The following is a 246,599-nucleotide window of genomic DNA, read 5'->3' on the forward strand; positions in this document are numbered from 1 at the left end:
TGGAAATAAAGGCTTGTCAAGATACGCCCAGGAGTCTAGGAAGTAAATTGTGGACACGTGCATTCCAACAGCCGTTTCCTTGCAGACTGGCGTAGAACTCAATGTCGCGACTACCTTACGTTATATTATAAAAACAAATGTCGATTTACCGACATTACAAGAGCAACAAACTTTTCAAACGTCCTGTTAGAAGAGCCAATGATCTCAAATATTTTTTTGTTATCTCTTTGATTAGCACTTAATAATACTGTTAGGCAATTAATTCCATGGTTTTATTATCACTCAAAAATCCTTAACACTGTAGTAGAATAATTGACTTTTTTTATCATGAATTTATTGCAACATTTTTGTGTCTTGTAAAAGCCTACATAATTGCCTACAGTATCTGGTATTATACCTGTACACTAGCAGGCGGTTATTTCAATGTTACCGTTTGATTTATTGTACTTATACGGTCTGAATAATAAATACAATGTATCCGTATATTTTAGATAGTTTAGAATTAATAAAGGTTGATTAATTATATTTGAAAGCTTTAAGAGAGTGAATGTAATACTACAATGATAATGTAGTGAAAGAAGGCATCTTTTAAGTTCGCATTACTATATGGGGATCTTCCTAGGGCCGGTAGGTTTTGAAGGTAACAAGAACACGAAGGCTGAAGCAGAATTGTGTATATGGCTTTATTCGTGTGTATATTCATTCAAGCTTACTCCATATTTATACCGATTTAAAACTATGAAAACAAAGTTCAACCAATTAGAATCGTCAGCCAATCACAACGCGAGAATTATTGTATGGCGGTCTCTTTCGCACGATGTATGTAAAGAATTATATTTTCGTGGTATTCCCCTTTTCGATGCGCCGCTGACGGTGACGTCATGTAGATCTTACAATTACAGTAAAAAAGGACCAATATTTAACCACTTCCGCAGAAAGAAAACACTCTGTGTTTAGCAGTAATCGGTGTAACATAACTCCTGAAGATGTGAAACACGTGTTGAGTGATTTGACGGTGGCAGTTGTGTAATTCGCATTGTTTGCCGCATACGCATTTATCAGCGGGCTGGCGGGCGGTGCACTTTGTTGCACGACTATCACTGCATGTGCGGAAGTGGCTAAATATTGGTCTTTTTCATACTTAGGATGGACTTCCTCAAGGTAACGCCTGATTCCATTAAATACTTACAATTACATACTAAAATTACTTATTGTTTACTACCTGTCTCTGCTGACATTGTGCTAAAGTGATCACTTTATACAGGTTGATTGCAAATAGGTGTAAAAGATTAGAAGCTTTGCTTAAAACTGAGTTGTACATATGCTCTTTAAAGTTTTTACTGCTATAAACAATCAACCTGTGTAGTGCTTTTATTTGAACCTAATGATGCGTAATATTGCGGTGATCTCGAGTTATGTGTTTCCGTTGCGAAGACTCAGGGTCTAGTAATAGATGTATAATTGCCTATCGTACTTCGCGTACTCTGACGACCTATCTTTCACAAATAGGTGTAAAAACTTTAAATCTTATTACTGACCGACAAATGAGATATCCATTCACTTGTTTAAAGCCTTTACATCTATAATCAATCATCCTGTGGTGTTCCTACAATGATATTGATTTGCAAAGGAAATGATTAATTTGTTCGTCATCATTAATTAGGCGATCAATCGACGAATTTCCAATCGAACGGCCGCCCGTCGCCGCGACGGCGCCGCCCGGAAGCCGCGCCGCCGACAACTCGTTTGACATTGATGCGACGCTGTCCTAATGTCAAATGAATCGATGGACGCAATTATTTGCAAACCCTTCCCTCGCACGCACCGCGCACCCGAACAGACAAAGTCTATTACCTAAAGAAACGAGGACAACCTACATCACTGGCGAAGCTCAAAAAATTGCACGTCTGAAGTAGCGGTGGGAACGAAAGGTTCTCTAGTGGCGACAAGTCGCTCGACAGTGGCAACGCAAGACGAGTTGTTATGACGATCTACGGAGGAGACATTTCAACCGATGCACGTCCACTCTTGCTGTAGATGGACTTGATGATGGTCACTTAAAGAAGTAGTCGATATGACATCGCCGAATCACTTAGACCAGGGGCCGGAAAAGGGGTCTCCAGAGCCTCATGTGTCTCTTTAACACCTTAAATGCGGCTCTGGCGCAATGTCCACGGAGAACTCATTCAGATTTTCATTAAAAAATTGGTAAGCAACAAATTAAAAACTTAACTGAAAAAGATCGCAATGCTGTCCTTTCCCTTTTCGATTCTAAATACATACGTGATCTTTTTCACGCATGAACATTATCAATAGTAAGCTGAGAAGTTGTCTTATTGACGAGAACTTGGGATCGCGTCTAAAATTTAAACCTGATATACTCAAACTTTCCACAGAGACACAAGAACATTGTTCTCCTTAATAAATATTTATTAAGTATAAAATTTATTTTCATTTATTGTAATAAAAGTTTAGTAAACAACCTGATATGGCTGCATTTTTTTTTAAATTAAACGAATAATAACCAATAACTTTACGACAACTACTCTAGACCAATCATAAATTTATTCATCAACTGTGAAGCATTTATAATGATCACTTGTGCAAGGTTAAGATAAGAAAACTCCCCTGAAATGGTACCTCTCAACATAAAGTACAGTGTTCCCATACCGCTCTTGGTCTAACAAGAGTTCAACAAATTTAGCCGTTTCTTTGTGACCTCTTTTACAAATACGCTTAATCCGGTACAAAAATTAGTTCCATTTCATCCTCTATATTGTAATATATTTTTACGAGTTTTTGTTTTATAGTCTTTTTAAAATTGTTCGACAGTTTAGTTACAGTTAATAGCCATTATTATAAAGTCGTGTTCACTTGTAAAATTGATACCGATCGAATTCGCAAAATTAAATTTACTTCTAAATGTTTAGGAAATTTTGATGTTTCTAATAAAATTAAGTAATTATTAAATATTATTAAAGTCGTTATTGCAGAAATTCTATTTTGGTAACGCGTTCCTTGAACATTTTGTACGATTTTCGAATTCCTGCCTCCCCCTTAAATACCTAAGTTGCTACCTTTATTATTTGTCAAATAGAACAATAAACGATATCGAAATGGAAAGCGTTCACTAAAGAACAATGTGAAGCGAAAATCCTAATTAAAATCGATGACACTAAAATTCTTGAAAGCGGCGTGAATTTAACCAGCTAAGTATTATTCTACTGCGATGAATTTTATTGCAGGGAAAACAAAGTATTCGATTCAGATGATTATTATAGTATTATGTAGGTAAGTTAGCGGTAACTACGACATTTAAATTGCTGCTATTAAAGCTGTCCAATTTATTATTTATTTTATTTTTAAATTAATTTTCAACTTAGTGTAACGTCCCTTTGTTATTTTGCAAGCCATTGTCGTCTACGATCATGGACAATTTTTAGTTTAAAAATAACATAAATGATTATATTAATTGCTAATATTGATGTAAATCATGCAAGCGATGCTAAAATAAATAAATATAAGGAGACCTTTCGAACAGAGACTTCACGTAATGTTCAGGAGATCGAAAAAAAAACTTTGTTCGGGATGCGTGTCAGTCCTGGAGGAAGTGAGGAGTACGAGAGGAGTTCGATATGAAACAATGGAACAACCCAAGGCGCGGGGGAAATATACGAAAGGAGACTTAGAGGAAATGGAATAAGATTAAAAAAGTATCAGGCAGTTCTAGATCAGTAAGGTCGGAAGAGTTTTTCGGAGTTATGGCAGAAGCTCATGCATAAAAGTGTTTCCCACGCGAGAGCCTGGCGGGTTGCGTCATGTACGAGAATGCGTTACTTTCCAATTGACCCGCGGCCGCTGACGTCAGCGCTCAGCGCACGCACCGCCAATTGACATTTAGATCAGCTCCGCCCGCCCCCCGCCCGCCCCTCGCCGCCCGCCCCCGCCGCCCCCCGCTGCACCAAAACAATCAGTGCAACGCCACCGGCAAACAGTATCTGCTCTGCTACGTATATACAAAAAGGAGAACTGTTGCCGCACTGACAGCAGCTTTAAGAACCTCTTTTTTCAAAATTTTTATATTAACAGTGTGTCGTTTTGCAGTTTAAGGTTAGTTTGTTCTGTCAGTGTAATGCTACGTATTATTTCTTAGTACTGTAAAATTATAATTAAAATTACCGCCGTCATTTTTATTTATTTTCCTTTATATACACATTTATCCTTTATACACAGTTCACACGCTCACCAAGAAAAACAAAAAAAGAGAACATTGAAATGTTGTTATTCTAAAAATCTTGTAATTCATAGAATTTAAATATTTAATAGCTAAGATCGAAAGTTTCTTCGGGACTCCTGCGAAGGTTCTTTGGGACACACAAAGTACCTTCGCAGATTTTTTAAGAAAATTTTCCTTGGAAGCGTCCTAATCACCGCCTGATGCATTAGGTGCGCAGTTCGACGGGGAGTACGCGGTTAAAATACCAAAAGATATGTCAGAACAGAGGCCTTGACACCTGTCTACTTCTCCTGTCTGCTGCTGCTAGTATTCCAAGCCGGTGGTATCTTACTCTCGAACATTGACTTTTTTATAATATTAAGAATAATTGACGGTTCGAAAGTGCATCTAAATTCCTACTTGAATAATGATATTTTAATTTTGACGCCTCTAATTTACATTTGAAAGAGAAGAAAAATACAATGTAGTCGTTGAACGGCCAGCCCGCCGGGGCGACGGCGATGCGGTGCAAGCCAGCGCGCGCGGTAATTGAGTTGCGAGCGGCGCGCTGCGGCCGACCTGACCTACCCGCACCGCCGTCGCCTTGCGCCGCCGCCTTGCGCCGCCGCTTTGCACCGCCGCCTTGCACCGCCGCCGGGAACCCGACGCAATTGTCCACGCAATATTTATACTAAAACTTCATTTTAAACTCACTATTAAAAAAAGCTCAAAATTTTATAATCTCCATTTGTTAATGCAAAACCATTATTGTAAAATTTCATAACACTGTAGCATCTACAACCACCGCATTCTTATGTAACATTGTTTTGTACATTCAGTCCCACGTGTGCGCAACAAAGTTTTGAATGGCGCCGCCAACTTTTTGGGAAGTTTTCTTCGTTGAGTCTTTGGGTGAACATTATTATACGCGTATACATCGACCGCTCTCACTGCGCGCTCCGCAAGCGACGCGAGGAAAGCAATCGATGTACCGCGTGACACAGTGCGGCACGGCGCGTGCTTGCAGCGGAAGTATAATGCGATTATCGATTTGCTTACGACAGACAATGCGTTGAATGGACGGGCAGAGGGGCGCGCGGCGGCGGGGCGCGGGGGGCAGCGCGGGGGCAGGTCCACGCAACGCCAACTCTCCAAGTCGTGTATCTATGATATTATATTAATTACCTTATCCTCATCCATCATCCATCAATTTATAATCATCAGTTGCGAATATTTTTTTATAAAACTCTTCAAAAATCTGTTTCTAACAACTTGAAATAAATTTGTCAAAGAATATATTAAAAACGTATTTACAAAATAATGTAATCCGTCGAACTGCAAATGAGAAATGTACGCAGACGTTCTTGTAAGAAATGAAAGCACATCAAGTGCACCTTATGCATTTAGTTTAACAATTATGGATATTTGTGTGTTACTGTAAGTTGGTAGTGAGCGGCAGCAATATTTTGGTAGTTCGGAGTGTAAACACGCACGTCCGCGGGCTGCGCGAGTGCCGCGGCGTGGGGCTTGGGGCGGGCAGGGGCGCGGGGCGCGGGGACCGGAGCGGCAGGCGAGCCTACGCGCGCCGTCAGTGCGCCGGAGGGAGCGGGCTGCGCCGCTCGTTGTCTCGCGGCCCGCAAGTGGACGTCCCGCGTGCAGTGCAAATGATTCTGTTTTTATGGCGCTCCTATTGCTCCGAGTGTTGGTGCTGGGTGTGACCGCGGCGGCAGTTGACGGTGGGTTTCCCGGCTCGTTTCCCCGGGCCCCACGTGGCCCATCCCGGCGGCGGGCCGTGTTTACGGCGGCCGACGCATGCGCCGCTGTCGCCGGCCGCGGGTCAAACACCGCTCCGGACTACGGAGGTTCTATACGTGTTTGTGGTCCGACAAGTAAGTCTAGTTGTAGGTCGCGGCGCGCGGGGGCGGCTCGCCGTTTGTTTATCCCGATCCTGCATCCTTGACGGCCGGAGCGTGCTTCGCGCCGCCGATACGGAACCGAGCGAGCATGCATTAGCGTAGTAAATGTTTTGCTCGGCCGGGTCGGACGGCGGAGGCCCGGTCGCGGGCGGGGCGGCCAAACACACGCTAGGCGTAGTGCAGCCGCCACCCGCCAGCCGACAGTCGACGCGAGAACTTGTTTCGGATGGTTATGCCATTCCGCGTGTGAGCAGGTAACGGCTGGCGCACTCACAACAAAACATCCAACTATTTACATGCGCGACGTCGATTTATCCGCGAGCTAATTGCCTGCTGACCAGCAGGATAGTGCGTAGTGCTCGCTGTGTATTTTATTGAGTAACAACCACACGAAGTTATCACGCGCGCTGGCGGTCACGACGTCGCGTGTTGCGACTCACACATATTTGTTTAAACGACTTGTTACGCGACGTCGCCACGGGACACATACTCTAATCATCTATTTAAAATTTGCTTACGTTATAAAATACAAATTGCATATAATATTTTTGACACATGGACACCTAAGAACCTAAACTATTGGAATAATAATTCGATGTTTCGTTTTTGCATGTTCCATTGAAATGCGATACATATTTCCTTATTAGAAAATATATAAACTTTATTTAAGAACACATATTTGTTTATTAAACTCATAATGAGTATACAGTAGATGTTAAGGTTAACATTGTTAAAATATTTTAATGAGAAAGTGTTTTCCTGTCATGTCACAATAATAATAGTGAGACAGGCAGTATATAGTGGTATTTTTTTGATAACTACGTACATCGTACTCTTAACGCACAAGTGGTACGTTTTCAAAATACATTATCACGTTAATGTGTGTCCGCAAACACTTTCAGTTTGACGGTGTTTACTAGAACATGTTTGCCCGCAAACGTCCAAGTGTTATGTTTTCTATAGAGAATAGTTCACTTCCTCGGTCAGTTTGTTTGTTAATATATTGTAAATGTCTGTTAAAGTATATATATCTGCAGCTTCGTTCGAGTTGATGATTGACTTTCGACGATGTTAAATCTACATGCCAAAAAATAATCTAGAATTATAGTGCACGAAAATGGTTTATATCTCCTGAAGTATGTAAGCGGCAGGACCGGACAAGGCGTCTGTGTTCAAAAATTTTATGTGCGTCTTGTCCACACATACTGTAAGCATACTTCCACCTCGACATCCATGTTTACCTGTTATCACCATTCCAGGGAGCATTGTTGTAAATTATAGTATAAGTAATAGATTGTACAAAAGTAACTCGTAAGTAAATATTGTTTTTAATTGGCACAGATAAATACAACTTGTTTATTATAACCAAGGAGGGTACAACATGACGATGTTTGATCACAAAATGATGTAGCTCCCGCAGTCTTCCGAACCATTTCCTGGCGTACGTGCTGGGCTTATTTCAAAATGATCTGATGACTAGAATTGCTAGTTCCATTAAACATATTAAAAATGAGATAAAGTCATCTAAGTAGGAAAGAGAAATGGATATTGACTTATGGGCTAGCCCAGCGGTGGGTAGAGTTCGTTTTTTCTACTTAAGATCGAGAAGACAGTCTTGTCATTAGAGTCAAATAGATACCAGGAGAGCATACATTGTTAGGGCGTTGATTAAGAGACACTTTTTTTTACTTAAACACGGTAACATGCAAATAGGTGAACAAAAACAATCAGAATTATTCAACGTAGATGTAAAATCTAACTATCTAATGTAACGTCTATCGAGTTACAGCCGAAGACGGTTTCTTTTTCAAGCTCTTGTGATCAGGCATTCGAGCGTCTGCTTAGGCACTGCAGGGCGTGGTGATATCCCACTTCAGTGAAATAGCTACCAGTCCGAACTGAGTACATCGCCGGAGTGATCGACTTTGTTTCTATGATGTGGTGTAGGTTAAGCGCCTTCTCCGCTCTGCGACCTGATAGTGAAGGTATTTTTCAGTTGTTATTTGTATGTCATATACCTCTCCTCCCAACATTGGATCCTTCGTTATCGAGTATCGTGACTCTTACTGAAAAACTCGCCTTGCACTATATCACGCCATTTGTGCCGGTCGCGTTGTGGATTGATACAGCTACTGTGGTGTCGGGAGTGGGTCGAACATGCGCATAAGCCTGCAGCTTCGTGCTTATCCACTTTTACGTTGATAAAAAGTTTTTACAAGTTACTATTATAGGTAGCAAAACTTAAAATTACGTGGGGGGCCCACGAAGATTTTAAAAGAGCATTTTTGTGACGGATGATCACTATTGCACTATTTTAAAGAGGAGAACGAAAGTGGTGCTTAGCCTGAACTTGGTTTTTTGGTAGCAAACCTCACGGTCACGCATTGAGGAATTCGGTAATGAATAATATGCAACGGCCCGAGCTGTGCCTCCAAAGAAAGCCTTTAACAAAATCAATTTTTGTAATTATTTTCATAATGTTTAATAAAGTAGTTGAACATCACCACTTCAGCTATAGAACATCCACTACTGGACATCCGATTCCCTTATACATTTCCGATAGGACTGGTTGGAAGCAGCCTGCATCCAGCTTTTCACGACCTAAACTTGGTGGGACTGACCACTTCAAAATAGAGCAATTTATTCCGAAACCATATTGTCACATAAATAATCCGCTCGGCTTCAGTGCGATATTTTACTTGTTCTTGTTTGATGAAGATTTATAATTTATCGAATGATAATTTCGGGTCATCGCACGGGATACGTATAACTATGATATCATGAATTGAATGAATAAATATAAACCGTATTAGTACGACGGAGGGTGAAAGGGATGGGACAGTCGCGGCGGAGACTGGGGGGGTGATTACGCAGCGCCACCCCACCAGCCTCGCCGGCGAGCCCCGGGGCCGTGTGAACAAATTACAACATTAGCGGAAACGTCTCCTGGAGGCTGCGGTTGATTCTATTTACAGATTCGTCGTGACCTTCCGGGTGACCATCACTATTAACCTTTTTGAATCATTTGCGTATATATACGCGCAATTTTCCTGCTCACTATCTTCGGAGCGTATATATACGCGGCTGGATTCAGCATTGAAAACAAATATTAGAATAGCAATAAAATAACCCACACCTTAAAAGTATACACAGATCACACAGATGAGCACCCAGGTTGATAACTGCTACATTGCTTGGAGGCAACGATGATTTGTTACTGGTTTGAATTCTAGGCATTTTCTAGCTTAGGGTTCGTGTGTTTACATCAAACTGTCTGAAGGCAAGTTCTTTATATGTAGCGGTTTTATATGAACCAAAATATACGTAATATTGCGGTAATCTCTGCACCTTCCCCAACACTTAACTTGAGTTAAGTGTTGGGGAAGGTGCAGGTTTCTGGTTCATCATTTCAGTCAAGTCGTCCACCACTGGCTACAGACCTCCTCCAGGTACCTAAAGGACCGGGTCTATGCGGTCCGCATTCAGCGCCTTCTGACGAGCTAACATAGTCGTCCGTACGCATTGTAGATGGACGACCTACGCTAAAACCTTAAGGCTCTACTCACTACTCAGCTCGCTATGTAGCGTATTCACTGCCAGTACAACTTGCCAATTCGCTAAGCCAAGTATTTTGTTCGTCTACGAATCTCCACATTCTTAATTCTTTCCTCGCAGAGTAATGCCGAGCACGGCCCTCTCCAGATGTACAATTCGGCGCCTCGCACAGCGTAGCTTTAATAAAACCTAGCTTTAATAAAGTTTTTCACTTCCGTCTGCTCAACGCTAAACACGTTATCGCTAAAGATTAAGATAATTTATTTATATATAACGTTTTTGACATTTCCTGTTTACAAACAATTATATCGAATGTGTTATCACCGGTTCCCACGCTGAGCTAAGTAATCGTGGGAACCGGCCTGTTTATCTAGCCAGAAGCCTTCCGATCCAGAACTTACCGATCAAATATTTGAACGTGTACTAATCCATTCAGAAAAAAATTTTCTCTTATTAGAATCCGTCGTTTCTTTATTTCTGAAGGTCTTGTCCATCTTGAATAGAGTTTTTAAGCAGGTCTAATTTTTGGGTTCAGAGAAGAATTCTTCTGGATTTTTAAGATACTTTATTCCTAAAATACTAAATCCCTCTCAGCAATCGTGTTCAGTACCTTTGGAGGAACTTAGAAACTCCATGCGGACCTAACCAAAGTCCTTCCTGTTCTGCTGTTTTGCGTAGCCCGTCCCAGGGTATTCGATGTTCACGCTACTCCTGAACTCATCCTTGTGCTATCACAGTGGTTCAAGGCCAAGCTGGACTTTCGTCCGCTTCAGAACCGCTTAAGTTAATGGAAGTTTAGGACCCCAACCCTTGTCCGAAATCCCCGTATGTGGCGGAGGAACTCCGAGCGCTGGAGAACTGTCACGAGATCGAGTGGTCGGTTCACGAGGTGCGGATGGCAAAGAGGTTTTACGATAAGCGTCTACAATAGTCCGCAACCAAAACTGGTAGAGCTATAAATGAAAAACGTAAGAAATTAACACTGAACTATCTACTTGTCAATCCATGTCATATTTATATGCTCGTACACAAATCTGAACAAAAAAACACATGTCGTATTTTTATGACACATAGAATATGTCATTAATTGTCAAAAAGGGACTTCGGAAGTCGCTGGACGCGAGCAGCGCAGCGCCGGTCATCGTGACGATCTTTGTGGGAGCCTTACGCCTTGCAGTGCGCTATTGACTGAAAATAAAAAGTTTACCTTTGTATTAAGTAAAAAATAAAGGAAGTGTAAATAAATAATCTAAAACACTAGCTATGTTTATATACGCCGAGCGTTAGTATTGTAATGGGATGGAGTGGGCAGTGATATCGTTAGTGCGATTCCCAGTTTCGATTGGTGGTAAGCGCCATTCACCGACCTGTGATGTCTCTTGTGGGCCTTTTGCGCGCCATGCCTTCTATCCAACAACGAGAATCCTTCAAAATATTAGAAATTCTGCGGCGTAATGTCGTCTAAAAAGATTTTTTTTATTACTGGCTCGGCATAAAATAAAAACAAATACAGTAAGAACTATAGATGTTGTGAAAAGTACAACGAATACTACATACCTTACATCTACGTTCTGCAATAATAATTAAAAGCATCAAAAGCTTTCCGCGCCGTGCAGCATTGGAACTTAGAATATATAAACTTATTGTATACATATCAAAAGTAAACAAAATTTATCATTACGTTATCAGCCGAAAGCCGCCCGGTGCAAGGCACACGTCTTCCCAAAATTCAGTCGTGCGCTGATTGCCTTCAGCGATTTTCTGTTTACTTATTCCTTCGGTCCTTGTAATGGGAGGCCTACCCGCGCCTCGTCTACCGGCTTTTTGCCCGGACTAGCAATTCTTTCAGCTGCTTCAATAACCTTCAAGGTTATCAAGATCTTCTGCGGTGAATAGAGATAATCTTGCAGTGTAGCTCCGAGCTTACTCTCTGCATTGTTCTTCAAATTACTTCGAGTCTTCTTATAAGGCCCATCTTTAGTATCACACGATGGTCAAAAGACATTTGTCTATAGGCATTGCGATATTTCGGAACTTGTTATATATTTAAACTTAATAATAATGCTATAATTAGAAAAAAATATTTGTAATACGTTTTAATTTATTACATTGTTTTTGTAAAACTTACATGAACGGTATAGTGATCAGGTAGCTGGTGCCGTAAGATCGTTCCAGAAGCTTTTCTCTCGTCCTGGGAACCTTCAAGGCTAACTGTATGCATCCGTCGTGGTCACGTGCTCCGCAGTTTCACATTCCTTCCGACGTCGAATCAAAAGATGCCTCAGGATTTCTGAACTCGGAACCCCAACTGCTTGCGCTTGTCTTTGAATGTCATTAGTTGTAATTATCGCTTAAATACTACCATATTATTACCATAGTTTTATTTTATTTTATATCGATCATAAACACAACGTACACGACCGTAATCACATACAATAAACTTAATAATTTTTACAGCTGAGTCATAACTATTTTTTATTACTCTATACAAAAATTTCATATCTTTATCAATGAAATAATTGTACTAACAAAATTAAATAATAATATATTAATCAAAATTAAATTATCAAATCCGGTAATATTAACACATGTCTTATCAATTGCAATTATTATTGCCACTGTCAAATACTTTGTGATCCCATAAAAACCCGGCCCGTTTGTTTTTGTTTTTTTTTTACCCGACTAATTCAGCTTCCCTAATGGCATTTGATATTTCGCGGGTACGTGGAGGAAGGACGCTGATGTTGTTTGCCCTAAAAACTGTCTTAAAGTATCGAAGTTGCTTGAAAGCCTCCCTGGGAAGCAGCTTACGACGCGATGGACCCAGCACTAACAAATAATCAGTCTTTGTTATTACCTTATGAATTTCCGGACGGAAGCCTGCTCCTCACTGGCCGTAAATATTTTAGACAAAAAAAACAAGAATGTAGATACAAGTGCCCGTCAATTAGGAATGCGGTCCGCGCTGAATAATTGATGCAATGCGATTAAGTAAATTATTCCGACGTACGCGCGCCATCCGCTGGGGCGGATGCCGGAGCGTTCACTGAATGTAATCGGATTCTGTTCTAATGTAAGGCGGACTTCGAATTATACCGCCCGGCATTTGATTTGGCACGTCAGCCAAAACGGAGACCTGCAAACATCGCCTAGTTCGTTTTTGTTTGGCATTGTCTTTATTGCACAGAACTCTGATTATTATATCTATCGCTCGATTGCAGAAGAGGACCAGAGATAAACGTAAATAAATATCACAGATGTGACAAAGGATCATATTAGAATATTTTCCTTCATCATTTTGCGCATGCTCTTGGAACACAATGGCTTAAACCTAGTAACAAGAACAAGAACGAAAACCCTGATCACGATAAAGTATATGTCTTATATTGGGCTGCAAACGAACCCTACTTATTATAGACAAGAGTGCTGCAAGAGTTTCTAGCATCACTCCATCTTTGTTCACCCCTTCCTGAATTAGTAGTAACATTAGCCAAGAAATTGTAACGCCGTCGAGATTCAGTTTTCTCGGGCGTACTTGACTTGGAGTGATAAACGCGTTTTGGGTGACATCTCTAGTCCAGGTCCCCGAGAGCCCTTACACCAGGTCAATCCATGGAATGTCCGCTCTAGCGCTAAAGTAGTAGGCAGTAGCGGTCCGAGCCGAGGTTCCTGATGAAGTCTATGAAAGTTGAGGTTTAGGCCAAGCCATTTGGGTCCTGGAGACTAAAACCTGCGGAAGCTGTAATATACATTTGTGCATGGATTTGTAACCACGATTTAGAGTGTGTTTGAAAAAGTACAAGGCATTAAGACATGATGGGTGTATATGTAACTGGTTTATTTGTATGTAATAAAGACAGTAAGCGATAGCTTAGCTCGGCGGTTCGCTAGATGTCGCAACGCTGGTCACCATTTCCTACCATCTGCCGCCTCGCTGCCATGTCCCAGCGCTGCGCAGGTACCGGCGGCCCGGCAACTGCTCGCGCGACTCATTAGCTGTATTTAATCGACGGCCTTGACCATCTCGTGCGCTGACGTCACCCAACATGGCCGCCATTGTGACACGTAATAATTTTTTGCGCGTCTATTTTGTTACGGCTGCGAGGAGCGCTCGCGTGAGCCAATGACTTACCTGATTTTAGCCAATCGAATAACGATCTAGCCTTTTATAGACAAACGCGTTAACCTAGTTGTAGTCTATTCATTTCTTCGAGTACTCACTAAACACTAGGACAGAAAGGGCGGGAAAACAGTTCAAATCTTTCACAGCGCGTAATATACCATTAAACAAAACGTGTTGTGCATATGCAAGGGAAGATAACAGAGTGAATCCAATTGATGATGTTTAAGAATGTGATTCAAAAAATCATTTGAAACTCTTTTAGTGTTATTTGTCAAAGGTCATTTTGATTCTAGTTTCCTTCGAGTTATACTTTTTGGATATTCTTTTGACCTACACAAGTGACCACTATAATTAATTCAAAGTAGATATTAATACAAATATATAGTTTCCTTTTTGTGAGGGAAGGTCACTGTCGCCTTATTTGCATGTACAGACCCCGCCGGTACGAGGGAGCAGGTTGCAGGGAACGCTTCACCTAAACCAATTTTCTCATTAGGATATAGATCCTGAGGAATATAGATTCCTCAGACAGCGTATATCGGCCGTGAGTTAGGTTTTACAATTACGCTTAATATTATCAATATTTTTTTACTCACGTTTTGGCATGTTACAGTGTTTACTAAGACTCTTAAAGTACCGATTTTTGTAGCTTAAATCGGAAACTATTTAAAACTAAGTTGGAGTCAACTAATAATTATGATTATTTTATTTATATCATTAGTCTATTGTTTTTAATCGCACTGTAACAAGGTCCAGTTTTCAGGTTCCCCCAGGCATCGTCTACCGGCTCGATACCTTTACCGCTCGAAAACCTTTCGGCCTCAAAGGCCACCGATATTTTTCAGCCCATAAAGGCGCGATCGTTTATGTAAGCTACATTTAATGCTTCTAAATTTCATAGATAGTGAAATTAGCGACGAAACATGCGAAATCATGGTTATTCGACCGACGAGTAAAGAGTACGTACAGCACCCGAACCATGATCGAGACTTACGGCAACTTAAGTTAGGAACTAAGTTAGCAGTGCGCTCAGGCAGCTAGCGATGCGGGGCATCTCGCCGTGAGAGCCCGCGAATGGGGGCGCTCGCAGCGTCGGAATGCCGCGCGCTCGTTTCGTGTAATTAGAATTTTAAATGCAATTACAATATGTAAATTTTAGTCAAATTCGGAATGCGTGATAGTGCTCAGTGAAATAGTCAATTTTACGACTTCGCTATACTCCGTCGCGTTTCATTCTTTGCGGCTTAGCTCTTTTATTGCTGGTCATTGGTGCTCATCAATTAGCTGCATAGCCACGACTTGTGTTTGAGTTTTGCTTGAAAATATGTTCTGGTCAACAGAGTTAAGTTTTTGTAGTAATCAATTTATGTTCGAAATCCTCCGCTGGCATCATTTGCTAAGGGACAAGACGGTACGATCTATTAGTCCATAATATCATTCTAGTTTTGTACCCGTCAATGAGCGGCAAAGTTTATTATTAGTATCCTTATATATATATGTAGCCCATATTTTATTTTTACACTTGACTACACCAAACACGGCGAAAGAGCCGGTTTTTTTTATGAAATTAGAATCTAATTGTTCTTTCCTATAACGTCATTTATTCAAAAGTCCCCAACAAGCACATTTGCTGTTCTATCTGGTGGCACAAAAAATTAATTAAAGCCCTCAGCGATTTGAATGTGTGGGGGACGCACCACCACGATGGAACCCCAGCGATTCATGTCGCCCCGCGGGCCGGGCCGCTCCGTATTCCGGCGGCGTGCCTTCATGCGCCATAAATCGTCTACGCCTAGATCGCAGGCTAGATAGGCCACGCCTGCGTTCGTGGAAAAAAACCAGCGCCACGCGGAAGCCGTGCTCGCTACCGTTCCCACGATCCCTTCCACGTCTACCCCTGGATGCGAGCGGATATCAAATATATAAAATAAGCTATAATTTTGTCTCAATTATTATCCCAAGCCCCCAGTTAGTTTTCCTGTGCTTGGATTACCAAACTGAAACATTTGACAGATGGCCAGTCTCCCTCTCAAAGCTGATTTTTGTTGCTTTTTATTATTTGAAAAGCTTACATTCGGGAGCACCACAAATAAACACCAGAAACGACAAGTCTTTACCAAGCTTTGGAGCCTCCAGTCTTATTCACAATATAAATTATTGCGAAAAGAGCTGCATGCTTCAAGTTCAAGTAAGTTATCGTAATAAGCTATACATGCCGTTACATTATATGGTAGATGTCTTACACGCAGACAGATGATATGTTACTAACAAAAGCACCGTTTCAAATGTACACTCCAAATCATATAGGATTAATATAATCCGGACTCTGTCCAGTAAACAACCACTCTCTCTCTGTAATTGATGTAGGTTTGCTACGACTACGGTCACCTATATCGAGATCAATATAGTTTGTCATACGTAGCTCAAGACCATCGGACGAGATTACACTGCGTTCTATACAAACCCGCTTAAACAGCCCGCACAACACCAAAGGCAAGCTAAGTAATTCTCATTGGACTATAACGCGTAGGGAGCCCCTGCTCTGCACTGAGTCCAGGCACTGGGCCTGCCAATAGATCTTCACAAAAGGCGTCAAAGAGGTTTATGAGATTTAACCCATTAAGAGTTCTGCATAAACCTTATAATGCGACCACATCGTAGTACAGAAGGTAACCTTCATAGATTTCATTTATTTTTAAAGAAAGGAAATAAGCATGAAAATAAATATAATATAAACCAATTAAGTTATACATAACTGTGTCACTAAAATTCCCAATATTAAGTATTTTTCTAAATAGGTTTCCAAATAAAATAACACCATAATTTCACTATGTTTTCCATTACCTGTTTTCATGTTGGTTAAAAGATGTATCTTACGAATTTCCTACGTGAAATAAAAAGAATTGCATCAGATTTACATGCTTGTTTACATGCGCAAAAGCCCATCACCCTGTATGAAGTGATCACTTTGAAATATGTTACATTAACTTGTTTGTCAATAGCTACTAACTCCTGGCAGAACAAAGTGTGCAGTGAACAATAAATAATTTTAGTATGTAAAAATTGGAATTGTTAAAACGCTTTATCTTACTACATTATCATTATGTTACTTATTATTTCTAAAGCTGGATGTGGTGTACCATGCACCGAGTGACAGCAAATGAGCTTACATTTAAAGCCTTTACATCTATTACAAATCACCTGTATTGCTCGAGTTGCATCGCGACATAACCAACAAGCTGAGGTCAATGCGACTAAATCCCACTCGAATGTTCTATTCCGAGTCTAATGCAATAAATTATTTTATTTCGTTAGCAGAAGAGTGCTTAGTGACCAGCGATAAATATTGTACGCGTGTGTCACGAGGTCGAACTCTTGCACAGGGATGTCGTCCCGATAGCTCACGAGATCGAAGGCCGTTCGGGATTATTGAAAACGCGCAATTAATAATGTGAGACGTTAGTGGAGCGCCGCGGCCGGCGAGGCGTCGCCGGATTGTATGCAAATAAGGGGCTGATGTTCCGAATCATCCGCTCGCACCCACGGCTCGTGCTGCTCCGCCGGCGGCGCCGCGTGCTCCCTATCCATTTATTCATATAACTCCGAGGCTCATTAATAACTCCTCGCGAACGTCAATTGAAGAATGCCAGAAAAGCCCAATTTGGCAGACCCAATATTTTTTTTGTCTCATTGAATAACTTTTCTCTATGTAGTTTTATCCTTCTGTACGTCCACACTCCTTAAACCTTGCTAAAGGCGGAAATATGTGATGTCCTTTCCTGTTCACATCGTCAATTAAATTGTGACTGGCTTAATGTTTACTTCATTTCAAATAACGCTCACAGACACAAGTCCAAGTTTTTTTGGTGATCACTTTCACCAACGCCCTTAATAACGTTGTTAGAAGCATTCACTCCGGAGCTGGTGTACTCTCTCAACTGTAGTACTGTGTTATTTTTACTAATATTTTAAACTTACATCTTTATTCTGAGCCCTTACAATATATTATTGTAAAAGTGTGTACACAATTTCTTACAAAATAGTTTAGTGAGTGGATGTTATAAAAAACAAATTTGCTCCAAATTCGAAATTTAAACATGGACGCAGGGAACGCGACGGAGCGGCAGGGCGTTAGGATGTGCTGCCTAATAGCGCAGAACGCACTCGGAAGGGCCAAAGTCCTTTCGGCGGTAGTTCGTCGTTTGAAAATCGAAACAGCGGCGCGGGGGGGAGCGGAGGCGAGCGGGGCGCTAACGCGTGCGCCGCAAGGTCAGGGGCCCCGAGGCGCGCGCATTTCGCCGCGCTCCTTCGAACGGCGCTGTCGTACGCTGAGCCCCGTGTGAAACTTCGTGACCACCTCACGGGGCGGTTCCTCCGTGAATGAATTCTTCTTCTCTATGAACAGAGTCATTTTTTGTGCAAAATCTGTTCTGTTATGTTCACGGCGCGTGCGCTTCGCAGCGCTGTCTTCGAAATTCAAACATGTCCGTTATTCGCACATGAATTAATGGCGCCGTCGAAAATATTGGACAGACGGGAACTGCTTTCGTTTCTAAAAACAATATTTGGACGGTTCCGTTGCGTCTGGTGGAGCCGTAGCGCGTGGGAGATCCGTTACAATAATACTAATCAGATGAGCCAACTGTCTAGACGCGACACATGACTGCCCGTGCTCGTCTAATTTCTAACAGTACAGATTTCTACTATAACGAAACTAGAGGTTCCCTGATATTTTACATCATAGACCACTTAAAAAATTTTGCTGCATCCGGTGTACCGCTTATAGGTATTGAATATGTAATATGCTTCTTTCAATTAACATTTCATTGGATTCATAAAATATTACATGCCTATATTGATAGGTGAAGTCAAGCCAATATTTTAATTCTACTCTATCGAAAGAACATAAAGTTTCGTAGACTCCCGTAAACGAATTGTGAACCTCCATTTTTTTGTCAAGCCAGCCGAGAAGCATGAGTTTTCCGTGGACCTCAGAGGGTTTACTTGGACCACTGACAGCTAAGGGCCTAAACTATAAGATGAAAGCCTCAATGAGCTTATTTATGTGTAGGTCAATTTACGCTTGTCAGTAGCACAGCATCCCTCGGTGCAGTTTAACTATAGTTATACTATAGTAAATAAGTCAGCTGGCGTTTGTCTATTCTGTATAGGGGCATTGCAGTCAGACTCCCCATGCTTGCATCTCTATTGCTTGTTAGTCAAAAGTAGAGTTCGAACTATTTTAAGAAATTGTTATTGGAATTAAATAAATATATGTTTTCCAATTATATACTATGTAATTACCACATACAGATTTGAAATTTGGTAACGTTCGTCGAGTTGAAAGCAAAATTTGACTCACAGTTAAACTTTAAAAGTAAAGATTAATAATAATAAGTAGCTCGAAGAATTGCTCGTTGGAAGTGGTGCGACTACGAGCCGGCACACACGACATGGGCGCGCCACCACAGCAGCAGGTCTGCACCAGGTGGACCGGTGACATAGTTAAGGTGGCGGGAAATCGGCTGGCGTGGGCAGCGCAAGACTGCTCACGATGGTGATCATAAGGGGGGGCTTTGATTATATGACGATAATGATCCAGTCGACTAATCGACATCGACAGTCGTCTATTTTTTTTAAAAACCTCTTCCATACTTTTCTATACTCGGGTATGTTATCGATTCTATTTCTGTTGCTGTAATATCATTCTATTTTACTGTCATAGGAGTTTCCTTGTTCCATTTCTGGGTAGCCAGAAATAAAGCTTAATTCCACATTTTCAATACTCGCTTCATGTACTGAGTAAACATTGGCCAGTTCCAAATGAACTAGACAAAGTGGCAGCGCCGCACCTGCCGCCAGTTAACACCCGGTGAAAGCCCACTTAGACGCTTCCTTATATGAGAACGTGTTTTTAGAGTTGATATTGAATGCATTAGCACCGCGGCCGTCAAGGCGTTGCCCTATTCGGTACTTGTTTGTCTTATTTGTTTCAATTCGGTAGGTACCACTGATGGATTTAGTTATATAAGATGATCCGGTATAGGTTTCAAAGTTTTAAACGTTGAACCTTGTGCTCATTTGTCAAAAGGTTTTACACCAATTTTAACCACCATGTATAAAGCGACCGATCTAAAATATGTTATACATATATATATATATATATATATATATATATATATATATATATATATATATACATCACCGTTTCATCCATATGAAGTTCACCACTAGCCATTATAATTCACCCACTTTATCTCTGCACCGCCTAAGAGGCACACTGGTAAAAATTTCCTTTAACATTAAATTCGTATATAATGTTTCAGATAAACATACGCGGAGATATTTAACGACGCAATGTGTATATTTATTTATATGTTTTAAACGTCTGTCTCAGCTATGTGCGAGCATGTAGAATTAAGCCCCTTGGCAAGGGTCTATAATAGCGTTGAGGCCTTGCGGCTGCCACAGCAACCTTACATGTCCGATTTACACTCAAAGTCTGACCGCCTATATCAAAGTAAGAAAAATTCAAATTCAAAATATCTTTATTCAAGTAATTTTGAATCTTTATTATTTTAGTGTTATAAGTAATAAACTACCGCTGGTTCGGAACGCTGATCTGCTCAGAAGAGTCGGCCAGAATCTCAAAAGTTGCTCTTTTAAATGAAATGGAATCATTTTTTTCATACGTACATGATAATGTCAAGCATGTAAATGAGCCAACAAACCAAGTTCACACCTCGACCACCAAAAAACTCTTGAATGCTATAATAAAATCGATTTAATGATACTTTTTTTTCTATTTTTAGTTTTGGATTAAAAACTAAGAAAGAGCAGGTCTTAGATATCTCGTTGAACTTTTTTATATATGCCCATACTGATAGTCATAAAGGATTTGTTTACTACGAAATTTAGAACATTTTGTATTTTGCTAAAGACCTCATTGTTAATATTAAAAACAGAGCGGAGAGATATTTACAAATAAACCGTAATGAGAGTCACTAACATCTTTTTATTTACTTGTTGGTCAACATACAGAGACCACGATATATACAAGATGCATATTATATATTACGTACATTACACAACAAAAAGGATGAAACAACACAATATTTCAAATTATATGTCGAAAAACAGCGCTGTCGCTGTTTTGTATACCGCTCGGCAGCATGTGCTGAGTCAGCGTGTTATACAATATGCTAATTTATAAGTCCGATATTTACTAGTTTAATTTATCACTCCGTTTATGTATCTATCACTGTTGTGAGATTCATAATTTTAGCATAAGGACATTCACCGCTAGATATAGGCCTCCCTTATAGACTGCTAATAGAACCGGATAGATGCCTTCATGTAGCGTCTTCCGCCAACCTTGACAAAAGTCTGTACTGTTGGTGTTGTGGGTGCAAGTCCTATGCTAAGGATGTGGTCTCTACTTTGAAACCGAAACAGGTTGGAAAACCATACCATCAAAATATACAATCTTTAAGTTATATATATGATATATATTCTATATATTTTAAAGTTTTTTTAAAAGTATCTCTAAAAAATTAGGCGTAGTTATAAAATTCTATATACAAGACAGTTGAAAATCGAATTGGAGTAACGTTATTAATTTAGAATAGAGTTGTACAGGCGATTGTAGTGATTCAGGTCCGAGCGCTCGCCCTACGCGAAGCCCTAAATTCTCGCGAACGCCTGACCTTCCCCAAGCGCTTGCACCCTTAACACGCATTATAGTGAGTCGCCGGACCCGAGGGGCGCGCAAGGCTCGAGCCGCCCTGCACGAACACTGCTAACAATTCATTGCCAAATTTTAACTGGCTACCCGGGGTGCGTTTTATACTATCAAAAGTTATATACCTGCCGCAGGTCAATTGAAAATAATTAACAATAAAAACCGTATGTCAGAGTGATCGCTTTATTCAGTCGTAAGGCTGCTTCTATGCTGGAGAAAGCTCTCTCCTACAGATTTACAATAGAGCTTTGGTCGCGGCTGGCATTCCGCGTCTTCCTACAAATTTAAAAAAGTCGTCACCTTGTAGGTGGACGTCCTCCGTTGCGCTAGTCTGTGCTTTACATTCCAGAATGTTAAGCCCTCGTCACGTGGCCGCTCGCCGCCAGTTCGACTTCAATCGGCTTGGCTTTATCGGTCGTCTTTGTTTGTCTACGAATCTTCTCGTTCCTGATTCGCTGCCGTAGAGAATTCCCGAGCTCAGCCCATTCCGTGGTTCGCTTATCGACTCGCACATTGAAAATGATACTCCAAGTCTTAAAACCATGAGTTAGCATCATGATATTGCACGACTTTTATGTTTTGATTAACGTCAAATGTTAATCTTAGTTTAATTGTGTCTATCTTTGGGAAAGCCCTACGCCTCGCACCGTCAGATGTTTTTGTTTACTTTGCGGTTTGCACCGGAAAAGAAAAGCGTTGTTTTGAATATTTTCCTCTTCATTAAATCTTGCCCTGAGAAATACAAGAGAAAACGTCAAGTCAATTATTACGTTTTTGAACAATACATTTGATGGACAATTTAATTTATATAAAAAAGGTATTATCATTTATGTATTATATGTATGTTCAAGCTTAAATATTATAATGTTTTTATTACTGTACAAAGAAGCCATAACGTGTTTCTCTCGACCGAAGGGTAGATCGGAAAAAAATGCTTTCTGGCATTATGTCCGTCCTTTGTGTTTACTATTATTCTTTTGCTCAATACAACTTTATTGAATAAATTATTATAAAGAAACATAACTTAATTGTATAGAATTGTTTAGAAATTACAAAGAAACAATTAGCAGTGGGCAATTAGATATCATCATCATCGTGTCAGCCGACAGACGCCCGCCTAGGTCTTCTCCGAAGATCATCAACAGTAGGTTTTACATTGCCTGCATCTAGCCACTTTCCACGACTTTCACTGTGTTGATTTATCATGTCCAGCGCCACTTCTTGGAAATTACATGAAGTCACAAAAATGTAGATACTGTTGTTGTACACGTTTGAAATAGTCACCAAAATTATTGAGGTATTCATTTTTATGATTGACAAAAGGCTTGCTCGCGCCGAGCGATCTGAACACTTTCTAATCAACTGCGATCCAATTGTTCAACCAGCGTCACTAAGCCGAGCGGCGACGAATTTACTGGCCTCTTTTTTAATTGCTATTGGATCTCCAGCGGTGCTTAAAAACTAATTCCGTAAATATAAAGATTTGTCATGCTATTCTCTTAAAAGGAACCAGAACTGAAGCCAGGTGTTACATCACACTTTATCATCACCAAGTAAGCTGATAACCGTCAGCTACGAGGGAAGAACCTCCTCCACAGTTCATTATGATAACCGGTACTGCGCTGCATGCTGCTTCCCAAGACCGTTACTATGTTGCCCAATTGAATATTGGACAAATCAAGTGAGAAATACCTCGGTGAGAAAATTGCGTACCAAGCGAAATGACCGCGACTGCTGTGACAAGAACACAGTACGGCATATCATCTTGAATGAAATGTCATTTCTAAGCAACAATTATCTAGAATTCGCTTCTGGGCAGCGGCTCGGACTACCCCAGACGTGGGCATGGTTTCGTTGCGTCGCTCGCAGTTGACAGGCAAATAAGTTTTTGTGTGCATAGGCAGTTGTTCAAGGACGCCGCGCCGCACGCTTTCATTCAAAATCGCTTCTAACTAAACAATCCGGCGGTGTAGTGCTGCGCCCGACTCTGTCGATGTTTTCTTCACTCACTTATGCGAGTAACCAAATAACGTCCTTGAAAATGATTAGTTTTATTAACAAATGTTGTCGGGGTTTACAATTTGTTATTATATAGATATTTAACTAGAGAATCACCAATAGCGACGGTCGCGATCAGTATTCAAATAATTCCATAAATTACCTACGGGTCTTTGGAATTTTATGAGAATCAATTAGATGATAGAATTCTAAGTACAAAGACTTATTAGAATCTTACATTGGATCATTTATAATGAGATATGAATAGCAAAAGTACGATTTAATAGAATTTAACTTAAAATACACGGCTCCGAGATTCACAAATGCGCCGTCACCTGACAAAAATCCGAATCAAAACCAGCCAGTACTTAATTAGCAATATAAATATGTTTTATAGTATCTGGTAAAGAGAAATCCGGAACCTACTAAAGAGATCATTTTCATGCTATATTGTTACACTAAAATTGGTTTAATCACTGCTTATGCTGTCAGATAGTAAGCCATAGTTGAATGTTCTGAAGGCAGCAGAGGGAATACTCAGAGGATCGGAGAAGAGCTCCGCGGTGTGCAGGCGAACGAAACCAAAGTTTTCCTCGTCGCGTTCCGCTCTGTTAAGGCGTGTACCGGCAGACGGCTTTACGAGCGTTTTCAAGTCAATCTAGTTTTTTTTTTGCTAATTGAGCGCGGCCAGACGTATGCCGATGTGAATTTAAATATTCTCGTCCACATCCGACCGCGGCGCGCACCCGCTGCGTCTTGTTTGTTGTTCCGTCACGAGAGCGCATGTGGCCACGCTTTTTGTCTCTTCGTTGTCGCTATTATATTACATTTTGGCTAATTTTTTTCTGAAATATTAGTAAATCAAAATTTTTTAGTGGAACATGTAGTTTATACTTAGAAACCACATCCATGCAGATTAACAGTGCTTTTAATAAGGAGAATTTCCCTTCTTAATTGTATATTTTTTAATAGACCAGTTCCGGCGGTCGTTGCATTTCTCATCCTTTCACTCATCTCTCTCTTTCCGAGGCGCTAGGTATCCTTCTTACGCAAATATAGGACATAAACATTAAAAATCTTATTAGGTGAGTCTTTGTTATTCCCGCAGTGTTACGATATCTCCATGAAAATCTCAACAAAGATCTATAATCTGTATACTTAACCTTGTAGTATGTTTTGTATTTCATTTCATTTCTCAGACATGTTTATGTGGACTAACAAATCAATTGCGGGTGTAAAGTCTACATGTCCTGTTGTAGTGACAAACTAGAATGTTTGATATATATATTTTTTAATTTTCATCGATATCTAACGCCAAAGTTCGGCAGCTCGGCAGCTCTAGGCGGGCGCTGCGCAGGAGCGGCCGGGATTACTTGCGGGATCAGGTTTGCCGGGGCGCGTGTGTGCGTCCGGCGCGCCGGTGGGAACGCCGCGGCCGAGGGGTCGTAGAGTTCGCCGGAAAACCGGATCGTTTATGCGAAAATCTTTAATTGCATTGTGCCTTCTAAGACCGCTCTTAACCTTGTCGAGCCTGTGCTCGTTGCGACAGTGAATGGGTCGAGCTGCACGGGGCCGGCGCAGCCGCGTCATCGCAGACGTTAGTATTTAAGTACCGGTTCTTTTTATTAATACGATCAATGGTTGATAAATGTTGATTCTGTTGCCCCACGATTAGATCGCCATTCCAGTTTTTTCCCCCAAAATGGACAATCTGCAGTCCGTCAATTCTACTACCTGTTTTGTGATGAGAGTTTACGTTAAGGACGAATATAGAATTGTTCAAATTTCGTTTATACTAACATTCGTTTTAAACTTCTGTTTTAGTACTTAGCTCCGCCGAGTTCTCGGGTCGCTTGGGAGGATAGACTAATTTTTATTATGAACACAGTAATGCTAGAATATCAGGAATGTTCTCGTGATGTTGCTAATCGTTTCCGCAAGACACCTGCGGTCACGTACGTAAGTTCAAACGAGTCTTAAGTGGTCAAGTGCTCAATACCTAAAGATCTAAATTTACACATGCACATGTAAAGTACTCGTGTGCGGGCTGCAGAGGGTGCGACGGCGTGGTTGGGTCCTCCCGGGGCTCTATTTCAATTCGTCGTAATTATTTCTCTATCGCTAACAGCCTTATGTGTTATGGGTATGAGATGCGTATACGCATGTTATGTCATAGATATCTTCAGTTTATTAAGTCCCTGTTAAAAATACATTAATATAACATTTAATAATATGTAAATAAATCTACAGCCGTGTATTGTCCAACCTTCTTCCCTCAATCGATACTAACATAACTTCGTGATACTTGAAAATCTGTATCTTTTATTATTTTGGCTTCATTATTTATCTTGGCTTCAGCTTTTAAAAACGAAGCCTGTATCTGAGTAAATAAATGGTTCCATGTAACTATTAGCAGCCAGTCACGGCCTGAAACGTGCCCTGTCACAATAATGACAAGCTTCGCCGCGTTTGTAGGAGATCCTGGCACCCCTCCAAAGGTACTGAGGATGACCAAAGAGGGAATTTTATTAAGTATCCCAAATAACCTTGTCCTACTCGTCTACCGTAACTCACGTATGTAGTAAAACTTGCTCGTCGCAGCCTGCGTACAGCTTAAACCTTGTGCAGTTAGATGGCTGGAGAAAGTAGCAACTAGAACTGATCTTCTGTTGGTATGGTACAGCGAGGGCGAAAAGGTACAACCTCCCTCCGAGACGTGTCTTTGCAGAGTGTTGACGGGTATCAGTGCATTTCTAGATCCTGGTTCTCTCCAAAATACTAAGGACGACCCACGAGAAGTTTTTCATCATCATCATAATTGCAGCCAGAGGACGCCCACTGCTGTAAATAGGTCTTCCTCATAGATTACCAATAGGACCGGTTCAAAGCGGCCTGCGTCTATTGTTTTTCGAGGGGTTTAGTATATAAAAATCTCACATACCTCTCCTTTTCCCAGGTGAAGCAACGATAGTTTGCTTCCCCAGAAGGCAGAGTATGTGCAGAATCAAAAGGTTGCTACGACGATTTTTCGTCGTAGCAACCTTTTGTATTTATATATATATATATATATATATATATATATATATTTGTATTGTATATATATGTACCTTTTGTATTTCCTATTGTATAAATACATTATGGATCGTTGTATAGATGGAGCTAGTGAGTATTGAACGTTTAGAGATAACAAATGAAAGCATAAGCGATGTACTCTTAAAGCGCACTTGGACGAGTGCGCGCGGAGCGCCGGTCCGCTGGGGCTCATTAGCGGCCTTTCCTACTTTCTCGATTGTCCACTCAAAGCGAGAGACCCTATCTCCCGGACCCCTGCGATGCCGCTTTTCGCTTCGCTTATAAACAGCGTACTCCTAATATTTATTTTTATTTTCTTTGCTTATCGAAATCATAATAAGTTTTAAAAGTTAGCGATCCGGCAATCCTTCACGCGTTAAAGAAAGTTTGTCAGCTGTTCGTCTTCATTTTCCCCCGTCCGCCCGCTGGCGTCGTGGCCTCACGAGCCCGTATCTCGCAATACATCGTTTCTCAACCTTCGCGTTAAATGATATCAATTCAGTGCGCCTTGTGGGTAACGGGTACATACTTACTATTGAATTTCAGGCCGTCTCAGATCAGCATTATGCGTCAATAACTAAATACATAAAATGTTAAAATAATCAGCGATTCAAAACTCCATGTAAATTCCTACTTGAATAAAGATATTTTGAATTTGAATTTCGAATCTGTGCTCCCGATGTTCCATTGTTTGCAAATTTTTGGTTCAATATTATCGACCGACACCCAACCTCTCGGAGGATGGGTCCCGTCCTGCTCTGTAATAAACATATATAAATTAATCAAAACAAAAAACTATTTGATTCAAACGCTTATTTTTATATTTCTGTAACTAAAATTTAGGCTAGAAATGTACAAAAAAATGCCGTAATATTAGGAATTCTAATTAAAGTATATGAAAAACAATAGTCCTGTGTTTTTTTTGAAGATAGTTTCTTAATGACACATTATGACTTAATTCTTGTAGAGATCACGCCTTGACCATTTCTACTCATTGAATATACTATATAATATTGAGTATTTATATATAACTTAAAAATTTATTGTATATCATTCATTTAATTACAAAGGAGTTATTGATATTATAGAACTTAGTGAAAGGTATGTTGTATTTATCTTGCCTTTCTTTTTGCACGCAGACAAAGTTTACACATATATTACTTATACCCTATCTGCTACACGAACATAATGAACTCAGTATTTTCGACTCCGTTGTGAGTAAAATTTTTATAAAATCTATTCTTAGCCGATTTCTACTCGGCAAAAGGATTATTCCTATCAAATTTTGTTGATGTTTTTAACCATATGGTTTCAGAGATACTGTGATGAGTGACATAGGTGGAAATGTTTTTTTGTATATAAGCAAACTTTTCTTGAGGAATTCTTAGGTTATATTATAGATTGCCGAAATAATTTATTTTAGTCGCCTACAACGTAAATAGAAGCTAGATGCGGTTGAGTAAAGAGGATTGCCCCGGGTGCGAGGGTATAGGGTTGGACTGGGAAAACCCGAGGCGAGTGTCCGCGCCGCAGAGCCGCGTGAAAACGCGCAGCGCCCGCCCGGCCCCGGGCGACGACCTCGCCGGCATAGATTAGACATCGAGCCGCGATCGTGCGAAACCTGCACACTCTCGCACTGCCGCGCTGCTCTCGTGTTTCTATTTACTCATTAATTAATATTACTATCCACATACGACCATTTCCAACGACGTATGTTCGTAACTCGAATCAGATCAAAAATATATTCCAAACGTGCCCACAACAAGCTCGGTCGGATTTGTTTTGTGACAACTTTTACAATATTCTCACTACTTGCTCTATTAGCAGTTCATTCTCAGCTATTCATTGATAATATGGGATACACACAGCCACTTTACAATTTTCACATCGACAAATAGTTTCTCTCGCTTTCTTTTAGGTGACGAATAAATTCAGTTACGAATAGGGGTTCAAATTAACAAATCACCTTTAGTATCCGAGCAGCGTGGGAACTTGTGCTGTGAGGGCGTATGCTGTTGTTATGGAAATATTTGGTGTGACATCAAACGCGACCGCTGATGAACACGCTCCGGTGGTGGTGACCAGGAAACCTGATACACGCTTATGTTGCAAGTCATTTAAAAACCAAAACCGGGCTCAATGTCACCTCACCCGTATTCCTCCCTCTTACGTTTCTTTAATAAATAGTTTTGTTGTCTCAGTATCAGAAGGCAAGTCTGCTTTCAGACGGTACTACTAAAAATGCCTGATGCCGCCTTATTTACACTCGTGTTGATTTTTTGCGACATCATCGAGGTACAAACGCGATCTGTAGTAAAGGAATTTAATACCCCCCTAATTCTATTTAGCGGTGCGTTCGTCATTTGGTTTAGTTGTTTCGTTTCAATTATTAAGGCATACATTTGTGCCGCGAACGTGCCCCCGCTGCTGAACTCGATTAGCGCGCAGTAAAAAAATTAAGACCGTCAAAGGCCAAAAATTAAGCCTGGCTCAACCGGCTGAAGATTATATAAACGCAGCTCTGAAAGCGTCTTAGAAATCTTCAAATTGTTCTTCAAAAAAGTTGTCCGTCTTAATATTAAATTTTAAGCTTTTTAACTTTTTAATAAATAAATAATCAAGGCTAAAAGACACTGTCAGTCATGTTTGGGGGGGGGGGGGGTGTCATGACGCAGATGGCTCTTAGCGTAAATATCTTTTATGGGTAAAGTTCGGGGACTCCCCCGGGAGCCTTGGCTAGCGTCGCACCGTACTGCTGCATTCTTTTTCTATTCCTTTACAACCAATAAACACCCACTACAAGGCATAGGCCTCAAAGTCAAACGCCAAAAAGTCGCGCCGCGATGACACCGATGATTGATTGTTAGATTGACATTTATTGTATTCATTTTTAATTGTTTTTAATTACGAATCCTACACCATTTTTTATTCGTTCCAAATGAAAGAAGTACGATAAACACAAATGAATAATAAATGTCAAAGTTTCTGACCGCGTTGCTGGAATTATATAACTGAGAAGGCTTAGCAGAGGTCTACGCCAAAAAAGCAACTAACACGTGTGAGTTATTTTTTTACTCATAAATACTTTAAATATTTAAACCACTGCTACTCACGCTACTATAAAAAAATTAAGTAATCTAAATGTAAATTCCTTAATAGTATCATGAGTAACATAAATTATAAGATATAAAGATAAAGTTGTAGTAGAAATAAAAAAACTGTTAAATTTTATTTATTTTAATCATCTTGGAGTTTAGTTCTTATAATTTTCTAGGCTCCATAAATTAAGTAACTCCTTTGCAGTGAACTTACAACAGTTTAAACGATTCTGAATGTGGGACGTGCGTGAAAGTGATCACAAAACCTGACGCCGGATTTCGGCTCTTGCTAAGATCAGAATGCGGTAGAAACACAAGCAGCTCTGTTTTGAATGGAAATCTATTTGATTCCATAATAGCTTGTTAAATTAGGCTCAGCTGGCGTTCTTTTGAAGACAAGCGATCACTAAACATGCAAGTGTAAGTTGTGAATAAATGAGTTGAGTAGGTGAAGTATATAAATATCCATAAATGTTAATAAGTATGAAATAAATAATTTTATTAGCGCACAAAAAACGAACGCGTCTGTTTGCGTCACGTTACGAGAAATTCCGCGAAGCAGCGGATATTAAACAAGAAACTAAACTAATTAACGGTCCGTATTCTGTAACTGTCCTTTCATAAATTACGCTTACAATTGAAAATTTTAGGTACGCCGGTCTGTCGGGCCACCGGCTTTTTCTCCCGGAGGCTTCATTTACAATATGTTTATTCGCACGGAGTTATAACAAAAAATTAGATTAACGCGTTCCACACGTCTGCTATGGAAATTAGTTTTTTTTTATCACATTCCGTTCAAAATTCGTAATAAGGTTCATCTGATTTTACTTTTAAAAAATAAAAAATAAATAAATTTAAAAGTGAAACAATCAGAAGCAAAACGAACATTACGGATGCTTTAAATCGCACTACAATTGAAATGGCAATGGATATAACATGTTCAAATGTAGACCACAGGGAAGGCTGGATGGGAAAAGGAAAGCTGAAGGAACTTAAAGACGGAGAGCTGACGATGCCATGAAATTAGCAGGAAAAGGATCAGTGACACTATTTTTATCATTTTCTTTATTCTTTATCGGACAAGTGCAATTCAAGTTATACGTTTATATTCAATGTTATATTTTTAATTATTATAATCTATTTATTATGAGCATATGCTATAAATATGTACATAAATGTAAGTATATGTTTGTATATACACATTAACGCTACTTGTCCCTCTACTTCTTTACTATAGTTGTCTGGTAGAAATCACCTGTGATAAGACCGCCACAATTTAAATCCTTTTTTTTTTCTTAGCTATATCGCAACTATGTATTTATCTTGTAACATATGCAATAGAGAGTATTAAATTATACGATAATTTTCGGAGATTAAGGCGTGCATATGTTTAGTGAATAATTATTTCTGGCCATGCCAAAACCTAGGTTCTGAAATATTTACCACATAATAATATAGTCAAAATTGTGACATATGTAAGTAATAAAGGCTCGATATAATTTAGTCGTATGTGCGCTGCGCGCGCGCCGGCCGCCGCGCGCCGACTGGCGCTGGTCACGGCGGTGATCGTTAATGAAGTTTTTTGCGCCGCCTCACGCACGGCCGCGCTGGGCGCCTGACCTTGTGCGCTAGACCAATTTAGACGTTACGAATAGCCGCGCGCTGGGGCGCCCCGGGGAGCCTGCCGCCTCCTTACGCACTCGCATCTATTGTTAATAACTATTATCTATTTATTTATAAATAGTTTCTTACTAATTACATCACATACTTTTAGTCGATCGAAATGTGTGCAACTAGGTTTGTTGACTCACTGTAATGTACACATCAAACTTTGTTAGATTTCTTCTAAAAAGAACAACTGTTGAGTTTCAATTCGACCCTTCTCAATAGATCGAATCGACGATTCAAAAGTGGACGTGAATGCTTACTCGAATGAAGACATTTATAATTCCAATTTATTCCATTAGTTTCCGTTCCTCAGCTTCGATATAAGGAAGCTCTTATACAAAAGGTTCTATTTTCATTTGCACCTAGCTTGTTTGTCACTTGTCTACTCATTTATAAATAATATCATACATTCATTAATTATATATTTGTACCATAATAATTGTCTTTTAAATTAAACGTTTTTACCTTTTTTATATTAATTTAATTTACATACCAAGTTTGACATTTTAATCTTGTTTTAATTGAGTTCAGTACATAGACCTAAGATGTAAATTCAAATAGGTAGGTTTTATTGTCGCTGACTGCATTAGTTAGAACAAATAATTGTTCGCACCAGTCTTATTCGATATATATGTGGAAGACCTATGTCCAGCCGTGGACGTTTTATAGATGAAATAATGTTAATGCTCATACGTTCTCATCTGAAGATGGTCAAATCGCTTAACAATAAGTAAGAAATTGCTAGGACATGGGTGTGTGTGTTTATATATAAAAAGATAAAATATAAATAACCCTTGATAGACCACAGTGCAAATACCATAACTTATAACCTGGTATCTACAAACCAGGTCAAAACTGTATGGCAGGAATTAAAAAATATAAACAGCAAAATTACCACGTGCAGGCATTTCTAGATGGACTGGAACTGGCAGCAATTGACTTGTCAATAAAATAAATTTTCTTTTCCTGATATTTTTTCTTTATTTAAATAAAGGTTTAAAGTGAACGCAATCTCATTATCGGTCTCGTTTTGACAGAAAGAAAATCAAGTGAGAAATATCCTGAAATAAAACTAACTTGAATTTAGACTCGAAAACGTAACTTTTTAATGTCAGATACAAGTAGTGATGCGGAGAAGATTTGATTACAAGTTTATAAATATTATTTGCGAAGGTATCCTCACTGGCCCGTGGCTGGGCGAGCAGACCCGAATAAGGCCCTTAAAACTTAAGCTCAGGGAGCGCGACGCCCGGGCGCTCACAGGCGGCCGCGGCCCGAAGGTATCGCAACTGTCGAATTCTGGCCGCCGCCGTCCGCGCCCATAAATTATGTATTTATTCACGATCCAAATAATTCCCGCTGTTTGCCTGTAAACTTGCTCTCACGGGAGGGTGACCATGCGACGCGCGGACGGGTAACATTTGTCCTGTCCTTAATTTCATGCTATGCTGTAATTGCACGCTTCGTTACGAGTGTATTTAAATGCAAATATCTTACTCTAAAACTCCTTGCTCTGGCATACTTCACAATCATTAGCTTTTATGCTTATTCTAAATATAATCGATATCATAAAAAATTACTGCGTAATATATTTATAGTTTTTTTTTCCACAACATTACAGAAAAGCAATCATCATTCTTTCACCATGCTCCAATGTGAAAGTAAAAATAAAGTGTTCTTAACACGTCGAATAAAATTGTGTCACGCAATGTGGTCACCCTAGCGTTAGGATCGGTCTACAATTTGGGCAGCACATTTGCATGAGAGTCCGGGCATCTGTCACCTCTAGCCGAACTCACGGCCGCGGCAAGTCGTAAGGCCCGCGCGGCAGCTGACAAACTTTGTGATTTGTTTACTGTCGTGGAAACGTAATTTGCGACCGTAACAGGTATCACTTGACATATTTACCAAACTGACGGCACACGGGTCAGCCGCGTGACGCGCTGTGAATTTCGCTAAACAAATCAATTTGTAATTTATATTGAAATTTGTTCCTATATCTTCAAATGTATGGCATCTGCGGGCAGCTTCTGGTATCCTCTAGAGTCGATTGCCTTCACCGATATGGTGTAACGCTTTCTTCGCAAACGGTCCGATACAGAATTATCTTATTTACTGCAGCAAATTTAAATTTAAGAGAAGAAAGCTCTCATTCTTCATCTTCGTGTCAGCCGATTGAAGGCCACTTCAGGTCATAGGCCTGCCCCAGAGGTCGCCGCGGTCAAAGGTTCTGTGGTGTCCGGATGCAGCGACTTCCCGCGAATTCAACTAAGTCATCGCCCCACCTACCTAAAAGGCTTACCCACGCCATTATCTTCCTTTGAATAACACTTGAAATCATCAATGACGATCATAAATTATATTAAATTGAGTTCGAATAATTACCTAAATAGTGAACCAAAACTTTGATATTCTTTTTAAATTTATTGCATTCTTAGATATTATCTTAACCTAAATAAACATAATAAATGTTAGCATCGCTGAGAATAAGATTTTTATAGAAACAAAAAGTGTGGTGAATGACACGTATCATTCAATGGAAGTCAAATATCAGGACACAAAAAAAAAAGAAAAAAAAATGACAGCAACGCGTTGGAAGAGCTAATAAAACTAAAAGTGAAAATTGTCATTTTTGTTAATATACCTACCGATACAGTAATTCAATGTTAATTATAAGACCTTATTATCAACAATTACTTTGTTGTTGTCAACACCACGCACATACGGTTTCTCTGAAAACAACATTACCTTTGTAGAAGAGAATTTGGTTGTGGCTTTATAGAAAAAGACACCCATCATTTGGATTATTGATGTTCGAACAGCTGTCTCGCGTTGTTTCTCATCATTTATGAACATATCAACTTAATTATTTCACGCGAAATAAAATCAATCCGTGAGCCTCGGTCTGTAGAACCCTCCTCTGACCCTCCCTTCGGCTAATATTGCTTTGAAACAAACAAATCTAATACAAGTAAACGTTGTAGTTTGAAATTACATACTTTCTGTATTCAATTTTTTGTGCGAAACACTATAATCTTAGTATGGCAATGGTAGATGAACAGTGGTAGCCCACCGGTGAAGATCTGAGACCTGCGATCGCGGGTCGATTCCCGGGCAACTGTCACACAAACATTTTGACATTTTTTTAAAAATCCAGCAACAGAAGCCTTTTGAACACTATCTGGGAAATTGTAAAAACGGATGCGTCTTTATACTATACGTCACTGCCTGTAGAAAGATTTGCTGACGATAAAGTCGTCTTGCGTAAGTTTTGCTTCTGGTATGTACATTAAATGCAACTGCAGCCGTCGAACAAATAAATTTTATTTTGTCAAATTCAATAATAAATTGAAAATATTATCTTTTAACAATTTCCTTCCTAACAATAAAGAACAGATTGTGTCAGTGTTGGTGCATAAGAGATGCGGGGATGGACAAAACATGCGTTCATGCCTTCATGTACTTATGTCTTAGCGAAAAATTTATAATGAACACAATAGGGTTGGCACGTCTAAACATGGATGAAATTTATTTTATAAAATTAAAAATCCAAAATGTATGAGTTGTAAAACCGTTAAAGTGATGAATTTAGAGCTTTTATTATATAATAATTCATTTTTATTTAATGTATGGTAGACCCTATGCTTGAATTATTGTTTACAGAGAATATATATATCGTAATGATAATATAGCGGCATAAGAGTTTTGTTGATTTATTGTTTGTCCCTGGGCACTTATGCCAGAAGTGGTAAAACCAAGAATAAAAATAAATTAATGTACCATACTTCAAAGTGATCAATTAAACAGGGTGATTGGAAATAGGCATAAATAGCTATACATACATTCACCCTTTATCCCGCACCTATAACGAATAAACTTGTGTACAATTTCACTGCGTATGGTTTCGTAATGGTTTGCCTTAAAATGTTTTGATAGTAAATTTGTTGTAATGGAGTGTTATTGACAAATTGGAATGGCGCGCGCGTGCGTCACTCGTACCTCGGAGCTCGGGGCTCTGGGGCTCCGCTGGGGTCCGGCGCGCCGGGTGCCGGCCGTCCGACCGCGTTATTTTGGTGGCGCGCTCAGCGAAGGATGCCATTCTCGTCAATCGCGTTATCGCAGGCACGCCGCCTCATCGAACGTTCTAGTCGTTTCTACTTTAGTTTGTGTGTAACAGCTTGTGTGAATTATTTAACACCAACTTAATGCTACTCTATCTACAGAAGATGCAACTTATGATTATATTCTCTCTTGGATCTCGCCGGTAGCCGACTTAGATGAGCTTGGCGGAGATTTACTTACTTTCAAACTGAAGGACCCCAAATTGAACAGCTTCGCTTCGTTATCGATGTTATGATAACGATAGTAATTGAATTTATGTTACTTACGTCAATTATCCTTGATTGTTACTGCCGAAAAAATAATAATTTTCATTTTAGAAACTAGAATCAGATTGAGATCACCTCTCATCTCGTCGTCTTTAAGCGTCACCGGGAACACGCGCTGATCATTTTTTTCTGTGGTCTCTCATGTAACGTTCTTAATAAAGTTGTAGAGCAATTAATTTCCGAGCTTTTTTATCGCTTGGAAATGCTTCACACGATCAAAAGGATTCATTTGTTTATTTAAACACTTACATAAGGTATTACGACAATTCTTACCAGAACTTGTAAGGGTATGTTTTATGAACTTATTAAATTTTTTAGATGTTTAAACAAGCACTTTTATGAAGATCCTATTATTGTTAGTTATTTGAAGCTTTTTATGATGTTTTCAGTTTGTAAATACCGCGCGAGTGTGCGCGTCCGTGTGTGTGTGTGTGTGTTTATGTTTGTAATAATAATATGCGCGTAGTTATCTGGCCGCCACCGCGAGGCCTCAATCAACGCGTGACTGACGACCCCAGGCACGTCGCCGAGACCTCAGCACGAGGGTGAGCGGAGGCTGTGTTGCATCCTCCGACGCGAAGGTTACCTGCCCTTGACAGCGCGGTGCTACTTAAACTTTTGTATCAACAGTATTTTGTGATAACAATCCGAAGACGTTCGCTGCTTTGATTCAATTCAACTTACTTTTCTAGTGACGTTATAAGTTTTTAAAACCAGCTAATTTAAAGCAATATTAATGTTTTTGCATATATTATATCACAGTGATTTATTTTAACAAATTGTACCAAACAAAAAATACGTTTAAGTATCATTTTGAATGAATCATGTTAAAATTTGCGTCGTACGCTATTGGCTAATTAACAAAGCAGATACAAATGGCCGGTTCGGATTTCGCTAAATGGAGTTGTAAAATTGACAGTCATTCCCACTCTTTTCGTTCCTAAAATAATTAAAGTGATTATTAAGTACAGTGGTGATAAATAAGTAATATATTAAATATATTCATGTAAAAATATTTATGTTTAATTAATATTTATATGCAAAGGAATAATAGTTTTAGGTGAAAAAGATTACAAGGGGTGAATATAGCTTAGTTTGCCGCCCATTAATAAATGTTTCATAAATGATAAACAAGCTTAGAATAACTGCGTATATTATTCACTATATGTCTCTGTAGAATTTTTACTGCCGGAATTTTTTGACCTGACCTGTTAATATAAAAAAATAAATCTATGTAACATATTGCAGAGTAATCAATTTATAGGTGTAATAACTTTTTTTATCTTTTACACCTATAATCGATCAGCCTGTACGTTGGTCGTGCGTTGAGGCGCGTTGCTCCGCCGCGGGCGCCGCCGGCGGTCTGTCTGCGAGCGGGCTCCTCGCGCCGCGCCGGCCGCGGTGACGCGACGCGCGTACAACTATTTCCGACGTTACGTAGTCGTAGTACGTACGTCGTGTGTACAGCCCGGAATTGCGCCGGCAGCTGTTCACACTGAACTGCGCGCGGGCACTCCAGCTGGAGGGCGGCACCGTATGAGGTCTTTTAATGCATCTCGCAGTGTAATATTAGTTTCTTACAAAGTTGTTTTGCTTGACCTAATCTACTTAGCAAACAGACTTACTTAGTATCGCGTGTCATCCACAAATTCGAACGACTTTCAAACTGCCCTTATTTCGTACCGCTCACGGACAACACTTGCCAGCTCATCGTATGTCCTCTTCATATAAAGAAATTAAAAACGAACTCGATACCTTCGGTGTTTTCAAAAAAAAAATGTTTGTTACCTCTATATTATGTAATTTAATTTTTACGATTCAATATTATTGTATGTATAAGTGACGTAACTAGTTTTTGCGATAAAAAAAGGCGCGCAAAGAGTTTTGGAGTCTCTTTTGTTTGGTTTGTAGTGGAATCGTATTGAGTTTGGAAGACAAGATTAAGATATCCTTGCTGACCAGAACGCTCTCGGTGGCAATCAATAATATCCAAGATCTCAAGAGGTTATTTCCTTCACTTGACCACCACCCCACCACAATCTGGAATCATTCTAATCTACACTCGGGCATAGGTCCCTCTCATAAATTTGTCTAACCGGCCTTGTCAAGTTCCAAATCTGCTTGTGTCTCTCAAGGGACGCCAATCGAACGTTAAACCACTAGGAGTAAGAGATGTCTTCTCTTTAAATGTGTCGGGCCACGAAACAAGCGGTTAACAACGGTATTTCCCGATTCAAACGTTCACATTACAACCCGAAAGGCACCCACTTTAAAATTATTTACCAAACCCGTATTATTTACAAGGTATTACCATTCGCAGAATAATTTTGTAAATGGCAGAAGGTCGGGGTGGCAGCACACGCCGCCGTCTCGGCCGACCTTTCATAACATCTCCTATTATCGCAAAAAGAAAAATCGCCTGCCTGTAATTCGAATACTAAACATGATGCCGCGTAAAAATCCTCGCGAATTCTGCGTAAATGTATTATAATCTAAATCTAATTTTGTCGAGAAAGATAACCCTCTCATTGAGAGGACGTGAGTACAAATCTACCGCGTCTGCTCAGTGCTGACCAATAGATACTTCTACATTGACAATTTTTATTTTCTGGAACATTCCGTCGTTTTCTAGATTTGTTCCATCACTTTTTGTGAATAGCGGTGACGTGTGTCACATAATGTAACGAACCTGCGATCTGAGACCAGCTGCGGGTCATTCGTTTATATATAGTATTATGGAATAAATTGAAGCTTAGCTGGAAGGCATTCCTCAATTTAAAATATAGGTACAGAGTTTCGCGCATTAATCCAAGAAGAATCCAAGACAAAGTTTGTCAATATTTTTTGTTATTTCACAAGTGTCTTTGATTCACAACAGTCAGAGCAATTTCAAGGATCTTTTTCTAGATTTTGTTTCACGACTTTATAAATGTATTACGTTATAATTCTGAGGCATTATGTGTGAGATTATTGATAAAGCGTAGAAAGTTTACAAAACAATTAATAATTTTAACAATCGTAGAGAAAGGTATAATGACTCTATCTTTGCTTTTAGTCTTACTTTGTTATTTTTCTAATTGTTGACGATAAGGTTTTCATGTATTGTCATAATTTTTACGCTACTAAAGTTTTTACTAGTCATATAGGTTTAATATTTTTAGACTTAGCAAAAGTATATGAAAGTTAAGCGGCTGCAAAATAACTGCATGATATGAAGCGAACAGAGAACCGGCTCAGTAGGTCTCCCGGCCTTCGGCTCCGAAGGGAGAGGGCGCTGTGCGAACAGAAAGGTGGCGACTTAGTATCGGAGAGCGCGGGTGCGGTCGACGAACATGCAGTAGCTCTTAAGGTACACTTTTACTGCGGGTGAAACTAAAATATATTGTTAGAATATAACGACCTTTCACGCTGACGGACTTTATCTAGTATCATTTAATTTAGTGCTCGTTTGGTTTACGGAATCATACGGTCTTACCGATGGAGCTAAAGCTTAAACTTAAAAGGTTCTGAAGCGGAGACTGCCGACCGCCGATCACCGCGTAAGACTCGAGAGACAAGCTGAACAGGACCGTCTTGTTAAGATCATCAGACGTTAGATGCAGGTCTCTTCTAAATGGTACGGTAGAAATGATGATGTCAGAGCCACAGTGAAGGAAGTTTTATATAACGAAGCGACAGGATGAATTGGATCTTAACCTAATCAAATCCACTGGCCAGTAAATTTTACCCAAAAGGTCAAATAAACGACACAGTAATTGATTTTAGGGCCTATTTGTTGAATTACACAAATAAAACAACGATAGATGACAATTTCGTAATGCGTGACAACAGAAATCGGGCAGCTAAGCAGCGAGTTGCGAGACTTCCCCGCGGCACGATCGATCAAGCAGATCTTATGAGAATGTTAATAAAATTAAGAATAAAATATCATTTTACACAGTTGACCTCAAAGAGCATTTTTTCTGTTGTAATTTTTATCTTTATTAAACACTTCGTGATCTGCGTATCGTTGACACATTTTACCTACATCTGGGGAGCTGTTTAATTTTTTCTTAGTGACTTCCTGGTGACTGAGGGTAGTGGCAAAACTTTTCAGCCCCCACTAACACTTTTCTATATCTATAGTCTCGTGTGAAGTTTGTGCTGCCAGCCTTGCAGCTTTTACAGCTTCATCGGTAATGAGTTCACGGAACGGAGGGGTCCGTGTACTATGTAAAATTTACAAGATTCGAGTTTCCGAACCTGCATCAATACTCGGCGGGGAGACGAGGAAGTCACAAAGGTAGTGGCCGCGAGATAGAGGCAGCGGGGCCAACCCAGCCAGCCCTCGAGGACACAAACCCAGCGCGACCCAGCTGGCCGGCAGAACTTACGACTAGCGCGCATGTGTGGTCAGTGTTGCGACACTTTTCTATTTTATTAAAGTTGTATGGAGCCACGTACGATGGTGTTGTACGCTTTTGTACCCACGTGTCAGCGGGTGGTTGCCGTCCCTTTCACCTTCCACATTGCCGACAACTTTAAACCTTTTAAGATTTTGTGACCTCCCCCATGCTGTGTAGCTGTTTCATTAGCCGCTGCCGGCCCTCGGTACTTAGCCCCGCTTTGCCCCTCACCGTGTTGCCTTATCACTCTGATAACACTCGCCTGTCCGGGTATATCAATACACTATACTGTAGCCTACCTCATTACCTTAATGTGTAATTAGTGAGAGATATGTTAATTGTTAGTAGACAGAGTAACAAGTTGAAATATGGACTTTAGTTTTCCCTAAGGTTATATTAAACGAATCTCAGGCAGACGTCGACTTGTCTCCGTCCTTTTTCATAGCACAGCTAGGTTACTCGGGTAGAACTCACAATATACGACTGCTAATATACCGCATTAATGCATATACGCATTTAAACAGTAATGCCGGACTTAAGTCCGGCATTACTGTTTAAAACAGTGAATCCGAACCGTAATTTTGAAAACTGGACATAGTAATGACGTCGTTAAAAATAAAAATTACACCAATGGTGTAAAAAAATCTAACTTTATATTCAGAGACATACCCGTTTCAATGCATAACTCTGTTTTCTATGTGTAAAAAATGATGTAATATAAATTTTGATGAATATGTAAACTATGTATACGGTAAGTCTTATAGACTCGAGAGCTGGTTAGAGTATTTCTCCTTCCGAGAATAGTTCAGCAAAAAAATGGATTTTATAAGATACCAATAATTACATTCATAATAATATTTTTTTATGTGTTAAAAACGACCAAGAATGTATTTTTGAAATGTAAATGATGCGTAGCGAGCGTGGGAAGCGCGGCCATTTTATGATATCCATCGATAATTGTTTTGCAATTCTTCACTTGAGATAAACTTTTATTACAAATCGCCTCCTTTTTTTATGTTGCGGGGGAATCCCGCGCGTAGAACAACGCGGTGGCGAAGAGACTCCTCTAACTGCCCCCGCGCGCGGTTTGAACACGCCGCGAGCACATTACAGTCTTCATAATTAAAATGTACGACCGACTAAACGACTGAAGGTTCCGCGCGCACCGCAGCGGAGCGCTAAAGAGCGACCAAATTGCTGCGGCGCGCAATAAAAAAAGCGGGAAACGGAAAGCACTTTCGGTTTTCCCGCGCGGCGGCCATGTTGGAATGTCATGGCTTGTGAAATGTTACAACGGCAACTTTGTAATATTTTTAAAACCTAGAATATTCGGAAATTAAAATTCAAATGATTCTATTATACTGGAGGAAATAATTGATTTATGATTAAGCTTTATGTTTAATCTTCTATGAATGATATATTAAATTAAAATTTTTTTTAATGTGTTTTAAGGTGTTGATCTTTGATATTTTTGATTAAATGAATCGAAACTAAGATCTTGTATAAAATTTTTATATATAATAGAATAGAATAAATCTGAAAACAAAAGGTGTATTAAAACAAATAATGAATTTAATAAAGAGTAAATTATATTAAAAACTTAACCAGTCGAAATGAATATAGTGCAGTTTTATTTTCCAAGCGTTACTCGAACTTCGTACTGAAATGAAATAAAAGTAGAAGTATAGTATAAGCTGGGCTGTAGTAGGTCGTTTACCATCGATTGTTAACAACATTGATACTGCATCTTATAACAAAGGCTCATTCTATAGTAGCTATAGACTGAAGTCTCGCTTTGTTTTTGATAAATGTTACTCACTATGTTCTAATAAGTTGATTGGTGACCATAAGATGGTTGTGCACCTAATAAATAAATTAATTTATTATACATACAAACAGCTCTTTCAAATTCCAGAGCGTTTTGTCCTTTCCATAAACACGACCTGCAGCGGATGAACCTCCGGAGAAGTTCAAGTTTATTACGGTCGAAAAACAGGCAGAACGGCGATTGGAATAGAATAGGTAGATAACATTAAGCTGAATGTAATTGAAATGTCAGAGGGCATCGTACACTTAGGTCTACGGCTCGTGTATGTATTGTTTACAGAAATCGGGACAACGTCTACAGATTGGCTCCGCGTTCTCGGAACACATCAAATCTGAGTTGATCCGATTCTTCGAAGCGGTTATTTTTCAATCTGTAATTACAGGCTCATGTACAACGTACAGTGTCGACCCGACATCCACGCGCGATGAGCGTCCACGCGCCGCCGCGCCCGAACCCTCATCACATTAAGTCATCTGACCACCCGGAAATATGAACAAGGCTTACCTCTTCGAAACAAGAAACATTAAAGGCCAGTTTTCTCGATTCATAAAGCGCTCGGGGGAAATGATATAAACCGATGCCTGGCGGAGAGGGATCGCCCACATTAAAATAATATATTTGCCTCATTTGATAACAATTTGTAAAACAACCGTAACTCTAAATGGGTTAACACGATTCTGTTTATTTGGGTCTCTCGCTCCGAATGGGGCGCTCGTTGGGGCGGAGCATATTTATATTAACGGCCTCCCGGAGCTATGTGGTGCCGTTATCGGCTACAAACAGCCTGCTATTACTAACGTTAATTATAACGGCTACATCTACGTCATTGGGTAAATCTTTATGCTCGTCTACTCGAACGCTTTATTGTCCATGATGTCTCTGTCGTGTTACAAACTTGACGTATTCCATCTGGCGCGGCACCGAAATGTTAAAACTGTATATTACCAGGTGAGGGGCATCCTTAGGCAGTAAAATTATTAAAATAAACAACAATTGTAATGTTGATGGAATCCTGAATGCTGACACTAAGTAATTTTCCATACACTTGTTGTCACATCTCATGTAGTAGATATTGTTCCGCGGAAAAAGAAATGCAAAGGAAATGTTATCGCCTCGCGGATCAGTCCCTGCGTTACAACAGGCCTCATTCTTAAAGAATCGGCGCAGGCGACGCAGCTGCCAATAGTTGTGGGCAAGCGCGAGCCGGTTTCGCTCTGTTGCGTCGTGGATTAACTAATCGGCTATTTTTAGAAGTTAATTATCATTATATAACTTGCTGTTTCCTCCGCAAAGTTTTGTTTGTTGTTCTTTAGTTGTTGAATTTTCTTTAAACGCTTAACTGAGTTTATTTTTTATTTCATTCACAAACGCACCTGTTCACTCGTTAATGAACATCAGGCCCCGAGGTCAGTACCAGTGCACTGTAATCCCATAAGTCCATAAACCTTCTCTATGGTTACGTTGGGACTCGACGTTGGGTTACGACAACCCCTGATGTTACTCCATCATTTCTGTATGGTATGGCTTTGGAGGTGACCTAGGGCAACCCCTGAAGAGGCCAATAGAGCGAGTATTTGGAAGTACAGGCCCATCTCAACCCCCTTTTGGTATGGTGTTTGGCTCCGCTGCTACCCATCATTTGTCCGTAGCTTACTCACTCTAACCGTGTCACCATTGAGTTGTCCCATCTTAACCGGGAGTGGACCAATTCGGAGCGAGTCCAATGTTACTAATTGACGTATGTATGTAATTTGTATCTTTGAGAGCGGTTCCATAAACTGATAGCATGTTATTAATAGCTCTAAACTCTTGGGAAAAGGTTATGTTAATTCTACAGATATGGTTGATTAGCATTGTACTTAACTCCATTGAAGATTTTAAGTCCCCTTAACGCAACCAGATCGTCACAAATTTAATGTTTTATAACTTTAGGCATTTCTGACCTTGACAAGGTCGTCTGTCCCTTTTGCGGACTCCCTTCAGAATGTTAAGGCCACAATGGCCACCTATTCAGTGCACTGTCACGTGAACACCTGAACAATAATTCGGACAGCACTGGTCTTACGACTTATACGTAAGTTTGTGAATCACGTCGCAACATCTCGCATATCAACGAATAGATCCTTAGGTCCATAGGCCCGTGCGGCCCCAACTATCGTAGGAATTAACATTTGACTGCACACTAAAACTAGTAACGGCCCAATAAACCCCTTCTACGATGGGCTATAACTATAAAATATGACCAGAAACAAGCGATTTTAGCCCCTGAGTTGTTGCAGTACGGGCTGCTATTGCGTGCGGCTCCGGCGGGATATCGCGGACGTTGACTGCATGACGTCACCGGCGGCTTTCACTCCTTTATCTTGACTACTAGGTTCTAGATCCGCAGATTGCGGGAGTGATTGTAGTTTGTTGCGAACACGCGATCGGATGCACTGGCGTACATCACAACGATTTTACATTACTTAGCTTAGCTTAGCCCAACTGCCTAGTTGCTTATTCACTCTAGAATCAAATGGAGCTCCTTTAAAATTGCATCCATCAACATTAAATGAAGCTAAGAGTTCCAAACGGGTCCAGATCTGAGAACGCAAACATGGTCCACGACTAACATATTCTGTGATCACTTTCATATATATAAAATCGTATAAGAAAACTTTACTTTTTTTGTTAATTACGCACGATTTATTCTCTTGTTACTTTATGTGCGGCCCGCAAACAACTTTAAAAATTTAGTCCCTTTATTGGTTGGTCACCTCTGGTGTATTGTTTAAACTACATATACACAAGTTTTTATGTATACGAGTATATTGTCTATGACCAAGGATACTGGCATCACAGTTTGGTTTCAAATTTCACCGTCTCATCTTCACAGATCCACGCAGAGACGTGCTTTTGGAACGTCCTTTAATTAAGTCAAATTTGTAAACTGAGTCGACACATATGTTCGCTGGGTGTAGCGTTCATCACTCTTCACTGTGATGATTTAGGACATATACCAACGTCTTTATATGGCATGGTGTTCTAATAGTCATACGTATACGAGAGCGATGGTGCGTTTGCTGCTTCCACTGAGCCGGAGATAGCTTGCAGGGGCTTTTTTCTCATTGAAAATTAGTATTTTGCTCACCGGGTGTCTTTATTTTTTTTTCAAGTCTGTGTGTTGTGGTGTAAAATAAACGTTTATCTAATCAATAGTAAGTCAGGGAGCTTCAAGCCCGCTGTAAATACGGATTACACATTAAGTCCGCGTACTTCCAAACGATTGCCTCTACTAATCGCACGTGATCCTCCGACAGAGGTCGACGCTCCGTGACCTGCCGCGTGTGCGTTGCTCCTCCCTCCTCTTACCCTTCCTTCGTTTTCTATACTACTACATTAGTACAAGTATTAAATACAGTTAACGTATAAAATCGTGTTTATTTTTACATTTTTACGTGATAGCCGAATCCGGAATTAGACGATATGTAGACGAAAAAAACTAACTGACATAGCCCAGCAAATTGCCAAGCTGAAGAGCATATACGTAAAACAGACGTCACGTCACGGTCTTATGATTTTGCGGTCTATGATGAGCTCATGGGCCATCCACAAGTTGGGCCAACGAACTTGCTAAAGTTGTCGAAAGCTGGTTGCCCACGCCCGACGGCTTCCAATCGGCTCTGTTACTTATTTATGAGGGTAAACCTATGCCCAGCAGTAGACGCCTTACCGCTGATTATGAGGATGCAGTTATCAATCATGATGGCAAGAGGCTTTCCTCTTTCTAAAGGCTGTCACAGTATGAGTACTTCGACGGTCAAAATGTATAAAAGTAGACAAATTGACTTGTTTAACACATGAATTAGATCGACAACAATCAACTACCATTGTGTTTTTGTGTTTGAACATATCTGAATGTATATCCGTTCGTTTGTGCTGTAACGGTGGTTTGGTTGGCGTTAATACAACTTAATTATAAACAAGGTTTGATATACTGTTTAATAAAAGTCGTAGTTAGGCGACCGTTCTGTGTTGCATCAGTTTTTAACGGCGTAGGCTGCGAGTAAACAATGCCTGAAGATTTAACTGCCGACTGTGATTGTGTGTAAACAACAGGAAATTTCTAGAAGATTCTAATGTACTCACTTCGTCGCCTGGATATCTGGCAGCACCGAATAGTGCTTCAGACTGAGATCTTTCTGAAATCAGATCAGAAAAATAATTCATCACAATTTTCTTAATTTTATTCGTAATGAGGAACCGATCGGTCGTTGAAGCCCGTCCGGGGAATTATCCGCGGACCGTTACGCGGTGCGCGCGTGCACATAGCGCTCAGGTCGTGACTGCTCGCTACGATGTTCAGGCTTCGTCTTTTCCCAGGACCGGTCTCCTTTAACATGAACAGTTCCGTCTATGTTAATTATGGAAGGGTCAGAAACAAATTTGTCATAATTTCTGACATCGATTTGTTAACCGTTAAATAACACGAGCATCGCAACACGAGAAAAGTTTATATTGTTCCCATCGCTGTCGCCTTTATGACATTTTCCAATCTTGAATAAAGGAGGTGACCTTGAAAAAAACCTTATTACCTCCTGGTATGGCGTAATTAAAAAAGTAGTAGCTGTTTATGTATTTATAAATGGTTTTTTTTATCGTTGTGATTATTTTTCTTCTTAATTAATTCTTATTTAAAAATATTTTACGATATTATATTGTTTTACCTACCTTCATTAATTTATCTCTACACCACCTAAACGGTTAACTGGTGAGAGAACGATTAAGGCATTAAGTTCGCCGTTAAACAAAAATTGTATAAGAAGTGTTAAATATAAAAATAATTAAAACAAAGTTTTTGGAAAACATTTTTCAATTTGACTTTAAAACCTGTGTTATATTTTATATCGACAATTTTAATCTCGCTCGTGTTTACCTTTTAGTAGTACTTTTAATTTTAAATTTTGTGCCTTTTGGATATATATATTTTTTTAAAGTTTAGTAATAATATTACTGGTAGGCTATAATCGCTACAGCCACATAAGGTCACTGAAATGGAATACTTGCTACAGTTTTGCATTTATGCACACAGAAGAAAAACACTTTTGCCTAACGATTTTTTGGTCTTTGAAGTGTGTATTTTTTGGAATCTCATGAGATAATCTACAGGGTGATTATAGTTGTAAAGGTTTAAAGGGGAAACGTATAGCTAATTTGCAAGCAAGAAGCTTTAAAACTTTTACACCTATTTTCAATCACCATTTATAGTGATCACTCTAATACTCGTTTGTAAATATGCAATAACTTCTGGCAGTACTAAATCTGCAGGGACAGGTACTAAATAATAATTAATTTTAATACGCTGTAACCCGAATTTTGTGAACGGATTTCATTGATGTTGAATAGGATGCACCATTTACCCCTCAAAAGCTTTGATACGCGTATCGTTCCTGCTCCATATTTGTGTCCCAATACGATCACAATATTTTTGTTTTAAATCATACTTGAGCGTTCGAATCCAAATTTGTAAGTCGATATCAATTCGGACTTCATCTGTGATGTGGTACCTACCATTGCGTTAGGGTCGAACTTGTTAATTGTAAATAATTTCTGTACTCACACCGCCTCGGTCGCGCCTCCATCGAAGTCCTTGCCTTTAAGGACCACATGCGTGCTTCCGTAGTAAATCACGTACACGCTGTCTAACTTATGCACACGGGCAGTGTTTAGCGGCCAGCGGAACGGAACCTGAATGTTACACACCTATAACCAATTATCTTCTGTTCGTTTATAAGTGTAGATGTAGGTAGGTCATAAAATTAATTGCAACAAGTAGGTAGTGGTAGAAGCAAGCGACGCTCGGGTATGTGAGGAATTCTCGCAGTCGCTTGGCGTGCGTTCACCCTACGCGTTTGCATGCATGCGCCCGCGCAGACATTTCCGGAGCTTACGGAGGGCGCGGGGCCCGGGGCGCGGGGGTCGTGGGAAGGAATGCCGGCCGCTACTCGCTCGGCATTCGCGGTAACGGGAGATCTCTGGCCCTGGCCGCGCATTCCGGCGGTTGCTCCGTTTCTAAACGGAACCGTTACCAGCCTCTGATAAACACCTCCATAACATAGATCCGGACACGCGTCACGGACCCCACGAAATACAGACCCTACATTATATAGAATCAACCTAGTCTTGACTTCTCCTATTCTATATTTATCGTCAGTTTTTGTTTTCAATATGGAGGAAATAAAATTTAGAAATCTTAATTTATATCAGACTTGTGTCTTTCTTTTTGAAAATCGTTTGGAGTAAATATTGGGAGGACGGTAGATAATTTAGATCAGCTTGATCCCGAGGCTCGTGGTGGTTTTGCAAAGACCCCACGCGTACCTCCCCGCGTATACTGTAAGCACTACAAGAACAACTGCGTACTATTTTGAGATAAATATAATAAAAAGGCTGCTATTGACCTTCATGTTGTACGGTCAACTAGGGTGTTTATTTTATCACAGAATAATACTGTGCTACGCACACCAATGCGGTGTTTACAACGAATTCATATCTAAAGGGGCGGTGCTCTAGACACGCTCAGTCTAAACCTTTCTTTAGAAAATAACAACAAAGCTTGAGACGTTAATTTAATAGTTTTTTGGAATGGATGCCAAGCTTGGCATGCCAGCGGATGGAGTGCTCCATAGAGTGACCAGGCGCAAGAGTACTCGCGGCGGCCAAACCTCGCTCACCTCGCTCAGCTTGTGGTCACAAGGGTAATTGCCGCAATGAAGTTATTCCTTTTTTTGTACAAAAATAAATAGTTTATTTGGTTTTAGTACAAAAAATTAATTCGAGGAAGTATATTTTTGGATTGCATAACAAGTTCTTTTATGTGTTAAGCAGTTCAAGGACACTCATTTAAAATTTAAATGTAATTTACGGAAATAATAAATTATTCGAAATGATTCTGTTTAGGTATAATTTGAATTAAGGTAATTAAAAGTAAGTTGTTACAGAGCAATTAAAAAAAAAGCTTCGTAGAGTATAGTGGTTTAGTTTGACATCTGATCTGAGGTGGTATGGCGGTAGGATCTTGATTTAGGTGTTGGTTGCACCATCACGAGTTCGGCGTCGGCGACGGACGAAGCTATCAATCTTCAACAACTACTTACCATTTAAGAAGCTGATACAAATTGGTAAATAAATATAGAATCGATTAACTGCGGCAGTAAAAAAGATATTTATTATAGGAAAGTAATAATCAAGACATAAATAAAATCATATTTTTTGGCCATCTATTCGCTTGAGTGACCTTTAATTTTATTGTCTTCCTAATCCGGAGACGTAATACATATTTTTTTAAGTATTACGTTAGTAGTGGCCATGTTCTACCAGCGCCAATGCCTTTCTAAGTGGAACTAATGTAAGCCGGGTAAGCGCTACCTACAAAGTCGAGGCGCGGCCCTCTCGGGCGCTCTTAAACAGAATGCTAAACGGGTATTGCTGACGATTGACAGCGTAAGCCGAAATCCTCTCGCGGGTACTCTAGCGCTAATCATTCCACGGAGAGTCCACCGAAGCGCTCTGTCCGGCAAAATGTTAGTGCGAGATGTTAGGCTAAGCGTTCTTAGCACCCTTCACCCTCGCACCCGCGGAATCCACAAATGCCATTTAATCAGCAGAGTATGTCAGATCTTCGGGAGCTTGGGAGGGTTTATTTAATGGAAATTATAGTAAGAGGCCTCTTTTCCATTCTATAATTTTTTTTCATGCTGGATTAATACTATTAGAAAGGTACTGTATTTCTGCACCAGGACCCAGTTGTCTAGGGACTTTTGGGGACTTCGGTCGAGCCTTTACTTTACTTATTATACAGCCGATTGCGATTTTTAACACGCCTAAGGGATTTTGCCGATGTCATCATTATCATTAGATCGGAGGAAGAGGAGGTCCGCAGAAGAACCGAGTACACGTACGTAGCTCGAAGAATTGCTTGTTTGTAGCGGTGGTGCGTGGGGCAACAACGGTCTATGGGTCCAACAACCTCTCCAGTTGCGGCCGCGGGTCAGCGGACGCGCCGTGGTCAGGTCCCTCATTACGAAACCCTATAGTCAAGCTCACAGAGAGAGACTGTATGTGAGTGAAATTGGTCATTGTGGCGATCTTTAGCTTTGACCTGTGCGTTGCAGTAGTGTCGTCTATCTGCTGACAAGATGTTTATTTATGATAATTGTGAAAAGCTGTGCAGGCGACTTTGATAGTTATAAAAATACTATTAGGTTCGCCGGAGCTTGTTAAGAAAATGCATAAGGAGCACCTCCCTCCCCCTGGGCTAGGCGTGCGAGCGCACATCTATAATAGCTTTCTCGTCACAACTAGCGGCTTAAATTTCTCTAAATCCATTTGGAAGCGCCGCCGGATCACGGCCCGCGGGCGCTGCTTGGTAATGGAGCAACATTTTTATATTAATCCGTCTACGATTCGATCGGGTTGTTGAACCGCACCATGTTCAGTCTTGACACCGCGGCGCAGAGCACAGACTGCGTCGGCCGCCGCTCTGCTGCGCGGCGTGTGCTCGTGTCACTAATTGAATGAAAAAGTAAAATCTCACGGCCTCGCACCGACGCGCCGACGTCGCCTCACCTTAGATTAGATCCCGGGCGCACTCCAGGCGCCGCCATCTTCTACTAGCAACCCGATAACTTCATTATTTAATACATTTTTGTACGCGTATGTATTAAAGCCTTCTGCTGCCTTCTAAATATATCTCAAAGGTATGTGCACGCTCGTGCTGTACGTCGAATATTACATTCAAACATCCATAGCTTAATAGTAAGAAACGTAATCAAATTGGCCTCCACTTTATTAGAATCCTTCCGTTTAACATAAGCTACGAGGTTTCAAAACGCATGCTGATCTGAGAAGAGCTTACAATTTTATTACTCAGTTTAAAAAATGTCTTTAATGCGGGAGAGTTAATTCATGGTACACAATTGCGTACAAACGAGTTTCTAGTTGACTATATAACTACTGAAGGCAAATCGACAAAAGTGTAAGTTTTTCTAAAAAGAAAAATAAACCGAAAAGTGAAAGTGATAGAGTAGATAATGTATTATATCTTTACCAGTAACATTTAACATGTTTACTCTATATCCATCGCATATGTTACTTATATAAACCACAGTTTTTTGAACTGATTCGTGATCCCAACTTATCTGACGGTCGCACCGCTTACTTTAAAATGATCACAATTATCCACACCATTCGTTTCTTTTTTAGTCCCCTGCGAACAAAGTTATATGCACTCAAATATGAATGAGTAAGAAGACAAATGGAAGAAGTCTTAAATAACAAAATGTTAAAATTCAGAGGGATTACATGATGCTCTTATGGAATTGTGGTCGCGAAGTGCCTCAGAGAAGGAATGTCAGCAAAGGACTATACGACATATAGCAAAGGTCCAGCTAAGCCGAGTTTCGCGGTATTTTTGAAAGTTTACAAAGATTAGGTCGGCCACGACCGGCGCAGCGAGGCTCACGAAAATACCTCGCAGGTATTCAAGCGTGAGGTTGTAACGATTTGGCGGCAAAAAGCCTCGCTGGGGTTGCTGACTTCTTTATTCGAACTTCCCCATTAAGCTCCCGCCGCGACGGTCGAAGGCTTCTTCCTTTAAAATGTCAGTGCGGTTCAACAAAACTTTCATCTATATTTAAATAGAAGATTCCTTTGTTTCATATTTAACAGTCATGTAACTGTTAATGCATAACACTCTCGCTGCAAACTATGAAGCCTAAGTTTTTCTCGTATTCAATACACTAATCCGATACATTTGTTCTTAATGTCGGTGCGAATGCCATAAACTGCCATAGTGTTTATATGTGCTACACAGATGATTAGTTATCGATATAAAAGATATTAATGTGTAACTCATTCACAGGCAAAACATTTTGAAGCTTTAACTCTTATCTCCAATGATCTCGTATAAAGCAATCATTATTAAATATGTTACAATAAATTATTTTTTTGATTTGGATGTGGTGGGCCAAAAACTTCTGGCCGGCAAGCACAGATAGCACGCTCCAAATATTTTTCATATTGTAGAGGTACTTAATAATTGTGAAACCATTGGTTTTTGGATAGTGTGTATTGCATTCATTGATAGAAATGAGCTATGCATTCTCCGGTTTAAAGCTTTTACACTTGTACGCATCACCCCGTTTGTAGGTGTTTGTTGTGTTATAATAAATATGTAAGGCAGCATATGCGTCGGCATTTAAATGGGGCATTTGAAATATTCCAAAGTGGCTCCGATACGGGGAAGGTCGGGATCATTAACGGCTCGCCCGGCGACGTTGTAAAACTCGTTAAAAAGTAGTTGCAACGCTTCGCGTGTCGCTGCGCTATTGTGGGGTGAGTGGGATAATGGCGCGGGTTCGACGCCCGGTCGCGCCCGGTGCCCCCCCCCCTCCGACCCCTCGCCTCCCCCCGTCGTGCAACAGTGTAACTGTGCGGCAGCAGCCTGCGCCTCGATCCACTTGCGCGTATAATTAAAACTAGGCATTAAATAATGTCGTTTGCGGGGCGGCCCTGAATGCCTCCGCCTCCGACTCTACCCTATTCACAGCCGAGCCAATGCCTTTATGAATTTATTTCTTTTCAATTTTCCCGTAAGTTTCATTTTTCAATCGAAACAACAACACTGTCACGTTGTCTATACCTGTATACATATATGAGGCTATAGGTATATAAATATATATATACATATATAATATATATATATATATATATTCGAAGAGTAGTAATTTATTTTATTTTAACTTCGTTCAAAAAGGTTATTGATGCTCGCAGTAAGGTAAGGTTTCAACGCAAGTGCTTTGCGATAGACGACGATTGGTGACTGGAATTAAATTAATTTTTAATAAGCGGCTTACATACGAGACGATTCGCTGCTGGTGTAAATAATACACAGGCTGTTTGTCAGCAACAATGCTTTAAGCAATCACTCTGAAACATTTATATTTGGGTGTGACAGGACAATAAATTCTGGCAGTACAAAGTCCGAAGGTAATTATTGTAAACAATAATTAACTTTAATATGTCTTAATTTGAATTTAGAAAACGTCTTTTCTAACTATATTATCGTTAGGTTTTTTTTTGCTTCAACGGTTAATTTTTGGGTACGCCGCTTCATACATCAATTGATAGCCAATAAGCTATACTTTCACCCCTAATTGTGTCTTATTTTCGATATCATATTAATTATTACAAATAAAAAAAAAATATTACATTTGTGATTCCAGTTTTTGATCCAGAACAATTTTTTTAATGCTATATACCAAGTGCGAGCGACCACTGAAATTATCGGCTTCATTAAAAATGCATGTTTCACCCTCTTAGCGTTTCGAAGCACTTTTACAATATTCAGGGTGGAAACTTGGCAGGGGCGCTAGAGATGGGCACTCCCGATTGCGCAGCGGAGTGCTATCTGCGCCGGCAGGTGACGTCCTCTTGACCGCGGGAGGACTTGCGTCCTCCCACATCAAACGCGCTGCTCACTGCGCTCCCGAGAGGTGTACTCTTATCCTCTCCAATTAAACTCGCGTTTCTATTAAACGTTCCAATAGGGGAACCCGAGAACTTATGATTCCGAAGACTAAGTTGAAGTTAAGTTATTTACGTTCTCACTTTGTTATATTACTTGTACACGGTGCGCGAGTAACATCATGCGAAGAAAAAAATAAAAAACATTATATATTTATTAAAAATATTAAGCGATCGACGAAAGATAGAGGGAAACTCTACTCTAGATATGTAAACATGCACGCCATGTCCTACGGCGTCCGGACCAACGAACGTGTTCAAATTGATTCATTTACATGATGATTGATTGCATTGTCGAATCATGTGATTATTTCATATGCAACTTACAATAATATAAATAATTTTTAAAACACCAGCGAACAACATTATTTTAATAAGAGAAGGAAAAATAAGGTTGTAAATACCAATATTAATGATTCATCCTTTTTGGAACGCAATATTTCCTTCTATTATAAAATCGCTGTAGTAATTTCCAATTTATCCGCGAAAAAGTTCAGAGCTTATACTAAAGCGAGATTGATGAATAACGCGTGTTGTATTGAAGAATCGGCCCCGGACTAGCATCGTGATAATTTTCACGTACACGAGATTTACGTACATTTTCACGACAAACAGAAAACAAGAAGAAAAGGATCACTATCGAGTTACTTGCTAGGTTCTTCTCGACAGAATGAACGTTCCAAACTTGGCGGTAGTTTATGTATATATACATATTTAAATGTATGTTAATGACTTTTCAATGCAAAGCATATTCGAAAGTATAATAATGTGTTTCATTGTTGTTGTTGTTGTTGTTGTTGTTCTTCTGGTCCCGCTAAACGTTCGTGCGTTCTGGACGCCTGCTGCCGGGCACATTGAGCGCTGGGATACATTCAAGTTAAATTGACGTCTTCGAGCGCTACGACGCGAGCTTCCGTTTGATAACATCCCCAGATCACGAATTTCACTTTAGCTGTGCTATAGTAATTACACCACTTTGCAACGGTGCCGCACTTGACTTTATTCATTCATCTACTTTATCTCCCTCTTTGGATAAAAATCAAATCGAATTCTTGATAAAGCACATATATAATTATAAGCATTACTGGTAAACATTTTAAATAAAATACACAGTAAACGCAATGTTTACTTTGTCACCGACTACACATTGTTTCCCCGGATCATCGAACTTGCCACCGACGATGGCAAGTCTTAGCCCTCAACAGCTGGGCTACCGCTGCTCGTGGTGATAAATAGATGTAATGGCTCCGTATACGAATTTATGAGCGTGATCCTCTAACTGCGGCGACACAAAAGTCGAGACTCCCACCCTCTGAGGCTTCCTTGAGTCGAAATGCTACACAGCTATTATCGATAAGTGACGGCCCTGGCTGAGGTTCCCTCACGGGGGCCCTTGGGCCTGCTGCTTTCGCTATCTCAATAGGTTTATTTCTTCTAAATTTATATTTGTTTTCGACAGTTTTTCCTCTACCATATACGACAGAGAATTACGGATAAATAAGTTTTATGGTAGGGTTGTCGGTTACAATTTTTCCTTATCACTTACAATAATTTTTACTGCTGTTTTTTTTTCGTTATTATCTGTTTATCTGGGATTAAATATAAGCATGCCTATGTTTAATACTCGGTATATTATTATATTTGAAATTTTAGTCTATGTTACTTTTTTTAAATTTACTTGTTATCTGTTTACTTTAAATCTGTCATCATTTTTAAAATGTAATATGTGAATTTTTGAGAGGTGTTAGGTTTTAGGCTCTCTCACTGTCCCGCCTTTTCGAACCTAAAGAATCTGCAAATGGTATTTGGGCGCTAGTGTTTGTCAGGTGAAAAAAATGCGAGACGGGAGAGGAGCGCAGTGCGAGCGCGGCCACTTGTTACACGCGGCACGCACCGGCGCCGGAAACGGAAGCTCGGTTCCTATGTCTACGGATGCCTAGATGGCGACGCGTTTAGGAATTCTAGACGAGCGCCGCTGCGGGCCGATCTAGTTCTCGGAACTACAATGCACTTCCTCTTGTTCGTTTCTTACGACTCATGAATAAAGTATTTCATAAAACGTTTCCTTCAAGGCATTCTAGAGAGTTTAACTCCGATATATTAATCCTTCACTAACTAATTTTAATACTTCGGCCACGGTGTGCAAAAGAAAGACTACACTTTGGAAGCTTATCATCCAGGGCAGAGTGAAAGGCTCGTCCGATGAGTTTGATCAGGCGGCGCCCTCACGAAACCGTCCATGTGTTCGTGTTAATAATTCGTGCTTATAAATGGAGAGACGGCAGAGGATAGCGAGGATAGGAGAGTCGTTCAACGATACTCGATATCACAAATACTCTCAAGTGCTTTATTAAAAAACTTACTTGTTCTACTTCTACTTCTGTACTACGGTCGACTTTAATAAATTGCCTTGAGTGTACCGACCATTGCACTTTCAATAACGAGTACTAAATTAGAAAAAAGGCGACAAGATGCTTACTAATAATCGTAACGTCATGGCTTTACTGATCGTCTGAGATATTATTCCTTTTTCATGATTAGACAATGTTATAGTAAAGTCATTGAACTGGATATCCGTGCGACATATCGCGCGGTTCATTTTTGTTCCGTTCGGGGAGTAATTGTTCCATTTTGTTTGATGGACTGAGATCTCAGCTAGGATTGCGTAGTGCCCGCCCTGCGCGGAACACTCTGCGAACATATTTACTCGCACTCAATTCGCGGCGTAAAAAAAAACAGTCCAACGTTTATGCGTTTCAGTAAATAAAGCAACCTGTAGTTATAACGCGACTTATGATTGTACACCTCTGTGTAACTGGCACCTGCGGATTGTTATTCGTTTAATACGAAAAAAATGGCTTATTTATTACTGTACATGTGGTACACAATAAATGCGTGAGAGGGAATAGAGGAGGACAACATCGCTCATTCATAAACTATGAGAAGCATCGCCAGATCTTTCTGGATTTCTGTAAAGAGGTTAGAAGAACAATAAAAAAGGAGTACAAAAAACGTGATAAAAATTTCAATCTGTTCAAATTTTAAAATCGTAACTAATTTAACTTAAGATATAAGAAATAGTTAAAAATTAAGATATATGAAAAATCCAAAGAAGTAAAATTAATGAATGTAAAACTAGAATCGAGGAAATTAGGCGATGAAAGTGAGTTGTGATGTATATATGAACAGGAATGAGAAGGAATGGAATATAATGTGAAGTGAAAAAAGGAGTTCTCCTTCTTGGTAGACATTAAAAAGGATTTAATATGGGATTAGTTCCCATTTTAAATCCTTTTAATAATAAATAAAAATTTTCGTACAAAAAAACATTGTACAAAAAATATTTGCTCACACATGCGAGGGGCCACAAAAATATATCAGTGTGATTTGTGAATAAATTATGTACTCCTAGTATGAGTTCATTTCGCGCTGGGTAGTAAATACAGTAATGTATATTTTTCTTCTTTGACTTTTTACACTTGCTACTAATGACTTTCTTTGTACCATTAAGTTCACTCATAGAGAATTGAGAAGGAATTGAGTCCGCCATTACACAGTGTGCGTGTACAATGAAAAAAATAAATAAATATTTTATGAATGGGCCGCGGCGTCTGCGCGTGCGCAATGCGTTCTCTCCGTCGTCTGTCGTAAACACGTCACCCGCGAGGAGCCCCGCGTCCGAATCCGTCAGAGATTGTTAGTTCGCTTTACAAAAAAATGTACACAGGCGACCGTTGAAGAAAAATATATTAGAGGCTTCACGAACAGATGTTCATCAAAACGTAATGAAGATATTCGCCGAATGACATGCGTTCATAATAATTTCAGTATAATTCCCATAAAAAGCATTTACTGCTTAAAACAAAACATCCCCAGTGTGCTGTATCGTACTGTTACGTCGCATTAGCGCCTTTCATATAATACGTCACCTGAAATTTACCTTTTTTTAACCTCGTTACTCTGTCAGGGATGGCCCTGAACACAAGCTCTATACATAATGAATAATTAAACTAAAATTTTGTTGATATTTTTTCAATTGTAACGACTTTAATAAATTCATAAATACCGGAAATGAAAAGAAAAATATATGATATCTTTATTGTTGAGAGGTCTGTTTTATTAAAGCAATTAGTTTTGAGGTTAATTGGAAACTGCATTTTATTGTCATAACACTTTATAAGGTTTATAAAAGCAAGTCGGCTACGTAAACAAATTCACTTTCACATAATCTGGGTATTCCGCGTGCCCCAAGGACACGTGTACGACATCTGGGGAGTAATTTTATAGATAAATACAAGAAAGTTTTGTCTGATGTAATGGATGTCCATATCCATAATCCGAGGTTTCTTCAATATTATCAGTTATTGTCGTCGGTCCGGACAATAAGCTTGTCTTATATATTTACATGAGTAGTGCCCCGGGCGCGTACTGGACGAATAGACGTTAAGAAAAATGAATTCCGGTTGGTTGAATTCGAAGCGATCCATTTGAAAACAATTATTCACAACGCACGCCAATACATATTGTAAACGATACTCGAAAACTTGGTAGACGAGCGGCGCGCGGCGCGGGGGGGGCACCGTGCGGCAGGATCGGCAAGGGGGGAGGATAGATCCTGTCGTTGAGTCACATCGGCAACCTTGACGGAGGTCGATCACGCCGCGGTATCGCTGCACCGGCGAGGATGTGCCCTCCCCCTCTCTTGCGTCACCTAACTCCGTGTATAAACACTTTATGTAAGAGAATATGCGAGCATGCGGAAGGGAGAGAGAGAGTTTATCTAAATACTTAACAATACAGTTATTAGCGAAATAGATTGCGGCATCTTAAGGGTTAGAAGAATGTATCGCCGAGGTCAATCTAGTAAAATGTCCAAAAATATTTATATAGTGTAAAATTAAAAATTGTATCTGAGTGTTACTAATTGACATAGGACGTCAGCCTAAAATGTAGACAATCGATCTGGACAAGGTCACCTGCACACGCTGGACGCTGGCCGCGTTGAACTGGTTCTATTGGAAGTAGGCCTGGGTCCGGCAGAGGATGTGTTCTTGCTGAAATGGTGTAATAACTAATTTATTTATTTATTCATATTATTTTCCACGTAGGATTCATTACATTCATTAATTATTACTTGTTTTACTTACTTTAAGAGAAAAATGTCACAGGTCCCCAAATTGCTATGTCATTATACATTCTTCATCTTAAAGCTTCGTTCGACGTTTCGCTTTCTGATATCCTTAATACAGGAGTTGGAGCGATTTATTCCGAGCTTGTATTCTCGCCATGGCCATCTTTGGTTAAGACCCATACCTTGCAGCAGGCGTCTATTGGCTGACATAATGCTGTATAAAGATTTTTTTACAAGCTGTTATTTTGATGAACTATTGAAATGTATTGCTTGATAATTTTTAAATTAATTATAAATACATTTCTATTGTAAAAGCCTGCAAATGTGTTACTAATTTTAGTCATCTTGAGAAAGGTATAATTAGCTTGTCTTCACCTCCGCTGTTAGCGCTGCGTGCGTTGATGTTTACTACATTTGTCCCGTATTCCTGATCAAAGTCTATGTTTGATTCAATGTATTGAACTGTCGCACTTAGCGTCCCTACGACAAGTGCGCGCGCCGGTGCAGCGGGTGAACGTTCCCGCGCTGCAGACCGTGTTTTATGAACGCGACTCCCACGCGGCCCAGGACCGCAGGGCGGCGTGCCTTCGCGCTCATCGGCACGCGGTGACGTCACCGCGGCCCGGGGGAGGCTGTGACGTCACGCACGTAGCTCTCCGCATCCTCTGCGCCTTCCTGCGCACCGCATTATCATTTAACGCGCCTCCTGGACGCCTCCTGAATTCAGAGTCGGTACCAGGGTCAGCATATTTTTTAGTTTCGGCGGACATTTTCGCAATTTATTCTAAAGCCAATTATTAAATATTAAATATCAGATACGGTACAGAATAAACAAGTAGGCACGGGTGTATATGATATTAAAAAATTGTACGAACCGTATTAAACACTACATTTTATACATAGATTAGAAATACTTTATTTATTATCAAATTAGTAACAAAGTTACTACAATAGAAGGACATAATATTTAAATAAATCCAACAAGTATATTTACATTTACTATGTAATACACACTTACAGAGAAGTTGCGTTGATTCTTTTGTGTACACCAACGCAATGAATATGCTTTATTAGCACATGAAACATGACAGCGGGTAATTTAAATTTACTTAGACACCAAATAATTTTGATTTATTACGTGTATATATATTAGTTTCTGCTATTGAAACAAACTAGGCAGTATTTGAATTAGGTTTAAATGGTAGCTTCCACTGCCCTTTCTTTCGATACGCAGCTAAAAATTATAAGTATAAAAATCGCTAGGTCAACAAAGCTGTCACTTTACTTCAAGGTGTAAAAATGGTGCTTCGAATCACTTCATTTAGGTCTTAGTAAGTACATCATGAAATAGCTGGATGCAGGCAGTGCAAGACCGGTCAACGTGGCTTTCTTTGTGAGAAGCCTATGCCTTGCAGTGAACGTCTATGGGCGGAAATGATGATGAAGAAGAAGTAAATAGCATGTCATGGCATCATAAACTAAAAGTTGTCGTGGCATCCAGAAATAAGTTAAACTGTATGTGTCCGCAAAATAAGGAAGCGAGCGTGGTGAGCGCAGCGCGGCGGTTACAATGCGTCAGTGCAGCTTCCTGTTTACTCCTGCACTCAATTATGCAAATTGTTGTATTTTTAGAATTTGAATGCACCGCGTCGCCCGCGCCCCCCCACCGCGCCCCCCCGCGCCGCCCGCGCGGCGATTCCGGTGCCTCGGAATCACTAATTATACCTAATTAGGACAACTGCGCGAGAACTTACCAGAATAATTACCGCCCAACCTTACATTGTTTCTGCTCAGGCGTGCTGTCTGCGGAATATTATTGCAGTCACATACAGGATGATTGATTATAGGGGTGAATGTATAGCTTACATTGTAGAAAAAAACTTTAAAGCTTTTACAATTTGTAGAGCATGGTTGCACAGACTTATTAAGACTAGGGGCCACTCGGGCAAATCATGAACTGATGGCGGGCCGGCCGCCAGAAGTATAGGTAATAACATTTTTTTGGTTTTATTCTGGAATAGAATTCAATATTTTTCGAATGTACAAGAGTATTATTTTTGCTGTCGGCGAGCCACCAGTATTCGACCGGCGGGCCGCGGTCTGTGCATCCATATTGTAGAGTAAAGGTGACCACTTTAAAACATTTTTTTTTTAAATTTAAACTGCAACAGGCCAACAAATTGTATTATTATACTCTGCAGCGATAGATAATAAACAATAACTAATTTTGATTTGCAGTCATTCAAATTTTGAAAACTCTTTCCTGTTATATTTTTATTATGCTATTTAATATTTCTGAAACCATTGATTTTCGGATAGGGTGTACCACAAATTTGCTGTAAAAGTGATCATCCTGTATAGGGTCACTGACACGGCGACGGAACATTCTGTATCCTCACCACTTACTTTACTATATCCGGTTTTTTGAAAACTTCTCGCTTTTCCGGCTTTGAATTTATGGCGTCAGGTATAACACCTATTTCCGCATCTAACTTTTAAAGACGGAATCGAAATTTCGACGTAAGAATTACAAATTATCGAATTGAAAGTAATTATGCAAAAACCAGCCCAAAACATACTGACAGAATTGAAGGAAAGGAAGGTTTTTATGACCACTAAATTATTTTAAAAATTTACCGTTTTTTTAAATGTTCATTGATTATACAAAATGTGGACTCAATGTAAAGGATTTGATTTATTAGTTTAGTTAAGATTATTCCAACAAAGTTTTAATAGATACGGCTCATCATTATTTCAGTCGTAAGAGGTCCACAGTTGGACATGGGCAACTCCCATACATTTCCAATAGAACTGGCAGAAAGCTGCCTGCGTCCAACGTTTTCCAACAACAACAACTTAAAAACAAAGTAATTACCTATTCTTCCATCGAAAAACAAGAAACACGACATCGCATACACGACATCCGTACACGGTTGAAATTCCTTCCACCCACAATAAGCGTTTTGCTAATAGTTTGAGAGTGGAACATTCTACCGGCGTCGTTGTTTTCAGATCATTTAATAACTTAGCAGTCTCCAAGACAAGAGTAGGTTTCTTTCAGAAAACCTTGTAGCATCGTAGACCTCGTTATCGTTTAAGATCAGATAAGACTGAAGTCAAATGCTTTGAGATTACCCTAGGTTTTATGTCATATTTGATTTTTCATTTACTTACTTTCATAGCTTTGTATCTATAACTTCGAAAGGTTACCCGGCAGAGAATGCTGTTGGCATAAAATTATCTAATGTACGCAATATATGTTAATAAGTAAATAAATTATAATGGCAGATGTCATCAGCAATAGTAATAGAAAAAAACAAGAAGTATCGTTCAATTAAATCTATTTACGTTCATTGAAAGGAAACAAAATAGGTCGACTGATGGGCAGTACGTCGCGGCCTCCCATTTGCCTGCAGCTGCGCACACATGCGCACGCGCACGCACACGCGCCCGCAGACACGCTCGCGCGCCATCTTTCGAGCACAACGTACACACGATTACTATTCGCAATACTATTTGAAACATTATTTGGTCGTCCGGCTTCTGGAAGACTCAGCAGCATTTAAACAGCGTTAAAACGTTTCGTCACCATGCAGTATAAACTTGGTAATTTGATAAGCGAAAATGAAATCCATGTGTTACCTCGTGGAGGCAGACACTAGTCTTTTTCGTCTCTGTGCGTAATAAATAAGACTTACGTTAAAACTAAACTTAACTTTACTCGACATAAACTAATATTAGGAGTAGTCTGTTATTATCCAGAACAGTGTTTTTTGTGTATTTTTATATACCATGCCCTGCCTTACACTTTCTATAATTCTTACGCGCGCTAAGTAAAATGTATACTTTATATAATAAAACGAAAGAGTTAAACTCGTGTCTAGTCCAGTTTCGAATTACCCTTCTGTAAGGCATGGGCCCCACGTTGGGAAACACTATTTGCTATGAACGTATATTGTCTATTATCCGTAGGACTTGGACAACATGGGACTCGCATGCAATTTAAAAGTACCCGCGTCATGCGGATAGGTTTCAACTGGCATCATTGATTCGGAATAAACTGCACCAAAACTACAACTGTAACTTCCAGAAATATAGCTGCGTTGTTTGACATTGCACTGCTAGAAGTTGTTGTCCTGTCATACTTCAGTATGAAAACCTAATTATTGTAAAATATTTTACAGAGATTAATTGTGCAAGTAGTAAACTGCCTAATAGATAAACATTGACCGATGCCGCAGTTGCAAAAACTTCTAAATCAGATTGCTTGAAATGTTAAACGTGCGAAGCTCGGAGTGAACTGTCAAATTATAATATACAAAAAAAATTCATGTGTAAACGTAGGTTGATGTTTCACTATTGTACTAATGTGGCCTCTTCGTCCTCTACTCCCGGATCCGGCTCCCAACTGCACCCACTAGCCATCATAACCGTGTCCATCGTGTCGATGTACTTGGCTTACATTAGATATACTGCAGAGTGATCGTTTGAAATTGTATTATGTAAGGACTGTCTGAAAAATAAATGAACGCGTACAACGCCGCAGGCGCGTGCGTAGCATGATAGCAGAATGCACAGAATGCACAGCATGCACATGCCGTTCGAGAGCGATGATGTCAACAGGTCAACGACCTCCGCTAATTGCCGTGGAGCTGCGGTCCCAGCGCGTCGCGGCTCGTGTCTCAGCTCGAAGCTAAATCTAGCGGTTGCGCTATTATGTACTTCGAACCGAATCTTTTATATGAAAAAGGTTGTATAGGATTAGTGTAAGTTTGTCCTTCTGTATATAATAAGTCACACCTCCTAACGACAACTGACAATAATCCATATCGATTAGTTACGAAGTATCTTCCTTCAACGGAGAGTAATTAAAAATTTAAAATGTTACGTCTAGATTTCTCGGCGGTTGTATCGTAATGACGTCATGGAGAACACAGCCTCCCACTTACCCTATATAACACGGCACTATCTTGTTATCATTATCAATTCAATTCTCTTAAACTTTGTCCACGTGTACCGCCGGCACGTTTTGTAGTGCGTCATAAACTTTTCTTATTTCACATTTAACAGCCTTCGTTTATTACTTTACTGTACATGTTAAAACGTAATAATAATACAGCAGGGTTATCGCATTCCGCAATTTCTCACAGACAATCATTGGATTGATTGAAAACGATTTGTATTTTAATACAGGAGCGTCGACTGACACAACTGACTGTTTTGTTTAATATTTAAATAATAAAGATTTAGTTTCTGATGTAAAATTGACTGATAATACATAGTGTAATTAATAACAAAAGATGTAATACATAAAATAACATTAAAAAAATTAAATATAATACATTGTTTATTTACTAACTTTGCGGTGCTGAAATTACGTCGAATGTTGCGTCAGGTGATATATCGCCTGACATTAACTGGGAGTTCATATTCAGGAGACCTGCAAAACGTTTCGTTTGTGAACATTTTCGAAACCTTTTAACTTTGTGATGATAAAAATGAAGAGGCCGTTATCACCAGGGACCACAGCGCTACACTTTGCTTAATTGAATTTGAAGCATCGTCCCAAAGGCTGCCTCGCCGACGCTTCCCCGCGGAGTGCTGCAAATGTTTTATAATTTATCTAGGACACAGGAGGTGACATTGGCAATCCGCTGGGTTATTTCAAGGACTTGGATGATGGAAGCTTCATCTATTGCTTCATAAATGTCGTTTGGTATTTACATCAGTTTTTAATTTCTAAGTACTTAAATAACTTTAGCATGGGTCCATAACACACAATTCAAAATAAGAACTCTTGTGTTGCTAAAAATATTTTTGCCTCTCGATGGCTTCTTTCTGGTAAAACCGTTAGTGAGTTTCTAATTGGTAAACCCATCTGTGCGTCTTGTCTTTGATAATATTTTTGAGCAATTTTAACAATTGCTGTATCTCAATGATATATATAACTTATGTTTTGTATACATCTCTTTACATCGTCATACCATTTGTTCTTCTTACATAACTTAATGTAAATAACTAATTAATCTAATAATAATTCGTCCAACGTCATGCCAACCCATCCACGATATAAATAGTTGTACTTGCTGTACGGCCCGTTGGTACTTCTATGTATATGCTTGTTTTAACTTACATATAAAGAAAAATAGGCAATACAAATTATTACAAATAAACTGCTCTCTCAGATCTAATACCGTCAATAGTTGTATTGGTGTCCAATATCATATATAATAAATAGATAAAACATTTCACAGTGATCAGATAATTTTTTTAATTATTGTATTAATAATAAGTAACAGTTATGTACAACAATTAGTTTTCTCATTTGTGCACTTACTTTACGCACCTGCAGACTTAATCAAGAGATTTTTCTAATCTTGATTGACGTGACGATATTGATCAATTAGGGGAACTAAAGAGGAGGAATTTACTCTGCGGTATGTAAAGGAAAAGAGAATAGTCGTGTTTAGTTTATTTTTCTACAAAATTTTCTATTTTAACTTTTAATAAACCCTCTTCGAGCCTTAATGAAAGTATAAGAAAAAAATAGCTGAATTAGTAGAGCGCCCTTGATTTCTTCCATAATTTTTTTTTGATACTTTGAATCGCGATAAAAGAGAATTTATTAAAAATAAAATTATTAATACTTTGAAGGTAAAAAAGGTAAGTTATCCGTGAATTTTCTATCGACTAGCTCTTCATTAACCCGCAGCGACCTCCGTGCTTCCCTCGTGAGGCTTTCATTTGGGGGCACTCGGGGGCGCGGGGGGCGGGAGGTTTCTCTTTTCAATTACTTACGCGTTGAAAAAAGCTCGAGCTTTATGGCGGGTACGTGACGGCCGTACTGATCGCAGCGGCGTACCGAATTTGTTATTAAACGCACTCCAATTCGGTACCGGGATTCACGAGAGCCGAGTAGAAGTTAGTGTTCTAAATTGATTCCTCTTAAACTCAACACCTAAAAACAAATATTGCCATCTAACAGTCAAAAAAATTAAACGTTGCTAGTCACGATCACACAAGGAACGTTTTCTTTTAAAATGGCATTAATCTTGCAAATGCGGTGCTGGAGAAGAATGTCGAAGCCATGGGTTCAGTGCCGCAATGAGGTATTTATTTTCTAGGTCCATCGATCAAAGATTCTTGGCCAAGTTTTACGGAAAAATCGATTTGGAGAGCCACGGTTGACAGCGGCGGCTGTAAGGTTCTAGAATGGAGACCTGAGACCGGCAAGCTCACCGAAAGACCGCACACCGCACACGGTGTTGGTATACTTCCATGGTGTTAAAGTCGTCGGAATGTGCTAGACGCAAGCCGCTTCCAATCGGGTCTATTGAAAATCTTTCTGCTGCTGAAATTGTGATGATGATGAGTACGAGAGAATCATCCGAGATAAAGTGAATGGGTACATAGAATGCCTTTGGTTATGTTAAGTGAATCGGTAAAGCAAAGATATCGCAAAGATTGCGAAGGCCCGTATAATTCGCACGATCGCGACGCTGTTGGCGCAGCCGTCGCGATCACGCGACTACTCACAAGAGAGGCTCGGTCAGCAGGCGCCACGCGCGTCGCACTGCGGCCGGCGCTGCACGGCGCTGCACGGCGCATGCGCACGCCTCGCGGAATGTCCGCCCGTTGATGTAGGTCAGTGCACCGGCCTGCCCCTGCGTTTATCGAACCTCGCGGCTGCGGCAGCCGAATATTTCGCTGCATTTATGAACGCATAGTTACATTACAACTTATCAATTTTATGTTTTAATTTAAAAAAATGTAGCAACTACTGTTTGTCTTATTTGCCATTCAAATTTTTATGTAAAATGCCTCGTTTCCAGTAACTACTCGTGATTTTATTCGACTCCCCAAGGCTAATACAGAATATTAAATAAAACATGCAGTGAATTTACACTAAATATAATTATACTGTTTAATAATAATATCAAAATTACGTGCACACAGTTCCGAACTAAATCGTCGTTTCTTTTTATTTCGTTTCATTCTAAAATATCACAAGATTCAAAATTAGATTTATGTATGTTCTATGATAAATTAAACACGGCACGTTATAATTTTGTACGACGTGACTCGAATACGTGGTACAACTTATTTTTAATTTACGTGCCGGTTATTTATAAAAAGTCTGTTTAAGTTTGTTTGACACTAACGTCTTTTAGGCTCAAGGGGGGTATCGTGGTCTAAAAATTAAAAAATAGTTATAATCAGAGGTGAAAAGTAGAGAATTTTTTTATTTTAAAATCATGGGACCTCAGCTAGAGCATATGAAAGTGTTGCATGATATCGTGTTTGTCACTCTGCATCACATGTTTCGTCACTCTGCTTAAAAGAAATAAAAGAAATTTGCCAACGGGGCGAAGTCGGGCCGCTGGGCCGAGAAATCCGAATTTCAAGAGGGTTCTTTGCACGTCGCCTGCGAGCCCTCGGAGGCGATTTTTACGAATTCGTGAGGGGTGAGCACGGCGGAAAACTTGTACCGATATTCGATTGTAGCGCTGGGTTGATAATAAATAATGTGATATATATTCTTTCATCAAAAATACTTCTTTATTTAGGACCAAACTTTCACCGTGGTCCAAGTGATATTTGCAGATTCCGCGGGTTCAATATGTCAGGCGCAGAGGACGTCTAGCCTAACACTTAATGGGCTTCCGGGCAGTGTCAGCCCCGGTCGCAGTTACTCCTGTTTCACTGAATTGTGAGCCCGCTGAGCTCTTAGGTCTCCCAAGCTGTCGCAGCGCAGAGGGACCGGGTTCAAGGACCTCTGCGAGGGCAACCTTACCCTGGGTATCGTTCGTGGATTCTACTCGCGTAGTGCTCCAACACGCGGGGGCACCGAACTTTGACTTGGCCGGTTGCTATTGCCGGGGCAGTAACACTATTTCTTCAGATAACGAAAAAAAATTTAGATTATTTTTTCATGGAATTAACTGCTTAAGTAGACAAGCAAGTGCACGCATTAGAAATATTAAGTCGGTAAATAATAGCAACTAGCAGGCCGTGCGAGTGGCGCGCGTGCCCGCGTCATAGTCTAAATATTTTAAAATGACGTCACCCATTACATTATGTCTCATTCGGCATATTCTGTAACTAGTGTAATGCGTGCAACCGCGGCGCCGGACAGATCATTGTGTTCCTTCGGTGAATGCCGATAATTAACGAATATGTTGTTTGGTGAGCAATATACATTGTTAACGGAAATTTCAATAAGGAGCAACATTTGAAAAGTCAGATGAACAAAATTACATTTACATGTAAAATTATACTTAATTTGGTTTTTCCGGACTATACGTTGAATTATACTTGAATCATAATCTTTTCAACTTACCTCGACTACATATTCGGTAAAAGCCTTCTTCATCTGAGTCCACTTTTTAGTTTCAGTATGACTGTTCGGTTACCAAAAAAAAAAAATTGAGCAAATTGTTTCTCTTACGGTCTCTAAAATAAAAATAAAAACTTTATTAAATTCTCTTATTTTATCGATGTCTTCAAATTTCTTTTTAAAATAAGGGAAGTTACAATTTTTTAAACAATTTACTTATAAAGTAAGTATTTAAATTAATTTTCTAGTCTGCCTACAAATTACGAGAGCCGCAGTACAACAGCGACACTAATAATTCAAATTCTATGGTAGAGTATTAAAGTTGAGGATACGTATGAAATGGCATAAACATTACATAATTATAGTAGCATATAGGAAGTACTTGGTATAGTATTTTTTAACAGCGGGGATGCGCAGGGCAGCCGGCACTCTAGCCGACGTAGGCACTCCGTAAAGTACCTCCCGGAGGGACCGCGCGGCCAGCTGCGGGGTTGATCATATATTATTTATTTCCCTGCCCATCGACCGAGCGACGTTTGCAACATTTTCCATTCAGAGACCATTCGAATCTCTAACAAAATTTGATATGTAGATAATAGTACATGAATTTTAAGTTGAAGGACATCTATACCGATTTGTTTCTAACTTCAGTTCAACAGTTTCTTATTTAACATTGGATGGATCACATCTCGCGATGAGAGACCTTAGACGAACAGGCGAAAGGAATAATTTCATGTATTTTTATATAATGTAAAATTGCAAATATTGAAAACTTTGGAGGCAAACACATTATTTCCAACTTGTGCTATCTTCTACGTAATCTTTTTATGTGTAGTAACCATTAACTTACTAATGATCTTTGATATTTTTTAAAACCTATCATGTAATAAATTTAAAAAGTTTATTAAAAAAATCTCGAAAAAATCTAATACAATGCATGAGGTTTTTAATTGTCTATGTTTTTTATCCTTAAGAAACGAACCATTTGACCTCTGTCTCGCCTGATCTTAGCGACGGCTTGGTCTGCGATGCTACATGATGCTTTGCATCCGTACGCCTTGTTGTCCGATGGGAGAAATGAGATGGGGCAATTATTTGGTGTAATTATGGATAAATGAGATCCTGGAAGCAAGAGACCACTGAGTTTGTGGATTCTTCTTAGATCAGCGCGCGCCAAGAACCGTTTATATATTTAAGCACAATTTTTTTCTAGTTTCTTATAAATTGGGTTCTTCTGGCACTTTCTTTTTAAGGTACACGAGTGATCACTGTAAACGATTAAAAGATATAAATACAGTAAACAAAAAAAAATTCCGATTTTTACTAATTAATAGTATACGTGAAAAACGATATAAATAGCCGACGCTTGAGGTCCCGAAACTACGGGGTCCTCGCTGCGTAAACACTTTGAAAATAAATCGCGATTAAGAATTCAAGTCGACTCGTAATTCGTGCCGCCGCCACGCAACCGTCCGACGAAGATTTGGGCTCGGCCGCGAGGTTACATAACGCTTGTGCTCCCAACTGCCGGCCCGCGAGGTCGACTTACACTCGCGACGGAGATAATAATATAATTTTGACAAACTAAACATTATTGCAGGTAGATTTTGTTACACAATTAATTAACAAAACAATGTCTGACGAATAGACAAGTATTATCTTACACTAGTGAACAAACCGAACTATAATTATGAAATAAACGGTTTAAATGTCACAAAGACAAACAGAGTTTCCGTTTACAACCGATTCTAATTAAGAAGTTCTTCTCCGTCAAAATACGTCCGATATTGCCTCTAACAGTAAAATTGTTGTCAGTAGACTAACAATGATGAGTAATTACAAACCTGGGATTTTGATATTGCAGAAGAGAAATTTAGCTAACGTTGAACACTCGTAATATTTTTTTTATTAAATGGAAATATATAAGATTAAAATGATATGTGTAACAGAGGTATATTTCAGTGTTTTAGAAAGGGTTACCGTTAAGTTAGGTTAGTTTTCATTGGTCGCCACGGCTCGCTTGCGAATTGTGTTTTTCTTTATGATCCCGGGCAACGTTATTATGTTACACCTACATAGTTACAGATGAAAATTAGCCTTTAACAATAATTTGGTATGCTATAGATATCGTTCGTCGTCTCTGTTAGCGGGCCGCGGGGCTGCAAGCGCTGAGCAGGCCTGCGCGATGGCCGTGTCGAGCGGCGCTAAATATAGCCGCGACGCGTCGCCCGCGGAAATACACTCACGACCTAGGACTACGAGCTGCGCGCGCGCACCGACGCAGCCGGCGGCCGCGGGGCGCTGCCGGAGCCGGTTTCAGCTCCGTTTCGTCTGTGGGCCGGCGGTCACGTTTATACAATATACGTTAAAACAACGAATCTTTTCTGTATTTTTACATACATTATGTTTTATTTGTCATAGATACATGTTAACCGAAACTTCTTTGCTATCTGCTCAGGCTTTTGTTGCATTAGGAAGCCTCCAAAACTCCTAGCTTACTTAGGTAGCCTTGGAGTGCTTGTTATTGGCAATATTTAAGCGAACAAGTGGTAATAATAACACTTCCGAAAGCGACGAGGGAAGAAGTAGCGGAAGAAACTAAAGGAAAAGTTCTGTCTTTAATCGGCCCGTATACAGGGATGATTGGTTATAGATGTATTTAGAGTGATCACTGTGATATGTTACAAAAATGATTGTATCTGTTGGAAAGCGGCCGGCCAATAACTTCTGGCAGTAGACAGTCTGCAGGGACAGGTTGTAACAATAATAGATTTTGAACCGAATTATGGAAACGCTTTTCCTCACTATATTATGATCATGTTGTTCATTATTTCTGAAACCATTGAATTTTGTACAGGTTGTACCATACATTGACAGCAAATGAGCGATACATTCACCACTTAAACCTTTTTCCAGCTTTGGCTTAATAACAAATAGACTATAGTAGCAGTAACAAGTTTAATATTGTTTGATATGATTTTTTCATTTCATATTTTTGATCTTTAAAAAAAATTTGATTAATCAATTTCTCTCCGGGGGTCTAAGTTCCGCCTCGTCGGTCGTTTTCGCCGCGCGTCTTCGAGGGTTCACCCCTTAATTTGAGTCCTCGAGCCGCCCGCGCGGGGGCGGAGCGAAGACGCGTAAAAATCGTTCAATCATTTAACAAAAACAATTTAGTGACGGTCCGCAGCCGTCGGCGCGGTGTCACTGTAGGCAGATCAATCGACGAATTACTGATTAGTTTTGCAATTAGATTTACTAGCACCAATAGACCAGTGATTTGCGCAGCGGCTCGTTTAAACATTGACTAAACTTCGTTTTGCTAATCGATTGAAAACAAATTACTATCCAGTGTTATCACACCCACGTGTGTAGTTTGTGTTCGCTACGTCTAGACAATGAAGACTGCATGAGATTGTTTTCTATATTTTTTCGCCACCATAGCGTTAAAATCTGATTAATAATTGACAGACACACATCTGTAACAAAGACAATCACAGCGCACAGCACTGCACACTAACGTATTACACACCGCACGTCCAAGGGGAACAACGATCACCTTGTGCGTAATCCTTTTCCAGCCTCCCCCACACAGCCTTTGTTTCGATTTTTGCCTTCGAAAATGCAATAAAAGGCTTTGTGTCTTTGAATTAGTGCCCTTACAATTTTCTTATACTCGCATAACCTCTATTTATGATTTATAACGCATTCAACAGTTTTTTATCGTTATTTTCTTAATAAGGAAACGTAATTAATTATTTGCGGTGAAAGCAATTGGTAGAGCTAATTAGTTATCTCTGTTGTGTCTAATTATTTTTTATTTCTAGTAGAAAGCCGAGACACGTGTGTTTGAAACTTTGTAAGTGTATAAGAGCTTACATATCAGGTGGAAGTTGTTAACGCGGTATTGTCTCACTTCCTCTTTCGTGGAGCAGGTAAAACACCTCGACGACTTGATCTCGGAGAACTCCAAAAGCTATTTATTGCAGAAACGTTGACTTTTAGATTTATTTACGCAGTTACTAGTAATCGTGTTTTTTTAAAGCTTTCCTTTTGGGAGACTTCTTGATCTACCCCACCATGTAGTGCTACATTACAACTCGGGTAAACTATTTTTTTCATTTTATTCTTTTACTCGATTTTCTCATTTCATCCTTCACAATGTCTTATTTACTTCTGCTCTTCACAATCTCTTCCTTTCTTCACATTCAAATCGTCTGTTGTGCATCATCTTCCTTCCCGCATCTTCGTTTTTAAACCACAGTTTGCTACATTATCACAGTTTTAAGTCAATTTTACGATTTTAATTATATTTTACTATTTATTGTAGTTTTTATTTCTAGTCTAGCTAAAAAATTATGATTAAAACTTATATTATAGCAAAGCCTTGTTTATTGATTTACTGACTTAATTCTATTTTGTACAGAATGAAAGTAATGTAGCCCAGTGTGTGGGCAAGTTAGTGACAGTGGGCAGGCTACCTGTACGCGCTACAACAGATGGCTGCTTTAGCTTTAATACTCTGGAGTGAATGCCGTCCATTTTCAATAGGTTCTATAAATCTCTGGTCTCCTCCAGAGGCCCCCGCCTATGTCCAGCGGTGGACGTGCTACGACTGCAGTGATTATTACGATGATAATGACGACGTGCAGAACTTTTAAAGAATAATGCGTTTGTATTTTCACTGTAATGTTTACAGTACACTGCATTTGTTGTTTTTATTGCATTATAATTTTAGATATTTATTTGTGATTGACTCTCAATGTTTGACGTTTAAGGACAATTTTTTAATTTATTCAGTGAAACGAGAAAATAAGGGTCGTTTTTATTGCAGTCCTCGTGTTTTAGAAAGCTAAAATAAAATAACTATGGTTTTAGCCATTTGGCAAATCATTTTAATTTATTTATATAGATACAAATATTATGTAAGTCGAGATCAGTGCGTGCCTCCTTTTATAGATGAACCTTAAATGTATAATCGTAAAAAATGTTTGAAGCGTGACGTTGGATAATTTTGCGAAATAAAATTTGTTTCCGCTTTACTGCGCAAAAGGGTGCGCGTTGCAACACGGTCCGTTAAGTCGGTTAATCCGTTTGTTTGCACCAATTCGCGGAGTGCGCGAGCACTGGCCGCTCGTCACATCAATTGACATCAAAGCTTCACGTGATGCTTTGCAGTTGTCTTTTTCTGCCTGGCCTGCTCTAAGCAGGAAACTATCATTCTCTCTTTCGCGCTGACCGCCGGCTAGCCCAGTGACACAGTGTGCACGCGGGACAGGGACGGATAGCCTTCCCCGGATACAAGAGAAAGAGAGATCCGCAACGATTAACCTGCGCAGTGGTTCCGTGACGCTGCGGAAGTCATATGAGCGCGCGAAATTTTTCAAAATGGCCGCCGTGTTTGATATTTAATTAGATATTTCACGAAATCAGTTAATTTAAATAGTTGTAACGCTAAAACAAGTATATATACTTGCAAAAATAGGTTGAAGTGAGGATATAGTCCACGTTCACTGTGAAACAAGAGTAGTTTTATAGCGTTACTATTGCGTAATTACTGGTAACAAGGGATTATTATGTAATCGACGTGTTCTTATTTCGCTTGTCGTGCGCAACACTTTACGATGAGAATACAAATTGCAGTCGTTTGCAAAGCTCGTTACCGGACATAAACCGATTACGAAAAGGGACAAGGGCCAGCAAATTGGACTAAATCTAAACAAAGGCCGCAAATCGGAGGGTCGCCCCGGTAATAGGGGGCGACAGTTGAACCAATTTTTATCCGATCTATAAATTATAGAGGGACAATGTGTTTTAACATTTTTGTCCTTTATATCGGAATCTGAGGGCAACTCTAATTTGAACGCTATTGTGTGTATTGCGAGACGCTGGAGTCGAAGAGTGGGATCAACATCTGATAATTTGGAAACCTTAACATAGATTTATTAATTATAGCGATAACTATGAAATATGTGACATTAATTTTATTTTTCTATTGAAATGTGATGGGCTAATAACTTCTAACAATACAAAGTTTGCAACGATATGTAGTAAACAATAATAAATTTTATTTATGAAAACGCTTTTTTATTGTGTTATCACTACGTTCTTTAATATTTCTGAAACCAATGAATTTCAGATAGGTCATACATTATGTGGCAGCACCTGACCTATTATCCTTTTAAAGCCTTTACACACGTAGCTAATAACTACGTACAAATAAAAAGTAAATAAATCAAATTTTGTTTTATAATCGCTATGTTAATTTGGAAAGTATAATTGTTCGCCACGCCGTATGTGTCCTGTGACCTCTCGTCCCGCTATTATTTTTTGGACACGGACTTTTATTTCACAAAGTTTTTCAGTATCATTTTATTTATTATTCCAATTTCTCCGTCGGGCATTCTATCTTTTTTCTTCTATTGCATTTTATTTCATTATCGCTTTTTCTGCAGCTTGTGTGTTGGATGTCATAGTCGGCGCAATAGACGTAACCTCGTTGCATGCTGCATTCCAAGGATGAACGGTGTGGGTGCCGGAACTGTCGCGTTGTAGGGAAAGCGGCCAGGTGCGGTGCAGTCTGACGACACGCGTTTCACAATCCTCTTTTCAACACATTTCATTCATCCTTTTCTTCCATGATATTAAAATTATGTTTATTAACTTGCTTGCGGCTTTTTATGTGAATACAGTTTTACATATACACGATTGAAATATCTTCAACCCGCGCTAAGCGTTTTCATACTATTTTTATAGTGGGGACCGCCAAGGTATGGAACAACTTACTGGCGCCGTTGTTTCTAGCTAACTATAACTTGGTAGTCTTTAAGTTAAGAGTGAAAAGGTTTCCTGTAGGCAAGCCTGTAGCATCGTAGACCTTGTCATCACTTAACAACAGGCGAGACGGAGGTCATATGTCCCTCAGTCGATAAAACCTGTGTTAATGTTCTGACGGAGTTAATTAGAATCAACTATCTAATCTCCGTTAGTAACACGCTCAAAAAGTCTGCCAGTACAAGGCTTTCTTCGCAATTTCGACTATACAGATTCAAGCAGTACTTTGCTGCGCAGGTAAACTTTCACTGTTACGTAATACTGAAAATATTTAATTCCGCAACGCTCTTTCAATCTTCGAAATGATTATTTGCTCACCCCTCGTTCGCGGACCTCTTTGAAACGTCCGAAACACGTCGGTGTACAATTACAGCTACCCACATAACAAATGCAGCTCAAACAAATACGGACCTTCGACTCATGGTGTAAGCTCGTATATCGATTGTCGATGTCGCCCTAATTTATCGCCGCAAACTGCGCAGTTTCTGAACCATACGTTTTATATGCAATTTCTGTATCTAAATAAAATTTTGTAATGAAATGGGTTTTTGAGTCGTTTCAATTGCATTTTAATGGCTCTATTAAATTATTAGCAGGAAATGAATGTTTTATTGACCAAACCCGGGCGAGGTCATCGACTGGACAAATTATAACGTTGGGACAATGTTTACAAAATCGAGAAGAGGAAGTTTATCTGGCAATGCAACGCCATATTGCTTAAATACTATGAATAATGGTCTAATTAAAAGGCTTAAAAGCAAAACTAAGCTCGCTTGTTCAAAAGCCGAGTCGAACATCTGTTAGTAAGTTTCAAGCATTGATTACTCGGCTATTAAACATTCAATACTTAACAGTGTCGTCTTAACTTCGCACTAAGACGAGACGGATAAACTTTCTGAATGGTTCCTGGCCCTAAATAAGTAAATGCGAACACCGGCTTATTTCTACTAATGAGTACAGTGCGACTAAAAGGATAATTCACGCGAATGTAGCGCCGGTTAATAGCGGAGAATGAAAAATATATATTAGCTGTTCGTTAAATGCTGGCAGGTGTCATTTTTAAAAATTTCAAACGTTTATTTGATGTCCCGGCCAAATTAGTGACAAACGCCATCAACATGTGAACACGATTCCACAGAAGCATGTTCCTCAATTAGGTAAACAGTAGTGCACAGCGGCCTTAGCCAAGGTTCCCCCGAACTTAGCTATTTTAAAAAGGTCTTAGGATAGGCACCTTTTCCAACCCGAGGAATCTGGAAATGCCACTTGGCCAGTAAAAGACTGGCCTAAAAAAGCATATTCCAGGTGGCTTCTTATTAAACTATTATATTCGATCATTTCAATTGGAGGTGATTTAAAATAAGTGGAATTTCGCTTCCCTTCTTTACGCCGGGTCGAAATATTGATTTCTTTAATTTAGTGAAACCTCCAACAGTTTTTATTGAGCCGTTAAGATCTGCTCGACGGAAGAGAGTGAACGCGAAAATCAAACATCATTGAAATTAATGAAAACGTCGGAAACAAATTTAAGTGATAGGAAAGCCTTTGTGTAGCCTGTGCCGCCCTTGTTGTTCCGGACGAGCCGTAGTATTGTAGGAACCGTGATTGCCTGCAAATTGTTTATGTTTTCAAAAGCGTCAACTTTGTTCGCGGTGCGTCTACTGAAGTTGTCTTTAATGTTATCAAGTCGTTATTTTACCGACCTGGTCCAGTGGTAACACCTGATTTAGTTTGTTCTTAGAGTTTTAAAATATTATTCTTATGGGCCTGTTGCAACGGACTCTGTCCCGCGCGGTCAAGACTTATCGTCCTGTTGCAGTCCAATGTGAAAATGAATAAATAACACATCACACTAGAGTGGTTACTTTATTTAATAATTTAATATCTTATTAATAATCACAAGTTTTACATATATTTATTATTTAATTAGGATGTCTAATGCGCTTATATGGTATGTAGATATTTGAATTTACTCTGTGGTGTGTTTGATAAAATAAAAGTATTTTCACTAGTTTATTTGTTAAGTTTCCATTTTTTACCACACGAGAACCTTCCTTGTAGTCCAAAAAAATGTGTGCAAAATTGGTTGACCCGTTCTAGAGATTTAATTATTGATTTGTTTCATTTACTTATAATTTATATGTTTGCTTACACTCAACCGTACATCAATAAACATAAAAAGAAATCTTATACAAAAAGTTTGATAAAAAATGTAGTGCGATGGGCGGTCTTATAGCCTAACGTGATATATTCCAGACAAGCATTGGATAGATTTGGTCAAAAAGGAAAAATAGAGTGAGCGATCAAAAAGTGATAGGTGTTTTTAATGTATATTTATAAATAATACATAAATTACTTGAATTATCATCACCTTCACGTCAGCTGATGGAAGCCCATTGCATAGGCCTCACTCAGAGAACACTACAATGATCGGCCCTACCAGCATTTAGCGACTTTTTGCTTTATTGTCTATGTCCCAGTGTACCTAGCGGCGGGCCCTCCAACGCCGCGTCTACTGGCTCTGTTGGTTTAACTGCTGTATAAAGAACGTGTGCCGTTCTCAGCCCTGTATCTGAATTCGAATTCAGTCCGGCTTGGCCTCGTATGCCGCGACCAATACCAAAGTGTAACTGCATCACAGCGTCGTTTGTATTTTGTTGGAACGGTTTGCAATGTACACTCAATACCTTGGTTTGTCATTTGAGTAGCTTTGTTTTCGCCAAAAGCCAACTTTGCTTTAGCCAGTGTTCCCTAAATTACAAATTTTTAAAGTGTTTTTGTGAACTATTACTGCAGTTCGCATCACTATTCTATCCACGAGTAGATTTTGAATATATTATGTAAATTATAAGTGGAATGTGATCTTACAAAAAGTAATGAAATACTTTGTACCCGCGCCTCACGGTATAAAGTATTGAATTAAATGCGTTATGATTTAGCAGGAAAAAGCGCTGCCGTCCCCGAGGACTGACTGATCCTTCACGTCAACACTCACTCCGTGTTTTCGCTTCGCAATAAATTGTTTATCGTTCACAAAGCGTTTTCTCTATAAACAGACCTTTTCACGTTTTGAATGGTAATTGAGAAAGTTTTGTTGTTACGCGCGCGGAGGGGTTTTTCCTCGTGTTTTATCGTCTTTTATTACTTCACACCTCTTTACGCGGCATGTTGTTAGTATCCGTGACTTTGACGATAGCCCCGCTTGTTTGATGGCTCAACAAATGATTCGCTCACTTTATGTATATATGTGAATGTGTTTGTGTATGTTTATCTGTGTGTAGTATATTTTATTTTTTTTACATGTACACCTTAAACTGCCCCCTCCCTCTCTTATGTTTCTCATCTCCATCCAAAGGTTGTGTGGTAGAGAGCGCGTCTAACCATAACACTGCCTCTTGTACCTGTATATAAATTGTCTCTATTTTTTTATCATTATCTATATTATTTGGTTACATTTCCTTTTTTATTTTTTATATAGTTTTAGTGTACAATAAAGTGTAATAATGTCGGTTCGTCGTTATGTACGCCCATCTTTACAGGACATTCAAATATCCTTTATTCTTTTATATAACATTTTCAATAATAAGACGATTTTTACATTGCGGTCACGTCTATATTTATATATTAATGGTTAGAAACGAACAGAAATCCAATGTATTGGATTGTATTTACGAAATGCCTGTTTATTGTGTTTTGGTTCTTTCAACTATATATATATATATATATATATATATATATATATATATATATATAGAACGTATGTATGTATAGAACAACATTAGAATCGGTAGGTATCGGCGTATAATTGGAGCGTGTCGGTTCCAAAATATCTTAACCGTGTCGCGTTGTAATCTCTCGTCGCGTGCTCTTTGAAGTCGTATTTCCAAGTCAAAGCCGTCGCGTCGGCTCGCGTCTTCGCGCTTATTCTTACTTGACAACACCGCTCCGCGATTGTCGCGCTTAGTGCTGCGCCTACCAATATTTTCGTCGATATCAAAATGTTACCATAAATACTATCGATAAGTCCAAGTGGTTAAACATAAACCGCTAGCTAGCTAAACTGCCAAGTCAAAGCACTCAATAATTGCTTGTAACTCTCAGATACCATCACCGTGAAGCAAATAAACAACTGGACGGTGTTCCGTTCTGTGATCAAATGGTAGATGTCATCGTCATCAAAACTTCAGCTGTAAGACGTCTGCTGCTGCACACAGTCCGCCCCCAAATATTTACAATAAGGTCGGCTGGGAGCGGCCTGCATTCGTTAATGCATGCAATATTAAATCTTCTGAAAAAAATTGAAACAATTGTAAAATGTGTTGAATAGCGCTTAACTTTAAAACAGATTGACTTGATCGATCGAGCCAATATCAGCATTTTAAATAAAGCAGGAGAAAGAGTTCTTTTGGAAAGAGAATTTTTCTATAGTCTTATCAAATTTTCTTGTCTAGTTTTGTTTCAATGAGTTTTACCCAAGTAACGATAACGGTAAAAACATTACTTATCTTGTCTAGTAAAACGAACATCATGTTTAGGATTGAAGTTTTTTAACAAGGCGTGTTTAGGATATAATCCAAGAAAAAATTGAACATGTTAAAGTATTCCATGAAAATCTAACAATATTGACAAAGTTACGTATTGTAATAGAAAATTTAATTCTGTCCGTGTTCACTTTGAAATATATTGATTATGCATTTTTTTATTCTTCTATCAAATGACAAATTTTTTCTACATAAAGTTAGTCGCGGCGGCTAGTTAATCAAAAAAGTTATGAACATTTTTTCATTATTTACTCTCGTATTTAATAAATGTTAGGAACCATACCGTCCGCTATAGAATAGGTAAGTTAAGTCAAAGAGTTGGCCCGCCATCACATATAGGTGATGGTCACACCTGAACGACAGCGTCAATCAAGGTAAGCAGAGATTTTGTATGTAATTTTAGCCGAGCATGCGGCGTGGAGATCGCCGTCGAGAGTATCTACAGAACCAAGGTACGTGAATGTGCAAAAAACGTAATTACTGTTTCCTCAATATTTGTACACTGATATTTACAACAAGCAATTGTTGATGATGTTATTAACAGTATGCTCTAGTACAGGTAACCTTTATATTAGAACTAGAGAAAATCTTTTTAGAGTTAAGACAGTTATGTAAGACCTACTGAAATTCTCTGTCGTCTTTAGTTCTTTTGGAAGGGTCTTATGATCTAACGAAATGCACCGGCGACGATTCCCCCGGCGTTTTGCTGTCCCATAACAAGACGAGTCTTCTTTATGTAAAGCTTTGCCGGAATTCGTATTAAATATAAATTTGTACTAGGCAAGTGATTTTGTATTTCAAAAGTTTGTATCAACGACTTATTTACCAATTTAAAAGTCTTACTTCGTTCTTTGAAGTATTCTGTAAATTTTCCAAAGTTATATTCACCCGGACGGCTATGATAAGTATTTGTAAAATGATATCGTATAACAGTACTCGATTCTTCCTTTCCACAAATGCAGCAGTGGGACCCTCCGGTGTAGGAAAGTAAATTAATTACCTGGAACACTTTGTCTTTGATAGTGACCTTTGTAATACGAGCAACGTTTATTTTTATGAGCCGCCATGAAAAACTATAAGTATTTTAAAGGTCGATCGTCCGTTAGCTGAGACGGCGCCGTGAAATGCGGCTGGTATTTACAGTGCAAGTGCTGGTGCCGCAGGTGTCGCTGTGGCGCCACTAATTACCTCCGAGACCAGGCGGCACTCGGGCAGGTGCTTAGCTTAGCTCCTGACATTTGAGATTAGTTTCACCGCTCATTTCTTCATGGGTTCTTGAAATAATGTTAACCCTTTTTATAGTTCCGTTACCATAGTTTTCGGTCTAAACGCTGCCTACAGTATTTATAGTTGAGAAAAATGTCATCTAAATTTAGATCCATTCTCTTGAAGCTGAAAATATATATCCATAGAAATATGATGCTATGATTGTTCAAGTTAAAATGAAAGGTTTAATATCAAGGGAAAGCTTTGCGATGCGTGGGAAAAGTGGAAGCTTTAGAGGAATCATTGCTGTGTTGGTCAGTCTCCCGGTGAACACGGCGGAGGACTGAGAGAAGCGCCGTGCAGCAGTCCCTGTGGATATGGTTGCTGAGATACCACCTTGAAGAAGATTTAGTTAGATAGTTCTTGGTTAGATAAAAAGAAAATGAAAGCGCTGACAAATAAGGAAAAAATAATTTCTTCGTAAATTAGCTTACATAAGATGAAGCGCATGGACTCGCGGGCGCTACAGTCTCCGCCGAGAACATAAAACACGTGCACTGTTTATCCATAAATTGATTTCTCGGCAGGCAGTGAAGGCTTCGCCTTTTTTGTTTCCATTATGTTTCTCGAGCAAATTACGCGTTAAGACGTAACGGCCGCGTGGGCGCGGCGCGGGTGATTGTCTCTCTCATCCCAAATTTATAAGTTCGCGGAAAATCTCCTTTCATTCAATTTCCCCGTCTTTGTTGTCAAAGTGATTCCATACATTCGCTCCGTATTCCCGGATGATATATTTTCGTTGTACGATCTTTTCATATTGAGTTCGCAGATCTTTTTTGCGCAAAGTGCCGCGCGGTGCCGCCGGCGGTGACATCACATTAATCTTTTCATTAGCCCACTGACTGGGATATATTTTTGGTAATTTGCAATGTGAGGCTGCGTCGGTGACTTCGCCCTCATCTCTTATCCGGGCGCTGCGGTCGAATCTGTCCGTTGTCCCTTAAGTTACTTCACTTAATTATTTTTAATTATTGCACACCGAACCTTTTTTAACCCAAATATTCGCTATCGTTATTCCTGTTTTCGCTGAAAAATCTTGCTCTAAACTAATGTGAATAATATACTATGCTAAGCACGTAGTTCTTTCTGTCTCAAATTTCCTGTTACTTGTTTATTGAGCTAAATTGATTGTTTTCAAATTAATTGAATTGGTATTTAAATTTGTTTGTTTGTCGGCTGAAATGATAATGATGAAAGTATCTGTCGGAGCGGTGGTTCATGAATAGTGAACGAGACGGCGTGTGTAACGTGCGCTTGTGTGCAGCAGATGCAGCCGTGAGGTGGGCGGCGCCGGCGCGCGCCTGGCTGCCGTGCGCGCCGGACGCGCGCGCTCCCGCCGCCCGCACGAAGCCCTACTTTTGGAGGCGCGACGGCGAGCCCTTCGCCTCCAAGAAGTCAGTACCAACCTCTTAAACGTCACCCCTTTTGGGGGGCCCCTTTATTCATTTGTAGCCAATGACAATAATGCAATTGAAGTGGCCACGGGCAGGCCAGAAGGCCGCTCGAGCCTTAAGATTCTGGATTGACCACGGACCGGCAACGAACGTCCGTCCCCAGACAGCCTTGTAAAGGTCGTTGGGAGACGCTGAAATCAATGAAGTCTTGAAATATGTAGGAGAGACCTATATTCCATCACTGGACGTCCTTTCAATTGTAATGACGATGATGATGATTAGAAAAATACCATATGCCCAATTTCATAGAAACTAAAATTAATTTGAGCATCTCTACAAGAGATTACGAGTGTTCCAGAAACACATCCGAGAAGAGCCCACAATAAACGCAGTCGCTTATTGTGATCGCTTTAACAAATGTAATTAATAAATAAGTTTAACCATTTCATTCCCAAGATCTGTACTTTGAACACCTTTACACTGCAGGAAGAATTTCTTCTTAGAATTACTACCTACTACATACTAATTTCATTAGTATGTAGTAGGTAGTAATTCTGAGAGTGGGTAGTTTAATTAGGCTCCTCTGGCATTCTTCTCATAACGCACATAACCTTAGACGCTTCTAACTGGACAATGTTTTGTATAAATCAAAATTAAAATTAAAAATCGATCAATGTTAGAATTATCGATTATTTTAACATTATAAGCAGTAAGCTGCCACCGGCTACGACCGCTAATCTGCTGAGAAGTGTCGGCCGGAAACTATACTAGCTGTTTTTAATGAAATTTGAAAGTTTTTCGTGTGTGCGTTATGATATCAACTACATTAATGAGTCAAAAAACCTAGTTCCACGTATTGCCATCAAATAAAAACTTTTGAACGCTATAATAAGATTTTAGTTCAGAAGTTTTAAGATATTTTGTGGAATTTCATTATATAAGCGTGCATACGTGTGAGAATCAATAGATCAAATAAAATTGTAAAAAATCGAGGAGCCCCTGCACTTGTCTGCGGAATTGACATCCCCCGATAGGCCCGCGCGGCCCGCGCGGCCCGGGGCGAATCAATTTGTGCGATGAAACTCGCTCGCAGACCCCGGACAACCTGATGGGGGTCGCACGAGCCTTTTGTCGGCACAGATTTAGGAACCCTTATTCATTTCCCCGACGTTCAGATCAAATCGATGGTTTTATCAAAATCTTTTTCTTGAATTAGTTAAACTAGAAATTAGGATAAGACGTACATATCAGCCAAGTGAAATATCTTAATATTTCACTTGAATACATTCACTAACATATGTGTATATTTATCTCAATTGTTTTACTCACAGACAGTAAGTTTCATGATTTAGTCTGTACGTTTGTTCCAGGTTATTACTGAATGGGACCTTAGAGGTATCCCGCAAGCGTGATGGAGGTGGGGATGGCGTGTACCAGTGCGGAGTGCGGCACCACGTGGGCGTAGTGCTGGGGATACCCATCCATCTCAAGTTCGCACGTGAGTACCTTTGGTTACACCTACCCATCTGTACAGCCCGTTGGTTATAATCAATAAATCTATAAAAGGGTTAATGTTTAGATTATTTATCAGCAATTTTTTTAAATCTATATAACCAATAACGTTAACAGGGTGCTTAGAGGGAAATAAAAACCCAACTTGGTTTTGTCGGGATGAAAAAGTATAATTTCCGCATTGCAATTAGAGCAAGTAAGCCCGCGTCCACAATGGCTGGTTCCAGCGCGGCGTGCGCTTTCATGCGGCTGAAAAGGCTTTTCATTAAGCTCGCGTGCCTTCAGCGGGCTGTCCCCGCGCGTCCACGCCTAATTGCTGCACCATTGTCTCGCGAATGTCAGCTTTTAATTAGGGCTCCGTGGCCGCGCCTCATGCCCGATTGCGCGAAGTCCATGGTTTGCTCGGAATCAGCTAAAGTTTTTGCAGTGTCCAGTTAAACTTTAAAATATTGAATTGTACATTTTTATTTTTCATTCATCGACGTTTACGCTGAAATGACACGTTATTTTTTTTGTAATTGTTAAAATGGTTGCACTAATGGTTGCCGTATATTTGTAAATATGAACACAAAAAGATTTGATGTAATGTACTCTAAAAAATTGTTAAAGATTTAAAACAATTACATTAAATTAAAATTTTAATCTTTTTTTATTTAAATTGGTCAATTCTAAAACCTTTCAATGTCGCCAACGTACCTCCCTCGGCGTTTTATCTGCGACGTGACCTCCGTGCTACGGCTCCAATGGAAATTGAAATAGCTATTTCGTTTTACTGTTGAATAGCGATTGACAAATCTCATATAACGTGTTTATGTATAACTAACATTTGTTTTTTTTTTAATTTTTTAAACAGTACAATCACCGCCATGCTTTAAATAAATAAAGACAAATCGAATTATTGCACAGTGTAACCAAAATAACATTTACTTGTATATGTTAATTTGACACAACTGCAAATAAACCAGGTGAATAAATATAGTGAGCGCTTGCCAACTAGCTTGCCTGACTACATGGTCAAAGTCGCGGGGGTAGCTGGGCGCCGGCGGCCGGGGACCCATCGCCGCGGCGATCCTTGCGGGGAGCCCATGTCTTGCAGCGGACCTCTGTTGTCTGATATGTTGATGATAATGAAAAAGAGGGTGCAGAAACTAACGACACACAATTAAAAAGAAAAAATAGTACAATTTATGAAAATGTATCAACATTACAGTTTTTCCGACGTGTACTTGGAATACTTTTTGTAGTTTATAAGACCCGCGCGCGCGTACCTCGCAGCGTAGTCGCACACGGCAGCGCTCGTTCCGTCAGTCAGTGCGACTTAATAAACATTAAAATGTATTCCCTTTGAGCACGTTCGACTTTAACTTTTCTAAACGAGTTTTCCTCTCGAGTGCTTTCGACGAACTTTATTTTTACTCACCCATACACTTCGAAAGATTACGTCGCGATTATTAAATAAATATATATCTCATAATTACAGTTTAGAATTAGCTATGATTATATTTTTTGGATATTTCGCTCGGGATAATTCCTTGAAGTGGTCCTTACAGGCTGTGAAAACATCATTCTGTTCAAGTTTCAATATAGCTAAGTGAAATTAAATGGCCAGCACAATATTTCTGCCTAACGGTTTGTATATCAATCGTCGACGTCACCAACAATTTTTATAAACATACAAATAGTGGTATTGTTAAATCATGTTACCCACGACCAAAGTACAGGACGCTTACAATGCCATTCAGATTGCCTGTAAATAATACCACACAGTGTACAGATATAACTCTAAGATGCGTAACAAGTTGTTCAACCTCCTTCCCGTTTGCTGAAGGTCAGCAGTCTCAACGATGTCTTTCGCACAATTTAGGAGGGTTCCGTAATCAGTGGAGGGGGGGGGGGGTTATGCAGTTAACTCACTATCACAATTTTAGGGTACCGTTCTTTTATACCGGATCCTAGTACATAAAATTTGTATTTCGAGACTGGATGGTCTGTTTTCCAATTTTACATTAAATTATCTCGATTCAATTTAGATACATTTTATCAACTTTTCATGTTAGGCAAAAGGTTTAAGTCAGGAGATGCGCTGGATAATGTTGTAGAGGAAATGCGACTGTGTCATTTTCTTTCGAACGTTGTTTCAGTTTATCAGGTATAGAGAGAATTAAGACAAATTTATCGTCCATCTTATAGATTGAAGATCCAATTAAAAGTGAATAAGAAGTGACAATTCTACTTCTTTTCCCACTTTAGCGTGGCCTGAGCCGGACCGCACAACGAATGCGCCGCATGTCGGCTGGGCTGTTATTATTCAGCGCGCGTTTCCCATTACTGGCCCGCCTCCATTTAAACCTGCTCTCGTACCGATAAGGGCGCCGTTGGATGCCGTATTAGTATTTGCATCGAGCGATATTTCCTCTGATCTCTTACATACATGTTAATATTCTGGGATGATGTAAACCCTTTCTGAATAGCGATGAGGAAATTATTTGTATGGCAAGAAGTACGGATGCCGATCAGTGGGCACAATCATCGCAATTGCAATAACGTTGCAAACTGTACGCAGTACAAAAATCTCTCTTTGTATAATAATATGTATTCCTCACTTGATCAGTCCATTGTAAAGTTTGCGAACTCTGGATCATGATCTATGCAGACTACCCTAGACTGTTCTCCCTGTAGCGCCAACATTCCTCCATATGCCTTGATATCATTTTTGGAATTTCGAACAGTTGCCAAGAGATTTTGGTTGATTTTGAGTTCTTGGAGAATGGTGACATTAGTCCGGTACTTAGTCTGATATATCCGCTACATTCTCCTCTAGCACCACATTTCCTAGGTATCGATCTCTCTTTTTTACCGTCCACGTGTCCGAATTTGCAAGGCGAATTTGTTCCTTTCATAATGATACAATCTCGCTATGTTCTATATATTTTTTTATAAATACGCAGGACGTCTGCAGGACATAGGCCTCTTCGATAAATTTCCAATAGGATCGCTACGGATCGGCCTGTAACCAGCCTTTAATCTTAAGGTCCCAGCGTGCGTCTGTTCTGCGCGCTGTGAGAGGCCTTCCCGCTGTCAATTCGACTTGTCAACCCGCTGGGCTATGTTGCTTAAGTGTGGTTACTGGCTCAACCGAGTGCTTGCAGTCGGTCTGTTCTTGATAATCCATTTTATTATATTTTGTGCATGAGATACTATTAGCTGGTTGCAAAAAACACGCCAAGAATTCGACGTTATCACTCGGATGCAGGCGAGTGATTGTCAAGCACCAGTTGCCAGTAATTGCGCGGCGCGGCGGGCGTCGACAATTAGCCGCCACGTGCTGCACAGTTTTTGCTACAACTCGCCGACGAGGCGGCGCATGCGATTCCTTACACATTAGGCTTTCAATACACTAGAGCTTTTACGTAATACGTGTTTCTATATACCTATACAGTGTTAGACTTAGTACATAAAATGAGTAGTATCTCTATTCATTTTGTCAATAATTTTAAAACATTGATTACCAGGTTATGGGCACTCGTGGAAAAGAAAAGCTCGACAGAGTTTTTTGTAAGCTTTTCTGAGACCTAATTGTCTCCTCGAGGAGTCCATTTAGATTCTAGTTTGTATCAAACAGGGCTCTTGTTTTTCTGTTACGGTAAATAAGTGTTCGCTACTATCCTGTTTTGATCCTTTTGTGAAAGTTTACCAAATTCGTCGAGTATTCGTCGTATTTTCGCTCAGCAACTCTTTAGAGATGAATCTTTATTTATGTATGGGTTAGGGAATTGCTAAACTGTAAACATAAATAATAGCTATCGTATAAATCTTTGGGAAAATGCCTCTTCCAATATATTAATGTGCCTCGAGTTATTTCAGTCAATGGAAAATAACTGAAGGCCGGTAGTGCGGCTCGAAATCCGACCCGAGCCGACTTCAGTGTAAATAGTTCTATCGTGCAATACGATCACCGGCCGAGCGTCCCGACCTTCGGACCACCCGCGGCGACCTGCAAGCGTCATTCACACCTTTACCATCGTAGCGATGATTTGCTTATGCATAATAATACAATACTCGTTATGTTTCCATTGTACGGCGTCCACTATACGGCGCAATATAAAACGGTACGGGAGAGACACTGAAATCGCAACTATGTCTTGGAAACGTGGTACTGGAGAGGAATCTTGCGGAAAACATGGACTTTGCGTCACATTGATGCCGGAATTGCTGTATTCTCCAGAAGGACAAGATCAAATAGCAGCTCTCTAACATTCAATATCGAAAATATTTAGGCAATGTTATGCGAAGAAAGACGACGCTATAGAGATACTTATCCAGGAGTAGAGTAAATGACTTTATATTCAAAGGTCGTCCAGTTTTGCAATGGACAAACGATGTGATCACGCAATCGCCTCTAAATGTACGCGTGCGAAGTGTTTCGGGAAGACAGAAGGTGGGGAGGATTACACGTTTGTTACTGAACATATATAATGGACGCATTACAGATATTCTATAGGATCGATAGGAAGCGACTTGCATTCAGCGTCTTCCGTCGACCTTAACAAAGTCGTCTGATCATCCTGTGAGCGGGCGCCCTTGTTGCGTTCGCCGGTCTATGGTCTCCACTCCAGAGCCTTAAAGACTCCTATGGCAAAATGTTCTACGAGCCACGCAGCTTGTTCACTGCCGCTTCAACTTGTCAGTCCGCTGGACTATGTCAGTGTTTACCATTCGTGTACCGATCTCATTTCTGATCCAACCCCGATGTACGGGTATCGTGAAACTAATTATGAGCACACGGTATATTGCGAGTTTTCTCTCAAAAGCTAGTTATACTTATAACACGGCTCAGAAAATTCTTCGATGTAATATTTCACCGTTTGCATTATCTCACGTCTCGCATGTGGAAGGCAAAAGAGGTTGCGTGCTCGCGCCCCCTGCCCCCCCTCGCACAATATCGGCGACACGCCGCGCTCATATTTCTTCCCTATTATCAGAGTTTTTCTTGCTCCGTGAAAGTCGTACAGTCGCGCACACAAGTGCTGCCGCGACAACTTTATTTATTACATTTCGGGATTTATTTTCCGCGAAAGTTTACGTTGTTGAGAGACTTGTTGTCCAGGGCAGAGCGAATGGCTTATAGTCATAAAGTAGTTCAGGTCTGCAATGGAAGCGATTTGAACTGCCTTTGAATCTTTGTGTGCAAAGTGTCTCGGTGAGGAAGAGAATGAAAGGTCCTGTAAAAAGGATCGTGCAGGGAGCGATCACAAAAAATCCGAACGTTTGTTGTGGTCTCTTTGATTACAGTGTGTTTGGAACTTTCGTAGCTTTAAGTTCAAGGGTCGCGTATAGGAAGCACAATTAAATTGTATTTTGTTTTAAATTGGCTTCTGGCATTTTTCTCATAACGATAATTATATGTCTTACTCTAAAATGTAAGTTACATTTTAGTTAATGTCATGCGCTATATGTACTGAGGCAGAGGGCGTCAACAGAGTTTCCAGCTGGATTAATTCGGAAAAATAACGGCTTATAAAAATGATTCAAAATGTACAAAACTGTGTCAGTGGGAGGTGCCCCGGCGACCACGTGTTGTAATGTCGTGTGTAATAAATATCGGCCACGAAAACTTTTGCTTACGGAAGCGTGCCGTACAGGCGAAGACAAAATTTCGCTGAGGAAGTTTCTCGCCCGACAATATTACCGCATTTATTTTGCTTCAGCGGCTTTCGATTGGAGCGAAAATGACGCCCCCACAAGATAATAAAGAACAAGACACGAATAATAAAGGAAAAAAATTGTAAAAAATATTAAAATGACTGGCGCGATCGTAGCGATAAATTTACTTGTTACAGACTCGTCAGGATAAACCAGGTTCTCTGCAACACGTAATGTGCGATGAGAAAAATCTTCATCTGCATTTAATAACGCAGGGCAGTTGAAAGGATTGAACCAGGTGGGAACCAAGTGGACCCTCATGGCTGAATATCCAAAAGTCAAGGCGGTTCAAAATGAGTAGCAGATAGTTATACAAAGCTGTAGCGTCAAGTATCAAGTGGCCACCTATATTAGCTAATTTTCAGCCAGAGAAAGCTTCATAAGAAGTACACTAAATGTTTCATGTTGCCGTTAGCCCAACCTACATGTATCTCTTGGTCGGAAAAACTGGTAACAATCTGCTCAGGGCTTTTGCTGTTCGCAACTCATTTAATGTGATATAGCTCTGGGCCTAGTCTTGGCTATTTTCTGCTACGGAAGTTAAGGGTTCCTTTACTTTCGCTGCTACATTCTTTGAGTATTGTCATAATGTATCGTGAGTATTGAAATTTTTATTAATTATTAATTGAAATAATTTTGAGATCGATTAATTATTAATTATACAAGCGGAGTACAAGAGCGAAGCTCTGCAGCCAGAGATATATACTGTTTTAACAGTAAACTGAATACAAAGGAGGTAACGAAAAGCTTTCATAATAAATCCAAAGTAAACGATAAAAGGCAAAAAGCTCCGAGGAAGAGTTTAATAAAATAATAAAAGCCGCTGCCCCATCCCCGCGAGGCCTCGAAGACAAACATTTATGTTAATAAGTCGAGTCCGGCCGCGCCGCCGTCTGAACATTGTTCGTACCGGGGAAAATTAATTGAGGGTGGACGCCGGCTCTACTTGCTCGACTCTACTGCGGACGGGAGAGTTGGAGTATTTCACGGTTCGATACATTAGTTGATTACACGAATCAGTTCGCGCGCAGTTGCTGCCGCTGCTGTGTGACTTGTTTCTCATGATCTTCTCGCGTTACGGAGAATTGTTTGAAACCACCGTTGTCATGTAAATGAATTCGAAAGATGTCGATTTAGAGCGCCACAATTTGATTCGAGCTTCTTTCAAACTGGGCTGACAACTGCAATTTTTCTCTTTGCGTACATACACAAGTGATCACAATAAATTATTCAAATTAAAATAAGAATATTTTTTTATCGACTGTGGACTGTAGGCATTTGGCCTCTGTCTCGCTTGATGTTAAGTGGGATTTGTGATGCTACATGCCTGCCTAGAAGAAACTTATTCCTTATTGACTCGAGAGAGAGAGAGAATCTCAAGTTATAGTTAGCTGAAAACAACGACGCCGGTAAGTTTTTCCATGCCTTGGATGTTCACTCTATAAAAGTGATTTCAAAACTCTTAGTGCGGGTTGAAGAGATTTCAACGTGTATGGATGCCGTGAATCCGTGCGCTTTGTTGTCAATATGGAAGAATTTGTAAGGTCTCAGGACGACAGGACGTCCCGCACACGGCGGGGGGGGGGGACGAGAGGCCCCCGAAAACGGGGAGCGTAAATAATAAAAAATATAATCTCTCCAAAGAGCCAAACTACGCGCTGCAGTGCATCTACGCACAATCTTAACAGTAGTTTAATCCGGCGGCTGGCCCTAGGTTAGTCTATGGCAGCTTACAAGAGCTGTGCAGCCTGTGTGAGCAGTAATTGATTACTTGGTTCTTACTAAAACTGTCTGCGTCCAACTAGACTAGACTTAATGTTTAAACAAAATCATCTAATCATTAAATATACAGGCTCTCGAGAGCGAAGCTGATTCAAACTAATACTGGATAGAGGCTTTTCTACCCCCACGGCTAATTCAAGGCCACATGTGTGATTTATCACTGCTGCTTGGAAAATGACACGAATATTCTTGTGAAAATCTTTTATGCTTATTTTTCGCCCCCGACGCTGTTATAATTTCGCGAAAGACTGTATTTTCTTTGAATATATTATGATCCGTTGATAAATAACCAAAGCTCGTAATTAAAAGTTTTGTAGTAGCCCTTTAGACCAATCTAATTGATGTGTGCGTATAATACGCACACAGTTGAACTTTATAGTCCAAAAGTAGGTAGAACCCGGATCGAAAGTATACAGATTCGCGTCCAGAGAATAATGTTTCTCTACTTGAAACAGGATCTTATTAATCCTAGTTGTTTAGGGCCCTAGATTTCCACTTGCTATAGAGCTTTGAAACATATAATGAGTTGACGTACTCTCGAATCCTCGCGCCAGCGCAACAACGGTACTGATGGTAGCGCGAACAACGGAAACTGTGGCGCCTTCTTAACCTTTATAGACGACGTCTGCCTCGCCTGATCTTAAGCGATGATCAGATCTACAGTGGTAAATTCTTGACTAGAAGAAACCTATATATAATTGGCTGGAAACGTTGACGCCGGCAGGGTATTTCATTATTACATCTATTTTGCAGATCCAAATCAAAAAGAGTAATTTTTATCAGTTCTTTAGTCTATTTCTCTGCAGAAAACTGCGATTGTTGGAAGCATACATTAGCGTTTTCGCTAAATAATACTGGCATATTACGTAACGGGCGCGCAAACGGAGCGCGGGAAAACTTTGTTATGTAAACAACCTGGATTAAAAAAAAACCGGCGCCGCCGTGTTTTCGCAGGAGAGGAGGTTATCAGCGCGCGGACGTGAACGATATGAAAATATTATTGTTTATTCGCGGCGCCGGGCGCCCGGCGAGGTAACGTTCCCGGCCGGCTTATGCCTCACAAATACTCGGCTATTCAGCAGACATAGCGGTATTGACGTTTGCACTAGGCCAATGCTGTCTCTGTTCTAATTACGCATAAATAATATGGTGTCTGGTTCACAGATGGTATGGGACGCTCTGCCATAATAATACTGTGTTGTTAAATTTTGCAAAACCAACAAAGTTGACCGATGCAAACACATCGAAAAGGGCAATTGTTGTAGAATTTGGTTACTATTACTTCATTAATTTGTACAGATGGATTCAAAACACTGATAGTAAATAAAGCTTTTGTGAAAAATCTGGTTGCTACGCGGGATGATATAGTAAGCAGTAGAAGTGTGATCTAGCTACGAAGCTGTTGTTTGGATGTGTTCGTTGGAGGGTACGGCGTTGACACTGTTGATGCAATTTTTTGTTGTAGACATGGACAAGCAGTTCTCTTCGCACCCGGAGAACGTGACGGTGCAGCGCGGGCAGCCCGCGACGCTCGCCTGCACCATCAGCTCGGGTCCGCCCGCTGCCGTCTCCTGGCTGCGCAACGACGAGCTGCTGCCGCGGGATCCCAGGTTGGTTTGTGTCACTTCCATGATACGTGAAGCACCTGTATCCCAGAGTTTCTCAGTCCACTTGTCGAGGCTGCAGTTCGCTATTTTATCCAACTTCTTTGAAATATTAATTGGCAGTAGCAGGCACACCCGCGTATTATTTGTAGGCTACAATTGAGCGCTTTGCCTCGTGTTCACATTTCAGTTGGTGTTTTGTTGCAGATATTACATCCTGGACAGTCAGCTGTTGATCACGGACGTCACCCCGGAGGACGCCGGCACCTATAAGTAAGCGATGTTAATACGGCGGCCTTATTACAATCATCACCTCAATTTTCATAAAACACATTTGTCCATTTTATTTTTAAATTTCGATCATGCATAGTGATCATTCATGTTCATTATGAAATCAATGACAGAAGAGCTCAATTCGGAATTGGAATCAAAATGAGCTTGCTTATAATGACATTTAATTTGAAATAAAACTCGTCCTGATTTCAGAAGTACCCGCAAAACCTCAGTCCAATTACTTTTATGATCACTTTCGTAAATATCCGAAATCCATAATTAGAGCAATACCTTCCCAAACTTTATTATCACGTAAAATACTTTGCAGTGTAGAAGGTTTTGTTTTACTAATTTTTGAATAGTATTCATTCTAAGGCATCACAAGGAAGTAATTACACACGTACACGCTCTATTTCTTCTATTTAATTTACAATTCAGAATAAAATTTGTAGAATAAATACATTGCAATAAGAAAAACCGATTTAAAGAATTTTCTCCTATTTCACATCAGCCTTTGTAAAGTGATCACCTTTTAATATGTTACATTAATTTATTTTAACATTATTATATTATTTCTGAAATTATCGTATTTTGGACAGAGCGCACCGTACATTCATTGACAGTAAATTAGCTAATATTTTGAAAGCCAAATATTTTACCTTTTAAAGCTTTTACACATATAACCAATATTATTGTATGTAGTAAAGAGCACATGAATGAACAATCAGATATTTATTGTAGGATGTACATTTTCCAATAGTTTTCTATTATTTGATGATGAGAGGTTTTGGTTATGTAACAGGTGCATAGCGACAAACCAGCTGGCGAACAGGAGCCGCGTCAGCCAGGGCGGCGCGCTGCAGGTAATGGGAGGCGCGTATGCGCTGCCGCCCGCCCTGCTCCAGCTGCATCAGCCTGCCAACATGGCAGCCCCGCGTGGCGCTCGACTGCTTCTGCCCTGTCCACTGCTCGGCTGGCCCCGGCCAAAGGTAATCAGATACAGTACCATGTGAACACCTCCACCACATTGAGCATCAAATTCATCATGACAGCCATCAAAGGTCACCACAATTCCCGCGATCTACCCACGCCACTATCAAATTCTGTATTCAATATTAGTAGCCACTTAAGCCTTAAGATTGTAGAGTGTGGGCCACGGACCAGCAAGCAGGACTTCCACTCACAAAAGACAGACCACATTGTTAAGGTCATCGAAAGACACTGGCTGAAGACTGCTTTCAACCGGTCGCATTGAAAATTTATTGCTATTCAATAACAATATCCGTTACTTTGTGTTCCTTGCACTAAACCCATAACTAAATCCAACGATATGCTTAGATGGTATCGTCTTTGTCATTGGTTTAAACAAGTCCTTGAGACACAAATCTCCTCGGTGACGTAGTCAGAGGAACTCATTGCCAAGCTGTTTTACTCTTGTTGTTTTACTCATTGCCTTATCATTTCAGTTATTTACGTTAGTTTATAGAATAATTTTTTAATGGTTTATGTCTGATAATCTTTTTAAATTTTTTGCATGATGTATTTGAATAAAATAAAAAAAAAACTCATTTCATAACCTTTTATCTCTGTCTAAATCAAGGATACTTTATAAGAAAACAATGTATTTCTTAATCACCTATTACATCAAATCTGACAGAAGAACGACAGGCGTGACTGTGTTCACATTGAACATTTTTGTTGGCAGCTCCTCTGGCAGCTGACTCCTCCGGGCGGGAGGAGCAGCGAGCTGGAATCAGTCGACGAGGTGCTGGAGCTCCGCAGTCTGGAACTGGACCAGGAGGGAGTGTACACTTGCTCTGTTGAAGGACAACCACATCTCATGAAGGTAGGATTAATTTTTTTATAATATTGCGGGTCTTCATTTAGTTTTCTTTCTAACAGCCAAGTCAAGAATTAAGAGCACTTCAGCGGCCGCCCTTCAGCGTAAAAGTGAGATAATAAATAAAGGTTTAAATTTAACTTGTATATATTTCGGCGAGGGTACGCCCCCACTAGGTGGACCAACGACATGGTGAAGGTCAGCGCAGGGACTGTAATCTAGGCCAGCATCGTGGGCAGCAGCGGACGTCCAGCGGCTGAAAAGAAGAAGTATATTTGGAATTTCTTCTTCTTTTCTCTCGACTCTTCGGTTTTAAAGATCGCGTTAGTCTTGAAATTCCTTGACGAAATTGATGACAAGCTATGGAGCTTTCCATACCGTCATATGATCTGCTTTCCTTATGGCAGTAGTATTTTGTGTTACTATGAGATAAATTTCTAATTATGATTAACCAAAGAAAATGCAACCAAAGGTTCTGTAATAGCCGTTAATAGGTACCTTTAACGGCAAAACGTAATCGCTTCCGCTTATGACTTGCAAAGCTTGGTTCAGGTTGTATAAACTGAATAAGGCCGCGCGGAACGTGGGTGCCTGGCACGGAGCGTGCGGCCCGCGCTCTCGCGCCCTCCTCAGTGCTCGTGCACCCGAGGAACTCATTTGCCCTCGTAATACATCTAGGAATGACATAAGGTGTAACGAAACGCAATAATCGTTATTAGAAATGGTGCGCTGTGTTTATTCATTGCTATCTTGCTTTTGCGACATTCGCTGCAATAGCGGAGAATGTCTTTTCTAATGTTAGTACTATTTTTATCTCACATTTGTAAAGTATTTTGTTACGCTCTACAGGTACTAGTTGATTAATTGAATCAAAAAGTTTGTCTAATTGAAACTAATTATTTGAAATATCGCGCGCGTACCAAGAGTCATTAGTTCGTTTCCCATTTCATGTTCGTATATATTTTAATATTACAATTTGATTTGGTGTTGATTACTCAACATCAATGAAAGCTTTACTTAACGGCGTGTGTAAATATTGAATCAATGTAGTTGCCTCCTTGATTGGAACTGCCTTTTTGTTTAAGTATTACAAACGAACGAATCATTCCTGACGTGGTTTGTGAGGAGGACAGTGCAGGAAGATCATAATTGATCTGCTAAAAGCACGAGGCTAAAAAGAAAAAGATGTACAAACAAATGCTTTGCGGAGATAAGAAAAGACGCAGCCATTAGTTAGTACTTTTGAGGGAATAAATGAAAAGAATACATAAAAAACTTTCTGAAGATCTTATAAAATATATTTAATTTTGTTTTTATGATAAATATTAAACAAGAAGGACAGTTGATATCATCTGGTCTCAGGTGATAACTTCATCAGACATCTTATCTCACATAAAAGTACACCACATTAAAAACAAAACCGGGTCGCTGATGTTCGTATAAAAAGCGGAAATAATTGTAACAAATCTAAAAATGTTTTATATTAGTTTTCACTTTGGATCATTCACAGTTTGGTAGAAAGTAATAATATATGCGATCCCTATAATTTACTTGACTTAAAATAAAACTGTGAGGGTACTAATCGCGTACGTACCTAAGACAAGCTCACAAGGCCATTCGGTCACTTTCACTAATATCTATAATACACTGCCCTTCCTCAAATGATTTCCAATAGCTCCGGGTCTTCCGTCGACTTTAACAAAATCCTTCACCCTCCTTGTGGATGGACGGCATATGCAACGCTTGCCACTCTAGAACTTCAAGGCACCAGAGGCCGTCTGTTCTGCTCGTTATGTGGTCCACCCTCGTCCAATTTGTTATTAGATGGGTTGTATTACTTCGGTTACTTTATGGTTATTGTCGATCGTCTACGGATCGTCTAACTCGTAATTCGATTTTGTAGACAAATCCCAACCATAGCACGAGGAGTTATGACTCGTTCGATCGTTCGAAAGAAAAAAATTTGACAAACTTGCAGTCTCTATGTATTACTATCCTAATAGATATACTCTTTTGCAAGTTCTGCTTCCATTATAACGATGTAATGATGGATTGTTTCTGCAGAGCTTCAACGTAACGTTGACGGAACCGGTCAGCATCACTCTCCCCCCCAAGTCGAAGGAGGTGCTCCGCGCCAGCACCGTGCGCTTCAACTGCACGGCCACCGGGCGCCCCGAGCCCGTCATCTCCTGGTACAAGGACGGACAGCCCCTGACTCTCACGGGAAGGGTAACTAAAAGCTTTCTCTTACTAACTCTCCTTTCAACAGAACCGTTAATACTGTAATACTCAAGTATATAATATACAAGTGCTCACAAAATTAAAACACAGGAATATAAATTTATTAAAAAGAAACCTTTGGTAATCGTTACATTTACTGACATATTATTCAATTATGAATCTTATTTAAACATTATGTCATCGCTTGATGAAGCAAGCGCAGCATCTACCATCTGCGATGCACTTAATAATGCTGCTATTTTAACAATATTTAACATTAAACTATAAAACTTGTTAGGAAACAAATAGGGAGAAATGAGTAATTAATACTTTTAAATTAAAATTCCACAAGAAAACACTCCTACATGACAAAAAAAAACTTGTAAAATATAGAACCAAAATATAAATATACGTAATTTAAAACGTGAACTTATTTAAAACATTATAAACTAAAGGCATGTACGAAGCTATGCACAGGTATGGATATTTGGAATTAAATACGAATGAGTGCACATGAAAAGTTCTTTTCAATTTAATCTACTATTATTGTTTGTTAGCTTTGATTAAACAAACACACTTCTTTTGAACTTTATCCCTTCATCTGAGGTCTATTTTTTACCTATCTCATTGGAGAGGATTCTGAGCACATAAAAAGAAATAGAAATACAAAGAAACAAAAATTACGAAAAAATCAATGTACTTGATTAGGCCACTTTTGTTAGAACTTTGATGGTCAGATAATGTTGAATTCCCAGAAGAAGCTGGTGCGAGGGGAATTGTACTAATATCCGCCTTTATCACGCAGATCAACTCGCGGACGTCCGCAGACGGCAGCCGCGAGGAGCTGGTGATCAGTGGCGTGACCACGGACGACGCAGGTGAGCTCTTCTCCGCTCGTCTCTTTCAGTTCCCGCCCCGCCGGCCGTTGTTCATTCATATCATTTTCTAATTTGGATCTTTTGTAGTTGATCCTGTAGTCTAATTAAAAAAAAATTATGCTCCCTATTATTATATCTTTCAAGTTAAAATAGAGCTACATCGCTGTTAAAGCGCACACAATTGCCTGCGAAACTTATTTAATGGAGCCTAGAGAGATGTGTAACTCGCTTAAATTTATTTCTATTGCTTATCCTTGTTTGTATATACACAGTTAGGTATTACATAATTGTAACGAATAATGGAGAATAATACATATTGCTCCCTGAATACTCTTATTATTGTAAAAATGTTAAATTTCAACTTTAACATGTTATTAATCATGATAAATAAACTAAATCATGGATAGCGTTGTATAATATCTTATATGTTGTTACATGCTGGTTGGCATAAAAATTATGCGAAAACTCAGCCGCAGGTGGCCGCTGGAGCCTTAAGGCTGTCGAGTGCAGATCACCCGCAAGCAAGCGCACCGCACGGCATCCGCTTACAAAGTGAACAGACTACATTGTTTAGCTCTTTGGAAGAAGTAAGACGCAGCCACTTCCAGCCAGTCTTATTGGAAATCAATTTCGAAGGTCTTTAGTGACCGTCCTGTAGCTGAAACCATAATGACGTCGCAGCCATCAAACGCCACCGTTGTATGCGTGTGTGGACTAAGTATAATCATTAATCTAAGTTAAAATAATGGTTTTGAAACATTATACACAGGGGTGTACCAGTGTTTCGCGCACAGCGGTTTCGGCGACGTGAGCTCGTGGGCCACCGCGTGGGGCGCATTGAACGTGACGGGCGCGTGGGCGGCGGCGCCCGAGGCGCTGCGCTGCCTGCCCGCCGGGGCGCGCCGCGTGGCGCTCCGCTGGCGCCCGGCGGCCGCCAAGGTCGTCGCCTATACCGTTAACACCACGCCAAGAGGTACGGCACACCTCGTGAACATTCACTAATCACATACCTTTTGAAAAGACTTTCCCTTTATTGTATATTTTCGATGGATCGATACTCCGTTTTTACCCCAGTCCACCACGAAACTTCATGTTCATATATCCTAAGACGTTCAATGATATACTTCCGCGCCACGCTCGTCCGTCCATGGTTTTCGCCTCATGCATGCAGGGTCGATTCCGTGACTTTATTCGTTCATCACAAAGCTAGTCTCCTAGATATTTAATGGAATCAGGCGTTACCTCGCGGAAGTCTATCCTAAGTAAGAAAAGGACCAATATTTAGCCACTTCCGCACATGCAGTGGTAGTCGTGCAATAAAGTGCACCGCCCGCCGGCCCGCTGATAAATGCGTATGCGGCAAACAATGCGAATCACACAACCGCCACCGCCAAATTACTCAACACGTGTTTCACTCCTTCACGGGGCATCTTCAGGAGTTATGTTACATCGATTATTGCCAAACACAGAATCTCCTAGATGACCTGAAAGGTTTCCGTTTACTTGTATAATAGGATGAAATGTAATTGGTTGATCACTTACCAAAGCTCGTTACCACAGACAAGTCCGGCGGAGCGCTGACCGGCCAGCCCAACCCCAACACCGAACAAGTGGTCACTGTCGAGGACGCCCTCACGCCCTACTTTTTTCAGGTTTGTATCCTTTCTCAATGTGTTTACTTTCATTGTAAACAATTTAAAAAAAATGAAAGGCTTAAAATTAGTTCGTTAAGCTTTGTGCTTGGTTAAGGACAATAACAGTTCATAAACACTATACAATATATATTTGGACAGATACACCCTCTTCCTAAAAAATTTGAAATAATAAATAACTTAATGATTATATAATATGAAAAAGCATTTTCAAAATTGGTATTATTGCACATTAAAATTAATTATTGCTTGCTACCTCTCCCTCCAGGTTTAAAATGCCGTTAAAAGTTATTAGCCTGTTGTATTTCAATAGAAAGAAATGGAGAATGTAGTATTTCAAAGTGATCACTTTATACAGTGTGAAGGTAAAGGTTTTAAAGCTTCCTTTGACAAATAAGCTATACATACGGGGTGTAAAGATGTTACGTGTATAAGTAATCACCCTGTATACGCATGGTCCACAGGTGCGCGCGTTCATCACGACGCCCAGCAAGAAGAACGTGGCCAGCGACATGTCCGAGAGCGTGGTGTGCCAGGGCCAAGGAGGTTCGTAAGTCTTACTTACAATTCACTTTCGAAACTGTCGCTTAAGACATTTTACTTTTTTTCTTCGTTCAAGACATATAACGTGGTCGTCCAACTTCCTATGTAGCGCTTTCTGTTCCTTTATATATTAACTATTATGTTTGTATTTCTATATATATATATATATATATATATATATATATATATATATGCAATGTAAATAAAAACAATGTAATAAAACTCAAAAATAAATAAATCATATTACATTTGTAAAGGAGTGTTTCCCACTTGGGCAGCATAATTGTTATTTTCGAATTGCAATTCCAAAACAGACTCAATACGAATTTTACTTTTGCGTAAGAACTTTAGAGAGGTTATGTTGGGGCATGGCACATAAAATTGAAAAACACTGGTGTAAAAGAATTTTTAAAGTGATAATATAACTTAAAAATGATTTGCTTCAACTATCCAGTTTGTTATGGGCTAAACTAAGGTCCGTGTCCCTTTACAAACATTGCGGAACAGTATTTTTTGTAGAAGAATTCCATTACACGGAACAATTTTCACAATTTATTTTTGTTTTATGGAAACGAGATCTACTGCAAATGACCACAGTGATCTTGTGTACATTAAGAAGAAAAATATCAAAATATTCCCTGTAGTGGTATTCTTCAAGTGAAGAAATAAAATTAATGATGTAGATATTTCATCATCATCATTTTGGAAACAGAAGGTTCATTTCTGGACCTAGGCTTCCCGTGTAGATTTCCAATAGGACCGCTGGGATGCGGCCTGCCGCCAGCGGCTTCCAATGAACTAAACAAAGTCGTTTGTCACAAGGTGTGTGTGGATGTCCTACGTAGCGCTTTCCATTCCAGAACTTTAAGACCCCAGCAGCCATATGCGAGTATTTAGGAGATTAGAAAGAGAGGAAGAGAATGTGTATAGTAATCTGTTTTATTGGTCAGTGCCCGTGAAGCTGTCCCGGGTTGAGGGCAGGGTGGCCGTGTCGTGGAGGCAGTTCGCCGAGGAGACGCCGGGAGTGGTGCAGTGGATCCTCCAGTACAAGGGGGACAACGAGACTCAGGAGCACAATGTTACATTGGCCGGACATGTTACCAACTATACCTTGATCGGTAAGAATACTTGGATATTGTATATACAGGATGGTTGGATACAGTTGTAAACACTTTAAAGTGGTGATGATATAGTACGGCGAGGCATGCGCCACTTTGAGGAATGATACGTTTATAGACCGTTTGAACTTTTATAGTTTTCTTAAAGAAAGCAAACGTGATCTGGTATATTATTTGCAGCTGGGCCTGAAGCTTCATGGGTTCGCGTACTTGGCAGCCGCACCGAGGTCTGGCTGCCCCAGGACCTGAGCCTCCTGCCGTGGACCGCAGCTGCCACTGCTGACCAGACCCCGTCCACGTAAGCCTTTGTAAAATAAAGTCAGTTTGCTATGGCACCTATGACTAGAATCAGTGTTAATTATATCAGGCAATCGAGGGTGATTTCTGGAGGGAGGTTCCTCCTACATTACGTAAAAGGGGCATGAGGCTTGTGTGTGAGGATAAGGATGCTCTTCATCCTCCAAAGTGAACACACAGAGGTGCTGGGAAAGGTGAAAACTTGGGATGCCTTGAGGTACATTATTGGGAGCACCTAGGTATTCCCTAGCAGATCTCGGGGCTTGTCCTTGACTGGGCGACAGTTTAGTGCAGCGGCGTCAAACTCAAAAGCTAATTCGGGCCAAATAAACAATGCTTATAGGTGGGTCGCAAAAATAAATCAATATTCATAGAAATATATGATTTTATGTTGGCTGGTATATATTAACTTTTAATTATTTCTTTTATCCTGATAATTGACATCTCTTCTCTTATAACATCTTTCCTATTTTGGGGGGAAATGTTATTGGCCGAGACTACTTTCAAGATTGATTCAACGGATATGTTGACTGGGCCGAAAATAGGTCCACCCGAGGCCGCATGCGGTCCGTACGCCACGAGTTTCACATTATTGATTCAGGAGGTTTCAGAGAATTAGAACACTACATAACCATATGAACCGCTCCCGGCACGCACACGAAACAGAAGAAAGGGCTAATTGACCTCCGAACGGTTTCAGTAACACGACGGCTGTGCCGCAGGACGTGACGGTGTCGGACGTCGGCCTTTACGGGTTCACAGTGAAGTGGGCCTGCGAGGAGGCGGACTCTTCGCCCGACAAGTACAGCTACAGGGTGTGCATCAAGAAGGTCGAGGGGCCCGAGGAGTGTCAGGATAGGTGAGTCTCTGTAGCAAAACGAAACGCTTATGTTATCCAATTAAACTCCGACGCTTCTAGTGAAAGCACTCATTGTGACGCGTAGGACTGAGGTGTTTGACTTCCGAGCACACTGTAAGACTTTAAATTAAAACATAAAAACTGTAAATTAATTATTTATTCTGATATGCCTAATAACTTATTACAAAGTCAGCGCAATTAGTATTACTCTTAAATCTGTTTTTGGATTCTCTTTTGTTAGTTAGAATATTCATCATTCACTAACTCATGTCAGCTGAAGAACGCTCCCTGTAACGCAAAGGCGGTGATGAATCTTGCTTTGCACGTGTCCAGCGACTGTGTTTGTCGCATTTACGTATTTAAGATATTGAGCTTATTGGATGCATGTTTTTTGCAGCTTCAAGAACAGCGTGTCGGTAGAGGGGCTGCAGCCGGGCGGCGACTACGAGGTGCGCGTGCAGGCCGCGGTGCAGGGCCGGGCGGGCGGCGCCTTCAGTGAGCCCGTGCACGTCACCACGCAACCCGAAGGTCAGTTGCAGCGCCTCCCACTGCTGCCTCAAAACCATAGAACAGGGTTTGCATTCTAGGTCTAACGTCTACAAGGCATGAATCGATTTGGTTCACCACTTCATTACTATTTCAACCTCCTAGTTTCCTTTTTGATTATCAGACTAACTTATTAAAGTATTTTATTTATTTTTATTTTAAGGTTTCGCAACAATTTCTTTGTAGCCTTCTCTTATTGAACCTATGTGAAATTTAATGTATTGTTGTTAAAGCCAAAACGGCTATCAGCGCACATCAACAATCGAATATAGTCATACATACGTATGTATAGTTATAGTATAACATGCGAACATATTCTAATGCACTAACTACAAGACTTGGAACACTACACAGAAAATATTTATGAAAATAATTTGCATGCAAAAAATTAAACTTAAAGATGGACTGCTGCTTCCAAGAGAGAAGTACCCCAAAGATGAAAAATATCAGAGAAATGTAAGAAGTACCGTATAACGACCCACAATGAATCACGATTGTTCTGCCAAGAGCATGAAGAAGGTCTCTACGAATCTGAACTTCTGTAGTTTATCTTCATCTATCATATGCCAATATAGTGTATTTCACTAAGCTATATAAAAAATCAATGACGTTGTGTTTGCAGGGCAGGCGCGCGTGGGCGAGCTGTCTTACTCGTTCGTGAACGCGACGGCGGTGCGCGTGCGCTGGGCGGGCGGCGCGGCGCGCTACGTGCTGCGGCACAGCTCGCGCCTGCGCCTCCCAGTCGAGCAGTGGGCTGCGCTGGCCACCGACGACACCTCCGCGCTGGTACGCTAATGCCACCCTTCAACCTTCTCCACCACTTCATCTCCCAGACCTTATTCTCCGAAGTTATTATTAGATATTCCAAAAAAATCACTATCAGAGCCGGGGATCGGCTCCCTTTGAGTACACCTTCGAGTATAAATGATAAACTGATCTTAAAATATAAACAAACTAAAGTAGAAAAGGTTATTTAAAATTGTGATTGTAACAAATAAAGGCACTGGTGCTAATCTCTGTTGGTATACAGGTTGTATAAAAAAAAACAAAAGGAACTAATATCGTATCAAGCGACAGCTCTAGCCAGCTCGGAGCTAGCGCCAAATCCAGAGCTTGTCGAACTCCTAGTCATGCTGAATAATAAACGCAACGGCTTTAGCCACCATTACTTACTGTGTAGACGTTTGACTTAAGGCATTTATCCAGATAATAACATGAACTTGTAACGAATCATTTTTATTATCATTTCAGCAAGTATGGAAAAACTAAGTTATTTGCATAACACACTTTCCAGCCAAAGTTCCCTAGTATTGCTTATTTTCTTTCGACCTCGACCTCAAATTGTCGTTCACAAAGAACGAGAGATAGTAGACGTTACAACGCCTACTGCGTATAGCTCAAGGGTCCGCTAGAGGGCGATGCTGTTTTAGAGAGCCTATGTGTTAGAACGTAAAGGTAATTTGATGTCTTCGTTGAAGATAACGGGAATCGAGCCGACGGAGCAGACGTTCGTCATGGTGACGGGGTACGAGCCGCTGGGCTACAGCCGCATACTGACCATCCCCGCCCAGGTCAAGGAGTTGGGTGAGAGCGGCACTAATGGCCATTTAATACTGATTTCTAGATTTTTTTATTTTTTACATGAAAACTCAAAAAATTCTACTAACATTTTTCGCAATTGAACCTGTTATGATTCCCCTCTGCACCAAGCTTATCAACGTTTGGACCGTTTTGAGTCCAACCGCTGTCGGCACGGGCAATTATTTCGCCCCATATAATGTAGCTATGTATAAATTAGGTTCATCTTGCATTAATTGTAGCATGAGTATTTATGATATATTATATGTTTCAATGTTGAAAACAATATGGTTACATAAATAAGTTTGTTTGTTGTCACCAAACATTGTGTACACGGGATTGTGGTAGTGTATGTGTGAGCAGTGAGCAGTGAGCAGTGAGCAGGGTGTGGTGCGTGTTGCAGAGGCGAGGGAGCTGAGCTACGCGTACACGCGGTCGGGCGTGCGCGTGTGGTGGGCGGGCGCGGGCGCGCGCTGCGTCCGCTTCGCGCAGAACATCACGCGCCCCGTGGAGCACTGGCCCAGTCTGAACGTGTCCGCGCCGCGCGTCGAGGTACCCGCACCAGCTCATCATCTTCACTTTAGCTATGGGACGGTTACTAGATATAAGGCTTCCTCTGTAGATTTCAAATTCGAAAGTGGCCTGCGTCCAGCGTCTTCTGGTCTTCTCAGTTAAAGCTGGGACAACTACTGTCGGTACAAGTGTTTTTCAAATTTTTTAAACTAACTTATTTCTGGTCCAAAACTCGAATCTTCCTTTGTCTTTAACACATAAAAATAGTGATTTAAAAGAATTTTTTATCACATATGTCAACCGGTAGGGCCGTTCACTGCAAGTCAAGGCTTCCCCAGAAGATAGCAACAATGGCAGGTCTTGCGCTGCAGCGATTGTTCCCGATATTGATTATTTCGTATTTAAAACTTATTATTTTGTTTATTTTGGTGTTTGGTTTTTGTTTATTTCTGAGACATAACTTCTCAGCATTCCAAGAACTCAAATTTTGAGTCCATTGCGTTATTTTCGGTGGGTGGTCCTTATAATGCATAGCATTCATATTTATAGACCAAACTCGACTCCTCTGCTACTTAGATTTTTTAGATTTTTAGCAATTTAAAAAAAAATTACGAGGGATCGTTCTGTCTGCAGTTGGAAAACCTGGACCCGACGCTGCCGGTGTACGTAATGGTGACGCTGCCGGGGCCCGGCAAGCCCAACCAGGTGCTGACGATCCCGCCGCGCCCGCCAGACACCTACAATCTGCACCTCAGTGAGTATCCTCTCTTTCGGAGCTCTATTGACCACGTACACTTTGTACTTTGTACACTTTTTTACAGAATTATACCCATGCGGTTTCGCTCGTATAGCATACATCACTTATGCATTGTTGACTGACAATATTTATATATACAAGGTGATTAGAAATGAGTGTAGAAAGGCCTTGAATGTGTTCTGATGATAAATGAGCATCTGTACCTTTAAAGATTACAGCTATTTCCAATCAACCCTTATGTAGGATTGTTAATAATTTACACACATAACAATCAGTTAATTTCGGCTTCAAAGAGCGTTATCCCTGTCGCACGATTGACAAAACGTCACATAGGTAGTGTGGGACAGAGATAATGCTCTACAAAGCCGAAATTAGCCGATTGTCTCTTTCCAAAGTTCGATTTGCAATATTTATCGCCGGGTACTGTACTTTCCCATACTCATTCGGATACTATTCTATTATTTTATTTATGTTTTCGATTTAATATATATATATAAATTAGTAACTTTAATCATTTTAGAGTCGAGCGCCTTTAACTGCTACACAGTTATATATACTAACCACTGCAGTTAGCAACTATCTGCCTCACTTATATAGTTCTATAGTTTACAAAGATTATTATTATTACATAGGTGTGGGCGTGGGGGTAGGCGCAGGGCTGCTGTGCTTGCTGTCCGTGGCGGCGGCCTGCGTGTGGCGGAGGTACAAGCGGACGCGTTCGCCCGTTAGGTATCAACACTTATGTTTCTTACCTTTACGTAGCGTCTCAATGAAAGTTTTTGTTGGTTTAACATTCTACGCAAACACAGCAAGCTTACATGGCGAGGGAGGTATGTCGTTTTCATGGTAATTGTGCCGCTGTTGAGTACTGGGGCACTTTAGTAAAGAGAAAGAGATATTTTCTTTTCATTATGTTTATTTTGGATTACCGACGTGATTTACTATGGTATATAAATCATATAAAATACAGAATAATTGCAATTCGGTGACAGCCAACTCTACAGCATGACTAATATAAATAACAAAAATGGATAACTTTAAAAAAAATCACTAATAATTTAAGAAGAAGATGAATACATTAATTATTAATTTTATTCATAAGAGAGACATTGGCATCACTTGTCTAGCTTATTCGACTATTGATAAAACACTTGCTAATTTTATGGACCCTAGGTAAAAGTATAATAAGGTTATTTTTACATTTTACATTGCTATTGTTGATATTATTACAATGCTTATGTACACAAGCAAGTGGTTCTCTTTTTTTAAGATACTGCTACCTGTTTCTGCTCTTCTCTGATATCCCTCACAGGCAGCGATTGCAGACGGTAGCAAAATAATTTGTCCGTAAGGTTAAAAGACAAGTTGTTAATGTTCTGACGCTGCCCTGTTTTCAGGACTCGCAGAAGGACTCGTACGGAAACAGACGGAACGAATGAGGGCTCTGAAATGAAGGTAAATCACTGATTCAGTTTTCCCCGGGGTATTCGTTAATTTTTTCAATAAGTCACGATACTAACTCTACCTTTACTTTGAGATGTGAGTTACGCTTTGCTAACAACTAGATGTTTCTGACATGAATGTAGATAGCAGAAGTCAAATATTTGACCCCGGTGATATTTAACAAAATTGAATGTGTCCGTAGCGTTACAAGTCTAAAGAATCAACTTCAGAGACCCTATTCACCTGTAAAGTATTCATATAAATAAATACTTTACAGGTGAATAGGGTCGTACGATACATTCTGCAACCATTTGATACAGCTGCGATACAAGTTAATTTATACTATGGTTGTCTGAAAGAAATCGCCTGTTCGACCGCCCATTGCCCATTTTTTTGGTCATATGTACATATTGTCTAACGAATACAGTAAACTCTATTATATAGTTAATTAAATTAAATATTTTATATGTATGGAATAGTAAAATAATTTGATTAAACAGTGCGATAGACAATTTTAATACGGCAGCTAAAAGTTAAAACACGAGTGAAGCCTGTCGACATGATTTTTTAACACTCCAAAACAAATGGCAAGTAGCACGTATTCAATTTTAGTTTATTTAGATCTATTTCTTATTGTTAGTGATAAAATAGTAGACCAGAGTAAGCAAGCGATCTGTTGCCAGACGGGGCCCGCTGGTAGCGGCGTGGGCGGGCGGCTGGCCAACGGCGCGTGCGGCGAACCGCTCCTTAACGGTCATCTGCGCCCCCACCATCCAGTGAGTACAAATCTATATTCAATTACAAATATCCTGACAGAACACAATCAAGGACCCTCATTTTGATTAGATTACTACTTCTTAGATTTAGTTTCATTACAAAAGGGCGTGATCGCCCGCAGTGATCGAACTCTGTTTTCACACAAAAACACACACATAAATAACTGAGCGCAAAATACAACACATTGCCACATTATATTCTTCAGTTTCGACACATTTGAAGCTAAATAACTAAAGTTTTATTTTTGATTTTAGTGTAAAGGTATTGATGTGATGGGTAATGCAAACTATGTTATAAATTCTTGAGCCTTAGTAAACAAGAAGTCGTTTTGCGCGAGGTGTTCGAACATCGGGCGCTGCAATTATAAAGTAACGTGTATTTACCAAACCTGCACGTTCAAGTGCGTTAAGTGTTTTATTTTGTGTAAGAGATTAGGGACATTTTCCGGATGTAAATTAATCAAACGGTAGGAACGGTTAAAAACAAAAGCGGTAGGACTCAAACAACTTTGCTAGTCGTTAATGGGGTGCCAGTTGAATTAAAACAATCGGCGCGTGCTTTCGTAATAAGGCACGGCGCACGGAAAGGTTACTAAAAAAGACTTAAATTAAATCACGATCCAGTTTCAGTGCGGAGAAGCAAAGAAATAATAATGAAATATAAATTAAAAAGTCATTTATAAAGTGTTAACACTCTTATACCGCAGGTGAAAACACCGAACGGAAAAGTGAAGCGCGGCCGTCTCTACGAGGCTTTCGACGTGTCCCGCGACGACGCGGACACCACCGCCGAGACCGTGCTCGACGACACGCTCGTCTGCAGCTTGTTGGACACCTCGCGCCGCCCCGACCCGCACACCCCCGTCTCGGCCCACGCCCCCGACCAAGACAACCGTCAAGATTCCTTCCGCAAGCTGCCCGACGACAACATGAACTCGGAGCTGAACCGCAGCGCCGAGTGCCGCCCGCCCACGCTGCAGCCCAACGGTTGAGGCGCGCCGCGCCGCCCACGCACAGAACTACACGGGGGTGGGCGACCCCCTGCTCCGGACACGTCCACACTCGTACACACCCTCTCCACACGAGGCCGGCGCGGCTCGCGCGAGTATAGCTTGGCGTGTTTCGTTCCTAATCTAGACTTTATTTTCAACGACTCAAGGCTGATTTTTGCTAACAATAGTACGGGTTTTATACGTAATTGTTATTTGTAGTTTCGTCGGCTCGAAAATAGCACGTATTTCGTAGGCACGCGAAGCTATCCTCGCGCGACCCGGCCGGCGGGCGCGCCGCGAGGCGGGACGCGCGCAGCGACAAGATTGTATTATATAGACGTAGGGCGCCCTCCGGCGGCGCGGAGGGGCGCGGGAGGGCGCGGCTAACATAACTACAGAGTAGAATTCACCGTTAGTGCAACTCGATCGTACAAAATATAGACCAAAATGGAATCCAAACACCCGTTCGACGGCCGAGCTCACGTGTACATAGCGCGAAAGTATTTATTGACGTTGAACGGAGAGTATTTATTTGTCCGCCGTTCCCCCAGTTAGCTCGTAGACAAAGCCCGAGAAGCTACCCCCGGCTACCCCCCGGCTACCCCCCGGCTACCCCCGGCTACCTCCGCTCCACATTCCAGCGCTCACCACCTCGCCGACGCACAGTTTTACTTTCATATTATATCCCGTTGTTAATAGTTCGCGGCCGCAGTGTAGCGCCCCGTTTGTTTAGCTACTTACCCAAGCGAGCAGTTAGATAGTTAAAGGATAGACTTGTAAAAAGGATAAAAGTATTTAAATATAAAGATATAACAACGAACTACTGATATTATATGAAACACATGGAATAGTTTATTGATAGAGAGTTACGCGACGTTATCTATTGTGTACGTTCCCGGCCGCGGGCCGCTCCATATCACAATCGCATCTACCTCATTTTCTTCGTAGTAAGGTTCTTTTACACCTCGTCGTGCGCGACGCGGGTGAGGTTAAGTTGTTTTGTTGTCCGCGCGCGCTGCGCTCGTTGCGAGCTCTCTCCGAGACGCAAACGGCTGCGCAGCTCCTCCCTCAGATGTCTATTGTTTCACGTTGACCCTTTAATACAAAGTTTTACAGAGCCTTTATCGTGTTTTCAAAATTATAGCGACGAGTTGTCGCACACCTCTATCCCAGGTTTCGTTTTATTGCCGCCCGACAGCAAGGCACGGAGCGCGTGCGCAGCTCGAGGCACCGCGGTACAACCTGTTCGTTAAGTTGTGAGTCGCGAGTGGCGCGCGCCCGCGGAAGTCGATTGACGAAACGTGTTTTTAAAAAGTTATTACAAATTTTACAAATGGAATATGAGAAATGTAATTAAGATGAAATCAAAAAGAATAGTGTACAATAGAGCTATTTATTTCGTTGACGTAATATTAAGGCGCCGCAGTGGCCGCGCTCGACTTCCGGGGACGGCGCCTGCCTTGTAAATATAACATATTAACTCAGTTTAAATATAAAAATTAAAATCGCCGACTAAGTACCTGAAAACTTCAATTACACTAAGTTAACTTAGGCGTAGAGTTAGGTCTTAAAATCTAGAATTTTATCTTTGGCGCTAGGTTTTGTCACAGGGTCTAAAGCTTGTAGGTCGGCACGGCGCCGCCACGCCCGGACCAAACGTTGGCCAAACTTTGTCTACGTGCGCGGACACGCATCGGCTCCTCGGAGCGGACGTCGACGCCGCCCTCCGACGTCCGCCGCCGGCAACGCAACTCGGAGGTTTAAATAATCATTTCACCTTTTCTGTGTTTTATTATTCTGGTTTGACACCTCTCCTTCAAAATAATCGTGTCATAATTTATAAAAATCGCCAACAAGTGACGGAATTGAAAATGCTTTTGACATTCAGTTTTTGCAAAATTCTTATATTTGAAAGAAAAATCTACAAAAATCAGCGAAAGCAATTTTGCAATCCTATTTCTTAGTTTTCAGACGTCGCCGCGTGTGGCGCTAGTATCATTTAAAGATAATTATTGCCCGGTATGAAGCCGTTACTTGGCTCGTTGAGACCGCACGGCGGCGCCGACGTTTGCCCCGAGGCCAGCACTCGATGCGTGCACAGATAACGTGTTTCTGGTACTAATTAAGGTCAGGTGAGATGCAGTAGTGGTACGAAATTCTTTTTATTATTCATTTTGTACATTACGTATCTGTTTACCGCGTAGTGTACAGTGAAGTGAGCGGATCACGCCGCTCCTTAAGTTAAGCCGCAATGTAGATTTACCTTAAACACCTGGACAATGTACAAGCGTTTTGTAATTTATTATATGCGTATATACAAAAAAAATAATAATCATTCGATACATAGATATTTATATAGTTGAATATGTAGACCGGTCACCACAGCCGTTGGTAATAACGCGGATATGCGAATTGTAAGGATTTCTATAATTGCCCACTAGGTGCGGACAATACAACCAATTGTTATTTATATTTGTGCACGACGCATGTCCGCTTGATTACCGCCGCGCAGCCAGCAGATGCAATAGATGTAATTCTAAGAGACCGAACACCGTAATATAAAAGATATTTTCTTTGTTGTAATGTAAAGAATGTGTTCGTCCATTTCGGTTGAACGTCTCCGTGTGATGTGCAAAGGTACAATGCAAGCGGACGCGGGAGCTGTCGGGAGACCTTTTTTAATTATTCGTTCTATCCATATTATGTTATCAATTAGTTATTGTCTAGATGAAGCACAGTGCTCGGCGTGTCATTGGACGGGCAAGTAATAGTTCCTACCACACGTACAACACACACTATTGTAAATAGTGATGTGATTGTTTTATATGGAATGAACACACTCGCGCGCGAGACTATTTGTAGCCGCAAAGACTGCGCGCGCGCCGCACGCCGCACGCGTGCCGTGTTGCTGACCATAAGTTCCTCGATGGTTGCCATTTGTTTGGAGACATGTGCTTGATGTGTTACATTTTGTTCAGTACCTGAAATTTTTGTGTCTGACTGTATTGTTATATTTATAATTTTTAGAACACCGTGTGATATTTTCAATTTTTTACATATTGTCGTTGTTACGTATGATTTAATTCGTTGATTGACTTTTGATAACAAAATTAAGGATTACAATTATCATTTTGTTCCATACATACCTTGAGCTCTCGTGTCTTGAACAAAAAATAATAAATAAAAACAGTATTATGGCGCATGCGCAATGCGACGCACGCATGAACTGCGACGTTCAATCGAAACGGACGACTTTCTGATTAGTGTAAGCGTACAATAGTGTTCCCGTAATGATAATTATTTGATACGTTTACTTGTGTAGTATTTGCCTCTATCACGTTGGCTTGTCCGTCCTTTGAGTGAGAGGGAGCGAACAGGAGTGGTTCCGAACAAAAGCCTGATGCACGTGCCTCCGCTGAGATGTTTAATTTAGGAATCTCATCGCGCAATAATATTGTTAATGAACGTTGTAACTTTAATATATGTGTAATGTTTTTTGTCCCAGATGGCGCTGTTCGCAACTATTGGCGGGTCGCGGTTTTTATTAATAATATCCGATCTTGATTTCTTAACTTGAACATACCAATGCTAAATTAGCAAAATATAACATTAAACCGGATTAAGCAAATCGAAAAGATTTTAAAATTTATTCAAATTGGCCGGCTGTCGTAATTGATTTTGTCTGAGAAGATTCCCGCCATAATTCTCAAGTCATAAATGTATTTCGTGACAAATTTAAAATCTTTGGATTTGTGTGTTATTATACGTAACAATCAATCAAAATGTATTTGAGCGAGGGTCGCGTGCGCACAGCGCCGTCGGGCCGCAAGCCGACATCACTAAGCGGGTGTTCCATTCCAATGTGCAGAACCCACACAACCTTTGTAACGCGACATTCCATAACCGGCTGCAATAGTTAATCTCTGTCAGATTTTGTTTTATTTTATTGTTTTATTATCTGTACCACTGTTAACAAATTTTATTTCAATGTTGATGGTTAGGCTCCGCGTGTCTCATCGAGTGAAAAATCCGTTGGAAGCAATATTTATTTAAGCGACCGTCGCGCGCGGTTGCATGTACTTAGGTTACGAAGCGTACATTCACTTATTGTTTCGTACGGGTTGGCAGTACGCTAGTGATTTTGAGAGCGAGTAGTCCAAGAGCCAGTGCGCGCCTCACATGCGTTGTTTTATAAAAACTGGAAGCTACTCGGGGCATCCTCGCATGCGTGCGACCATAAGGTTTGACCCAGGGTGTCTTTGGCAGGTGACAAGTACTAAAGGTGTGCATTGGGGTTGGAACTATTGAATCTCGATACTAGAGGTAAATATTCCAATAGTTATTCAAGTAACATATAAATTTATTTTTTTATAACATAAGATAGTAAAGTTAAAATTTATTAAAATTTAGGTAAGTCTGACAAGAGGTTGGCACGATGTAGTGTTTGGCACTTGAAGTTAAGTTTTCTGATAAAACTTCGAAGATAATATAAAAAAGTTAATCTTATTTTTTACTTCTTTTGTACCTGTCATCTGTCAACAGGCACCGTGAGGAAACGCGTGAGACGCAAGTGGCAGGACACTGTGCTGTCAAACTTGTTGTGTCGTTTTGTGTTTTTAAGAAGCCCTGTGCGTCTTTTATTTTTTACACATAGTCGAGTCAATGGTTTTGTTTGCGCTTTTTTATTTGTTATGTTCAACATGTTGAGTTTCCATGATACTTCTCGTTTTTTTTTTTTTGTAGTTTTAGTTTTGTCTATTACCGAGGATTGCTAATTCGAAACGTCCCGAATCCAGTTCTCGGGTTGATTTCTTGTTGACTCACTTATAGTTTGCTTTCGGACAGGACAATATCGCTGAGTTACCGGTTATTCCGTTCCGTTTTCACTCGTTTTCACGGCGCGTTGCTCCTCGATGGGATCGAGTCAAAATATTCCAGTTGAATAATTAAAATAAGGAAATTATGAAACGGGTTGTGGGGACACGGCGCGCGCCCGTGCTCCCGCAAACATTAAGCTAGTTTATAAATGATATTGAATCTACCTCAACCAAATTACCCATTAGCGTCGTGTGTAAGTGTTCTCTCGAGTCTTACTATTATTATTATTATTAATAAATAACTGAGCCGTAGTGTTTTGATAATAAAATTATTATTAGTTCCGACTTCCCATTTTGATACGGTAATTATTGTTACCAAGCGTATTGAATGCGGGCGCAGGATTGAGAACGAAATTAAATTTTAAATAAATTGAACGTTCACGATGTTTCATTTGAACTTGTACCTCCTCCTCTTCGCAACCAGGATACCTGATAACTTATATTCGTAACAACTTGATGTTCCTGACCCATGCACGAGGACAGAAAATATGTTGCAGAGTAATTTCGAACTGGGATGCAATTAGTTATTACTCGAACTGGTGCCTGACATGACAGATAAGTGATCTTGGATGCAGGCACGGTCTACCAGGTTCTGTTGGAAATTTTCGAGGGAAGCCTATGTCTTGAGTGCACGTCCTGCGGCTGAGATGATGGTGTCGATAACATGCTGAATGATTTATATAGTTTTAAAAGTATTTGTTTAATCGCAATAGTTTCATGAAGTGTCTGATAAGTATTCACAAACTTCATAACGATACGCAAAAGAAAGCTCCTGCTCTTGTAAAACAAAGTTCTCCTTGTTTCATGTTTGAAATTCGATATTCAACCAGAACCAGTGCTGCAAATGTCAGCGAAGTGCGTATGTGTTACCCGGCCTTGTGAACTAAAATGAAGCCAAGTACCGTAACGGTTATCTGTTCTTAATCTTTAAATGCAATTCAACAGTTGGCCGGGAACAAGCCGGCAGTAGCCAAAACCTATTTTTAATTAAATTCTGTTTCAGTTTTTGAACACATTTTTTGTTAGTTTCGATTTATTTTTGTATTTTTCACAATTCTCGCTATATTTATTGGTGGTTATAGACGCATGTTTAAAATTCTTCTAAATTAATTTTGATAACACTAGACCGTAGCGTTTGACGTCAATATGCATTTAAACTTGTCACTTGACTAGTTACTACACCCGGTTGGCGGTGCCTGGCTGCTTCTGCCGCCGGGCCAGCGCGTGCGAGGAGAGGAATGCAAATAAAACAAGTGATGCCGAGCGAAGTGGGTTCATTGGTTGTTGCGCAGCTGCACGAGCAGGCTCTGCCGGCACAGGCGCGACACGGCGCCGCCGCCGCCGCCGCCGCCGCCGCCCCCGCGCCGCCGCAGCCGCGCCGCCAGCCGCGCCAGGCTGAAACGCGCGCGCCCGCGGGACGCTGCAACACCACGCGCAAGGAATTACAACTTTAGCTAGATTCTCAGGATTAGAGCAGCGAAGGCGAACGTGACACTCAGACCTATTTTATTTTTGTGATCACTTTCAATAATCTCCTTAAGGCAATAGTTAATTCATTCTAAAATTATATTTTCATTTCAAAATCCTTTGCAGTGCTGAAAGGCTTTGGTTTAGTTTTTGTTAAACTTTTAGAATATATTTCTTGACAAGAAAATTTAATGTAAAAGCTTACGCAGCTTTGAAAAAAGAAGTTGCCAATTATATGAAGCTTTTTTGTTATCTTTCCTCTATACTGCCAGAATTAAAGCGCTGGAATTACTGATTTGCTTGATGGCAGAAATATACCAGATGCCTGATGACAGAGATGATAACTTTGACAGACAGAAGATGACTACTTTTTTAAGGTAATGACAAATTTAATTCGCGGTAGGAAAAAGAAATATACCGCGGTTCCAGTTATTTATGGCTAATTAAAGCATTTAATTAAATACGCTCAATACTTTTTACGTAAAAAAATATACTACGCTTTTATTGTTCTGGAATGATTTGTGGTTGACGAGACTGATGTGAAATTGTTTACCTTCAGCAACACGTTGCCAAGCTTCTCTGTCCACGTTGACCATGCCGGTGGAGGCGCTCCGCCCCAGGGATTGCTCCTGCGCGCTGGAGCCCGGCGCCTCCGCCACGTCGCTCTCGCAGCTCACGCGGCTGGACCTGCGCCAATTTCAAGCTGAACTTATTTCAAGTGTAACGCACAGGCAAGGCGAAGACATTATAGTTTATCCATTTAAATAGTCTGGTCACTGTATTATTCCCTACGCGTTGCAGATGACGACACGAGGAACATACATATACTATATTAACATATATTACTATACTCTACTAACATACACTATCCGCACGTGCTAAACTTGCATGTGAGACCTCGTCCATATGATTTTTGTGACCTAAATTTGAACAACTTGTCCTGTGAAAACGTTAATTAAACTTGCCATTAAATTAGGTATAATTAGTCAAAATACTCATTTTTCTACGAGTGTCTGCTGAGACCGGAACTAGTTAACTGCTTAAGGCGATGCAATGTAGGCGTATAATAGCGAATATACTCCGCTCCCGGCTATTCCCCTGCCGTGGTATTCCTACTTATATATCACAGTTTAACAGGCTACGAATAGTTTAATGATCCGTACCGGTCGCCGGGGCTCAGATCGTTCGCAGAGCTCGTCCCTTCCCTCCTCATGGGCGGCGGGGAGGCCAAGAACCTCTCCCGGGCCGCGCGGATCCTGGCCGCGCGCTCCGACAGGCCCGCAGCCGCCGCGTTGCTTTCCGCGAAGCAGAGCGGCTCGCCCGTAGAGAACGACCGCTCATAGAAACCGGTCTTATCTAAAAACCTGGATAAACTCGGCACCAGCGTGTCCGACAACTGCCTCAGCACGGGATGAGGGTCGGGAACGCTAGGGAACGGCTCGGACACGTCGGTGGGTGCTGGCACTACGGTGTCGGTGCTGGCGGTGGCCAGGCGGAGGGTTTCTTGGCTGCCCTCTTTCTTTTCCTCTGCCGGTGATTCATTTTCCTGTTCGGACAGCAGAGCGCCGGCACTGTGCGACTTGAGCACTCCGTCCAGAGTGTGTGCGGCTGGCGCCAGGTGTTTTTCGGCAGAAGTTTGGTCCCGCCTGGACAGCTGGCAGGCGCTCGCAGATTTCTGTACCTCTCTTTCCAGGAAAGGGTTGTTCCTAAAATATACATATGAATTATTATGTCTGATTATAAATTGCTCGTGTCATTACTACTTAGCGTATCTTTGTTAACTCGAATATTCTAGATATATCATGTTTGATTGTGATCTTTAATATTTTTATCGTGAAAAATGATGCATTCCTAATATATACGAGTATATAATAATTAAAAATATTACGGCAAATATTTCGATCTCGCTATATTCAGCCAGTTCGTAACTTGCCGCATGTTCTCACAAACGCTTGAGTTGTACACAAGTTTGTTATTTCAATACTATTTAATTCCACTTTGCATAGCATTAAAACTTATGGGAAACTATTTTTAAAGTTATTCTATTTCTTATTAGGCCAAGTAAAATAAGAACATTGAATACGAAACTTGTATAATTGGAACAAATCGCAAGGGCGATCAATATAGAAATACAGGTGTAACGGAACGTGTAAATGAAAATTCGGTCAATATTGTTAAGGAAATAAACAGTACTGCGCTAGAGAAACACAATTTCATGATATATCGGAGAGAGTACTTTGAATTTTGAATCGAGCGTCCCCGTTGTTTCGGCAACCAAATATATGTTATTTGGTTGCTGAATCTGACACAATCTTCTTCTTTTATCTTCTACGAATAAATATTGATTTTTACCACTTGTCAGCGGTGTACATCGACAGCAATTTTTGAATGTTACCGAAGAAATAGATATCTCTGGCATAAGGTTTTACATGGTTGCACTCGTCACATCGAATTGCATATTTTGTTTGAGATAAATGAAAACAGTTTGACTTGAAACTTTTAATTATAGTACACAAACGCACGCTGTAGACAGGCTTGTCCGGGGTAGAGTGAATGGCTCTAGATCAGGAGGTCAACCGCCTAGCATGCGTGTGAGAGTCACTTGTGTATGTTAGGAGAAGAGCGCTAGAAGAGCCAAATAGGAAATAAACTATAATCAGATTGTACTTCCCTGTAACAGCACCTTTTATCTTAAAACTAGGAGGGTTTGAAATGCGCTCAGATATGAGAAGAGGCCACAAAGAAAGAGGTGATAGAGAGATGGTTGTGATAAAATCAGCGCAACGAGCACCAATTTTGTACCAACAGCACCCAGCTAAGAAGAGAGAGCAAGGCCAGAGAGAGGGTCGCTGTCATTACCTTATGTTGAGACCGACGGGCAGGTCGGGCGGGCGGCGCCGCTCGGCGCTGGGCGAGCGCTGGGGCGGGCACGCGGCGCTGCTGCCCGCCGCCGGACCTGCGCATACACTTTACAGTCACCAACACCGCCATCTACCGTAGATAACATACGTCATAACCTACTGGAGAAAGTTGCCTACAACCTCGTACTGACCCACGGTCTGTCCTTTATAGCTCAGCAATTGACTGCCTAATAATGATGTTTAATTTGTCTCGTAGTAAGTAGCTTTCAAAGTTTGAATGTATAGCTCATTTACCAGCAAAAAGCTTTAAAGTTTTTAAACTCGTAATCAATCTATAACCCTTATAATTTAGTTGATATTAAAGTTTTTTTTTTTAATAATATGCACAATTCTTATTTTAATACCATACTTTAAATGACTGTCAAATGTTTATGTAAACAGTCGAGCATTTTGAATCGGTAATTTAGAAATGACATTGTACAACTGTTCAATAATGTGAATATGTTGCATCGTATTAAATTTCTGACATCTGATACAAGATGCTGAACGAGGTGTGATTTCATACGGAACCGATAGATGGCACTCACACTTGATTGCCTCGCGGTGTTGCCGCCGATGGATAACAAAGTTAACAAATGTAAATAAACAAAGACCAGTGAATTGAACATTTTGAAGAAAATATTATTTTGGTATAATTAGCCTTTGTAGTTTTTTAGCAGAAATATTTTTTATATATCATTTGTTGATCTTAAAAAGAAATGACTTTATACATTGTCAATATAATAAAATTTAGTATTAACAGTACATTCCCACAGCTGAGAGATAAGACTTCTATCATGAGAGTACCGACCGTACCGAGCAAGATCAATACCCGGAAATTTGTTCGGATTTGCAGAAGCTGTTATAGTTTTGGCCTAAGAATGCGTCTGTTTTGTTGCTATAATATTTACCTTCATCGTAGAGTGAAGGTGTACAAAGCAAAATTACCTTCTTCATTAATTTTCTTATTGTACCGCTGGATCATGATGCGGATGGAGGGTGCCGCGTCTTTGACGAGCGGCTTGCGCTGCGCTGACGGCGACGTCGGCAGCGGGGGTCTGCTCCGCGCCTTCTGGTGGTTCCCGTCTTGCAGGTCGCCGGAGCTCTTCGAGCGCATGTTGAGCACTGTCTTCTTGCGTCTCTCCTCCGGCTTCTTCCTGAAACCGGCGCGCTGCAGGTCCGGTCGCACACCCGCCAGGTCCTCCACGTCCACGGGGATGACGGCGCGCGGTACCGACTCACCGCTGCGCACTACAGGCGAGAATATTTTCCTGGTCGTCTTCACAATCACCTCCGGCGATTTCTCCCTCCGCTCTGGAGCTTTTAGCTTCAGAACGAAAACCTGAAACAGTCGTCAGGACAAAATACAATTCCGTTGTAGGGCATGTGTGTGTTTTTAGAGAGAGTGGAGTTGCATGCTCTTGCTCATGCATTTCAAAACTTTGCGTAGGAAAAAACCCTCCGCAAGAAAAAAAAATTATGGTACCTAACTAGTGCCAGGTCATATGAAAGTTGTTTCATTACCTCTCCCTCGGAGTCTGAATGCAGCGATGTCGGTGGACTTCTAGGTCTTTCTGAAGTTCGTCTTGGCCTCTTCCTTCTCCTGGGAATTTCAACAGTAATCGTGTCTACGTCTTGTTCGCTGTCGCTCGCGGAAGGCTTTGACTGTTCTCTTTCTAATCTGGCCCTAGATTTAGTTTTCTTTTTTCCGTTGGTTTTGTCGCCATCTCTCCGCTTGAAGTCATCTTTTGGCTCATCGTTGCTTTCTTTACCGTTCTTAACGTCTTTTAAATAGTCATCTTGTTTATTTTTCAAAATCGATGCCTTACTCGTCGACAGGGGTTCTTTGACTTCTGTTTCGGAAGCCGTTACTTCATCTTTAAATCTAGATGAGCTACCTCTTTCAATTTCTTCAATGGTTTTCCTGATAAACATTGCATCTTCTTCTATGCTTGGCTGCTGGCTTATTCTTCTTCTGCTCGTGTTTTCAGGAATTTTCTGTCAAAAGAACGCCTTGCTTTTAATAGATTTTGTAAGCGGCACTAGAGCCAAACGATTAATGAAGACAGCTACCTGCTCGCGCGCCGGCTTGGACTGCAGCGCCAGCTGCTTTGATTTGAAACTTCGGGAATCTGAAAGGACAACTACTGATATTGTAGTATTAAGTCAAAGTTGAACTGATTTCTGAGCCTGAAAATTATAGTTTCGCGAAGGAAGTTACTAACAATTCTGTGACAAATATATGTCACCACATAGAACACTAATTTAGTGTCAATTTTAGTTATTTTATTATTGGTGTGTATTTTAAATAATAGTATAGATTTGTTGTTAACACAAATTTCTAAAGCTGTGTATGCCTTCAACAGGCAGACACAGTTAAAATGGATATAATTATTTTTCAATTTATTTGTTTACATATTTGTACTCCAAAGTGATAATAAAAAAACGTTTAACACGATATGAAAATACTTAAAAAATTAAAATTAAACAATTTAAGTACAAGATGTCGTCTTACCGCTCTAGGCGGCCTCTACCAGACATCCATTAGAGACATGCATTATTTTATAGAAGTGAATGTGGTTTGGGTGAAAGTAAATACTCACCGGAGCCGTTGGGCTGCAGCACGGCGGTGCCGGTGAGCGCGGAGCTGGTCTCGCACAGCAGACGCGCCTCGGCCCGCCCGTACGTGTAGACCGGCTTCTGCGGCGCGTGGCGCGGGGACACGGCCATCAGCGGCGCCGCCGTGCACACCTCCTCCGCCTCCACCTCCACCAGCACCGCCCCGCGGCCCTCTTCGCAGGCGCCCTCCTCTACGCCATCCTCCGCGCCCTCCTCCGTGCCCTCCGGCTTTCATAACAAAACTTATGCTTTGAAAATCTACTACCATTTAAGAGAGCAAAATATTACGTAGATGAAGGTATTTGGCCAGTGTGTGTTTCCAGTGATGACATATGGATCTGAAATGTGTGTTTATGACAGATCTTATAAAAAGGGTCTAGGTTACTTAGAGAGCAATGATGATAATTATGAAATAACAATGATTGTGGCATATTTTACATATTTCTGGGTGATCACTTGACACAAGTTATTGAAAATAGCTGTAAAACATTGAAAGGTTTCAATTGATAAAGGTGCTATAAATTCATAACTATAAAGTTTTTACATACAAAAACAATCATACTGTACAGAATGAAAAATTTTCACAATACGTAGTCGATACCTATGACAAACTTGTCCAAGTGCATTAAGTTAATTAAGGTAAGGTTGTTATATTTTGCTCTAGGCGTGTACGTTTTTACGTGGTTTATTTTATTCGTCTGGTGGTGGGCGCTGTAAGCCCTACACGATTTATACATTTTCGTCGGACTCGGGGCTTGCGATTTCAGAATCAGCAAGTTAGTAAATTTAAAAAAAAACCTGAGTCTGATGTGACGTCTGACGTATTGTGTTGGCTGATATCTGCTTGGCTGTCGGAGGGAAGCGTAAACCTCTTCCTCCAAAGATTTTTAACTGAATTGACGTGAGTTGGGACAGGACGTGGCGCTCACCGAGTGATCGCGCTCGCAGTCGGACAGGAAGCGGTCTGCGCGGCGGGCGGTGGGCGCCACGCTGCCGTCGGACTGGGCGCGCGTGAGCGGTGCGGCGGGCGGTGCGGGGCGCGCGCGAGCCTCTCGCAGCAGCGCCGACGTCGACGCCTCGGGCGCGATTCCGCGCGACTTCTCCCACTCGTGCAGCTTGCGCGTGAACGACCGCGAGATGCCTGCGCACACAGCAGCGCCGTCAGTGCAAACACACTCCCGCATCACCAACTGTCGGTTGCGAGAGCTCAAATACAACGTCACCAAGAGCTTGTACTAACCCATCACGATATCTTTGTAACGATTGCCTCCGTGAGTCTTATTGATTTGAAATTTGGCAGAAATATTCCTATCGGCAAGTAGCGAGCGGAGAACGGTAGTTCATTATAAAGAGCAGAAGTATAATGCTTTAGACCCATGCTCACTTTTCTGACTTAACACGTGATAGCTTAATGGGGAAACTTTTATGTATCCGTTTCTAATTTCTAATGAGGCAAATATTGTTCGGGTTGCTACAATTTTTTTATATAATAATAAAACTTTTTGCCTGCGAGCAGATTGATGTATTTGAGTAAATTCATGTGTCCTATTCGCACTGCTGCAGAAGAGTGTTTACCTTGGAACTTGAACAATCCGGTGGAAGTCTGCACGAGCACCTCGTCGGGCTTGGCCTCCTCCTCCCAGGTGGGCACCGAGTTGGTCTCCTTCATGCGCTTCCACTCGTCTGGACGCGAGCGAGACCCGGTATCAGCATCAAGCAGTAGTTCAGGAGTAACGCAAAGACGCGAAGGCGTCATAGCCAAATTGATTAATAAAGAAAAATAAAAAGAATAAAATTAATATTCCACATCATTATGATTTCCGGTGATCATTTCATATCAATATAACAAATGTTTTACATTTGGTCCGACCTGGGTTCATTTACAGCACTTGTAGTTACTGCCCACGTTTATTTACTTAAAGAGATATCAAAGAGTTTACAAATTAGTTAATGTGGTCGTCTGCCTACCCCATTTCTTGAGGAAGTCGTCGCTGAGATCGCGGCGCGCGGGCACGGGCGGCGGCTGCCGCACGCCCTTCATGCGCTGCCACTCCGACAGCTTCTTGCGGAAGTCGGCCGAAAGCTGTTCCTCCGTGGCCACCGGCCGAGTTGCCGGCGGGCCACCCCCTGCCACACATGCACACTCATCTCACTGTACTCAAAGACGCTTTACTATTCTCTGTTTAACGTATTTTACCGTATCAAGCTAATCGTGGCTATGATTGTGGATAAGGGCCATTTCTAGCAAGAACTTGTGCACAAAAAGTTTCCTATGTGATAGAGACTTAAATGAAGTTCCTGATCAAGCCACCAAAGGTGGTTCCAAAGGTGTCATCATATGAAAAGATCTGAGAAGGGCCACAACAAACTCAGTCGCGGTTTTTACTTGTGATCATTTTCAAATTTATTCTTAATCCAGCAGTAAAACATACATACATTAGTAAGTGTGATCATCACAATTAAAATCTTGACTTTCTAATAGGGTTTCGTTTACTGTTTAAATTCATAGCGCGAAGACACAATTTCGTTTATTGTAAGTGTGCACGGTAGTTTACAAAGTAGTTATTATGGAACCTAGGCAACGGTGTACAGTTTGACTGCATTTTTAGTGCCAAACTCGTCTACATTTTTTTAAACGTAATAATATGCAAAACGTAATAATGCACGTATGCAAAGTTTGCGTGCACGTATTGACTATATTGAGAAAGTTTACTGAGGTAATAATAGATCTTTTTATAAATAAAACATTTGCTGAATTTGCATAAGGTTAGTACAAATCAATACAGAAAACACTATAAATGTAAGAAGGTTATTGTTTGTTGATAACGAAATCGAAATGTTTGATTTTCTATTTGTGACGTAACGTAAATATAAATTTGATTATTCGACTAAAATGAAGATAATTTAATTAACTCTACTTGTATGTTCGACGTGGAGGGGTCAGCGCGGGCCTTACCGGCGTGCAGCCTGCGGTCGGAGAACTCCCTGCGCAGCCGCGACTGCAGCGCGGCGTAGTCGCGCGCGATCTCGTCGCGCACGGCGCTCGCCTCGCACCCGCTGCTAACGCCCTCCGTCTCTGCGGACAACGCAAGTTCCTCAGAATGCTGCGGCAATGGCCACCTACAGTGCTAACATGAAAGACGTTTTTTATATAAATCATTTTCACTGCTGAATTGAATCATTGCGATATTATAGAAAACATAAGGCTTACAGACCCGAATTTTACTTTTGTTAAATAAGGATCAGCTAAGAAATAATTTTACGATTTCTTTCTAGCAAGTGAAAGTGTTAAAGAGGCTTTTATTAGGTTCGTGTAACTAGCGATAATAATTCTTTGTCGAACATCTGCAACAACCCGAGCCACTCTTGAAACAATGAACTCGTAATATTAAAAATTTCATAACGCTCTAGGAAGCATACTATTGTTCAGTCTAACAAATGTGGAATAACTTAGGGATGCTTTTATTTAAGCGGTTTAGATTTTTGAACTAAAAAGTATTTAGTGTCATAGTATCGATGTAAGGTTATACACCATTGCAATCACTAGTAATGTCTACGCAGACGTTTGCACTGAAGTTTATTTGTGTTCATGTAAAGATGTAAAACGCTCTCCGTCTTCGCCGCGTACATCCGATGCACAGCTGCGAGCCGCCCGCAAACGCGCGCGCTGCCCGCTGCAACTGATCGGGAAGTTCCTTCTGCGCCTGCAACGTCTCCAGCTGTTCTCCTAGTAAATGTTGGCGGTGCACTCTTTGTTCTAAATGGAACATCGGATACGACCAAATGTTGGGATACATCTTGCTCAGTATCTTGTTATTTATCGCTTTCTACGCTTATGTAAGTTGTCAGGACGTGTGTCTGCTTGTATCGTGCTACTATCTTGGCGTAGTTGTTCCCACTTTGGGGACAGCTCTTAAAAGATTTGTCCGTACGATTTGCATTCTATAACTCAGGGTTGAAAATATGACACTGGTTAAGTTGTGTCGGGGGAGCGATTTTTATTTCCGGCTCCTTTATGTTTCAGACACGAGACGATAGACAGTTCAGGTCAACTGCTTCGGCGATCCAGCAGATTTGGTCGGGCAGCTGTCGCCTGCGATGCCGCGAGTCTAAGAAGACCTTAACTCCTGATTCCAAGAGCGACGACGCAACCATCAGCGAGCAAGATGCAGCGACCAGTAGCCATAGCCCGGCGCCCAGCAGCTGCGTCTGCGAGTCCTGTCCGTGCGCCCTGGTGGAGAACTTTATAGAGTAAGTGGTTGGATTATCAAAAACCTACTGCCACACGCTTTTTGATACCTCTTGTAAAATAAGTTCCCGTACTCATCGTCATACCAATGTAATCAACCTAATAAAGTCAATAGAATGTTACAAAACCACCTCGTTTTGTATGTCTACGGTACGTTGGTAAAATAAATCTCCACAAGGTTATATTCTTGTCGAGCATCTACTCTTTTCGTCTCAGAGGAGCTGTCAATTGAAGACGTCGTCTGATGAAGTACTTTATTAGAAAAAATTGTGTATCGAAGTGAGCTCATGCGGTTAATATTACAATTGGCGCCTTCGTGAAGAACCACGGAGAAGTTCACTGCAAAGAGATTTTTTACATGCACAACCAGCATCTAATTATTGCATGGACATGCAATAACAGTATAACTGTTCGTGCATGTAAGACCAAAGATTATTGCATGTTGGTTAAAGTTATATTTGTCGCTTCGGTGCAGGACGTGCAGCCCCGCCGCCAAAACGTACGCGTTCATCACGGGCGTCATATTCCAAGCGTACTACGAGTTTATTGAAGCAGTGAGTACCTCTTCTTTGTCCTTGCTTCATCTGGCTCTCGAAATTAAAAATTACTATCATTTAAAAGTTTATTTGGTCCTTAAATGGTCGATCAAAACACTATTTTTCTCAACTCTAATTGTTCCACCATTTTCGTAGCCTCTCTGATTTTTATTTAACCTTGTTTTGTTCTAGTGCATGGACCTTTATGACAGAGCTTTGGTCGTCCTGCAAACACAAGAGAATGGTCAGGTAACTCTACATCACATCCTTGCGTTAGGACAATGCACGGCGATATCGTTCGCTCTGAAAGTCCGAGTTGGTTGCAACGTCAGAGATTGTAGATCTGGAAATAATGTGTCAAAGGCTAATTCACACATTATTCACTAGGGCTGTAAAAACACAGAAGATCGTGAGCATTGCTGTGTCAGGTTAAATTATTTAAACAGTGAAAGTAATTCTTAAGGTTAATGTTTTCATCAATTGTCGAATTGAATTTTTTGTGTGCTGTCCAATTAAAAAAATTACGGCAACAGGTTTGTGCAAAACGTAAAAAGTCAAAATGGGCAGATTCATTCTTCTTCTGATCTTTACAGGAATACCCTATAACATAGTAAAATATGACACAATGTTCTGCTTTGCCATCGATGGTACTTGTTTTAGAGTACAGGACAAGCGGATTCCAATAAAGTGAAGATCCGAAGGTTGACGCTGACAAAGCTGGACCTGTCGGCGCGGAAGGATGACGACAAGAGCACGGGTGCCGAGCCGGGCACCAGCGCCGCGGCCCCCGGCGCCGGCGGCAGGGACAACGGCGAGCCGAGGACTAAGGTTGAGTTCGACCCAAAAACCAGAGACCTCGCCGGGAGCGACTGCCCGTCGTGCGCGGAGAAGGGCCTGACCTGCATTGGCAGGTGTCCGGCTGAGCGACACAAAAAAGAATAAAGTAGCTTTGAACATTGCACACGCGTTTCATTGAGTTTGTCTTGTGCGACTTACGACTGCCTGGCTATTGTAATGGGAGTCAACTGAGCATCCGTATTCATAAACTGTTGTATCAGTGTAGACATGAATAGCGGATTGTATTGGGTGGCCGCTCCAGCAGACTGCAGCGTAGCCTCGTTATTTGATAAGTCAATGTGAATATTCTTTAAAGCTGACACTTAAAAACAAATTCTGGAACATCTTAGGTTCTCGCACTTATTAGTCATTTGGACCAAGAAGAATTAATTTTGAATGTGAAGGAATTTGCTTCCATTACTATTGGGTAAACATCCTCCGATTTCGATGAGAATTTACGGGTCTACAAACATTAGTAGTATTGTAATAATATATCACTTAACAAGAATGCAGCTAAATGCGTAACTTACTAAAGTGCAACTTAAAACAAGGCAGGGAATTTATTAGATACTGCAGTTTTTCTGGGGCAACATAAAACCACGCTTGTGATTCAGCAAACGGGCTCAGTTTTACAACATTTGTAATCAAAATTCCGTCAATACATGCGCAGCGCGATTAGTTTATTTAAGTTATTTTCACAGCACTGGGTTCTATGCGTTGTCTTACTCCAGTGACGCTGCTGCGCCAGCTATTCGCGCGATTTGCAGAATGACTGGTTATAAGTGTAGAGGCTTTAACGGGGTGAATATATTGCTCGTTTGCTTTCAATCAATGTACGGTGCACCCTATCAAAAATATTCAACCTGAATAATATGATCAGTCAATGACACTCTTAGATAATGGTTTCGTAAAGAAAAATTACGACAATACGCAGCCGATACTTGCGGTAATCTTGTCTGTCTATATCAAAATAATACTAGGAAATATATTATTAAAACTAGCAGTATACATAAAGTAAGGCTAGCAATAAAGACAAGCTTGACGCTCTTCTCTGAAGGCTCCCTAAAATTAGTAAATCTTCGTGGGCGACTGCGAGATTTTACAATAAACTCCGGTGTTATGTGTATAAATTACCACGTAACGAATTTAAAAGGTTTTGAAGTAACGAATCATACTACAGAGTAAAGAGTTGTTAAAGGACAATAAAGCTTTTGCTAATGGATGAAGGATATTTAAAAATGTGATCACAGATAAAAACCCAGAAATGTTCTGTGCGCGTTTTGAATGCTCGCTGCTTTAAGTTGAAGGTAGCCATTTTAGAAGAACTTGACGAAGTTCCTTTTATTAGGTAGAATCTATCTACTACAGACAGCGTCTGTGACTTTATTTTTATTATTACATTAAAGATTACAACGTTCACGTTCGTTCACGTTCACTAAGTCCCTCAAACTATTTCCTAACTTAAATCTTAAACTATTTAAAACTAAATTGTGGTTAATGATTTTTTAATAAACCATTGGTGTCTTTCTTTATTTTTAACGACGCCTTAACAACGTCCAGTTTTTAAAATTACGGTTGAGCTTGATAAGGTTCTGTTAGCTCAATTCTAGTCGCAATCAAATTAGGCCTCTTTAGAAATATCCTCTTGACGTAAAGTGATCAATATACTTATTTAATTCGAAAATATTTCAAATAGTTTAAAACGGATAAACAAACCACCGTTTCCAAATTTCATGAAATAATTACAAATTGCAAAATAACTTCTTTATTTAATTTTACAAAATGTAACGAGACAACTTTTGCGTATAAGTGACATATAGATTTAGAAAACAGAATATATTTAGACACTAGTTGACATAACAACAATGGCGAGTCTGACGTCAAGCTAAATTACAGTACGGAACATGCGCGAAATTGTCTAGTGGGCTGAAGAGCTTGTGCGACCAGTCAATTGCTTGCGATGGGAGACGGCATCTCTGCACGAGGTAATGTCACAAAGTTTGTGTACGGCGGGTGCTAAAATGAACTGAATTGTAAAACATGGAAGCAATGTTTATCATCGTATATCTGCAGACTCTCTTGCAAGCCAAAGTCTTCTTCCAAAGATTTCTTCGTTGTCCACAGTTGCGCTTCTCGCTGCCACTTCAAGCGAGCAATTCTTCGAGCTCTGTCAGTTACCTTAGTTCTCTGGATAACCTTATGACTTCTTATGAGGCAAACAACAATTTCCTTTAGCATTCTTTCCTTTTAATTCTCCATCCGTAACACAGTGTCGTTCTTCACAGGAAACATCCAGACATCGGTGTACGCTAAACTGATAATGTCTACACTACTTCTTGCTTTTATAACTGTTAGTATCGGTTTGGAATTTGTCAATTACGGGGCCATTGTTTTTTTTCTATTAAATGAATGTTGGGTTCCAGCAATGTCCCCTGGGAGACCCGTGCAAGCACTTGCCATTCGCGAAGGGCATGGGCCGCCCCTATCAAATTGGCAAAGTGGGCCGTGTTTGTGAAATGTATAAGTTGTCTGTGAAGTAAGTGCTAGCATTTTTATTGAAAAAATAAATAAATAGTACCGTGACGATTGCGGTTTCAAAAATAATTAATATAATAAAAAAATATTTTTAAAAAAGTAATGTAAATTATATTACCCAGGATGTCTTAGAAGTAAGTTTATTTTGGTTCAGCTTAATGTTGGAACATTAGTAATACAAGGACCTGTTTGAGCATGTTATCCGATGTCTTGTTGTCATTTGAATTCATCGACGTCCATTGTAAGGTACAGGCCTCCCACCAATATATTTATGAGGGTATAGGATATACCACAATTACCACCCTTGGTAGGCTGGTTGGCGATCGCATTGTAGTATTATGGTACGCAGGTAATCCTGCTGCTCTTTCAACGACAGATTTTTGTTTGATTTATTAATAGAGTTTTTTTAAGCATTTTTATCGCTATAGGAAACATTTTTAAATTAAGAGCTTTTCAAGATCACTTTTCTCCCCATTTTTTTTACGTTATGCTAATTTTTTAATGTACTTGTATGTGTACTGCTGGAGTACCTAAATAAATAAAAAATCCTTTGAAAAGTTGAGTGTGCAGTAACAAACTTATATAATTAATGCACAAAGTGTGAATTATATAGGATTGTATCTGGGGAACCGTAAACTGCAAATATATTTATTTGATATAGAGACATTATCTTGTTTATGTATGTATTAGCAAACATACTACATATACCTTTGTCATCACTCGCAAACTAGCTTGGTTACGAAACAATATAGCCGCAAATTTTTTAAAATTTTTGTAAACTTTTTGTTACCTTATTTTCAATTTTTAGAGCTCGCATTGCCAAGGTGCCGCATTGCCAAGCGCATTAACAATAGCGTCAATCGGAAAACTTTGTTGCCATTAGCATTAATTTTCTTTTTGATAATTTGCAGCATAGCACGAATAGCTCTAGAAATATTTAAGGATGTGATGCAGACGGCTTTAGGAGCGCTGTACGAAGGTAAAGTCAAGGTAAAGTTGCTTTCAGATACGAATGGAGAATAATGTTGTATAAAGAGCATTTAAAATTTTGTAGTGTACTGATCGTCCGACCGCGGACATCCTGCGGCTGAAATGTTGATAATTATTATGATATAAATGATGACTTAATAGTTAATAAATGAAGCTTTATACAGGCCACTGTACTTCCAAGCGTCTAATATTTCCTTCCTTGAGAAAATAATAAACGAGTAAAGCTTCTAAGATTAGTCTTCCAGAACCATGAGCTCTGTTCGACTATCGATATATGCTAAGCTGCACCCCTGAACCACATTCTTACGCGGTAGGTATGAGTTCCATTTGATTTTTATTTTAGGAAATGTCGTTAAGAAGAACAGATGTGGCCATGGTGGAAATTCCGCAATAATTCAATTTGGAGTGGACTATAGAAGAAGAAATATTACTTGTTTGTTGTGAAAGTATATATAAAGTTTTGTTTATCTCGTAGGTGTACAAGCTGCTGGCCGTGGTGGACGGCGCTGATTTGTGTCGGTGCGCGTGCGCCCATGACTCTGTCGGGGATGCGAAACTCAAAAATAAAGCAACGAAGGGCCATCGCGTGAACTCTCTTGCTATGAATGCGTAAGCAAATCAAATTAGATTAATTTTAAGTAAAAGACACAATTTTTTGCAGCGGTTAGTAGAAAAAAAATTGATTAGTTGCATTAGGTTTGAGGGTGACTGGGTGGCTGTGAGGGTCAGGGCTATCGCTTAGTTGCCTGACATCTAGTCTTGTTAGCAAAGAAATCTGCATTAAAATATATGAAGATAGATTACTTTATTAAAAAATGCACAGAGCTAAGTTTACTTAAAATTCAAAACTAAAGATGTGATTGCAGATATAAACATCAAATTTGTTTATATTTATTTTTCAAGTTGTGTACTTCAGAGGACTTTGAAGATATTCGCTTATCAACATACTCGATTTAATCATACTATACATTTAATTATTACGCACCAATCTGGTGTTATTTTTATGAGAGTGAGTGATGGCGAGGAATGTTTCGATGAAGACTTTCTGGACTCTCCGGCACCACCGACGCCACGATGACGTCACGATACGACTCATGTTGCCGCCTTTTGCGTGTTATAGTTATAGGACCAGGTAATGACCGCGTCCCACGTTTCCAGGACATCGAGCAAGCCGGCGCAGCGAACAGTGGCAAGCCAGCCACGGGAACAGACTTCTTGTCGACCACTCGATTGTTTGTGATCTATAGTAATATAATCATTACAAAACTATATTTTCTTGTTTCATTCATACCGGTCTTGATACAACTACGAAGCATAATGAGCGCACTGCCGCTTATTGCGGAAACCAGCTTGATGAGACAAGACATTCTACCCATCTTGATGATTAACATCTGAGTAAATACTTGTATTATTTATAAATTTCTGGAATAGCAGTCGTGATTGAAGATCGTGGAGCAGCAGTTTTCAAAGTCCCTCACCATCACACGTTGTCCCAGACAATTCGTGCGTATTGATTCGAGGACGATTTCGTGAAGGCCGTGACTCGATACGTCCAACAAGATAAGCTGAACTAGTCTCTACATAAAGTCGACTTTCTTACGCATAACGCGGCCAATGCGTTTTGATGAGTCCGTGATATCCGCAGTATTATTTTCTAGTGCTATGTTTTCGTGATATTGGCGAAGCAACTCTGGAAACACTAAGGATCTTACGGCGAATCTTCGTTCTTTCGTATATGCGATATCCTGCTCAGTGATTATCCAGTAGCTATCACTCAGTTGTTGACTTCTAAAAATAAATTTTCTGTTGGGATTATCTCAAGGGAATGAATAGATTTTTTGTGGTGTTCGGGGAACCATCCTCCGACGGTGCAGGCGCGCACAGGCTGCGATGACAGCTCAACAACAGGCATGTCGTGTGCCTGTAAGTGACTGCTTGTTTGCACTCTTTGACGTCGGCACCAGTTACCGATGGTATTAAAGGACCGGTGCACGCGTTTTCACATCTCCGAGAGGCAAGTGCATTTTTATTATCACCGCGCCCGATCTAACAGTGGAAGTAAAACAAAATTTTATTTTCATCTGAATGTTTAAATTTCATATTTGCTGTGGCAAAACGTGCAAGCAATAGTCGGAAAATTTTCAGTGTTTTTATATTTATGGTATTTTTTATTATTTTATATTACAAACATTATTGAATTGATATCTTGGACCAATGGCATTGAAAGCAATTTTTATTTTATGGTTTATTGTGTAAGTGCGCGAGCGTCGGCGCGCCGAGTGGTAGTATGCAGGTGGGCGCGGTAGCCCTGACGCTGCTGTGCGTTCTGCTGGTGAGCCGGGCCTTGCTATTCCTCAATAAACAGTATTTTTACTAATGTTTTACTTTTGGCTGGGCGTTTTTTTTTTCGGAGTTTATCATTGCTACAGTGTTTCGACAACAAACACTTTGTTAAAATTATTTTATGACTGATTTGACTACGGTCACTCGTCAACCATGAACATTATGTGTTCACGTTGGTTTTCGCCACTGCTCTAACTAGGGTTGCTTTGGAGAACCTACATTTAGGTAGTTTAAGCATAGATTTCGTCTTCTGCTATTGTAATAGACATGGACTTAAAATGTTGGGTTTTAATTTCAATATCTTCTGGCGCCTACGGGCGGCAGAGATGTCAATTTGAAGCGTAATTTTCAAACAACGTGCAAGAAGTTTTAGTTGCTGTGTGGGCTGTTTTCATTGCAGGGATAGTTTTCTAATCGTTTGCACGGAATAAAAATTGGTTTAATGTTTTTATGTACGATATGCCTGGAGAAGAAACTTCAAGACAAGCCATAAATGACTATAGAATATTAATTGTGTACTTAATATAGAAAACTTTATACATAAACAAACATTGGAACGCATATTCTCAATTTAGTAAAAAAATGTATATTTACTGTATCGTGTCGTCCTGATTTAACGAAAACAAATGTTTCCAAAAATCAGTACATAAACGTAAATTTACCCAACCCGCGATTTGTGGATATTTAAGGTTTATACTCGTCAAGAAAACGTTAATAAATGTTGTAATTTTGTTTTTTCATAATTCGTGGATAAGTTTGCAGGCAATAACATTTTTAAAGCGACGCGAAAATAGTCCGATCCTTGAAGAAATAAATAGAGTAAAACGATCGTAAAAATTTAAAATTGAACAGTTATCAGATGCCAAGGAACTTACGAAAGATGAGGTGGACAAGGTGATAGAGGACGACATCACACAGAAACTGAGCGAGGACTTGCTGCAGAGCATCGAGAGGAAGTTCCAAGTGGATCTCGAAAGGTCACCATTTTCTGAATAAGTTTTATGTAGCGGTAAAGCTAACTCATGTTTAAGATTGTAAAGTTGAGGCCCAGAAAATAAATTTCGGTCTCTTGATCTCATGATCGCTAATGAGTTACGAATGACTTTGCTAATTATGTTAAATAAATTAGCAGAAATTACAACTAACAAGAAGAGCCAACAACAGGTCGGGGATGGATCTGTTACCCTTCGTTTTGAGTGTACAGGTCGGTGGACATGGTGCTGCTGAAGATCCGGCTGCTTCTGCAAAACGGCACCGCGCATATCCAGGACGGGCTGGTGGAGTTGCAGTCCACGCTGGAGACCATGCGGCAGCATACCGGAGAACAAGTAATCGCTAGCCTATGTTCAATACTAGCTGCTCCGACAGATTTCGTGTTATTACTTATTGGAATTAACTTGAAGTTGGAATGTCAAAAATTGACAGCAAATGACAGGTGTTTTAATTTAATCTGGGGTTTTCGTAGTAATTGAAAAGTGTAGTGTTATTTTTAATGTTTTAGGCGTAATTTTTCCATTTTTTTTGTTGTTAATAACCTTTCTCGAGGCCTATAAAAAGATGGTTAAAAATTAGCCGAGTTGGTTAGTGTTGCCGAGTTTGGCGCTTAGCAAAAAATTTGGCGATTTTGTTCTTTACAAAATCCTTCTCATTTGTCTTTAACAGCTTTTTTCCTCGGAAAACGGACACTGCGCACGCACAGATGCAAGAGAAATCTCATAAGGGCGGCCTCTGAATCTTGCGCCATTCACTCTGTCTTGGATAACAGAAATCTGTAGAATGCAAGGGGCATTCGCATATCGTAGTCACTGCATTTTAAAATTGAATAGTGCACGATTACCGAGAGGCGTTGCTTGGTCTGAAGTTCTTGAAGAACAAAGACATCAGCGTGGCGCTGGGCCCGCGACGTTAGCAAAATTTTTCTCTGGCTCAACATTTCTTACATTGGTGCATTTGCTCCTTAGTATCTTTCACATTTCTGCGCCATCAAGCTACATTCAAAACACTTAAGAGCAACAAGGGGAGTCTTTGCTACTTTTGTGAACGTACGACCCGTTCGTAGCTTGCGTTATTCTGTTCATTGTAGATCTAGTGAAAGTTATGCATCGATTGATTTCGTGTTCCCAAGCAAACGCCGCTACCTGTACTAAACAAATACAAACGATCTGTTGTCAAAATGTCAGGAAACACTTTCATGAGTGATAATGATGACGTCATTGCAGGTGGACGTATGCTTGAAGAAGAAGCAAAAGGAGACGGCGGCGACGGCGGAGCGCGCGCTGCACCAGATGGTGGTGTGCGGGTACGCGCTGATCGGGCAGCAGCCGGCGCGCGCGCTGCGCCGCGTGCTGGAGCTCAAGGCCATGATCCGGCGCGGCGTGCGCCCGGTCGGTGTCGCTGCCCGCGCCCGCACGCGCGCTGTCGAGCGCTCGGCGTTACAATCCCCTTGTACCGATTATATTTAGCGCAGCACGATTGCCTTGGAATTCTAATTCAATCTTCTTTTCCTACTGCGATGCATTGTTTAGTTTGAATTTACTTATGTGCTTATCACGGCTGTATTGGCTTTGTTATGATGTTGGAGGTTAATTTTGACTTTATCTAAACATGTCTTGCGCTACTCCGCTCTCAATCGCGTGTTTTTTCTTGAGCTAGATATATCGTCAAAATCTTGTACCCTCTTGGCGCTTCTTTTTAAAATATGCAGTGATAGCTCTAAAATTTATGTTTATATTTCTAGATCAGCGCCAATAAACGAGAAATCGACCAGCTTATTAAGTCGTGCGGCCACGAACACGACTCCTTGAAGGATGTTATTAAATGCGTCATCTCTAAGGTAAACAAGACTTCTATATTTAGCGACTAGTGCTAGTAGTGTGTGCGGTGCCTTCAAGTTTTTAAGTTCGCGGACCCTTCCGCTCCGTAAACTCAGTTCCGATGAAGCTGTAAAAGTCCCCGGGCTAACAGCACCAACTTCAACCCAAACCAAGCAAAGCCTAATTAATAGTAAGGAGTTTCTACCGGGCAAGTTTTGAATGGATACTTCCAATTAAAAAAAAATCATTAATTCAGTGCCAAATATTTAAAAATATATGTAATGTTTTTATAATCGTGTACAGTCGTACACGTTGGTCATAACTGCGACGTAACTTAATTTAGATAGAATTGAAACTGCTAATAGCGTTATTAATTTATGCTTAAAAGTATTTTCTGTATCCACAGTCGCCGATCATAAAAACATCCATGATGGAAATTACTGGAAAGCTAATCGAAGGCGTCGTGGAACTGACGAAGCTGATGGCGCACGGCGCCATGCACGAGGCCTGCCTCATAGAGGTAGTGAAGACTCTCGAGGACGAGGCCTTTGAAATCGTATCTTCTGTGAAGGACTGCGCGTACGGTAACTACAGTTACTTCGACGATGTCAACAACTACCTGGCGGAGAACAACGCGACGGTGCTCGATGTACAGAAAACCAAAGTTGCGAACGAGGCCCTCAACCGGACCGGCGACGTCGGCGATGCGGCTGCGATGAAGGAGATGCTTCGAAGGATGGTGCTGGAGAATAATCAGAAAGAAATTGATGACAAACTGAAGGAGAAAATTCTGAAACTGCAAAGCCATACATTCAACGATGCCAACGAAATCGCCGGTGGACGTTAGCTGAGGAGCAGAATCGGGTTCAGTTCTATTTCCCCAGCATTAAAATAACCGCAGCTCAAGTGAATTAAACGCAATATTGCAAAATATTTCAAGTGTTTATTTTCGACTCTCAACTTTTTAATTTTTTTATTTGCTATGTACATTTCTTTATAAAGCTATCGTTATTACAAAGCGAATAGGCCGGTGAGCGGTGCTCGCGCGCCGTCGTCTGGAGCAGGTAGACGACAACGTAACACTTTTCACATTAAACGTTGCCCCGATCACTTGCTGATGTTTGTCCGATAATTTATTGCCCTCATTACAATTCGACCTTGAATTTGTCTTCTTTCATTCGAAGCAAACTTATTTTTGGCTCGACGTTTACAATTATCACTTTAGTTGAAATATTTTGAGTACAGGTTATTTCTGTGTAGTTAAAATTACTGAGTACTTACCTTTGTCTGTTTTTTAACAAAGTACAAGTTTAATTAATCAAACTGTAATGCAAATTGTTTGAGGTTCAGGAGGATTGAGGTTTTAGTTTTCGGAAGATAATCTACAAGTTTAAAATGGCGGCCTAAAAATAGTCGTGCCATATTAACTTGTGACAATGACTGCATCTTGTAAATTTTGAAATCGAAGTGTTATTTGATAAATATTATGATCCTTTGCAATTTTTTGTGAATAAGTAACGGACAAATATTGCCCTTCTTTTGTTGCTACATAAAGATGTGATTTTTTCAACAGTAAGGTCTGACCACGTGTTGAAACCTGACTTGGTCGTCGTCTCCACACTTTGTATGGAGGTTATTTGTCCGGAGTTGTGCCTTTTGAACTGGAAAACGGTGTCGTAGTGTCTGCGTGCGGCTGCGTTGCGGTCAGAGTTCGGATCCGTATGTGTACCGAGTCGATGGCCCGTGCTCAGTCCAATCCGCGCTCAACTATTTATGTTGCGCGTATTAAAAAGAACTCGCCAGTATGAAGCGCCGTCAGCCGTCGTGACTGGCGTAATGCGATGTTTACATTGCGCCGTCGCTTCTGTAGTATCGCAGGCGTCTCGGCAGCGCGGAGTGATGGTTACCGTAGAACGTAAAACGTCGGGGCCGGAGAATTTGGCACGACGCGCCAGCCAGCGAACATAAATTTCGTATTTGATGCGCGGCACGCGAGACTCCATTCTTCGGGAGGTGATTTGCTAATCTTACGCGTCTATCATTTTGGCGACGGCGCCAGCTCCGCGGCACAATGCGTTTGGAGGTGAAAACACGCGCTTGGCCTGTAACCTAAGCCGCGATGACAATCTTCGTTAATGTGATTAGCTCAGGAGAGTCTTAGGTTCGATTTGTTTCTACTTACACCACCAAAAAGTTTCCTGGAAGATGTCTTGGTACGTGTCTTAGTATCTCCTGCGCTTATTTTTTCGGCCGTAGGGTACGGTAGTATACCGTGTTTCGGTTTTGAGTAATACAACTAACACACTCCGTTTTTTAGAAAAATTCATTCTTGCGCGGCGTTCAGTGCACACACAGCGCTACTTGTTTTCGCATTTCCAAGAGCTAAGTTGCGCAAATCATTAAGCAGTATTATGTTTGCTGCCTATTTACAATGTAAAAGTTTTTCTAAATGATCATACAGTTTGTAAATGACTTTCTCTAATCACAGTATTAAAGACAATTGTGGAATGGAGCTCAAAAACAAAAACCCAAATGAGTTCGTATTCAACTCTTTAGATTCGGGCGCGTTTGGAATCCAACGCGGTTTGATTTCAAGCGGAGGATTTTATTATTAGAGAGCAAAATATTATCGATCCATAGTGTAAAATAAAGAATGTTGTCCAGCTCATGGGCGCCACGCCCACGCGTGGTCACGGCGGCTAAGCGCTCGCGATACGGCGCGCCGTAAATCTGACTTTACGATCTAAATGATTCACGATACTTCTGCGCGGAGTTCTGCGCAGAGTCCCCCGCCGTCTGTTGCGCGCGCATGCAGGCGCTCGATTGTTCTCTTCTATTCGAGGTACAACTATAAATTAAAAATAATTTCGGAAGCAAGTATGTCCACTGTTGGACGCTTTTCTCCTATTAATCGACGACCTCTGCGAGGTCATCGAAGGTCCCAGAATACATGAATGAAAATTTTTAAAAATAATTCAAAAATCACCTCATTCAATTAACACGTTTTAATTTTTGTTTGGGAGAAATATGAAAAATGTCAGTATTTGCAGATGTTATACAGTTACTATGAACGCTTCATTAAAAGACACTAATGTTTTCTCCTCAGTTCGTGTTCGCGGTGCCGACGCGGAACAAACACTTTTCTGTGCACTTTGACGAAGGCAGCAGGAACATTTTTTTTGAATGTTTTGTAATTGAACATTTTGTACATGAAGTTATGTTTACATAAGATCATGAGCTTTATTGGTGTTTATCAGAACGTTAGTTCCTACTGCACGTTTTGCTTTTAGCAGGACACTGGGTCATATTATATTATATCTGCTATATATATTGCAATCGCTCGGTTTTGAAATTATTTCTTTAACAGCAGCCCTATCTGCAATATTAACCAGCAGAGAATGTATCTTTGGGCAACAGATTCCTTGAGTTATTTGTTATTATTTACTTCCTGTTGTTTACAAAGAATATTCAGATTTTTAGGTATCTTATTTACTGATCCCTCCCGCTAGTGTTTCCATACTATGGTTGTCTGGAAGAAATTGCTTCGTGTTACTGCTATTCAACTATTTTATTTATATATTTTTGTAGCGTGTATAATAAACACTAATAATAAATAATATTCCTTCTAAACAAATTACATCAATTTTGCTCCTTAAAAACAGCTTGTAACATTTAGAATTGTTTCATTTTGTGCCATTCAAAATGTCTCTCTTTACTTTTCAACCTTTTGTATGAGTTTTTGAATATTAACGTGCGTTTGATTTTTCTTACAGCGGTTCCCTGCCATAGTTATTTAATATGCAGTGTTAGGTCGGCAGACGTCTAACTAGCATCTGTCTTCATTGTTTGTTGCTTTTAACTTTGCCCTTAAACTTATGAAACCATACAGTTCAGGTCGGTCAGTTTTCTGCATGATACAATACGCAAGTGGTAACAATGGACATATCCATTATATTACCATTACAGTCAGTCACTGGTAGTTGGTATATGTTTGACAAATATAAACAGAATCAGCGCTGGCTCGGGAAGAGGATGTCCTCTTCAATGCGACTTGTTTATTCTCCGTTTGAGTGACAAGTATGTGAGATGAGAAGGCTGCGGGTGCCGGGATGCTGTTGGTGCGGAAGAAGAAGCGATGCCCCCGCGTCCCCCGCGACCTTCGCCGCCCGGCTGCGCGCTCTATATTTAAAACGCGAATCTGTTTGTTTAAAACTTTCACATCAATATCGCTTATGAGGCGCGCGGCGGCGCGATTTATTTCCGCCCCCGTCCGATGAGATATTTCCTGCCGTCTTTCAAACATTTCGCCTCTTAGCGAGAATGTGATGTGTAAGCGTCTTCGCTGCAACAATTTGGATTTGATTTACGCGAGCGAGCGGCATTTCAACCCGCACACAGACAGACAAGTTGCATGTGCACGTGTGGCACTTACGAGTTATTGTAGTCACAGGCAAAGACAACGGCTACGAAACCTAACTATGAACTAAACTAACTATATACGTGCTTCACACGCAGCGGAAATGTTATCAGTAACAGCTTGTCCGCATTCATCCCGTCTGAATCAGTTTTGTTTTTATACCTTGACCGCCAACTGGGTGCCACGAGTTGAATTACCTCAAGTGCAGAGGACGGTTCTTTTAAAAAAAAAATCTAACATAGTTTAGCTATATTACACTACCCTGTGTAACGAATTTCGTGCACGCCACATCTATTTTTGTTATATCGGGGAGAAAATATTTTGTGGTACTTGGAAGGTTCGTTAATATTTCGATATTCTCTAGTATCTTCACTGTACGATATTGAAACGTATCGATACTTCGTGTTGCTGCCCTCTGCTGGAGCAGCTTTTTGTGTGGATTTTAAAAATCATATCAGTATCAGAAGTAGTATCAACGAAGTTGTTGATCTTGGTTTGAATTAATTTATTCATTTCTGCGAATGTCCTGCAAATGACGATGTAATCTTTTCTGACCGTATTTTAAACGTAATGCGTGTTCACGTGACACCGAAGTAGGTAATCAAATATCCATCTTCGACGTGAACGAGCGGATGGGTGGGCGAAATTTTCAATTTACCAATAAATTATACGCCGGCTATTTGTAATGCATGTATCAAAATTTGCCCGTATCACGGCACGTCGTTTATTTACGGCAGGAAGGTCGTAACTCTTCGTGTTGTTTACGTTACGCGTTGTTTGTACTCCTACTGCAGGCTTCGAGTGAAGCCCGAAATGTATGTGCAATGAGTGGATGGCATTATCCACAATGGTGACAGAAACTTATATTGTAGCATAATAAAATGCAGGAATAATAATGGTTCAATATTCTGTTAAACTAAGAAGGAAACTACTGTATGTAACAAAATTAAAACAAAAAGAAACTACTTCATCATCACATATCTCATTTGTTTTTAATTTTTATCCCAATATAATATATTTTTTTCTTATCAAGTATTTTTTTAACAACAGGAGGGAACACTATCGTCAATAAACTTGTGCTACACGTGGACAGAAATTGGAGAATTAAACGATATATACTATATACGTAATATAATAATTATAGTGCGGTGGAAATTAGGAAACGGAAAAATACTGCACAATTGCTCTTTCTAACCATATGAATAAATAATTATAAGCTGTAACAGGTTATGTTGTTTGTTACGTAAGGTTTGTTTGATAAGTAAAGCTATCATCCGCCCTGAAGATACACGACAGAATGTCGAGTAAATGTTTTATTAGTCATTGTCACGTTCACCAAGGAGTATAAAAAATATGAATGATCGTATAAATAATTAAGTCCACATATGGATATTTTTTACAGGTAAGTCTACCTGGTAACACTACTGGGAATAGGCGGAAGGGTCAAAGTGTAATGGGGACCAGTAAAACTATCTGACGAAAGTTCAGCGACACAAAGGTGTCGGCGTGTGCGGTATTCAGAAAACTATTTAAAATATTTGATCAAAAAAAGTTGATGCCCCGCCAACGCGCAGCGGCTGACGTCGCGCGCAGCCGCCGACGCGCCGCGCATCGCCCGCGCGTCGCGTCAATGCGCAGAGACTCGGAGAAGAAAAGACTCAATGGAGATTACGAAAGGCTCTGACCGTGGCTACATCCGCTCCGGCGCTCTCGGATTGGAGTACTAAGCGTGTATCGAGCGACCGACAAAGTCGGCGTTCCCTCTCTATTGTTCAGCTGGTTGGAATTTACTGGAGCGTAATTAACTAATTAATATGTTATATAGTTCACTCTATCTGGTATTAATGGTTTCGGAAATAATAAATAACATAGTAATGATATAGTAAAAAAATCTATTTTCAAAATTCGTAGTATTACATAATAAAATCAATTGTTATTTGCTTTCTATTGACTCTCGCATTACAATAGTGTTTCAGAGTGTACATTTCATACATGTTGATTGTAAATAGGTGTAAAATGTTTGAAGCTTTTTGTAGATAAATAAGCTATACATTCACCCTTTAAAACTTCTACTGCTCTAACAAATCACCCTCTATTCTGTAACAGCTCGTGCCGGGAGGGCGGGGCAAGGTTATTCACTGCTACTATGTTTACGATAAAAGGCTTAAGGCATTTACCACCAGGACAAGCAGCATTTTTCAAAAAGAAAATATTTCGATTAATAGATTTAAACAGCTGGTGTTACTGAAAATATTTTGGGGAAGCCTATGTCAAGTAGCGAACATCATGTGGGTGGTGATGGACAAAAATATATGGAATTTAAATTTAGATCTGTACGGATGTTAATACAGTATATGTTGATGTTATTATAAGTCGGCGGGGGTTCATATCTAATAAAACTTTTCGTGGTTTGGTCAACTAAAAAATAAGAACTAATTTTATTTTCAAATCTAATCTAGAACTATTTTTTCGTCAATATTATCTTAAAACCTCAATAGCTATGAATTTAATTTATTTCACTTTCCAAAACGACCGACAAATATATTAAGCTGCCAAGCTGCTGCAGCGTGTTAACGGAGTTAAGCTGGTGTTCGAGTGCTCCTTCATAAAATTGGAAGCAGCGACGAGTTTGTTCGGAACGAATGACTTATTTATCTACAAACACTTGCTTTAAATCTTGTCTTTCAATCTGGGCTTTAATTTCAAAATCACTCAACGAGCGAATAAGGTCAGGATTTCTCTACGAAATCGCAGCAAGCATGTGGGAACAGGGCAGAGAATTGACAAGTTGAAGTGGCTGTGGGCTGGCCGCATGGCGCGTGGAACAGATAGCCGCCGGGGCTTCAGAATTCTGTAGCGGAAGCCGCGAGCAGGCAAGCGCAGCAGTGGACGCGCGCGCGCCTACAACTGGTGCTATTGCATCTCATAGACGTCTCATGTCCAACCGCAGACATCTTATAGTTGAAATATTGATTATGGTGAAGCTTGGCTCCGGATCATTTCCTTACGAATAGTTAGAAGGAAAATCAATTTTATTTTATTTTTACTTGTATTGTGTTGTTTTAGTTATGTTTCCAACTTATTGTCTCTCTCGCCCCTTTAAACTCTTCTCCACCTTATAGCCCCAGCGGCCAAAAGTGGGCGGCACAGAAAACTTCTTTTCGAAAGAATTTTTGTTTTAATTTTATTATATATGTAAATCTTATTGATAATAATCAGTCACTAGCAACATAGACGAATGCAATTCGAATATTAATCTCGGTTAAACAAGCAGTTTTGCAAACAGTGTCGTAATAAATCATTTACTGTGTTGTTAATTGTTTTGCTAACGGTGCGCAACACGCCGGCCGCGCCACTTCCGGCCCGCTCCGGATGTGCGCTCAATACGTGACTTTATTCAAAATTAAATTCACGTGAAGTCAGATGTTTCCCTTAATATCCACAACTTACGGAATATTTTAGGTCACGCTGAGCCCGACGAGGGAAAGATTTCGGTCTCAATTATTCTTCTGGTCCTTCACCGTCGGCGGTGCGTCGGAATCAGCGAAAGCTCTTCCTGCCGAACGAGTCCGAAGAGTAATTGAATGTTTATTATTCCCGGTGAACTGTACGTAACTTGGTTTGAAACACAAACCATGAACCAATAATGATGATCATGAAATGAACGCAGCCATAGGCGAGTAGGCGGTAGATAAGTACTAGGACGATCAGCTGGCCGTTGGTTTGATTAAGTCTATAACGGGACTGCCTGTTACAATTGTCCTGAGGAATGCTTTCCTACAGGTAGAATGAAATGGAAATAACTCGTCTTCGTTTAGGTCAAGGCTTGTTAAGACAGATCGGGTTTAGCAATGCACAAACAATTAAGAAAATGTTGTGTACTGAATTTGCTCGCGAGCTTGGGAAAGCACGGAGCATACAGATTTCTGATGAATTGTAAGAAATATCATTTGAAAAAAAAAAGCTACTGTGTACTAAAATAAGCTATAATTGATCACGGTTTGTTCGCGTGCACATCAAAAATATTAAGTCCACGAGTTGTACAAAAATGTGGACGTATGGACGGAGTAGTGCGCTCGGTTCTTAGAAACGTTGAACACCAGCGCCAAAGCTTAGCGCGAGTGTATCGGAGATCTGAAAATTATTCGCTTATCTAGAATTAGACTGAAATAAACGCGGCGAGGAGTCGATCGCCCCCGCCGTGCCCTTCGCGTCTTTCCGCCGCACCCCCCGCCCCTGCGCCCCCGCGCCCCCTGGTACACTCGTGCGCGGCCACGCCCCCGCGGCGCGTGCGTGGCCGCGAGCGATTGCTTTTTATTAACTTAATCGACGCGGTGTCGTTACGTGTGTAAGCCAAAGTATCTACAAAATATACTGAATAAAAAAAGTTTAATTTTTCTATTTTTAAAGTCGCATGTGATATACTTTAGTATAAGATAGCCGATGATAATAGTTTTGATATATACGTGTCTACGTGGAAGCCAGGCGATCACGTACATTGCCAAGCTTTAAAGCTTACGTCGACAATCTATGAGTTTTTGACTTTATTCAATATCTACATTTGGAAAATTAATTCAACAGTTCCTTTGGGTTTTCCATCTGTTGTTGATGCTACAAAGTTACTCGTTGGGGCACTAACTATGTATTTACAATAGAAGGTACACAAGTCCAAGATAGCAAGGACCTTGCCTCTTACGTGGAGTTGTGTTCCGTAGATGTAATAAGGTGCCGATGTAATGACCCATCAGACCGTACATCATCAACAGCTGATGAATTTGTGTGATGGTTGTCACCGGATCAAGTGAAGCTGCAGCGAGTCGGCGCAGAGCATAACGCACGCGCTCAGTCGGCGGCAATATTTTGACGCAAACGTGACTAATTTGGACGCTTACCCGAAATTTGTGGACCGCGCCGCTGTGTACGATGCACTTCGAGTTAATTTATGTCAATTGTCGCGCGAGATATGTCTTTGGCCGTAATCACGTTCTTAAGTTGATGAAAGCGGACGGTTTTATCATCTTAATGTTATTTAACGTTGAAGTATTTATTTGAATATTGAAATTGAGTTGAATTTGATGCGCTAACACCTTTTTATATTTTTTATTAATCAACCATCGGTGTCTCCTGTTATAGGCTTTGCAGATCATCGCGTTCTCGAGTGTAACTTCTACTTCGGATGTAACTTTTTGCCCGTAAAGCGCGAGGGCTCAGCAGGAATTGCCACGTATTGAACCGCCTCAAAGCGCATTTTCCTTTACGTTTCTCTTCTCCATTCAAAAGGTTGTTTGAAAGCGATCGCGGTAAGAGCAGGTTGTTGCACCAATTGTGCTAAAAATGGCTCATATTCTTTAAATATTTTTTTTTTTATTTTATGTTTCATACCTTTCTAGTTGTATTTTTATTACTATTTTTGTGTGCAGTGAAGTGTAAATAAATATATAATTGTAAATAACTAGAAATGAGAAAAATCATGTTCTAGTTTACTTTTTAAGATCACAGAAGTCAGAGTACGCATTTAAAATATTGTTTTTATGCGCATATCTTGACTGTGCTACACGTGGTGGTCCGCGTCCGCGACTGCTGCAGAGATGTCTAGTTTAGTTCCACTCACCCGCGTCGGTGAAGAACGCGGAGTGACGGCTCGGGCTGGAGGGCACGGAGGCGGAGGCCGACGTGAGGAAGGCCCTCTTGACCTTGGTCCACTTGGAGGCGCGCGGAGGTCGGTGCTGCGGCGGTCGTGCCCCCAGCTCCAGAGAGCGCTGCTTACGGAGCACGGGGTGCGAAGGTTCCGATTCTTACGCCGACCAACAAAAGTACATTAGCTGGCGATTTGGACGGCAAGCTTGTATCGCATAGTGCTTGCCTGCACAGAGTTCAATTGATCTTCGTTCGTAGCACGGGAGGTTGCCAGAACGTGTAAAACTTAATCTGTCATTCAATGCTTGTGATTTGGTAACTGTTAGTGGTGCAGTTGTCACAGAACCAGTGCACTGAGTATAGCTCATTTGTTGTCAATATATATATGCTGCACCTTGTACAAAAATCGATGGTTTCAGAAATGATAAATAGCATAAACATAATATAGAAAGAAAAATCCTTTGCGAAATTCAGATTAAATACTAGAATTGATTATTGTTTACTATCTTACCCTGCAAAGTTTGTACTGCCAGAAATGACTAGCTTGTCGCATTCCTATAGAAATAATAAGATAATGTGACATATTTCAGAGTGATCACTTTGCGCAGGGTGTTAAAAAGCTTTAAAACTTTTTACTAACAAATACGACCGATTAGCCTGTCAATTACGAAGTGCGTAACTAATTACCGAGCTCTTCAGAAGATGGAATGGTGATGGTGAGTGCTGGTGGGGCGTCACTGTCGCCACCATCGCTGAGGGATCGACGTCTCATGGGCACCACGTCGGGCGAACTCTTGGGCCCCCTGGACTTCTTCTTCACCGACTCTCTGTGCGTCTGGATGATGTCGCGCATCTTGCCCCACGGGCTCTTGTGCAGCTTGTTAGGGGACGGGGAGGTGGAGCTGTCATCCTGTCGGGTGTGCAGGAATACCTTATTAATCTGAACCAATAGATTTATAGCAGAGTGACAGAATAGATGTCGATTGGTAACGCAAAGTTGTAATAGTCCAGCATCTCGGGCGCTAATAAAATGGGAGTGGTGGACGTTAATAAAATCTTCCTTTATTCTGTTCCATTTTAAAATTTCCCGCGATTCTTTAAAATGTTAGATTATTAATGATAAAATTATGAACATTATACATCTGGAATAACGACAGTGCAAAGTTTACGGGTACTTTGTGAGCGCTACAGCCTTTAAAAGTTCGAAAGTCTATCCAAATCATGTTGATTTTACGATTTTCTTTACTTGAGTCATAGTCTGTACAGGTCTTAAAAGCTAACTTTTTTTAAAAGGCCATGTCTGAAGAAAATTACATCCCAAAGGGATAAGAAAGGTCCGTTCTTGGTTAGTCTTTTTGATGTAGATCTTTGCGTACAGACCTGCACAGGAAGTTGCAGGAAGGCTGCATCCTGCGCGTCGCCGCGCCGGCAGCTGCCTGCAACACGAGCGCGGATATTTCTACTGCGCTTTAGATAAGGACAGCAAGACAAATAATCAAGAAGCATTAAGCGTTAAATAAAGCGTTCGCCAAAGCGTTCAAACGATGGTCTCATTTATTCATGATATTTTCACGGCAGAATTATTTCAGTGAACACGCGAACACGTGTGCACCTCCACAAAACATTGCCAGAAGAGCCAAATAAGAAATATTAACTTAAAGGTTACTAGGCTTTTTAAGGCACCCAATCTCGGTCGGGTTTAAGTCGTGATCACTTTATCGCATGTACTTTTTTGATATAAGAACAATTTATTCGATGCTGTATAATTTTTTGAAACTTCTCGACTTGTGTTATGGTCTGTTTGATGATGGTATTCGATGATCGATCGGAACAAAGTGTTCGCTGAGATTTTGTGTTCAGAGATTTTATTTTCATAAAAGTTATGCCTTACGTATGTCCATGAACAGTCGATTTATTTCAATTACTCAGTCTAGCCATAATATTTCTTACACGGAAAAATCCTTTCATTTTTTATTACGGAAAGCATTTCATCGACAATATTATGGGTTGTCTAAAACTGATCGTAAAACCTAGAGGCTAAGATTGGGATTAGATGACGGTTATCTACAGCTCTGATGAAGTTCGAAACGTCAGAAACCTTCGTTTACAACCAAGTTTAGGTGGGTCGTGCTTTTTCGACCGGTGCAAAATCTTGCTGAAAGAACCATTGTTGGTTATGGAACGTGATGTTGTTTAGAGGCTTAACTGCCTTCTCAATCTCGATACACTTAGCCGATGTCACGCTACAACAATATGGCTCTGTACCTCCTTGATAGCTAACACCCCACCAAGCTGCATTGAAGACGAATAATCTCGCGCTGTTGACTTATCTGGAAGCTTATACAGAGCTTGAATAATGAACCTGATCGTTTTGTTTATTAACAGGTTGGTGGTAGTAAAAACTTCTCGTCGGTAAATGTAAATTTCCTGCGCCCCGTTTTTGCGTACTGCTTAAGTTGTTTGGATTTTATAATTATATTCATTTTTTAAATTATCGGTTAAATAATAACTAGCCACGTTCTAAAAGGCTGCAGGTCCCGATTATTCTTTTAAAATACGCGAAAAGTTTTGATTTCGTACAGGATTTCTTCCAATATTTTCCTCCACTGCGTTGATCGCCTTATACCTATATAGTCTGGTACACAAACGCTCTACGATACCAAGTAGAGAGTAAGTTAAAAAAATTGCAAGTAGCTTCATATCTACCTTAGGAATAATAATTCGGTTTTTTTTGTTACCTCATTACATTTTAATAAAACAAAAATATTTAACACCGATTGGCAAGAACACCTAAAAGGAGAAAACATCATAAATATACAAACAAGAATGACAATTTCGAAATTGTAACGAGATGGAGGATATTTGTGAACGTTTCTGAGATGATTTTATGTCGAATTCGCTCGTTATTTACAATACTGGTTCATATATCAAAAGTTTGCAAGTGCGGCGAGAGTTTGTGAAATCTAACATCAGTGCGAGGCTTGCCGCGTGCTCCGCTGCTCACTGTAGTTAAGTATTATTGAACTGAAGTGAGTTATCTTTTGCTAAAGTTTGTGTGACGATGACCTAAAATATATAGGAACACTCAGTACTTCTTAGGCTTTTCTAGGTTCTAGTATTCAAAGTTCATGTTTGCGAGTTATCTGAACAATTGTTGGCCTGTCATTCTGTTTGTTTATTTTCTCGTTAACTATTCTGGCTGTGAATGGTGGCCTTTTGTGTGTTTTAATTTAGTCAATGGGGTCCTTTTTAATTGCTAATAGAGACATTCAGTTTGTCGTTGGGGCAACTAAGAAGAGATTGTACAAATAATAAAGGACATTTAAAAAAGGTAAGATTCGGGTGTGACGGTAAATGTAATAAACTGGTGTTTATATATAGTTTCCGGACTGACCAATTTACCGTAACACGATATAGAAGCGCGGTGGTCAAGTCCTGCGGGCGGGCGGCGGCGCGGCCGGCGGCGCGGGTCGATCTATTTCAGTTCGCGGTTCGTTTCGAGTTTGATTAGTAGATCTGCGCCGCCGCGCTTTGATCCGCGCCCAATGTAAACCGCCGAGCGGATCGATAATTGCTTATTTGGCAGAAGACGCGGACCCGTTGCCGGGCGGGATGAAGCACGGCTCCAGAAATAAGGAGCCATTCGGAGGCCTCCAGTTGACTGCAATAGGAAGTTGAGCGTCTACATATGAAAGACTGAGTAGCTTTCACTTTAATCAAATCCGGCCAATTATTTATAATTATTATTGTATTGTTGCCCATGTAGCAGTTGTAGTCGTGTAGCTCGATCCACGGTCATCTCGGTGCTTCACCATCACTCCCTGATCTTTACCCATCTTATATATAACTTCACATACATAGATCAGTATTTGTTCTTAGTAAAGTTGGGTTTGGGTTACCTCTGAATCTTTAGCCACTTTAGCAAATAGTCGAGCGTAAGGATCCTATTTCATACTAAACATATCACTAATTTCAACATTAATCTAATGATTTTACAATATATCAGTTGATTTGCCTCTGATTACTAATAAATCTAGTAAAACCCTTTACATTATAAATTATTGTTTCATTAATAATTCCACTTATGAATGAACTTTTTTAACTACTGTATTAAGGAGGTTCGTAAAAATAATCACAAATAACCTGAGTTTGTTACAGACTTTTCACAGAACGGTACACGTAGCTTTGTTACAAGGCTTTTAAACTATTAAAAGTTGAAGCATAAGATTATAGAGAGGTCAGTTAGATTCTAGTTTGTGTTAAATTAGGCTTTTCGGGCATTGAGATATCAGATATGAATAAATTGGAGACAAGGTTATGTTATTGCGTTGTTGTAACTTGAGCCATCTCTTTTAGTAAATTGAAAAGTATTATTTATTCATTTATCTAATTACTGTTTTGTTAATTAATTTATAGTATTAATTATTTAGTAAAGTACACAAGAAGCAGAATTCTAACGCACCTGCTTATTTAAGATGTGTACAACATTTACAATATTTATGTTACACAACAGCAAAAAGTAATGTAAAGAAAGTAAAAATTTAATCATTACACACATATATTTAAACACACATACACTATATGTTACAAAACATAATAAAATCAATGTTTCAATGTTTCTTTTTGGAACTTGCTTAGCGATGTACCATATATGTTGAGACCTTTTTTGACAAGTTTTCTGTTAATTTTTTTTCTTTCATGAATGTTACATGCAAATAAAAGGAATTAAAAATAGAGGATAGTGATAAGCAAATATAACATGAAAAAAAAAACAAAAAAACGTATACAAACCAAATTTTGACATTTTGAAAACTAGTCGGCGCAGACATATTTATTATTTAATAATTTGTTTAAAATATTTCATATTATAGTGATTTTTCTACTTTGATATGATGTTATGCTCCTTGGAGTGTCTACGAAGAGTGTGATATTGCAGGAATTTTTTTGAAAACTTTTAATTCTTTCGATATGTGTTTTAACTGCCTGTCTAATCTCATCATAACATTCTAGGTTAGTTCTTAGATAGCAATTGTAAAATGAAGTTGTAGTTGAGACCTGATTAAATTATTTGCTACTGCGAATTATAATCCCAAGTGAACTTAGAAGCTGCTCTAAGCATTTCGTGTCCATATAAACACACAATCGATAAACATAAGGTACTTCCTTTAGTGTATTGCTAACAATGTAATTAGTGTAAATAATATTTAATTTTAAATTAATTTCTAAGTAAGTGTTATTAACCTGCATCCATCGTGAGTTCTTCGCATGAAGAGTTGGGTGTCAAGGAGAGGGCGCTGCCGGGCGTAAGGCTAGCAGAGTCCCGAGGGTCCGGGTGCGTCAGCGCGTTGGGCGGGCACGAGCCGGCGAGCGCCACGGCGCCCACCAGCGCGCCCGCCGCCACCGCTGCAGCACCGCCGTACGGCGCCGGCGACCACTGCGCCTTCTCCCATCTACAATCAACACGCACTCACTACACGCCACTGTATAAAATACGCGAATATCTGAAGAAACTCTGTATTAACCTGTTAAATTGTTACGGAAGCTACAAATATAAACAGCGTTTTATAAGAGAATTTAACCAATTTCAATATTTAATCTTATATGGATTCGGTTTAAATATTCATATGATGTAAACATTGACTCGCTGACCGTTCCCCTGTGTAACAACTTCTGTGTGAGTTAAAAATTTTGCGCCACCCTTCGGCGCCTGTTCGAGTGGTGCTGTGTAGGGCTTCTAATAATCACTACAGGTGAGCGGTACCGTAGCCCCATACTTTCATATTTTCATACCTCAATACTCGATTCATTTTTTGGTAAGATATGCTTTTGGTTTGATTGAAACGTCATTATATATTTTAAAACCTCGTGCATAAGAATGATAAACATAACAACAACAGTGATGCACACAAAGCCTGCATCAGAAATAAAGACAGACTTGTGCACTTTTCTCTTGGCCCTGCAACATTCAAAACTACTTCGTAGACAACGGCGCGCGAGTTTACAGTAAACACCCTATAAGGCTATAGAGCCATCACGCAAAAACTTTGAAGAAAAAATCTATTACAATTAAAAGGATTTTAAGGACAACCCAGCTTTGGATTGAATTATTCTCACAACATAATGTATTAAGGACATTTAAAAATGTTCACGAAATTTAAAAATAATGTGTGGATTGATGTCATGTCAGGACGAGTCTGGAACCTTCGTAGTATATTCTCGTCACAAAAACAAAAGTTATATTCGTCTATCCTCCGCTATTTTTAAACTATCAGGCTTTCACAAAATATCTGTCTCTATTACATTACGATAATTATATTTTAATTGTTACGCTAATTTACTGCGCGATCACGTCGACAAACATTATCCTGTGTTATCTTTATAATCTAATATATAAAATTCTCGTGTCACGGTGTTCGAACTTGAACTCCTCCGAAACGGCTTGACCGATTTTTACCAAATTTTATATGCGTATTTAGTATGTCTGAGAATCGGCTACTATTTATTTTCCATACCCCTAAGTGTGGTGGTGGTCCACCCCTAAATTTTATTTTTAATTTTTTAGACAATTTTTTTGTTTTTTATTTTATTATGATACAGCATACAAAAATACATACAAACCTAAATTTTCACCCCTTTACGATCAACCCTTATCTTACATTTGTTAATTAAGAACTTTAATTTTTTTTGCAAAACAACGTTTGCGGGATCAGCTAGTATTATATACTACTCAAAACAAAATAGGGCCCACCATCATTTTGCCCCTTAATTTATGTGCATACATGATTATTAAATTTTTACAATTAGTCGATGTTAAATTAGGGTTTTACACATTAAGTAAACACAAAATAACGTTTGAATTGTTTAATTTTAGCGCAATACACACAAATACACATTTTTAGAGAAAATGAGCACTAAGTAGACTGTCAATAAAAACTTTTATAGTCACTGTTTGTTTTTAATAAACTTGCCGGGAGCTTTTCTTTAGTATCGAGTAGTACCTCCTTTGCTCCGTATGCACTCTCTGAGCCTATCTGGAACACTCTCAATCAGATGAGTGATGTTTTGGTTGGGTATTCGTTCCCAACAGAGTTTCAGCGCGTTTATGAGGTTCTGTTGGCTGTTAACGTGGCTATGGGTCTCTTTAAGACTTCTTTTCAATTGATCCCATAAATGCTCAATCGGGTTGAGATCGGGACTCATTGCTGGCCAAGGTAAAACCGAGATATTGGCATCAGAAAGTGCCCTCTGAGTGACCCTAGCTGTATGCGCACAAGCGTTGTCTTGCATAAACGCAAAATTATCACCTACTCTTTGTGAATATGGGATGACATAAGGTCGGATTACTTGCTCGACGTAACTGGCTGCAGTGACCGTCCCTTCGTTCAAGATCACCAGCTCTGTTTTGCCTAACAAGCTTATACCGCCCCATATCATCACACTCGGGCCCCCAAAACGATCAGTACCGTGCATGCATGGTTCAGTAAAACGTTCTCCTTCTCTTCTCCACACACGTACACGTCTGTCATCGCTAAAAAACTTAACTTTACACTCGTCTGAAAAGAGTACTGTCCTCCAATTGTCCATGGTCCAGTCCAAATGCTCACGCGCAAACCTCAAACGTGTTGCCCGGTGAGCCCTTGTTAATTTTAAACGAATAACACGCATCCTAGAATGTTGCCCGTCCTCGTGGAGTCGATTCCGAATGTTTTGACTACTAACGCGTGTGCCAGTAGATTGCCTTAGCCGGGATTGCAAGGTCCGGGCGGTTGTCGTGCGGTCCCGGCGCGCTGTCAATCGAATGTACCGGTCTTCTTGAACAGTTGTGGCTCGAATCCTACTTGATCCAGGTCTTCTAGCCACACTACCTGTCTCCTGGAACCGCTCCTATACGTTTCGAATAGCTCGCCGTGACACACCAAGGCGAGGTGCAACCGATCTTTGCAATTCTCCCTCTTGAAGCAAAAGAACTGCCCTTGTCGAAGTTTCCACATCCATATGACGACGAGAACCTGGCATTGTAATCGAGAGTAATGCCGAAACAAAAAAAAACACAGCTAAACGAAGTGTGATCAAAGTATTGCGCTTAAAGCAAGACTGAGAACACAAACGATTGAAAATTTTAGAAGTGGATAAATTTAAACACTTTACTTTTTTGTCTACCCACTTGAAATCAACAAAAAAGTTAACTTTTAAAACATCATTATGAACTAATAAACATGTGTGCTAGAAGTGGTAGTACTTCATTTTGTCAATGATTAGTATATGAGTTATTTATAAACACGATTAGAGACAAAGTTGCGGTGGGCTCTATTTTGTTTTGAGTAGTTTATATAAGTTGAAGGGCGTCATGAAAGGACAGCTCAGTTGGGCACTAGTTTCCACCAAATTGAATTCTTCTGTCATTCCCGTTGTATCCCACAACAGTGATCCTCGCGAATGATCCAAAGCAGAAAACATTATAAACAAAGATGAAAGTGTTATGTATTTGAAAGTCCTGATTAGCACCGCACTGTTTAGTCCAAGGCAAGGTTATCGTCGGGCGGCTGTCCAGCCATGATATCGGACAAGTTAGAAGATGTAGCGCTGCGAGCTGTTTGCGGTTTCTCATACGCAGATGTTGTGCGTCGTCGCAGTCGTGATTAGCTTCACCAAATTTTATACTTTAGAGCTAATTGTCACATTATTTTTGATTTCGTATCTAAACGCTCAGGTTTTTTATGCTTTTAATTTAGCTTAATGTAATATACGAGTCTCTACTAGCCATACTGGCATTTAGAATTTTTGACTTCGGTTGTTACATTGATTTGGTGTCGTACCTCGACTAAACCGGATACTGCAATCGGGCTGACATTACTATCACTTCAACAAGCATTAGCACCGGGACAAACTGCAGAAGAAATTCCAGCGTCGTTCCTTTTCTTCTATGGCTGCAAAAAGCCTGTCCGCTCTCTCATGTAAGTTAGCACCCGTCTCCGTCTGGCTGCGATTTGCGTTAGTTTCGCTGTTGATCCACGAATGAGTTTATGGTTTGTTATTCTATAAGTAGAGGGCATGTCGCGGTCTAAAGGCAGCAATTTTTGAATGCTTTCGGAGGTATTACTTCGTAATCATTAAACGCATGAGATAAGGAAAGATTGATTTTTTTCGTAATACGTGTGTGCGCTCACGCATGTCCAATGTGTTTTATTAAACCAACAAGAACTTTATTTTCGTGCAGATGTCGATATTACTAACACGTCGAAGATAAAGTCTATACGAAGCTAACAGAATACATTGTATGTAGTATTTGATATGATAGTATTTAAGTGAAAATCCTAGAAAGTAAAACTTTTTTGTTTTTTCTTTGAAAGAGTGGACTAAGTCTCTCCGTTACGATAAACCACAACTTTAAAATGAATCCCGGTATTAACGCCGATTCTTGGTTTTAAAAAAGAAGTGTTTACATTTTACATTATTTATGTACTTTTTAAAGTATCCGATTGTAAATAACAAAGTATATATAATTTTATAACCGCTCACTAAAACCAGCGCCGGTCTATTTTGCCCCGGTCATAAACAACCCGGAGTAATTTTGTCCCCGGTGGAATATTGACGGGGCGGCGCGCCGTGTGTTTCGGATATTTTTAAAGCGAATAGAGTTCGGAAACGTCTTTGTTGCGCGCGCCTGAATGCGCTCAATGGAGCCGACCGGCGCGGTCTCGACTCCCCGGCACACCCATCGCCACGGACACTACGTTTAGTAGTTATATTATTTTATTTGTTACAGGTATACATATTATGTTTAACAAGTACCTTATAATAGCTACACTGGGCACTACATATTTAAATTACGGCGCAGAGAGATTTATTATCGAAACCATTATATGGATTTTACTACCAACTTTGAGAGAAAACGTTATTTTTAAGAAACAAAACAAAAGTTACAGAAGGAGGAAATAGTGCACTAGTTACCCACGGCCACCGCTAAATCACGTAGTAATAACAAAGTAAGTAGTGATTAGGTAAAACGTAATAGCGTTTCTTGGTATTTCCAACGTCTGAATAGGAACAGTTACATCTCATTGACGGAGGAGTAGTACAAAAGTCTACCCCTTATTATTATAATTGTCGATTCATCAAGGAGGAGCTGGAGATATAACGGCCCGCGTTGGTGGTAGTCCTTGACAGTTCTTCCGGAGCGCCGTGCTAAAGTCAGCCGCACTATTGCAATCTATTACGCCATATGATGAGTATAGATGAATCACCAACTACAGTTTACCACAGCCACAGCCTTAAAAAACTTTAACTTTAAAAATTTTTGTAAAGAACACTAGCGATATAAATTACAATTATTAAAAAATAATTAAACTGTTTGAAATTAAAAGAAAAAAAAAATTAAATTTATAATATGTACACTCAGCGTCGGCGTAAAGCTTGTAAAAATAACGGAGCCACGCTTGTCAATATTGTTATGAAATATTCAAATCAATACTTTTGACACTTGTCGTACAAAGGTATATTATGAATTTATTATTTATTTAGTTAGATATGATTAGTTACTTCAGGTTATGGAGGAAGACCGGCGCTCCCGGCCAATTCTTTCTTTCTCACTCTCGTAGTTTCAGTTATAATTCTTACTTTCGTAGTTATGCAGTTCACAAACAACCGAGCCGTCAATGAGGAAGTTCTGTTTGGGACAGGACCGTTGCACTAAACAACTTTTGAAAAAGTGCTCCAATGTCCAAAGTGCGGCTGTAAATTACATAAGAGAGCAAAACTAGAAGTTACATCAAAAGATAACTTAGTGAAAATTCATATTTTTAAATTTTGTTCAAAGTTCTTGCGTCTCTATAGGGGAACATGAATTGATGTGACTCAAAGGAAATATTATCCAAAATATTTTGTCGCGGTCGTCAGTGGCTCGGATCGTCACCGCTACCCTCGCGAAGTAGCTGCGTGCTGGAGTGGCTTTTATTCAAGTCTTAATTTTCATATACATAATTTCGTTAGGACGTGTTAAAAAATCGTTTACTTTAATTTATTATAAAATAGGAAATAGTTTAAGAAAAAACTAGAACAACTTAGTAAAAACCGTGACATGCAAAAACGTGAGCAAAATTTTTTTTTTCGTAAATATTGAAATAAATGTAAAATTGAGGCACGGACGCTAATGTCTGAGGAATAAAGATTGTTATAATAATAAAATTACAGAATTTCGTTATTTACTTGTTGAAGGTCTATTACATAACTAGGGACTTATGCTGCTCCATAAGAAGGTGCATGCAATCGGAACTTGCATCTAAATGAACAGCTCGGATGTTCTTTTTCAAGCAATCAGCAGCGATGCAGATCAAGTGCTTCTACAAAGCTTGTCGTATTAATACGATAAAGGTTCCTCTTTGAACGTAGAAAGTGAAAACTATTGATGTCGAAACTCTTGTTCTGCGTAAAGACGGGGCCATTGATCCATTACAATAAATATAAATAAAAACGGTCAACCTCTTTGATATGATTCTGTTTCTTGTACCGCAAATTGATGAAAGTTTTAAGACATCATTTTATTTTGAGCAAGCAAGGCGTTAATTGTCCTGCGCATTTTCGTGACCTTGAAAACTTGGTGACGTAAGACGGTTTATGTTCAAAGTGGAACATTTATGTCCGCAGGGCAATACTACAATGAATAGATATGAAAACGTGCACCAAACATCACTGGAACCAAATCAAGAGTTCTCTCGTTAGATGTGCCGATTGTTACAAGAAGGTCTTCGGTCGTGGGATAGGTTTAATGTAAACATTGATAAATATGTAAATGTAAGTTATTGTAACATGTATAAAAAAGAGGATCATATAAATATTTCGCAATTAAATCCTACAACAAAATCTTTGAAGACACAGTCTTAAGAGATATTTGTCGTTTTCGATCGGTCAAAGCATATTTATGAATCTTGTGAAGGATCTATTTTCATAAAACTCTGGTATTGCCAATTTGAATATTTAAGTCAAACAGAAGCAACGGTGTCCAACTGGTTGCTTACACACTTCCGCACATCTGACACACGCTAACAATAACGAATACATAACCATGTACTACAGCCTGCATACCCTTTTACACATCAGCTTAGGTGAAACTTTTAAGTTTTTGTATTTAACCAAAGATTTTACTTGACACTTGAAAAGTGACAGGCCAAACCTGTAGCTTAGTGAGACATAGAGGAAAGACGGTCTTGCTTGTAAAAGGGGCGTGGGGCTATCCTGCGTAGCGATTAGCATGAGTACCTAATTTGCTGAAACAGCCGGCAATAAATGAAGTGGAAGTTGAAGCTAAAGTGATTAGCGTGGACAGCATGGCGGTGGCGCACAATGGGGCGAAGTAGGAGGACCACTTGGTGCGTGGAGGCGGCTACCATACAAGGAATAACCGTTTACGAGAACAGGGGCCAAGACATCAGGCATCCCAAAACGCGAAAACCAGTCTCCGACTCACCCACACCGGCGGGCCCCCAAGGGAGGGCCCAGTGGTAGTGGCTCAGAGCGATTTATAATTAATTCAGAAACTAAAATGTGAGTTAGGAAATACTGAAAGAGATTTGGTAAACACTGAGACATGCAGAAACGAGAGTAAAAAATAATACGGAAGTAAAAAATGTAATTGTTAAAACAAAGACACGGGCTTGAACGTCCGTGGAATATGAAAAAAAGCAAAAAATCTTTGAAAATCGTTTTCAACCTTAGAGATGTTAACGTTTCTTTTGTGTCAACGTGAGTAAATAGTGTCTGCATGTATGCATCATAGATGGCGCTCGCGGTGATAGTTTTCAAAGTGGACGTAAAGTTAAATACAATTTGCAGGATTTTTACAGAACTACAAGTATTTAGTTTTATTTATATTTATGTAAATTCCAATTCCGATATTTGTTTCAGAGCGCGGCAATATCTTTAAGGTTATTAATGAGTTTATGCGATCAAAAGTAATATACGTAACAGTTCCTCTATGAATCCCGACAATCTTTTTAAATGCAACAATAGGTTTCATAAGTGATATCACTTGATTTCGCACCGCTGTTTGGATGTGAGCGAACCTGAATCAAAATTATCAGTTACTTGCCTTGTAGACTCGCCTAAAACTTTTCTTGTTTTTACAGAATCAGTCTTAACACGTTGCCTTAAATAAAGGCGGCGCGCGCGCGCGCGCATGGTGCGGCTCCCAAAACAAGCGCGCGTTTGTTTACCGCGCAAGAGTTCAGTGGGGCAGCGCCGAACCGACGTCGGAGCTGCTTCATGTAGGGCGTCTGGCGCTGGCGCACAGAGCGCGGGGCCTTATCACTCTACGCGCGTGCAACGAAGACTCGGGCTCGGGCGGCGGCAAGATATTCTAATTAAACTAAACATTTACGTGCACTTTTGAATCGTCAACCATTTTTAACTTTATAAACTGACATTAACCATCAGTGCAGTCAGTCTGTGAGTAGGGCGCTACCGGTTTGGGATGTTGAGTTTAGAAGAGCCGACCAGAAACTAGTGTTGTAGAATGTGTAACGCGTGCATGACAATGACAACATACAGTTGGTCAACAAACTAAGTTTCACACATTACGATCAACTAAAATCTCTTGATTGTTGTAATAAGATTTAAAAGTATATAAAGAGCCTTCTTTTCTGAGAAATCTTCTAGAATGTTATAAAACAAACTTTGTTCATCATATCAGCAAATAGTCAACTTTGTCTGCTCTTATCCTCATGCCGTACGCGTTTCTGCAGAACACTGGCGCTCGTCACTCCCCTGGGACGGAATCATACCGAGCTGCGAGCGCAGCCGGCTCAGCGCAACATCACAATCTCCTGACCTTCCTGGTTATTATTCAATATTGATGCATATCTAAATCTCTTTCTTATTTTCTTATTATTAAGATAAGGTTATTATGACCATTTTAAGTAAGTTTATTCTTTTATCCATGTAATTTTTTACTTTTGATCAAATAATAATATATAAATATATATCCTTATGAAAGCCATCGTTTACGTCACGTGAATAATACCAGAAACGCCCAATTAAATAGAGTCGGGGTTCAAATTGGCCTCCCTCATAAAGACCTCAACCCTACGCGAGTTCCAAATGTGTCCAGATTTTAGGATAGCTCACAACAAACTCTGTCGGATTTTGTTGTGATCATCTTCTAATTTGGACATTCATCTTTAACACCGTACTTGGAGTAATTTTTTCTCCCAGCTTTATTGTTACTTAAATTCTTTAGTATGACAATTATACGTTTTTGGTACTAATTTACTTGCATATTTTTGTGAAATCAGAGTTTTGCTTTTTTTAATTTAACTGCTGTTTTCCCTTGTAAATTATGAAACATGTATTGCAGCGACAGTACTCCGAGGCAATTTGTTCTAGTGACCACCACCCCGGCGTACGATACACAGATAGGATTGTTTTCATTTATTTGTTTATATAAAATTTCAACCCATAATTTACTTATCTCTAGCATATTGTAGGCACCTGTACTGGTTTTGACTGTTACATCTACTGATACTACAGCGTCTTTTTTCTTAAGTTTAAGTATATACCTGTTTGGATCGACAAAAGTATATCTGAATATACTACATATGATAATCCTACGTTTTAAATATGTACGTACGCATTTATTCAGCATAACTAGGACATAAAAATATACTGTGAAGCACCCCAGTATATACAAATAATAATAATGAAAAATATGAATTATTTACACTATGTATCTAATTGCTTGAAAAAATAAAACTTAAAATGACTCTTCAAATTCAGTTATTGCTCGTTCGACAACACTACTTCTACTCAACGAAGTAAACTTTTATTCAATGAATGGATAAGATAACCTTAAATTCATTTATTCAACAACATTAGAGCTTTTAACAGAACTTTTATTGATCGTTCACTTATTGATTTTATCTTTTTATCTATATTGTTTTTAACTCTGCTTTTCAAGGTGTTATGGTTGTGGAGAAGAAGCAAGAAGAAACTCAGCGGCACATGTTTTAATAAAATTTAATAATATACATACACTTTATCAGATGTAGCCTGAAAAAATGAAATTAACCACGCGACATCATTGCCAAAGATTTTTCTCATTTAAATATTCGTTTACTGAATCATAAGCCTTTTCCGTCAATTTACTTTTTAATGTGTTCTGAATTTTGTAAATGAGTTCAAGTTCAAATTGTTTGGATGTCTTTTAGTTCCTATTTTAAATGAAACACTGGTTGTTCTTGTCGGGTCACCAAGAGGAGTTCGGAATATTCCCGTCGTCGCCTATCCTAGTCCTCGAGCGCCGCTCTTATAGACACAATTTTCCGTGACAATGCATCGGTTATTGAAACCACCTTCTCCTTTGTTTATGGTCTGCTTGAATTTATTGTTTCGAAGAAATATCGCAAGCGGCACTCTCCCGGCGCATTGCAAGCTCAACTCTTACATTGAATTCGAGCGGATGGTATCGATAATATGTTTTCAAAATTTCCTGACTATTTTCAATCTGTAACAATGTTGTTTCCGAGCTCGCGCGCGCTCCCGTACACCAATTTATTATGTCTACATGTTTGCTTGAGCAAATACCTATAAACATTACCCCGGTAAAATGAAATGTTTGATTTTCCGTTAATTTCAAATGTGTGAATAAAAAATTATTTTACTTTTATGACGTTGAAGCCTGGAGGTTAAACAAGAAAGAACGAAAGCGTATTGGTAGTATAGAAATGAGCGCTGGAGATGTTGCGGATCTCATAGACCTAGTATGCACTGATATCTCCATCTCCCAGAAGTTCAAGATGGCCGAGGATATGGAAATCGGAAGAAAAAGAAGAAATAAATATTTTTTAATTTATGTAAATGTAAATATAATTGAATTTAATCTTACCTAAAAGCCGCTTTCACTCTGGTCCACTTGGAGACTTTGGACTTTTCGACTTCCTTGGAGAAGATCAGCTCGGATTTCCGGCGGAGAGGTGTGTCGGGCGTGGCGGTCGCTGGCGGAGCGTCACTGTCGTCGCCGCCAGCGCTGCGCGAGCGCTGCTTCCTCAGCAACGAGCTGCCGAAGCGAGCGTGCCCCTTCCACTTGGAACCACCTCGCTTCACACCGCGCCCGCCCGCCAGCATCGTGTCGAATATTGCCTGTCCGTACTCGCACTCCAGCTCCGCCTCCAGGGCCTCATTGATCAGCTCCACCTCTCTCCCCTCTTCCTTCAATCTCTCTGACTCTTCCTCTATTCTTTTATGTGCATCGTGAAGTCTTTTCAGGTGGTTCACATCACGCAACCTCTTGAGAATGCGCGCGTTGTGCTCCTTGAGCGTTACGAACTGATCGAGCAACTCCAAAAGTTTCTCGAGCTGGTCCAGAGCTTCCAGAGTATCTTTGGTGCGTTGTGCGAGCTCTTTCCCTCGTCTAGAGAGAGGGTCGTCGCGATCCTTCAGTCTCTGCAGCATACTTTCGCACAGAGCCTCTGCGTCGGGAACTCCGTCGGTGGAATTCCAGTAATCTTCGGAGGTAGGAGCACCCGTGCATGGAGAGGAACCCTCATTCTCCGAGTTGGTTTGAAGAGATTTCACGGACAGAGATGCCGGCGCTTCTCCTCTCCGTCTCTTGTGCAGCGAGGTGCCGCTGGGCGGCAAGTCACTCAAATCTTTGGATTCCCTCTGGTCCGTCCCGTCGGCTCCTTCCTGAACCGGTTGGCCGACGTCGATGATGTCGGTGGTCTCTCGCGGTGACGTCATTGTGAAATTATCACGCGTTGGGGTGTTTGTCTTATTATTAAATGAAAATAAACCCACGTGAACCGTTCAGTAGCACGACGTCGCCCGGCATTTGCCTGGAATGCATGTTACGCGCAGCACATTCTCCCCGGTTCGACTTATCTCAAACAACTACAGGCACGACCATCACACAGTTTCAATCCACGCGAATCTCAGGCATCCCAAGCACTGAATCCTGGGCATATGAATGACACGAAAATAACATGAAATCTACTGTTACACCGTTTAGAATTCCTTCAAAAAGATTTTAAAAACCGGGTCGCCTGTTGACTGCGATTTCAGATAACATGACTGGCGTATAGTAGCATCACTAACAATATACAGAATGCAACGTGCAGAAGTGGATACCGAAAGGCTCGTACGGGACAGGGGAATGCGTGCTTTGGGCGGCCCGGCGCGTGCGCATCCCGACGGCGGGCGGGCGCCGACTGGCGCGCCGGCACACATATATTTTTAACTTTGAATTTCCTTACGCCGGCGCAGAGAAAAACGCGTCCTATACTTGTAGCAACAAAGCGCACGTCGCGCCCGGCTTAATGTTATTAATACCTACTTTCTTAATGCTTCCGAACCGAGATCTCATTAACCCATATTTTTTTAAATGGAAATAAATGTACGTTCCCAGTTCGTGTCGCGCGCGCGTCGCGCTCCCGGAGCGGGCGCGGGCTGAGCGGCTTTCCTCAAATACGAATTCAATTCCGCGCAATAAGGCGCAACTTGATGCCATGTTTTTAAAAACACTCAGTTTTCTCTTTTTTTTTAAACATTTTTTTTTTTTGGAAATGTGGGAGATAATAACAGATAGATAGATAATGACAGATTGAAAAAAATGCATCTTTCGTTTCAGGAAAAAATTTCAGAAGGCTTGGTGGCAATGTACCCATCAAGAATTTTCATTTTTTTTCTTAAAGGTTCGTGAAACTAACTGCAGCCCCAAAACAGACACTTTATTGGCTAGTACAAACCAACAAAGGCAGCAACCTGCGCGATACGGACACGGAATGGTGCGAAGTAAAATAATATAGTTCTAGAACTATTTTGAAATATTATTCTTGCATTATAATAATGTCGTTTAATAGTGTGCCAGGAAACTTTACCTATGGAATATGAAGATGTTTGATGTTCTGGAGTTTGTTCCACCAGTTTTATTCCCAGCGCGCACGCTTTTCGGAGTGAAAGTAATTTTAGTCAGGCAATAGCAACCGACCAAGCCGAGGTTCAGCCCTTTTGAGTGTCGGAATGCAAAGCGGGTATTAGTGACGAGTGACCGCCTAAGCCGAGGTCCCCTTGTGGGGTCCCTTGTTCACCTCTAAGTGTTGAATACAAGCCGCGTGAGAATCTAAAAATGTGAAATTTTTAATAAATAATACATTAGGTGAAAATATGCGTAGACAATAACTGAAAACAGGCCATGGCTGGAATGTTGTTCGTTAAAACACGCGGGCGGATTAACAAATGCTAATTACATCTTTCGGTTGATAGAACGAAAGTTCAAAGAATCACCGCCCATGGGCTTTCAACATTCCAAACTAAAGTAGGCGCTATATTCGTGGACTGATTGGCGCTCAATAAAAAGCGCAATTATTCCAAAGAAGTTTGTTGATTCGTGTGAACAAAATCGTCGAATGTTCAACGTACTTGCCTTAAACTTGTAAAGCATAAGGATAATCAAAGGCGATGAGAGGAATATGGATGTCAAGCGAAGCGGTTCCACCACCATGACTTTGAGCAGTACCGGCACACGCATCTGCGGCGGCTACTTGTGGAACCAGCAGAGTGTTTTAATATTACGTAAATGATATTACGGACACAATCTCATGAAATTTGTTTAAAAGTCTTACAAAACGGCAACGCCTTGTGCACGCGCCCGCTTTGTACGCGCCTGCAGAAATATGGCAGCAATTATACAATAATACTTGTTTGCGGAACCCGACCACTTCGTGTCTGCGCCTCCCCGGGCTCGCTTTGTCTGGACGATGGACGCTGTCACCCTTGACATCACTGCAGTCGGCTTTAGTGACGGGCACAGGATACCTTGGCCTCCGTTTGAGGAATCCAGGCTAATGCGTTACGAGCCGTCTAATGCCATTATAGACCCTATATTATATTACCGAATGTATTAAATTTAATGAAGCGAGCTATTGCGATGCCGTACTACTTTAAACAAAACGGTTCTTTCTTATTCATAATTTAATAAAAAACATGAGTAATACCTTTTTTTTAAAAAAAATGTAAAATAAAATGCTTTATTTAGTGAAACTTCAATTTCTTTAGATTTTTTTAGTTGCTAAAAGTAATTATCGGTGCAAGAAATAATTTTATTAATTATGATGAAATAAATATCTTTACTTATACTGACAGAATACATATCAACGTCTTTTTATTTCAACCCGCGAAAAAGCCAGCGCCACCTAGCGGAGAAGATGAATAATAAAAAACGCTGACTCTTTAAGTCTAATTTATTTATTCAAATAGTTACAAGTACTTTCGAATTGTTATTTAACATAAAATGTCAATACTGTCAGTCCTGGTATAAGCTACCACCTTGTCGGAAGGCAGTTCAGCTGAGAAGAGGCGACGAGAAACTCAACAGCTGATCTTTCCAAATATAGTTTTATAAACAGTGCACGATAATAATTAGCTTCCTGAGTGAGCATCAACAATATTTAATTCTACACATTATTATCGGTGTTGTATTTTTGGATAGAATAATGTGCCTTTTTTAAAATATTTTCTATTGTTTCATACATTCAAATATGCAGCTGACCAAAACCCCCCTCGGTGGTCACCACTTGCGCTTTGTGAGTGACTTCGGTATCTCTTTGGATTTTTTTTTACTAATCTTACAATCTTTCACGCTGTATTGTCTGCGTATATTTGTGTTACATGCACGAACAGCGTCACCAGCGGGCGGCGCGCGACTGCGTGGTGTCGCCGTCTGCGTGCCAGAGCTGCGCACACTTCCCCGCGACCAGAAACCGAGAGTGGTCGCACGCCGGCGCCCTCACTTTCCGTTTCTAGCGCCGCCGCGACTGCGCCGCCGGAAACTACGGTCTTGTCCTATTGTGAGTCCATTGATAACGGGTGCGCGGCACTTCAGATCATCAAGTTCCGCTTTGATGCCATTCGTATTTTATCGTTATACCTAGAGGTAACGCAGGAGTACAAATGGGATGGGTGTAAAAAGGTATACATCGCTGGAACTCTTAAACCCACGTGCTCACAGATATGCCTCGGCTCTTACGCACAGACGCATCACTATTGCTTACACATTAATTAATTTAAAATGAATACTTCATTAGAAAAACATTTTCAAATTTCGGATACAATATTAATTATTATTTATCTCTCCCTGCAGACATTATACTACCAGAAGTTATTGGTCTGTCGATTTCCTATAGAAAAAAGAAATTATTGCAATATTTTAGGGTAATCACTTTATTCAGGGCGAGTAAAAATTTATGTAAAAGATTTTAAGCTTTTGTTAAATGGGCTCCATGTTCAACCCTGCAAAGCTTTTACTTGTATAAACAATCAGTCGTTTATTTGTTGATTCCATAAAATAATTCAGACGCGAAATATATACAATGGCTATTCCTTCTCAACCCGCAATGAACGTGAATATGATTCATGTCTTCACGTTTTCTTCAATTGTGTTATAAATTTTAACAGTTGATTACTGCATATGTACATGCTTATTATCATTTCTACACTTATGACTTGTTGTACACTGTTACGTAGTAATGAATAAGTTTGAATGTGTGAGTTATTTCAAATCGAATATAACTTTTGTGATTAAAAATATACAAACACATACATTTGTCGACAATGCAAAGTCACTCTGAAATTGTATAAAACCGTGTACTCCCGGTTGGACACGAAGCGTTGTGGACCCCGGGCGCACCGGCGCGGGCGGGGGCCAGCTGAGCGGCGCCCGCGCACGCGGAAAAAAACTCAATCTCCCCACAGGAAAGCAATAAAGCAACTCGCGCCTTTTTACCTGTCATTTCTAATTCGGCGCCGGCTCAGGCGGTCGTCTCGCGCGCGATTGTTACGACGACAATAACTTGCACTTTCGTTGACTGTCACAATACTTACAAGTCGGCTGTTGCGCAATAGCTCGTCGTAAATCGTACTCGAGGATTATTTCGATGAATGCAATGACATGACGGTATTGTGTTTTGGTTTTAAAATGGCGACCAATCGTACGAATGTGTTCGTGTTTAGCGTGGTGTGCTGCTTGGCGTTGGCGCATATTTTGGACACTAGCGACGCTTACAGTCAAAGAGGTAAGATATTATTCCAAGTTCTATGACGTAACGGTCTCTGAAGTGGTCAGCCGGTACTCTCCAGTGCGCGCCTATAGAAGAACGCTCAAGATGCTACAGCTTAATGGATTTTACCACAAGACGGCCAGCGGTGTACCGAGTATTGTCGCCTTCGTGCACGCTGCAGTTGTTATCAGAAACTATAGCTGGACATTAGTAGTACTCTAAGAGTCTCGGACTTCTTTTAGTATATTCTGATAGAGAGTTTAATCTAATAATCTCTCCTTGTCTCTCGGCAGTCCAAATAGAGTTACCACCCCTGAAGCTCCCGACGAAACCCTTGAGCTTAGTTATTATAAAAATGTTCAGCCTAAAAGCCTTCAGCTCACAGCTTTTCAAGATTCTTTTTCAAGAATCCATTAACCCGTTCCTCATCTTGACGCGTAATTTCCCGTTCTATTATTTGCACAGGCCGCAGCACCATTAAAATTCGACTTAACCTCCGACAGCGTAGAGAATTGCCCGTCGGCAGCTTTTTTCCTGGTGATAAAATCTTTTGCCTGTCAAATTAGTTTCGTCTAAATTTTAACAGATGCTTGTCCGGCAACCCGCTTGCCGATTTATACATTGTACATGTCCGATTGATCATGCGTCAATTATCTCCGCTAATAAAATGCCGGCTTTCACTGATCCCGCGGTGATGGTTACAATTTGGAACAGATCTAAAGATCGTTGCCAATCAAATAACAGGTTTTCCCCCGTCATTGGCTGACTAATGCAAGCCTTGATGCGAAAATTATACCTCGAGGACGCAACGACCGCTGCAACTTGACGGCATCAAGGTACAGGGGACTGCAGTCAAGGGCCTGCGATCGTTCGACACGCGGCCCTTACTTATTACTAAGTCACTTGAGATTTCTGCATTGGTGCGGGTTAGATGGTGATGTAACATCGCAGTGCTTATTTCTGAGATATAATCAAACACACAATTATGTTTAGCATATATTTCTCACCGGTGCCACATGGATTAGTTTATGCGATATATTATATTAATAGAGGAGTACCGCAGGGCTCCACACTGGGCCCAATCTTTTTATATAGTATTAGTATTATCTATATTAGGGTCATAAAATGCGGCCGTGTCAGCCGTAGTTTTGTACTTTTTTTAGCTTTTAGAAACACTGCCTTGCTTCTAGACAAAACTTGGCCTTCGTTATTCCTCTATCTAAAATTCAGCGGGTGCTCGAAAGCAGAAGTTCCTCCTTATCAAATACAATGCAACAAAGGCGTAAACTCTTCCGTGCTTATCTTTTATTCGGAGGCTTCATGCATAAAATATCATACCGACATACTATTCGTGAACTTAGGTCGTGTGCGTAACACGTTTACGCCATACGCTCCAAGAACAGCGTTGGTAGGTGCCCCAGCGTACAGGAAGGTTAAATAAATAATGATAACAAAGCAAAGGCTGCGGTCAATTAACTTGAAATAAAATATTGATTTGGGTTATCAGCTTTGTTGAGAAGTGGGGAAACCGAGGGATCTCGACTGAATGCAGCTATTCATTTCTTCGTATTATTAACCTGTTTATATTATCAATAGATCGTATGTAATCAGCAGCGGCATTCGTTACAAAAATGCAGGAAGCGTCCAATTTGATAGAAACTAGAATAAATTCGATCACCCTTGTATTGAGATTGTTTAACTTAAAACTGTGAGAGTTGCAAACGCTTTTCATCTGACAACAGCTCACAATAAGCTCTGTCAAGTTTTTTTTAATATAAAGTGATCGCAAACACTTTCTCTAATATTCCCGACAGAGTATGTTCATTGCCAAGCAGTGGTATAACTTAAAAATCCTAACAACTGTGGAAGGATACCGCGTTTAAAATTTATTGCGTGACCACTCTTAACCACTAAATTGAAGCAGTTGCAAAAGAGGAGCTTTTCTCTTTCACAATGTTCTATAATATGTGCAAATAAAACTTTTCACAACAACAAAATTACGAAGAATACCCATTAACTGCAAATTTGATACGCCAGAACACTCAGCAGAAGGTTCAATTCATAAATAAAAACAGAACTTAGAAATATGACTGGAATGTATTAAATGGAAAAAAAAACCCGCCCGCTGGCCGGTAGCGCCGATCCGAATCGGTTTTCAGTCAATTTCATCCAAATTTCTAAGATCGCGCCGCCCGCGCGCGAATTGGATCCACTTTCACGTGTTTGCACTCGGAACGAATGTTGCGGAAGATCTATACCTTTTATCTTACTTTTAATTGAAAGATACCTCATGTCGATTTCATTTTATTAACAACGCCTAACGCAACTCTTACTTCAAAAGAACTATTTCCATTACTTGAAAAGTTACTCGTCACGTTACAATTTGTTTTTCATGCAAGTGCTTACTTTTGGTTCGCTTAGCACTTAATTACTTACTCCGACTGCAGACGGCGCGCGTAATCAGCGACTTTGCTGTCAATGGCGATGTACTGACACTATTTTCATATAGGTGTGGAAATGAAAACCACGTTGTATTCACTTGCGTGCAGAGCAACGTTCGGTTTGGGAAGTGAGCACCTATACTTGCCGCTTTTCGTTTACCAGGAGAATGCAAATAGTTTTAGCTTTTTGCAAGAGTAAAACCGATAGCAGTACTAATATCCGTGTGGTAATGACCGGTCGTGTCTTTGCATCCGCGTCAGGTCGGAAGCAACGGGATGTACCCTGAGATAGCACGTGAGCGGGAGGAGCGGGAGGGGGAGGTGGGGCGACGATCTGGAGTCCACGGCCGCGGTAACCGATGCCTCTCAGGTTCCGTCGGCAGCCGGTAACGCCGTGAGGCCGGCGGCCGGGGTTCGACGCGCGAGGTAACTTTAGATGACAGTTTCTCGGCTTTCACTCTCGAGGGTCACGAGTTCGACGGCGGCCGCGCGCGCTCGCGGCTAATTGAGCCCGCGGCCATTTGTCATACGTCCAATAATTGTTCGAGTCATTTGTCATCACGTCACCGGCTTTGTCAGTTTCGAGGCGCGCGGACAACGCGCAGGTGTAATTACTCTTCTTAGAGCTTTTTAATTGCGCGACCTTTGAGGGAACAAGTGGGACGCACGCCGACGAGCTGTCTTTTCTCCTCCTTTGCAAAAAGTCGCAGCTAAGGTTGGAAGACGTCCCGACGTTACGACTGATGTTATGATGACGACGTACGCGCGCTACCGACTTATAATCATTTGATATTTGTCGCCGCCAACCTTTCCATCCGTTACAGCTTTTGTCCAACTCAAAGTACACAGTCATTAGTTTTTGACTTTGAAGCGTTTGACTTCGTTGGCCTTTAGCACCTTTATCTCGCACCCTTCAGTATGTTAATGTTCAGAGCAAGTGTTTTATACAACTTTAGAGAATATTGGTAAATAACACAACACCTGCGAAATCTACGTTACAATAAATTATTAACAGCGATATAAATTTTATGTTAAATGTAGGAAGTGGTGCTTATCGCAGTTTATGGTGCGCGTTCACTTTTTCCGATCGTTTACCGGCAGCGCGCGCGGACTTACGTAAGCTCATGAAGCCCGGCGCTGACGCCGCGCGCCCCGGGGAATGCTCGCGCGCTGTGCCGGACTCACAAGCGTCCGCGACTTTGTATTCCGCTAAAAACAGAAACGCGACTTGAATATCATTAAATTAAATATTCTTGCGCACGTCTTGCTTTAATCTATTCGTTAATAATGATTACTTTTCAAGCTACTATTTATTTGTAGTTTACCAGACCGACTGCTACGTTCTTATTTTTCGGTACTTATAACTAAACGATTAATTAAAAAAATTAAATACTTGGCTTAACAGCAATCAAAAGTGGCCGTGTCGGGCTTTGCTTGAATTTGTGCTTTCATTAAAATATACAGCAAAGCACCAAACCCTTATCAATTAATCTTATCATGTAGGTTCTCGTACATTCAAATTTATATAAAAGTAAGACTATATAGCTATAAACATTTAGGCAGCCACATCAAATTCATGCGATAGGCGCTCGCCTCCGTCGCCATCGCTGCGACTCGAACAGTTTTCTGGGCAGAGACAAGCGCTTACAACGAAAGTATGCGCCCGAATCTTTTTACTTAAGCGCTTTGAGTCCGCAACGTCGTGCCGATAGGCAGGCCGGGTAATGCACTCCATGGTTTAGTTCCATCGCATTGCGTCACTCCACGGCGGTGCAACGCAAGCTGCATCGATTGCCGGACCTCAACCGTTGTGCAAGTCGGCTGAGGTCATTGACCAAACTGTGTTCACACCATACAGAGACCCACGCGGCGATCTCGATAATAACAGTCGCGTTGTAGTTCCAAAGATCTAAGGCAGTTCTATACCAACGGATTTTCTCCGGGTCGAAAGAGATACATGAAAATATGTTTCGAATGAAAATATTTCCAGGTCCAGTCGTGAACGGCACTTAATTTTGGACAGCCGTGGGTAAAAAATTGATTTCTGTTGCCCGCCATTCAAAACTTTCATTTATTTACAAGTCACATTCACACATTTATGATTACTTTGTAGTGGTCACTTATACAAGTAAAGAAAATAATTAGAAAAAAGCTCAATTTAGTAGGAGTTGCAATCAAGTTAAGCTGCTCTGTTATGAAAAACTTAAACATAGATAACGAACACTAAGTACTCCAGAAGTATACGGATCCGAGACGAACCAGGTGAACTCGATCTGTAAATATCTTCAATTAGTCAGAGCTATTATTTTCTGAGCTGATATCGTTGACAAATCCTTCACTCTGTAGTAAGATTTGTTTACTAGCTTCTGTTTGATGAAAATTTTTATTTTAGCGGCTTTAAAGCAAAAGAAGTGAGTGATAAGTTTTCGGTTCTGGTACAGTTTTTTTTTTTAGTATAAAGTGTAGGCGCCCTCGCGTGAACGTCTTCGTATCAGATTGTAAGTTGCACTATGTTCAGAAACCAAGCGCGTGCGTTCGAAAATGATCTTCTTGTTTATTCTATAGTTGCTTGACGTCATCTAATACTGTGTCGTCGGGATCAACGAGCCCCTGCTTGCCGATTGTGTTTTGTCTTGCAGAACCTTACTATCAGTTCAAAATCGATTATTTACGTGACAACAAAAAAACCCCGGGCACATCCGGCGACGGTGCAAGACTAGAAAGCCCGCTGGAATCGAACCCGGGGCGTGCGGAAGCGGCTGCGCGGTCACGTAATCCGGTTTTTATCGGCGAAGAAAGTGCGCCGCGTGTTACGCCACCGCGCGCCGCACTGCGCACAATTAACTTTTAAGCGACATTATCGAGAAAAACATTTTTTCTTCCTTTTGTCCGAAGCCGCGGTTTCTCCGCGCGCCGCACCTGACAGACGATTGTAGATAATGTTATTATCGGCTGTTGCTTTTGTTGGCTCGCTCTGCTCTCGGCCCGGGCGCGGGAGGCCCGGCGCGTACCTCTGCGCGTGTGCGCTTCCTTCAGCGGAAGGTGGTGTGTGCAGGGCGCCGTCAAAATACTTAACTTACTCGTTATAATTAGTAGTAAAACAACAAGGACTGCACGCAATTAAAGTCGCAACTGGCTGTGTGCAAAATATATATAATATAAATTGAACGAATGGCTCTCTTTTGCAAAACAAGTGTATGTTCAATGTCACACCTTTTCTCCAAAGCATCAACCGATAGGACATAATGTTCCTACCGTACGTATTAGAGTAACGTTTTATGTTTCCAACGGCATAAGCTGCAGCACTAGACCTGACCGCAAGAGACCCGTCGTGAGGCCTCTATTGAAGTTAATATTCGACCCCGAGCCCCGCGATGACTGTAGAGTCTACACAAAGAAATGCATTTAGTTATTCTAGATCAATGCGATTGGATCAACTGTGATCATCACTTGTGTACATCAAGACAAAGGTTAAAGAGTGCAGTTTAAAAGAATCTAGCATCGAATAACATTCAGCAGCTTAAAATTAATTACCTGTTCTGTAACTATGATAAAAGTGACGCCGGAGAATTCGTTCTACGGCACACCTGTGTGTTCTAGTGTACTACACAAGCTAAATAGTTTACACGACGCAAAGCTAAGATGACGTAATGAAGGCGCGGGAAGCCGCTGCGTGCGGGCCGCGCAGCTCGTGTTGTCGTGTGCGTGTGTTTGATGGAGGATCCTAATGTGGACCCGCACGGAATCAACCCTCGATGCGACGAGAAAGCCGTGCAATGATCCCCATGACCTCGCCCCTAAGGAAGTGTCACAAAGCTAGCAGGCGGGCATCGGACCTACTGATGTCGTGGTTCACAGCGCACAGATGTGCATTATGAAATCAATCAAACAGCGGTCGCGCGGGCTCTCGGCTGCCGGCGACTTGATCGATCGCTTACATTATTCGCTGCGACAGCGCAATTAGCCGGATGGGCGCTTCTCAATTATTCAAACAATTAAAACTGTCTGTCACTTTGCGATCTGTGGTCTTCGTGTTTGGATTCGTCTGGTTAAGCAACGTGTTGTTTGTGTACGCTTTTATAATAAACTCTATTGTGTTACCACAGAACTAGTACGCAATTAATTAAAAAAAAAATCAGAGTATAACTAGACAAGTTCTCTAACAGTGTGAAAAATCGATCGAATAGTGACTCTGGAATACGCAATACATATGTTGTTTATTTTTTCTATCGGACTACGGTAGGACGGCACGAATTTCGGTACCGGCAGCTACTTTATATGATATTACATTTTAAGCACTTTGATAAATAACTATAATACATATGCGCACAATCATCGAAATATAGACCGACGACGTCACTTGCGCGTCGAGTACGCAGTGGCACAGCGTTACTAGTGATTGTCGCTGCGGCTGGGATAATGCGGCAGTAGAGTGCCATTGTTTGCTGACAGGCGACCGGGAGCACAAAGAGCACGGAGCTCGTTAAGCCGACGAGCGCTGTGCTCTTGAACAATTAGTGTCTGTGCGGGCGGCGGCGGCTCGTTAAGGCGAGTGCTCATCAGCGCGGCTGCACTTTCACGTCCGCGTGCCGTCGTTTGCCCGCCGCACTGTTACGCAATGGAGATTCCTTCCCGGTCTTGCTCTCTGAGGAGACCGCCAGCTTTAACGTACTTCCCATCAAAATACGGCAACACTATTGCGTTGCCGCTAGCGAGCAGTAAATCCTTTTTCACTGCCGTAATGTCCCGCTGTCAGCGGTAAAGTTTTTGCCGGTTTCGCTTTCATTTCTTGTGTTCCGCGGGCGCACGTGCGTTAAACTCATTTACTATCTAGATGCAAATGTTGCTTTTTTATTTCTACTACTGACATAATCTGCGGGGGCAGGCTTGCATTTACCTGTGGACGTTTTACGACTAATATGATTATGTCTGTGACTAACATAAAACCTTGGCCTCTGTAACCTTTTAATATGATTAATAATAAAATTTTACTTAGGTTAAAGTACGCCGGGTTCTCAGACGTTCAGAGACCTTTTACCGTCTACTCAAAGCGAGTTTAGAGAGAACAGGAACACAAAGTGGTCTCGTGGCGCCACCGCATAAGAAAGGTGTAGGAGAGATATAGTTTTCCCCTGGGGACGTGCCTTGACATCCTGTTGCCCCGCCAAAGTACTGACGAAAACCTAGTAAGATTTAATGGGTTCATATTCCACATAGACTGCCCTCCTCCAGAGGGCAAAGTACCTAGTGCAAATACAAAATGTTTCTCCATGAAATTTAATAAAAAAATTAAATACTGCAACGTTTATTTCACTTGATCCATACTTGTTATTCTTTACGATAAAAAAGTTTATAATTTAAAAATTTTCTGAATTGTAAACTTTATGTCTAGCGCCTACTTGTATTCTAGGCGTGAGCCGACATGTCCCATCCATCCAATTTTATTAGTAAAAAAAATAAAATAAATTAGATTTTAAATTACATTAGTTTACTTAATGAAACGCGCCATCAGTAAAACAACGTGCGCACGGCGGCGCCGCATGCATTTAAAGCCTTGTTTGTCATTCTGCGACACCAGCGCCTCGTCCGCCGGTGCTAATTTAGACCATTAAATCTAGTAGATATCGACTAAATTTTGCTAGTGTATCGGACGTAGATAGGTAGGGTTACCAATTGAAGGGTTTTACCAAAAAACTTTCTATTATAACTCGCAAAAAACTACTAGTTCCGTTTATAATTTTAGCAATGTAAGAAAAAAAAACCGTGTTGGACATGGGTACACCCAGAGAGACAATGTTTATATCATTACAATATTTAAAACAATTTGTTACGAAGTAGAAAATTGAAAAGAATTAATGTCTCTCACTACGTGGCAATTGCATAAGTAATTATTAAATCAAGAATATTAAACTCCCGCGGAGAGGAATATCAATTCGATGTACTGAAATGTCGCGTAAAAACACCAGCAAATCAAGTCGATGTTTGGCTTTCTCACGCTTCTTTGAATCGAAATTCTAGTCACGCATCGCGTCATAGTTGAAACCGAGGTCCCCTCTGGAGGGTCCTCCGCGGAACTAAGAGCTCGTCAGCTAGTTGCGATCTTTTGGGGTCTATGCCTTGCGGTTGTCTTTTGCCGGCTGTTACGATGATGGCTATGGGTCCAAGCGGTTCATAGGAACTTTCGATGTTAGTTCCTAAAAACGTAGTTTAGGCTAAGCGCGCTATGTTCGCCTAGCTTCAAAACCTTTAAATAGAACCTTCCGTCAAATAAATAATGAAATGGATGACAAATGCGGCGTGCAGCGAGCGGCGTGCACCGAGCGGCGGTCGAGCACTTGTAAATAATTCATGTGACGACACCGCGCCGCGTACACTTGCGACTTGAGCACATTCCGCGCGCGCGCGCTGTCACCGCGCCTAGTGCGAACTTGGCCGGAGGTAGGCGTACAAGAAATAAAGTTATAATTTTTGAATTTCTGAGCCGCAACAAGATGCTGTAATGAAAGTTAGGAATGAAGAACTCGATAAATATATTGATTTGCTACTCTTGGCGTTGGTTCATGAAATTATTTTTCTAATATAGACTGTTAATATAAAGAATTTTGTTATGTGATGATATAACACATAAGTTAATTGCTTCTAAACTGGCTTCATGGCATACTTAGTAGTAATCACAAGCCTAATTGATTGTAGCTGTTTTCAAATGAAGACGGATTTGGAATCCAAAAGGGAGTTTAAAATTTAAAGATGATTACAAGGAGCCCAATTTGAATTTATTTTCTATCAAATCGGTCTCTTCCGACATTCTTCCCTTTCCGATGCCCATTCATATTGACTCTAAATTAAACTAAATGGAAATAACAGTAAATAACTATGAGCGTCGTGTTTTTGCTACAATCTTTAAAAAGAGAAATTGAAAAATATTATTATATACGACGTGAGTTGTTAGCTATAAAGGTGCAAAGTGTTCTAAAATTAATCGAAAAATGAATAACCTGTACAGGGATAATTCTTGAGATAGCAAAACAAAATGAATTCTTTTATCAAAAGTGCCAAGTCCGCAATCTGCGTGGTCGCGTGTGCACTACAAATACTTCATAGAAAGCGAAAACTGAAGACATTAAAGTGTCCGTCCGCTCCGCTATGTTACGTTACATTTGCTTGCTAATGCGGAAGGACATTACGAGGATTTTATTCAAATTGCGCAATGGAAAGCGCGCGTGCTAACGACTTGTAATTACCCGGCGAGCAGACCAAGGTTCTATAGGCGGCAGCCTTCGTTGTGCGGGGAAATCTTGATGGTTTGTCGTCAAAGCCTCTGTCAGAGACGCGCTAATATCAATATTGGTAGTATTACGGAAGTCCATAGTATGCTTAGAAATCGTTCTAGAACAGTATTTTTCAACCTTTTATGTGCTATTTCCCTCCTTAGCCTTTTCAAAATTTTTACGCCCCCTTTGTAACAGATCATCATTTTCCATTATAACAAGGGTTAGACTCGTATCGAGTCCACTTTCGAATTGCCCCCCTGTTGAGCGTGGGCCCCACGTTGCAAAACACTACTCTAGAAGGTTTCTTAGACGTTTTTATTTTTGTTTTTTGTTAAAATGTATTATTTTAGATCCATCGGCAACAGTTGCAGAAATATTATAATGAAACCAAAACTTAGACAATTAACCAACGACTATGAGTACCGTCATATATCACAATTTCATCAAACAACAATACATAATAATGATATAAATTCGATTATAAAATGAATGCGAAGTAATGTATAACATGCGATTCGTAATAATTCAGTGTCCATAACCAAGATTTAACAAGTATTATCAACTATTTTCTAAATATTGCAGCACAAAAAATTAAAATTAAAAATCTTTCAAAAATTAATTTTAATATTCTACCCTAATATAATATTATAAATAGAATAAAAAATGTACCTGAACCATTTGATATCTAACACGTATAATAAACATTATTAGCATAAGGATGCTAAGATTTTGATCGGAATAGTTTTCATTCTAATAACAGTAAAATTTATTTCAAAGCCGGTACATAACGCTAGGGCAAAAGAAAATGACATTCAATGTTAGCTTTTTAGAGTTCAGTAATCTAAACTAATTTCTTATGTTATTTGATCCGGATGTAGGACGCTTAATGCAGGACGTTTACAACTAGAGCTATTGGAAATCTATGGAGGAGGTGTAAGCCTAATAGTGACCGTCGTGCGGCTGAAATGATGATGTGATCATGATGAAATGATCCTGCAATCTGCGATGTGCGACCCCAAGACACTACTTGAAATGAGTTTAGGAAATAAAAATGACCACAATAAATAGGCAATATTTTAAAACTGTCTAGAAGTAGAATTAACATAAATAACTACGACGTACTACAAACGGCTAGCACTAGTAACAAAGACAAGCTTATTATATTTTCTAGTTAGCAACTGAGTTCGCTGCTACAATAACTTTTTAGATTGCGACGTATTTTGAACTGTCGCTGCTTTATCTTTAGGTAGGATATCCCTAACCACGTCATTACATTAAAAAGAAGTTCAAATTGAAACTGGTTTTTATCAAATTTGACTTTTCTTCATGACACACTTGTTGACTTTACTGTACAATGGGGATAATTACTTAATAGAGACAGCTTAAAGTTTTGACAGGCTGTTGTCAGATTATCATCATCTCGACGTCCTCAGCTAGACATAGGCTTCTGACACAGATTTCCAATAGGAAATTATCATAAAAGCGGTAAGTGTCGACTCTCATCACGCCAGTCTAGTAGCTTTTATTATTAATATTTTGTAACAGTAGATTCGCCGAAGTTCTTCCGTTGGACCGTGGCGTGTTCTGAAGGAAGTCATAATGAATAGCCAAATACCTGTCAGGACGCCGACAATAGCGCAGGTCTCGTTGAGTGATTTAAGTGTGACAGCCCGAAGTAAAAAAAAAACCGCGCGGCGCGCGCGCGTGCGCCGGCTTTCTTATGAACGTAGTCCGCGTGGCAATAGATCCTGATGTTGTCCACGTCCTGGTCCTGGTATCTTAGGTGTTTTATTATGTGATATACATACGCGCGTGTGACTTAAATAGTTATTTACAAGGCATGTAAATTATATTACATAAGGGTCTTCCGGAGACTTAGTAAACACTGAGACGTTTAGAAACGCGAGAAAAAATAATGTGGAATACAGAAACTAAACGCAACTCTCATCCAAGTCAATAACAATTGTGTAGTTACATCATTATAGGTCTGTTTAATATATGGTAATAATTACAAATGACTAAGTCTATTAAAATGATGTGCGGAAATATTGAATTAATTTTTACAATTTCGACTTATTGGTATTTTCAGATCTGTCGTCTCTAAGGGTCATTAAACTACGATGTTGCATCAGATCATGATTAACAACGCGAATACCGTCCGGTTACAGAGGAAAATGTGCAAATGATGATGATGATAATATTAACATCAGTTTAGCGGTAGCACATTGACTGCTGAACATAGTCCTCCCCTGTAAAACTACATTAAAACCGGTAGGAAACAGATTGTATCCAGTGTCTTCCGCCGACGTCCAGAAGATGGTGTGTCCACCTTGTAGATGGTTGATACTGAAAGGCTTCGGGGGCTATTTAGCACTCGTCAGCACGAGGCCGTCCACTGCCATTCCAACTTGCCAACTCACCGCGCTGTGTCCGTTTCTTTCGTACGAATACGGGTTTCCTTATTCCCCCGCATGCCTCTCCAGTATATCAAATAACTGTGAATTTGCCTCAAATGGTGTACAAAGAACAATCTGAAGTTAATTAAAATGGTGAAGTAGTATTTAGTAGTATAGTAGTAATTTTTTTAATGCTGGTGATCATGGTTTTTCTGCGGATCTCCTCATTTCTGATTCGATCTTGTCCCTCTCCATGACTGCTCTCTGAACAGATGATATAGTTAAGATCTCGGGAAGTCGCCGGATGCGGGCGGCGCAGGTCGGGGGAGGCCTGTGCCCCGGAGTGGGCGCCCGTTGGCTGAAAAGAAGAGATTAGTGAATAATTTGCAATTAATAATGAAGTAAATGTATGGCGTACAATTATAACAACGCCCGCGGCGGAGCACGCGCTGCCCGGAGTTGCGCGGTGCGGGGCGGCGCGTGCCGGCTGCGGGCGCGGCTGCTGACCGCTGCTGACGCGGGCGGGGGGGTGTGCGCGCAGAGTGCGGGCGGCCGCTGCGGCGCCACACGCGGCAGCCGCGCGAGCGCCCGGCCGCGCAGCTGCGCATCATCCGCGGCCGCGAGTCCAAGCGCGGCGCCTGGCCCTGGCAGGTGAGCGCGCGCACGCTTGGTGCTGTACATTTTTATTGCGATGTTCACGTCAGACGCGGCCATGTCTTACACTGGTCAGTGTGCGATTTCACCTTCAATTTACTATATTATTTAATTAGAGTAACAACTGATGGTACACGCTCCTTGCGCAATACTTATGACGCCATCAAAAACCCATTCACTTGGTGTATATATTTTTTAATTCATAAAACTTGGCTCATGAGAATAATAATAGAACGAAGGTGGAAAGTAAAGAAAACTAAATTCTGGTCACAACGATGAACCAATATCGTTTAACTTATCGTACGCTGTGATTGCGTCAGATCTCTGTCTGGTCGACTTGTTCGGTCATGTCATTAATGCAAAGCCGCTCGAATGTTGAGCGAATATTAAACATGTGCAGGTGTCGCTGCAGCTGCTGCACCCCAACTACGGGCTGATCGGGCACTGGTGCGGCGGCGTGCTGGTGCACCCGCGCTGGCTGCTCACCGCGGCGCACTGCGTGCACAAGTAATGCGGTCTCACCGTCAACACGCACACACACCAGCTTTCTATTTCTCTTCAATTAATAGGATTGCATGAAGCCGCTCTTTTGCTCACTCAACAGAGGTTAACGAGAATAATTCTCAAAGAGAATATCTTCTTGACCTCATAGTGCTTTCTCCTGCCCAAGGTTGGCTATCAGTCACAAGTCTAGATCATCGACTATGAGGCCCATACACTTACAAACTCTGGTCTTGTCAAGTCCTGATTTTTTTCAGCCATAATATGCCTCTACCTCATTTTCGGCGTTTCATATGTGCATCACTAAATATTTATGTATATAGTATAGCAATGATAATATTGTATTTGGTTAAAACGGAGATGGTAATATATACGTAATTCGGTTTTTGAATCCTGTACTTAATTTTCGCCGCATTCTAATCGACGTAAACCACACGTTCAGCAAATTTCATGGATTTAATAATGATATATATATATATTTAATAATAAATAATTGATAACCATGACTGACGCTCCTTGCCCATTTTTACAAGTATTATTATGTAAATTACGATATGTTTTTTTTAAATTTTATTAAAAAAAATAAAGTCTGGTGAAAATTATCATACAAAAGTACAAAGCCCGCCGTGTTTATTGTTAGTTCCTCTCAGTAGCCGAGGCGCGGCGAATCAACACAAACATAATTTTAAGCAGACGATTACAAATGATTAGAATGATCTCATATAATAAAGCTATTTTAAATTTTCATTTTTGTAGTTTGTGAGCTATTGCGGTTGTAGAGTCAAACTAATCTAATCTCTTTCTAAAATGGGCGCCAAGTTCATCTTCAACTGAACTTGATTCAAGTAGTGAAAAAGAAGTTTGATCAGACCGTGAATTGTTAAGTTTAAGGCATGCCGTGTCCGCGTTGCAGCGAGCTGTTCAACCTGCCGGTGGCGGCGCTGTGGACGGCGGTGCTGGGCGAGTGGGACCGCGCGGAGCAGCGCGGCGCCTACGTGCCCATCGAGAGGATCATCCTGCACCACCGCTTCCACAACTACCAGCACGATATAGGTCTGTGATTTCACTAATGCAGTAAGTGCAGGAACAATTTCCACGCTGTACTCAAACATTAAGGATAAACGAAGGTCAAAGTCGTATTAGTAATTATTTGTTAAAAAAATGCATCAGCACAGATCATCAGCATAGCTGTAAAGGCCTGTTCAGTCCGGCTTACGAATGAAATAAATTATTAATTTGTTTATTTATTAATGACAAGTGTTGGGTCATTTAAAACCCCTTTATATTTTAATTGTATTTTATACTTTTAATATAGACAATTTGTGTCGCGACGCAGTGGTGCATGTTCGTTCGTTCCGTCAGTCTATGTTACGTATTATTATACTGTTCACCTAGTTTTGTAAAATTATATTTTAATTACCACCATCATTGGCATTTATTTAATCGGTTTATACAGTCCACATGCTCGCCAACAGGAAGTATAATAAATATACAATCTAATTATAGATAAAACAAATATAATAAAAGAATAAAATATTTACGTGTATACCTACATATATATAATAACATCAAATAATTGTGATGGTTCCGCCGGCTCAGACTTTCGCTTTCAAGGCTCAACAGCGCGCCTCGCCGCTGACCAGTCACCTTGGTCTTGAACGATACCGTTGATAACAAACTTTGTATCGCTAGTATTTTTAATGTCAATACAAAGTACCCATTTTAAAATACAATCAGAATAGTCATCGTTTTCATCATATTTATATATAGAATCCTTATCCGCGACCTCTAGAACAAAGTTCGAGTTCTACTTGGTGTTTACTCATTGACCTGAGTTGAATAACAGTTTTCGTAGGATTTATTTTATGACAGTAAGGTGGTTTGGTTTGTGTAATACTTTTGCAACATAGTCGTCCAGTGAGAACATTGCGAAAAAACCCACTCCTTGATAAACATCATAACGATTGATCGTAACAAACGCACAAAAGTTGTGTGAAATCACCTCACACTCGCTGTCAATGACGTAACAATTTTTGGAAGCGATACGCATGTGTTGATAAATATTTAAGATCCAAGCACAAACAACTCATGAGTCATAAGATCATTACAGATTGAAGGATTTCTTAAGTATTCTCTTAAAAACACGTCGAGAGTTACAACACACTAACTTTTAATAAATTTTATATATATGATCATGCGTACAGGGGTTCATACTCATTATTTCAAGTTTTGCTTCGTTTCATTGTCTGCAGTAAGAGCTCCATGTTCATTTGAAATATTTGTACTTGCAGCTTTAATGAAAATGACAAAGGCAGCGGACGTGAGCACCGGCAGCAGAATCCGCACGATCTGTTTGCCTTCGTACGAGTCACCGTTCGCCAACTACAGCCCCGAAAAAGGGACCTCCTTCTATGTCCGGTCCAATACAGAATCTCCGAAGAGGAAATCGGTCAAGCGACCCAAACCGAACCCGGACACGGCCGCCAAATACTTAGAAAAACTAAATAATTTAACCAAGACCATGTTCCCCGAACACATTAACAAGAAACACAAAAACCTCCGCTACAATATCCGGGTGGCCAACGACTCGCTCAGGCATGCGCACAGGAGGAGCGACGCGCAGACCGCGCCGCAGGACGACGCGCACCCGGACCTCGCCTACGACAGGATAACTCCCGACGGAGTGCTGCAGCTGATCAGAACGAACGGCAACGCGGAGGAGAGCGGCGATAGAAACGACAAGAAGCTGATGTTCGGTGAGGACGTCGACGCACTCGTGGAGGGCAGTAACGAAATAGAGGAGAGCAAGGACGAGTGCTACGCGACCGGCTGGGGGCGCGACCACACCAACGGCTCGCTGACGGACGTGCTGCTGGAGGCGGAGGTGCCCATTCTGCCCCTGGAGCTGTGCCGCGAGCGCTACGCTCTGTCGCTGCCGCTCAACGCCGGGCACCTGTGCGCCGGCAGCACCGACGGCAGCACCGGCGCCTGCGTGGTAGGCACCCTCAATATTGCAAACAAATGTTACAACTTTTAGTGTAAGAGTATGTCGGTACAATTTAATTCTTCGGATTAAGGAATTGTCGCGAACGAAAACTTATATTGTGTCTGAACGCTCCGGTTGTTGTCGCGGGAGCGCTTGCCCCCCGCGCCCCGCCGAGCGACGCACGCGGAATGTTATCGGCGGTCCATCGGCGGGCCGGCACCGCGAGATTGACAAGCCAGATCAAATTAGATTAGGCGATCTGAATCGATCCGTTCTTTTCTTTTTGCGATCGCAGCGCCGATACCGCGTCACTCAAGATTCGTTGCTGAACAATTCGTTGTCTGTTTAATGCAAGCGTATGGCACTTATGTCTGTTGTAGGTATACGCGCCCAAAACGTATTAAAGATAATTTTGTTCAAATGTTGTCTGAAATAAATTACAAACAAAAACGATGGCTCTTTAATAAGATGGCTTAAGATAATCCAGAAGGCAAAGGAGCGGGATATGCACGAGCGGGCCATTGCGGTCGGAAGTTTCTTCAGTGATTGCAATGCTATTAGGCGCTGGCGCTATTGCGTGGACCGACGCTATCGTCAAGGTCGCGGGAAGTAACCATCATCGCTGCGATCTTATCGAGTGACGCGGTCGTAATGAAACATAATCGTATCAAGAGCAATCACTGACGCCGAGGTCTCACTTTCCAGGGCGACAGCGGGGGTCCTCTCCAGTGCCGGTCGGCGGGCGCGGGTGCGGCGGGGGCGGCGGGGGTGCGCTGGGAGCTGCGCGGGCTGACGTCGTTCGGGTCCGGCTGCGCGCGGCGCGGCGTGCCCGACGTCTACACCAACGTGGCGCACTACGTCGCCTGGATCTACGCACACATATACGCCAGCTAGATGCCCACACATACACACGTGCATAGTAGTAAACTAGTGCATCGTGACTGACTCTGTAGTACGAAGTGTTGACAATTTTGACTCGGTAAACCTTTACTTGAGGTCAATCGAAAACACGTTTATGCATTTTCGATTTTAAAAAGTAATACTTTCGATGTTGTGGCGAAAATACAACGAAAGAGTTTGCTGAAACTTCCATAGGGATAAAGTTGAAGTTATTAAGTTGTTATCGTATAAGATACTAGATCACCGCGACGGTACTTGTGCATTTGGTAGCTGCTCGAAGTGGTAACGCTTGTTGGTAAATTCGCTGCGTTCTGATCTCTCGCGACGAAGAGTAGTTGTCATGTGAACTCCCTTATCGAATTTAATAAGTAATTATGTGTTACTTATGCGTAAGTTGAATTGTAAGAATTTCTAGTAGGACTGCTATATATTTTCAAATAGTTCCTACATATATATAACTAGATGTGGTAGGATACACCCTTACATTTAAGGAATGGACATCGTGATGTGATCGTGTGCAAGTTGCCTTAATTACATCCTCGCTGCGCCTGACACATCTTTCACAATAGGGTGAATGAATCTGTTTTAATATTTTTGTACCAGTTGTGATAGGCCCTTAGCCCTCCTCATACTTCCAAGCCTTCTATTCCTTTCTAAGACGTTTCAAACCAAGATCGGTATCCTTTAGATTTTGAGTCATTCTCTCTAGCCAACTAGTCTCGCACCCTGGTCTAATGTCAAGCAGTAATAGCAGCAGCAGACTTGTCAGTCTCCCCATTCCAGCATCTTTGTTGTTAAAGTGGCCAAGTTAGTAAAAAAGTTAAGAGAAGCATGAAGATATCAACAACATTCTTCTTTTGCATTACAAAGCCATCGTTGCGTTTTTGTTCTCTCTTTCCCCGTCCATGTTTTTACTTCGTAACAAGCGGCGAATATTGTCATCGTAATGTTACGTCTTGTGACTTCGTGTTACGTGTGATGTTAATTCTGGTTATCCTTAAGTTCTATTGCTGAAGTAATACAAAACAAAAGATGATCAGGAACAGCTTAACAGTTAAAAGTTTTCGATTTTGAAAAGATACACACCGCGTGAGAGTTTTATAACGTCACTGCTTAGGAAGTGTGCTTCAACATTTATGAAGGAAAACATACTGAAGAACTTAACGTCCTATGTGATATCCGAGCGTGAAAAGCCGAGGGGGAAGAAAAAAGTTCAGTGTCGTCAACGCGGATGAATGTGAAGTTGCTTATTGTGCCGCCACCTCAGAGACACGTCGTGTTCCAAACTTCGCAAGTGCCGCCCCGGGGTGATGTCGCGGCCGGTGATGGCGCGCACTCTTTCCCTCATCAACCGTGCTCTACGCACTCAAAGTATTGGCAGTTACCGTTATACATATATGTATCTAGTCTTAATATATTAGATCATAAGTAAATTATTGTGGCACGTTAGTAAATATGTTTGTACATCTTGTTTTTATTTTATAAATCGTCTGATCATTAAAGAGAAGGGACAAATTATTCAATCACAACTATTGACCAAACCCAGTGGTAAGTTTGTAGGTTTCGTTTCCAAGCCGACCGAAGCCAACGCGCGGTCTTGAATCAAATCAAAGTTTTGTGATGGCGTGCACTTGATGTTGTTACCCAAGAACGCCACAAGTTTGTGCAATTAGTACATTTCTTCACACCACGTCACCAATCAAAAAGTTGGTATTCACAAATAAAACGACAAAATAAACCATTATAAAAATATTTATTACACACACCATAAGTCTATAAACAGAAATAATTATATCTAACCAATGTCCTAACAGTAATATCACAAATTTTAAAACTTAAGTCTTAAGTTAGTCGTAACTTGAGTTAAGGGGTAATCACTATTGCCCTTTGGCGAAGTTCAGGAGCGAGCGTTGGAGTCCGAGTGCTCGGGTAAATCACAGCGGCAATCCGACTCCCGAGTAGAAACTAAATCTCGGAGGTCCGATAAGATAACGAGTGTTGAATAAAAATGGTATAAATATTACTCAAGACATGCGAACAGTCAGGAGCGGGAATGTTGCAGGAGTGCTGTGACAATGATGGTACTTAAACATTACGGCTTTATACAAACAGGAAAGTTAATAAACAAATCCTAAAATACACACAGGACGTCCCATTCCTTATCCTAGAGATTGAGCAAATAAATTAAAACTTAATCGCTACTCCCGCGCACGGCTCGGAATGCGTTCGCTTTCGTTAGCATACGACGTGGAATGCATTTGGCCGATCGACTGAAACCGGAAATTTTAAATTCGTATCTAAGAACACTATTTACAAGAATGTATTTAAAGCATTCAACTAACTTCAACGAAGTCCTCTAAATCACACGAACCAATAATTGTATAAAACAGTTGAAAACTTTTTCAGGTAATTAATAAACCTCTGTGTCTGAGGTTCATGTGACATTTTTGACTGTCGAGTGCGTCGAGGTATTTGTCATTATCACTATCACAATTGTATAATTTTCTTTTTGTGTGAAAAGTTATTCCACACATGAAAAACTGTGATGACTGAGATACAGGAGCGGCGAACTAGACTGAACAGCGTGCCTCTGTTTATCACGAGTCTACAATTAAATCGGAAAGTCCCCGTCTTCTTCTGTGATCGCCAGGAGAGAGACGGCCTCTTTAGCCAGATCGTCGTCGTCTTTGAAAGCGCAGTTGTCGGACATGTTCAGGACGATGCTGCTTCTTCTTCGCTCAGCGCTCTTCCTTCTGGCCGGTGTTTTCTCCTTTTGCTCGATCAGCTTGTACTGAGGCTTCCATATCCGATAGGCGCCCTGCGCCGTGACGAGCGTGCCGAGCAGAAACAGCGCCACCTGGATGGCCAGCACGAGCGGCGGCGCAATCACCAGCCGCAGCCAGAGCAGATTTATCACTTCCTTTGGCGCTTCGTTGCAGTACTGGCAACAAATGTGAAAATATTTGGTTAACTTGTTGAACAGGTTATATAGCAAGCAGCGTTAAGAATAAAGTAAATAATTTTTGTCCACTTGATCACACCCAATCAAATCGTTTGTAATTAGAAAGCCAATATCACAGCGACCAGTAGAAGGCTTACTTTACGAATGATTGAAGATTCGCACACATTCATCATCACGAATGAACTGTAGTTCCCTTAAAGTCAAATAGCGCCTGGAGACATATTGCGAAAACTGATGTAGGTCTTGGACACACGTCACACCCCGCGCGGGTGCAACACAACAAACACCTAAATACGGAAGTTTTTAAGACTATTCTTAACTACTTTGGTACGGGTCGTTATTCATTAAGACGGAAGTGGTAATTTTCGCCTGTCAGACATTAAGTGCCGTCAGCGGACGCGCGGCTGTGCCTTCAGGTGACCGCAGGAAACCGACGTAATCATTTATCTCGCTATAAATCAATTCAGTGATTTATAAAAGTCATTAGTTAGAAATCTCTACAAACTCAAAAAGTTAAAAACTCAAACAATTTATCTGGCCGTCAATAAAAGAAATCCTTTTAGCGAGGCCGGTAAATGCGTAATCGGAAAATCAAATCGTCGTCAATTAGTTTCGTCCTTTTTTAGGAACGTGACTATATTTCCATGCCATGTCATCTCCACTAATTGAATTAGAATATTTTTACACCCGAACCTAAGGCTGCGATTCTCTAAACCGACGGTGATGATTTGCCACACGATGAATCACCCGCGTGTGACAGTCGCGAGAAGCGACGTCGTGTTTGCTGAGCAAATGAATCCGGTGCGCAATGTCAACACGCTGTTTGCAGGAAACAACAGTTCTAAGAATAACAGATTTTCCTTTCAAACGAATAATACTTGCGAATAAACGCACCATAAACGTTATCCGTTTAATTGCACCCATATTTAGCATCGCTTGTACTCACCACCGACAGGCGCATTATCGGGAGGATCTTATCCTTCACCGGCTTCGTGATGGGGTTCCCCGAGGACATCCTCACGGCGATGTTGATCTGCACGTTGATCGACAAAGATAACGGCACCCCGATAGTCTGGAAGAAGCATAGCATAAGCTTAAAAATTCCATTTTTTTAGTTTTTTGACTACACAAACCGTTAACAAATATCGAGTTTTACGCCTTGTTATATACTTTACCAGTCGACCTTGGGTGAGATGCCGGCATATCATTGGCGTACGAAAAAGAGTTGGATAAGACTTAGGTTTTATTTTATTGTTGGATTAAAGAATACACCTGTGCATTATTCTGGTCGAAGTCGAAAGGAAGGAAAATTTTATCAAAAAATTTGTTGTGAATCAGATTAAAGAGCTATTCTTTGAAAGACATAACCTCGATGAGCCTTTGTGCTCATCGGAGACTATAGACGAGGCCACGACCGACCGCTGCGGCGTCATGTACCCTATCAGTATCAGTATTGCTCACGACGCTGAATTAATTGATTTAGGAACTTTGGGTTGATGAGTTGAAAAAATTTATATTGAAATAAATGTTACCGGTTCAAGAAAAAATTGCGAATTTTCTGTCATAATTTCCGGCTTCATTCCTTCGAAGTATTTTTGTTGCGCGGGGTCCGCGCCCACGAAGTGAGGCTTCGACAGCGTGATGGGAAAACCTGTTGAAAGCAGAATCGTTTAATATTATGACAACGTACGACATTGCCTAACGGGATAATCTACCAGTTTATCTCTGTATCAATAGATATGTAAACACACTATTTAACTTATGCTATATGATTAAGATAATGGCGCACAAATCGTCATCATCACAATGTCAGCCGACAGATGCCCACTGCAAGGCGCAGGCCTTTTCAAAGATCACCACGATGACCGCTCTTGCGCTGCTCGCTTAACTACGTCGTCGGTAACCCAACGGGGGGCTTACAGACGTTGCCTTTACCGGCTCGTAAGCACAAATGAGCATGACTATTGTGTCATAGATTATGTAAAATGCAAAATTACAGGACTAGTCAAAGATAGGAAACCGATCAATGGGGAACGTCCCGATTCGCTGAAAGTTACTGTATTTTGATAAAATTCAACAACAACATTCCTACTTGTCACGACTGCATACTTCGTTTTAATTTAAAATAAATGTGAAGGAAAATTGTAAACACGTTTTTGGCATCACGTATATGATGTTCTCATAACAGATGTTTAAACTTTAACATTCAGAAGACTTCGCGTTCATAAGCAAACTAATATGTAATGCTTATACCTGATAATATCTAGACAGTGTGAAAAGTAAATGGTTAAAAGAAACATTTGATTAGGTCTCACCGTAGTAGCAGTTGCTGACGTCAACAAAGCCTTCGGGCAGGCAGTTGTGGGAGCACGGGCACGCGTACTCCGACGACTTGCTGAAAGCAGACTCCTGCAGCTCGTACCTGCCGCAGGCAAACCAAGTCAATCACACCTAATAACTAACTTTTGAACAGAAACATCGAATCTAATTACTAAAATCGAGTTTGTTTTGACCGTTCGTATCACTTTACTGCTTTTTACTAATTATTCGACAAGTACAACATCTAATTAGTCAGGAGTCAGCGAGGCGTAGCTGCGGGGTGATGCAGCGATCGTCACGACACAAGCTTCAAGTGTCAGAGAGTAGACATTGCTGCAGAACTATCAAGACGTAGATGTATACGTAATGGTCTACAAAGTTCGGTAAACTCACCTGTAATATTTGAATCCTTGTTCTCCGTTCACTTCCTCTGCAAACGAGAACGGATAAATTCTGCAGGCTTGCCTCCGATAGATAGGAAATACGGTATCCTTCGACATCATGGGAGGGAACATAAGACCCTCGTAGGAGCCCTTTATGCGGTTGCAGGGGACGCTGCAAATCGGATTATCTTAATGAAAAAACTCATATAGACCAAAAGATCAGATTTACCGCTTTTTAAAATGGATGATGATCATACAGAAAGTAAGCATGATATTTTAAGAACACAACAAAAATAACTTCTAATCTAAAAATTTAGACAAAAAATCCCGCTAACCTTGTGTTAAGGTCGGTGAAGCCCTGCTCCAGGATCCCGGGCGAGTCGTTCCACAAGTTGATCGAGAATCTTCGGGAAGCGTCGCCGATTTCTACTTCGGCAGTCTCCGGCCGCTTGGCGTAAAACTGTGAATATAAACTCGATTAACATGCGTCAAAAGATTATACAATAGTAATTTTCTCGCCGGCAATGACGTTAAAACTTATGAGGCAAGAAATATAATAGAAATTGTAGCAACGCCAACTCATCTACGCCGCTAGGTCTGTTGCTTCCCCACTCAGCTCATATTATACAGCGAGAACACGTAGCACTATATGCTTGTGTGCGTGACGTGTAAACTGTCCACGCCACAACCCTTTTCTATGTGATAAAGCGGGAAATTTTGTGGATTATTTTTCTAGTACCTCCGGCATCGTTGACTTCACTAGACCATAGTTACGAAACCGCTCACGAGAAGATTGTATTGTTTTCCGCTTCGTGTGACCTTTAGGCGTTTGAACTTAACTGTGTCTTCCTGGATATATTCAACTAAACCTCGACACCACAAGTTTTCGCACGTGAGTTATCCGAGTTCAAAGCGGCGCGTGCAGCGAAATGTATTTGTTCCCCTGGCGCTAATAAACAGAAGCGCTACAAACCCGGTCCAGAATTCCGATCTTCTCGAAGTCGATCCAGCCGGGCAGCAGCTTGTTAGCGATGGAGACGATGGGGTCGTAATAGCCCCAGATGAGCTCCTCGGCGGTCAGGTTCTTAAAGAGCGTGGAGCCCAGCGCTGAGATGGAGTAGTACGCGCCCGCGTTCGCGAAGTAGCCGAGCTTGTCCGCTATGAAGGTACTGATGGCCTGCAGCAGGAAATTTGACGTTCAATGATTTATACTAAAAGGCGTGGCTCTCCCTCGCCGCGCCCCGGAGGCTGGCTGTAGTTTTTCTCCTAGTTTTTGGAATTTTAGATCCAAGTCAGTAAAATCCAATTTGATATTGATGCCTTGTCTGTTATGTCATGCGCTGAGGTTGAGATGAATTAAATATGCAAATGCGATGCAAATATTTGTTATGAAGTACCCAGATCAATAATCGTACTAACCGGTCCAGCTCATGTGTTATGCAAAGATAATTTCGAGATGAAGCGGTTCAGAATGACTTTATAAAAATAAAAATATTTTTTACGAACCTTGAGATAAGGTCAAGTTGATCTGTTTTGCGTAAACTTGCAATTGAATTAATTTATAACCATATTGCATAACCGACCGGAAGTTGTAAAGTTAAAAAGTATTTTTTTTTTCGGAATATTCCTTTATTTAGCATTTGTAATACAAATGCCTAATACTGAACATTCCGAAGTGCGTAATACTTAGTAAAGGCGGCGATTGCCTTAACCACGTTCCGCTGAACCGGGGTACTTTTCTTAGTCCAGTAAAGAGGGTTGTGTTGTGTGGAATTACTGAGTAATAAAGTATTCCCCTATTATCGGTCGGTATACACTGACTAGCGCAGAATGAAGGAACTTTTTTTTGTTAGAACGTCCTGGTCAAACATGGCACATATCGACAAATCTCGTTCGGAGATGACACCGTCAGCGCAGAGGTGCACCTAGTGATCAATGATATCAGGAACGAGGCCTTCGGGGTTACAGGTGTTACGGTGGGGATCCTGAATTCCAACTAGAGTGAGGGATTTTAAGGGGGACGATAGATTAACGTGGTTTCTTTCAAGTAATAGATAACTATGTTCGCAGGAATGCATGCAACGATCTATAATTTTATTGACTTTAAGGTCGTGTCTATTATTGGCTTGAAGGCTTATCTCATTACGGTTTTCCTTTGAATAAGATATGCAATTAAGAATTTTAAAAAGACGGATAATTGGTAGCGGCAATTTATCTTCGGAGACTGCATAATTATGGATGTTGTTAAAAATAAATGGACTCTTAAAGCGTGTAACGTTGCAAGTAAACGTCTCATAAATCTTAGTAAAAATTTTAACCAAAAAAATATAAACACGAGAAACGTCTTATAAATTGCAATACAGCAAAAATTGTTCAACCCTTGGCGGGGAACTGTACATCTCAAGTGGCGTGGGATAGTGGAAGCGTGCTATTGGTTCAGCGGATCTTTGTTTTGATAACAAACATTCTAATGCGCCCGCGCACCAGCCACAGAGTTTACATCGCTTGCCCGGGAGAAGGATCCTGGTCTCGGTCGCGTCCACTAGCTACGTGATGTCTCACGCGCCGGGGACAATTAGAATTTACGTTATAAATTCACGTCTTGGTCCTTTTCATTCTCTGGGCATCATTTAATTTACGCCACAACCTTTACATCGCCCCCCACCCCAAAGGGATGCGAGTTTTATACTGACAATTACCTACGATTATTGAGATTGAATTTATATCACCTTGCACCGGAACGAAAACATCCTGTGAACTACCAGCGCTCCCTGCTCTCGACTTGCTGCCGCCTGACCAGTCCTGAGAGATCGTGTGACCGGTTACCACCACCATCAGGGGAGTACCGAGCTGCGGTGTAAAATCAGACCAGGTCTTCTGCCCACTACCCAAACTACACTACCAAATACATTTTTCTTTTGCCACTTCCCTTTTAATTATAGGGAAATATATTTTTCTTCATTAACGGCACAAGCGTAAACTTCAATTTTTTTTATAACTATATGCCAGAGCGTGTCCTGAAGCACCTCCGATAGTACGCATGACATTAAAGAAACCAAAGGAACTAAAAAATATGTATAATTTCAACGGCTTAGTCGACCGTCCTGCGGGCCAAGTCTCGGAGTACCGCGTAAAACATTAAGCATCTAATGCCTTTATGGTGATCGCGTGATTTACGAAACTATGATAATTTTATGGACCTTGATGAAAGAAATCAGAAAGGCTCGGGTGTAGCCGCGGCGGGCGCTTGCACAACTCCTCGCGCGTTGAATCACAAACACGTCGCAGAGCACGCACGCTGCTCTCCGCGCGGCACCCGTCCGGCGCGTGCGCACCTTGCTTCGGCTACTGTTTACGAATAATTAAGAGACTTCTTGCCTACATGGCCAGCTTTTATAATAAATCACTCATTACAGTCTTATGTTTGAGTACCAAGCTGTGCTTTCACTGTTTAAGCTAACTGCTTAGAACTGTAAGACGCTGGTATAAGTTTGTGGGATACACTTGAAATACCCTATTAAAGTAAATTACAGATCAATATAAAGATGTAGTATAAAGTGTTTTTTTTTGTAAAAACACTCTGTGCCGGTAGGATTCGTGTGCATAATTTTTTTTTCTCTTTACATAATTAGCAACACAAGGCAGGCTGAATAGCTCAAGATCCAGTTGTTGTCCAGCTCTTCTATGGAAGATGATAAATAAATGAAGGTGGAGCGTTACGACCGATCGAGTCCGATATCGCGAATTCAAATACAGACATAAGATATTGACTATAGAGTGAGACAATAAATAATTATTAATGGAGTTATTAGAACACGCGGACAAATCGATACAATTTTAGCTTTTCCGTTGGAAAACAGACTGTTTTTATTTCAATGGATTATTGAACGAGTTCTGTCTAACTTTAATTTCTAGTCTCCTTTGACAAAATAATGATCATCCCTCATAATCGTCATCAATTTAAACGCAGGGCGTGTGTTGCGGCTTGCATGCTTCCTGATGACCTGAACAAGGTCATCAGTTTATTTTGTACGAACGCCTTGCTCTGTGCTCCTGAACCTCAAGGTTCTAGCGGCCATCTGTAGTTAGAGTATATAGCGCGCAGAACTAATCTAAGTACGATTATTGCAAAGAATTCCTATAAAAAGGAAGATACAGCTAGAGCAGTTGTCAAACGAAGTAAGAGGCGACATCACCGCGGTCAGAGCTGGCCTCGTGGGAACGCGTGCTCTCGTATTAATAAGACGATTTTCGTTTACTTAAATGCAAACCAAAACAATCCCGGGCCGATTGCGACACGTATGTTATATTTATACATTTACGTATGTGTATCGGTGCGCTGTTCGATTACGGGTCGCTTTGCTAGCGACTGCCATTATGATTTAGACGAGGCCGCAGATATACAGACCTACACGAGTTGGCAGCTTAAGGTCCACGAGTTTAGATTTTGTTTATCGGTGACTCATGAGGTTTGTCTGTTGGTTCTTGTTATACTTATAGGCCTTTTATTAAACTTCTTAGATGATGTAGACCAGACGGAGTAAAGGAGCACCGCGGCGAACCGTCCTCTATTCATCATTATTTTTAGTCGTAGAAGGTCCACTACTGGACATAGGTCTCCCTCATAGGTCATCCATCACTTGAGCCACAGACAAAAGCAAAGGCGGTTTATAAAATGTAAATTATCATTAAGTATTTATACCCTTTTGTTAATATTTTTATAAATATTTTCGTCTATCGCTGGAAGAAATGGATGGTATTTTTAAAATCGTATTACATAGAGGAATTTTTGCCATTAAATAAGCGAAAAACTATAATGAAGATAAACGTCTATCACTGAAAAAAGGACGGCACTTACTGCGAACGCTTTTTTTAGGTAATTTAAATAAAAAAATTTAATGCAAGGAAAGTCAGGACGGGACAGTAGTTTCATGTTTGTAAGTTAAAATGAGGAATTCTCATGGATCACAGGAAGTTGATGACCATCGGCGCACGTTGCACAGCCGTGTGCAGCTACGCGCCGGCAAGTGATTTTGATTGACGCGCGCTCGCCTGCCTGTACAAACAAGCGTAAGGCCTCCGTGTGATTACAGAATACAAACGGTGAGGTCACTTGCCGCTCAATTTGATTCAAATGCGGTCTCTTAATTTTAGTTCGCACACCGGGGTTAATTGCGGATTCAATTAGATTTCATTTCGTTTTCACGAGACCTATTGATGGAGAAATATTGATAGGCTGCTTTTTATGTGCCTTTGAACATAAAGAATACAGACAGGTGATTTCAAAAGAAAATTTAGAAATTAATTTTAAAAATCAATCCTTGTAAATGCAACTTACTGTTTTCTTCGGGACGTGAATCGCGCCGGTGTCCAGGAAATTGTGGTACCCTTACGTTTAAGCCTCCTGGTCTTTATTTCGGCAGGAGCCACACCGTTGCGTCACTAGCACTTATGGATTCCGCGGGCTCGAGGTCACCGGGCCTGGGGGCCGCATAGTTTAAACATCGCTTACGCAAGCCAGCCGGACAATCTGGATTCGGCTCGGTACTTTGTATATAATATTTCCAGATTGGAAGGCAGCTGAGCTCTTAGGTCACTTGGGTGGAGGGCTTCGCGAACTGACTCGGTGCAAGAACCGCGAAAGAGGAGTTCGGCACGGTTTCCTACATCTGCGGTATTTCCGGAATTGAAGTCCGCCGAACTCTAAAGTCGCTTACAGGGGCGCTCCGCAGCAAAATTGCGGGCGCAAACACCTCCTACTAGGAACCTCGACTTGAGCTGTTATCGAATACACTCTCTGAATTCCGAGTCGAGGGCGCCCCTTTGTCCCGAACTTCAACTCGGTTAGCTATTATTGCCTGATTAACATTACTACCACTTTCTATAACTTTTAAAGCTGGGAGGAGAGGTTGCGGAACGAGTTCTAGCACCCCTGAACTCCTTTTGTCCTCACGCCGTGATCTTGACCTGCACAAGCCCGGCGCACGTCGAGCGTTCACTCGTCGCGTATTTATACATTTATCTGTGTTTACGGCGCGCGCCCTTTGCTCCGGCGCCGCGCGCGGCATAATGCAGGCCTTTGTGAGCGCGTGATGAAGCCGTAAACATCGATAAATAAATTACTGTACTGCACAAGTTGTGCTATCTGCGTACGTTTAGTTTTTGTTTAGTATTTGTTATTTATCATTTATTTCTGGCATAATGCGACTTTACCTATTTGCACTGGGTCCTTACAAGAAAATATTCCTCTTGGAAGAATTAATTTACTAGGCTAATAACATTTACTGCTGGAAGATACTTCTGTTTACAGCAGACGCCCTCCCTGCCCTCTCTTCTTCTCGTTTGAGCGACGTTCTCCTAGATAACGACCCCAAAGGTGGACTTATCTAACTAGGTGACGGGGTATGTGCTGCTGATGTCGAAATGTACTTCCGGCTGGTTTTTATTAACTGTGTCAACTCAATAAAAAACGAATGATGATAACATGTTGTTTATACATTAAACTAATTTATAAACTAGACGAGCTACTTAAATTAATCTTAGTACTGGGCGAGTAGTAATCAGCAAACTCACCAAGTCGGCAATAACCCACTGTCAGTTGATCACCCTGGATGAGCGCGCATGGTTTGAGGATCAAACGGCTTACGTTAGATTACATTGAACCTATGATTACAACTTCGGAATTCGTAAGATATTCTTTAAAAAAAAAACCGGCACCGGAGCCTGCAAATTCTGTAATCTTGTGTTATAATGGACTGAGATATATTTAGTGCAGACAGAAAAGCGTCGGTACAGGGCAGCCGCAGAGTCGCACAAGCTATAGACACGCGTCGCTTGCCACCGGACGGACGGTCATCTCCAGTTTTTTTATTTTATTTTAGGAACGTTATCCGATTTGGTAACGTGAGTGTGTGTCACAGATGCGCGGCCAAAGTTTAAATAAAAACAACTCAGATAAACTATCCGTTATCTGTAACATTAATGTCAGAGAGAGTTTGGGTCGCCGTGCCGGCACACTACCCTCGCGTTTGTTTATCTAATTTCGGGGTTACTGATAAACAAGTGAAAAAACACATGAGTCTGTTTTGAATTTAATTTAAGAAGAGCAACTGATGAATTTTCAGCCGGCTGTTCTCAGCAGATCAGTGGTAGTTTACTATTTATAATACTAAGATATTTGACGATTGAAAAGTGCCTGTAAAGGCCTACTTGAAAAAAGATGTTTTTAATTTAAATTTAAATGTAAGCAATTTCTGTAGTGTGACATTTGTACTGAGACAAAACCCCACAAATCTCTTTGCAGCGCCGAGTTTTCTCTGGTTACAATTATTTATTAAACACGTCTTCGACTTCAGTTAAAGAAAAAGAATGAAGCGTGCGATGACCTCATGACGGGTGTCGGTCCGTGGGCATCGGAACGCAGCTGCGCGGCCAGCCTTGGAACCAATCGGTTTGTTGAGGTGTACTCACGATGAGCGCGATGTTGGGCACGGTGAGCTGCACGTCGCGGTAGTGCGCCACCGACTCCTCGGGCAGGAACTCCAGGTCGGTGTTGGGGCGCATGCGCATTACGCCGAGCGCGCTGTCCACCGTCAGGTTGTCGTTGGTGCGGTGCTCTCTGCAAAAGGAAACCGTCAACCACTCGCTCAGGCGGCTGCAACCGATTTGCAGCGGTGCAACAACTTTATAATATAACTACATAAATTATACAACGCATAGTCAAGATAGAACTATGTTTCCTTGCATAAGGACCAAAGTGATTACAAAAAATTAAAATACGACTGAGTTGGATGTGTGCTCACACAAATTATAAATCGAGAGGTTAACTAAAACTTCTTAGAATTTCTTCTGTGTATTGTTTCTGAAGATGTTAATGCTGTTAGCCCTAAGGCTTTTACAGTTTCATCGGTACTGAGTTCACGGAGCGGGCGGGTCCGTGAACTAGATAGAGTTTCTTCTGAATATTGAAAGTCGTAACTAGAAGCTATTTTTTCATTGAGATCATGACCAAATGATCCAAACTGGAAAATTTAATAAAATATCTACAGGGAGTCCGGCCCGTGCGGACTATTGTTATTGTTTTTACTGTGTCTGTCTGCGGAAATGTGAAATGCTAATACAATGGATGTATATTCACGTCGACGTCATCGAGATGAGAAGGTATTCTAATGCATCTTATTACTTCTTATAGTTCAGTTACGACGCGCAGTTGTAACTCATGAGGTGTCGCTGCTTGTGTCACCTTCACTTACACGGTGTGAGCACCGTTTCTTAATTGCCAAGACTGTTATTAAATTAAAATAATACGCGAATAAAGCGTCCTAGTAGACAACTAATTATTAATTTGGCTTAAACTTGGAGGATGTCCCGGCGACCGGTCTGGGCGCCGCATTTCGTTTTATAAACACGTTTATGTAAACGCGAACAGAATACAAGTTTCCGTTAATGGAGGCGGCGACGAGCTATAGGCTTAATATTTTTTTAAAACGTTTAAACGCTCGCGAAGATCACTTCAGAGATATGCTTTCTTATGAATTATTTTTATCACGACAGACAGCGCTTTACTGATATCTTTTTTAATAATAAGTGTCCTCGCAACCTTCAAATTGGCACGTTTATTTAAAAAAAAAAAGAATAGAAGCAATGGCCAAATGTTGACAGAGCTATTCTTGGTAGCTGCCGGGAATCCCCGCGTCTTCAAATACTCTCCAAAAGTTCGTCGGTTTTTATTGTTGTTTGTTCATGCTGTAAGGAGTAAGACTCGACCTCGCGGTGAAGGATGTTTCTCTATCTATTAATAGGGTGTTAAACAGAGTCAAGTACAAAATCTTGTTGCGCATTGATCCGTTTAAAATGTGTTTCGTGTGATAAAGATAACATTTTCTTCCTACGGTTCCTGTTAAGTTCGTAGGCACCGCGTCAGAAATGCAACGCTCGTTATGTTTATTGAAATCAGCCGCGTTTGCAAAAATAAGCGTTCATGCACATGGCCGGCAACTTTTATATCTCTTACAGTACCGTCGTCTCCAAAGATCGACTTCAGAGCGGCGGAGTCGTCCAGCGCTTTGCCTTTTCGCTGCGGTTTGGACTGATGTTGATGCTGTTAAGTTTTCTTGCTCCGTGGAGTTGTGGGCTAAGTAGATTCGGTATATAATGTAAAATATTTACAGAAAAGAAAACTCTGAGCCTTGGAGTGATTTGTTCGTGAACAGAAATGTTATTCTGCATAATTATGCTTGTTGTACACCTTTTGGTTCGATGAATCTTAATCTATGGTCGGTAGGAAACAGCTGCAGTCTTCGACCGCCATCTTCTGTATAGCTCTGGCGCTAGAGTACTATCGTGCTTTCAATCTCACAAAAAACAATCTTCCTTCAGAAAGGTTCCGCGGTTCTTTATCGGCGTAGCGCCGCGGATAACTTGACAGTTGAGTCGCGCGCTCAGGTTAAAGGACATTTATTTGTCGTCGGCAAAAAATCCGCGTCCCATTGTTTTGATAGCCTCGCTATTTCCAAAGAACCCCACCTCTGCGCCGAAGGTCAAGCAGAGCGAAACGTGTTTACGTATATTTGACGTGTCGCATATTTCAAACGACACGTTTTGGTAGTCATAGACGAAGTAAGATTTTCTTATGGAAAATAAGAATAGTTCCTTTTGTTCATTTACTGCGGCTTTTGTTTTTATCATTTTAGCGTTTTTGTTGTTAGTTGACTATCACTTCAACTTATGCAAATAACAATGTTGTTCACATTTATTATTAATGAAACCTAAGAATTACTGAAATGATTTTCGTTTACATCTGTGCTATATTTATGTTTTGTTGGTCTACCTCAAACTGCAAAATGAAATAAAATAGAGCTTTATTCATCAGTCATTGACATTACAAAAACACACATTTCTCGGTTTTCGTTTTAGATTAAAGTTAGGAGATGATGCAGTCGGACCACCAGAGAGCTTGACTAAAAACGACAAACAAATCAAATGACACGATCACCGTTATCGTAGTCGTAGAAAAGAGATTTTTACACAAAATCTACAGTTTACAGCCAAAACAGGTTGCAATAAAACTCTGTGAATGAACATGAAAACCTGTTCTAACATAATTGCTGCACAGCGGAAGTGTCTGCACCGGCCTAATATTGACATAAGGCATACACTTCACCGCTGTCAGGAGTACAGCGCTCGTGGCCTAGCTGTGTCGACACGTTCCGACCGTCGACCCGGCGCGAGCCTTTGTTCGCCCGGTGGGACTACCGTACTGTATTCTGATCTTACTTGAATGTATTTGCGGCTTTTTTGAGAGATGTAGAATAGTAGAAATGAAGATTTATAGAAAAGGTGTGGAAAATAGTGGCGGTTTTACATGATTGACTCTTGGTCATGAGGGAGCGACTAACAAAAAGAAGAATTGTAATAATAACAAACATTTGTTTATTTTGCAAGCACGGCTCTGAAACGATCACGCGGCTGAATGTTTTGGTTATGAAACAAACAGTATGGTGGCTGGTGCTATGGCTCGAGGTCCGCAGGCTAGTTGAAACGCTCATGAAATTGAAGTGTACGATGAGCAAAGCAATTATTAACTCACAGGAACTTGAAGGGTCCGATCTCCTGCAGCTTCATGACGGCGTGCTCGCCCGCCAGGTACTCGCGCACGTTGGTGTAGTTGAACACGTACACCTCGGAGCGCAGCTCGTAGGTCGGCCGCTGCCACATCTCGAACACGAACTTGCCCTCCGCCAGCTGCACGTACTGCCAACGAACAAACACCGCAACAATTAAACCGAACGTCATTGACGCATGACGCGAAGTGCTGGGGGCGCTCAGCCGGGGCCTGCTCGCTGTCACAAAGCGCGAGAGTTCCGTCGAGAGCCAAGACTCTGCTTGTCCAGCACTTACATCGCCTTGCCTATGCTCTATGGAGTAACTTGCTGGAACCTGAGATAGACGAACCCCGTGATTATCTGTATTAATCTTGTATCTGGGCTTCGTCTACAAGCGACGTTGCTGTGCGAACAGGCAACATGTTGGCATTATGACAGTGGGTTACAATTTTAATAACAATGCAATTACGCGGTATTTGTTTTAGTGGAAATAAATAAGAGCCATTATTTTAGTATATTTAAACGTGGCCGCAAGAAACGCAATCGTAGTAGTTTCGAGCAACGACCGCCCGCCGCCCGCCTTTGCGCGTATCGTGTAAGACCTCGGCGACGGAGTTCAACAAATCAAGTCCGTCGCGCAGACTGTGTTCGTAATCGCTCCAGTTTTTGTGGCGGTCGCGCAAAACAAAACGTAAGCGCTCAATTATTTGCTCATTACGCAGCGCTGCACGTAAATCTGTTATTACAGTTTTTATACGGTTCAAACGCCATTACACGTAATAGCACTGCCATCGGCACCGGCGCAATATTGCGAAGCGCTAATTAGAATAAGCAGCGGACACAAAGCCGCGCCCTTGGCTGGTTTCTTTTAAAAAGCACACACACTCGTTGGCGGTGTGGTTAACTGTTACTCCGGCTGCTGTTGCAACTTAAACGACATCAACATCCGGTCTAACGAGTGTTCGTGAACATGCAGCTGATTGTGCAAACTGATATGAAACCGACCTCGGTACACAACACGACACCATTTTAATGCATGATACCCGGGTCGGAAATTTTTTGGAACTCTAGAAATATTTTCAAAACCAGATGTTAAAGCAGTTGCTGGCAAATTATGTCTCTAAAAATAGTGTCAGTGTTTTTTTATAGAGTGAGATAATTTTGCTGACCACAACAAAATCACAAAACTTAGTTTCGGAGAATCATCTTGCATTCGACTGGCAGGTCGACAACGTTTCCCGGCATCAACGAGATGCGCTTCCTTTGAACCGTTGATGCGTCGTTATTTATTGTAAACGAGAAGCAGACCGTAGATAATAAAATAAGTGTTTCGTCGTTTAAGCCCATGACGCCCACTGGAAGGCATAGGTCTCCCCACATATGTCTATGGGGAGATATACCATAATCGCCACGCTGGGCAGGCGTGTTGTCGGTCGCTTTGTTTTAGGGTACGCAGAGGACGCTGCCGCCCATCCTCTAGAAACTTGTTTGTGAGCAGTGGCCATCTTATACGATGAATGCGCAAAGTGTGAATTACATGAGATTTACCCCGGGGACCGAACCCGCGACTTGCGATCGTCAGTCTCAGTCCAGCGCCGCCGGACCGCCGCTGATGTGACATATTACCACTGAAATATATGTTTACTAAATAATTGTTTATTTCCAAAAAAATAACGACGTCAATACATATATTCTATCTGACTTAAGACAGCCATGATGTTCATTGCCCAACTGTCTATTGTTTATAAATTGAATTTCATACAAAATTTATTTATAAATCATTACTATTCAATTATAATAATTATAATTTATTTTTATCATTTAGACAACGGTTTTGCTGAAATTACTAAATTGTAGTATTATAGCGATAGTTTAAATGTTATTAACACAATATTGGAAAATTATGCCACATACAGGCATTTAAAATTGTGTAATAGTGTAAAGTGTATCGCGTCCGGCCGGTGCTATTGCAAATCTCTGAGGAAGTCCTGTGTGCAGCAGTGAACGTCGTACGGCAGAAATAATGATGGTGGTATAGAGTACACGATTAAATATATCATGTTACGCTGCTGTTGTCTAAAAATAAATAAGATAACCTCTTAGCAAAAATATGAGCAAACAGTTGAAATGTACGAAGTTATATTGGGGTCTGATGACAGATTTTAGAAGCTCGGGTTGGAAAAGTTACATCGAAACGAATTCTTTGTGCCCGAAATCACGAAATTACTTAGCAATAGGTACCCGGCAATAAATATTGCACATCGACTTTTGGAAAGAGACAATCAACTACTTTCGGCTTCGTAGAGCACTATCTCTGTCCCTACTACCTAAGTGACGTTATGTCAGTTGTTGTATTTCGTGCGACAGAGTGTGTGCAATATTTATCGGCGGGCACTGTGTTGTGTACTGCAGCCCGCGCAACATAAGATGCGTCACGCGGTAATGTGACAGCGCCGCGACCCGCGCGGGGGTGCCAGACCAAACAACAATATTTGTTTTTATTTATAAACTGCGCATGTAGACTTATCGCAAAGCTATAATTAAATATTAATTAGTATCGGCTCGTTCGCCTCTCATTTAGAACAATACATTACAGATAAGGTTTACATGCATCGACGACGTATTAATACAATTAAAAGATTGTTTACATGAAGCTTGAACGTTCACCGATTGCAAAAGAAAGAGAGGCAGCGCTTGTAAATAATTTGCAGATAAAAGTCTAGACTTGCATCGAGCCGGTGCAAAGTAATCGGCCGCGGAGACGTAATCTTCCTCACTTTGATTGCTTGCAATCCAGTGACAGGGCGCTATTAAACAGAATTATCAGACTACTAATACTAATATTTCTCGCGATTGTAAATTCAAACTGTTGCTATTGTATCAAAGGAGTTGTCATTTATATGTTGATTCGATTGGACTGTTAGAAAGCAAAGACGACGGCGGCGATCGATGTTTGTTTAGGAAAGCCAAATGTTTGTGCCGCGCAAGGTCAGCGTACGGCGCAATGGGTCAGGGTTGCACCGGGTCAATGCTCGCCCGGGAAAAGACACCGGAACTGCGTCAGCAGTTCCCCCCCCCCCGCCGCCGCTCCCCGCCGCTCCCCGCCGCCTCCATAACCTTTCACCCGCAGCACAACAAATGATGGACACTGCCAAGTTTACTACACAATATTTACTCAAGCTGTCTTTATATCTGCACCGAGTGCAATAAGTACAGAGATTGAGAAAAGCGTTATGGGATACACGATGTAAAGTGTATAGAAGGCTAGCACTACAAGTAAAGTCTTCAATTTGTTATAGATTTCCCTAAATTCTTTAGTAACCTTTTTTAGTATAAGATGTACTATACTTTTACAATATATTCGCTTATAACAACTCAGAATTAGCACGCAATGAAATAAAACGAAAATGTCCACAAAAAACTAGTTTAGATTATGGGCTCTTCATAGATCAATCTTATTTTGAGTCAGACGGTATTACTACACAGGGACCTCGATGTAATTGTAGTCTCTATCAAATTGGGCACTTCCGGCATTCTTCTCTTGACGTACTTGAATAAATGCCGCGATGCGTTTTTAAGTGATTCTACTTACAATTTAAGGCTCTAATCTAACTTTCAAACGTAGTTTTTCTTAAAATTTTAGTATCTTTTGGGGATTAAAAGAAACAAAAAACTTGTATATATTGCATTGAAGCAACTGCATAATTCCAATCAGTAGTATGCGGAAAACCCCCTGCGAAAGGCACTGCAATCATCCGTCTGGATCGTAGCTCCAGCCTACGGCGCTACGTGTTCCTGCAGCGCTACGAGTTCCTGCAGCGCTACGGGGCCAAGGCCCGCAAAAGGCAATTTTAACGAGCGTGCGTGCATCGCTTTAGACGTGTACCCGTTGGAACTATATTTACTCGTCCAACACTGCCGCGCCAAGTGCCGTGCAAACACACCGCCCCACGCGAGCCGCGCCCACACGACTCTCAAGAAGCGTCAAGAATCTAGGACTTGTCTATTGACGCAGACCTCACTTAAGAAAACAACTAAAACAAACCGCACGTCGTACTTTACCCTCGGCGAATCCCGAGAACCTCAGCAAACAATAAAGGAAAATGTTTAAAATAATACTTATATTTAACTTATGTTATATGAATACCCGACGAGGTAACACACGTAAAATGACACGTCGTTCTACGGCACCGAACCGTCACGTTATATTCTAGCTAGCGCGCTGGTTTATACGTTTTTAAAACATGGATATTGATACTAGTTTTGGTGCTAATCGTTCTAAAGAAGAGTTAGTTTTTGTTTTGCCTAGACTGACGATACTTAAACTTACAAATGTTGTAGCGAATAATTTCCGCCTTCAATAATACCTGCGTTAAGAAAGTCTCACACGGGACACGTAGTTAGTATTTGCCTTTGTGTCATCGAGAGCAGTTCAGATAAAAAAAGAGGATAAACATAATTTATTTAACTTGGGAACTTTTAACAAAACTTTTATTAATCATCAACTTAATATATTTTTAATCAATTTCGTTTGACTCTACTCTGCTTCACTGGATGTTATAGTTGTAGAGAAGAAGCAGAAAGAAACTCCACAACAACATAAGTTTTATTACTTTAACAATACAGATTTATACACATCGATTCATTACATCATTATTGCCATTTTATTATTCGATTATTAAACAATAAGTCTTTTCCTTCAATCTACTTTTAATATGCGGCTTGAATTTTGCAAATGGCAGTCCAGAAATGATTTGCGGATATTTAAAAAAAATTGATTATATTCAAAACCGTTGTTTGATTTTTATTGCTTTTACAATACATTATACTTTAGTCAGTTACGAATTGCTATCAACCCGAATCTAGGCATGCGTCATGTTTCGGAAGGTTAGAAAGCTTTCTGTCGTGAAGCTTATGTCTGTATTTTTTCTAACATAAGAGACACTTAATATTTTAGTTTTTCATAAAAATCTAACGACACCCGTCTCGTAGACGAATGGCGTAGATTCCTGAATCAACAAGCTGTTCGTACAGGCGGGACGACCGGACTTCCGCCAGCATGGCCCGCCGCGCCTTGATGACGTTCACTCATACAAGAGACTTCAACGCGTTTAGTTCCCGAATTCGTTACCGGTATAAAAAATAAAAAGGTAGACGCGCAAGCTTCGCTAGGAGATGCCGACCCCCTAATCCCTGGTTATCCTTAATACCCTAAAATAAATTAAACATTGAATTGAACACTACGCAAGTCTAAAAAATGTAAAATGTTTAAAGCACTTAGTTGCAATTACCCTGTAAAAAATGATCACTCAGCAATATGTTACGTTAATTAATGTTTTCTATTGAAATGTGACAGGCTAAATCTATAATTTCTGTCAGCGCAAAGTCTGCAGAGACAGTTAGTACACAATAATTATTTTAATAGAATTTTAAAACAGCTTTTTCTTACTATAGTATCGTTACGTTATTTATTATTTAAGGAACGATTAATTTATTGATTGGGTGCATCAATTGACAGCAAATATACAGCACATTCTCCCCTGCGGAGCTTTTGCATTCATAATCAATCATCCTGTATGTAATTTTTGCTGTGAAGGGAGTCTAAGTTGTAGCCAGAGGAAGAGTTTCGGTGCAAGAATACAAATTTTTAATCAAAAAAACATTTTGAAAATGGAACGATAAGCTTGCGTACATTATTGAAATGTTATAAATAATATAAAATGTAAAACATGTTGTACTTAACAATTATTTTACCAGTATTTAAACATTATGTAAGCATGCTTTGCTTTAATTAAAAAACAGTATTTGAAAAATAGCAAATTGGAAACTGCGCAGTGATTTAATAAACGACAAATTACGTGTAATTGAATCGCTGTGTCAATACTGCATTACAGATTAGCCTGCGACCCGCGGGCCAACTACTGCCAGCATTTCCATCGCATTACGTTACGTAGATCACGGAGACCACATAGGACAAAGAGTAATTATACGTAATTGCGCAGTGACTCGGCGGTATTTGAACGTGTGAGTGGTGTGTTGCTCCTGGCGGGGGGGCTGGAGGCTGAGCTGATATTTGCTGAGCGGCACCTCTCGCGGAGTTGCGCAATGGCATGATTTATGGTCGCATCACCGTCGACAACGGACCGAGTAACTTTTGATGGGTAAAAATCTCTTTGAGCGAAATAACGAAACACATCTGGCTGGTTTCCATGACAGGAGGTTGCGCGGTGTAAATATGACGTTCACAGTATCGGATCAAAGCGCAGCCGATACCGCACAACTCCGGCTATTCGTACAAAAATGCGTTATTTATTTTCTACATACAACACTATTTCTTGCCACCGTAAGCACGGGTACCACCACAAACATTAGGGCGAGGTATTGCGCATCAAAAGCAATTACTTAAGTTTCGACGACTGGAACTCGAGCAGCACGAGATACCTCGCGCTCTGGTGGGAAGAGCGTGTCATATGTATATTCTAGCGATTGAAACTGCGTTAATGCTCACGCTCTTCTTCATCGCTTGCGACGGTCTCTGCAATGCTGTATCGCCTCTGGCGCTGTGCTTAATGCCGTGCTAGAATCGGTATACATGTTGAAAACAATCATTACATAAAGTTGACTCAAGGAAATTCTGAATACAACGACATTTACTGCTGGCCACAATAAATGTTAAGTATATGAATGCATCCGAAGCAACGGCACCGGCCCCGCTCCTCCTTGAATTCCGATTATCGCAGAGTGAGCGCTTGCTAATGCATTTGTCAGTATTTCTTAGACAACATCAACTCGTAATATATCATTAGGATCTTTCGTCAGTTTAAAAACACCCCTGTGAATGATAACAACAAAATACTTTTTGGAGTTTAGGATAAAGCTTCGCTAATATAAAAAAGTCGAGACGGCAGCGGATGCTCTTCGAGAGCATTAGATAGTTTTCGTTGAATGATATCGAAAGCACTCACCCAGTTTGTGAATATTTGCACGGGGTCGATGAACACGGAGGCGAGCGCCAGCACCGCCAGCAGCGCGCCGTACACCGCCTTGATCACCGAGTCTGCAACGACAACGGCTGCGTGAGTCCGACGACGCGGTCAGCTCGGCGTGCGGCTTGTGTCTAATAAAACTTTGACGTCGTGTAACGCAAGCAGTGGAATATGTATATGAACATACCATCGAACCAATTGTCTCTATGTACTGCCGGGTGCGGAATGTTCATTCCATCGGCGCAGACCCGGCACAGAGCCCGTTAGTTACTTTTTTAATGCGTGTAACAAATCATCGGTTAGTCGCGTGCAAATCGTCGTCGTTATATAATTGGAGGCACGGTAATCTCCTTTATAATCGTTAATACAATAATATAATTTATTTATCAATCTCTCCTTTTTATGCGGTTCATACGCATAAAATAGCTTCAAGGATTTTATTACAGAAGCACATAATGTGAACCGAACAGGATGAAAAGTTGGTGCTACAACTTTATATCTCCCACTAGTGTTAAAAGAATGGTATGGCATATATTTTTAAATTAGATTTATTTACCGTTGATTGCTATAAAATAAGTGACTGTTATTCTTATGACGCCCATTTAAATTATTTTACAATTGTTTTAAAGAGCTGCCCTTTCTCTATAACTGGCACCTGCGCGCTGCAAGCTGACGACCGCGCCCTCAGGCTCCCGCTGCAGCTGCAGCAGCCCGCCAGGGCGCGGCGGTGGCCGGTCGGATGCCTTATTAATGTCTACATCTCGTACTAGAGAGCATTACTTAATAATAATTGAGAGATTTAATTGATTCGACCTAATGTATATTGATGACATCTTAAACACATTAACAGTAATATTATGTACATAAATCAAGTTTTTTATAGTGGAAAAATTAAATAGATATAGTTATAATTCATTTCAAGTTAGCGATAATTTGAATTAAATAAAACTATTTAGATTCAAATAAAACGGAAACAGGAAGTCGGCGATTGGTTTTTTGGTCTAAACGCATTGACTTTTATTATTTTAGAATTAATTAGGCCGACGGGGCGAGCGACGCCGCGGTGACATCTGCAAAAGCTCGGTTAGTATTTACGTTTATTTATGAAGGCTATGCTAAAATCTGACCAGGATGCGTGGATCATAATATTGTCTGTAATAGTTCATCACCGGAAGACATTGGCGGCCCGGGGCGCGACACAGCACCGGCACTACGTAAACATTTTACATTTAAGTTTTTAGCTAATTTATACAAATTGTCTCATAGCGCCATAGAAGCTACACTTACTTTGATTATTTAGATAACACACTGGATGATTAAGAGCATTAATTTTCGTTGAATTTTTAATACATTTGTATACGTTAATTGCTGTCCTTAATGTGTGTCAAGTGTTGTGATTTGGTGGCTCCACTTGCGGGCACCACTCACGCGCTACCGCAGAGTGTTTCTTGTAAAGTTACGAGTAGTGCACATTAAGAGCGCAATAATCCTTACGTCTCTTATGAACCGTGAAGTTCTGGATCTTCATGATGGAGATCCGCCCCTTGCTGGGCACGTGCTGTATCGTCATCTTCGCTCCGACCACCATCTTTCATTTATCTGCAACAAGCAAAAATTGCTTTGTATCTTAATTTGAATTTTTGTACAAGTCGACTAGCTATTTCGATTTGGTTTTAAAAAAAACCGGTTGAAGCCTCAACTTGTCTACATATTATTTCGATATCGCCAGTGATTTATTATTTGCTGTCGTCATCGTCGCAAGAAACTTGTACAGTTGACACAGCCGCACTGCGTCACCGCTTGACACCAAGACAATAACTAAGTCTCGACTAATCAAGTTATTCAAATTTTATAATGTAAGTTGAAAATCATAAACACAATTAAGTTACGTAAGCACTGTAATAACTTTAAAGTCCGGTTTTACATCGGCTTGTTCGGAACGAGAATCGAGACTGTCTTCTTTAAAAATGTATTTTCATTAAAAAAAATAGTTAATGATTCAGAGGATTAAATTTGCCTAGGAAGAAAGATTTTTGAGGCGGACTTTAAAGGGCGTCCGAACTAAACTGTAGGGACCTCTTAATCCATGACCTATTAAGCCGTGGCTTCGGTTGTAGCGGCAAATGCAAATTATTGTTACAACGCTCCGATGTCAGAACAGATTGCCAACGAAGAAAACAATTGGCGCCGAGCGCGTCCCTCTAGAATGCTTCATCTAAAATTATCTTCGCGCAACCAGTTTTTTCCTAATGTAACTCATACGCGCGCAATTAGCAACTGCGTGCCAATTACCCTCTTTGTTCAATTGCTTTGGCCACAGACTCTGCGGAAACTTACTCCGTCTCGGGCAAAAAATAGTCAAACGCGACATTTGCCGATTGCGTAAACAGCAGCGCGTGTGGCTTATTTCCTGACTATTGTTTAAACAGTTTATAGAAAGAAAATTTTTTTTTGAGCTCCCTGTCACTGACATTCCATCAGTAAAAAGAAACAAGGAAGTACTACTTTGTTAATTTTAATTTCTAAATATTTTGTGTTCTACTCGTATAAAGAAACGCGTCGACCGCCGGCCGGTCGCGACGCTCAGCGCCCGTGACGTGACTACAGTGATTAGGAAGCACCTCAGCCGTTTTCTTTAATGAGCGGGCGTTTTTAAATCCGTACGAAGTCCTTTCAAGCGTTAGGATATCCACATAAACCCGCATCTTGATGACAACACGCCCCGGCGCCGCGGCCGCTTGCAATATCCCTGACCGTCGAACAGAGCTGCATTGAACATGTACACAAGTTCAGTTCCGTAATTTAATATCGTAAAAACCATGCATCGCGTCACCATCGATGAAATATTCTGCTAATTGACCCATCGGCTCGAAATTAATGGCCGACGTGTTCTCTGCGCGCGGCGTATTTATGCGACATAGCGGCAGGAATTTGATATTGTACCGCGAGGCCAGAGCGCATACCTCAATACCTCTCGGCGCCTGTGCCGGCTACAATTTTGACGACTTATTGCTATTTTATCTTTTGTTTAGTGCAAACATTTCAGCGGCGGCCGTGCATTAAGCTTCGAGTTCCACAGTTTGCTCTAATACTTGTTGCTTCTCTATGAGTTTTTGTTGTTTTATTCGAAACAGCATCATTCATTATTATGATGCATTGTCAAAATGAGACGAAAATTATCGTAATTAATTGAATTGGCGGGCATATCGGAGACATCAGCGGGGCGCATAGGCGATGCGGGAAAAAGCGCTTCAGTGGAACAAGGAGCAAGTGCATAAGGATCGCTAGTTATAGACGCGTCTGCTTACGGAAACGAGAAGCAATTACGTTGCAATCGCCAGCAGCGGTGTCGCCCGGGTGCCGGCGCTGGGCGGGCTTGTGGCTCATACTCGTGCGGACACCTTGTTCACTCGACGCCACGAGGTAGATATACGAGCTCGTTAGGGTTTTTGAAAGTTATTGAACGTAGGCCGCTTCCGATCGGTTCTATTCGCAATTTATAAAAAGGCCTATATCCAGCAATGAAGGTGTTCCGTCTCAAATGGTGTCGATGACGCCCGGGCGGATCCTCCGATCCCACACGTCGTATAGAAATAACCTTGCTATTTAAGTTATTGGGGTTTATGACACGTCGTCTTTAAGAAAAGGTAATCACAGAACGAAAGAGAAAGGAAAAATGGCAGAGGAAACTCTAACAACGTTCCGTAAATAAGACGAAACCGTGTAGAATCATAGCGGCACCACATTAAAAATAATAATCTTGCATTATTTGTTTTTAACTGCATGGCCGCGAGTTCTATATATTTTTTCCTGTGGATGAGCGAGGAGTTGGAACTGGGATGCGACGTCGCGAAGTCATTTAAATTCAGACAGGGGCGCGTAATTTTGGATCGTAAATTCGGTTGACGTTAAACGTTGACGGAATTAAATTTTCAAAAATCGTAGCTCAATATCCTGTCTATTCATTCAAAAACATGTGCGCGGATGCGTGCAACTAAGCCTTCGGTGCGAACTAAAGCTAAAGGGAAAAGTGAAAATCACTTGATGACCTTTATTTTTTCTAATGATTATACGCTTGACCGACCGGCCGGTGGCGGGTGCCCGTTGGTCTCGTGCAGACGTTTCAAAACGAAAACAACACAGCAAACTTACATTTTCTTTGTTCTAATGCATATATATAGTTTGCGAACGGGACTCAGTTTTAGATTGCGATTCAACCTCTAGTCATGAAAACGTGTATAATTAGTTGTTGTAATCTTGTAGAACGTCAAAATATTCGTTTACCGGGCCCGGAGGCTGCGACGACCTATATGTGCCATTTTGTTCTTCTTAGGTCTCGCCATTTATTGAACACCAGACGGCATACTAAGTACGTTTACTTTAAAAGTATTTCCAGCGCAGACAGCTCTGCCGTCAGGTTGCACAGTCGCAAGCACGCTTAGATTAATATACTACAGAGGTGCTCGCGGTCGCCGCCGCTGTTCAGACCCCGCTCTTTACATCCAGTGTTAATTCACGTATCCGGCTAAAATGCTAAGCGCTGCGACTAAAATATTAATGAAGTCCCGTGGACCAGAAACCAGCGCTTGCCCAGCGCGCCGATCCGAAGTCACTATTTCGTCTAACGCTTTGTAAGTTAGTGATTATGGAAACTTTGATCACATAAAGCAACAACTGGACCACGCGGCGCTCGGCGCGCTCAGGCGGCACAGTTAGCTAATTAGTATTCTGGCGGCGTCGCCGGCGCCTCGGCGGACAGAGAAATGAATTGTACAGCACCTCCGGTCGGCGGCGCACGTCTCGATGCGAATTAGTGTCGGCTAGCTTTACCGGGTGCGAGTTGGCAAAGCGCTCGCGGCTCAGCCCAGACCCCTTGACGGTGATAAAGCTCGAAGGTACTCTGGCAGGAGCCTTGGCGTTACATTAGTTCACGGATTGAACGTCGACATACTATGCGGCTGTTTTATATTCAAATCTATCGATCTGTATGCGCTTATTAGCTTGTTGAAATGGCACCTAACATCGGAAGTGAGCCATTATTATTTTGACCGTCGTCGATACAAAAATAAGATCAGGCTGAGGCCGTCGCGCAGAAATCTTGCATTTCTAATTAACTCGCGGACTTGTCATATAATAAGTAATTTACAAGCGGCGGAAGAACTTCCGCTCATTTGATTATTTGTATACGCTTGTCTAAACATAACGAAGCCAGTCAACATTTTATAAACCAAACTGCACATCTGAAGTCGCAGCTGACACGCAATGATGAACCCTCAAGTTCAGCAATGCGCCGCCTCACCCACCCGCATCAAAAGAATGTAAACACATTATCACACACGCCGACGACACAATACATCTCTCGGTATTTATTTACAAAGTTGTTTAATGTGCAAGTAAATTTACTTATTTAAATAATTAATGTTAAACATTTACTCGTCGCATTTATGTGCACCGGAAAACCGGAAAGAAGAAAGAACGAGTAACAGTGCAGTCGGAAACATAGGTTTTTGCCCGTTGTGTAAAGACGGTCCGGCGCAAAAGGCCCGCGTCAGACGAGCGGAAGGAAATCAGCGGACACACCTAGATGCTCACTAAATAACGCCAGAGGTCAAATGATAAAATATAAATAGATGCCAATGTCGCCGATGCGTGCTTTCCTTGTTTACGCGACATTAGCTGCAGCAGAATGAACGCCGGCAAAATATTCATGGGAAAACAAAAGGCTTCATGTATATCACTTGTGAGAGCGCAGATCGCACCGGAAAAGCAGACACCGCTGACCGACGCTAGAGTGTGCTAGTCACAATAAACACTACCTGCGATTGTAAGTACTGAGCGATCTCAATCAACGAGGGCTTAGTTTTTGACGCTCTATAGTTCGTATAAGGGTTGTCTCAGCATTGGGAACATTATATGATTATCGTACAAGCGGAGCTGTGCAGTTAGAGACGCGAAAATAGCTATTGATATCAGGAGGAAAATTTTCTGGGTCTACGAAATATAAGGTACCAAAGAAACCGTCTCCGTGGTCTTCCTCAGTATTTAGAAGAAGGCATCAGTATCTGCTTCAATGAGACAACGCTGGTGTTTTTCAACACTTTACTCAGGTATCCCGGGGTTAGACCACATTGGTATCCTTACTTTGCCTCAGCAATCTGAGACTTTTCCGTCTTACTGTGCTTGGCTAGTTCACATGGACGATAAAGACCTCCTCCCGCCTTAGAAACTAAAGGGGGACAGGGTGTGTAACTATTCGAAAGTGGAATGGAAAGACGTGGGGTGCCATACAACAAACCGGTTCCGTTTTGCTAACACGCAGCACAAGTGCCGGCGGACGTTACGCGCTCCTGGCAGATGTGTTCATTCAGGAGCATCGTAGCGATCACGCACGATCTCGAAGAACCGAGCCTAGACGTGTTTCATAACCCTGCCTTCTCTCTGCGAGGTGAAGTACCCTTCCATCATTTGCCGTTCATACCAAAACAGGAGGCAACACAAAACGTGAGATCAAATCGAAGCGTACTTCTCGGCGCTTTGTTTCAAAAATGCGTTTAAAAGTATTTTTCTGTATTAATATCTTCGTGGCGCACTGGCCGCGCGTCTTGTGTTGTTTGTTGATTAGACATGACGTGCGCGCTCGAGGCACAGCGGGCCTTGAGGTTTCTGTGAATCACAGCCGCATGTGGAACAGCTACACGTACTGACTGCGATCGTGCCCCTCGACTGAGGACACGAGATGAAAGTTACGTAACCCCGGCGAGTGCGCTGCGGAGCCGAGCCGCGGGCGCGCAGCCGGCGCCGGCGCGCGGGTCAAATGCCGCTTGTTTGCTAATATCATCGGACCTTCCTTTCCCCGGCCGCTGACATTGGTCGGGCGCGAGGCCACTCGGCTTACATAACGAAATTCCGCCGCGCCGGCCGGTCCTGCACCGCTATCTCACTTTCCGGCTCGTTTCTTCCGAAGTTTTCTACAAGAAAACGACAAGACGACCAGAACAGTCAACGGGTAAATAAATGCTTACATTTAAGGATCTGAGAAATATGTAATCATCTCGATCTGCCCAAGGTACCGGTTTTGGCAGGTTTATTTGGAACTCTTGTTCACTAAAACTCCCTCGATGACCATCCTCAGCACTAGTGAGAGGTTTCAACATCGGTACTTGCCACTACTTCTGAAAATTTCGCTTCGCTATCGCGATGGTTCTAGCCCACGCCAATTCTTCGTTGACCTAATAGTTGCTCTCGCCAACAGAAGTTTAGGGACCTTACGCCAGCTAGTCCGTATTCATAACTCAAAGGGAACATTTATTAATTATATATTGAACAATTATGTATACAGAGTAGTCAAGCTCTGGGAGGAAACTAAGTGACTCTCGGATATCGGAATAGACTGATGCCATAACGAGTGCAGTCGTCGCGTTGGTGCAGCAATGCGCGCGAACGGGCCCAAGGGAACAGTCCTGGCGGACGGACATATATTCCACAAAACAAACATTTAAAGAGAATAACGAAAGATTCAAACGAAAATTCAGCAATCGTTACACGTTCGTCGACTTTAATAATAAAATATGTAAAGAGATATTAACTGTGAAGCTACAACTGAAACACACGTTACAATTTTGGGCGACAGCGTGAATAGAGTTGGACCTAAGTTGCTGCGATTTGCGGGATTTATTTCACCAAAACAATTTTCAAATCAGCAGCAGATGAGATAATGGCGTAAGCACAGCATCCCAGAAGTTTTGACATTTTTTTATTCTGTGCCCACTTTTCGTACATCACTCTAACACATGTTTGATGCAGAGATTTTATCTCTTATTAAAAATGAAATGAGATCCGATTACACAAACCGGAAGTCAGGACAAGGCCAAGTGACACCAAATCTCGGCATTTTATCGGTTCGCTTCGCTGCGGCGAGTCCGTATCGACTTACTCATTAAAGTAATCTAAATGCTGTTCTAAAAAATTGACAACCGCCTATTACTAAACAATATCTATACATCACCCCATATATATGTTTGAGGGAGGCCTATACCTCACAGTAGGCGTATATGGGCTGAAACGACGCCGTCCTGTGATTTTAGTTCCCATTTATTATTTATTAAATGAGAACTAAATTTTTGAATTTGAATATCTGGTGAGTAGTGTAGAGCAGTCGCATTCATTTCAAATATTATTAGGAAAAAGTAAAACCGTGCGTTGGAGCTAAGGGTGGGCACTTTAATGTGGGCAGGTGGGCAATTTAAAACATTAACATATCTTTTTCACTTTAGATCAAAATCACAAATAAAGTATTTTTTTTTAGAAATTATCATATATTATCTTTGTAACAGAACTTATGGCTGGACTAAACAAATATAAATAGTACCGAAAACGACAACAATTCTATACGGATGGTTTTGTACGCGGACCCGGCCGGGCCGCGCCGGTTAGCGCGCTCGCGTTAACGAGCCTCACAGTCGTTCGTATTAACGCGAGGGAGGGCCGCGGCGCCGCGCGAGGCCTGTCTCCAGCGGGGACCTGCGGGCCAGTCTGATGCGCGCTGGGACGCTGGTATATACTCTACATAACATTCTTCTGAATTTAATAAAGTTAATAAATAATAATTCGATCCATGCACGATAATTCCGGTCAGTCACATACTCTTTTACAAAAGAAGAGTTGTACTGAGCCCGACTGTCTGCAGCGTAAGTATCTTCGTACCGCAGTCACTGCTGTCCTCGCATTTTTTTTATTTAGGTTTGCAATGGAATACTGAGGAACTTGTTTTTGTCAACGCGGTGATAGATCGGCTACCAATAAATTTTATCAGCAAACAATATGAGTGACATCCCACACCCACATCCTCCCGGCGCGCCACCCGGAGCGCATCACGTACTCCCAGATTGCGGACATTATCAAATAACAATAAATAAATATAAAGAATATTTAATAAATTACAATTCCTCGTGCCGTGCTGCAGCCTTGCATGAATACGGAGATTATTGTTAAAAAGTGATATGTTATGAATTTATATTTCATATTTTAATTTATTAAATATATTGATTTGCAGTAGATATTTCAAATACACTGTAAGTGTAAAAATAATTCACCGCATTGCGCAACTGCGCGACCCGGTCCCGGCGTTGTCATCTAATTTTCGAAGCAACGGCTGATAGCGGAAGTGGGCCAGCTCGGCCGCCGCCGACCCTTCTTTGAATATGACCCACCGAGCTGGTGTCGGAACTACGCGAGTCAATTACTTGCAGATAAACGCCGGCACCGCGTGCAATCGTATTTTCTTATTCATTTTAATTTACAGCTAAAGTGTTAATTGGGTTTCAATAACAAATTTTGTTGTACACATCCACATAATAAGAGAATATAAATATGTTCGCGCCCGCACCGCATGCCCGGTGTCGAACTCCGGACCGCGCGGCGCGAGCGCCGCCGGCGGCAAGCAGTTGACGTGCCAATTTCTCGGAAATATCGATTATTATTATTTTTTACGCGTTCGTCAGAAAAGCAATTAAATGTTTAGATTTTTTAGATTTTTATTGCATCAAATAAATCATAAATAACAATTAACTATCGGCGACGTAATAAATTGTTTCGAGAGGCAGTTATATACATAAATAGGTAGAGTCTAAAAGACGTCGTGTGTTAAAAAAATACTTTTTTTAAAATTTAATATTAACTTTAAAAATGAATAATTAAAAGACAATATAAATATATAATAATTTTTATGTGTGTAACAAAAATAAAAATATACATACTCGCGAAGTAAGTATTGGTGAACACAGAAAGCACTCGCAAAGCTCACTGATCACTCGCGGGCACTGCGCCGCGGCGCGCGTCGTACTGAGCTGCGTCGGCGCGGGTTCGATACCCTATATAAGCTCGCGCCGCGGAGTCTGACGAGCGGCGCCGGCGCGGGCCCGGCGCGAGACCCGGCACGGACCCCGGCGCGGACCCCACCGGGGCTGCCGGCCCGTGAGTGTCGCCGCGTGCCCGGAAACGTTTTTTAAAATTCCTTGCGTATAAATCATTTTAGATAACATCGTGAACGAATAAATAAAATTCAAGATTCTGTCCTGCGTCATAAATAATTGCACTTCATCTGAACCAGCTCACGACGGACGGCGACAAATGTTGCAGCGCCGCATCTCGTGCTCCACTGCCGCTAAAGGCTTCAAAATAATTACTGCTTACCATTATACCAATTGATTACATAAATTTCTTGATTTCTTTGTTACATCTCACGTATTTTCTATGCGGAATGTACTTAAAATAACGTGTTCTGATAACGAATCGCCTCGACTGGTTCTCCGCCGTAAACCGAAGACCACACGGCATAAACTCCTTTCGGGGCACAAGTCTACTGCGAAATTTTACTTATAAAATAGTAGTGCGCGGCGTCGATAAGTAAATAATAAAAACACAGTAACAACGACTGCGCGCAGTAATTGTGCACCGAGGCGCTTTTAAATGGAATTCAATCCACGGAGCCGTCGCAGCCGCGCACTCTCACGCTCCAACGCTTGTCTGGTGTCCGGTCGCAACGGGCCACAACGACGGCGCCAGAGGAAATTCTCGGAGAGGTGGTTCGTCGAGAGTTGGTGTTGGGCGCCGAATCCACCCTCTGCCTGAAGCCACTCACTCACTCAACAGTCAGTGATGCCTCCGGCAAACACACGGTCACGTAAAAATCTCATCTCACGTAAAATGACGCTCACTTCTGACTCGACGCGGGCCGCTCGCAATGGGCAGACAGAGATATTTTTTTCGTTTATTAATCACCCTCGCCGTATAGAATTGAATTAGTTTCTTTAAAAAAAACTGAATGCAGTTGGATAATAGATTTAAATCAAATAAGCCCTGTGTTTTAATACAGTTAATATTTCCGATTAATTCCTTTTTTATTTTTCAGTTTGAAGCTGTAATACCTAGGACTCGGCTGATGGATGTCCTCAACCCACTGCAACCATTTTTTTTGTCTGCACGCGCTCACTGCCATATACAGATGACAGTGACCTCTAGCGCAGGATTTATTTACACAGATTTGCGCCGCGAACACAACTGAAATGATGTATGGATGATGGCAGAGGCCGCAGGGGTGACGCGCTCGCGGCAACTTATCAGATTATTTCAAGTTCGCTAATGACCCTGTCTGTTGTAGCGTAATTTATTGCATTTCCCTTCACAATAAGTTCGTTCTGGAGCAAGAGTATCCAATCGATTCTTCTAATCGACGCACCGCGGAAGATTCTCGATGAGATTATGTAATGACAACAACAACAATGGCTGTAAGATATTCCTATGAGGTGATTACGTAAATATAATTTGATCAGGCAAGTGCGGCCGATGGAAGCGGACGCGACGCGCGCGACGAGGCGTGCCTCGCGCGACCCGCGGGTTAAACATGCCCGCGCCGGTCGGCGTGTGCACATCGTGTGCTATACATACAACAACAATACCATAAGCTCTATCGCAATTCACTCACACGCATATAAAATATTAATGTTATAACTACCCCCACAAAGTTTACCCAGTAGAAAAGATAAATAAGTAAACGGATTTCACAGTGATCACGTTATTTATACACATTTCTAAATCATTACACCAAATTGTAAAACTATTGCTTGCTTGATGCAGACAACTAGATTCTAGATTCTAGATGTAAACAACATTTTTATTCAAATTAGGTACACTAAATACAGTTTTTCCTATTTGAATCTATGAACTGTCTAACAAAACAGAAAAAACACGTTCGTTGTACCGCCTTAGCTAATAAACGAATGCATACACTGCATCACTTTAATAATAGTTTCCTTATATTTTTATTTGTAATGCTTTGTTGTGCACAATATAATTATATCCTGACACAATTTTTTTTTTTTATTTTAATCCACGACAAGTGTTTAACATATTGGTTTTGGTGTATCAACTTACTCGAAGGCTTCCGTGTCAATAGGAAAATGTTGTTTTTACCATTTTCGACATATTTATTTCTTTTTCTCAAAAACTTAAAACTACATTACAACAAAATGGTCGAGTTGGGGCTATTATACAAAAAAGTAATAATACTATATAAACCAGAAGGGTCCGTGCCAGTCTAGAAGCAGCTTGTAGAGAACTTACCCCATAACGACCTGCAGCGTCGACTACAGGCAATAGAGCACTTACAGCGCGGCCGCGTGCCGGAGCATCTCCGCTTTATCCTGCTGATAATGTTGTACAAGGGACTGGAATTTATTCCAAAATTCATACCTCTTCATTGTTTTAAGTTAACGCTGATACTCTTGACGGCTCCAACAACTGCGTCGAGATGTGCTCGCGGAGTAAAAATAAAAACAAAAACATTACTACTGACGGGTTGGACCGACGACTTTATTAAGGTCCATCGCGCCTGTGCCTCGCTGTGGACGACGAGCGGCTGATAGTGCGCTGATGATGATGACATATTATGACAAGTACTGCCGTTTGTCTTATCCAGAGCGCACACAAACGAAGTGAATTTTTATTATCAGCTTGTTTGCGGTCATCGGTTTGGACCTCATAGTTTTTGTAGTTACCGTATTTCACGTTGGATCGGCGTGATGAGGACAGCGACGCATGCATCTAGCATTAAAGTTCTATTCCATTCTCTGTGACCTCAAAATCAAACAAAGCCAATGTGACGGCAACCGATCACTCTCAAATTTTACAATACTTAGTCACGTTTCTTGAAATACCAACGCGGTTGTGAGACTATTTACCCAGGTTGGGGCAAAGATCTCAATATCTAAACGTTGCGCAGCTTAGCTATGGACGGATGAAGTGACAGCTTTCATGGAATCGCTCATGGATCTGTACGTATGAAGTGGTATGAAGAGGTGCAGAGGACTATGGGAAAGGCCGTGCAACTGGCTTCGTAATCACAACCGCTTGAAGTGCAAGCCACAGCTGCAGCGGCGGTGGGCCGCGTGCCCCGCGCGACGCCGGGGACCGGACGAAGCGGTGCTCGTTGCACGAACGAGTTATATCTCAACATCACATCGCGCAAATAACGCAACGTTTTTCCTCATACACGTCGCGCAGAAATGTCAATGCACAAACACTTTATCATTCTCTCACATGAGCAAATCTAATCAAATCTATAGCTGCTCGCAATTGTTATTGTTGCATCCAGATATTTTTGTCTTTATCAGCGGTTTTACATAGTATATCGTATGGTTTTACTTACGTAAAGGCTACACGGGTACAGGTGCTACTGGCGGCCGGAAAGCCTGTTTCCGTGTTGTAGCTTTCTTGCGTGGTTAATGTTTTCCCATTAGTAAAAGAAGTTAAAAAGTTACGGCATTTTTTTAAATTCACTTGTTTCTGAAACGTAAATGAGATTTTTTCTTTTTGAAACTTGCTACTTTCATTGTCTTTGTTCCACAATCATTGCAGTTCTATATAAAGTGCACGTAGCTTCTATCCGTGCACTATTTATTCCACACCGTTATAGCACAGCTCGGCCATTCGTAGGCATATGCGTAGCTGTTTTAATTTGCGCGGGGCAACAAGTGAACCTGGCTATTTGTGTTTTGCAGTGCTGTACGTGCAATTTTCAACCTCTTAGTTATAATATTGACCTCTCAATGCAAAATAGTTTGTAAATGTATGCGCAGCTCGAAGATCAGTGGTGATTTTTAATTTGAACTATATTTTCACTTATCTTATCTCTGTGCTTGAATCCTTGCAATTGCGTTGATTTCGTTATTTGATTTATTTATTTCGTTCATGTAACTAGCCTTATTTTTAATATGTTTGGCAGCACTGTGTTCGTTTTGCCAGTTTTTCTTGTTTTCGCGTGATTATGTTTCACTTTTTTTGTAATGTCTATCTAAACTTTAATATCATGTCATTAAATAGTGTAGTTAGAATTTATATTCTGATTATTATTTATAATGATTCTCGGTTGTAAAGTTGTTAATGCTAACTTGATGTTTTGCTTATTTTTGTAAATTAGGGTCTTTGCATTCATATTCTTTTTAGGTTTTTTAATTAACATAACACATACTCATTAAAAAACTTAAAAAAAGGCCACAGCGACAGTAAAACCTAATTCCTCTAACGCAGATAACAAATCTTTTGATAATTAAATCGCTTCAGTGCGGGGCGGGTATGCCCCCCACTAGGTGGGCCGACATAGTGAAGGTCACGGGCAGTCCCAGGAGGCGGGCAGCGCGAGACCGGTCATCGTGGCGACCTTTGGGGGAGGCTCATGTCCTGCAGTGGACGTCCATCGGCTCAAAAGAGAGAGAGAGAGAGGTCGTTATAGGACGTCAACCCAAAACAGGGACATACGAGCTTGTTAAGGCCCGTTGGGAATCTATAGCGAGGCTAATGTTCTGCAGCGGACATGATGGTCATGATGATGATGACAGTGAGACCGGCGCGCGCGGCTGTGTGTTTCCGCAATCCTAGTTAATTTTTTATATTTTAAAATACTTTATACTCTGACATGAGTTGCACAATTTGGTTTGATTTAAAAATTTCTTATGTGTCAATAATTAAAGCGACTATTACACGCGCACGCTTGTTGTATTTTATATTTATAAGCTCCAAGTAATTGTCTAAGTATAAATATTTCCCGTCACAATAATCAAATGAATTATTTTAAATAGTTCTATTTTAGAACGTACCCCTTCCCCCCATCCTCCGGAAAATAAACGTTTTTTTTTCTTTTAACTAACCAAGTTTCTGAAATACATACAACTTGATACATCTATGTGTGCGCAGTGATGGCGGACACGTTGAAAATGTTGTGAATGGATCTTAAATCGTTTGGCTTTTGATCGAAATATGTCGATGTTAGTATTAACCTTGTACATACAATATTTTATACGATAGACAGGTTCCTACGGAAATCATGAAAAAATCTTGTTAAAACTACACGTGGCTTAATGTAAATTTAAGTTTATGTTCCACAACTTTAAAATATCGTGTAAGATGATATGACATGTATGAGGATGTAGGAACCGAGTATTTCTGCTAAAAAAGACCGGGAGAAATAAGTAATAATGAAATGAAATCCATATTACATTAGTAAAACAATTCATTTTTATAACAAAAATTTATAAAATTATCGATAAGGAAGAATATTAAAAATAAATTTTAAATTAGAAATAAAAACCTATTTGGTAACTCGATAACCAGCATGCGCGCGTATCGCGGATTGGACCAAAATGTTCTTGTCGGCACAACTGTTCGGTTTATTGATAAATTTTTAATTAATTTGTAATTAATGTTATTGCTTTTAGTTTCTCGTTTTGAGTACCTTTTGAAGTATTTTAACTGATGTGTTATTCTTTTGCGGACAGCCTTTTATTATTATTTATTGTAGCACAACGCTAAAGGCGTACACCAAATTTTAATTTTAACAGCATAATATTAAATGCACTCAAATATTCCAATATGATTTAAGACTGCGTGCAAGACTATGAACTCTTTATTTATACGAGTATCGTCGCAAACAGCGTCTCCGGTACGCCCGTATTTCAAATTGTCGCGTCGGCGGCAGACTCAGTGTTCTCTGTCTTAACTTTAATAACGATGCGAATATGTTAATTGTGCAAATATGTTGACAGCGCCATCTATTGACAAATTAAAGTAGCTCGAGATGAACACATTTTCTAGTGGGATGCGACGTTCAATAAGTTCTGGCTGTACAAAGTCAGCAGGGAGACATAGTAAGCAATAGTAAGTTTTAATGAGAGTATGTAGTAATTGAAATTATTATAATATATTAAGTTGTTTATTTTTACTAAAAGCATTTATTTTTGGACAGCAAATAAGCCATACTTACACTACTTTACCAATCACTTGTGAATATTGATAGGTTGTTGTATAAAACAGATTTTCATTCTATGAGAAATTAATAGAGGCCGGCATATTTTACAAACACCAACGTTACGACAACGTGGCGACACAGCGCTTGCGCACAGTTTAGGGGCTCGCGTAGTCTCAGTTTCGGTTTTGGTTCGGGATTTGCTGTCAGCCTTTGCGGGGATGTTTTGTCTTCATCGATCATGGGGCTCGCAGATCTAGAATCCGTGACCTAAAATCGACACAGTGCCCGAGCTGTGGTTGAAATGGTCATGATGAGCATTTGCGAGTAATGCAGTCAATAGCGCAATAGGAAAGTTCTTATCTTACTGCAAGTGAACTTGCAGAAAGTATCAGTACAGAAATGTAAACTTCCACACCTGCCGCACACACTAAGGAATGCCTCGCAAAGTTTTGTAGTCAACGGACAGAGCCCGAATGCAAAGATTCAAGTGTTTTCAGTCTTATTTATATCTATCCGTATGTAGACTTAGTAAAAACATTAGCAGCGATCCAATTCAGATAAATTTACAGAAAAAGAGAACTCTTTGACGAACATAAAAAGGGTAGAAGCCAAAAAAAGATGAATACTCTTAATAAAGGTCATTGCTTCCGAAATTTGCTTACTTCTCGTGAATATACCAACGTGTTGGGTTCAAACCAAAACCAGCTGACGATATCGCGACAGCAGAGGGTGCGGTCGGCTACGAAACAAAAACCCGTCGCGGAGTGACGCACGCTACTTAGACTTGTCGAAAACAAACATTTGTTTTCATCTGACACTTCTCAAGTTTCCACACTCGGACTCAAAAATGTTTTTCGACCTTCTGGATAATAAAAGCTGTCTGCTTATTTATATGGCGAGTCTCGCGGGCGACCGCAACGCCGCCGCTGACTGCACTGATGACCACAAAAACTGCGCATTCGCAGCACAACTCACTTGCCAAGGAGGTCAACGCGCAAAGTAAAAATGGACGAAAACTTTGTGATGTTCCTACGAATAGCACTTTCATGTATTGAAACCGTGGCTTGCGACAAGTCGCGTGCCCGCATCACAAAGTTAGTGATGTTTACAGCGGTATTAGCATCGGACAGCTAGCGAGGTTACAGGGCGACCGCTGCGGCACGTGGCCAGAGCTAGTGCTATTTTATATTGAGCCGTTTAAAGCGTTTCATATCCCGGACGTCGACGCTAGACGTTCAAAGACATTCAAAGACACTCAAAGACGTTCAAAGACATTCTAATAACATTAGTATATATGGATAGATCGCAACTGAGAATATTAATGAGACGCAAAAAAAACGACCGCGTAAATATGATTGATTTTTATTGTTGTGGTGTGACAATGCGACCAGGTCGGCGGGAGTTTACCTCGTGTTGAGCGGTTTGCTAAAATAATATTAACGAACTGTTACTATCCACTTGTACAAAGCTCGCATTTAATCCCATCACACGCGCGGCGGCCGCAGGGAGGCCTGGGACGGTCCGGGGCCCCGCCGACACGACACGACACGACAGCTCGTCGACTCCGGCCGGGGTTCGTTGCAATTGTTTATATAATATCAACTTGCCTCGAGTAACGAGATTCGTTTTGATTGGTCAATGCGTTGATGCGTTGATGCGTTGATGCGGCTTACCGGACACACACAAAGCGGACGTCCGTCCGTGTGCACAGTGCGCAGGACCCGCTCGTTGAGTAAAAAACAAATGAACTTAACGAAGAGGTCCTCGTGATGTTCCGCATCGATATACTTAACGATTGTTTTGTGTATATCTATCTTCAAAGGATTAAGAGCTTAAACTGTCGTTACAGGGAGCACACATATTCGAGAGAAAACGATGGATGTCCGGCTATGTTCAGGGCATTGACTTCGTATTGGCAGCAGGTCGGCGGCACGAAACTGTTTCGTCGTCTACACTTCATTACATTGTTAGCACTCGCCGCACTAATCGTTACAGATTATTTAACTACTATGCATAATATTAGCAACGAGAACCCGGTAACCGTTTGTGCAGTAGTATTACCGCAAACAAATTTCTGTTCCTATACATAATCTACCTCCATAATTAAAAAATTCTTTAATAAAAGTATTAAGATTCGTAGTAAGTTTTATTGATATTGGTTCAAGATTAAAACACCATTACCAGCTTGTATTATAGAAAAGGCTCCTGTCGCCGCCTGTACGTAAAACTATTACCATAAGGTAGGTAGGTTTATGTGTGCAGTGAAGTCTCCTAGGCCGGCCCTGCACCGACTCTGCACCAGCCCTGTACGCTTTGTGGCGCTACCTGTTCTGAGTAAAGCAAAAACCGACCTCGAAGCCTAGCTAACGCCCACCATTCGCTAATGCTTGTATAATATTTGCGATCAATTTTTTGTCGCTTTCGTCGCCGCCGGACAGGCTGCGCTGACGTCAATAACATGAGCTTTAAAAAATACCGCCGACAATAACTAGCGACACCGACTGTCAAACTAGTTGCCCAGCAAAACTACGGCAGGAAAAAGCGCACCGCACGCGCGCGTGGCGATGGCGCCTCGGAAGTGTAACACCACGTAGTCAATGACGCGTTGAGATTTGTTTTGTCTGATATTAAACGCTGAAAGAGCTCCTACTTTCATTTTCTCGTATTTAAGTCACCCGCTTTCAGTATTTTTTCTTAATTTGTATTTTCGCGTATGACGCTCCTTATCCTACAATGAACGTTTGCTGTCATGAGCCATATAGTGATGATGAAGGAATATCCTGCGAGCGTTAGTCGGCAAGTCTAACATAACCCGTCCTTGCAATTGAAAAGGCGTATGCATTTTCCCCGCATAAAACGAGCGATGACGTACCCACGTCAAAATATACCCTTAAATATTAAAACTACACTTATACATTCGAAACCAGGTTTGAGCCATTACTTATGTGTGCAATTTTATAATTCAAATGCAATTTTAATATTGTGCACGAATTTACTGAACAACATCGATAAAAGACTGATTGCTGTACTGGGTGATGCAACTAATATTATGGAACCTACATAAATTGTTTCTCAACAATTTCATTTTCAAGAACTAATTTTGTGTTCGTCACGTGAGGAAGCTGCCGCCTGTTGTATGGCGCGCTGCAACCGCAGCCAGTTGCAGCGCGCCAAACAACACAAATGCCGCCTGCTTTCAACCGATCGGTTACTCCGTTAACAGCTTGATGTCCCGCTGAGCAATCAGACGGGCGCTTCCTCGTCGTCTCTGCTGCACTTCTGTTTCTGCAACGATGTCAAAAAAGCGTACTCCCTACAATCTGAAATGAAGACACTGACGAAGGCGAAAGGCACCGGACGCACGGCACAAATTCAAATTATCTTTTACTCAAACTTTTGAACCAAAAATATTGTAATTTTAGATTTGAAATCATGAAAAAAGATATAAGAAATCTTGGGGAACTTTATGATACCTATATACGCGTATCTTCCAACCCATGAACGAGTTTTTATGTTTTTGAAGATGACATTTAGGCGCTACGAGTCTATTTATCGCTTATACGAGGGTGGATTGAAAAGTACTCGGCCTAACACAGATCCATTTAATTCTAAAAATCAAATCTATCCACATTGTTTAGTTCAGTTCAGACTAGTTCATTGTGTGAAGTTCGAAACGTGTGCGATAATTAGTTGTGATTTTATAAATTTATTAACAAAGTAATCGGACATAATTTCCGCGAATGGAGCAAATCGAGCAGCGTGCCGTCATTAAGTACCTCCATAAGAAGGGGCTATCATTAAAAGCCATCCATGATGACATGGTCAGTACATTAGGCGATTGTGCTCTATCATATTCATCCGTCAAAAAATGGATAACAGAATTTAAGCGTGGTAGAGAGAGTGTGAAAGATGAACCCCGCTCTGGAAGGCCTTCGACGTCAACTACTAACGAAAATATTAAAAAAGTACTTGATTTAATAATGGGAGACCGCAGATTAAAAATTAGAGAGATAGCCGAGATTATAGGCATCTCTTATGAAAGAACTCAAAACATCATTGTCAACGAGTTGGGTTTCCACAAGGTGTCTGCGAGGTGGGTTCCGCGACTGCTTTCAGTTGAACAAAAAAGGACGCGATTGACTATTTCATGCGACTGTTTGGAGTTATTTGAAGCCGATGCAGATGATTTTTTGAATCGTTTTGTTACTATGGACGAAACATGGGTTCATTACTGTACACCGGAAACAAAACAACAATCAAAACAGTGGAGAAGACCTGGTTCACCACCCCCTAAAAAGGCTAAGTCGATTTTGTCGGCAAATAAGATGATGGCTTCAGTTTTCTGTGACTCGAAAGGTGTGATTATGATTGATTATCTTGAAAGGGGTCAGATTATAAACTCTGATTATTACTGCACCTTACTACGTCGTTTACGAGAGGAAATAAAAGAAAAACGTCGAGGAATGCTCAGAAGAAAAGTCCTGTTTCATCAAGATAACGCCCGTGTTCACTCGTCAGTACAGTCAATGGCTGAAATTAAGAACTGTGGCTTTGAACTGTTACCGCATCCGCCGTATTCACCTGATCTGGCACCATCAGACTTCTTTCTGTTCCCTAACCTAAAAAAGCACTTGGGAGGTCAAAGATTTTCGACAAACGACGAGGTCAAAGCAGCTATAGACGAATATTTTGACTCTAAGGAAGAATCATTTTTTTTCAACGGTCTAAATGCTTGGAAGGGGAGGTGGCAAAAGTGTATTGAACTTGATGGTGATTATGTAGAAAAATGAAAATGTAACTGATTTAGTATGTGTTTATTTTCTTGGTTAGGCCGAGTACTTTTCAATCCACCCTCGTATTTGTTGCATTTATTACAACCGCGTTTTGTAAAATATCCTTCATTTTATTTTGAAAGTCAGCAGACGAGGGACAGAGAGTTTAATTCGGAACGAGCAACTCTAAGCCGCCGGGCGTCTTTTTTGCCAATGGCAATCTGCAAGCTGAAGCTGTCGTGTCGCCAGCTCATGCCGACTGGTAAGCTAATTAGATGTTTAAGTTAACTACACTATACAGGCTTAGTTGTGTGCGTGTAATTAGTAGTGTATCGTGTACATGTAGTGGTGTTTCCATTTATTCACTGCGTGATGTGCGCATGCTCGATTAGCGCAACATTTAAGTAACACGTACAAAAAGCGTACCTCTCTTTTGCCCTTTGGATGTGGATGCGAACGTAGGTATTCTTCAACGCACGAAACTCCATAATAATGTAAATGGGAATTATGTAAAGTAGTTTTTCCGAGCGTAGGTTTTGGTCTACATAATAGGTCATGACTTTATACAAATGGGGAGATGGATACCGCAATTGACCCGCCCTCCTCTCTCTTTGCATAGACGTACATTTCTTGTAAGTCAATATCTGCGCCTCTAAATGTAATCCCTTGTTATATCTACGCGTTTAAACATATCGCAAGCTTACTGAGCACAAGTAGAGCGGCCGGAGCCGCCGCGGCCCTGCGAGCCGACTCTGCCCGTTGATGCGCCTGCACCGGTACCGTACGAATCCACTTTGAATATTAATTCCAGTTTAACAGCAGCGGCGGCACCCCGGCCTCGCAGCCAACGACTCTCCACTGCTGAACTATATACATATTAATTTCAAGAACCAGCATTTCCTGTACTCTATGAGGGTGATTCAAATCCCATGTGATAGATCTCGTTGCACGTCAACCTGCTAAGTTATGCGATTTTTGGCTTTGCTTTGCGGCAAAACACAATGTGTATCATCGCAACTCGTAAATACGTGCTTCATTATAATGATTTCACGCGTGATTTATTAAATAACTCTTAAATAGTTTTCATTAAGCGTCATCAGTCAAGTTGTTTTTGATGCCCTCACGACGACGATGTCGTAGGTTGTAATGTTTGAGCTTATCGCAATTCAACGACGACGACGAGAGACGCGCATCGCGCCGGGCGGCCGGTGCGCAGGCGCGGCCTGCTGTGCTTATGCAATTATTAAACTTCACGGGTGCGCCTACGAATTATTGTTTATGCTTATATTATAGAAATGTTTTAGTAAAACTTTCTGGAACTACTATCTGGAGCAAGACGCCAAGACGAAAAGAAGCCAAGCAACTCTCGCCAAGAAGTTTTATCCAAGTCATCGAAACAAGCACTACGGGCATTAATACTTTAGAAGTTTAAAAAGATGTTAAACATTATATAAACAACCTTTGACGCGCTTGTATTTTTTGCTACAAACCTTTTCTATTTTTTTATAAAACCATTTACACTCACGCGTTAATATGAAGTACTAGTAACAAATAATGTTTACTTTATGGCTTAGAAACAACATTGCCGCTCCTTGCGAACAAAAAGCTTCTTGTCTTTTGGAAAATTTTACCGACGCTTAAACTATGCAGGAAATTGAGAAAGGTTTGTGTTCGAGCCGCACAAGTCTTCTCTTAAAACTTCTCTACTCTTTCATCAGGTTTAAATAATTGTGAACTGTAGTTATCTATGGGGGAAGATTATGCCACGCAAAGAGCGTCTATCGGCTAAAAAGAAGAACAATTCCGCATTAATTTTCCACGCGGCGTAATACGAGGAATGTTATGACGTAATAGACAGCTCCGATCCGCGGCTGCTTCCAAAAACATTTACAGTTAATTGTTATTTAAGGCATAAAATCTATGTTTATTTTATTCAAAAACAAAAAAATCATCGCAGTCATCAGTAGTTTATTTCTTCCTGTTTCCTTTCTCACGATTCCTTTTCTTCACTCTTAAGATATTTGTTGCCAGTGCTCATTCGTCTGTGGAAGTCCGGCGAACGGAATCTCATAGCATTCCCGCTAAGTGCACAGCTAGCCCAATCCACAGGCGACACCTTCATTTACACACGAACATAAAATCCAACGGTATAAGCTGACGGCTCTGGGCGCCAGAGAATATGTATCGAGCATGTTTTCTTCTTTAGACCACAGAAGCAATGCTTGAGTTTCTTGCGCCAACTATGCCTTAACGTATTCGGTACACGGTATATAAGTATACGGTATCCGTAAGAAGTAACCTTAATTTAATAAGATCTTTCGATAAGCCGAGGTGCAATCATCTCAGGCATCTTCCAATTGGAACGCTAAAGAACCGTAGCGACTTGAGCCGAAGTCCCTGATAAAGCCTCGGCGTTAGCAACTAAACTTTAAACTTTAAGCGCTTGTTAATTTTATAAATCTAACAGCAAATTTTAAGATGACCTAATGAATGTCATCGTCGTTATCGATTAACCGGTCTGAAGCTCCCGAGTCAGAAGCCACCGCATGCCTCGATGAAGCTCGTCCGACTCGGCGCGCTCTCTGGGATGTCGCAATAAAAGGGCAATCACATGTTTTTAGAACATAAGAAGACAAAGCCGGAGTAGCTTTTTCCACCTGGACAAAAATGTTGAAAACGAGGCCTTTATGTCGCACCTGACGATAAGAAACTATTACGCCAGTGATTGCTGGGACTAATTCCAATAAACAATGAAATAAATACTTTTATTACTTTTATACTACTTTACTACTTTACTTTTATATTCAATTACCTTTTAATTACAATAATTCCAATAAATAATTCCTAAAAACAATCCAATAAATAATTCTAATAAACAATGCAATTATTATGATATAACGTTACTTTGTAACGAACATGTCCACGGTTCTGTAATTGTACACGTGCCCATGCGCTCATGTTTATGCGCCTGAATCAAGTCCACAAGCGTCATAAAAATATTGTCATATTAAGCAGTTATGAGCGAATAGTCATAGATGTAGCTCCAAGAATAGCTCGTCTGGCGCGCTACTGGCGTGCCGCTGGCGTGCTGCTGGCGTGCTGCTGGCGTGCTGCTGGCGTGCTGCTGGCGTGCTGCTGGCGTGCTGCTGGCGTGCTGCTGGCGTGCTGCTGGCGTGGTGTCTGCCCTGTATATGCCTGCCACTAGGCGGGGCGACCGCAGGAAGCCGCTGGATGCAAGCAGCGTAGGAGCGGTCATCGCGGCGACCTTCGGGAGAGGCCCATGCTTAGCAGTGGGCGTCCATCGGCTGAAAAAAATAAAAAGAGTAAAATATGGGAGCGTAATTAGTGCGACAGAATTTATTTGAATAATAGTTTTGGTGACAAGGCCACAGCGTGGTAATCACGCGCTTGACGACACATAGCAAACTGCACAGCGGCCCGCCGGCGGACGTCGCGCACCAGGAGAGACAGTTTTCAGAAACGAGAGACTTCGCTGTGTGCTCCGCTTTTATGAGAAACACAGAGGCCAATATGTTCACATTCTTCACGTTTAGTCGACGGGCATGCCCAAGGACGCGCGACCCATGTGCGCGGATATTTCACCACGTGTCGTGGTGATACCATAATTGAGTGAATTAAATCTGTCGGGGAATGAACCTGCATCCTTACTACAGTTGGACTCTAGATTATTAATTTCACTACACGTGAGCTCTACGAGCCGCTCGGCTCAGGCGGCATCGCGCGTCGGAACTTCTACCTGCGCAGCTCTCCTGCTTTCAGTAGTGTACCAACATCCCGGTAAAACAAAACCGAGTGTGGGTGTACACTCAGCGCACCTATTAAAAGATCTATAAGTCTATCGGTGATCCGAATCGTGATCGGTGGAATCCGAACTTTGACAGTGGCCGCATCGTGGAAGGTTATTTAATATCCCCGCGAAGTTCTGATGGCGATATAAGATTCACATTTGTTAGTACACTTTTATAGGTAATTTTTTTTTATGAAAGAACTAAAACTCACACAAACTTGTGACTGTCGGACATGGCTCTAAATTAAATTGTGGCGAATAATATGTTCGTGCAAATATTCCCTATTTTGTCTGGATTTGTAATATTGGATTTGTACAGTTATTTTGTTAATGAGCAGAGTCAGCGGCCAACTTCGCGGTCATGCTCCTGGTCCACAAGCGACTCTGAGCCAGGCGCAGCTGATCTGCCGGGGCCGAGGCCGCGTTGCGGACGCGACGTCGTGTTTGATGTTTTAATTGACTACCGAGCCTTGTTTACCCGCGGCGCGCTGCGAAGCGCTAACGATGTTAAAAGGATAATATTGTTCTAAGTGATCGCCCGGTCCGTCCGCCCGCCGACTGGCTGTCATCCACTAAAAAGTTGCTAATTATTAAATCTACAAAATTAAAGTTTTCGCACTCGTCTATTATTTATTAAGGCTTCACCTCTTCATTTGCCACTTCCCTGCTACTAACTCGATCTTTGTTTTGTATTCGACACACACACATTCTCACAGCGGTACGGAGCTGCATCTGCTTTGATAACACGAGTAGTTTTTATAGTAATTATATACATAACGACCTTGTCCGAGTCCATGTAACGTTGCAAGTTAACGTCACATAAATCTTAGTTAAAATTTTAACCAAAAAATATAATCACGAGAAACGTCTCATAAATCGCAATACAGCAAAAAATTGTTCAACCCTTAGCGGGTAACGGTATATCTCAAGTGGCGTGGGGTCGTGGGAGCGTGCTATTGGTTTAACGGATCTTTGTTTTTATAACAAAAATTCCTATGCGCCCGCGCACCAGCGACAGCAGTTCACATTTGCCAGGAGAAGGATCCAGGCCTCGGTCGCGTTCACTAGCTAGGTGTCGTCTCACGCACCGACGCACACTCTTTGCGTCGGTTGCGTTCACCAGCTATGTGTCTTCATACGCGCCGAGGCCAATTAGAATTTACGTTATAAATTCACGCCTTGGTCCTATTTATTCTCCGGGCATCATTTAGTTCACGCCACAACCTTTACATCGTCTCGCACCCCTAGGGGTAAGTGTTGAACAAATATTATAAAGACATCATTATTAAGTAGCGTTCATCTATAAGTTAGAGCTCAACATTTTGTCTGTGTCCATAGTTCCATCATTATGTATTCATTATTACTTTTTAATTTGTTTAATTGTTTATCTCTCCTATTATTGTTTTACATGCTTTACATTTTGTAACTCCGTTCTGACAGTAAACAATCACATCAACTGCTTTCGGTTTCTGCCCTTACTTCATCGCAAGCCATCTCCGGGTTTACTGTCAGCGGAGCAAAATGTACATATACTTATATATGTATATCATAACTGTGACATTTATTCACAGGTGCGAGTTTTACGCTGCGACTTTGATACTGCTACCTTTATACTGCAAAGTTTATACTACAAGTTTTAGCCTGCAAGTTTTACATTGCAAGTTTTACACTGCAAGTTTTACACCGTTGGAATTATATCACCGTGCACCGGAACCGACACATACTGCAACCTACCGGCGCTCCCTGCTCTCGACTTGCTGCCGCCTGACCAGTCCTGGGAGATCGTGCAGCTGCCTACCACCACCATCAGGGGAGTACCTAACTGCGGTGCAAAATTAGACCAGGCCTTCTGCCCACTACCCTTAGATAATTAAACACATATATATTTTTCTTTGTGTGCCTTTTTGTTGCCAACTACCCATTTAATTAAATACTTTTTTTTTTCACCCGGCACACTGGCGCCCTTAACGTGGTATTAAAAGGTCTGATTTTGCATTGTAGTGTAGTTATGTGATTGTTTTTTTTATTTAATTAATTTTGTAAAACGTTATTTTTGCCTTTTCTATCTGCCAGCAACTGAAGTGTACATCCTTCACTTAAAAAAGTTTTTGTTTAGTTTAACATACATTTTGTTCTTATGTTGTAACTTTTTTTGCTTCTGCTATTTTTTCATAGGACCGTACACATTAGTTGCAGTTATACGCATCATTTTCATATTTTTTTGTGCTATTTTTTTTTAATTCTTATACTAGCAACCATAACGTTCGTTAGTGAATTTGTAACAGAACGGAGTAGATTGAGTAGAATACTTGTTCAACACCTTACTTATTGTGGTGCATTTAATTTTTTCTTCTTTCTCTCTTTATCAATTTATAAAAGTAGGTTAAACATGGCGCTATTGTTAACAATTTACGTAAACAAATTGCTACACTGGGTCCTCTTTTTCCTTCTGAGGATGTTTTATACTAATAGAGTCAATCAAATTTCGGACGATTCCGATAGCGCAGAAGACGTGCTTGTTAAGACATACGTTATTCTTGATTCTTTATATAAAATGTATAATTAAAAATAATTCTCCCTTAGTGTATGTATTAGAAGACATGGCCGGTAAAAATGTTGGAACATGGCACATAAAGGATTTAAAAATAATAGGTTTGAATAAATAATAAACATAATGCGACACAACATGAACTGAAGCATTACCATTAACCGCGTAATATTTCGTTTGGGTTATTAGAATGAATCTATAACCTTAATAATTGTTTGGTCGCGTTAGTAATCCTTATAATGATTACTATTGCTAGTTTGTTTGCGAGAAGTATGAAAGAATGAGTTTAAAAGGATAAAAATGAAATTGTTATCAATAAGTTCGGATTTTATTTCCTTTAAATGAAATAAAATCCTTCGGTGACGCGCGGGGTAATGTAACGTTGCAAGTTAACGTCACATAAATCTTAGTTAAAATTTTAACCAAAAAATATAATCACGAGAAACGTCTCATAAATCGCAATACAGCAAAAAATTGTTCAACCCTTAGCGGGTAACGGTATATCTCAAGTGGCGTGGGGTCGTGGGAGCGTGCTATTGGTTTAACGGATCTTTGTTTTTATAACAAAAATTCCTATGCGCCCGCGCACCAGCGACAGCAGTTCACATTTGCCAGGAGAAGGATCCAGGCCTCGGTCGCGTTCACTAGCTAGGTGTCGTCTCACGCACCGACGCACACTCTTTGCGTCGGTTGCGTTCACCAGCTATGTGTCTTCATACGCGCCGAGGCCAATTAGAATTTACGTTATAAATTCACGCCTTGGTCCTATTTATTCTCCGGGCATCATTTAGTTCACGCCACAACCTTTACATCGTCTCGCACCCCTAGGGGTAAGTGTTGAACAAATATTATAAAGACATCATTATTAAGTAGCGTTCATCTATAAGTTAGAGCTCAACATTTTGTCTGTGTCCATAGTTCCATCATTATGTATTCATTATTACTTTTTAATTTGTTTAATTGTTTATCTCTCCTATTATTGTTTTACATGCTTTACATTTTGTAACTCCGTTCTGACAGTAAACAATCACATCAACTGCTTTCGGTTTCTGCCCTTACTTCATCGCAAGCCATCTCCGGGTTTACTGTCAGCGGAGCAAAATGTACATATACTTATATATGTATATCATAACTGTGACATTTATTCACAGGTGCGAGTTTTACGCTGCGACTTTGATACTGCTACCTTTATACTGCAAAGTTTATACTACAAGTTTTAGCCTGCAAGTTTTACATTGCAAGTTTTACACTGCAAGTTTTACACCGTTGGAATTATATCACCGTGCACCGGAACCGACACATACTGCAACCTACCGGCGCTCCCTGCTCTCGACTTGCTGCCGCCTGACCAGTCCTGGGAGATCGTGCAGCTGCCTACCACCACCATCAGGGGAGTACCTAACTGCGGTGCAAAATTAGACCAGGCCTTCTGCCCACTACCCTTAGATAATTAAACACATATATATTTTTCTTTGTGTGCCTTTTTGTTGCCAACTACCCATTTAATTAAATACTTTTTTTTTCACCCGGCACATCCATAAGAACCCTCGTAAATAAAACAAAAGTAGCATTCGATACAATAACAACATTTAAAATAAAGGAAATTTTCTGATTTTTGACGCAATAAAAACAAAACGTTTATGAATTCCACGGTTTGAAAATTTGTATTTAATATTTGAAAGGTATTTCTAAAAGTGATAAAAAACGACTGAGTTTTTAGTGGGCTTCTCTCAAATTTTGAAATATCGTACACATTTGCAGTTGAACGACGCCGCTGTACCAGGGCTCTATTTGATTCAGGGTTCTATCAAATTATGTTGCTCTGGCATTATTCTATTGACGCGCACAAGTGATTACATAGTATTAGAATTGGGGCAAACAAGAAAATGATACGAGTAAATGAATAAATAAGAAACTCCGCTTAGTTTTCTTTTCTGTTCTGTTTTCTGAGTTTGCTCCCGTTTACAGATTTTAAATATCATCAGCGCAGTAACTTCACCGGCAGCGACGTCTTCAAATCCGCAACGCGATACACCTAATTACAAGGAGACAACCCACCACGAGGCGCTCGTATGCATACAGCCAAGCTTAGCCTGTGCAGCCAGTCGACCCATCGCACGCAGAGGGCCATGAATTCTCTATGCATCCAATGTATGGTATAATAGCATAAGGAATTTGAAGAGTCCGCCTCGACACTGCAGTGCGCCCGTCGTGGTCGCGTTAACGAGCACAAATGACTTCATTGCAATTTTGCTCAAAAAAACAACCTCAGCGCTGTGCAGTGTCCGGACTGAACCTAATCAAACCTTAAAGATGTTTGCCGGCCATCGCGCGCTGACACTTGTCTACCGCGCTTGTAGCAAAACAAAGAGTTGTGCAAAAGTAATTTTATACAATACATTTTCTTTTTAAGTGTGAACATAAATTTCAATTTTGTTACATCTTTAAATTTTCTAAAGTAATAGCTCTGTGTTGAAAAGTTACTGATTTTTTTATGGCCACGATTTTGGGGCCTCTCATTAAACCTGCATCATGGGTACAGAGGGTCTGTATTCGTTTTACAATTTTTCGAATAATTTTAATTAATTCACATAATCATCTTTCATCCCTCTCGATGCGTTTTATTCTTTCCTCTAATTTCCTTCACAATATATTTTATTCCTTTTCATACTTTTATTTCCATACATCGCCTCACTTCTTTCGCTTTCTGTCCAGAGTTTTACAATTCTTCCATTTATTTTTCTCAATATTTGTTTAATAATTTATATATTTTTCATTCCTATTTATTTTCTTACTGTGTATATCGCACTTAATTTAAATTTCTGTTACTGATGTTACTAGCTTACCAATTCAAAGGACTCACTAAAGTCTGAAATAAAACTTATTGGTATTTACGGTGCGCAGTTCAATACTGTGCTGCGTTTGATCAAAATGTTCAAAATGAGCTTTCACACATTCATTTAGTTTATTCTCGACTCAGTAAGCCGGGAGCTAAAGCTAGCCGGCCGCGCACCGCCTCGGCCCCGGCGGCGACGCGGATCCTTCAATTAGCTGTCCGGTAACACCTTCAGTTTTTTTATCTAAATCGTATACGTGTACACCGTATTACGATAGCAAATTGTCTCTCGTTCCTCAAATTAGTGCTACACTTGAGATAACTGTTTGTATGCAAAACACGTACAACATTATGTTTTAATACATTTATTTTAATCAATAAGCCTAACACTGTGGATAACAATTATTATTCATCATGATCATTCCAGCCGCAGGACATCCGCTAACGAATACAGGCCTCCAACATAGACTTCGTGTAGGACTGGTAGGAATCACAAGCGAACGTTTCTAATTGCTTTTTATGGTCCATAACGTTCACTTCAAAAGCTTACTATCGCTCTTGTGGCCATCAGTTCTGCGCGCGCTTTTGCTTGCCCTCTGCTACTTCTTCTACCTGTGAATTTGCTTTGCTATGTCGGTTCTTTTCTTTCGCCTACAGATCACATTATTTATGATTGAATTTAGTATAAAAATCCCGAGCAAAGGCCTCTCCATAGCTTGTGAATCACAGTGAGGGGCCACGTTTCATTTCAAAAAGGGTCGCTGGTAACATACATTGGTGGTAGCATTTTGTCTTTAGCCAGTACGCGATACAGAATAAGCTGTTTTAATTATAAACATGTACTGAAAATTATTAAACTTATACAAAACACTGTCACAACGCTTGTTGAAGGCAACACGACATCTACCCTCCGTGATGTAAAAGCAGATTTACAGTAGATCTGTGCAGTGCATAAAAAAAAACTAATTGCTACATGCTAACATAACTTAAGATTGATACTTTAAGTCGTTTTGTTACATTGAAATACTGAGAAAAGCCAGGATTTTGGCTTGGATTATAAAAATGATTTTGTAGTTTGAGACATTTTATAAAAGGATTATTCACTTGTACACTGTTGTTGAAGACATCAGCAAGGATAATGAAATACAAAGAAACGAATGAACGATGTGGCAAGGCGGGCGGACAGCTAGCAGCGCTCGTGTCCGGGTTCGTCGGCCTATAGACCTTCAACTACGAGCGGGAGAGCGGCTGCTAGCGCTGGAGGTGCCTACACTATCAACCTAGTCTACAGAACAGAAACGATGAAGCCAGAGCGCCGGGCCGCGCTGCACGGTGCCATTTAAAAACATTATCCGGACGGACCCCCTCCCCCCCGCCGCCGCACTAGTGAACTCTGGCTGTCAAAAACTTAAATATCTAATGGAATCATTGTACGACTACCACTGCATGTGCGGAAGTGGCTAAATATTGGTCCTTTCCTTACTTAGTCAAAAACTGATACGTAAATGTTGGCTTAAGCAGCAACAGCAGTCGTCTAAAAATAAAAGTTCTTATTGGAATACAAAACTGTGGACTTGCTGACTGGTTGTTCAGCTTTAGCAAACATTTCATGCGGATGCACGCAAAGAACAGTGACTCCCGTAGTCCGGGACAGCGCGGTGCGCCAGGGCGGTGCGCCGGGGCGGTGCGGACCTGGACGAAGGCCGCGCGCGTCAGTGTCTCAACGCCTCAGCTAAGCGCCGGCTAACGGCCGCTTGCAAAAACCAGTACACGGTAGATTTTTTTTGCGTTTGTTAAGATGTTGTACTATTTAACTTTGTTATATTTATAGACCACAATAACCTTTTACATTCTCCTTAAATATTAAGCCAGTTTTTTAAGTTGATGCATTAGTAAATGGTTTTTTTTTGGACTTGAGATTTTTTATTTGCGCTTTTTTCTCTACTGATGTGAACAGATTCGCTAAATACTTAGAGATAATTTTTTTTGTGGTTTAGTGGCCTTTTATTTACGCATGCAGGAGCATAGGCTAGGACAGTGCAAGCCCACGCTCTGCTGCATTGCACTAACCACAATGACCTCTGTGGCTGGTTTAGTCTTGCATTCGGTGCACCGACCACAAGCGATCTCCAGCGAAATCACCACACTGGATCACTGTAAATATTGACATAGAAGCCGCAGGAAGAGGCGGTTGGGTGAGCCACGAAATCGTATTTATAACTGACAACAAGAAGGCAATCCTTGACCGAGGTAGAGATAAAAAAGGATTTTGCTAGCTAGAGTAGTTTCATAGTTAGGTAGAATCTTTGTAACGTATTAAAATAACTTTACAATTATAAAATAAAAAGTGAGAAGGAAAATAAATAAAACAAATAAAGCAAACGTGTTCTTAGGCACAAAACTAGTGAACAGTTATTATTTTACATATTTTTATCAAGGCTCAAGGCTAGGTTAGAGGCATAAATCGAAAAATTGCCAGGAAAATAGTAGAGTAAATTAAAAAAACACCTGTGCTGTGATTGACGTCAAATATAGTCGCACATTTGACGTCAATCAAAACAAAAAAGTTGTCAGGATTATGTTTAGCTTGTCACGTTATTACTAAAGCCATTGCATCAATAGAAAAAATATTTAAACTAATTGTTGTGTTTATTGATATATACATGATATGGTTTTGTTTTGTTGGTTAAATAAAGTAAGGCCGACTTCTGACTGAGACAATTCCTTGGAATAGAAAGTGTTTAACGCAACACGTGTGTGCAGAGAACGCGCACGTAATAGTGGTGGGTAGCGCGGACAAAGGAAATTCCCAATCGTCGTCATCGTCACTATTTCATTTCAGCCGTAAGACGTCCGCTACAGGACACAGGTCTCCCCCATACATTTTCAATAGGACAGGATATAAAATTAAATATTCACTTGATTTTTTTTTGCATATGTTGATTCTTTTTATTGGACCGCGTCGGCACAGTTTTTCAATAAAATTAAAAAATGTTCGCAAATGCAGAGGTCCGTCTTCGCGGCGCTGGCCGAACCGACCCCACGCTGCGGGCCGATGGAATTGATTGACAGTTCAAAAATCATTACCCTGAAGTTCCTTCTCATCATCCCCATCAGAGAATCGCGAAAATGTTTCCCCTGCTTAAATGGCAATTTAGTAATAATCATATTTCATTACTTTTATTTTCACTTGTAAGAAAAATTGTATGCAATAAAATGCTGTCGCTTGACTTACAGCTGCCAGAAAAAAAAGATCTTGCCTCTCTGGTACAGTGGCTTCGCCCAGGCTGAAATGGCTAGGGGCGGAGGGGGAGAAGAGGTTTCGAAGTGGGCTTCGAAACTTTCACCGCGGGAGCGAAGGAGGTAGGTCGTACTACGACTTTGAGAGGGCGGGAGGTCGGGGGCGGCATGCGCGGCGCTTTTTAGCCGCCTTGAGACAGCCCCGGTAATTGGCGGAGTGACCTTCGGTCTTGCAGAGGACACACGCGGGTGGTGTCTCTGTGACCGCGGGACGAGGACTTTCTGCAGTCCCGTAATCCCCTAGGCACTTGACGCACCGGGGGCGGGAGAAGCAGTTACGGGCTGCGTGGCCGTACAGCTGGCATCTATGGCACTGGCCGACGATGCCTCTGCGGTGGGGGGCCTCGAATAAGACCCCTGAAAGAGAGCAGACTTCTTCAAGGGCAAAGATTTGCTTTCCTTCGGAGGAAAGCTCTATGTTTGCCATAATGAGTGGCATGGGGAGCTTGGTACGCAAAGATGTCATGCGCTTCGCGTTGATTACGGGGATGCCCGCTTTCTTGAGGTCGTCGTTTACGTCGACTATCTCTATTTGGAGCGGGAGGCCGCGGATAACGATTCGAAGTCGCTTATCCTCGGGGAGGGCGTACGTGTGGAAGGAGATGCCTTCCTCATGCAGGTGGCGGATGAAGCAACGGAAGTAGTCGACAGAGGTGGAGCAAATCATTATACCTTGAGTGGTATTCTTAGCTTTGGCTTTGCCCACCTCGTTGGCGAGAAGCCACGAGTGAACATATTTCCACGCTTGTTTGTCGTGGAGAAAGATGGGCGGGGGAGGTTTGGTCCCGTTGTCGGGGGGGGCCTTGGGAGGCCGCTTGTTGGGCTTGGGAGCTACCGTTGGAGAGGGCTTGCGTACGGCTTTTTTGGCCAGGCTAGCCGATGAGGAAACAGTCTTAGAGGTACTGCCGGTGTGTGAGGAAGAAGGTGAAACACGGAGCAGCCTCTTCTTCTTGCCGATGACGAGGGTGAAGTCGTCGTCAGTTCAGGGAACTGTCGTCGGTCTATCGATCTCCATCTCCGAGTCCGAGCCTAAGTACTCGGATCCAGAGGTGTAATCCGACGAGCCGTCGCTCAGTTGCGGGTCCTCGATAGGGAGGGGCTTTCGCTTTTCGTAGCGGACTGGGATGTCTGGTGACTGCGTCTGGAGTCACTCAGGAAGCGGGAGGGATGGTTCTTGGCGTCTGCCTTGAACTCCTCCGCGTACTTATTCTGGGCCATCTTACCACCGAAGGTGATGACCAGGTCTTCGCCGATGGGAGGACCTGTGTAGTGACGCTCGGATTGCGCCATTGTTGTGTGGGATGAAGAGGGTGTGAGTCGAACTACTCTGCACTTCCTTGCCGAACGGCAGGGGGGGGGGGTACTATGCGAGCACGGAACCATGGGGAGCGCGGGTTCGCGGGAGTCTAAATGAAGTGACCTAGGTGGTCACTCTGGGCACCCCTGTGCCGGACAGCGGTGTCCGGCGGGAGGTAAATCCGCGGTACTGAGCGTCAAAACGCGTCAGCAAATCTAACTAAGCTCGGCGAAGACTGAACCCTAAATGGTCGTACGGATGCAGAGTCACCCGGCGACCGTAAATCGCGTCTAAGGGCTATCTAAAGGCCTTATCTACCTAAATCCGTAGAACAACCCACGCGGGGTCGCCGTTGTGGGAAACAGTGCCTAGTCACACGCGGACCGCGGTCCCGCCGCAGGGCGGGAGGACCGGTGACGACGCGCGACCGGTGTCGGTATGCGAAAACGCGGGAAGCGAGTAGGCTGGCAGATGTTGACCGAGCACGTAACTCGGGTGCGGCTTGCTTCTAGACTTGGCACGATGAAGGAGCCATCCGGACCGAAGCGGCAGGAGCAGCGCTGTCTGAGACCCTTCACAAACTGAACGTGTGTTCACTGCCGGTTCTCAGGGACGATCTTAGACGTTCTCTACACCTAGAAACGGTAAAGCTGCGTCAGCTACTATGGAAGGCGGGGAAGTCCGAAGACACTTCCGGCACTCCAAACGCTGATCACAGGGTTTTCTTGCACTAGAGCGCGAGAAGGCGGGCACTGCGTCAGCAACTACGGGACGCGTGAAAGTCCGAAGATACTTCCGGCACTCCAAACGTTGATCACAGGGTTTTCTTGCACTAGAGCGCGAGAAGGCGGGCACTGCGTCAGCAACTACGGGACGCGTGAAAGTCCGAAGACACTTCCGGCACTCCAAACGCTGATCACAGGGTTTTCTTGCACTAGAGCGCGAGAAGGAGGACACTACGTCAGCAACTACGGAACGCAGGAAAGTCCGAAGACACTTTCGGCACTCCAAACGCTGATCACAGGGTTTTCTTGCACTAGAGCGCGAGAAGGAGGACACTACGTCAGCAACTACGGAACGCAGGAAAGTCCGAAGACACTTTCGGCACTCCAAACGCTGATCACAGGGTTTTCTTGCACTAGAGCGCGAGAAGGAGGACACTACGTCAGCAACTACGGAACGCAGGAAAGTCCGAAGACACTTCCGACACTCTAAAAACTAAATCCGTGCGCAGGGGCACAGGATTAAGCGGGCAGTAACAGCTGAAAGGGAGGCGGGAAAGTCCGAGGACACTTCCTCACTTCCAAACGCTGTGCGCAGGAACTCCTCGCACCGGGGTGCAAGTCAGCGAACCTTATTGCAAGTCTGCAAAACGTGAGGCGGGAGAGTCGGGAGACACGTCCGGACGCTCCAAGCGCTGTGTTGTTTAAAATGCGCCTGGGATGTCGCTTTATTGACGTCTTTATACTTGACACAGCCCCGCGCCGCCCCGCACCGCCCCGCGCCGCCACACACCGCCCCGCTCAACCCTGTGGGAAATTGGCGCCAAAACAAAAAGAAACTTATTTTTGAGTCACCTTGCAATAAGTAACTTGACTGAAGCGCGCATCACTCCGCATACCGGACATACAGACGTGCAAGTGTCGCGCGAACGTGCGAAACGATCGCTTGTAGTTTATGAACAACTAGTCGCACCAAAATGTATCTTTTAATTTAATTATTATGCACAAACTATTTGTATCACTTAAATCTACATAATATTAAGTTTGACATATGTTAATACAAAGTGAGCAACCTGACCGATGTGAACAAGTACTTGCATTAATGTTATTGACTGTTATGTAATGAATATGTATCAGTCTATCTCTTACAAAGATAAAGTATTTATGTATATATTGATATTTTAGATTTAATAGTAGTAACGGTTTTAAAAAAATGAAATTACTCGCTATGTAGTGACAATCATTTGATATCGACTTTGTTTTAAATGTTGTTATACGAATACCACGTACGGTAGACTGGCGAGTGTTACCCGTGAGCGCTGCGACACGAGACAATCTGCCTGCGCTTCGGCTTTGTGTGCGGACATCACGCCGTACTAAAAACTCTGTTCGCTTGAGTAGGTTAGGGCAGTAATCATTTATTACAAGAAGATAAAATCTACAACGGTGCGTCGCTTTTCACACGTATAAAACATTTGAAAAGAGCCGCACCATTATTGTAATAAATGTCAAAAATTTTATCGACTAATCAACATCGAATATTAAGGTGGTACACTCCGCGGCACGCCTGTCTTACGTTGCCGGCGCGTCATTACGACCGCTTCATGATTTACACCGACCGCGCAACCAGCTAATGATATTATAAAAATAGGGTACGTTTTGTTTTTGCGAACGCCCAGAGAACTACTCATGCGCGCGGCTCAACTAGAGGTGGCAGCCGCAAAATTTAATTATCAATATTAAAAAAAAAAGTAAAGATACCAAAGACGTAAGGAACCTGCGATGCGTGTGTTTTAGACTCAAAGATTACGGTCCATCGGTTCGGATAAGGAAAACGTAGTTAATTCCAATGAAGCGGGTGCCATAATAGTTAGCACGAACGAGCTCCGGTCTAACCGGCTGCGGAGACTCCGTTTGTCCACCAAACGAAGCAGCAATATTGCTGCAACTCTATACTTGCAACTCCATATTGGACACGATTCTTATTGTTTCAAACAGGTGCCAAATTAATTGTGCTGTGTTAATTGTAACGAAAAGACTGTGACAACACCGAAACCCTAGCTATGTGTCTGTTGTAGTACGTTACTGACCACGTCCATAACAAAGTTTTTATTACTTATGAAGCTTCATATATTGGTAATGATTTATAACATGCTGCGGTAACTTCTGAATCGGTTGCTGTTCATGTCCGTGTGACGTCATGTTTTAATAATAATTTATTATAATTGCGCGTCGCTGGTTCAATTGGCATAAAAATATCGACAGTGCAGTTCGTCGGTGCCATTAGCTTTTTGTGCGGCGAAGCGAGGGCTTGCCTGGCGCGCGCACCACGTGACCGTCAAGGCCAAGCGCACGGTCTGGTGGCCGCGCCCGCGGGGTAAGCCTATACTTAAATCTGATAAACATGTTTTTTGGACTGGACCGTCACTGCTGCGCAAGTAGCTTTTGCGAATTCCGCCGGATTCAGGTCGCGGAGCGCCTAACCTAGGATCCCTCTTAAAGAAACGAAGCTCCAGGGGGAGCGTCGGCCCCAGCCGCTGCGTACTAATGTTTTAGATAATTTAGAGGCCGTCAAGCTCTTAAGTCACTTCGATCAACGCTCTGTGGAGTGATTAGGACTAAGGGCCTTTACGAAGGTTGGGGCGAGGTCAACTTTCTCTGTCACTAGTGTCTGTCGCTTAGCATTCCAGCAGACGAGGGCCGGAGAAGCCCGAGCCTCAGCTTGGCCGGTTGCAATTGCCTGTCTAATACCACTACTACCACTTCGGAAAGCGTCAGCGCTGAGAGAAGAAGTTGTGTAAGAAACTCCGACAACGCTTCTATCTAGTGTGATCGGGCATGGCGGGTGTGGCGATGAAGACGGTGCGCAGTGTACGCGGCTTGTCTTGTCGCCGTCGCGTCGTCCGGACACTCGAGCACGTGTCTAAGTCTCCGGACGGTGCGGCGTTTGGATGCACCGGCGTGAGGAATGTGTTGCGCAACAAGAGTCTACGGAGCGGGCGCGCACCGAACGAACAGACCTCTACATTAATACTTTTCTACGAAATGCTAAAAAACAAACTTTATTTACAATTTAAATAATTTTATACGTAGCTGTTAGATCTAACCGTGATTATTGTAATTAAATAGTGACAAAATTTAGTCACTCCAAATGAGCCCCTGTTTTTGTTTCTTTTAATTCAATATTTAGAATATCTCTACACTAACTAACTAACTGCACGCTAACAGAATCTCAGATAATATTTCTTATCTGTTTAATTTTAACCGCAACCAATACGTTTCAAGCAATTGCTACTAAATATTGGGAGGCGCTTTGTGCTTCCAAGGTTTAAAGACGACTGCTATCACGTGCGGACTTATCGCTGCCCCATTTTGAATAATAAATAGGTTTCGCCTCGCCGTTGCGAGAGCGCTGTTATCGAGCCACAACTAGGTCCAGTTCAGAGGTCGCGCCGTCGCTTGCAAACGAACAAGTAGCAGCTCCAGCGCTGCCACGGCTTACGACTGCCGCCAATACTTGCTTCTTTACTTGTTCACAGCGCCGTCGAACTACAGCCGACGTCGTGGGATGCTGATTCTTGAAATAGGAAACTGGAATTATCTCGTAAAACTGCGGCAATGTTTGTTGTTATGCTAGCGCTTTCATCGCCTATCGTGACACCAGTTCCAACGACCAAACAAGTTGCATATCTAGGTGTCGTCTTGGATGATAAACGCAATTTCAGTGTGTTCATCGATGATTGAAATTAGGCGTAATGCTCCTCCATCATCCTCGACCATGTCTACCAATTACTAAAGGCTGAGAGCTAAATATATTGATACACTATGAAACTGTGATCAGATCCATTTCCCTGCATGCTAGTCCGCGAGCCGCCCACAGGCTGCAGGCCATACAGAACAGGTGCGAGCACGGGAGCGTCGTGACTCTTCTTCAATGAAAGTGATGATACATAACGCAGCTGTCCACAGCCTGTGCCCTCAAACCGCACCCGACCAGCAATCCGGTAGCTCGCAGAGCGCGCAAGTGTTCCAGTTTGTTTGTAGAATTATTGACGTTGCACCAGATTAAACGCACGTTTTACGTCTCAATTGGATTCCGTCCACTAGTCCGCTCGTGCGCTCTCTGTTAGTTAAGCAATAAGTGCACAAGTTGTGACAGATTTGATTTCATTAACAGACACTAGATAATTAAACCTTTACAAATTTATGCATATCTTAACTGATAACACAGCCTGAGGAAACAATAATTATATAATAAATTACTGTAACAGCTCCGTTGAGAACATTTGCGAAAGTTATTTAAAATAATTGCTATCTTTTTGTGGGCTATTCTCAGATATAACAGAGTTCGGCGCCCCCCAAACATTATTTTAAGTTAAAGAAGGCCTTTACGAGAAAACATAATTTGACTCGGATTTTGAAACTACTTATATGTGATTTAAATTGGAAAACGATATAAAAAAGATTTGAACTGATACGAGGTGGTGTGCGGAGCCGCGGCACTGTATCGCGTACTGCGTATATAAATAGGAAAATGAGAGCGAGCCCGGCGCCGACACCGTGAACCCGCATGTGAACCGGGTGCCGCCGCCACGCGTCTCTGTGGAGCGGCGCACCCGGCACACCCAACGCACCCAACGCACCCAACGCACCCAACGCACCCAACGCACCCAACGCACCCAACGCACCCAACGCACCCAACGAACCCAACGCACCCGGCGCACCACTAACTATCTCCCAAGCTAACATAATAGTTTTTTCACCATTGTGAGATTCTATAAGACGATGACGAGGCGTTCTCGGCAGTTGGCTGTGGGAAGCAGCCGTAACCGTCGCCGGCTTCCTTGTATCGGCGTACATTACATTTAATTAAATCGGTTAACTTCGCACTCGCGAACTGCGAGCATTCCT

General features: G+C 41.1%; 6 protein-coding genes across 6 annotated transcripts; 4 read left to right on the plus strand and 2 right to left on the minus strand.

Annotated features, from left to right (window-relative positions):
- The first annotated feature begins 5,848 nt into the window (after positions 1 to 5,848).
- LOC137927352 (protogenin A-like) lies at positions 5,849 to 110,706 on the plus strand. Its single transcript, XM_068771150.1, has 24 exons — positions 5,849 to 5,952; positions 81,927 to 82,056; positions 83,427 to 83,554; positions 92,519 to 92,663; positions 92,865 to 92,930; positions 93,733 to 93,919; positions 94,636 to 94,776; positions 96,835 to 96,999; positions 97,796 to 97,868; positions 98,638 to 98,841; positions 99,429 to 99,520; positions 99,985 to 100,066; positions 101,014 to 101,181; positions 101,362 to 101,479; positions 102,179 to 102,337; positions 102,735 to 102,865; positions 103,506 to 103,669; positions 104,362 to 104,467; positions 104,865 to 105,013; positions 105,608 to 105,728; positions 106,364 to 106,460; positions 107,129 to 107,186; positions 107,858 to 107,950; positions 108,658 to 110,706. The coding sequence occupies exons 1-24, from the start codon at positions 5,895 to 5,897 to the stop codon at positions 108,940 to 108,942; spliced, it is 3,120 nt and encodes a 1,039-aa protein (XP_068627251.1). The 5' UTR covers positions 5,849 to 5,894; the 3' UTR covers positions 108,943 to 110,706.
- Positions 110,707 to 115,093: 4,387 nt separating this feature from the next.
- On the minus strand, positions 115,094 to 162,314 carry LOC137927363 (uncharacterized). The gene is made up of 17 exons (XM_068771160.1): positions 161,037 to 162,314; positions 150,404 to 150,612; positions 146,543 to 146,598; positions 145,850 to 146,072; positions 145,137 to 145,319; positions 123,762 to 123,881; positions 122,774 to 122,932; positions 122,381 to 122,488; positions 121,735 to 121,946; positions 120,790 to 121,033; positions 120,260 to 120,330; positions 119,711 to 120,184; positions 119,135 to 119,528; positions 118,146 to 118,242; positions 116,450 to 116,992; positions 115,840 to 115,973; positions 115,094 to 115,239 (listed from the first exon to the last, which is right to left on the minus strand). Exons 1-17 carry the CDS (start codon positions 161,888 to 161,890, stop codon positions 115,094 to 115,096), a joined length of 4,227 nt encoding a protein of 1,408 aa, XP_068627261.1. The 5' UTR covers positions 161,891 to 162,314.
- On the plus strand, positions 124,497 to 126,532 carry LOC137926110 (uncharacterized). Its single transcript, XM_068769638.1, has 5 exons — positions 124,497 to 124,642; positions 124,830 to 125,056; positions 125,530 to 125,608; positions 125,783 to 125,839; positions 126,251 to 126,532. Exons 1-5 carry the CDS (start codon positions 124,589 to 124,591, stop codon positions 126,530 to 126,532), a joined length of 699 nt encoding a protein of 232 aa, XP_068625739.1. The 5' UTR covers positions 124,497 to 124,588.
- On the plus strand, positions 132,197 to 136,041 carry LOC137923861 (uncharacterized). Its single transcript, XM_068767150.1, has 6 exons — positions 132,197 to 132,284; positions 133,148 to 133,272; positions 133,500 to 133,623; positions 134,515 to 134,679; positions 135,033 to 135,128; positions 135,515 to 136,041. The coding sequence occupies exons 1-6, from the start codon at positions 132,240 to 132,242 to the stop codon at positions 135,953 to 135,955; spliced, it is 996 nt and encodes a 331-aa protein (XP_068623251.1). The 5' UTR covers positions 132,197 to 132,239; the 3' UTR covers positions 135,956 to 136,041.
- Positions 162,315 to 178,231: 15,917 nt separating the features above from the next.
- LOC137927374 (chymotrypsin-C) lies at positions 178,232 to 183,346 on the plus strand. The gene is made up of 6 exons (XM_068771172.1): positions 178,232 to 178,397; positions 178,853 to 178,962; positions 179,366 to 179,472; positions 180,380 to 180,519; positions 181,758 to 182,461; positions 183,158 to 183,346. The coding sequence occupies exons 1-6, from the start codon at positions 178,232 to 178,234 to the stop codon at positions 183,344 to 183,346; spliced, it is 1,416 nt and encodes a 471-aa protein (XP_068627273.1).
- Positions 183,347 to 185,117: 1,771 nt separating this feature from the next.
- LOC137924964 (scavenger receptor class B member 1-like) lies at positions 185,118 to 216,429 on the minus strand. Its single transcript, XM_068768390.1, has 12 exons — positions 216,362 to 216,429; positions 208,101 to 208,205; positions 206,586 to 206,677; positions 199,605 to 199,768; positions 196,487 to 196,634; positions 189,990 to 190,193; positions 189,352 to 189,476; positions 189,027 to 189,188; positions 188,630 to 188,736; positions 187,847 to 187,965; positions 187,261 to 187,386; positions 185,118 to 186,293 (listed from the first exon to the last, which is right to left on the minus strand). Exons 2-12 carry the CDS (start codon positions 208,192 to 208,194, stop codon positions 185,964 to 185,966), a joined length of 1,671 nt encoding a protein of 556 aa, XP_068624491.1. The 5' UTR covers positions 208,195 to 208,205; positions 216,362 to 216,429; the 3' UTR covers positions 185,118 to 185,963.
- Between the last annotated feature and the right edge of the window lie 30,170 nt (positions 216,430 to 246,599).

This window comes from Battus philenor, unplaced genomic scaffold (assembly GCF_028537555.1).
Source record: "Battus philenor isolate CCGP_79_NKW_IND1 unplaced genomic scaffold, ilBatPhil1.0.hap1 SCAF_10, whole genome shotgun sequence".
NCBI classification, from domain to species: Eukaryota; Metazoa; Arthropoda; class Insecta; order Lepidoptera; family Papilionidae; genus Battus; species Battus philenor.

What these genes read in the sequence shown, in the direction of transcription:
- LOC137927352 (XM_068771150.1), top strand. Translation starts at nt 5,895, where the DNA reads ATGGCGCTCCTATTGCTCCGAGTGTTGGTGCTGGGTGTGACCGCGGCG. An exon ending in TCACGCCCTACTTTTTTCAG is followed by an intron (nt 99,521 to 99,984) that starts GTTTGTATCCTT and finishes CATGGTCCACAG; the next exon opens with GTGCGCGCGTTCATCACGAC. An exon ending in GCTGACCAGACCCCGTCCAC is followed by an intron (nt 101,480 to 102,178) that starts GTAAGCCTTTGT and finishes GAACGGTTTCAG; the next exon opens with TAACACGACGGCTGTGCCGC.
- LOC137926110 (XM_068769638.1), top strand. Translation starts at nt 124,589, where the DNA reads ATGTTGGGATACATCTTGCTCAGTATCTTGTTATTTATCGCTTTCTAC. An exon ending in TTATCGCTTTCTACGCTTAT is followed by an intron (nt 124,643 to 124,829) that starts GTAAGTTGTCAG and finishes TTTATGTTTCAG; the next exon opens with ACACGAGACGATAGACAGTT. An exon ending in AAACACAAGAGAATGGTCAG is followed by an intron (nt 125,840 to 126,250) that starts GTAACTCTACAT and finishes TACTTGTTTTAG; the next exon opens with AGTACAGGACAAGCGGATTC.
- LOC137923861 (XM_068767150.1), top strand. Translation starts at nt 132,240, where the DNA reads ATGCAGGTGGGCGCGGTAGCCCTGACGCTGCTGTGCGTTCTGCTG. An exon ending in CGCTGCTGTGCGTTCTGCTG is followed by an intron (nt 132,285 to 133,147) that starts GTGAGCCGGGCC and finishes AAAATTGAACAG; the next exon opens with TTATCAGATGCCAAGGAACT. An exon ending in TTCCAAGTGGATCTCGAAAG is followed by an intron (nt 133,273 to 133,499) that starts GTCACCATTTTC and finishes TTGAGTGTACAG; the next exon opens with GTCGGTGGACATGGTGCTGC.
- LOC137927363 (XM_068771160.1), bottom strand. Translation starts at nt 161,890, where the DNA reads ATGACGTCACCGCGAGAGACCACCGACATCATCGACGTCGGCCAACCG. An exon ending in AGAACTCACGATGGATGCAG is followed by an intron (nt 146,599 to 150,403) that starts GTTAATAACACT and finishes CTCGTGTTGCAG; the next exon opens with GCAGCTGCCGGCGCGGCGAC. An exon ending in TTGGCAACGTGTTGCTGAAG is followed by an intron (nt 115,240 to 115,839) that starts GTAAACAATTTC and finishes GTGGTGTTGCAG; the next exon opens with CGTCCCGCGGGCGCGCGCGT.
- LOC137927374 (XM_068771172.1), top strand. Translation starts at nt 178,232, where the DNA reads ATGGTGTGTCCACCTTGTAGATGGTTGATACTGAAAGGCTTCGGGGGC. An exon ending in GCGGCGCCTGGCCCTGGCAG is followed by an intron (nt 178,963 to 179,365) that starts GTGAGCGCGCGC and finishes AAACATGTGCAG; the next exon opens with GTGTCGCTGCAGCTGCTGCA. An exon ending in GCGGCGCACTGCGTGCACAA is followed by an intron (nt 179,473 to 180,379) that starts GTAATGCGGTCT and finishes TCCGCGTTGCAG; the next exon opens with CGAGCTGTTCAACCTGCCGG.
- LOC137924964 (XM_068768390.1), bottom strand. Translation starts at nt 208,194, where the DNA reads ATGGTGGTCGGAGCGAAGATGACGATACAGCACGTGCCCAGCAAGGGG. An exon ending in TTCACCGACCTTAACACAAG is followed by an intron (nt 189,189 to 189,351) that starts GTTAGCGGGATT and finishes TCCGATTTGCAG; the next exon opens with CGTCCCCTGCAACCGCATAA. An exon ending in CGTCAGCAACTGCTACTACG is followed by an intron (nt 187,966 to 188,629) that starts GTGAGACCTAAT and finishes TGCTTTCAACAG; the next exon opens with GTTTTCCCATCACGCTGTCG.